The following is a 282,435-nucleotide window of genomic DNA, read 5'->3' as shown; positions in this document are numbered from 1 at the left end:
AGTCTTCTGAAAACAAAGCAGATTAATAAATGTTGGTTATCTGATGGTGTCTGTGAGTGTTTGAACAGTAAGAGATCCTCCTGAGAAAGCAACTCAGACAAAAGGGAAATCCTGTCGCTTCTATTTATTATGCGAGAAAACAAACTTTGCTGATGGGCCGTGGTCACAGATCTTTAACATGCACGGAGCCAGCATTGGCACCGGCTGAACTCTGCAGCAGGGACATGGAGGTGGCTTCCAGTCCCATCCTGTGAGAGGCCTTAGGATTGTGGACTATGCAGGATTTGCTCATCAGAGCAACTATGAGACACATTTCTTTTGAATGGAGCTCGTCATTGTCCTTTATGTCACCCGTCAGTCAAAGTGACATCGTCTTTGGATTGACTAAATCGTGACTGGATTCGTGACTCCGTCCAGAAGAGCAGCGCAGACGGAAAAACCCCACAAAAAACCCACTAATCATCCCACCATGTGGTTTGCGGCTCTGTGTTTCCATAAATGCATCTTGCCTCATTTTGCATACCGTTGTGTTTGTTTTTGTGCATCTTCTGTGTCTACTTTTGTGTTTCTTTATGGCTTTTTATGTGTTTTGTACATCATTGTGGTCTTTTTGTTTGTCTATGACGTCCTTTTTTGTCTTTTTTTTGGTCAATTTTTGTCTCATTTTGGTGTGTGGGTCATTCTGAGACTAAATCTGGTAGTTTTGTATCTTTTGCTCATCTGTTTTGCATTTGCTTTTTGAGCTTATGTTTGTACTCGTCTTTTTTGTAAATGTTTCACTCATTTTAACTTCTTATCACATTATTTTATCCATCTGCACATAACTTTGGTCAGTGTGTGGTTGTTTGATGTCGGACTTTTTTGTGTCTTTTTCACGTCCCTTTCTTTGTCTTTGGGTTTGTTTTACATCAGTTTCAAGTGGTTTTGCATTTTTTTGTCTCTTTGTGGACATTTTGTGATCACTGTGTCTGTGGTTTTTTTCACATCTTTGTTGTTTTGTGTCATTTTTTGTTTCTGAGGCTGTTTTTCCTTTTCTGTTTTTTTGTCTCTGTGTTTTCTAAGAAATAAAAACAGTCTAACCCCTAAATCATTTTCGATTGTTGTCATGTCTTCACATTTCTATTCTTATTGTCAAATTAAAATCTCTTTAATCTGTCCTCTTCCTTCACTCTTTTCCTTTCTACCAGCCATAAAGGTAATGCATGTTTCCTTGGTCAGGACTGATTTTTTCCTTTTATTGAATCCAAACGAAGCAGAAGAGAAGAGAAGGCATCACTTCCTGTCTGACAGAGCAGAAACACCCACCAGACCGTTGGTGTGTTTAGAACATTAAATGTAAAAGCTTTCATCAGGTTGAATCACTGTTCTGTTTAATAATCCATCGTACAGCACGGAGCAGCAAAATGGACTCATATTTATATGAAAAGGTTTCAGGCCGGCCCACGAAGACGTCCAAGGACAGTGAATGCAAAATTTACAAATGCTGAAAAACGACTTTTGTTTTTTCACAGTCTGACACAAAGGAGAGATTTTTGCCTGAGCAATAAAATCAAATGGGCATGCAGAGTTTACCGTGTTTGTTTCATCTCAAAATTGTTACTTGGACGAAACAATCGAACCTTTCCTCCACCAACAAGTTAACATTTGCTTCAGCCTCACAGTAAAATGTGTCAACAGCAACTTTGCTCTCCGGTGTTAAACATATTTTTGTAATAGGGTTCTCATTAAATTATGAAATGCTTCTTTGTTTTCTATTGGCTCGCCCTGGCATCATGTCTAATTTTTCTCAACTATAAAACCGTTGACCTGATTTTTGGATCACATGTTCTTTCTCCCTCCTCAGGCTGAGTTGTAATCACTGTGGCTACATCTACTAACTACACAGGACTTTAGCCAAACTGCGTAACTCAGTTGTTATCGCGGCAAATAATAATAGTTCAATAAATCTTTAATTAAATCAATGTGGTGCAAAGGTGTCTCAATCAAATCAAATAATACATATTTCTGGCTGCAGTTCTTTTTCTGAAGTGTGTATCTGCGAACTTACATGGAACATTTCTGTGTTGTTCCACAGTTCTGTGTTGCATATCGTGGTAACCCTACAAGCATGCTCTCCATATGTGAATTTGTTTAATATGACGGGGACTAGAGCTGATCAAAGCACCAAAGCAGGGTTAAACTCAAATAATAATACAGACCACTCTGTTCACGCAAACCTCCACAGCCTAACAATATTTAGATCTGTCGGTGTGATGCGTTCTACTAATATTACTGCCGTATAGTAAAATATAAAGAAATTCATCTTTAATTAGCGCGTGAATTAATCTCAAAATGCACATGCACAGTGATGGAGAAACTCTGTAACCTTTGTGTGCACGAGCTGCTTGAAAAGAACAGTTTTTATTACGTTTGTTACCAACATCAGGGCAAAGTTTCATTCTCAGATATTACCTTTACACTGACATGTGTGCAGGAGTTATCCAGGACGGAGACAAGTGTGTGTGAACACTGAGGTTTCAGTGCCAGCAAAAGTTCAACTTAATCATAGGCAGAGATGGGCAGTCCTGTGTAGTTACAAGGATCGGCTTGCTGTAATCTGATTACTTTTTTCAACTAACAAGTAATGTAAGGGATCACTATTGCAAAAAAAGTAATTAGATTACTGTTACTTTCCCGTAAGCACGCTGCGTTATGATTTTGTTTGTGAGAGTGTCTCATGACAACGTGCAGAACACCAATGGATAATATGGAGAGAGTACGACCGTGCAACATTTACAGCGTGGAAGTAATCACATTACTTTAAGTTTGATTCCGTAAAAAGTGACAAAAACATTAGCGTCTGCTGTTCACTGCGTGGAAAGAAAACGTCTTTCTACAGTGAAAAATTCGTGCTAAACAGGTGACAATAGATTTAAGAGCGACTGATTTTATTTATTTTACTTGCATCTATTTGAAAGACTGAGTGTAAACACAAAAAATATTTTATTTTATGTGCTGGAATCTGCAGGAAATACGTTGAAATGTTAAACAATTTCTTCCAGTCAGAGAATGTTGCATATAATTTAATTTTTGCTTGATGCATGAAGTTAAAAGATTAAAACTAATAAAACAAGTTTTAAAAAGAGAATTTTTCATTTGATTACATTTTAAATGATGGATTATGCAGAAAAATTAGAATTGGGCTGAAAGATCTATCACTTTATCACCTATTCAGGTTGTGTATCATGTTTTTAAAAAGTAACTAAGTAACTAATTACTTTTGAAAATAAGTAATCAATAAATTACCTTTTTGGGAGAAGTAATCAGTTTTCAGTAACTAATTACTTTTTTCAAGTAACTTGACCAACACTGATCATAGGACAAACTGAAGTGATGCTACAATGTTTGTATGTGTGTATATAGAATAACGGTTTTACATAAGCTTTAGTGTATGATTTGTGTATGCCGCCTTCCTGATTGTTTAGTATTTGTCATACTCTCAGGTCATCAAACAAATTATAATCTAATGTTAGACAATGATAACCTGAATAAATTCCATTTATTTTCACTTATTAAGAAAAAACACAACTGAATCCCGCCTGCACCGTGTGAAAAAGTAACTGCTCCTTATAACAGGTTGCACCACCGTCGGCACTGAGAACTGCAGTCAAGTGTTTCTGATAGCTGGTAATGAGTCTTTGCAGAAGTGTTTGGGGTTTTTTTCCCAGCATGAACGACTGTTTAAGGTCACGCCAAAGCATCTCAACTTGATTTAAGTCCACACTTTGAGTTTCAGATCATTGTCCTCGTGCATAAGCCAAGTGCACTTGATGGGCGGACATCCTCCGGAATTCACGTGTGGCGTGGGTGTGGTCTCTGGCCGGCTGCAGAGGAGGGGTGACGCGGCGAGCTCCCGGGGAGGCGCAGGGGCGGGGGTGTGAATGTGATTGTGACTCTTTATATGTTCACAGTGACAGTCGGAGGGAAGGAGAGTGGACGTGACAGCGGAGCGGGAGTGTCTGTGTCCCACTGTAAAACCACAGTAAAATTCAATTCAATTCAATTCAATTCAATTAAATCAATTTTATTTATAAAGCGCCAAATCACAACAAAAGTCGCCTCAAGGCGCTTCATAGATACAGAGAAAAACCCAACAATCATATGACCCCCTATGAGCAAGCACTTTGGCGACAGTGGGAAGGAAAAACTCCCTTTTAACAGGAAGAAACCTCCAGCAGAACCAGGCTCAGGGAGGGGCGGGGCCATCTGCTGCGACCGGTTGGGGTGAGAGAAGGAAGACAGGAACCAGTAAAACCGAATGTCCAAATGAATAAGTGCTGTCACCACGTCCGTGTCTTGCACGTGTGTAAAGGGTCCAACTTCACATCATGTTTCCATCAGTTACAGCGAGTCGTCCTGCCTGACTGCTGCTGTGATGATCTTTTTAGGAAATGCTGTTCGTTTGGTGTAACAGGACTCAAACCTTGCAGAAAGCTCACTGTTTGTCTCGTCCGTCCACAGACTATATTCCCAGAAGTCTCGGGCAAACCACTGCAGAGTGGTTTCCTCCTTGACCTCTCCCGTGGAGGCCATTTTTCTCAGCCTCTTTCTTGTTGTTGAATCATAACCTCTGACCTTAACTGAACCAAGTGAGGCCTGCAGGTCTTTAAATGTTGTTCTGGGTTCCTTTCTGACCCCTTGCATGAGTCGTCAATGCGCTATTGAAGTAATTTTGGAAGGCCGGTCGCTCCTGGGAAGGTTCAGCAGTGTTCCAAGTTTCCACCATCGTGTGGATAACTGCTCTCGCTGTGGTTCTCTGGAGTCCCAAAGACTTAGAAATGGCTTTGTAGCTCTTTCCAGATTGATAGATGTCACCGACTTTGTTTCTCAGCTGGTTCTTTTGATCGTGGCGTGATGTGTTGCCTTTTGAGATCTTTTAGCGTGCTTCACTTTGTCAAAACAGATTCTATTTAAGCGATTTATTGATTCAGTGGGTCTGGCAGTAATCAGGTCTGCACTGAAAGAAACTATTTTTCACTTTCAGTAAACATGAAGCAATAATTAGAGGTTTATTTATACAAATAATTAATAATTAAGGAAAATGTGCTTCTTATAAACTGAATGTACACCAGTCAAGTACATTTCAATAATAATAGAGAACAACATCAAGAATAAGAAGTTTAAAACCCAAAGAGGGAACCACAGTCCACAGTGAAGGGGATGTGATATATGCTGGCGTGGATATTTTTAAGTCTTGTCTGAATTAACTTTGATTGGGCACTGCAACATAAAACTGTTTAAAATATATTTAATTAAAAAACAAGGGTTTAAAACATTTTCTGAAAGGCTTGCTTCTGTCAAATCCCGGCTGGAGCGCACGTGTGAAAGCAGCTCAAACCAAGCCGAGCGCTGCTGTTTACATTCCACGTTATGATTTTTAGTAATCATTTAAAATCCTTGTTACCATGTTTCTGTCACCTTGCAGTGATTTTAAAAGCCAGTGTGCCGGAGTCTCTGGGCTACTTTGGGGGATAAATGTGGATTAACTCGGAGCATTTGAAGCTAATTTTAAATATTGTCACGATGCTTCATTTTTAGACCGAGCTGACAAGCCTCTGTAGTCGCACCAAGAGAAATACGGCCGAAACTCTGGGAAGTGTCATCATCTCTGTTTCATGTGCAATCAAGTCCCAGCTCGGTGCTAAATCACACGGTTTGGGGCTCGCCAGTTCAAAAGGCCTTTTAATCCACGTGTTTATTATATTTTTTCACTCTCTACATAAACCGGCTACACTTGTCCAAATACACACTCAGCACCGTGGGGAGGGCGGGGCCGTGATGAAGATTGATGGGCTCGGTTCTGGCCACATTAGCTGCTAATCAAGTTAGGTTTCCTGGCACAGGGCTCGATACATCATTACGTCCTCCAGAACAGGACTGATGCTGTTTACAGCACGGACACAAACACACATGTACCCTCATATGGAGAAAATTGTTCAGTGCAACAACAGCTCTGCAATAAATCTTCAGTTTGTGTTGACACACAGAGAAAGACTCTATAGTTTGTGTTTTCTATTTTTTCTGCCCTTGCCTACCGAACCTTTTGGAACCACTGCCTCGCTAAAACGCTTTCTGTTGCCTTTCTCCTCAAACTGTCAGCAGTCTGCATGGAAGTTATACATCTACATGTACTTGAGGAGGTTGGGGCGGCTCTGCATGGTGGAGTAATTAACTTAAATGACTTAGTCTCAGTGGGTCTAATTACCTTGAGCAAAAGCACTTAGTAATAAATGCAATGAAATGAATGAATGTGATGTAAATTTATGACTAAAATATTAAAATCACACTGTTCCAGAAAAGGGAAAAACACAGCGGCACCATTTTTGGTGAAGTTGAAACCAAAACAAATAGAAAATTTAAATTGTATGCTTATCTGCCAGAGTTTGCCCTACAAGCCTCCATGTAGCCTGTGGACTCGGAGAGTCCCTCAGGGTTCCCTCTGGGAGGTCCTTTCAGAGTTTGGGGTATCTGGCCTCTTGTTAGGGCCTGCTCCGTACGACCAGAGTGAGAACTTTGGTCACATTTCCAGCAGCAGAGATGGGCAGTAACATGTTATTTGTAACGCGTTACTGTAATCTGATTACTTTTTCAAGTAACAAGTAAAGTAAGGGATTACTATTGCAAAAACGGTAATTAGATTACTGTTACTTTCCCATAGGAACGCTGCGTTACTGCGTTACTAAAACCGTGATTTTTTGCAGAATGTCTCATGACAGTGACGTAAGCGAGTGCGACGTTCGTGACAACAGCTGTGTGCAGATCAACAATGGATCATATATCGAGTGCAGAGAGAGTATGAGCGTGCAGCGTTTAAAGCGTGGAAGTACTGACCTTACTTTGAGTTTGATTCCATAAAAAGTGACAAAAACATTAGTGTCCGTTGTGCGTGGGAAGAAAACTTCTTTTTACAGCGAAAAAAAAAACCTAAACAAGCACCGAGTGCACTACCACGTATTTCCGTACCACGGAAATTCACAGAGAAACTCGCGGATTCTTCCACTGACCGCTGCGGCACACCTGCACCAGGGTAACCCTCCGCCTACCCCACTCCTGCTTTACAGGTGAAAATAGAGCAACAGGACCGCTAGTCTTTGACTTTATTTATTTTCTGCTGTGTTTTACTTGCATCTATTTGAAAGACTGAGTGTAAACACACAAAATATTTTATTTTATGTGCTGGAATGTGCAGAAAATAGGTTTAAATGTTAAACTAATTTCTTCCAGTCAGAGAATGTTGCATATAATTAAATTTTTGCTTGATGCATAAAGTTAAAAGATTAAAACTAATAAAACAAGTTTTAAAAAGAGACTTTTCCATTTGATTACATTTTGTATGATGATTATGTAGAAAAAGTAGAATTGGGTTGAAAGATCTATCACTTTATCACCTATTCAGGTTGTAAATTGTGTTTTTAAAAAGTAACTAAGTAACTAAGTAATTAATTACTTTTGAAAATAAGTAATCAGTAAAGTAATGGGATTACTCTTTGGGGGAAGTAATCAGTAATTAGTTACTGATTACTTTTTTCAAGTAACTTGACCAACACTGTCCAGCAGTAATGTGACCAAATCAGTTGTTGATGTTGCACTAAGTTTCTCCTGTTCATAAGGGAATGAGGGAGCAGGAGGATAACAGATGGATTGGTGAGGTGCAGCGATCTGTGAGAAAACAAAGTTCTTGATCTATTGATCGGTCCTACCCCGACCTGTGGTCACGAGCTGTGTGCAATCACTGAAAGCTTCCACCAAATGATGTCTGCGCTCTTCTGTAGAAACAGGGTAACCTTGGTCATTAGTTTGGTGGCTCAGAATATAGACACTACTCCGGATCCAAAGGAGTCATGTGAGGTGGTTTGGGCGTGTGACTGCGAGGATACCCTGGGGCAGACCCGGGCACGCTGGAGAGATTTTGTCACTCGGCTGGTCTTGCAGCGCCTCGGTGTTCCAACAGAAGAGGCCTGAGCACCTCGGCCTACACTCCAGCTCCCGGATCTGCAGCCCAGAGTGGATGCATGGATGAATTTTTGGAGTCAGTCAGTAGGTTTTTTTTTTTTTACTTCTAACATCGTTCATCCTTTTCATTAATATTTCAAAATGCTCAGTTTCATAAAGTATTAATAGCACACACATACATTCAACCTGCAAACAAAACATTCAAATGTAAAGATATTATCATTGCGGTCAGCAGCACTCACGACAACAACACAGCCCAGTCTCATAGCAACACAGGAAAAAGCACCTTCATGGTCACATGCTGTCACATTTTTTCATGTCAGCACAAATTAGTAACTAACGTAAGCCATAATAGGAATTACATATGGTGTCTACAGCATGAACATGTTGTCGAGAGCGATTATTGTAGAAGCTGTGAAAGGAAACAGGTCCAGATATAGAACATGTCAGACACGACAACCAAGAGACAACGTTTTAAATGATACAAAATAAGAACATATTTAAAAATAATACAAATATCTGTGATTTGTACAACTCCCCCCCCGAGTTAGTACATATCAGCGAAAAGGTGGACATCGCGTTCAGGGACATTAAAAAATGGCAGAATTTACATCCAGAGTCAATAAACTACACGCTGTGACTCTTTGATGTCCTGCTGTGAGAAGTTTTTCAGGTCAGCAGAGCTTTCGGACCCTGATCGCGTTCATTTTATTTGCCCTTCTTTGCTGTTCAGACTATAGCTGCCTTTCCCCCCTCTGCCTGCTGGATGTTCAACCCAAACAATGAGATTATCTCTGCATATTTATTTAGTATTCGTGTAACACACAGAAACAAATATTTATTTTATGTTTAACATCAGTGTGTTGCTGTCAGATCCCTAAAAGCCGAAATACCGAAGACAAAACATTCCCCGTACTGCACATCATGGCGTCACTCTCGGCTGTATGAACGAGACATAAAAACTTTTCAGCTTCTCTGCAGCTTTGCTTGCACCAACTGTAAATAAATACTCGCAGTCCCATGAGTAGTGTGTGTGTGTGTGTGTGTGTAAAAGAGAGTGTATACGAACACTGGCAGGAAGACTTGTACACAGCAGCAGGATTACCACCCCCAGACTGGGACCACCCTGACTTTAACACTTAATCCAGGAGGAAGTGGAGCTGCATCACAGGGCTCATGGGGCCACCACCCCCTCTGCACACACACACACACATGCAAAGTAGGACTTGTGTTGCAATGGAGTTTGTATCCTTCCATATTCAAACATACACACACTTCATTTGAGCAGTTCAACCAAAACACACCAGTTAAGATTTATACTGCACAGCTGGTCTTGTACAAATCCAGCATGTTTGCAAAACGTGGTATTTCCAGAGTGTCTGTGAATGCATCACGGATGTGTTCGTAAATGCAGTGCTTTCAGTGTCAAAATTCATTAACAGACGTTACAAATAAGAAAAAAAAAGAGTTCTGGAAAGTATCCTGATGTTGGACCACTGAGCGAAACGTAGGAATGATTATTGGTTATTGATTTATTGGATTAGAGGTGATTTATAATAGAAACACGTTTTTGTCTCCATTAAGTCGAGCAAGATAAACAAGAGACGGAGAGAAAAACAAAGGATTACACAGAGCGACTTTAAAACAAAGCTAAATACACTCACTGAGCACTTCATTAGGAACACCGTGAGCCTTTTAAGCAGTAACAGTTTGCAGATGGTCAGAGATGCACATGCAGGAAACCTGACGACATATTTCCATCTTACATCTACAGCCTGTGTGAATTCAATACGCGGATCAACATTCAAGGCTATGCAGGGAGGATGCACTCAATAAACCGGGAATAGTTTTATTTATCACTGCTGCAAATAAACAATGTGCGGCACATAAACAAACAAAAGGCTCTAATCAGTATTCGTGTGACCTTTAAAACAGAACCAGCTCGCCTGGGTGCAGTTTACAGTAGACTCAGTGGGCATGGACCCACTGTGACCGTGAAAAGTTCCACAGAAGTCATGTAGCACCTCCTCTAAGTCTTTTGTGTTTCATCTCGTTGTAGTTGTTCCTTCACAGTTACAGTGCGTCTCTTTGTAAACGATTGCTTGTTTCACTGTCTTTACAGACTTTGTGTTCCTTGTTGCATATCTGTGTAGTTGTTGTTCTATTTCTTTTACCCTGTAAAACCTGAGCCATGAAACAATTGCCAGAAGATGTAATTTCTTTGAAACTGGGATATTTATTTAACCTCAGTTTGCAGTTTATAGAAGTTTTAATTTGTATCATTTCTTGACACATCCAACATTTTTTGTGTAATTTATTGCTCACAGCAGAAGTGCGTGAGTCGGATTTTATGCGTCAGATTTTTCAGGGGAAAGAATCACACCGGCACACCGTGGAGTAATTTAATCCCCTTTCCTGATGTTTTTTTTTCCATTTGTGGTGATCAGTGTTGGTCAAGTTACTTGAAAAAAAGTAATCAGTAACTAATTACTGATTACTTCCCCAAAAAAGTAATCCAGTTACTTTACTGATTACTTATTTTCAAAAGTAATTAATTACTTAGTTACTTAGTTACTTTTTAAAAACACGATTTACAACCTGAATAGGTGATAAAGCGATAGATCTTTCAGCCCAATTCTACTTTTTCTGCATAATCATCATACAAAATGTAATCAAATGGAAAAGTCTCTTTTTAAAACTTGTTTTATTAGTTTTAATCTTTTAACTTTATGCATCAAGTAAAAATTTAATTATCTGCACCATTCTCTGACTGGAAGAAATTAGTTTAACATTTAAACCTATTTTCTGCACATTCCAGCACATAAAATAAAATATTTTTGTGTGTTTACACTCAGTCTTTCAAATAGATGCAAGTAAAACACAGCAGAAAATAAATAAAGTCAAAGACTAGCGGTCCTGTTGCTCTATTTTCACCTGTAAAGCAGGAGTGGGGTAGGCGGAGGGTTACCCTGGTGCAGGTGTGCCGCAGCGGTCAGTGGAAGAATCCGCGAGTTTCTCTGTGAGTTTCCCATTACGTCGTAGCTACTCGGTGCTTGCTTGGAGGTTTAGGGTTTTTTTCGCTGTAAAAAGAAGTTTTCTTCCCACGCACAACGGACACTAATGTTTTTGTCACTTTTTATGGAATCAAACTCAAAGTAAGGTCAGTACTTCCACGCTTTAAACGCTGCACGCTCATACTCTCTCTGCACTCGATATATGATCCATTGTTGATCTGCACACAGCTGTTGTCACGAACGTCGCGCTCGCTTACGTCACTGTCATGAGACATTCTCGCAAAAAATCACGGTTTTAGTAACGCAGTAACGCAGCGTTCCTACGGGAAAGTAACGGTAATCTAATTACCGTTTTTGCAATAGTAATCCCTTACTTTACTCGTTACTTGAAAAAAGTAATCAGACTACAGTACTTTTACTGCCCATCTCTGGTGGTGATTTATTTGTTGTTGAACCGGAGGTGTTTAGTGTCTCTTTGTAGTGATTTCGTCGCTCTTGTAGTTGTTTTATATAACGATGCATTTTCTTTTTCTTTTCCAATTCAGGGTCACAGGCAGTTCTTGGAGAGTCTGTCCCAGCTGCCATGGGCTGACGGGTACACCCTGCGGTAAGGCTAACACAGAGGGACAGACAGACAGCCATTCACACTCGTGGGCAATTTTGAATAGTCAATTAACCTCGCCCCACTAACTGCACGGACTGTGGGAGGAAACTGGAGAGAACCCCCACAGACGCATGGACAACACAGGAAGGCCTCGGCCAGATGGTGGATTCTAACCCCAGACCTTTTCGTTGTGAGACAACGGCACTGACCACTTTTCTACCATGCTGTTTTATTTATCTTTGAGGCAATTTTGCAGTTGACTGACTTGCCAACAAGAAGTGCTTACACAAGCTCTGAATAGCCATATTGAGGCCCCGAGGCCTTTGGCTCGTAGAACCGCAATTCTTCCGTAAGGCTGTCTCTGTTTTCTGTCTCGTCATTTAATTCCAGATTGAGTCAGAGATTCAATCCACTTGTTGCGTGACTCCTCGTTCTTCTCACAACTGAAGAAACGTCTTCACCAGCGCACGTTTGGGCTCGTTTTGCTGCTGCAGACTGAAGCTGGGGCGATGGCTCGCCTGGTATTCTGACCTGAGCTAAATGTAAAGCCTTTCACTCAGTATGTGGCATGGCCGTGTCACATGTGACTAGGCCTGGTATTAATTAGACAGCACAGAGTGCTCACGGTGTGATGCTGCTGACTGGCCTTTCACAGCTCATTACATGGTATCCAATCAGAGCGCAGTCAGCATGACTGTTGTTTATTTATACGAAGAGCTGAAAATGGCCGAGTGCGGGCAGCTCAGAGCGAAGCTCAAACACGGGAACACTCCAGCACATTGTACTGTTGCAGAGGGTTGCGATCAACACCCGGCTCTCATTGACACAGACGTGTAAAAGCTCAAAGAAACAGACACCGGTCTGCGGTACCGTTACTGTCATGTCAACTTTTCCAAAAGAAAACAAAAAAAAAAAAGAAAACAACAACACTTTCTGTAAGATTAGTATACAAAAATATCACTTTATGGATCCAGTATACCAACACTGCACTGACTTTAGCCTCATCACTGACCTCAACTCTATACAGTGGTTACACATACAGGAAGAAGCTAACAGCACAAACTCTGGTTTTTGATTACGCAGTTTGCAATTTCTGCCACTAGGGGTCTCCCTCTCTCTCTTAACAGCAGGTAAAGTTTGAACCTTACATATAAATGGTCTAAAATGAGTTCTCTAAACCTTTAGCGTAATATTCTGTATTCAAAAGAAGTATTTGTGTACAGTGGTTCACTGATTCTGACACATTTAGGACCTAAAAATTAAACTGCCAGTCTTTATGTAATGATTCTTCTTACGTGTCATTACAGCGTTGTCATGGGTTTGAGCTGCATTACATAAAATCTTTACCTCTGCTTCTTTTGTTGTAATTAAACGATTCCTATTTGAAATGAAGGGCGTATCCTCGAGAATCATAACTTCTTTATGGTTATGAAAGAAATTTCACCACTTTCCTTGAGAACCCTAAAAAAAGTGTATTTGACATAAACTAGTCTCTTTAGACCAGAGTTTCCCAGCCTTTTGGAGCCACGGCACATATTTCACATTAGACGGCACACCACCAAACAAAAATGTCACAAAAAGCATATTGATAATTTTTCCCTGCACACCATGGCTCAGTTTGGCCAGTATACCCTTTTTGCTTTCTTCTGACCACTACTCACGCTAGGGCCTTAATCTGGGTCGGAGTTTTCTCCAGGACCCAGGTTAGATTGACTACTTTTTATTTTCATATATTTATCTATTGCTATTATGCACTGCATAATCTCACAGCTGCTGTGACACAGCTTGACTATCGTGTAATTTCTTCTTCGTCTTCTGTTTTAATGGCAGTTGGCAACCCACTTTAATTAGGGCAGTAGTTGTACTGCCCTCTGGTGGAAAAGAGTGTAATTGTTCTGCCCGTTACACCGATCGCTTAGAGTACTAATCAGGTGGAACCAGATAATCTTCCATGGCCAGTGTTGGGAAGGTTACTTTTAAAATGTATTCCATTACAGATTACAGAATACATGCCCCAAAATGTATTCTGTAACGTATCCCGTTACGTTACTCAATGAGAGTAACGTATTCTGAATACTTTGGATTACTTAATATATTATCATGCTGTTTACAACTACATGAATGTACTATTGCTGTGATTTATTACTGTTACTGAAGGTCCGCGGCTCCAAACCGTAGTAAAGGGACCTCTGGCTAATACGGTGGGTTCTGTGTCGGCTCGTAGCTGAAAACTAGCTTTACTTTGTTGTCTGGGTCAACTTTGCTAGCGAGAGACAGAGAGAGGCGTTGAAAGGCTGCTCCAACGGAACTTATTGTTTCAGAGGAAAACACGAACACGGTGTACAGTCGAGTCTTAATAGCTTACTTACAGCTGGGCTCGTCAGGCTCTCTTCTTGGCTGCAGTGGTTATTATTATATTTACATGCTTCCAGCTCCCGTTTTTGCTCGATGACAGCTCGTACTTTTCCTTTTTCTCCCTCCCTCGCTCACAGACACATAATGTGTATGGCAGTCCATTCTCCCTGCAGCACGGACTACACTGCCCATGATGCTACATTCTTTAGAGCTATACCTGTAGCATTCTGCCTGTTAGCTTAGCACAACAACAACAACAGGCGCTCTCTCACCCAGGAAACACGCAGAGAGAGAGCGTCACCCTGTAACCATGGCAACCGTAACACTGCCGCCTGGAACAACAGAACGTAGCTGTCAAACAAAACCCAAACAGTCCTGACCCTCCACAATATGAAACAGGGAAGTACCGCCGTGTAATCCATTTATTTCAACAAAGTAACTGTATTCTAAATACCACCTTTTTAAACGGTAACTGTAACGGAATACAGTTACTCATATTTTGTATTTTAAATACGTAATGGCGGTACATGTATTCCGTTACTCCCCAACACTGTCCATGGCACACTTATGTGCTGCGGCACAGTGGTTGGGAAACACTGCTTTAGAGCACCGTGACCTGGGTGACTGAGATGCATACAAACATCTTGCATTAGTAAAATATTATTTTGGGGCGTGTGCTGTAATGTGCTCCAGTTTTTGTGTAACTGTGTGGAGATAGAAACCAAATTACAAAGATGATTTCCCAACATGTGGCATCACCTCTAAACAGGGGCGCCTCCAGAATATTTTCATAGGGGTGGCCATATGGGGGCCACCAAAAACAGAATTTCCAGTTTTATTATGCTGTTGTCAAATACAGGTTACTGAAAATAGGTACACGTGAAAATCAAATTAGATTTTTGAAATCCATAATCATCTTTTTTAAGCAGGAATAAATGACAATATTTCAGCTCATTGTAGCATGTCTGCCTCTCTCTTTAATTCACAATTATTACAATTATTACCAACGTAGGACAGTCTTGCCAGGAGGGGGCAGCAAAGTTTGGGGGCTGGCTAGTGCAAAATGCAAAAAAGTGCAACCAAATACTATTTTACAGCCTGAAATGGGTATGAACCCTTCTTCTTCTAATTTGAGCTTCTATATTGTTTCGATGTTTTTTGTCAGCTCTATAGCTCTTCTTGATTTCTTCTCATTTCGTGCATCATCTGCTATTCATTCCCATTTCCAAGTCTTGTCAATCACCTTTAAAACGCTCTAAATAGAAACGAAAGGTAAAAGTTTGGCAGCTAAAGGCTGCAGGTGAATCAAAGAGCACCAAAAACTGATCCCCAACCCCACCGACACATGGATGTTTTCCACATTCACGCCACAACAATGTAAGTATACTTTAATGATTTCACACGGTTTACACTACACAAAGTTCATCTTCAACATTTCACAGCAGACACGCTGGATGTAGAGAGGACGAGGGCACCAGCCATGCAGAGCAAGTATAGGTTTATTCAGAGGGAGCTGAGAGTACAGATGACAGCTAAAATGGGTGTTGAACTACAAGCATCCATTACTGCACGGGTGGGGGTGGGGGGTATTTACAGTGAGGATGAAAGCAAAGATGTTTGGGTTAATGATGGTCAGCTGTGCCTCTGACAGATGAAGGTCGTCTGTGAATTTGGAGGTTGTTCAGTGGAAAAGCACTCCTCAGAAACCTTGTAACATATTAACAAATGTAGCTTTGATGAACATTACGTGGAATAACTTTCAACTGAGACACTGAGTCCAGCTAAAATGACCCAGGCTCACTGATTTACTGTGTTGGAATCACACAAACAAACTCAAAGCGGAAGCGTCTGATTGTGTAACAGCTGAATCGGTACAGTAAAAGTTTGAGTTGCGGGAATAAAAGCAGGAATGTTGCTTTGCTTTTTCCTGATGATGGACGCTATTTGGAACATGTAGAAATTTTAAAAAATTACTTGTGTAACTTTTTATGTACATTAAACCAATTAAATTGTTCTGACTCAGTAACTTTTTAAAAATTATTTCCATGACATGTTGTAGTCGTCGTCCCCCCCCTTAATATGGTGCTGCTTAATTAAAAACCTAGTTTAAGGTGTCCTGCAGATGTGATATATATTTTTCCTATATGAAGTCATTCTTTTTTGAACAAAACTCAAAACAGAGCCTATTAATCTTTCAGTCATTTCTACCCCCCCCCCCCACATGCATACTACCCTTTAGGGCTAAGCCCCGGGTGTTTCAAATGTCTGGCTCCGCCTCTGATGGACGCTATTTGGAACATGTCGAAATTTTAAAAAATTACTTGTGTAACTTTTTATGTACATTAAACCAATTAAACTGTTCTGACTCAGTAACTTAGTTTTAAAATTATTTCCATGACACGTTGTAGTCCCCCCCCCCCCCCCCCCCAATATGGTTTTATTTCAAACGAGATATTATTTTTATAATTAAAGAATTCATTTGTATTTTATTTATTTAGCTTAATATATAAAAGCTTAAAACTCACTAGAGACATTTGCTGTCAGTTAAAAAAATTTGGGCTACTGTCTCAAAATTGTGACTTCACACAAGTTACATGTGATAGAATTTCAAATAATGTCAAAAAATCAATTTGGGCATTTTGAAATTCTCAGTATTTCAGAATAATCAAAACTTTTCACACAAACTGAAATTTTAAGAAAACGACTGAAAGTTTTGACAAATTTTCTGGCAATTTTTTTTTCATCTTACATTTTTTCCATTGGCAGAAAGTTTCCATAGTAACCGTTCTAATTTCAATATAATACATTTCCTATCAGTTTACAATTCCACTCTTTAATTTCTAATTATATTTTTATGGTGTTTAAACAAAAATCTAACAATATAGCCAAAAAAAATAATATTATGAAATAAAGTCACCTTCATTTTTTTTTAATTACATAAACATTTATTGGTTCATTTATATCACTTACACAGTTTATTCACTTTATAAGTTTTTTTTTAATCAGTTTACAATTCCACTGAACAGTTTGGGGCTCTGCACCTTCACTTACACCTGAATTTGTCTATAGAGGGATATGTTAGAATAAGTGTAGTGCAAATTGCTCATGCTTGGCTAAGAAGCACAACCAAAGGGTAATATTAAAAATGAGAGCATTTAAAGCTGGAACATGGGGACAAGCACAATGGTTAAGTCAGTGTGCACACAGTCTAAGAACGTGGGGAAAAATGGGTTTGGATGATTTGCAAAGACGTCAGTTATGCACGTTGATCACGATTGCTATGAACGAATGATTCACATTTAACAACAACATCAGTATCTGCACACATGAACACAGCTGGGATGTCCAGGGGGGCACTTCAGGGTCACATTACAGTCAGACTAAGGTCAAGGTTCACAATTACATCTATGATTTATACATTTACAATTAAACAACAACAGCATACAGAGAAATACGCAATATATACATAATAACTTCACTATTGGACAAAAACGGGATTCATCCCGCCTGAATGCGTCAGCCTGACTTTAAAACCTTCATATATTCCTGTTTAAATTCTCCCACTGAGAAGTGCAGACAATGCTGCCCCACAGTGGCAGACTAAAGTAATACAAACGTCATACTGACGCACATGCACCAGAAACAGGCAACATGCTTAAATGATATTAATGTTACATTACAGCCACATGGAAACAGACCACAACACATGCCCATCACTGAAGACACAAACAGCCACAGCAGAGGAGCGGGTACGAATGTTTGGTCAGCTGAGTGAGGGTAGAATAACAGGATAAGGAAAAGGATGCTGACGTGGACAGAAGGCACTTTGGAAAGATAAGGAGTCCCACAGTTACAGTAATAATAACAGTAAAACAAAATAAATAGATAAATAAAATCAGCATCTCTGAATTGCAAATGTTTGAATCTTGAAGTGAAAAACAAAAGGATTAAATAATAATTTCACATAAATTAGAGGCAAAAGATGGTTAGCTGAGCATAAAGCCACAAATCATTGTTATATCGACCTTTTCGCATCGATAAATAACTTGATATGATCTTCAGTGAGCTGAGGAGAGGAGCTGGAAGGCGGTTAGCCACGTTTGGTCAACAGCAGGCTTCTGTTTCTCCTTTCTGTAGCTAAGTTAACCCAATCATAACCCAATCATTGCTGTTGTTGCGACTTCATATTTAATTTACAGCTTTGAGAATGGATTCATTGAGTAAGGTTGTAACTGTAGTTGTTACCACCGTCTGTAACTGCCGCTCGAGCTAGCGCGACATAAAGGAAGCGGATGCCTGTGCAGCTTTTTTAGGAAGTTATATCATTTATGCTTATTTCATTGCAAAAAATTGAAATCATTGTCGTTTTAAAGAAAAATATAGTTGTTGATTGATGATGTCACCTATAATCTAAGCCAGGTTAGCTCTTTTGTGTTACAATAAGAAGAACAAAAGATGTGCTAGCCGATCCAAAAGTTAGCTTTTTAGCCAAATGCTAAGTGAAGCGAGTGAAGCAGTGTTAATTGTTGCGTGTACCATCTTTGTGCGCACTGCCCTAAAGAGATTGCATGGGAAAATATTGCAATAAAGTTTTGTTTAAATGTAAATTTTATCAAACAGTTTTTGTGTATTTACAGAAAAAAATGCACAATAAAGTTTTAAGGAATAAAAACTGACCTAAAGCCACCTGAACAGCAGATTAAAGCACAATGAATTCTTATTGCCATTAATGCTGATAGATAGGTTGCTTGACTTCTTCCTATAATAAATATGGTCACTGAGAAACACAGAATAAACAGCATATAGGATACGTAACATACACGTCACTGGTGTAATACATAAATCCAGTGTATCTGAGGCTGTTCGAGGCTTATACTGGATGGTTTATTCCTTAACGTCACAGACAGATCTACCAGGTCACAGACACATGACTATTATAAATATTAAAGTAACGATGGCCTTATTATTGCTGATCCAGCACACGGTGCAGATGGAAAGGTTTTGCTACAGGTATGGCACAGCTCAGTACAGCAGGTCGTGTTGTTTTTCAGCAGCGCACCACACAAAAGCAGCAGGAAATTAAAAAAAGAGGCAGAGAGTGGGATAGAGCGACGTGGAGCTGGAAGGAAACGGCTGATGTGTTGCTGTGTGCTGTCAGATTGTCACGTGGAGGCTTTGAGATGCAGCCAGTCACTCTCAAACTCACTCTGCTGCCATTCTCTCGATGTGCTCAGTCAGCAGCTTGTACTGTTCTGCAGAGGGACAAAATACATGCGTTGTTCTTCCACACGTAAAGGAGCCACTTTTTAATTATTTACACACAGTTTATGATCACCGACAGACCAGCTGTGCATACAATGAAAATAAAAATATGAGATGGCATTTCTACCAGAAGACAACAGAAAAAAAATCCTTATCTTGAATTTTTAAATGATAATTTCAACTTTTAAATAACTGCCTTTTATTATCCTTATATATGAAAACATTGATCCATGAATACGAGAAAACTGGATCAATCCAAGGCTACTTCATGCTTTACCTTCATTCAGGTTCCCAATAACTGCCTGCTTCTTCAGGAAGTCATTGCAGAGCTTCCTACTCAGACCAAACGCCAGCATGTTGTGAGTGAACGTCCTGAAAATACACACAGCACCAACATGGTCTCAGTACAAGAGGAAAATATCACAAACACACAACAAATTGTGCAGTCGTTGGCACATATAACCGTGTTTTACAGTAACTATACGACTGAAACACCTCAGGAATACAGATATTATAGATTACACATGTAATATTATAGTATACATGATCATGGCGAAACAAAAATCTGCTATTGGGACACACCAATACGCCCAGCTGCAGAGGTTTTGTAGCCACCTATCACCTTTTATTAATCATTTTCATGACTGTGGATTTATGTAGGACTAAAGTAATGGGCCCACCTTTTAATCTGTATTTAATCAGCAATACTGTCTGCATTACCAGACATTGCAACACGTGCGTGGCTCTGTAACACCACTGTTACCACTGATGCAACAAGTCAGTTTGTGAAATTTCTGCCATGCACACGTTTCACGATCAGCTGTAAATGATGTTACTGCAAAGCGGAAGCACTTAGGAACCACAGCCGCTCGGCCACCAGTCGTCACGTCATGTAAAGTTACTGAGGGGGGGATCTGAAGAACATAATCTGCATTAACATCAGCGCTTAAAATGTGTGACAGGGGCTTCATGGCTGAGCAGCGAGCCTCACATGAGTGTCGTAAACGTGGAAAAACACTTCTCAGTCTGACGGATGAGTCAGGGTTTGACCAATGCCAGGAGAACGTTACAAAAAAAGGCAAAAAAAGGCGGTATAGCTACATTTAATGTAATTATTTTTTACATACACTATAAAAGTGTGATTTATACATCAAAGCTTATTGTAGAGGTTCAGAAGTTATGAGCATTAGTCATGTATCTACATGTGAGGTGCTACTGTGTGCCCACACGAGCAACAGAAAGGTGACTGAAACCATCTCATTTGTTTTTTGAGACACTAAAAAGATGTTCAGATTATTTTATTAATTACCACTTATTATCTCATCACCTGTGTTTTGTTTAGGAGCTCATGTTTTGGTTTGTCATTCGGTCTGCACCATCTGATTTTACTGCACTGCAAACTTCTTAAAGTATGTTTGAAAAAATGAATATACAGAGAATAAAATACTATTCCCTTCAAAGTAAATATTGCCCAGAGAGCGAGCTGCCCTGGCGGGCGTTCGCGCTCCTTGTTAGGATTTCTTTCTATTACTACGTGGACATCACGGAGGTGTTTTGGTTACCCCAGCTGGCCAAAGGCGATGTTCTCATCGATTTTGTAGCTGTCCTTCTTCTCCTCATCAGTCATGTGACACCACTTCTCCCTGCAGCAAAAACACAGTCGCAGTCAGACTTCAGTTCCACTCGACCTTCAGCTCGTCCACAGGAACAGGTCAGGGGTGGGTGTCACACAAATATCGCTGACAGGCAGCACTGGCATCCAGCAAGGTTTCTTTACACAGAGCTAGGGCTGCCACAAACGATTATTTTGATAGTCGACTAGTCACCGATTATTTTTGCGATTAGTCGACTAATCAGATCATCATCCATTGGACGTATAGATTATTGCACCAGCAGCATCTGCTCTTATATAACTATCATTAGCCTACAGCTTTAAGTGTTTAAGGTATGTGCTAACTAAAAATAAAGACAAGATGATAGTTTATTAAATTTTAATGAAATTTGCAGATTGTTTCGGTGAAGTTTAATAAACTCCTTGCTATCTAAGATATAACGGGACACCGGAGTAAATTCTCGAGCATCTCACACTTCTGATAATCAGCTGTCTGCTTGACGTTTATTCAGCTGTGTAAAAACTATAACTTTAATCTCAGCCAAACGATTTACTCAGGAACAAATAAAATACTAAAAAAAAAGCCAAACAATAACATTTTTAAGTTATCTAAGTGACTTATATATCAGGTTTAACCTGAGTAGCGAAAGACGGCGGTGGGTTTGAAAACGATTTGCCGGGAGTCCGGTGTTCTCAGGCTCTAGTTAGCCTAGCCCCCGGCTAGCTATCGAGCTAGTGGGTAACAGAAGTCTCCGAAAACGTCGCAGCGCTTTTGAAAATATGTGGTGTCTTGATAAACTGAGCAGATATTTGAGGTTTACACAGCTACATTCTCGCCTGAAAATATGTTAAACGTTTATTTTGTGATCCAGAAAGAATAATAAGAGTAATATTAAAACTAACTAGCTGCCGCCATTGTTGGAAACTGAGCTGGGCTGCTACTTCTTCTTCTTCTTCGGGGTTTAACGGCAGCTGGCATCCTTGTACATGCAGTGCTGCCATCTTCAGTTTCAGTCCGTTATTACACTCTTAAATCCTACTACTTATTCCTGCGTCTTTTGGGATCTTACAAAGCTTCAAACGACGAGTCGACTATTAAATCAGTCGTCGACGATTTTGATAGTCGACGTAATCGTGACTAGTCGACTAATTGTGGCAGCCCTACACAGAACATTGTGATTTTTTTAAACTATATTGTGAAAAGCCAAGAAAAACCAAACAAGCATGACATCCAACCCTGTGACTGTCACTTTCATTTCATTACACATATAAGACACGAAAGAGCACAATAACCAGCCATCAGCGAAAAAACACAACAACAAATGATTCATTCACAAAGAATCATCATTGTCAACGCATGAAAAGCACTGATTTGGACTTTACTGCTGCAAAACAAATATTTATGAATCTGGAAATGTTTCCAGATTATTAATGTCTGAGTTCTTTGATGTGAGTCCATGTTCATTTTCTCGTCTATGTCGATGATGCAGCTTTACACGTGTGCTCCGTTTGTCTCTTATAATTTACATTTTACAGTTTTGACTCATTTGTCCTGAATTTGAATTAAATCTTTTATAACGCTTGAAAAAGAAGAAAACCTGCCGTCATCTGTCTTTGAAGCAACACGCCACAAACTCCCCGAATAATGAAATCTTATCAGAACTATAAGTTGAAAATGATATTCATGACTTCTGTCACACACAGACGGCTATGTGTGAATATTTTTATTTATTAATATTTATTATTATTATATCCATTGCTAATATCATATATTTGTCAAGGCAGAAATGAAAGAAAACATGTCACCAAAGATCAAACATGTTACATTTTTTACATTTTTAATTCTTATTTTTGCACGTCTATATTTAGATGTAATCAGTCTGCAGTGTAAGTACAAAAGCAAGCACACACACTGATTTTTAAAAAAGGCAGGAGAGGGGAACATGCAGATGGAGTCAGAGGGAAAAAAAATGCAAGCAGATTAATGGTTTGAACATGCAGTGAGCTGTGAAGAGGCAGAGAGCATCTCCAGACTGCAGTGGATCTGCTGCCATCTATAAATACCATCCCAGACATTATACAAGCCCTCTTTGCACATTCCGGATATTAACTGTGGGTGTGATGCTCGTCAGAGGTAGGCACAAAAAATCACTTCAACTGCAGCGTGACAGAGCTGCGCCCGACAGCCCCGACGTGCCAACAGACGTCTCACCGTGCTCTGATTATGCAGATGTCCACATAGCACAGCCTCACATTACTCTCTGGTCATCACTAACAGAGGATCTCCTCTCACGGTTCACCGGAGCACATGTGACAAATCAGACCCGGGGCGACTGCCAGACCTCGAGACTCAAGTTCTGACATCTGACATTTTTGGGGTTTTTAGCGCAGATTCCTACAGATTTCCATCTTTATTCACCCATCAGAACATCTGGCGAGCACGGCTGCCATGCAGTGAAATTGGAGGTCGTCTGTTTTGGTGACTATGGAGTCAAAAGTGCACAATGCTGGGTGTCCACACCGCCCGCCGCCCGGTGGTGTGACAACAATACTCCATCAGCCTCTGACGGCTGGAGGTAAAGACTGTTAATGGTTGTAATACTCGTGAAGCAGAAGTCATTTTTGTTGCTGTGGATGTTTGAGCCGTCAGCGTTCATACTCCTCCATCCAAGTCATGCATGGATTTGTGAAGTCACCGCTTCCTATGAGAAATGAAGCTACTCAGTGAGTTCACAGCTCCTTTGCATCATTAACCAGATGAGCTGGTTCTCACAAACTGCCCCTCAGCAGGCTTCCTGACCTTGGCCAATCAGAAGAATGCGGATTTTAAGGTCCCCATTTCAACTTGAGGGGACAGCTTAGCTTCGCTGACAGTGAATCAACCACAAATAACGTAAAGAGAGACAACACCAAAGCATTAATATAGAGACTGCTGTTATTTCTGCTCTAAACTTTAAGCTACAAAGACTGAAGGGGGGGGGGGGGGGGGGGGGGTAACTTTTAATACCAAGCACAGCAAACAACAGGGGAAAGTACTTGACTTTTAGCTAGCAAGGAAGCTATAAAGCAGCCTGACCTCAGTCCAGCAGAGCGCCTTCGGGGCGTGGTGGAACAGGAGATTCACATCACTGCAGCAACTCTGTGATGCTAACGTGTCAACATGCACGAAATCTCTTCCATGAAGAATTACAGCAGCTCTACTAACAAGGTATCCCTAATAAAGTTTGTATATTAGCAGGAAGTGGTATGTACCATGCAAAGTGCAGTATGGCAGCAGCAGAGACCTATAAAGACCTATGTCATTTAGATTGACATTCTCAAAGCTCTCTGTCCCCTTCAGGTTTAGTCATCATGAAGATCTGCCCTTTGCCTTCTCCTCCACCTAAACTTTGATCTTTGCTTGTTTTTTTTTGTTTTTTTGGACAAACAGAGGGACAGACCTCACGTCTTTCTCTTCATCCTGCGTTCCCCTGCCCGGCAGCAAGGCACAAGGAGACAAAGGGTTAAAGTCAGCATGCAGAAAAAGAGAGAACAACAGCAGCTTTTAGAGAAGAAGAAGGAGAGGAGAGCAGACAGGTGGAGAAAAGAGAGGAAGGAAAGGAGGAGAAAGAAGAGAGAAAAGGAGGAAACAGGTGAAGAGGGGGCTAGAGGCAACAGTAGCAAATATTTCATTTAGACAGGAAGTGACAAAGCAATAGGTGCTCCTTTAAACTCTAGAGATTCATATTTCCATCATTTACACAAAGCTAGCGTTAAACAGACTCACCTCGTGGTCGGAGATCTTTTCTTCCTCTCACAATGGACGGCATCGAAAAAGGCGGCGTTCCAAAATCTCAGCGTGTGCCTGACAGACAGAACATGGACACGTTTCAGGCTTCACGCCTCCACCGCTTCACCGAACAGCCAGAAATAACCGTCACCTCTCCAGGCACAAACAGGCTCTGGTATGATTCATACTGCAACGCTAACCATTCCTAACATCTGCAGCTCCCAACGCGCCGGTAATGACTCAGTGAAATTGGGGTGGGGGTGGGGGGGCAACAATGTGTAAAAGCTGCTTTTTGAAATTAAGCAGTAAACCGAACAGAGCTCCTTTTTGTTTCTCATCACTTTCAGCTCAAAATTGTTACTTTTTAATTTATAATAAATTTATGTGATATGGTCACTTTATGTCCCTATTGCCAGTCTTGGCAGCCGGGGGTCAGTCCGCCAGGGCCTCCGCTCCTGGCCGCCACCCGGCACACAATGCACCCGACCCCTATGGTGCCGCCTGCGGGAGGATGGGCCCATGTCTCCTCTTCGGGCTGTGCCCGGCCGGGCCCCACGGACTAAGGCCCGGCCACCAGACGCTCGCCCTCGGGCACCCTCCCCGGGCCTGGCTCCAGGGCGGGGCCCCGGTAACCCTATCCCGGGCAGGGTAAACTGTTCCCTCGATGTTCTTTTCATAAGGGTCTTCTGAATCGCTCTTTGTCTGGTCCCTCACCGAAAGGAGTCAGCTGAGGTGGTTCGGGCATCTGACAAGGATGCCTCCTGGGCGCCTCCTGGGTGAGGTGTTCCGGGCATGTCCCACCGGGAGGAGGCCCCGGGGCAGACCCAGGACACGCTGGAGAGATTATATCTCTCGGCTGGCCTGGGAACGCCTTGGTGTTCCCCCGGATAAGCTGGAGGAGGTGGCTGGGGAGAGGGAGGTCTGGGCCTCTCTGCTTAGGCTGCTGCCCCTGCGACCCGGCCTCGGATAAAGCGGATGAAGATGGATGGATGGTCACTTTATGACATTTTGAACAATGACTGTGAATTAATGTTGTTTTTCATCTCCTAATGTCATATAGTTTATGCCATAATAAACTTACCACATTTTTCATTTATACAGTTTTCACTGGACTCTGTGACAAACTCAGACATTCATTATTTTGGCGCACTTTTCCACAGCGTCCATTCATGCACAGCTCTCTGAAGGTCCCGCTGAGGTCTGGACCATTGCAGCATCGTCATTCTTTCCTTTTTCAGTTGTTTTGTTGGAAACGAAGTTTTGCGCGTGGGATCATTGTCCTGTTTCATGACCCAGTTTGGCTCGAGCTTTAGCTGCAGCACAGACGGCCTCACATCTGACTCCAGAGGACGGTACAGTCAAGAACTTTAAGATTAAACATGCTAACTGAGGCCTGCAGAGTCTGAGATGGAGCTTTAGGCTTTTTGCATTTTCTCTGAGCGACACACGCTCATTCTTTGGGGTGAATTTCCCGACGTTCCCGACCAGCAAACCACCCAAACCTCTGCTTTTATAGAGGTGCTCACGCGTGCTGATGATCAGTTCATCAGGTGCATTTGATTAGCATCACCTGGCTGCTACAGAACTCAGTGTATTCTAGTTTTCCCTTCATTGAGTCCCGTGAAAAGTTTCTTCCTCACATGACGTGATTCTTACCAGATAGGCTGCTGCTTCAGGTGAGTGTACAGGTACACCTTTTCCCCTTTCTTTTCCTCTGGAGCGCCTGACACTGAAGAGGAGGAGGAAATATAACAGGCAGTGATGGACTCAGGTTCGTTTCTAGGACATTCTTTAAAAAAGTAAGAGCACTGGAGCAGCAAAGTGAAATAAAAAATGATTTCTGAGCTACGATACCTGGTGATTTAGGCTTCGTCTCCCCCGGATTTTCCCCATCACTGCAAAACAGATTATAAGAGTGAGGCAGTGACATGTGAAAGTGTTAATGAACAGACTCAGAGAAGGTGCAGATGCTCACTCAGACTTGGGAACCACTGAGCTTCTCAGCTTGCTCTCCAGGCCCCCAAAGAAGCCTTTGACGTCAGTCTTGGACGTGTGTTTAAGGAGGCGCTCGGCGGCGTCCTTCTTCCCTGACAGCCAGGTGTTAGCCTTGTTGAGATAAGAGTCCAGACCAGCTGGAGCACCACCGCGATCCAACAGCTCCGAGGGAGACGGCTGAGACTTTCCTGAGAAGAAAAGCTCAAAATGCTGAGTGCTAACGTTGCCTAACAGCAGCTACCTGCTTTGCACCGTCTGAGGTGGGGGGTTATTTTCACAGGTGTTGACTGAAGTGAGATTTAATGAAGTGAACGCTTCACTTTAGCCCAGCAGCAACTCAGCGAGCTGGAAATGAAAACAGTCATTAGTGTGTAAGATTGTGTTCACAACACAAAAGTGGAAACATGCTGTTACTCTGTGTTAAATCAGGGCTCTCTGCAGTCTGCAGCAGACCTTTGTGTGTCGCTTTGCGCCCGAGTGCAAGTTGTTATAAGCAGAAAAAAATATTTAACTTAGCAGACGTGCCTGCAGACTCGCTGATGCAATGCACTGTGTCACAGCGGTGTACTAATCACTCAGTGCTTCCTGCTTGCATGAGCACAAACACTACCTTTATTTGTGATGCTGCTGCAAGAGAAACCACAGAGCCAAACCCTGCTGGTAACATTCCCTGAATCAGCACTGACGTGTCTCGTTTTTATAAAACAGACACAAACACAGATGTCTGTCTTTTGCACTTTTGCAGCTAAAAGTTGGAAAAGAAAAGCTTTTAATTTGGGCTACGGAGGCTCAGCAGCGTTTCTCTTAAAAAGCAACACTTTACAGTTGCTCTGAGGTGGCGTACAGACTGTTTTCAAGATCTTACCAACGTAATAATAAGTGAAGCACATGGTCATGAGGTTTTTTGCCGGGCTGTAGTCGTCCATCTGGTAACACCTGCAACAGAAAAACAAGAAAACACAGCATTTCTTCAGATGTGATCCTATGAAATGACAACTTTGGTGGAAAATATATGAATTAAATATTATGTAAAGTATGCAGAAGTATATTTTTAGCACCCTTTGTCTGTTTCTGTGGAATTTAAGCAAAAACCACTCAATGCTGAATTTTCTGAAACTTCTTGGAGAGGTAAACAAATGATGCATTTACTGCCTTGGGTGTGTGTTTGAGGTCATGTTCATGCAGAAAATGTTCAGAGATCCTGGAGAATTATTGCTCAACACCACTTTAATGATCCCAAATAGGTCGGACTCGTTGGAAGGAAGGAAAGAAAAGAGGAGCAGCTCTTTTTTTACTTCTTTTTCTTTTGTGGCACAGTTCAATTTTCTAATATTACCATATTTACTTAAAATTCTTTTAATGTCTGAATGTTCTTGACAGATTTATCATCTTTTATGTAATCTGTGACTGATTATTAACAACTGAATAATCTTCAAATTACCTTGAAGATGCACAAAGAAGAATAAAAACCTGGAGCTAACTAGAGCGTCACGTTTGGTTCAGTTGCAGCAGCATTTGCAAGACGCAGCTTTGCTTCCAGCTCTGCTAAAAACTTATAATGTCACATGACCACTTATTCAAAATGATGGCTCAAGTTCACAGTGAAAAAAGTTACAGTTGGACCGTGTTTACTTACTCAAATAGCACAACTGCAAAAGACTGCACGAGTCTGTAGAAGGTGGCCTCGCTCACACATTTGGAGTGGCAGCGCTGTGAACACAGTACAAGTACATGTCACTGCAAGGAAACAACATTTCAGGAGAATATGAGCGAAAAACCTGCGCTTCTTTCTTCACATGCATCAGAGTGATTGTTTTCTCGTCACACGACAAACAAGAAAACAATCGAAAACACATCTTTTTCAGCTAATGCCGTATTCACCAGATTCCCTCCTTCCTTGATTAAACCACAGCATGTTTGCAGGAAATGACTGAGCCTTGATCTATGAGCTCATGAGATGCTTTTAAAGACTTTTCTCTCTGTAACAGCCAGTGGGCTCAATGTTGCAAACAGTAAACGAGTCAGAAAGACGATGGTGGTGTTGGTCGGGGTTTGCTGGTGGAATTTGTGGAAAAAGGAAAACAAATATAAAACAACAGACTTATCTCTGCGGCCACAGCTCAGCCGTTTCCTGTTGATGTGAGAACATCAAGAAGGCCAGAAGGAGCTGAGGAGGCACAGTGTAAAATCTACACATGAGTTTATCATTTGTTTGAACACTCGTTTGTTTTTGACTCGAAACAAACCCGACGGGTCAGCAGCATCTGTAATTTAGGACTCAGAGAGAGAGGATACTAGAATTAAAAAGAAGAAGAAGAAGAAGAAGAAGACAAAGAAGAAGAAGAAGAAGAAGAGACTTCTTCAGTGAACTCTGATGGAAATTTGCTACAACTGGCAAACAAACCCTTCACTGTGTGTCAGCTCTAAAGTGTTTGATGACGACCACGTCGGGCTGGAACCAATTATTTCATTTAATCTGCTGATTATTGTTTGGATTAAGCATTTAGTCCATGAACCGTTTCCAATGCTTTGTTCTCGTTTGTATAATTTTGTTTGTTTAAGAAGCAAACCCAGAGATACGCCGGCCTCTGGAACATTTATCAGGAGGGGATCGGGGGCCTTTCCAGAGACGCCGAGGCCGTTTAGCTGGATATCCAGGAGTCTTCTCAGCTGAGAAGACAGAACAAGTGGCACGTGTCTTAATATTGAGGACGTGAAGAATGAGATGCAGAAAGCTCAAGGGCTTGAAGAACCACCATAACTAAAGCTCAGGAACTTTGCAGAGCTCAAAGTGACAAAAGGGGAGGTGGAGACTCTCGACAGAGACAAAAAAGAAAGTGAAAATGATCAACTGAAGGCTGTGGGAGTCGCAGAGTGTCTTCAAGGAAATAAAAGAAAAACATGCAGAAGGTCTCAGAGTCCAAAGAGTGTTCAGCTGAGCTCAGTTTGGAAACAACAAATTTCATCTTGAGATCCAGGAGCTGCAGCAAACGCTCAAGAAAAAGACTTGAGGAACCGGACTGAAGCCGCAAACCTCAAGACCTTCAATGTGACACACTGTGACTGACGCTCCGGGAGGGCTGAAGCGACAGGACTGAGGAGGCCCAAAGGGTCGGAGAAAAGCTATCAGACAGAAAAAAAGCAGGAAGTAGTAGTTCGAGACATCGTGGAGCTCACACAGATGCTCAGAAACACTTTTGACAGTCCAGGCAGAGACGTACGAAGACGAGGCTGCGCAGAAACTGCACCAAATGGCTAAAAACAAAATCAGCTGCCAAAGTGAAGACGGCTTCAATCGCAGCTACAAACTTCTCATTTGACAAATAAGTCATCAAATCTCATATGTTGGTTATGCCTGTGTCTCTACACCAAATTACTCCATCACAGTGCAGAAATGAAACCTTCAGAGTGTTTCGTTTGAGTTCCTTAAAGCTCATTTTTGCACAACAGAAAGCAGAAAGGTCGCTTTTTGTACAACACAGCAGCAAACGGAAAGAAACAAAAGAATTTAAACTGGCTCGTAACAATGTGCAACAACATGTGACTGTGTGTACTTTCAGTCATTAAAAGGAGAATAATGTAACAAAAAGCATCTAAAAACACAAGTTTGAAGTCAGCGCCACTTTAGAATAATATCACAAACCGAATGCTGTTTTTAAATCCTCTGCAGCAGCACAGTTTCCACCTCTGAGGAAAGTTGTTTTCCAAAAAGTCCGAATGACAGCAGCAGTCAAAGAGCTCCAACTCTTTGGAGCTGACTACACTGCAGCTCCATAGCAGTAATTTTCTCAGTATATTCTGCCATGGTTTACTCTTAATGTCACTTAATACCACCACTAACATGGTGGGTAATTATCTTCATGCCTCTAAAATGCGTAGTTTGTGACGTCTCTAATAGTTTCCAAAATTGCCTTAGATATGAATGAGCAGCGGGCTCGACTGAGAAGAGAGGAAGGCGTACTGACTCACTGACACAGGTCGGCTTTTAAAGAAAGTCTGAAACTACTTTTTAATATCACCTTATCATAAATGCTTCCACATAAACTGGAGTTAGAAATTAAAAAAGTTAGCGTTCATCCTCCAGCTTCACTGTGCTAATGTTATGCTAACATAGCTGTGTTGCTAGCAATCACGTAGCACAACATTTTAAACCAGGTAGTCCAACTTCAGTAACCCTGCAAACGCCACTGCTGTTTAGTTTTCTGTCTTCATTATTTTGGAAGTGGTAGCAGAGCTGTACGTTTTAATTAGTTTCAAAAATCTCCCAGTCAGAACATGCTATGAAATGTTTAGGTGGAAACTAGCGAGCTAACTTCCTGTTAACTTCTAACTCCGTTAAATTTAATAAATTCTGTTTTCATGGATGCATGGATGTAAAACTTAATTGTTACACCCGATAAAGCAGCAACTTTCATAAAGATGAAAGAATTTAGACCGTTTTTAACTGTCAGAGTTCGTTTGACTTTGGGACCTGAAGCTGACAGAGTTTTGGAACCAGATTACTCCGTGAAGCTCCTCACTACGGCAGCTGTAATGCTCTGACAATCCATCAAGCAGTGCAGCTTACCAAAGTTGTACTAAAACATTTTTTACAGATTTCTGCAGCCAAAATCGCTTCGAGTTTGGATTTTTGAGAAAATTAAAGGATTTTAAGTGTGCCTTATAGTGTGGAAAATACGTTATACAGAAGAAAAGAATATATCGTGATATATATCGTTACCGCACATGATTCAAATTATATCGCGATATGAATTTTAGGCCATATCGCCCAGCCCTAGCTTGCGCGTTGTTGGTCAGCACTGTTTTTGCTGCTGTGCTTGGTTCTTGAAATGTTCGCATAAATCACATCAGAAGAGTCGTACATTTCCAAAGGTATGTTGCACAAGTGCACATGTTTACTCAGCAGTTAAGCGCGCTGCACAGCTGTCTGGTTAACAGTCTTGATGGGCGAGTGTATGTTTACGTATAAGATGTTTTGAATTTCGATGCTTCGAGGAGAACAAAGCAGGAAATGACCTGCCATTGTACAATGGGTATAACGAGGGAGTGTTTGATTTTCTCTGGACTTACCTGAGCGCTGACATACTTGGCAAACCACTCCCTGCCTTTTCCATTCTCTCCACTGCACAACTCTCCAAAACGAGCCTTCTCCTCTTGGTCAAAGTCCTCTCTGTGAAAACATGGGGCTGCTGTGAAAACACACTTTAAAGTCTGCTTTGATGAAAATGAAACAGAGAAATCTGAAAAATACAAAGAAGATGGTTCTGAAGTTTGGACCAACTGACAGACAAAGGCTGAAGATGTAAAAAACAAAAAATACTGGCAATCACTGATTTATCATCTGAGCTAACAGCCAGCTCTTACAGGTGATTTCAGAAGATTGCTTATGTTTATTAATGTGAACGATGTCACTGCTGTCCCAGTGAAACAGCATGGCTTTAACAATGTAGTGAAATTACCTAAAAAGTAGGTAAAAGTAGCAGCATTGCAGGGCAGCAAATATCCAACTGCATACTGCACAACATTCAAACTCATCTTGTGTATTTACTGTCTGCCTTCATGATGCACAGCTTGCTTAGTCATGCATTACTGCATTAGCATCTACAGGATGCGGCTCATCATATCTCGAATCCTTTCACTATTATATTAACCCTTTAAGACCTACCATAGAACCAAGGCCGCCAGAGCTTACTTTATATTTTTACATGCTGTGGAGCCATTTTTGGGAGCATTTCAAGTTGATATACATCAATACAACCATTACAGCCCAGATTTTAATAATATGTATGCATTAAGTCCATAGTAATTACATAAATTGCAAAAAAGTGCAATAAACTACAAAAAAATTGAAAATCGTTTTTGTTTTTTTTACATATATTTCTACTTGGAGAAATTTAAGAGGCTTATCCCTCAAAACTTTAAATACAAAAAAGTTGCAAAAATAGTTTCCAACAACAGGAAATTTATTTTGAGTGTCTTCATAGTTTTATTTTTGAGATACACCAATTTTTATATACTGGAGGAAAAACGAAATGTGCAAATATGATGCAAATTTGCAAAGAAAACCGCATGTGCATCAAAATAAACTATTTTAAGCAGTGCAATTTGAGTTCTAAGCATCCCAGCAACTATTCAGAAAAGCATAAAGTCAAACATGACTTATAAAAACACCAGTATAGGCTTTTAAGGCCTACAAGTAAAAAAAACTACATTTCCCGCGAAAATGACATCACTTCCAGTTTCGGGCAGGTAATGGCGGACATGCGATCGTTTGCGCTGATGTCTGTTTCAATGTGGGAAGTGTTACGAACAGCTGATCGGATCGGCAAAGCGTGTTTCTGGAATATTATGTTTTTGTTGCTGCAAGTGCTTTTTATGCAGTTTTTGCAAAGTTATATGTGGAAGGAAACTGTGACCGAGGACAAGCTGATGGCATAAGATGTAAGTACAACTCCTCCGGTTTCATATGCAAAAAAAAAATATTGCGCTAGCTCACGTGGTTCCGGTTCTACAGGGATTTAAAAATAGTTACGCAAAACTGAGCGTGCCCGCTCCGACTGGCTTTAAAGGGTTAAGGGACAATCAGAAATCCACTAAGAGGGTGATGAAGATAATGAGAGATGACTGGACCGTCCCAGACAAAGGTAAAGAGGGCAAACTGCTGAATCAGAGTTCTAATGGCAAGAAGATTTTACTTTAGGATGAGATGTGTTATGGCATTGACCCACAGAGAGGTCACCATGTGACCTCTCTGTGGGTCAATGCTTGAGGGGTCAGAAATAAACACACCTAATAAAGTTCAATGAAATATGAAGCTGTCCTGATATTTAGATGTGTCTTTGACCAACCTCACATTTCACTCCATTAGATTTCTTACGTCAGCAGACCAGTGACCCCCGTGACCCCGCCGCAGTGTCCTGAGAGGCTCAGCGTGTAAACCACAAAGCACGAGCACCAAGGCCACGTGCTAAACACAGAGGCCACTGTTCAATTTCTTCACTTCTTAAAATATGCTCGAGTGATAACAGCAGAACCACCCATGTGTGTGATCGTATAGTGCAAACACTGCTGCTTTAACATAAACGTGCCCATGGCTACATTGAGACACCCTGGTTGGAGTTTGTAACCTCCTCTGTGTTCAAATACCAACGATATCTTTTCCTTATCTGGCTTCCTGGACAGAAAATAGCACTCTGGTAAATATCAACGCCACCTTCACCCAACAGCTCTTTCCCTGCGTTGATAATTTGGTGGCTTCCATCCAGACCCACACGACGCTCGCCAACATCTCTCGCAGGCGCTGTTGGACCGTCAGCTCCTCTATGACTTTGCTTTGGAGTTTCTGTGCTGTAATTAGCTTCCTGCATGTATTTTCACAACATTTCTAGCTTCATAAAGACAGGCTGTTAGAAACATCCACTAAATCTGTTGTTAAAACACAAACACACACAGACGACATCAGATAAAACCCATCACACCTACGGTAGACTCGTCTCCGCGATCGACATGGAGGGCTTACAGACTCTTTGATCGAGACTTCTCTACATTCATTCTTTCATCATCACAAAACAAGTTTCAAAAATCTAAAGGCGAAAGGCTAACACCTTTTCATCATACCAACTTACATTTTAACAATGCAAGTTAATCCAACGCCCTTTTCACGCCCTTTTCCCAGTCCCCACAGATTCCCATTTTAAAGCGCTCACATGAATAATTTTGTTTGCAGTATGTGCGTCTGTGTGTTACATCCAATATACGGATGCAGTTTGTTCACCAAGCTAGGTAGCATTAGCTGTTAGCTTAGCTATCCACACTCATGCCCAAATATGGTCACTTCTAGCTCCAAGAAATGAAACATAGTAGCTAAAACATTGAAGCCTCAGCAGCAGCAGGGCTTACAGACTCTTTGATCGAGACTTCTCCACATTCTTTCTTTCATCATCACAAAACAAGTTTCAAAAATCTAAAGGCGAAAGGCTACCACCTTTTCCTCATACCAACTTACATTTTAACAATGCAAGTTAATCCAACGCCCTTTTCAGTAAACACCGTCCGCAGCAACCTCACATGACTCACGGTGCTTTCAAAGCCCACACTTTTGTGTGGAGATCAAAGCATTTCAGCCCAGATCGTCTCACCCTGCCTTGTTGATGTCATGTGGTTCAGATCTGACAGTTCACTTTCAGCAAAAGACAAAAAACCCCCCAGAAAGCTTCAATAGTCTCAAAGAACGACTGAAACAAACAGCGGATATCAGGATGATCGTTTCTCTCATCTTTGTCCGTTTTTTCCAGGGATCCCTGTTTGTAATTTCCCACATGTATGGCACAACTCTGATCTGTTTCAAGTCAATGACATTTCAGTAAGTCAGACCTCTTCTATTTGCAAAACATGATGCAACAAGTATGCCACTGATTCATCCTAAAAAACCCACAATTTTCAAGTTGCATGTTTTCTTACGAATGCCGACGCCGTACAGACGGTGGATACTTGTGCAATTTCAAAACTTTGCATCATTTTTCTGTCATTCTGCAAAAACTTATGGGATTACTCCATCATTTACCAACACAGAGAAGCAGACAGTTATTCACAGCTATCACTATTATCCATATCACTAATTAACCTTTAGAATGTGTGAGGAAGCCGGAGCACCTGCAGAGATCACACAAGACTCACTCAAACACAAAAGACCCAAAACAGTTCAAAACGTTGCTCCTTACTTTCCATGAAACACCTTCTCCACATACGTCTTCATGAACTGCCTCCTCTCCACCGTCTCGGCGTCGGCCTCCTCCCCGCTGTGAGCCGACGAAGACGACGACCTTCTTAGTTCCCATTCATGAGAGGGCGGGTCCATGTCATTTTCACTGTCTGCCGACTCTGTAGCATCGCTGTCGTTGTTTCCCTCCTCTGACTGGTGGTGGGAGTTGGGCTTGGTTGGAGCCATGGGCTCTGGCAGCTGGTGCACTCCTGTGGAAGAAGCTGGCTCTGGGGAGAAAATGTCTGTGTGTCCTTGGTGTTGACCTCCATCTATGTTGAGAGTCTTGGTCTCTGACGGTAGGTCGAAGTCTATTAGGTTGTCCACTGCCACACCCTCCATGGTGGAAAGCCTCTTCGTTGTGACTGTGCAACAGTGGTGTTAAACAGAGCTATTTACTGCTGTGCAGGAACATGAGAGTGCTGGTCCCAGTTTAGGTTTCCACTGAAGCTGCCGGCCTTGCTAGGTTAGGATTCTGCAGATCATTCCACCCCTGAGGGTGCTGACCCTCACAGAGTGAACTCACAAAGCATCTGTGGACCAATGAAAGAGAGAAATCAGCAATATTAGACCATGTTAAAATAGACCGTGTGAACATAATAATTTTAAAAACACGCTTGACCTGCAATCCAAACAAATATCACGTGGTTTGATCATGTTAAACACCACTAACAAAGGAATATATTTGGCCAAACGCTGCAGTTCCTGTTAAGTCCACTTGAGGCTTTCTTTGAAAGTGAGCCAGTCCCCACAGATTCCCATTTTAAAGCGCTCACATGAATAATTTTGTTTGCAGTATGTGCGTCTGTGTGTTACATCCAATATACGGATGCAGTTTGTTCACCAAGCTAGGTAGCATTAGCTGTTAGCTTAGCTATCCACACTCATGCCCAAATATGGTCACTTCTAGCTCCAAGAAATGACACATAGTAGCTAAAACATTGAAGCCTCAGCAGGCAGACTGCAAAACCAACAGCCACGTCCATCTTTTATATACAGTCTATGCACAAACGTCCTCCTAATACATGGGTTTTATGCTTTATATAAAATCATGCCATGTGTTACAAATACAAAAAAAATAAATCTGAGATCTTTTTGTTGCTGGTGTGCTGAAGTTTTTTTTTTTTTTTTTTTTACAAATGTTCTCAGTAATATAATTTCAGACCAGGTACAAATTCAGAGCATTTACGTGAAATTGATCCGTATACAGACATCGGCATTACTCATTCTGAAGCTTTACTAATAACCTTTCAGTTACTGATTTATGAATTTCCAGCCACTCCTATTGCAGATCACTTCAAGTTCAGTTCATTTAATGTGATTATTGAGTCCACTACAATGTCTCCTAATGGAGATTTTCCTTGTTGATGAATCTAAAAGATTCAGTTCAATATTTATTAAAAAGCAACATCATGATGATTTGAAACATTATATTTAAACCTGGTTTAGCTATAAAGCCTTGAACTAACATTTCCCCCCCCGAGTTTGTCCTTAAAGCAGCATTTCTGCAGGACTTGGTGCAGTTTTGCAAGAGTGGTTGGGTGGAGGTGCTGCCTTAAAGGCCAAAGTCAGAGAGTAAAGTAAACAAACACCTCAAATTACAAGAACGACTGCAACCCTTACTTTGCGACGGTCAGTCTAAGAATCCTTTTCTGCTATGAAAAAGTGAAAACATCCGTAATGAAGAGAAAAGAGGGTATTACAGGCCGTGTAGCTGTAAATGTAAATTTAACAGCCAATAACAAATTGTTATGTAAATAAATCTATACAAGTTTACTTCTTTCTAAATTTGAGATGATAAAACAAAACCGGTGTGATGTCTGACTCAACACCAGGCCTATAAAACGTGTCTACGTGACACGGCACTTCTTATTTAAATGCTTAAGGTGTGAAAGTGAATATAATTTCCTGTTGTTTCTGATCGCAGACATTCTGCAGACAGAGTTAGCTGAGCAGAGCAAAGTATGCTTTGTGGTCTGACATAAAAAAACCCACAAACCTCCTGATAGGACGCACTTGTCCTGACTCTGATGCTTAAAGAAGATCTTTGTATCTCAGAAAGCTGATCCTTACCTGGATGCATCAAAACAGATCTACTGATCACTTCTCAGAGGGAAAAAAGAGCACGAAAGAAAACGAGCAGCATGTTGTAGCTCCACACTGTCATTTCGATCCTGTTCAGTTGTCCTTGCTTTGAAATCTCACACCCGTTCATCTCTAAACCTCAATGTTGTATTTTTAGAATCTATCCTTTCATCATGTTACAGTGCAAATAACAGCAAGTTGAAATGATTGATTAAAAACCACAAAGAAAAAGGCAAACAAATCTTAAACTGTACTGCTATACATCTCCTGACACACACACCTTTCATCTGGTTTGAAATAAATGCCCAGTCATGGGACAAACCGCCTTCCCAGGATTCTTCACCCAGCAACAGCTGGCATCCTTCACACACACGCACACACACACGCACACACACGCACACACACACGCACACACACACACACACACAGAGCCCCTGGGCCAATGCTTGTCATGCAGCTCTGAAGATGAGGTTATATAATGCAGCATTTAGTGAGTAAGACCGAGGGTGAAACGCTCGAGATGCACAAACACACTCATGTGTACCTAAACACCCACATCACCAAAGACAAAGCAAACGTTTGGCCTGCAGACGCTGCTTAACTTACTTCCATTGTTTCCTCTGAGCAGGACGCTGGCTTGACCTGCTGTCCCCGGTGACACGGCTTCCTCGCCTAATAAAACTAAACACTAGGGGTGGGGAAAAAATCGATACTATGTAGTATTGTGATATTTTGTTTGCTAATAATGTATCGATACAGGGACAGCAGAAATCGATATTTTGTAACAAACAATGTGTTTAACTTGTTTTTGCAGCAATAAACATGTTTTATTTTAATTAAGTTTCAAACTTTTTTATTTAATGTAAAATTATATTTTGTTTTAATTTACTTTCAAATTCTTCAGTTGCTGAAGGGGCTGCATAGTTTTCATAAACTGCATAGTTCAGAATAGCTATAATTGTACCAGATGGTTGATTCAGTTAAGTTGGACTAGACTGTAATACAAACCGTTCAGTTTGTCAACAATAAAACTGAAATGAGAGAAAGACTGAGTGTGAGACTTTGATATTAGATAAAATGAATATTGATAAAGTTTACCTTTATGTACAGAATTTGAATATCGCAAAATATTTTTAAAAATTGCAATAATATCGTATCGTGAGTTAAGTATTGCAATAATATCGTATCATGATAAAATCGTATCGTGATAATATCGTATCGTGATAAAATCGTATCGTGAGTTGTATGGTGATTCCCACCTCTACTAAACACCAGGGGGCGCTCTTTGATGTGTCTGCAGTCTGGCTGTCACTCTAACAGCCATGGTTTGGTGTGCAAGTCTGAGTTTAGGTCAGGGTTCAGCATAATTTTTGACAGAGTTAAAATCCCATCGAGTAACTTAACTGGATAAGTGGTAAAGAAAATCATTTACCTTTGCAAACAAATCTCAGTATTATTTTTTCTGGGTGGGAAGAATTTTATCCAAGAATCTGTGACCAACCGTTAAATTTTCACTCGGGATTGTAAACTGAGTTTTGTTCATTTGATTTAATTTTCATCATGCTTGATTAGGTTTAAGAGTGGTTGCTAGGTGATGGAGTCTGTAATAAGACCCGCCCACCTAAGGAGTAAGAGCAGGAAAGAAAGAAATCAAAGATATGTTGATGACAAATGTATTTGTGTTACAGCGAAACAAATCAAATCTAAGTCTCCATTCGAGTCGTACTTTTATTTACTCAAACCCTCTGAAGGTTAAACGTGGAAAATACTGGAAAAAGTGAGCATCTTATGTGAAGTTTAAAGTTGGTTTTGTTCCTTTCTGTGATTAATCTGACACACTGGACTTCTGGTTATAACTCAGTGTAAGACTTGACCTTTCATTGTCATTTTGTTCCCTTTATTCGAGTTACAGCTTACAAACATCTCTTAGACCTAAAGGCCAATTATAGGCTTGACAGTAAGCCATTGTGTTTCATACTATTTAAAGCCTTGTGCCAATAAAGGCTTATCAGTTGTTGGTTTTGTCGTTTAAAAAAAAGGTGTTGCGTTTCCTTTCCCATTGATTTCCTTATGAGCCCTTCTGATTTATTTTGCAAGGCTTGGCATGGGGCCATCCTTGGTTGGCAAAGACTTCCTGTGGACAGGACGCTCTTATGAATCACTACGCATTTCCTGTTAAGGTGAAGTCACAAGATCTTTGACACTCTATCCTTTATTTCTGCAGTGGAAGTGTAGATGGTAGAGGTTTCCACAGACACGTCACTGGATCAAAGGTGATCTCTGCTTGGCTTTTTGAGCCTTCAACAGTCTGCACCGATGTTGGGTCAGGCGATTGTGGAGAATGGTCACTCCTTGGGTTTTCTTTGGTTCTCAAGCAGTGGTAGATGGAGCAGATGAAGAACGGCCTGCTGGTTGAACTGGTGCCAGTGTTCAACTACAGACTTCAGCTATTTCTGCCTCCATGTCTTCTTACAGCTTTGAATAGCGAGAGTGGTGTAATTGTCTCTCGTGTTGGTCTTCCTCCACATAGCACCAAACTCCAACTTGGATCGCTTATTGGACTTTTTCCATTAACCACAGTGAAATCATTTCTTAGCTAAACCTCGAGGGTTTGGCTTCATTTTGGATCTTTAGTAGTGGTTTAGAAAGGCTGCTCATCAGAACTTTAGCTAAGTGGAGTCTTTTGTTCTTCATTTAACAAATTCTCCATCTTTAAACATGTTGCCAGTGAACCAAACTCGATGTATTCATCTTCTGACAGTGAGCTCACTTTTCGCTGCCCTGATTATTTCAGTAATTCAAATATTTCAGGAGGTTATGCACGACCCCTTTACAATCTCTCAACGTGGGGTGGCTGACGTGGGGCGGCTTTGTAATTAGAGCCCACACCATACAGGCATTAACACCCAGAGCAGCAAGTCTCCGGCTTACGTCCCAACAGGTCAGAACATTAGGTGCATTTTTATGCCCATGCAGTTTCTGTCTTTCTTTCTACACTATCTTCGTCACTACAGGCATAAAAAACTTTCCTTTTCTGAAACAGAAACCTTCACTTTATCCGTGACTTGTCTCGGAGAAAGCAACTTAACCCACGATAAATAGTTTTACAGGTCATCCAGGCCTTCATGGCTGTAATTGAATCATCTGATCATGTTTATGTGGTAAACATCTTGCATGGGTTACTGAGCATATGTCCTACAGTTAAACAGTCGTGCCTGTGATGCTCAGAGTGTGAAATGTTGCTTGTCACATCTCTCCCCTGCAGCACTTCTTTTAGATGCCCGAGAAATCAGCAAAGCCCCTCAGTCAGCAGTCGTGATTCCATGTTGAGGATGGATGGCAGCGGTACAATCACCTGCTGGCCAGTGACGCCATTTGGCCTGATTAATGTGCCCCGTCCTGCCACAACAAATGCACACACACACACACACACACACACACAGAGTCAGGGACTCTATAAATCACACTCCTCTCTGACTGCAAAGGATGCAGGATTTTTGCTTCCCTGAACCAGAAAGGGAGCTCCCAGCCCCCCCTCCTTCGCCCTGAAAATACAAACACACAGTGACATGCAATCCCTGAACCCAAGTGCACACAAACACACACACAGCCCCTCCAGGTAGCATGCACAGAGGAGGGTGGTTCAATCGTGATGAAAGATACTATGAAGCTCGAGGGCTCCAGACCTTCTCCCATCTCATTTTCAGTGAGTGCTACACGACTCACACAGGGAAGCCAGAGCTGTTACGCAACCTCCCCCCGAACCACTCCACCCCCAGGAAATATTATTCAACACACTTGTCTGCAAAAAAAAAAATCTGCTGAGCAAAAACGAACAAGGCACCCCCGACACAGTCCATCCATCTCTGTCGCCCCGGCTTTCTGAGCCTACAACACCAAACGCAATCCAATAACTCAGCTTTCTCCACTATGTCAAGCATTACAGAGCATCAGCTCAGCGCACAAGCAAGGTGACTCTAAGGTCTCCGGCTCAGGCCACTCATCCATGTCTGTTCTCAGAGGCATTCCTGAACAATGCTCGGCTTTAATTCAGGTGAGAACCAATACCCGACTTGGGATTTCCCTGACCCACAATCCTTTGCAATTTGAGAGGGTACATATTCAGTGTCCCCATTAATGTGCCTACTGGGATGTCTCAGTTACCAAAACAAAAGCAATGAATGCATTTTCTGGATGTTCCTTTAGAACACACACAAAGTCTGAAAAGATTCGGGAAGGAGGCTACTTCTCCTTCCTCCTAACTCCTTTTCTTCACATGATGACATCCACCCTGTTAAGGTAACGCCCTTCCTTGTATCTCAGGTATTGTGAAATCATTTAATTTTACAACTTTCACAATGTTCCAAAGCAGTGAAAACAGTGTAACTGTATTCCAAGCAGTCTGCAGTGGAAACTGGAATATCCACAACCTGCACAGTGACCAAAGCAATCACAAGAAGGATTGTGGTGCAGCACTGTGCACCTCTTTGTGACTGATTTCAGCATGCAACAGCCAGCATAAACCCGCAACCGGTCAGAGACCAAGACGATAAAAAAGATGGATGTAGCTTTGTGGAGGGAAAACTATAGCCCATCAGACGCCACCAGATGGCGATGGTTGTGATTGGAAAAAGGCCTTAATGGTCGTGTCCAAATTCATGGGCTGCATCCTCCTGAGGACCCGGCCTTCGCGGTCTACGTGGGTCGGGTCTTCAGAAGGTCGGGTAGGCCGGAAGTAAATGGCCGTGAAATTGGACGGTCTAGCCTTCTGATTAGCGTCACCGCTGTCTCGGTGGAGTTTAATAAACTCAGCCGTCTGCTCCTTGCTGTCTAAAATATAACAGGACACTGGCGTAAATTCTCGACCGTCTCACACTTCTGTTTAATCAGTTTTCTGTTTGACGTTTAGTCAGCTGTGTGAAAATCAAGGAGGAACCCACCCGGGGGATTAATAAAGTTTTATCTAATCTAATAACTTTAATCTCAGCCAAACCAATTTACTCACGAACAAACAAAACACTGAAAAAAGCCCAACAATAACATGTTTAGGTTGTCTAAGTGACTTATATATTACGTTTAACCCGAGCAGCGAAAGTCCGCGGTGATCTGAACATGATGAGCCGGGAGTTGTGCCGTTCTTGGCCGCTTCAGTAACCCTCGAGCTCCCGGCTTGCTATCGAGCTGGTGGGTAGCAGACGTCTCCGAAAACGTCGAAGCACTTTTGCAAATATGCAATATCTTGATAAACCGAGCAGATATTTGATGTTTGCACAGCTACTTTCTCGCCTGAAAATATGTTAAAAGTTTATTTTGTGACCCAGAAAGATTAGTAAGAGTAATTTTAAAACTTAGTAGCGGCCGCCATTGTTGGCAGCTGAAATTTGGCTGGGCCGTGCTATGAATTCTGGGATATGGTAGGCCACGAAGGACACACCTGACCCATCCTTCAAATTCGGGGAAAAGGAGGACGCATTTGTCGGCTGCATTCGGAGGAGTCTACGAATTTGGACAGCCTTCGGCGCGTCGCTGTGACGTAATCGGTCTACAAATGCGGCCTCGGGAGGATGCAGCCCATGAATTTGGACACGACCCATGTCTGTTTACAGAGGTCAAGGCCTTTCTTGACCTCTGTAAACATTTTGCTGCCGAGTGGACTGTCACTCATGTTGGGTCATACATCCTGGTATTTGGCTGCAGTATAGATCACAAGCTACTCATTACAGTTAAATAGTTACCATGCTGTATATGGAATGTATCCAAACCTGTCAAACAGGTCAGACAGGATGATGACAGAGCAGTCAGCTATTACAAGTATTTAAAACTATGTTATTAACATCTCCAGAGCTAAGAGAGTACACGGGAAAGCTCACAGTTTTAGAGACCAGAAAGACTAAAGTCTCTTCCCGATGTCCATCTTATGAGGAAGTAATAAAGTTGTTTCTGACAGAGGTGTTTTAGCTGTTGGCTGGGCAATGAACCTTCATAAAATCAGATAAAGCAATGCTATTGTGGATGGTGAACTTCCTAGTGCAGATCCATGCTGTGATAGCATTTTACGCATTGCACCTTAAGCCCCACGCCCCCGGTACGGGGGGCAAAAAGGAGGAGATCACGTTTAATCAGTTATAACGCGGGTTGAGAAATATAAGTCCAGACATGTGTAGTATCCACAGAAACCTCAGAATCTCAGCTAAAATGTCATATAAACCATTTCTACAACCACCAAACACACCGAAAACAAGCCGTGATTAAACGAGCAGTTACGTAAATGCGCAGAAGTCCGCTAAACAAACACAACCGAACCAGAAATTCTTCAGACTTCGTGTAACCGGCTAAAGATGGGCTGGTTAGCTTCTGGAGCTATCACTGACTCCACACACCAAGTTTCACCACGATCAGACCAAAATTCACTGAATGAGTCGCAAAAGAAGACCACAAAAACACACAGCGGCGCAAATGCGCTAAGACAGAAATTGGCTTACCATCCCAATTTCCTCCGTTATTTTCGCCGGTAGCCGGTAGCCACGTGATTAACAGTAGTGGCGTCGTTACTGTGAATCTATTGGCTCAAACGATTAAAAAGAGGTGTCAATCACGCAAATTGACCAAAAGAAACCAAAGTTACAGCCGCTCGGAGTTTAAAGGGCCAGAGGCCAATCAAACGCTCTATGCGCGCTGCAGAAAAGGGCCGTTACCATGTAAATGTGTGGTTAATTTTTCAAAAATATATTTAAAAAAAAATTTTTTTTAGGCCTGTTAATAAAATTTATTAATTTCTGCTCTTTAATACCTAAAAAAAATCAACTGGCATGGTGTCCAATTGTGTGCCAAAATTGGGCATTTTTGTACAACGTCTGGATATTCATGTATTGACAGGGCTGTAATTTTTCACTGTTTCACTTTAGAAACATAAATCTTTGCACAGATAATGTTTATATGTTGGTTACTGAATTTCTGGAACCAAATGTGATCTGAGGCATATTTTTCAAAGGGTTATATGCTAAAAATTAAAAAAAATAATTAGGCGAGGATAAAATCTACTTACTTTTTCTGTGTTCCAGTCTCAGTAACTTTGACACAGTAATATCTGATTCAATATTTACACCTCTGATGAAATTTCCCAAGTGTTAGCTTTATTTTGATACCAAGATTGTAAGGACAGAGTTTGTAATTGCAGAGAAATAATCAATTAAATTTGGGCATTACATTTTCGAGCAGGAAGCTCAGAAACCCCCTTGGGGCTTAAGAGGTTAAGAGGCAGCAGGGAGCGGGTGCTGTGGGGTCAGAAACTCGAGTCTTCAGAGGTGCAAATAAGATTAGACGACCTCAGAAAGAGCTGTTTGTGTAATTACAGGGTGTTAAAACAAGGGGGAAGTGAAGCTGTGTGGGACAGTTTGGAATAACTGACAACACTAATAAATGCATCTTTATAAAATCCTGCTACCCAGCCAATATATCAGTTTAACATTAGTATAAAACTGAGTTTTATGGTGCAATATAAACAGGATTTAACAGCAGAACTGCAGCGGCAGAGAGCGACGGCTGAAGCTCGCAGGCTTCTGTCACGTGTTCAGTGGATGTATGACAAGCAGAAGTGTGTGACGGCAGATTGGTGAAGGTGTAGAATCTCGGCTGAGGGGCCTGCACTCCAGATAGGATCTCCTCACCACACAATAACTCTAACTAATGTTCTCAAACCTCATCCACAACATCCACCATGGATTTTTTTATAGTGGTAAGAAAAATCCAATGCAGAGGTCACAGAGAACAGGACTCTGTACAACACTAATACCAGCACGTCAGATCTCTTCCTTCATTTTCCAAACATGACTCCCTTGTGTAATGTTCCCATTTTCTCATAATGAATCGTAAATTAGAAAGAACATCAGTCGCAATCTCCGAGAAACAGCATAAACCCTTTCCTCGCACTTCACGACAGAAGGCAGAGGCTGGAGGGCAGCGCGGCGATGCAAGCTTCATTTACAAAGGCAGCTAAACACTTCTGCCCCACGGATGAGGAGAACTGAGCAGTGAATGCTGTGAAAACTGACAGGAAGTTCATCTCCGTGCAGACTTCCAGATACCACCAAGCACAGTCCCCATCTTTGTCACACACACACTGTGGTGGTTCCACACGGAAGATGGAAATAGGCACATCTTCACTCGCCAGTTAGAAGTCTCAGTGTGAAGGAGACCGTTTTTGCTGACTGCATGATAAAACTAACATCATGTTGTATTGAACATTAGGGCTGCCACAAACAATTATTTTGATAGTCGACTAGTCACCTATTATTTTTGCGATTAGTCGACTAATCAGATCATCATCCATTGGATGTGTACAGCTTATTGCACCAGCAGCATCTGCTCTTATATAACTATCATTAGCTTACAGCTTTAAGTGTTTAAGGCATGTGCTAACTAAAAATAAAGACAAGATGATAGTTTATTAAATTTTAATGAAATTTGCAGATTGTTTCGGTGAAGTTTAATAAACTCCTTGCTATCTAAAATATAACAGGACACCGGAGTAAATTCTCGAGCATCTCACACTTCTGATAATCAGCTGTCTGCTTGATGTTTATTCAGCTGTGTAAAAACTATAACTTTGATCTCAGCCAAACCGATTTACTCAGGAACAAATAAAATACTGAAAAAAGCCAAACAATAACATTTTTAAGTTATCTAAGTGACTTATATATCATGTTTAACCTGAGTAGCGAAAGACGGCGGTGGGTTTGAAAACGATTTGCAGGTGTCCGGTGTTCTCACGGCTCTAGTTAGCCTAGCCCCCGGCTAGCTATCGAGCTAGTGGGTAACAGACGTCTCCGAAAACGTCGGAGCGCTTTTGAAAATATGTGGTGTCTTGATAAACTGAGCAGATATTTGAGGTTTACACAGCTACATTCTCGCCTGAAAATATGTTAAACGTTTATTTTGTGACCCAGAAAGAATAAAAAGAGTAATATTAACACTAACTAGCTGCCGCCATTGTTGGAAACTGAGCTGGGCTGCGCTATGAATTCTGGGACACAGCTACTTCTTCTTCTTCGGGGTTTAACGGCAGCTGGCATCCTTGTACATGCAGTGCTGCCATCTTCTGTTTCAGTCCGTTATTACACTCTTAAATCCTACTACTTATTCCTGCGTCTTTTGTGATCTTACAAAGCTTCAAACGACGCGTCGACTATTAAATTAGTCATCGACGATTTTGATAGTCGACGTAATCGTGACTAGTCGACTAATCGTGGCAGCTCTATTGAACATGCCCCCCCTCCCCCTCGTGGACTTCAGAAGACACCCCCTAGTGGTTATTAAAAAGAATGGAGGTGTAAACACAGTAATCGCGGTGTGGACCAAAACAACCGCAGAGAGCCTCGGAGAAGGTGATCTCGGTGCGGCTCCAAATGAACTGCAGAGGAGTTTGTTTCCAATCCAACTAGTATGTATGCTGATAATATGTTATTTTTCCTTTTGTGTTTGTTATTTATTACATTTTTCTTCCACAAGACATTCATAATAAATTTTAAAAAATACAGGTAAATATATTTTGCATGTCTGGTCTTCATTTTTTCTATAAAATCGCAAAGGACATCTTTCACAGTTTACTGCACACGCTCGTCTTTTCAGTCCACATTTACTTGACACTATTACATGTCAATAACTTCTGTCTGATCTCTTTGCTTATATAAAAGGAGTTCTTCCTCCCTGCTCTCGCCAAGTGAATGCTCATAAGGGAACTGCCATATTGTTTGGGGCTCTTCATCTAATCTTGAAGGGTCTTTGCAATATATCAAAATATAGATTTTCTTCTTGGCAAAGAAAAGCAAAGTATCTGAACTGAAAAAGCAAAAATCAGTAAAATGATATTAAAAGCTGGTAAACCTGACAGTAAAGTAAAGGTGAGCTAATCTCACATATTCATTATTACAGTTAAAAATGACAAAATCCTATATTTGGATGACACGTCTGACGAATATAAACGTGTCTCTACATCCTTAAAAACGATGCTCCCTGTTTTGGTTTAAATCCACCGCCTTCACTCAAAGCTAACAGCTCTCAGCGAGGTTTGGCGTACGGATACTCTCCAATCACAATCTGTCACGAGTTCATTAACATATGAAAAGTTCTAAAGGCACGAAGGAAGCAGGAGCTCGCACCGCCAGCTCCTCATCATCGGTGACCCGGGCGGACTGACAGCTCCGAGGAAGCGGCGCTGAGCAAACATACACGTTTCCTGGAAGGCTGGGAGCGGACCGTCAAGCCATTTTAAGGCAAACAGGGAAACCCCACGTCAGTCACAGAGAGGTTCGTCTGCAAGTGCAGCCGATCACATCCAAACGAGAGCGGCTGCGGCGTCCAGCAGCCCTATACGCTTTGACCTCAGAGCCATTCAAGCGACCACAAACCCCGCTGCACAATAACGTTTAAGACCCGTAAATTACGCAGTCCGGAACATGTAAAGTGACATCTGATGAGCTGACAACGTAAATAAAAGCTGTACGTACATGAAACATCCGGTGCTGGACGGAGAAGAAGCGACTCACTGCTGCTCGTACGCGTCGCTCGTCTCCTGCGCCTGCGTCTTCTTCTTTTTCTGTAGTGGCGTTTTCGAAAAGACATTTAGTTGCATTACCGCCACCGTCTGGATCAGAGAGTCGCTCAAACCAGCTAAACCACGGATTCCTCCTCAGGTCTGTATTCTCTAACAGTGTCATCGCCAAAAACACAAACAGATTAAAAAAATTAAAGAAAACTGTGCGCATATTTTGGTGTGGGGTATTTTTTATCACCCCGTGATCGTCTGCCAAAAAAAAATGATTGCCTGTATTTAAAGAGTTGTAAACGGCTTGTTGGCGTATTATCTGTCAGACAAATGTCAAACCTGCCTCTCATGATTGATGCAAAGTCATTTTGAACCACAAACAACATACCTGATACAAAGAAGAAGCTGCATTCAGTTTTGTATATTCTTTATTTATTCAGCTAAAAAGTCTTAGCGACATCAAAATGTCTTTCCTGACAGAGATGTGGCCAACAAGGCAGCACAACTTGTAAGAAATATGACATCACTGCTTTGTATAATAAGTGTCCAGCAGAGACTGGATTGATTCTAATGGAGGTAAAATAAAGAAGAATCATATACTTGCAGAACAAGTCCACGCTATCTCCACGGACGCAATGACCGTGCAGAAGAGCAGCGGTGTTTTAGTTGTAGTGCAAAAACCCAGGACATGGGGCTAAAACGTTCTCATCCGCCTCAACCACTCGTAGCGTTGCATGAATAAAAGATTTACCGCTGGTTCAATCAATGGTCAGTACAAACGTGTTAGTTATACGGGATGTTAAAGCCAGCTCAGAACCTCCTCTGGTATCCAAAAACTACCGCTAGAGTTTAAAGGGGCGCAGTTTTCGTTTTGCGGTTAAAAGCCGCAAAAATGCGCACGGAAGTGTAAATGTCTGCAGGTGGGCTGCAAACAACCTGTTCATCTATTGTTTTGTTTATAAAAACACGCAGGCAGAACTGACTGGCAGCACAAACGAGTTTAAATTTGAGCAGCAGCAGTGCGGGAGTGTGGTCGTTTAAGAACACATTGTTCGTGCAGGTTTCCCGCGTGTTTGTTTCACAGAACATGAAGTTAACTTAGATAAATGAAGGAGAAGCCAAGGTTTAAGTGGACTGTGTGAGGTCCTTTCCATAAACCCGAAATCTTTGCGTATCATTTTCGGCGCGTGCCACAGACGAACGCGTCACATCAGATGTTAATGAATTTACTTTGCCATGTGCGTAATTACGCGCATCCTTCTTGTTTTTGGGTTGCAGACTGTGGGAGGCTGCGGCCAGTTATTAATGTCAGTGTTGTATATTTTATGATTCCGACATGGATATAACACACTATCAGAGTTATCAGATGGTGGCGCGTGTTAGGAGCTGAAACTCACTCACTAATGCCTTCATCCAGTTTGAATGCGGATACCCTCAAATGAAAGCTGAGCATCTTCACATTATGTCCATTAAATAACTATATCTGAAATATGTTTCAGTAAACAAGTAAGAAAATAAAACTTGTGTCAGTGTTCAAATCTGCATGGACCCAACTGCAGTTCCAGTTAAACACTCGTTCTGACAACATTTCCCCCTCATTCAAAACAAATCCACGCTCAAGTCTTGTGCTCCTTGGACAAAGACAGCTGTCTGTTTTTAACTTCAGATATCACAGAAGATAAAAAACAAACAGATTTTTTTGTTTGTTTCCATCTTCAGTCAGGAATCGTCTGCCAGTCTCACCCTCCACTCTGAGCTCACTTGTGAACAAGCCTGAGATACTTCAAATCCACCTCCTGGGGTAATAAGTTGTCGCTGTGCCAAAAAGTGATTTCTGATGTTTATATGTGGGTTTTTTTTTTATGTGGAATTGGTAAATAGACTGTAGTCAACAGGATTTACAAAGGGATTATATATAAAAATAAAGAGATGTCTCTCTAATATTTTTAACATTTTACCTAAATTATAACCAATCCAAACTTTTTTGGTCACGTAAACATTTTATAGAACTATTATGTTATTTTTGTTCCATTTCTCCTGCCCTCTTGGCTAAATCTCTCTTAAAAACTTAAAATTTTAATGCCAATAATCTTTTTAAGTGGATAAAAATGGGATATATGAAAGTCACTACCAAAAAACTGGTTGCAGCTTCTACCTTGTGACAGGAATGTTGTTTGTGGCTGAAGATGACTTGATATCATTCATGAGAGACACATTTGACAGATGTTTCACATTTTAAAGGCCAACTAGTCATTTATCTGATCTTAATCTTATTTCATCTTTAAAATTCAAATAAAATCTTTCACTTTTTGGCAAATACCCAAAACCACTTATCAGTTTCTGGCACAACACCGGCCACAACACCGGCTTCCAAACCGGCAGAATATCTTTCAAAAAAGGCGAAAAATAACAAAAGCAAAATAAACAAAACAACCTGAAATGAATCATCTTGTAATGCTGTCGCGTTCAAATAATACAATAATGCCAGAATGTCACTCAGCTGTCTTCACTACCTGTGACCAGTCATTTGGAAATGAACTCTCAGTGTAAGTACCTGGTTTGGCCACTTGGGGACAGCAGAACAAGACAAAAACAACAGATATGAAGCTGCTGCGTGGACACACTTGAAAAGTGGGCACATGCCTCTGAGGCCAGAGGCGTTCTTGGGCTTAGGAGGGTTTAATATATACAGAACTATTATTTTTCATTTACTTGAATTAAATTTAGGAAATGATTATAAAATTATTACAATCTTTGTTATTGCCTGAGTAAATATGCCATGTAGTGGCATAGCCTCTAAATCTAATGTGTATTTGGCAGCCATTAAGTAAAAAGCATTGACACACTGGGAGAAAGCTGCACTTTGAGTTCCTGGTTGTTAATGCTGACCCACATTTACAGCAGGTCTGCAGCTTCCAGACTGATGATAGTGGTGGATCCACAGTGTTAGCACTACTGGATCAGATGGACGCTGTCTGACATTTCTTGTTGAGGAAAAAGGTTTTTGAGTTTGATCATAGTTTTTGTTAAAATACACATTTCATAATGTTAAATGCATTAAAAGGCATTGACCTGTTAACACGTGTTAAATATGTAGCAAGCTTCACTGACATTACCTGGATTACCAGTGTTAGGAGACAGCATCACCACGTCCATCTCCGACACTGAGAAACTCTTAATGAGGAAACTGTTTACCCCCTAATGGATAAACAGCGGATTAAAATATGAAGCTATCATTATAGGGTCTTTACCTTATAATGTAAAGCACCCTGAGACTGTTGTTGTGATTTGGTCCTGTACCTGAAGTGAACTGAATTCAGTGGGTCCTGATCAGAGATGGGCAGTACTTACTTGTAACGCGTTACTATAATCCAATTACTTTTTTCAAGTAACGAGTAAAGTAAGGGATTACTATTGCAAAAACGGTAATTAGATTACCGTTACTTTCCCGTAGGAACGCTGCGTTACTGCGTTACTAAAACCGTGATTTTTTTGCGAGAATGTCTCATGACAGTGACGTAAGCGAGTGCGACGTTCGTGACAACAGCTGTGTGCAGATCAACAATGGATCATATATCGAGTGCAGAGAGAGTATGAGCGTGCAGCGTTTAAAGCGTGGAAGTACTGACCTTACTTTGAGTTTGATTCCATAAAAAGTGACAAAAACATTAGTGTCCGTTGTGCGTGGGAAGAAAACTTCTTTTTACAGCGAAAAAAACCCTAAACTTCCAAACAAGCACCGAGTAGCTACGACGTAATGGGAAACTCACAGAGAAACTCGCGGATTCTTCCACTGACCGCTGCACACCTGCACCAGGGTAACCCTCCGCCTACCCCACTCCTGCTTTACAGGTGAAAATAGAGCAACAGGACCGCTAGTCTTTGACTTTATTTATTTTCTGCTGTGTTTTACTTGCATCTATTTGAAAGACTGAGTGTAAACACACAAAATATTTAATTTTATGTGCTGGAATGTGCAGAAAATAGGTTTAAATGTTAAACTAATTTCTTCCAGTCAGAGAATGTTGCATATAATTAAATTTTTGCTTGATGCATAAAGTTAAAAGATTAAAACTAATAAAACAAGTTTTAAAAAGAGACTTTTCCATTTGATTACATTTTGTATGATGATTATGCAGAAAAAGTAGAATTGGGCTGAAAGATCTATCACTTTATCACCTATTCAGGTTTTAAATCATGTTTTTAAAAAGTAACTAAGTAACTAAGTAATTAATTACTCTTGAAAATAAGTAATCAGTAAAGTAACGGGATTACTTTTTGGGGGAAGTAATCAGTAATTAGTTACTGATTACTTTTTTCAAGTAACTTGACCAACACTGGTCCTGATCAAGCATCAGCTGGAACCACCAACACAGCTGCTCTCTTTGGTTGTCATTTTTGATGTGTGTACGACCTTCGTTATCTGAGATTACAGACGTCTCTTTAAGCAGAAGAGATGTGTTGTTGGTAAAAATAAGAACATTACTGTTATTTCAAAGCTTTAATGAACTTTGAATTATTTCATAATTCCTTTATGTGTCACGCTACTGTGACCCAGTGTTTTGTGTTCATTGGTTAATTTATATTTTTGCATTATTGTTATTTGGTTCTCTTTATTGTTTTCTGCTTGTGTTATATTCTTAGTTCCTAGGTTTCTGTCACTTTGCCTTCCTCCTGTTCCACGTCTAGTCACTCTTGTCTCCATGTCTAGGTGTCAAGTCTGTCTTTGTGAATGTCTCATGTCTCCTGTTTTATTTTGATAGTCCTTGTGCTGTGTTTGTGTATCTAATTTCGCCTCCCCTTGTCTCATTATGTCTGATTAGCCCCCAGCTGTGTTTCCCTCCTGTTTCCCATTCCCTCGTTACTCCCTTGTGTATTTAATCCCCGTGTTCTCCTTTGACTGTTATGTTGTACCTTCCATGTGCTGTGTGCGATGTACCGTAACTCACCGACTCCCAGCTCTGTATTTACCAGTGTTCAAGTTTCCAGTTTAGGTTTTGTTTGTCTCTCGGTTTTGCTACAGCACAATAAAAGCTGCGTCTTTGAGTTCATCCTTCTGTGTCCATGAGTTTGGGTCCTCATCCTGCCCACCACAGCACCAAACCTTGACGTTATTAAGCTCTATCTTGGAGAAACACACATTTGATTAACCTTTCATACGTGTTGGTGGAGGAGATATTGTGTTATCCCAGAGTAGCTGACTTTTACAAGCGAAGGAAGGGCACGAGACTTTTCCCTAGCTGTGTGTTTCCATACGAAGGCCAACCAAAACCAGTTCACTCAGAATCTCACAGGAAAATCAAACTAGAAGTCAGAGAAACACAGTTTATTGAAAACTTTAAAAAACAAAACACACACATATCCAAACTTCTCCTGTTGGGTTTACACAAATCCCTGAGCCAGTCAAAAATGTGGTACTTCCAGTGTGGTGTCCCAGCTTTTGCCAGAGACAGGATTTAAGAAGGACGCATAGAATTGAACCCTGATTAGAAATCTATAGAAAAGGGAAGAACAACAGAGCCCCAAACAAACAGCTAGAAGTGAAAACATATGAACTAATCAGCGTATTGCATAGATGCATGCTGAGTGGCAGCAACCTTTTCTCCCTTCTTATGGGTTATGGCATTAGTGATAATGCCATAACCCATAAGAGGGGTCGCTACACAAATTTTCCAGTGTGCAGATTTACTGTTGTGGAGTTGCGTATTTAAACCCTAAAAAAATCCTTATCAGAGTCTAACAATAAGTGTAAGTGAAAGCAAAAAGCAAATAAAAAAACACAAGAAAGCACCGAACGATGATCTGCTTTTTAACAAACTGACTGATTCTGACAGCAACCCTCCAACTTCCTGCACATGTTTCATACTAATGCAAAACAACACCTAATGAGTAACTGTGAGAATCTGGTGGCATCTTACAAAACTGCATTAATTACACTCCAGGATGACGTTTACCTTCCAGAAAAACCCGACTTCCCTCAGTACTTTGCAGCTCCTGGCCCATTAACTCAAACTAAAGAGACAGATCTTTTAAACTAAACAAACATAAATATGAATATTTTATTTTTTAACAACTTTTAACTTTAGTTTATAGCCTGTCTAACACCACTCTAGCAAGAATCTCTTTGGAGCCTCTATAACAGGGGTGGGCAATCTTAGTCCACGAGGGCCGGTGTCCTGCAGGTTTTAGATCTCACCTTGGGTCAACACACCTGAATCACATGATTAGTTCGTTTCCAGGCCTCTGGAGAACTTCAGGACATGTTGAGGAGCTAATTTAGCCATTTAAATCAGCTGTGTTGGTTCGAGGACACATCTAAAACCTGCAGGGACACCGGCCCTCGTGGACTGAGATTGCCCACCCCTGCTCTATAAGGATTCTGACCACTGGAAACTAAGTTCCAGGGTCCGCTCATCAAGGTGTCGTGGAGTTGAAGGTCGGTGCCCACTCAGGGTACGTATCCAACGAAAACAGAGGAATTCCCCAAGTTGCCATGGCCAGCAGGAGGGCGAGGACTCCGATCGTGTTGACACCAAGCCCCGCCTTCACCTGCAGCAGACATGATCAGACACGAGGCTTGCAGTCAAGGATGAATGTCATACAGATGTTTCTTGTGAATTACGGCCAGCATACATTTAGTGAAAGAGGTATTTCTAGTGTCTGCTTCTCTTTTCTTATCAAAGAACTCACCATATCCATGATAGTGATGTGTCCATAGGCATACACCACAGCGTTGGGCGGGTTGGACACTGGCAGGAGGAAGGAGAAGGATGTGCACAGGGTGGCAGGGATCAGGATGTACAACGGGTTGACGTGTATGGCCTCGGCCTGAAGCGAGAACAATCTTCATAAAGCGCTTTGAGTGCTCAGAGTAGAAAAGCACTATATAAGAACCAGTCCATTTAATAATAATTTCACTAATTTCATAAATTACTAGCTGGAAATAAACCACTTGTTTTGTGGCAGGTCAGACAAAAAAGACTGTATGTTAAAGATGGAAATAGCCAACCTGACATCACCCTTTTATTTGGGAATTCAGTGTTGGCTACAGTGGCTTGCAAAAGTATTCGGCCCCCTTGAACTTTCCCACATTTTGTCACATTACAGCCACAAACATGAATCCATTTTATTGGAATTCCACGTGAAAGACCAACACAAAGTGGTGCACACGTGAGAAGTGGAACGAAAATCAAACATGATTCCAAACATTTTTTACAAATAAATAACTGAAAAGTGGGGTGTGCGTAATTATTCAGCCCCCTTTGGTCTGAGTGCAGTCAGTTGCCCATAGACGTTGCCTGATGAGTGCTAATGACTAAATAGAGAGCACCTGTTTGTAATCTAATGTCAGTACAAATACAGCTGCTCTGTGATGGCCTCAGAGGTTGTCTAAGAGAATATTGGGAGCAACAACACCATGAAGTCCAAAGAACACAGCAGACAGGTCAGGGATAAAGTTATTGAGAAATTTAAAGCAGGCTTAGGCTACAAAAAGATTTCCCAAGCCTTGAACATCCCATGGAGCACTGTTCAAGCAATCATTCAGAAATGGAAGGAGTATGGCACAACTGTACCAAGACAAGGCCGTCCAGCTAAACTCACAGGCCGAACGAGGAGAGCGCTGATCAGAAATGCAGCCAAGAGGCCCATGGTGACTCTGGACGAGCTGCAGAGATCTACAGCTCAGGTGGGGGAATCTGTCCATAGGACAACTATTAGTCGTGCACTGCACAAAGTTGGCCTTTATGGAAGAGTGGCAAGAAGAAAAAAAACCATAAGAAGTCCCGTTTAGGGCTGGGCCATATCATGCCGTTCACAGTAATACCGGTATGATGTCGGGCACCGATAAGAAAATGAAATATCGCAATAGAATATGGGTAAAACGCACATGCTAGTACCTTTGTTTGTGCACATGGCATGAAAAAGCATAACGGCGACAGAGAATGAGAAGGGGACAGTAGATCATTGAATGAAACGGATGAACCAGAACTGGTTTGTAAAAATTCAGTGGTGTGGAACTGGTTTAGCTTTCGTCCGTCAGATACACAACAAAGCACTATTTTTGGTAGCGCATGCTAGCGGGCCGTCGTTATTACCGTGTTGTTTGGACAATACGGCGCACTTAAAATCAATCCTTTGATTTTTCTGAAAGTCGACAGAGCCCCTTATAATCCCGTGTGCCTTATGTATGAACTCTGGTTGTGTTTACTGACCTGGAAACGATTTTATGTGGGACACGGCGCTCGAAAATCTGTCAAATGTTTCAGTACGACTTTGCTAAGCTACGAAGCCGCACCGCTTGATGGATTGTCGGAGCATTACGGCTATCGTAGGCGGAGCCTCGTGGAGTGATACGTACTGTGCTTCAACATAATATTACCGTATTGTGTGTGTATAACCTCTTTTTGGATATTATACATGGTTATGCTGAGGATATGTCGGCCAGTTTCCACTGGAAATGCCTTTTGGTTAAACTGTCAGCAAGGAATTTGCATTTGCACTGTTAGCTTATATAACTTTAATGCAGATAAAAAAACAGCTGCTTGTTCAAGTGAAAATACATTGATGTTTGTTTTTTGTTTGTTTTTTGCACTAATAAAGTTGTGGAGTTGTGAAATTCTTTTTAGTTTGAATTATATTGTCAGTTATATCGTTATCGCAAATTTTCAAATGTATATCATGATAAATATTTTTGGTCATATCGACCTGCTCTAGTCCCGTTTGCAGTTTGCCACAAGCCATGTGGGGGACACAGTAAACATGTGGAAGAAGGTGCTCTGGTCAGATGAGACCAAAATGGAACTTTTTGGCCACAATGCAAAACGCTATGTGTGGAAAACTAACACTGCACATGACTCTGAACACACCATCCACACTGTCAAATATGGTGGTGGCAGCATCATGCTCTGGGGGGGCTTCCCTTCAGCAGGGACAGGAAAGCTGGTCAGAGTTGATGGGACGATGGATGGAGCCAAATACAGGGCAATCTTGGAAGAAAACCTCTTGGAGTCTGCAAAAGACTTGAGACTGGGGCGGAGGTTAACCTTCTAGCAGGACAACGACCCTAAACATAAAGCCAGGGCAACAATGGGATGGTTTAAAACAAAACATATCCAGGTGTTAGAATGGCCCAGTCAAAGTCCACATCTAAATCCATTCGAGAATCTGTGGCAAGATCTGAAAACTGCTGTTCACAAACGCTGTCCATCTAATCTGACTGAGCTGGAGCTGTTTTGCAAAGAATGGGCAAGGATTTCAGTCTCTAGATGTGCAAAGCTGGTAGAGACAGACCCTAAAAGACTGGCAGCTGGAATTGCAGCAAAAGGTGGTTCTACAAAGTATTGACTCAGGGGGCTGAATAATTAAACACACCCCACTTTGCAGTTATTTATTTATAAAAAATGTTTGGAATCATGTATGATTTTTGTTCCACTTCTCATGTGTACACCACTTTGTGTTGGTCTTTCACCTGGAATTCCAATAAAATTGATTTATGTTTGTGGCTGTAATGTGACAAAATGTGGGAACGTTCAAGGGGGCTGAATACTTTTGCAAGCCACTGTATGTTGGCTTTTTGGAACCAGAGGTTGGCATTTACAGACGAGAGAGAGCGGGTAGCGGTTAGCAGAGTATGTCCACAGTCGCACATATCAGGGAATTAACACTTAAGGCCTTTACACACTTAGAAATTTGCAAGAAGCTACGCAAAGATTTGTGTAATGCATTTACACAACGTATGTGAAAAGTTTGTCCTTGAAGAAATTGATTTAGAAAAAAATGAAGTTGGTGTCAAGCGATGATGAGCTGGTTTAGTGGACGCTCATATTCAAGACAAGCAAAGCTTCGGTCAACAGGTCTGTAGGATGGCAACTGCTTATCCCTTACGTGGTTTGTTGGTTAGCTACAGTCAGAGAAATTATGGTTAAAGGGAGGGACCGTGAACTGAGGGACTCCTCAGTGTAAGATAAACAAAGATTATTTTCAACTGTGAATCATGCAAAGCTACTCTAGTAGACTCCGAGAATCAAATTTTCCACAGATCTGTACAATATAAAACACTGAACTAACCAGTGGGGAGAGAATAGGGAGGAAGATGGTGATGGTGGCGGCGTTGCTGGTCACTTCTGTTAGCGTGGTGACAATGAGACAGGCAATTGTGACTGTTGCTAAGACCGGGAGGTCGCCCAGAGGTGTCATCAGCCTGGCCACCCACAAAGAGAGACCTGACTCCTGCACACACAAACAAACACACACGTTAAGCAGATTTTATACCAGCTTTAATGTATCTAACAGTTCTTTTTGTTAAACGAAGGGTCAGGTCAGTTCTTTCAAGTTGTGAAGAGACTAGTTTCTTTGGCTCACCTTTTCTATACATCTTGTTGGTGTAGACACTATAAAAGATGGACACAGATACCTGTGGTGTGATTGAGACACGGAGATCTAAACGGCTGCAGCTCTCGGCTGTCAGACGCACATTCATCACACCACACTTACAACAATTTACACCTCTGCTTCCCCGTGTTTTAACACTGGGGCGCCCCGGTACCATTACATCACCCACTGGTTTCTGAAGGCCCATTTTGAAGATTTGAGATGACGTTTGTGGACACTTGACCAGATACGATGAGGATGTGCTGGTCTGACAGTGAAACCATTTGTTCATTAGTTGATGATTTCAATTTTAGACAAATCATAGCCAATACATTTCAGAAGGTTGATTCTGTTCATCTGGACGTGGTGTTTTCAGTGGGAGAAACATTTCGTCACTCATGGAGAAACGCTGGTTTAAGTGGGGAGTCAAGGAGACCATTTAGGTGAAAGGGAAAAGACCATCTCTGAATTGAGGAGGGGGCCTAAGGGCACATCTTTGTGATTGCCGCCGTTCCCTAACTCTCTGTGAGGTACTCATGGGCAACGATCAGTGATCTTTGATCAATGATTGTTGATCAATGGTCATGACAATTTGCATATTAATGGTCAAGGAACTGACCTCACAGCTTATTGTTCATTCAGTGGTGCTAGTTTCAGTTATCGTACAAATGTACTGGTCATAAGGTTGGAAACCTGCAGTCAGCTGAGACTGAAGAAGTCATTTGGATGAGTAACAAATAAGGATGGGTACCGGTGTTCTGACATAAACGGTAGTAACCAGACCGAAGAGCAGCGCACATTTCGGTGCTTTTTTTTTTTTTCCCTGAGATGTGATACACTTTAGATTCTAGCCAATCATTTTACGTTTCCGAGGATAGTAGGCGGGTCCAGGTACGTACGTTCTTTTAGAGCAGAGCTACAGATTAAAAACGCCCAATGCGAAGCGGTCAAAAGTCTGGCTGTACTTCACAGCAAAAGATGCAAACTCAGCAGCTGCAACAAGTGCTTTAAGCTGATACTGTGATACTGTCAAAGGAGGTAACACCTCGAATCTGATGAAACACCTGGCGACGCATAGCGTTTTTTAAAAGCCGAGAAATGCACCGTATTTGATAGCTTGCTGCGAGACCTCACACCGAGCACATCTACTGCGGGTGTGGTGCCTGTTATCGGACCCGGAGTTTGCAACATCCCCCAAAAACCCGAAGAGGAGAGTCCTGGCCCCTAGCCCTGCCAGTGTAGCAGAAATGATGAGGATGATGATGCAGCAGCAGCCGTTCTTCTCTGCGTGAGTAGCTTAATGTTGTTTGTGTGTAATTTACGTTGAGTAGGCTAACCACGTTATTACATTAATGCATGTAAGGTGAACTAGCAAACACCATCATAGCTACATGCGGCTGTCTTCTTGTTTGATGGCAGATACTCCCTTCACTCTGGACAAAAAGGCTAAAATGACCAAAGAAAAAGTGGAAAACAGTTAAACATGAGAGGTTTTTGGACAAAGTTTGTGTTTTTTCCATTGTTTAAGCTGCTTCCAGCCAAGAGTGATACCATATATGCCCCATAGCTGCAGAAAAGGCTAACATTGTTGTCTTTTTACAAAAAACAGCTAAACATGAGAGGTTTTTGGACAAAGTTTGTGTTCTTGATTCTTTAAGCACCAGTTTGAGCACTGTTTAAGCACCGGCACCGTTTCAAAAGTACCGGTTTGGTACTGGTATCGGATAAAACCTAAACGATACCCATCCCTAGTAACGAAGTAGTGAAAATTCCTGTCGTTCCCAATGATCTACACCGGAGTGCTGATTTTTTCTGGACCTGAGATTTTTCTGTGTTAGCTGTGAAAACTTTACAATGTTTGCATCAAATTTCTTCTTGGTCTGTACCATGAAAATGTTCTGGATGTATTGTGATTTGTATTTCAGCATACCTCTGCACCTTTAGCGAGGGCAAAGCCTCCACCAACCAGCAGGGCAACTTGCCACGGCATGGAGGCCTGAAACTCTTTCCAGGAAATCATCGCCTCTGAATTGAGAGAAAAAAAACATATTTACTGGGACTGATGGCACAGATGCTGAAAAACAGACGTGTTAAAAAAGTTAAATGATTGTTAAAACTTTACTGATTGTTGGTATTCACACATTTCTGTGCAGCCTCAAGTTTTTATATCTCTTTTATAGCTTGATATGCATAGGAACCAATAACCAAAGAAGTGAGATTAATGTAGTGTAGGAAAACCGCATTAAGAAGAATTAAGAAAAAACAACCTGAGTAAATCTACAGTATTTAATCCTGACCCATTATGCTAATTCCTGCTCCTTATTCTTGGAGCAGTTTTGCATGACTCAGTTAATAATTCTTATTTATCTCACAGTGGTTTGTGGTGTAGCCCCTTGGTTTAAAGTTTGCCTGAAACAAGGTTTCAACTGTAACTGATTGGTTGCCTTCATAAACAAAAATGTTGCGAATACTTGTGTTAGCCTTCAACATCCGACTAAACAACAAGCCACATTTCATACATATTTCCCACCATATTTTCTGGAGGGTCCGTGAGCAGGTACAAAGAAGAGGAGGACGCCCAGCACCAGAGCAACAGTGGCATCTGTGATGTAGTTGGATTTACTGAAAAACAGAAAAAGTGATCAGCTGGGTCATGGTTCATTGCTGCTGCGAAAAATCATAAAAATGCATGTTTCCCAAAGAATCTGGTCTGGTCTTTGTCATTGTATCATTCGTATCGTATTGTTTGTGGGAATAATTTTGAATAATTTCCAAGGCAATAAAAGAAGGCTGTGACTCACTGAGGGAAGAGGGAAGCCCAGCCGGGTATAAAACCTGGAGATCTGGTCAACCACAACAAAACCATCACCACAAAAACCACCCCGGTGAAGATCTCCTGAGAACTGGAGAGAGGGAACGAATGAATGTGTGAATGCATAAATTATCACAGGAATGTCTTTCTGTCAATAACTGATCAACAAGTAAAACGACTGACAGCATTGGCATGACAACTGACCATCTAAGGTACTGTAAAACGCTGTGGATAGTTATATAAATGCATGAATAAAAATATAGCTCTTTAAATCAGTTATATATATACACACACACATATACTACAGCCACGATTACCAACACTAACAAGCTGATCTACAATACGGCAGCAGAGAAGGAGGCTAAGATCAAGGTAGCACGGAGGGAGGTTAGCCAACTATCGGAGTTGCAGAAAGGCGCGATGAGGAAGGTGCCTAAGAAGTACAGGAAGCTGTCCATACATGAGGCCTTGGAAATTGCCAAGCAACGAGCCTTGCTGCATGGAGGTAGACAAACAGAAGAAGACGGCCGTAGTGATCGATGTAGCGGTTCCGAATGACAGCAACATCAGAAAGAAGGAACACGAGAAGCTCGAGAAATACCAAGGGCTCAGAGAAGAGCTCAAGAAGATGTGGAGGGTGAAGGTTTACCACTGGGACCACCAGGTGAAGGTGACGGTGGTCCCAGTGGTAATCGGAGCACTAGGTGCAGTGACTCCCAAGCTAGTGAACAACATCAGTGATCTCTGTCCAGAAGAGTGCATTCCTAGGAACAGCTAAGATACTGCGCAGAACCCTAAAGCTCCCAGGCCTCTGGAAGGATTGACCACCCACAGGATTATTATTTTTTTAATATATATATGAATTCCTCAACAATCAATTCCTCAATTTGCATATTAATGGTCATGAAGCTGACCTCACAGTCCACTGTCAGTCCGTGGTGCCAGTACTATTTATAAGGTTGGGGAAACCTGCAGTCAACTGAAACTGAAGAAGTCACTTGGATGACACGGAAAACGCTACGTCCAGATTCTGGGATGTCTTAGCTGGATGATTGAGCCTGCATTAAGACCCAGTGTAAATCCCTAACCAACATCCTGTATCACCAACACTGCATAAATGATCACGTATGAATGAATAAATGATCAAACTGATTACTTTGAAGAATAAACGAGTGTGTAAATGAACGAATGAGAGATCACCTAATGGCTCCCAGCTTCTTGTACTCGTCTTCCAGCACCTTTTTCACCGCCCTCTCTCTGTCAGACTGCTCTCCCCGACACTGCCACAGGAACTTGAAGCTGCATGAGACAGTGTGTGTGTGTGTGTGTGAGAGAGAGAAATTTCATTTTAATCTTGCAAATTTTACTATTTAAGTCAAACTGATGATAAAATTCAGTCTTTGCACTAAAATAATCTGGAGTAAGAGAAACACTTTGTATGCAGGAGTGATTTGTTTTCCTGGATCTTCTTGGATTCTGGAGACAGAGACTGTGTCTACTTAAAGAGAGGCTTAAAAATGTTGTTTTTGTTAAATCTCTAGTTAGATCTAGATCAGGTGACCGTGAACCAAGCTTTAGTTATGCTGCCAACTACTTCCCATACTTCCCATCATGCACTGAGGACTGTAGTTCGTGTTTGTCTATGTTCTCCAGTTTAGTCTAATCAGTCACAGTTGATGGCTGCCCGTCCCTGAGTTCTTCCTGTTGTTAGTGATGCCTGCTCTGTTATGTCCTGAAGTCATACTACCAAATATAAATGGAGATGCGTATAAGGCACTTTTTCTGGAAATACTGCAGATTTTTGGAAGATGCTTTGGCATTCTTCTTTTTGGTGAGAATTGGACTTTTAAAATAAAAATCGTACCTTTAACCTATTGTAAATGGGGTAGCAAAACATAATACAAACTGTCACATAGCATGTATATGTTCTTTAGTTTTAGAAAAAGTTTAAAGCTAGTCAGACATTTCTGTTAAAGATGCCAACAACTGATCCACCATCAGAGCTTTGAACTATAATAAATCTTCACAACAATAAAACACATATATAACACATGTGATGATGCTTCCACTAATTGATTAATGCAAAGAATAACAAATGGAGAGTGCACAGAGAGTAGTCAGAATAGAATAGCACTGATAGCAGGTGATTGGCTCTGCAGATGGTATGCTGACACTCACTCTGAGCCAATGAAGAGCCAGTACAGCCAGAACCATGTCAGCAGCAGCATGATAACACTGATGGGCAGGCACAACAGGAACCAGTTTGCAAAGTTGATGCTGTTGCATTCTGGGTAAACGCTGAATGTAAAGACAGTGGATTCAAAAACATCATTATGTCATTCTAGCTGTGCAGCAGACTGAATTAACCGAACACTGAAGGCAACATTAATCCCACCACTGCCAATACGTCTCATTAACATACACCTGATGCGAGACACTCACTGGTTGAGGTACTCAGAGAATATGAGGTTAGGAGAGGTTCCGGGCAGCGTGGTGATGCCGCCAATGCTGGAGGAGTAGGCGATGCCGATGCACATGGCTTTGCATAGCATCCGGCCCTGCCGACGCCTGCAGGAGGACGTGGGCACGTTTTCTGCAGCCTGTAAGACAAAATGCGGAGAAATCAAGACAGAGAAGAAGAAATAGCAGAAGTAGCAGACCATGCAGAACTGGAAAAATATCAAAGAATAATTTTATTGTGTTTGTTTGGTGCTTTTTTGCACCTCGTCTGCTGCAGGCTGCAACTCTGCTGGCATTTGAACAGAAGTGAAGGTTTCTGTGGGGACATCTGGCTCTGTGCTGTCACTGAGAGAGGAATAAGGGATTCAACTGCTCTTCAAGCACATCAGAAACAAAAACTTAGAACACCCTGAACCCAGAGGGCAGCAGTGAATCCCCATGCCTTACATACCTCAGAGCTTCTTTATTTTTTGTAGTACAGTTGTTGATTTCTGGAAAAATGACAGATTATAGTCAGGGTCACAAGTTCCATCCTACTGTAAGCTCAAAAACACACAGCTATCTCACACTTTTAATTATATTTTGTTCTAAAGCATGCTGTCTGTGCAGGTACCGTCCAGCTCCAGGGTAGGGTTGTCTTCACCAGAGTATCCCTCTTCATTCGCCTTTAGAATCTGTTTGAGAACAGCATCTACGATGGGCATCACCATGGTAACAGCTGATGTGTTTTGGACCCACATTGAGAGGAAGGCACAGCCGGACATGAAGCCAAGCAACAACCTGAAGGAGACAGCAGTGTGTTCAAAAAGCAACAGAGGAGCCTTCACACTTAAATCTTGAAGAAATACAAAATTTGAATCCAACAGCAGAGAACGAAGATGCTCACCAAGCAGGGTTGACCCCCACCAAGGTGACAAGCCTCAGGGCGACTCTGCGGTGGAGGCCCCACTTCTCGATGGACGTGGCGAGGCAGACAACACCCACAAGCAGGAAGTGGAAGTTATTAAAATACTCCTTTGCCACCTAGAGGAGAAAAGGGATTTTAGAACAGAGAGCTGCTATAGAGTAATTGAGGAAGAGGAGTTAAAATTTAAGCCCATTTTCAAATTTGAGTTTGTGGCCAATGAATATGTTGAGTTAACAAGTAACAGATAAACCAATTAAAAATACAGCTTTAAAAAGATAATAATTGGAAGAGCATAAAGAGTCCAAGTGTCCAAGAATAAAAACATTTATTTGCAAATAAGAAGAACAAGGCCTGCTCTGCTGTAGGCCCACAAGACGCAGGAGGTGCCATACTGGTCTCTTGCAATGTGTGTCAGGCATCAGTCAGGGGTGGAGACCCTTGCAGTCTCATCGTTGGCTTTCGAGGTTGGGTATGGGGACATGGAACATGACCTCTCTGGTGATGAAGGAGCCTGACATAGTGCATGAGGTTGAGACACACTGGCTTGTTTTAGAGGCTTCTGGGGTGGATGAGATTCACTCTGTGTTCCTAAAAGCTTCAGATGTTGTAGAGCTCTCTTGGTTGGAACACTGGATGGAGAACTGGGATTGGCAGAAAGTTAGTGGCCATCCAAGTCTTTATGTCTTTAAGACATTCCTGCAGTTTAACTAATTGGTGTGTGTTATCTGGCTTCATGGACAGATAGAGCTGGGTGTCATCTGCATAGCAGTGAAAATGTATGCTATGTCTTCTAATGATGCTGCCTAGGGGAAGCATGTATAATGTAAACAGAATTGGTCCTAGCACTGAACCCTGTGGAACTCCATAATTAACCTCAGTGTGTGAAGAGGACTCTCCATTTACATGCACAAATTGGAGTCCATTAGATAGATATGATACAAACCACTGCAGTGCAATACCTGTAATACCTACAGCATGTTCTAATCGCTCTAATAGGATATTATGGTCAACAGTATCGAATGCTGCACTAAGGTCAAGAAGGACAAGCACAGAGATGAGTCCACTGTCAGAGGCCATAAGAAGATCATTTGTAACCTTCACTAAAGCTGTTTCTGTGCTGTGATGAACTCTGAAACCTGACTGAAACTCTTCAAATAAACCATTCCTCTGCAGATGATCTGTTAGCTGTTTGACAACTACTCTTTCAAGGATTTTTGATATGAAAGGAAGGTTGGAGATTGGCCTATAATTAGCTAAGACTGCTGGGTCTAGAGATGGTGAGGAGTTCAGTCATTTGAGAGGAGCTCAGAGTAAAACTCCTAGTCCTCCATCTCAAAAGGAGCTACTTGAGGTGGCTCGGGCCTCTGATTAGAATGCATCCTGGGCCCCTACTGGGTGAGGTGTTCTGGGTGTGTAGCACCGGAAGGAGGCCCTAGGGCAGGCCCAGGCCACGCTGGAGAGATGATGTTGCTTGCCTGGGAACATCCATCCATCCATCGCATATGGATGGATAGATGGATGGAAGAACAGGGCCATTTTAGGATTTTTAAGATAACACGAGGGACAAGCAAATCGGAAAAGAAGCAGGAATATGCTGAAAACTTCAGGTGAGTGTTGAAGTCAGTGCTTCTTTTTCCACATGTAGGCAGAACCAGAACCAGAGCAACACATCTGCTGCTGTGCATTCATAAAGAATAACAACTCTCAACGCATCAACACTTTGTCCTGTGTAACTGTGATTGCTAACAGAAGGACTCACATTGGAGGACGACATGATGCCAAAGAGGGGGAAGAGAATGGCGGGGAGCATGGCGGTCATGGACAGTGGAATCACCTCCGTCACCCAGTATATCGCCATCAGCATCATCACAAAGCCACATTCTGCCTCCTACAGGGAAAACACATTAAGATGATTACACACAAACACACACACGCACACACACAGGTGTATTTTGTTGATAACTGTAAATATAGGTAAATAATAGGGGTGCAACGATACTCATATCGATATTGAACCGTTCGATACAGTGCTTTCGGTTCGGTACGCATGTGTATCGAACAATACAGCATTTTTAATTTATTTTATCAACTTTCCTTCTGACGATGCTGTCTGTGTGGAGCGCTCAGTGGATCTGCGCTCGACTACTCCGCCTAGGCTGCACTGTCGAGCGCAGATCCACTGAGTGCAGTGCAAGCTAGCAAGACTGAAGCTAAGCTCGTTGCAACATGGCAAATTGAACCTCCCCCACCCTCATTCAGATCTGACCTTTGGAACTATTTTGGTCTTTATGTGAAGTATGACCCTGAAGGTAAGCGCGTCATGGACTAAAGTAAAACAGTATGTCAGATGTGCCAAGCAATGCTCAATTACATTGGTGGGAACTAGTGTGTTAGCGCAGTTAGCTCGTTAACGTGTCGACGCTGTCCAGCCTGCGGTAGCTCGTTAACGGAGATTTTCCGTGTTGTGGCGTTAACGTCATTTCAGATTAACGCTGACAGCACTAGTGGGAACACAACGAATATGACTGCACATTTACTCCGACATCATCCTAGTGCAAAGACAAGTGGAAGCAGACAAAAACAACAAGCACGCATGCTACAAACTTTACCCGAGTCATTTAGACAGCCGTTAGCACATGATTCTCCTTATGGGGACCTGATATGTTTAATATGCTGCTGAGAATATAGCCCAGAAGAAGCGTATAGTATAGCTTTTATTCTGGAAAGAGACATTTCTCTGTAATAAACTCTCTTTTCCAAAGATGAGTGATTTCTCCATCAGATAGATTTTTTTTATTACTTTGTTGTTTCAGCAACATTAAATTTAAAAACTGTACTTTTGAGTTAAAATATATTTATCATTTTAATAAATGACAAATTAAAAAAGCATGAACATTTTTTTGTATCAAACAAATATCGAACCGTGACACCAAAGTATCGGACCAAACCGAACCGAACCGTGAATTTTGTGTATCGTTGCACCCCTAGTAAATAAAGTTAATTTCTAGGTGAATGTTATGCAGAAGTTAGAGACAGTAAACTAGAGTCACTCAGCAACCACTTCAAAACACCTTCAGTAGTTATTTGGGTTGTTGAAGCATTGTCTAAATTGAACTTAATTCTTATTGTTATACTTCTGCATGTATGTATCTTTGCTTTTGCAGATCATTTCAATGCTGCGCCTTTTTTTTTTAAACAAATACTACAAATTTAAAAAACAAAACAAGAAAACTGGATCCGTACTGAAATTATCCAGAAAGAACCAGTTTTGTTTATTCAGTTTTTTTAAATTTAATATTTTTATGGATAAATTTCACACAAATATGAGTATTTTATACTCCTTGCATTTTCAAAAACAGCATCGTTACTTTTTGTAAAACACATTTGAGGGAAGTTTTCATTTTCCATTACTGGATGCCCTCACACATCAAAATGATTTAGCCTAAGCAGTAACTGAGGAAAGGCAATGCTAATGGTGTATCAGTCTTTCCTCAGGCACCGCTTCTTTTTTTTGTGATCAACATTTTTGTCATGGTCCTGGGTCATTTTTGACCCAGCGTTTTGTGTTTTCTGGAGTTTAATGTATATTCAGCCCTACCTGCGTCTCCCTCGGTGCTCTGTTCATGTCCCCGTGTTGTTATGTAAAACAGTCTGTGTGTTTCCTGTTTTACTTTGTAGGGTTGTGTCTCGTTATGTCCATTGGTTCCAGCTGTGTCCCCGCCTGTCTGCCATTACCCGATTACCGTGTGTGTATATATAGTGGGTGTCGGTCTGTGTTCGTTGTCGGCTCGTCTGTGTTTCATGGTGTCTGTTCCTCGTCTGTGTCTCTCTGCCTCCCACCCCATTTGTATGATCCGGTTTGTTATTTAGCTCACCCAGTTTAGGTTTATGTTCTGTCCTGCCCTCAGTTCTGTTATTTGTACACTGTAAATTAAACCCTCACTCTTATCATCATATCGGCTGTCTGCATTTTGGGTCCTCCGTTTCCTCCACACCACACGGCTCACCCCGCCAGCCGTGACAATTTTATTGATTTAAAACGGGGTTGGGGGAGGGGGGGGGGTACAGACATATACAGCACAACTGTAAACTGCAGTAGCAAAGCAAACATTGGTCACAAGGCACAGGGACAGCAAAGAAAAAACACAAAAACACAGTCAAAACCAGTTATTGCCTGTTCCAGGAGATAACTTTGGATGACAAGATTTTCCAAGATTCAACAGTCGTGGGTCGAGCTGTATTTAATTTTGCTGTGGTATGTTCAAAATTAATAACACGGAGAAGACATTGTATCCAGAATGATTCCATACAAATGTCAGGACTGAACCATTGCTTTGTAATAGTCTTCTTTGCAGATGTGAATCCAGCGAACAACATTTTGCATTGTATTTGTTTTAAGGAGATTTCAGAGGTATCATTAAGGAGACAAAGACCAGGATTGGAAACATAAAAAACTCCCAGCACCTCAGATAACACAGAGTTCACAAAGACCCAAAAATTGGATACAACAGGACAGTCCCAAAACATGTGCAAAAACGTGAGGCACCGCTTCTTCTACACGTCCTGGGGGAGGGAAGCTCATCTCCAATTATCCTTTCAGCACACCGCACCACTCTTTGGTGAGCTTTGTGGTTGTAAGCGGTGCTGTTGCCATACCACGTGGTGATGCGTCCAGTGAGGATGCTCTCAAAGGCACAGCGGTAGAAGGCCCCGAGGATGCGGGAGCTCATGCCGAATCTCTTCAGTCTCCTGAAAAAGAAGAAGCGCTGCTGCGCCTTCTTCACTGTTTAGTTTGTGTGTACTGACGAATGCTGAGCTGTAATCTATCCGGGTGCGAGAGGGCAGTATGTAGTGTCAGGGCTGTGGCATCATCAGTGGACCTGCTGCGGCAGTATGTAGCGGTTCCAGTGAGTCGGGCAGTACAGCGCAGATGAAGTCCCCGAGCAGCCTTTCAAAGCGTTTGCTCATGATGGGGGTCAGGGATACCGGTCGCCAGTCGTTTAAGGAAGAGATGGTGGAGGGTTTGGATACAGGGACGATGGTGGCCGTTTTGAAGCAGGCTGGGACTACAGACAGAGAGAGGGAAAGGTTGAAGATGTGTGTAAACACTCCAGCCAGCTGAGCCGCGCATGATTCGAGGACACAGCCGGGAATCCCGTCCAGACCAGTGGCTTTGCGTGCGTTCACTCGTCCTCAGACACAGTGTGCACGCTGACATCATCCATGACGCGCACACTTTCTGGTCTCATGGTGTTCGCTGAGAATTAGAAAATCCTCACACAGAGAGGCTGTATCAAGTCTGTCTCTGTGCTTGTCTTGCGTTTCCTGTTTTACTTTGATAGTCTCGTCTCCTGTGTTTAGTGTTTTGAGTTTTGCTTCCTCCTTGTCTCGTCCTGTCAAATTGGTCCCAGCTGTGTTTCTCTTCTGGTTCCAATTCTCTCATGGGCTGTATCCCAATTCAGGGTCTGCAGCCTTAAAGTACGCAGCCTCAACGATCCTCAAGGGCCGCGTACTTAAAGACCGCTAAGGCCGGAAGTGCGAGGCTTGTGAAATGGGACGGTCTAGCCTCCGTTGCGCTGCCCAGGTTGCCTAGCAACCATGATACTAACAGCTGGAAACGTTTCATACAGCTTTGTTTGACAGAAATGAAGGAGAAAATCTTTTGTTCATTTGTTTGTTTGTTTCTACATGAGCTTTGATCATTCTCTGATTAAGCTCAGCTATTGAACGGCGTATATTTTAAAGTAAAGGCTTTAAAACCAAGTTAGTACAAACGTCACTAATGTCACATGACTTTGCCGACATGTGGCCAACAGGAATGTTTTAATGTTCTTCGTTATTAAACATTTGCACATAAATAAGTGACATGATATTCAGTACTTAAAGTTTACTCTTCGGCGCCCCTCATCCGCTGTTTTTTTCCGGCAAAATTATCCACACCCACCGCCGCGCTATGCATTCTGGGATATGTTGGGCCACGAAGTCTACACCGCCACGTCCTTAAAATTCAGGGAAATGAAGGACGCATTTGAGGGCCGCATTTCGAGCAGCCTTTGGATTGGGACAGCCTTCATCGCGTCGCTGTGACGTAATCGGCCTTAAAATGCGGCCTTTAAGGCTGCAGACCCTGAATTGGGATACAGCCATGGTGTGTTTAAGCCCTGTGTTATCCTCTGTCTGTTGTTGTGTCATTAACCCTCAACGTCTCCATGTGCTGTGTGGCTTTCCTTGTGTTCCCAGGTTTCCTACAGCTCCAAGTTCCTTGTCCCTAGCTTTGTGTTTGTGTTTCTAGTTTCTAGTTTTGTTTTTGTATTCTATGTCAGAGTCCAGCAAATAAAGCTGCTGTTTTGAGTTTAAACTTTTGTTTGAGTCCTGTGTTTGGGTCGTCATCCTGCCTGCCACACAGCGCTACACGACAGAAGCTCTACTTGGAACTTTGTTAAGATCCGCCAATGCAGAATAGGATATTTTGCCATCTTTAAAGGGTTCTTAAACGTTCGATCAGTACTGTAGTCTAAATTCAAATTTAGACTGAAATAAAGTTTAGATTCCCATGTACTAATATAATTAGCTCAAGGTTGCCTTTCACAAGAAAAGCTGGTAGAAACAAACACCTTTCACTTACATATAAACTTTTATTTATGGCCATTATTACAAAAGGATCAAGGGTCAGCTGGCACTATGCACAAAGGTCTGTTAGCAGTATTTATAGTGACGGGAAAAAGTGTAAAAAAGCTCCAAGTGCTCAGAGTTGAAAAAAGTGTATAAGTACAAATTAATGACTGGCTGATAAAGCAAATAAAGAGCGAATGTAAACTTAATAAAGCACAGAGACTGTTCAGATCATCACAAAAACTCTACAATAACTACAACCTACTGAGATCATATCATAAAGTTTATGTGCTATACGATTAAAACTAGCAGTGGCAACATCTTTCACAATATGCAAATAATGATCCATATAAAAACACTGATTAATGCAACTTCAGTTAAATGAAACTGTTATGGAGGGGATACAGTTCCCGTCATATTTGTGCACGCACCTTTGTTCCGATGACCAGAGGAAGAGGGAGCAGCAGCAGCGGCGTGAGGATGATCAGGAGAAGGCTGTGATAGTTCCACAGTGCTTCGCTCAGCTTCGTCAGCATCCTCCTGTCGTACATTGTTTTCTTCTCTCCTGCTGGTTCCTGCTGTGATCCCGCAGTTATTTGGCTGTGATATGTTAGAGAGGGTAATGATTGACCGAGACTGAGAGGCTGGAAACCAGTTTGAGGAAGTCCTCCAACTACTGGAAGCTTCATTTTACTTTTCCATATCAGTTTTCTTGAGCAAGATACAAAAGCTGATTAGTAACTGTTGGTTATCTCTCCACTAAGACAAAGGTCAGATATTAATGTGTCGAGGCTTTTTATTTATTTCAAGCGTGGTGCTTGAAAGGGACAATATTAGTAGTTTCTCTGACATAAAACCAAAATATAAAGCATGCAAAGATACTTATTGAGAATAATTTTACTAAAATGCACATAGCAAATATACATACACAGACCTAATAAGTTGCTTCCAGCGTGCGATATGATATTGTATCTGTACATGGTTTGGCGAGCTCCTTCAGTTCACAGGGAAAACTCTTTCATTTACCCTGATTTTTAAGGATTTATTTATTTGATCCTGGTGTGAAATATTTAGACAAAATATTCATTTGCTAGAATGTCGACTTGCATTATTTCCAGTTTTCATTATATTTTAAGAAAGAATAAAGACTGTTTTATAATTAATGTTGAATATTCAGCAACAATTTAAAAGCAGGCACCAAAAGTATGTATGATATGAGTATATGCCTAAGTCACGAAACTTACTAGCTCATTGTGTAAAGGTGAGTCTTAATCTATACTCCAAAGAACAAGCATCAGCATGACATGGCACCTGCTGACGGTAGTATATTTGTGTCTGGCTATAAGTGTGAGAACTTCTGCTATCTTTGAACTTGTTATCTTGAAAACCTCAGAGATCCATTAAAGTTTAGCTGCGTTTATGTCTGTTGCTTTTGACCCACAACTAATAACTAAACAAAATTCAGGAAAATATTTAAAAAAAAACAACTTTCCAGATGGAATGTGCTGACAGCACACAAACCACTTCACTTTATAAGTTAGACTTTAATGTTGTTATGCCTTTTGGTCAAAAAGTCAGTAGTTAGTGCATAGTCTGATTAAGTTACATAAGCAAAGTGATAAATAAGTTCAAAGTTAAGAAATATTATAAGTAATTCATGCTAAAACAGTTAAAATGTCTGGGTTCGAAGTTTGCTAAGAGTGAGACATCGTTATCACAAGCGATCTTTGTATTGTATGTGCGGAAATGGGAGCGAGGGAGCGCTCTGATCATTCGCCTATCTTTGAAGTGTTTTCTCCGTTAATGCCGTGAAAAGTGTTTCGGCAGTATTAAAAGAGTGAACGAGTTCATGTACACGTTAAAAGTGCCCTACACGCTTGTACCTTGGGAAACGTTCGTCTTTGTGAGTATTAATATGTTCAGAAATAACTTTTATATGTGTTTACCTGGAGTGAACTGTGATGCTAATGTAACGCACGTGTTAAGCTAGGCTAATCTTTAAGTTTGTCATTAAGATGTGTATTAGCTAGCAATTTATTTTCACTTTATGTAAATTTCAGTTACAAATAAGAAATAGCAAGGAGAAGCCTTGAGAGAGGATAAGGCTTTGAAGGATCGTCATTAAAAGCAAGAAAAGCAAGCCTTGTGTGGAAGATCTCATCTATTTTGTTCGCTAGCTGTCTAGCTTCACATGGTCACGTGTCGTGAGGGCAGCATAAATGTTATTAAGAGATTTTTGTGCAAAACTCTTGAGTCACCCTCATTTCTTTCTATTTTGCTTTCAATGAGCCAGAGCTGAGATACAGTTCCCCACCTTTACATTTCGAAGCTTTTCTTTGGACAGTGGCTGCTGTTACACTCAGTCCAGTCCTTGTACCTCATTATTTTCAGAGGAATGTGTCATGGTCCCAGCGCTTTTAGTTTATTATCATTTTCTAGTTTATTATGATGATGATGATTATTATTGTTTGAGTTCTATGTGTTATATTCGGTCTGCCTCTGAGTCTGCGTCTGTGTCTCTGTCTGTCTATGGTGTCTGTTTGTGAATCTGTCTGTTTAGTTCTGTGTCTGGTTTGGTTCCCCGTGTCTGAGTTTCCTGTTTTATTGTGAAGGTCTCTGTCTGATGTGAGTGTGTTCAGTTTACGTTTCCTCTGTCCCGTCAGCTCTGATTCCTCCCAGCTGTGTTCCTCGGTGTCCTGCTCTTCGTCTTCCTCTCTCTGCCTCTCATCCCTTTGTCGTATGCTCCCAGGTCTGTTATTTTAGTTCTCCCAGTTTAGGTGTCTTCAGTTATTTTGTCATGCCCCACTGCTCGTTTGCCGCTACACCACCTTGTAAATAAACTTCACTAGCATTTTCATCCACTGCTTGCATCTTGGGTCCTCCTTCCTCCACACTACACGGCTCGCCTCCTCAGCCGTGACAGAATGTTTGCTTTGCTTATTAAGCCACACTGACCTATGACAGATTAAACACTGACCTATGAATCATTCAACCATTAAAAAAGCCACCTAACTCAAGGAATGAACCTTGAGTTGGGTTGTTTGGCCCAACTCAAGGTCCTGCTGTTCACTGAAGCCTCATCAGAACAGGAGGAATACGGGTAAAAATAAAAATCTGAGGTGTGGTATATTATAAAAGCACCAGTGGTGTTGGAGGTATTGTCCAAATAACTGGAATAATGAAAACATACTGTAAGACGTGCACTGTGGTCGTATGCAGCCAGTTTGCTTTAACTATTCATTAATTTATTTAGAAATTGAATGAAGTCATCTTTGAGTACAAAACACAGGGACCTGTGTGATAAATCTGTCCAGGGAACAGAATTCTCCTAAAGGTTATACTATTTAGATAAAAGAGTCAAATCAGTGGAGCTGTTAAACATATACAGCAGTTCAGCTGTAGCAGGAAGGGTTATCTTTGTTTCCTTAATGAGTTTGCGTATTTATTTTTAACCTCTTTAGAGGACAAGATGTTGTCGAGTCTGTTGGAGCACAGAATGTCCGCGGAGCTCGTGTAACCACAATGACGTCACTGTAGATCAGGGTTTTAATAGTTTTGCAGTTTTCATTAGTTTTTATTTTTATTTAGTTTTAACTTCAGATTTTCAATTTTATATCAGTTTTAATTAGTTTTTACCAATTGTTTGCTAGTTTAGTTTAGTTTTTATTTTTTTGAAAATCCTTAGTTTCAGTTTAGTTTTGATTAGTTTCAGTTATAGTTTTAGTTGTGTTTGCAATAATTAAGTGTAACAAAATCCCAGTTTCATCATATCAGTCATTCTGCTCATCCTTGGGTATGTTGCTATTCCAGCTACCATACTGCACCCTGGACAGGTCGCCTGTCTGTCGCAGGGCTAATACACAGAGACAGACAACTCACATTCCCACCTATGGGTCCTTTAAATAAATAAATAAAGGCAGATGAACAACCATTGATACCAGGCAACTATAAAATGTATATCTTGGCCCCAATGAGACTATTAACTCTCGCAGCACCGGGTGTTCATAATTTTGGTTCAAGTGAATTGATAAACTTGATAAACTTCAATAATTTGAAGGTAATTGACTCACACAGTTGTGTAGATATCCCAGTCCTGTTGTCTCGGGATGCATCACGCTGCCTTGCCTGGGGTTAGCTTCTGTTTTAGGTAAGCTAGCCTTCTTGTGTGAGCTTTTCAAGTGCACTTTAAGGTTTGTGGGATTTTTTTCCCTTTAGAAATGTCCCTCATAATTTGTCTCTTCCCACTACAAGACACTTGCTTTATCCAAAACACAGTCATATTCAAAGTAATCCCAAATTGGACTCTGGCGCTTTCTTCCGACTTTTCCTGACATGATTCTGCGCGTGGACGGAGCAGCAACACAGACGACTCGACTAACGTGCTGCCACCTGCTGGCATAATGAGACACAGCAAGAAAATAATCTGGAAACTAAACTTCATCTTCACCCTTGACTCTTGTATGACACGCACACATCAATGAAAACTAAACACATTTTTGCTATAAATTCAGTTAATTTTAGTTCGTTTTGTGAACACTCATTCCAGTTTTAGTTAGTTTTCCTTTTTTTGTTTTTATTTTTATTTCCGTTAACGAAAATGTTTTTTCACTTCTAGTTTTCGTTATTTCGTTAGTTTTCGTTAACGATAATAACCTTGCTGTAGATGCATAATTCAAATATATGAAGCAAGATATATGGAATCATATAGCAAAGAAAACATTTATAAATAACTGTAAATATGTTTTATACTTTAGATTCCACCCTTTGCTTTGTTGACAGTGCTGCAAACCCTCTCAGTGAGCTTCATGATGTCGTCACCTGAAGTGGTTTCACTTCACAGGTGGGCCAGTCAGGGTTCATCTGTGGAATTTCTTGCCTTCCTAATGTGGTTGGGACCATCAGTTGTGTTGTGCAGAAGTCAGGTTGGTACTAGGGATGCAACGATACCAATTTTTTCAAACCGATACGATACCAATACTTGGATCTGAGTACTTGCCGATACAGAGTACAAAAAACGATACTTCTACCCCACACACACACACACACACACACACACACACACACACACAAATACAATTAATTGGAAGACAGGTTTTTATTATATTCCCTGCCGATAAAAAAATAAAATCTTAATAAAAATGACCAAAAAAAAATTTCAAGTGAAAAATAAGCACTTCTGTTAAATTATTGCAGAGTCGCCACATTGTAATTAAACAAAATATCACTGAACTATTGGCACTGTCTTGAGCTTTCAGAATAATAAATAAACACTTCTGTTTGGAATAAAATAAACTTTTAAATTATTGCAGAGTGTCCATATTGTAAACAAACACACAAAATAATTATTATTAAATAAATAATAAAATATAAAAAATTATAAAATAAATAATAAATAAAATAATAATTGGCCCCCTAGTGGCCAATCTAAAAAACTACAACAGAGATGACAAGCCACCCTCTGATTAATGAAATAAGTTGGTATCGGTTCATGGTATCGGTTAACTTTTACGAGTATGAGTACACACACATTTTACAGTATCGGCCCCGATACCCGATACCAGTATCTGTATCGGTGCATCCCTAGTTGGTACACAGCTGGCAGCTCTATTTGCCAACTGTTAGAATTCATATTATAAAATTGGATTGGATATTATGGCAAGACCCAGTCAGCTAAGAGAAATGACAGGCCATCAAGAACTGAAGGTCAGTCAGTCTGGAAATTTGCTAACATTTTCAGCATGTCCCCAAGTGCAGTGGCATAAACCATCAAGCGTTACGATGAAACTAGCTCCCATGAGGACCGCCCCAGTAAAGGAAGACCAAGAGTCACCTCTGCTGCTGAGAATAAATTCATCCAAGTCTCAGAAATAGCAAGTTAACAACACCTCAGATTAGAGCCCAGATAAACGCCACACAGAGTTCCAGTAGCAGACACATCTCCATCAACAGGACAATGAGCCCAAACACACCTCCACGCTGTGTCAGGGCTATTTGACCAAGAAGGAGAGTGATGGAGTGCTACGCCAGATGGCCTCCACAGTCACCTGACCTAAACTCAATTGAGAGGTTTGGGATGAGATGGACCGTAGAGTGAAAGGGCCAACAAGTGCCCAGCATCTCTTGGAAAACCATTTCCGGCGACCACCTCATGAAGCTCATCGAAAAAATGCCAAGAGTGCACAAAGCAGTAATCAAAGCAAAGGGCGGCTATTTGGAAGAATCTAAAATATTAAACATGTTTTGAGTTATTTCACATATTTTGTTTACTACATAATTCCATATGTGCTCATTCATAGTTTTGATGCCTTCATTGAGAATCTACAATGTAAATAGTCATAAAAATAAAGAAAAACCATTAAATGAGAAGGTGTGTCCCAACTTTTAACTGGTAGTGTGTGAGTTTAAGAGGGCTGTTTGCTCACCTCTAGCAGCTTGGCCACCTCAGGATTGAAAGGTGCTGTTTTGATGTAATGAAGGAAATGGGGAAGTGAAGCCTCTGCTCCTGGCTGACCGTAATCTTGATGGTCTTGATGGTCTCGCTCAAATAAAATCCCGAGCACCACTTTAAATCACTCCACAGTCACCTGAACCTGTTGAACATTAACACTGAAACCACAGACTGTTTATGAAAGATGGACATCATGACATCACCCATTGTTTTTTATGAACCAGTACTGGGGTTCACGTTGGGTCTGTCTACAGAGATGCTACACGAGTTCCCCCTCAAAAAGCCTCAAAATCAGAGCATACTCGAGTTCACCACCCTAAACATGTTGCAGCTGTTTAGCTCACAACATCTGAATATTTGTGGGGAAGAAACTGCTTATTAAAATTACTGTGACCAGATTTCACGACTGAAACGTCCAACAGTGCAGTCTGGAAATTATATAATGGACGTCATAAGTCAAAGATAGGTTATGCAACATTATACTTGAATTAGTTGTAACCTCACTATGGTTTAGTGAGGTTTTCCAAAACCAATACTTTGTTGGGAAGATGCCTCTCCAGGAGCTCTGAGTGTTTATTACATAACGCTGAACACTTGAGAGAGGATTTGATTTTTAGCAAGAATTCTTGGTTTGAGTAAAGATCTCCATTCCTGGCATTCAGAAAAGTTTCTGATGGAGTTGCACGTTTTAAAATAGAAGTTCATAGAGGTCTATGTTCCTGGAAGCGGGTTTACTCAGTTATTTGGTAAACTTTCCCAAGAACAAGTTGCGTATTCCTGAAATTATACACACAGTCTTCCAAGATCTTCTTCAGGTTTGTCTCAGAGTTACTGGATAACTCGCTTGCTTGTGTCTCTGCTGGCAAAGTATTTAAAGAAGTTGTGAAATGTGTATTTGAACCTTGACTGTCCTATTTCCTGGAAAGCTGTGGATATTCATTGGAAAAAATTAGACTGAATATTCCACAGACCTAATTTATTCATTTTTGAAGAGCTGAAGAAATTTTAAATGTGGGCAAAAGTGCAGACGTTTGGAACCAGGCAGAGGCATTTCTCTTTGTCTCCATGTCATTAGTGGGGTTAAACATTAGGAGCTGACACTCCAAACTCTACTTCTAAATATTTAGGATTGTTTAGGATTCATGAGATTGCGTGTATGAGTGAAAACACTTGTTCAAGAAAATCCCCAGAGCCACGTAAAATATGCTAAAACCTAACAAAATGTATTTACTTACATTTTATTCAAATTTAGATTTTAAATTAAATACATGTACGAGCAATGTGGACACACAAATTGAAATGTAGAAATTTCAAACCCTAAAATTATTGTATGATTCTTGAAAACACCGATCAGGGAGTTGTGCTACAGTGTTGCTACAGTGTTGTTACAGTGTTGTTACAGTGTTGCTACAGTGTTGCTACAGTGTTGTTACAGTGTTGCTACAGTGTTGCTACAGTGTTGTTACAATGTTGTTACAGTGTTGCTACAGTGTTGCTACAACATCCCTGGTAGAGGTCGACTCATTTTAGATTTTTAACGGCGATACAAAGATCAGGTGGTTGGTGAAAAACCCAATATTTTAATCCCGATTGTTTTTTTCTTCCAGGAACACAACCTATCAACACTTTTCCCAACATATGTTATACAATATTTATTCCTTTTATTTGATTTAATGTCTTTATTATTATTAATAATTATTCATTTATTTACTTGCAATGCAATAATGCTCTCTGCCTTCTCGCTTGTTTACTTTTTTAATGTTCACCTATCAGCCATCATAACTCCTGATACTGATCATCAAATAGCCAATATCAGCTGATAACACTGATGACTCAGCAGAACATTAATTCCCTGGTAGTGTCCTGTTTTTGGATCTGATATTTAGGCTCATAAGACAATAAAAATGTTTGTAAATCACCTGCAGACTGAATTTGAATCTGTATTTCTGATGCTCATCAGGTAAAGACAGAATCATTAAATGCTTTGTAAACTTTAGACCCTCCAACCAGCCATCCACTGAGGTCCAGGGGATATTCCAGGAAACATGAAAATATTTTCCAAAGAGCTGGTCAGCAAATTCTGCTTTTGCACCTGCTGTTCTCTTATCTGGAGCATAACTTGTTCCAGAAAAGGACACGTCAGCAGCAAATGTTTCCATGACGATGCATTTTGGTAAGAAGTACAAACTCTTCTAACAGAGAAAACCCACTTACATTAACCCTGAACTTGCTAAGCTCCAAATTCTGCTTCACTGTGCAAGTTTTCTTTCTTCTTTTTTCTTAGTTTTGATTATAAAAAGGGATTTTTGTTGTTGAGAAAATCCAAAAAACCTCTTTTGTGCAAGGACTTTTACTTGATAGTCAACTTCTGAACAACTACAGCTCTTCTACTGTGTAATATTATTAAAGTTTGATTTGGTTTTGACTGGAACAGCAACTTGAACTGTTCAATTCAGACTGAAAGATGTAATAAATGAAAGCAGAGTAAAGATCAGCTGAAAGGAAAGTAAATGAGATGGAGAAGATCTGCATGTCATGATATGCTGGGAGAAAGTAGCTAAAAGCAGACGCCACGGGCACACTGATGCAAACAGAAGAGCGAACCTTTCCACAAACACAGAAATCCATGAGAATGAAACGGCACATCTTTAACTTACAGAGAAAACAACATGAAAATAAAAAAGCACAAGACAAAGGAAGTAAAACTAAATCCAACACACAAAAGACAAGAAATACTTGCAAATTAAAATGGGAAGTAACATAACAAAGAGACAGAGGGTGCGTTCCAAATGTTTCTCCTATCCCTAACCTCTTTCCTCGCAATGACCTCAATGAAAATGTCATTGAGGTCATTGCAAATGAAGAAGAAGAGCAGTGCGCTGAGAACTGGAACAGCCTCACACTAGCCTCTCCTTCTACAGCGTGACATCTGTTATTATGTAACGACAATGTGCAGAAGAACTCTTATCGTACTTCACCACAGCGCTTTCTGACCCCGTTGTTTTATAGAGGTTATATAAATGAGAACAGCCTGTGAAAAAATATCGCTTCAGTGCAAAGGTTGGAATTGTAAACGAGAAGAAACATGCAGGTCCAGAAACCCGCAGCTGAATTCCTTCTCCTGACCTTAAAAAGCTGCTGGATTTATTAAAGAGGCTCCGTGTTGTGACTGAAAGCTATTAACAGGAATATTTTGGCAGCTGGCCTTGTAGCATATGTATTTGTAAAAGTTTCACTTTTAGGTGGAGAATATTTAAATGAGTCACAGAAATGAGAATTAAAAAGTCTGTGACACAGAATTTACTGCAAATTGCATGAGGAAAAAAAAGTGGTGTTAAAACTTGGAGAGTTTATTTTTAGGAGGAGATGTTATCAGAGTGCACAATTGGTACTTTGCATGGATGAACTTTGGCTCCTCACTGACACAGTTTTCATGAAACGAAGCAGATATGTACTGAAATGAGCTTCTTTTTCTCAGCAGTGTGCACGCAGCAAGTGACTTCTGCTGGTTCTGTAACAAATAAGGGAGTCATTGTGTTAGATTAATGCTTGAATGTTGCAATGTGCTATTAATGGGCGATCGTAGCTCAAGAGTTGGGCGTTCGTCTTGTAATCGGAAGGTTGCCGGTTTGAGCCCCGGCTCTGACAGTCTCGGTCGTTGTGTCCTTGGGTAAGACACTTCACCCGTTGCCTGCTGGTGGTGGTCAGAGGGCCCAGTGGCGCCAGTGTCCGGCAGCCTCGCCTCTGTCAGTGCGCCCCAGGGTGGCTGTGGCTACAATGTAGCTGCCATCACCAGTGTGTGAATGTGTGGATGACTGAATGTAGTGTAAAGCGCCTTTGGGTCCATAAGGACTAAGTAAAGTGCTATACACATACAGCCCATTTACCATTAAAACTAAAGATGCATGTGCGCATACAGGCATGTAGCATAGTAAAGGGGACGGTTCGCAATTTGATAGTAAACAATGTTTTGTGTTGTTCTGCACGTTGCACAGGTCAGCTCTCTCACACAGATTTCAGGTTTAGGGTGGAACAGTTTATGATGATGCAGCCCTCGAGTGAGACAACACCTCTGGTCCAACCTAACATCAGCGCCTGTGCTGATTGGTCCGACAAACTCAACAAGGTTCAGCAGTTGGCACCTGTCTCAGATACAAACTCAGGTTGGTGAATCACAGGCTGTCAGTGTTTCCTGTTACAGACACTTCTTACACGCTGTCACACATCCATTTTCTCCTGTAGCTAGAATGACAACATTTCTTTAAGTTATTGGGAAGATCAGGGCAAACATGAAATCATGCAGCTGCTCAGCGTGACGTGTGAATACAATGCAATCACAAAAACAGTGTAAAATGACAGCTATAATTAAAATGCTCATAAAACAAAGTACTGCAAAGTAAAACATAAATTAACAATAATCTAAATAAAAAAAATAAAATCTATCTATTTATCTGTATATATATATATATGTCTTCTCACTATGCTTTTCCTGCGTTCCACGTTTCTCCTTTAGTTACTCTTGTCTCTGTGATCCATGTTCCCATGTCTGTTTCTTGCCTGGTCCTAGAGGGGTGTGTCCAAATTCGTAAACTGCATTCTCCTGAGGACCCAGCCTTCGTGGTCTAAGTGGGCTAGGTCCTCCGAAGGTAGGCCGGAAGTGAGAAATTAGACGGTCTAGCGTTCATACCTGCGTCACTGCTGTCTGGGTGGAATTTAATAAACTCAGCTGTCTGCTCCTTGCCATCTAAAATATAACAGGACACTGGCGTAAATTCTCGATCATCTCACACTTCTGTTTAATCAGTTTTCTGTTTGATATTTATTCAGTTCAAATCTCAGCCAAACTGATTTACTCACGAACAAATAAAACACTGAAAAAAGCCAAACAATACAATTTTTAAGTAACTAAGTGATTAATATATCATGTTTAACCTGAGTAGCAAAAGACGGCGGTGGGTTTGAAAACGATGTACGGGGAGTTCGCTGTTCTCGCCGGCTCTAGTGAGCCTTGAACCCCGGCTCGCTATGGAGCTGGTGGGTAACAGACGTCTCTGAAAACGTCAGGGCACTTTTGCAAATATGTGATATCCTGATTAACCGAGCAGATATTTGAAGTTTACACAGCTACATTCTCGCCTAAAAATATCTTAAAAGTTTATTTTGTGACCCAGAAAGATTAGTAAGAGTAATATTAAAACTAAGTAGCTCCCGCCATTGATGGAAACAGAAATTGGCTGGGCCGTGCTATGAATTCTGGGATATGGTAGGCCACGAAGGATACACCTGACCCGTCCTTCGAATCTGGGGAAAAGGAGGACGCATTTGTCTGCCGCATTCGGAGGAGTCTACGAATTTGGACAGCCTTCGGCGCGTCTTTGTGATGTAATCTGTCTACAAATGCGGCCTTGGGAGGATGCAGCCCATGAATTTGGATGTTTCCTGTTTTATTTTGATAGTTCCTTGTCCTGCGTTTAGGGTATTCAGTTTTGCTTATTCCCTGTCTCGTCATGTTTGATCTCTCCCAGCTGTGTTGCCTGTGTTCTTCCACTTGTTTCCTCTTTACCCTTGTTCCTAGCTCCCTGTTTTCTTTTAGGTCCCCGTCCAGGTTTTCTTTTCTGTGTTTGTAAAGCTTAGGTTTTGCTACAGTGCAATAAGCTGCTTCCTTCAGTTTACCTTATTGTTTCGAGTCCTGCGCTTAGGTCCTCATCCTGCCTGCAGCAGCACTCAGCATGATGGTAACAAATAGAAAAACTCAAATTGCTCTGATTGTTTATTCCAGTAACTTTCTGTGACATCAAACTTCAGTTGGCAATTTTTTTATATTAATTTACCTATAAAGTATAGTAAATAACTTAATAAGAAGTGCAAATCCAAAGGTTTTCAGGGCTGGGCGTCTATTGTTGAATGAAATGACTGGACGGCAGCAAAGACGTCATTCTCTTCTCTGCTAAGCTGCAGTTTGGGAGTATTTGGGGGGATTTTTAGGAGGATATCTCATCCTGACTTTTGGAAAACAGTGGAGTGTTATGATAGAGAAAAAGAAGATGTAGTAAGATAAACTGATTATTAGCCTGGGTCTGCACATGAGATTTGTTGACAATATGACTTCTTTAAATGTTTTTTGTTGGCAACCAGGTTTACGGCGACTGCAGCACCGAAACAGGGGCTTCTAAATGTTTACCTGTTGGTGGAGAGGAAGCAGTAACACCACTACAGAAACATGAATACACCCTTTCAACTTTGGGTTAGTTAAAGCACATTAATCTATTTCTTAAGAGTCGAACTCGGGAGCCTTTTTTGAGTCTCTTTCAGGATTCAGAGTCTGACCACTGAAAACTACGCCCGGAGTCCGCTCATCAAGGCGTCGTGGAGTTGAAGGTCGGTGCCCAGTCGGGGTACGTATCCAGCGAGAACAAAGGAATTCCCCAAGTTGCCATGGCCAGCAGGACGGCGAGGACTCCAATCGTGTTGACGCCAAGTCCCGCCTTAACCTGCAGCAGACATGATCAGATTTTTCTTGTGAATTATGGCCAGCACACATTTAGTGAAAGATCTCCAAAAGTTGATTCTGTTCATCTGGACGTAGCGTTTTCTGGGAGAAACGTTTCGTCACTCATCCAAGTGACTTCTTCAGTCTCAGCTGACTGCAGGTTTCCCCAATCTTATAAACAGTACATTTGCATAATGACTGACACAGCGGCCAGGGAGGCAGAAGATCATCACATCAAGAAGGCTCTGAGTAAATGTGGTTATCCCAGCTGGACTTTTGTCAAAGCTGGAAAGGTACCTAAAGAAAGCTCCAGCCAATCCAGCAGAGAAGGACAACCGCTGCCCAAGCGAAAACCTGTAGTGATCCCATACGTGTCAGGAGCAGTTTAGATGCATTTTTTCTAAACACCGTGTCTCTGTGGCTTTTAAACCCCAAAACACGCTGCGCCAAAAATTGGTCCACTCCAAGGATCGGGTCCCCCGACACAAACAGAGTAACATAGTGTACGCTGTTAAGTGCAGGAGGATTGCCAGTATTTATAAATCGGGGAAACCAAACAACCTCTGGCTAAGAGGATGGCACAACACAGAAGAGCTACCTCGTCAGGCCAGGACTCTGCAGTCTATTTACACCTACAGGCCAGTGGACACTCTTTCAATGATGAGGATGTAACATCCTGGACAGGGAGGAACGCTGGTTTGAGGGCGGAGTCAAGGAGGCCATTTACATGAAAAGGGAAAGACCATCTCTGAATTGAGGAGGGGCCTAAGGGTACATCTTTCGCCATCTTACAATGCTGTGATTGCAGCCATTCCCCAACTCTCTGAATGGTACTCATGGCCATTGATCAGTGGTCTTTGATCAGTGGGTTTTGGTCAGTGGTTGTTGATCAATGGTCATGAGAATTTGCATAATTAAGATTAAGGAACTGACCTCACAGCCCATTGTTCCTTCAGTGGGCTGGTTTCAGTCATTATGCAAATGTCCTGTTTATAAGATTGAAACCTGCAGTCAGCTGAGACTGAAGAAGTCACTTGGATGAGTGACAAAACGTTTCTCCCAGAAAACGCTACGTCCAGATGAACAGAATCAACCTTTGGAGATTTATTTTCCTGGATGATTGAGAATGCATCAAGACATTTAGTGAAAGAGTTATTTCTAGTTGCAACCTCTATTTTCTTGTGACAGAACTCACCATATCTAGGGTGGTAAAGTGTCCATAGCCATACACCACAGCACCTGGTGGGTTGGACACTGGCAGGAGGAAGGAGAAGGATGTGCACAGGGTGGCGGGGATCAGGATGTACAAAGGGTTGACGTGTATGGCCTCGGCCTGGAGCCAGAACAATCTCTCATAAATATTTCCCACATTAGTGAGATTAAATAACAATAATAAGTTTTTCTTTTATTAACATTCATTCAAAGGATTAAGGAGGGGCAATATGTATTTACATGTAAATGTTAGTAACGTTTGTTTAAACGCGTTCCTGTGATTATTTTCATGTTGGCCTGAAGTGAAATATCGCCCTCTGCTGGTACTGCAGCTTACTGCACCCTTTGCATGCATGTCCATGTCACGATTTGAAGATGCAAAGCTTGGGATGAATATTGCATGCTTTGCAGTGATACTGGTTGAAAAGATAGACATTGCCAACTTGACATCCCCCCCTCTAACTTGGTCAGGATGCTATGTTCACAAACTGCCTCCGTTTGGACCTACGAGTCATTGTGGCAATTCAGAGAAATGTTACGTGTGTCTGTAGCCAATAGGTTTATATGGCTAAATGGTAATTGTGTGAAAAGTAAAACACAAGAGCCAATAATGCATTAAAAAAAAAAGAAGAAATTAATGAAAAACGATGTGTTTCAGGTGATTTTTACGGAGTAATGAGAAAGTAACGTGTAATGAATTACTTCCTCCTGTTAGTAATTAATTAATGTACTACATTACTTTTACGAAAAGTGTTCTAATATGTGCATTTTTTTTTAGTAATGACCCCAACACTGATCACAACAAAGAGGGGAAATATCTCCAACATGCACCAACATGCACAAATGTAATGTCTTTGATTTACTGCCTGGGTGTGAAACTCTGTGATGGACCACCTGTGAACATCCAGACTACTGTTATTTCAAGAATTGTGCTCCACCAAAAAAACACAAGTATACAAATGACTGGTTTGAATTGACCAGAGGAACATGCTCAAGGCCAGCATACAGAGGCACCATCTTCTTTTGGAGGTCAACGATGAGGGTTGAATCTCTCAGCCAGAGATCAGAGAACTAAATGTCCCTTAGAAAAGCTAAATGAGTAAGTTCTGCACACTTCCTGGAGAAACCCCTCCCTACTTATGGGGGGTCCGAAGGACTTGAGACAGAACTGTAAAAAGAGTTGTTAGCCTTGATGTGGTCGTCTCTTTTGTTGTAAATTCCATATGCTCTGTTTTATGTTGAAACAAAATCTTAAAGCTCATGAACAGTACAAACTGCAGCTAAAGCAAAACACTGAAAGAGCAGAACGACTCAGATGTCACAGCAGTTTCCCTCTAAGGATCAAAAAAGCTGAATTTATCAGACTGAAAACACTGATGAGGTCAGGACTGAGGAGACATGAGAGGAATCTTGAAGACGTGTCTCTGCACAGTCTTAGCACTCGAGCACTTAAATTAATGCTTGAACTGGACGCCGACCTCACGCTATGTTGATGTTATGGAAGTTAAAGAATTTACAGGCATCAAATAGCATTTATGCTCAACGAATGAAAAAGCAGATTCTGAAGAAAACGAATCATCTGGAAGCTGAAACCACACAGTTTTACTTAGTTATTTTTCACTAATTTGGCTCTAGTGCTGGATTTGACGGTGAAACGGGGAACAACACGCAGGAAAGGCCCAGACCAGCACCCGTGGTGCACAGCTGATTTCTAAAGAGCTCATTAATTCAACAATTGACTCAGCTCTGACTTTGGATGCCCATGTAAAATCTCTGGTTCGCTCCTGTTTTTATCACTTGAGAAACATTGCTAAGCTGAGTCCCATTGTATCGCGCTCCGAATTAGAAATGGTCATTCATGCATTTGTTTCATCTCGTCTGGACTATTGTAACTCTTTGTTTACTCGTTTATGTAAAGCCTCTTTGGAGCATCTGCAAGTTGTTCAGATCACTGCTGCAAAGCTTCGCATGTCACACCCCTGCTGATTCAGCTGCACTGGCTCCCCGTTAAATTCAGAATCCAGTTTAAGGTTTTGACCTTGACTTTCAGGGCTCTGCATGGACAAGCACCAACATATATCAGTGAACTTTTACATCCATACATTCCCAGCAGGTCCCTGAGGTCATGTGACCAGGGCTTGCTTGCTGTCCAACACACGAGGCTGAAAACAAAAGGCGACAGAGCTTTTGTAACTGTGGCCCCTAGATTGTGGAACTCTCTCCCTTTGAGCCTGAGATCTGTGGACTCAGTGGTCGCTTTTAAAAAACAGCTAAAAACTCATCTTTTTAAACTTGCTTTTGGTTGATTTTTATTTTTAGGTTTTAGCTTCTGTGAAGCACTTTGTGATTTCTATCTTGAAAGGTGCTATATAAATAAAGTTTTACTTACTTACTTACTTACATGAGCATAAAATTGCTGCTTATCCCTTGCGTGTTGTATTTGTCGGGAGAAGCCAATCAGAAGAAAGTAGGCTTAAAGGGAGTGGATTTAAACGGTTTGTTTCAAGCAGACCATGAACGCAGGGATTCCTCCACAGCCCAGTGTAAGATAAATAATGATTATTTTAAGTACTCTAGTAAAGTCCAAGAATAAAATACTGAGCTGAAAATCGAACAGTAATTCTTAGCATTACAGTATGACACACTGAACTAACCAGAGGAGAGAGAATGGGGAGGAAGATGGTGATGGTGGCGGCGTTGCTGGCCACCTCTGTCAGTGTGGTGGTAAGGAGGCAGGCCACTGTGACTGTGGCTAAGACCGGGAGGTCGCCCAGAGGTGTCATCAGCCTGGCCAGCCATAAAGACAGACCTGACTCCTGCACACACAAACAAACACACATGTTAAGTGTACAGCAGATTTTAGACCAGCTTTAGGTGCTGTTATATCAACCACTGGTTTCTGAAGGCCCATTTTGAAGATTTGACATGACATTTGTGGCCATATGACCAGATGCAATGAGGACAGGCTGGTCTGACTGTGAAGCCATTTGTTCATTAATTAATGATTTAAATTGTAGACAAATTGTCAGTGGACAATGCACAGTTAGCCATGGTATGGCTAAAATTCACAAAAAAGACTTTTTTGTTCAGTTTGAGTCTAAATGAGTGACTGAGCCCATAAACTGCGTACAGAGGGCAATTCAAAGAGAAGGTGTTTCCACCGACCTCTGTAGGTCCTGAAGTCTTTTTACAACAACAATCGGTTGGCCTATATCTTTATCTATCTCTATATCTGTCGCTGTTTATCTCTAGAGACAGAGATCGACAGGGATATAATTGAAGTGCACTCAAAACTATATTATTTGAGTGTACTTGTGGTTTAACTCTAAGCTAAACAATCTTGATCCTTTTTTTATTTATAGTTTTACTATAATCTTTCTGATTGTGAGCACTGCCTGAAAACAATGTTGACACAATCAGGGGAGTAGTCCAGTTAAAGTTGTTGTAATCCCCAGTGATCTACACCAGAGAGCTGTTTTTTATCTGGACTAGGGATGGGTACCAATATCCGGTGCCATTATGGCACCGGTTCTGACATAAACGGTAGTAACCAGACCGAAGAGCAGCGCACATTTCGGTGCTTTTTTTTCCTGAGCTGTGATACACTTTAGATTCTAGCCAATCATTTTACGTTTCCGAGGATAGTAGGCGGGTCCAGGTACGTACGTTCTTTTAGAGCAGAGCTACAGATTAAAAATGCCCAAGGCGAAGCGGTTAAAAGTCTGGCTGTACTTCACAGCAAAAGATGCAAACTCAGCAGCTGCAACAAGTGCTTTAAGCTGATACTGTGATACTGTCAAAGGAGGTAACACCTCAAATCTGATGAAACACCTGGCGACGCATAGCGGGTTTTTTTTAAAAGCCGAGAAATGCGCCGTATTTGATAGCTTGCTGCGAGACCTCACACCGAACACATCTACTGCGGGTGTGGTGCCTGTTATCGACCCGGAGTTAGCAACATCCCCAAAAACCCGAAGAGGAGAGTCCTGGCCCCTAGCCCTGCCAGTGTAGCAGAAATGATGAGGATGATGATGCAGCAGCAGCCGTTCTTCTCTGCGTGAGTAGCTTAATGTTGTTCGTGTGTAATTTACGTTGAGTAGGCTAACCACGTTATTACATTAATGCATGTAAGGTGAACTAGCAAACACCGTCGTAGCTACATGCAGCTGTCTTCTTGTTTGATGGCAGATACTCCCTTCACACAAAAAGCCAAAAAAGCTAAAATGACCAAAGAAAAAGTGGAAAACAGTTAAACATGAGAGGTTTTAGGACAAAGTTTGTGTTTTTTCCATTGTTTAAGCTGCTCCCAGCCAAGAGTGATACCATATATGCCCCATAGCTGCAGAGAAGGCTAACATTGTTATCTTTTTACAAAAAAACAGCTAAACATGAGAGGTTTTAGGACAAAGTTTGTGTTTTTTCCATTGTTTAAGCTGCTCCCAGCCAAGAGTGATACCATATATGCCCCATAGCTGCAGAAAAGGCTAACATTGTTATCTTTTTACAAAAAAACAGCTGAACATGAGAGGTTTTTGGACAAAGTTTGTGTTCTCCATTCTTTAAGCACCAGTTTGAGCACCGTTTAAGCACCGGCACCGTTTCAAAAGTACCGGTTTGGCACCGGTATCGGATAAAACCTAAACGATACCCATCCCTAATCTGGACCTGAGGTTTTTCTGTGTTAACTGTGAAAACTTTACAATGTTTTGCATCAAATTTCTTCTTGTTCGGTACCATGAAACTGTTCTGGATGTATTGTAATTTGTATTTCAGCATACCTCTGCACCTTTAGCGAGGGCAAAGCCTCCACTAACCATCAGGGCAACTTGCCACGGCATGGAGGCCTGAAACTCTTTCCAGGAAATCATTGACTCTGAATTGAGAGAGAAAAGCATTTACTGGGACTGATGGCACAGATGCTGAAAAACAGACAAGATGTTCAGAAATGAGTGTTAATACTTTACTGATTTTAGGTATTCACACATTTCTGTGCAGCTTAAAGTTTATATTTTTATGTAAAAGCTTGATATGCATAGGACGCAATAACCAAAGAAGTGAGAATAATGTATTGTAGGAAAACTGCATTAAGAAGAATTAAGAAAAACAAAATTTGAGTAAATCTACAGTACTTAAACTCAACCAATTATGCTAATTTCCTGCTCTGGGGCTCTTTGAGTACTTGTGTTAGCCTTCAACATCTGACTAAACAACAAGCCACGTTCCATACATTTACCATATTTTCTGGAGGGTCCGTGAGCAGGTACGATGAAGAGGAGGACGCCCAGCACCAGAGCCACAGTGGCATCTGTGATGTAGTTGGATTTACTGAAAAACAGAAAAAGTGATCAGCTGGGTCATGGTTCATTGCTGCTGCAAAAAATCATAAATATATATGTTTCCCAAAGAATCTGGTCTGATATTTGTCATTCTATCAAGAAACTGCCTGGAAAGATCAAAACTGACAATAAGTCTGTTGGTTTCTACTGAAAGTGACTCCCAGATGAACTTCTCTTTATTAGAAAAGTTCGTGAAACAGCTGGTAACTCTGGTTCTTTGCATGCATTACAAAGAGGAAACAATACATATTTTTAACAGTGTACGACTTCTCATGTTGCTCTTGGAAGAGGTGGAATTTTTCAAAATGATACTACATTTAAAAGTCTATTTGCTTCAAGGTTGTCTCCACATGCCTCTCTGGATGTTTCAGCACTAGTGTTTATTTGTTCCCGAGAAATCTGTTCTGGCTGTTGAACAGACAACAGTTTTAGGAGAGAGCCTGCAGCACATTCAGATACACGAATGTGAATCTGAACCACGATTTTTTTTTGATATTCATGGGGTTGTGCACTAATTTTCAAGCATCAGACTGTTGGAGGGGAGCTCGACTCTCCAGAAACACCTGAAGAGAAACTTTCAGGGTGCATATTATTGCCTGCAGGTATTATAGTTTCCATATCTCCATTTCAAGAACAAGTTTGAGTTGACACAGTGGCAGAGATCCAGAACAAATAGTAAGATTGTGACCTCTACAGAAGGATCTATAGCAGGAGCGCTGCAGAAGGACACTGGACAAAATTAAACTTTGTTGTTGTTGTTGCTTTAATGGAAAAAAAAATCGAGGGCTTTAAGATCACACCTTGTACTTGGGAATAAGTTTGAATAATTTCCAAGAAAATAAAAGAAGGTTGTGACTCACTGAGGGAAGAGGGAAGCCCAGCCGGGTATAAAACCTGGAGATCTGGTCAACCACAACAAAACCATCCCCACAAAAACCACCCCGGTGAAGATCTCCTGAGAACTGGAGAGAGAGAACGAATGAATGTGTGAATGCATAAATTATCATAGGAATGTCTTTCTGTCAATAACTGATCAACAAGTAAATGAATGACGGCAATCTAAGGTAATGTAAAACCCTCTGTATAATTAAATAAATTCCTGAATGAAAACATATCTTTTTAAAAGAGTTATATTGTAAGTTATATATGTGCTGACAGAGAGAGAGTTCACCAAACCTCCGGGCTACAGACCTCTTTATCCATCTCATTTGGCCTGAGTTGGTCAGTTTGTGAGATAAATGTCTCCCTCTCATGAATATAAAACCAGGTGGCCCTTGCCTTGTCATGCTCAAAGTGCACCCAAAAAACAAGTAAATAAATAAATACATTTATTCTGAATAAATCCCAAAAACGAAAAGAAAAAGACTGAAAAATGCAGAAGCAATGTCTCTTTGTAGAAATCATGATCTGTCTGCACAACAAAGCAAACAAAGACTGTGAAGGTTTTTCTACAGAAGAACGCTTCAGGCAACCTTCTGGAGACCCTTAGTCATTCTGGATTAGGCAGGTTGTCCCAATAAAATTCCAAATAAGGGGTTAAAAATGGGGTAAACATTTATATTCTGATTATTTTTACCATGTGTATTAATATAGGTGTTTTAGACGATACATATATAGTTCAATTTTTATGTTTGTTTGTTTTTATTCAAAACACCGAATACAAAACATTTGCTTGTTTCTAATATTTGAGGTCAGTGAATGGATGAATAGATAAATGGACATATTAATGCCTGACATTAGTAATGATCACGCATGAATGAATAAATGATCAAACTGATTACTTTGAAGAATAAACAAGTGTGTAAATAAACGAATGAGAGATCACCCAATGGCTCCCAGCTTCTTGTACTCGTCTTCCAGCACCTTTTTCACCGCCCTCTCTCTGTCAGACTGCTCTCCCCGACACTGCCACAGGAACGTGAAGCTGCATGAGAGAGAGAGGAAGTGCCCACACTGAATTTAATGACTGACTGTGTTTGGTTAAAAGCACAGATAGACAATGAAGAAATAATTATATATTTACATAGTTGTGAAAATATATAGTCAGCACAGTGGCACGGTGGTTAGCGCTATTGCCGCACAGCAAGAAGGTCCTGAGTTCAATTACACCATCAGGCCGGGGTCTTTCTGTGTGGAGTTTGCGTTTTCTCCCCGTGTTTGCGTGGGTTCCGTCCAAAGACATGCAGTTTGTGGGGACAGGTTAATTGATTAGTCTAAATTGCCCATAGGTATGAATGTGTCTATGTGTGTTAGCCCTGCGACAGACTGGCGACCTGTCCAGGGTGTACCCCACCTCTCGCCCTATGACAGTTGGGATAGGCTCCAGCGCCCCCCGCGACCCTGAAAAGGATAAGCGGAAGCGGATGGATGGATGAAAATATATAAATTATAACCAAGGTACCAAATACTTAGTGGGTCTGAATTTTACTTTCACTAGCTGGGACAACATCTTCAGTTACGATGAATGATGATGGATGAGAGACTGTGGACTGCTGCTGCGATTTGGGGAAGGCCTCGGAAGGGACTGGCAGCAGCTCCTGGGTGGGGCAGATCCCCAAAGACATCCCCTAGCAGAAGCGAAGATTGGACATTTTGAAGGTCTTGGAGATTGTTGCGAATGTATAACTGGTAGTCTTGTGATGACCATCGGACCGTGAGCTTGATTAAGTGGTCCGGAATTCCTTTGCGGGAGGCATTAGTTGCTGTACCAATGTGGAAGGAATGGCCAAAGAAGAGATTAGGAGAAATCCTGGACACCATAAAACTTGCCAAAAATGTGAAAGAAACTATGATCTGGTTGAGATGTGGCTGGATTTGATGATGAGCTGAAGGTCTGAATGTAAGTTATGCTGGGATTTTCTGAGGTAGAGGTAATGGGTCAGCAATTCAAAGGGGCTTAAAGGTGAGTTTATTTTTAAGTAAAATATCAAAAAGCGGCTGTGCAATTGGTTGGTTTTGCTTTGTCTGAGGAAGAAGACGAAGCAGTTTTTGGAGACTGGGCGGCGGTAAAGATAAAGATCCGGATGGAATTTTGTCGATAAGGAGGTCAATTCTGAACAGCGTAGAAACCCGAAGAAGGCAAGCAGCAACATAGTGTGCATGCCAGTAAGTAGTCACTGTACATCAGCCGGAGCATGGAAATGCAGTGATAAAGAAGAATAAATTGCAATGGTAGCCTGACGTTGGAGACCTTTGATGAGTAGCAAGCTGAGATGGGTTTAGAGGTCAAGCAACGCCCCAAATTAGTATTTTGGCGAAAAAATGGATGCCTCCGAGGTACATCTTTATCATGGGAATTTTAATGCCCAGGAATTGGAATGCAAAAGATACAAAACTGATCTGTCTTCAGGAGGGGAAAGCTGTGCAAGAGACATCTCTGTATAGTGAAACTCGAGCAGAGTAAGCGCTTTTGCCCAAGATGGGGCCGGACCGCACATGACGATGGGCCCGGACCGCACATGACGATGGGGCCGGACCGCACATGACGATGGGGCCGTCGTGGCTGTTGATCAACCTGGATGGAGCAGGCTGGTTGAGTAGTGGAAAAATCAGCTCTGTCAGATCTATATATTTACTAGCAATGATTTGTTGGCAAAGGTAAGCGGATACTGGGAAAGGTTTTGGAGCCGGTGGGTTGGGTGGAGGAATTGCAGAGGTCAGCAAAAACTGAGCAATAATAGCTTGAAAAGAAGGGGACTGGGCTAAAAAACTTGGCCATGTGCTGCTTGGAGCTGCTCTGATGGGAAAAGGAAAAAGATCTGGGTTAGGAGAAGGTATAGTTGGATACCTGGTTGTAGGAATGTTGGCTGAAGTATTGTAAAGAGAAGCTGATGTGATAGGAACTAGCAAGCCGGTGCCAGAAAGGTTTGCTGCAGTGATTAGCAAAGAAGGGATAAGTGGTTGAGAAACTGGCAACCTGGTGCCATGAAGATTTGCTGAGAAGACTTGCTAAGGAGGGATTGAAGACCGCAGAGCTGGCAACCTGGTGCCACGTGGAGTATAAGCAGCAGCTGAGGAGGGAGCTGGGATTTCGCCTCCAGGAACATGCGATGTGGTGGCTAGATGCTGGCTGATGAGACTGTGAGGTGTGGGGAACCTTCACTGTTAGAGGCGTTGGCAGCATTTATGCCTGGAAGAGGATTATCTTTGTTTGCTGTATGGATGTGAGAGTGTTGAAAAGTTAAAAAGAATTGGAATAGCTTTGCCTTGTTGTTGGAAAGGTGAACGATGGGTTGCGGTTCAGTCTGAAATCCTTGACGAGAAGGTGTCTTCGGGAGACGTGGCGTGGGAACGGCGGCGGAGTAATCTGGAGTAAGAGACATACTTTGTATGTAGGAGTTATTTATAGTTTTCTTGGTTTCGGGTGACATACACTCTTTCTAATTTTAAGATCAGATATAAAAACTCCTTTCTTCTTTTCAGTAAAGCTCTAATTAGAGCTGGAGGAGGTGACCCTGAAATGACGTTGCTCTATGCTCAGGCTGCTGGGGAACATCCCACAATGCACTGAGCACTGCAGTTTGTATTTGAGTTTGTCTGTCTATATTCTCCATTTTTGTCTTCTCCTCTCTTGTCGTTACTCCCTAACCAGTCACAATAAAAGCCCCCTCACTGGGCCTGGTTTTATTGGAGGTTCCTCCCCACCATCTCCAAATGTTTACTGAAGAAGGACCACCTGCACATTGGGACCCACTGATGTTTACATTATATTATAATCTCATCTCACTGGCAGCAAACATCAGCTGATGGTTCAACCTTTGACCACATCTAATATAGTGAACTATTAAAGATACTTTAATATCTTGTATGGGGCGATCGTGGCTCAAGAGTTGGGAGTTCGTCTTGTAATCGGAAGGTTGCTGATTTGAGCCCCGGCTTGGACAGTCTCGGTCGTTGTGTCCTTGGGCAAGACACTTCACCCGTTGCCTACTGGTGGTGGTCAGAGGGCCCGGTGGGGCCAGTGTCCGGCAGCCTCGCCTCTGTCAGTGCGCCCCAGGGCGGCTGTGGCTACAATGTAGCTTAGCATCACCAGTGTGTGAATGGGTGGATGACTGGATGTGTAAAGCGCTTTGGGGTCCTTAGGGACTAGTAAGGCGCTATACAAATACAGGCCATTTACCACAGTTGCTACAGAACTGCAGAGTGCTTTAAAATTCACCTCCATCCCTGCTCTTCCTTTTTCTGTTCTTCCTGCTTTCATCTGCTCTGTTATTTCCTGAAGTCCGACTACTGCCTTATTTCTTAGATATCAATGACTGCAAATGCAAATAACACATTTTGGGAAAATATTGCAGACTTTTGGAGGATAGTTTGGAGTGTCCCCTCCTGCAAATCGATACTTTTTCCCCTGGTAGGGTCTCCCATGGTGTCCATGCCGCGGTGGGTATCCTAGGATCCCCTCGGCTTGCTGCCTGCACTTTGGGGTTTCTCCCAGTAGACGAGCGGGTTTCTTCCCTGCGCCTTCGGGTGAGTGAACAGGTTCTGACTGTTGTCTGCTCTTATGTGCCGACTGACGGTTCAGACTACCCAGCCTTCTTGGAGTCCCTCGGTGGGGTGCTTGAGGGTGATCCACCTGGGAACTCTGTTGTCCTACTGGGAGACTTCAACGCTCATGTGGGCAACGTTAATGAGACCTGTTTGAACATAAGTATGTCCATACATGCACGTGACACCAGGACACCCTAGTCTGCAAGTCAGTGATCGATTTTATAATCGTATCACCAGACCTGCGGCCATTTGTTCTGGACACTTGGGTAAAGAGAGGGGCTGAGTTGTCAACTGATCACCACCGGGTGGTGAGTTGGTTCAGGTGGCGGGGGAGAATGCTGGACACACCTGGCGCACCCAAACGTATAGTGAATTTGTGCTAGGAACACCTGGCAGAGGCCATAGGTTTGTGAGATTGTCTACGCATACCTCCGGCAGAGCTTCAAGGGCATTCCGAGGGAGAATAGTGACATTGAGGCCGATTGGACCATGTTCAGCACCTCCATTGCCAAACCAAATGTTGGGCACCAGAGGTGAAGGGATCCACAAAGCTGAAGGAGGAGGCCAATCTGGCTTGTTTAGCTTGTGGGACTTCGGAGGCAGTTGATATGTACGACAGACCAAGCGGAACATGGCTTGGGCAGTGGCTGAAGCAAAAAGTCAGGTGTGGTAGGAGTTTGGAGAGGCCATGGAAAAAGACTAAAAAGAGATTCTAGCACACCGTCAGGTGACTCAGGAGGGGAAAGTGGTGGCCTACCTGCACTGTGTATAGTGCGGATTGTTTTCGACTGAAAACATCTCTGGATCTCGTTTACAAGTGACAAGAGAAGGGAGCGGAAGATCGACAGATGGATTGGTGCTGCGGCTGCAGTGATGTGGACGCTGTACCGGTCCGTTGTGGTGAAGAGAGCTGAGTTTAAAAGCGAAGCTCTCATTTTACCAGTCGATCGACGTCTCTACCCTCACCTATGGTCACGAGCTGTTGATAGTGACCGAAAGGACGAGATTGCTGATACGAGTGATGGATGGGCTTCTTACGAAGGGTGGCTGGCCTCTCCCTTAGAGATGGGCTGAGAAGTCCAGCCATCTTTGAGGGGCTCAGAGTAGAGCTGCTGCTTCTACATATCGAAAGGAGCCAGTCGAGGTGGTTCGGACATGTGATAAGGATGCCACCTGGCGCCTCGTGGGTGAGGTGTTCCGGGCATGTCCCACCATGAGGAGGCCATGCGGCAGATTGCCCCCACGACCCGCCCCGGATTACTGGAAGAAGATGGATGCATGGATGGATGGATGGATGGTTTCGAGTGTTTTTATGGGGGTTCAGTTCAGTTAACAGCTTAGCTGATCTTCCAGCCGCTTCAATGGCTACCTGTAGGTGTGTGGTGGACTGGCCAACAGTAAACCTTTAGAATAAAAAACTTGCACATTTAAGCTGCTTTAAATAGGCCCACAAAACTGTCAAGCAGCATTTATGTTCTTTAGTTCCTTTTTAAATAACTTAAAGTTCGAGAGCAAACCAGTCGTGTTGAATGACACTGTTTTATGTAGGCTCTGTTGATGGCATTATTAACAAAGCACAAAAGCATAAATATGAAAACAAATGGTTCATCATCGTCAAAACTCTAATAATTTTTCACAACAATAAAGATATAAATGTGATGTGATGATACTTTCACTGATAGCAGGTGATTGGCTCTGCAGATGGTATGCTGACACTCACTCTGAGCCAATGAAGATCCAATACAGCCACAACCATGTCAGCAGCAGCATGATAACACTGATGGGCAGGCACAACAGGAGCCAGTTCGCAAAGTTGATGCTGTTGCATTCTGGGTAAACGCTGAATGTAAAGACAGTGTTTGGAGAACATTTAAAAACATTGTTTTTAAAGGAGCCTTTCAATCATTTAGTTCATTCTAGCTGTGCAGCAGACTGAATTAACCAAACATGAACGGCAAGCCTTCATTTGTGCCTGTTCATGTCGATAAAGTAGAATCACTTTAAAGTCTCTTTGTGCTGGTTTTTATCGACTTTATGTTCCTGAAGATTAAAAGAAAGATCGTATGTGTGTTTTCATTAGGTAGGGATTTGTGTTGGTGTGTAGGGCTGTAATTGGAGGTTTCTGATGTTAAACAACATGTTCTCACTCCCAAAGCGTAACATTTTATGCTAGGTGACAAATCATCAACATATTACGTTTTCGGCTACCCACCACGTTCCTAAATGACGACCTCGGAAAAATGAGGAAATATGAGAACCGTATGGACTCAATCTACACATGTTCGCTCTTTTTCTTCAAATCGCTTAGAAACACGCTATTTAACATCATTAAAGTCATGGTTAAGCTCAGGAAAAAGGTTATGGTTAGGGCTAGGGATAAGGTTAGGTTTAGGGCTGGAATACAGGGCTGGAACGGATTTCGGCCATAACCCACCGCGTACCATAAGAACGCCGAAGGTCTCCTTTCGCGTTCCTCAGGGATGCCGCGGGACGTGACAAAACGTCGGCATGTTACGCCTCGGGAGTGAGAACGGGCTGTGTTAAATGGTAATTATGAGACAATATGTTCAGAGTAATTTTACAGAGAAACTTGAAAGTAATGAATAGAGAAAACAAGTTACTTTCTCTGTGAAGTAACTAAGTAACATACTGGATTAATTTTAGCTGTGTTCTGTGTAATAAGAGTAAGACATTACTTTTTTGGAATAATGATCCTGAGTAAAACTTCATTACAACAGAGAGGGGATATACCTCCAGCATAAGCAAACATTTGACCACACAGCTTGCAATTCATTTGCATGAATGTAATGTCTTTGATGTCCTGACTTGCCATGGTGACTCTCAAAGTGCAGCCAATGAGAATTGATAGATTCTTATGAGTTCCTATCCCTACTTACGAGACACTCACCGGTTGAGGTGCTCAGCGAATATGAGGTTAGGAGAGGTTCCGGGCAGCGTGGTGATGCCGCCGATGTTGGAGGAGTAGGCAATGCCGATGCACATGGCTTTGCATAGCATCCGACCCTGTCGACATCCTGTGTCCCTGTGGGAGGCCGTGGGTACGTTCTCTGCAGCCTGTAAGACAAAATGCAGAGAGAAGCAGATTTAGCGGAAGTAGCAGAACATGCAGAACTGGAAAAATATCAAAGAATAATTTTATTGTGTTTGTTTGGTGCTTTTTTGCACCTCGTCTGCTGCAGGCTGCAACTCTGCTGGTATTTGAACAGAAGTGAAGGTTTCTGTGGGGACATCTGGCTCTGTGCTGTCACTGAGAGAGGAATAAGGGATTCAACTGCTCTTCAAGCACATCAGAAACAAAAACTTAGAACACCCTAAATCCAGAGGTATAGAGAGGGCAGCAGTGAATCCCCATGCTTTACATACCTCAGAGCTTCTTTATTTTTTGCAGTACAGTTGTTGATTTCTGGAAAAATGACAGATTATAGTCAGGGTCACAAGTTCCATCCTACTGTAAGCTCAAAAACACACAGCTATCTCACACTTTTAATTATATTTTGTGCTTTTATAAAGTAAAGTATGCTGTCTGTGCAGGTACCGTCCAGCTCCAGGGTAGGGTTGTCTTCACCAGAGTATCCCTCTTCATTCACCTTTAGGATCTGTTTGAGAACAGCATCTACAATAGGCATCACCATGGTAACAGCTGATGTGTTTTGGACCCACATTGAGAGGAAGGCACAGCCGGACATGAAGCCAAGCAACAACCTGAAGGAGACAGCAGTGTGTTCAAAAAGCAACAGAGGAGCCTTCACACTTAAATCTTGAAGAAATGCAAAATTTGAATCCAACAGCAGAAAACGAAGATGCTCACCAAGCAGGGTTGACCCCCACCAAGGTGACGAGCCTCAGGGCGACTCTGCGGTGGAGGCCCCACTTCTCGATGGACGTGGCGAGGCAGACAACACCCACAAGCAGGAAGTGGAAGTTATTAAAATACTCCTTTGCCACCTAGAGGAGAAAAGGGATTTTAGAACAGAGAGCTGCTATAGAGTAATTGAGGAAGAGGAGTAAAAATTTAAGCCCATTTTCAAATTTGAGTTTGTGGCCAAAGAAAATGTTGAGTTAACAAGTAACAGATAAACCAATTAAAAATACAACTTTAAAAAACAGACAGATGCACTGGAAAATATTAAATAATTGGATCAGTACAAACAATTGTTCTGAGCTGTAAATCATACAGAGCAAGAAATTAGGAAAACAGGGCTCTTTATTATTTGTCGAGAAAAAAAAGAAACATTTCATGTTGAAGTCAGTGCTTCTTTTTCCACATAGGCACACAAGCAGCACATCTGCTGCTGTGCATTCATAAAGAATAACAATCCTTAAGACTTCAATTCAATTCAATTTTATTTATATAGCGCCAAATCACAACAAAAGTCGCCTCAAGGCGCTTCATAGATACAGAGAAAAACCCAACAATCATATGACCCCCTATGAGCAGCACTTTGGCGACAGTGGGAAGGAAAAACTCCCTTTTAACAGGAAGAAACCTCCAGCAGAACCAGGCTCAGGGAGGGGCGGCCATCTGCTGCGACCGGTTGGGGTGAGGCGAAGAACATTTTGTCCTCTGTAACTCTGATTGACTCACATTGGAGGACGACATGATGCCACACAGGGGGAAGAGGATGGCGGGGAGCATGGCGGTCATGGACAGTGGAATCACCTCTGTTATCCAGTATATCGCCATCAGCAGCAACACAAAGCCACATTCTGCCTCCTACAGGGAAAACACGATTACACACACACACACACACATCGATGACTGTAATTATAGCTAAAGGTCATTTTTATATAAATGTAATGCAAAAATTAGACGCAGCAGCTTGTACACTAAGCCAGAGTCTCTCTCGTCACTCAGCAGCTACCTTCAAACACCATCAGCTAGTTATTTGGACTGAAGCATTGTCTAATTTAACCTTCATTCCAGCGGTTATCTTTCTATTATCTTTACTTTTTCTTTTTTTGAACCATCCGGTTGTGGATCTGCACGAACATTTCCACCACCAGGCTTCACAGTCAGGGCCCAGCATTTTGGGTGTCACACTATCAAGTTCTGCTTGATAGTGCAATAATGTTTTCCGTTTTTATTATCATTAGCTTGTCTGTTGATCTTGTCAGTCTTGAATTCTTGCAGTTACTTTGCATATCGGACGTTATTAGTTCCCTTCACTTCACATTCTTTTCCTTTTGTGTCCTTTCCTTATGCAGAGTTTATTTTTCTGTTGGAGTTTCCTTGTTTGGTAATTAGTGGTTGTTTGTGTCTAGTATTTATTGTTACTTCCTCACCCATAATTGCATCGATTTCATGCAGCCATGTCCCTTTCCTCACTGATGTGTCGACCTGAATGCTCCTCATTTAAAAAAAAATAGTGTTGTCTCCCCCTTGTGCTTTGTCTCAGCTATTCTCTCATGTACTTGATTTGCTGCTTCATGGACTTTATGCTTTTTGAACTTCCACATCACCCTCAGTCCTTAACTAAAATTCTAGGTTCTCCTGAAACAATCTTGTTCTGATCTGTACTAAATATCAGACTTGTAGTCAAGACCGCCTAAACCAATACCAAGACCAGAGGGCATCGAGACCAATACAAGAAGAAGACCAAGACAAAGTCGAGACAAGACCGAGACAAAAAAGTCTTTAAACTGCAGCCAGATGCTGCTTCGTTTACGGGTGTCAGGCATATTTATGTGTTTTTGCGATGCACTCGCACAGCCCTCCTCACCGCTGGCTACTGTCTCACTCACTTACTGAGAGGACAGACGCACGCTCCACTTGACTGTCACGTCTCTCACCCTCTCTGTTTTTCACATAATGATATTATCCTATATGCTCGCACATGATTGGCCACAATATGGAGGGACTGGAGCATAGCTGAGCCACTGTGTGAGAGCTGAGCAGCGAAAGGAAATTAACTGAGGAGCGGCTCTCGCTCAATGCGAGTCGACTCTTCTGATTCACTACAAAGCACTCTGTAAGCACGGCTCTTAGAGCTGATGCACTATGTCAATCTGAGACAGCGAGACCGAGACAGCGAGACCAAGACCACGTCAAAGTGGTCTCGAGACTAACTAAATCCAACTAAATATATCAAATCTTATTATAGCCTGAAAAACAAAATCCCACTGGCAAGCTGTATTTTTAAACTAATTTTGTTTTTGCACTGCAAAGGCTTTCCTTTGACCTATTTCCAATGATTACTTTCTGTAATCGGATATTGAGCTTTATTTGCAATCCCAGACAAGTCATTTGTTAACTGAAATTGTAAAAAACTAACCATGAGGTATCATTTTATGTGTTTTCATTTTATGAGTATATAAAGTTTTATATGCAGATAGTTTTAGAAAAGGATCAAGGGTCAGCTGGCACTATGCACAAAGGTCTGTTAGCAGTATTTATAGTGACGGGAAAAAGTGTAAAAAAGCTCCAAGTGCTCAGAGTTGAAAAAAGTGTATAAGTACAAATTAATGACTGGCTGATAGGAAAGCAAATAAAGAGCGAACGTAAACTTAATAAAGCACAGAGACTGTTCAGATCATCACAAAAACTCTACAATAACTACAACCTACTGAGATCATATCATAAAGTTTATGTGCTATACGATTAAAACTAGCAGTGGCAACATCTTTCACAATATGCAAATAATCCATATAAAAACACTGATTAATGCAACTTCAATTAAATGAAACTGTTATGGAGGGGATACAGTTCCCGTCATATTTGTGCACGCACCTTTGTTCCGATGACCAGAGGAAGAGGGAGCAGCAGCAGCGGCGTGAGGATGATCAGGAGAAGGCTGTGATAGTTCCACAGTGCTTCGCTCAGCTTCGTCAGCATCCTCCTGTCGTACATTGTTTTCTTCTCTCCTGCTGGTTCCTGCTGTGACCCCGCAGTTATTTCGCTGTGATATGTTAGAGAGGGTAATGATTGACCGAGACTGACAAGCTGGAAACCAGTTTGGGGAAGTCCTCCAACTACTGGAAGCTTCATTTTACTTTTCCTTATCAGTTTTCTTGAGCAAGATACAAAAGCTGATTAGTAACTGTTGGTTATCTCTCCACTAAGACAAAGGTCAAGGTTAGATGTTAATGTGACAAAGCTTTTCATTTATTTCAAGCGTGGTGCTTGAAAGGGACAATGTTAGTAGTTTCGCTGGAACTATAAATGCCTTTTTCACACCTAATGGAAGTATACCGATTCACAAAACATTTATATGTATCTGTGGTGTGTACTCCATTGTGTGTTATTAATGCTAAAATTTCTTAATCTTCCTTTTGACTTTGTCACAGACTCTGACATAAGAACCAAAATATAAAGGATGCAAAGTTTCTTATCAAGAATCATTTTTATTAAAGTATGCATAGCAAGTATACATATACAGACTTAATAAGTTGCTTCTAGTGGGCAATATGATACTGTTTCTGTACTTGTTTCGGATCTGTCACGGTTCTGGGTCAGTTTGACCCAGTATTTTGAGTTGTTATGTTTTGGTGTGTTTTTGCATTTTGGATTCTTTCCTTATTATGATGCTGATGATTATGACTCTATGTTTCAGTTATTCTTGTTTAGGGATTAGTTCGTAGGTTTTGCGTTCTCATGTTTATTGCAGGTTTAGTTCAGTATCTAGTCTGTCTGTGTTGTGTCTGCGTTTTTGTTTAGTGGTGTCTTGTTTCCTGTTTTACTCTGAAGGTTCATGTTCCTGTCTTATGTCAGTGTTTCTAGCTTTGCTGTCTCATTAGGTCTTATTCCTCCCAGCTGTGTTCCCCTTCTGTCTCTAATTCCTTGATGACTTCCTCAGTGTATTTTAGCCCAGTGTGTCTTCGTGTCAGTGTCGCGTCGTCTGTTCACGCACCCTGTTATTTCTAGCTGCACGTCATGATTCTAGTCTGCAAGATTTGGTATTGGACATGTTCATAGTCACTTTCTCCAGTCATGTCTCCCTGCACCTTCATGTGCCAGTACCGAGATCTCGTTCACAGTTTATCATGTCGTGTTCATAGTCTGTCCACAGTACTTCGTCATAGTTCAGTCCTGGTCTTCGTTCATAGCCTTAGTTACTCCCAGTTTAGGTTTTTAGTTTTGTCATTCCCATAGTTTATGGTTTGTTATTTTGCCTTCTGTATCAGCCCTGATTAAAGGCTCGCTTTGAGCTTAGCACAAGTTTTGCCTCCAGCGTCTGTGTCCGTACCTGGGTCCACCAAACACACTCTCCACACGGTCTGCCCTCGCGGGCCGTGACAGGATCCTGATTTTTAAGGGTTTATTGTGTTTGATCTTGTTGTGAAATATTTTAAACACAATATTTATTTGCTAGAATGCCGGCCTGCATCATTTAAAATCATCACTAGATTTTATAAACATGATAAGGACTGTTATGTGATTACATGTTGAGTAGTCGGAAGCAATAAGACACATGAAAACCCCAGAGCTCCATTAAAGTTTAGCTGAGTTTATAGCCTGTTGCCTTTGACCCACAACTAATAACTAAACCAAATTCATGAAAATACTTTCACAAACAAACCTTCCAGATGGAACGTGCACCGAGCTGACAGCATCCAAACCTCTTAAATTTATGAGTTAGACTTTAATCAAGAAAATGTTATTAAGGGATTAACAGATAAGAGTTTTACAGTACTGTGTAATCTCTTTGAGTCACTCCTGATTTCTTTATATTTTGCTTCCAAGGAGCCAGACTTTCTTTTTTTAAAGAGCTCTTTCAGTCCAGTCCTTGTAGCTTTCAGAGAAATGTTTGCTTTTGTTTGTTAAGTCACTCAACACTGACCTATAAATCATTCAACCATAGAAAAGACACCAAACTCAAGGAATGAATCAGTGTTGTGTCTACACATAACAGATAACTTAGCAAAACAACAAATTTAAATTCTATATTTAAGTACTTTCTTACACATACCCTGTCACAAATAAAAACAAACAAACAAAACATTTGTTCCTGTTTTTTCCCTCCGCGAATTGCTACCTTATCGTGGTGGAGGGGTTTGTGTGTACTAGGGATCCCAGGGGCTATGTTGTCTGGGGGCTTCTGCCCGTTGGTAGTGTCTCCCGTGGAAAATTTGTCCTGGGTGAGGGACCAGACAAGAGCAATTCAGAAGGACCCTATGAGTAGAACACCAAGGGAACAGTTCACCCTGCCCAGGATAGGGTTACTGGGGCCCCACCCTGGAGCCAGGCCAACCTGTGCCCGGCAAGGGCCTGTGCTGTTGTCTGCTGCTGTTGTCAGTGGCGGTTTATAGTTCCCAGTCTTCTTGGAGTCCCTGGGTGGGATGCTGGAGGGTGCTCCATCTGGGGACTCTGTTGTCCTACTGGGAGACTTCAACGCTCATGTGGGCAATGATAGTGAGACCTGGAGGGGGTATGATTGGGAGGAACGGCCTCTGGGATCTGAACCCGAGCAGTGTTTCGTTGTTGATCTTCTGTGCAAACCACAGTTTGGCCATAACGAACACCATGTTCGAACATAAGTGTAACCAAGGTAACATCTGACCCCACTTCCGCGAATCCCTTTATCTGGTCGTTAAGTGATGACGTGACGAATCCTACTTCCGGGCCTAAAGTAGTCTGCCTTTAATATGGCTTTTGTGTTGTTAACATGTTTAATGTTTTGAATTTTCTTCTATTTAATCTCAAAAAGCTCCTAAAACAGTCAGTGATCACTGTTGACCTCCCTCTGCTTTTATTACCGCTAATCATTTATTTAAGCTCAGTTTTTAAAACCTTAGGATGTATAAGTGATTAATGTGTGATTTTCACACATTAAGCAGATTAACCCTGAGCACAGGGTGCACATCTGTGACAGATGTAAAAGTGTCTGGAGTAGTCATGGAGAATGCTATGCTGCCTGTAACATTTAGTGTAACTGAACAAACAACTAATCTTGATGCAACAGTTCTCTCAAATCTAAGGCCAATCTCTAAACTCCCCTTCCTTTCCAAAATCCTGGGAAAAATTGTCTTCCTTCAGCTTCAGGCTTTTCTCAAATTAATGCCATCTCAGAAACATTTTATTCTGGTTTCAAAGCACTACAGTGCACTGAAACTGTGCTTTTTAAAGTTTTCAATTATCTTTTATTAATTGTTGACTCTATCCAGTGGATTATGGGATTCTCTTATCAAGACTGGAGAGCTGTGTGGGTGTTAAAGGAACTGCACTTGAATGGTTCAGATCCTCTTTGACTGATAGAAGTTTTTCTGTCAGGTTTGGTGGCTCTTCATCACCATATCCACCCCCCTTACATGTGGGGTCCCTCAAGGATCTAACCTGGGCCCAGTACCCTTTTCCCTTTACATGCTCCCATTAGGCTCTATTTTCAGGAAACATGGAATCTCATTTCACTGTTATGCCAATGATTCTCAAATCTACTTTCCTCTTAAAATGAATTCTACAGACTCTCTAAAAGTGTGGGAGGAGTTCGTGGAAATTCCAGCAAACTGTCGGGCGACTCCGGAGGGGAAAGCAGTGCTCTACCTGCACCGTGTATAGTGCAGGTAGAGCGGGTGGAGTGCTGCTAACTTCGACTGAGAAAATTGTCGGGCAGTGGCAAGAATATTTCGAGGACCTCCTTAATCCCACTGGCACGTCTTCTGTGGAGGAAGCAGAGTCTGGGACCAAGGGGATGACCCACCAATCTTTGGGGGCTCCAAGTGGCGGAAGCCTTTTACGTGGGTGGTATCAGAATCTCATCTCTGCTTTCGTGGATGATGTGTTTCTGTTGGCTTCATCGGGTGATGGCCTCCAGTTTACCTTGGAATGGTTCGCAGCAGAGTGTGAAGTGGTGGGAATGAGAATCAGCACCTCCAAAACTTTGGCCATGGTCCTCAGCCAGAAAACGGTGGAGTGCCTAAGAGTTCTTGCCCCAAGTGGAAGATTTTAAGTATCTCTGCATCTTGTTTACGAGTAACGGAAGAAGGGAGCGGGAGATCGACAGACGGATTGGTGCTGCGGCTGCAGTGGGGTGGACGCTGTACCGGTCTCAGTGAGAGCTGAGTGTAAAAGCGAAGATCTCAATTTACCGGTCGATCTACATTCCGACCCTCAACTATGGTCATGAGTTGTTGGTAGTGACCGTAAGGATGAGATCGCGCATACAAGCAGCGGAAATTGGCTCCCTCTGAAGGGTGGCTGGCCTCTCCCTTAGAGATAGGGTGAGAAGTTCGGCCATCCAGGATGGGCTCAGAGTAGAGTCGGTGCTCCTTCACATCGAAGCCAGTCGAGCTGGTTCGGGCATCTGACAAGGATGCTGGGGCAGACCTAGGACACGCTGCAGAAATTATCTCTCTCGGTTGGCCTGGGAACGCCTTGGTGTTCCCCCGGACAAGCTGGAGGATGGCTGGGGAGAGGGAGGTCTGGGTTTCTTTGCTTGGGCTGCTGCCCCCGTGACCCGGCCCTGGATTACTGGAAGAAGATGGATGGATGGATGTTCTTTGATGGCAGTTTTTCATTTGAGAAACAAATACATTTTGTTGTAAAAGACAGCTTCTTCCAGCTCAGGGCTCTTACAAACACAAAGAACATTTTGTCATTTGCTGACTTTGTGAAAGTGATCCATGCATTTATTTCATCCAGGCTTAACGACTGTAATAGTCTTTATTTTGGTATCAGCCAGCTGCTCTCTCATCTTAAGGTAGTTCAGAATGCTGCAGCTCGACTCTTGACAGGCACTCGTAAACACGACCATATTTCCCCAGTCTTGGCTCATGTACACTGGCTTCCAGTGTACATTGTAGAATTGTCTTAATATTTTATTGCTTGTTTTTAAGTCTACATCGATTAGCTCCGTCATACCTCTCTGATCTTTTAACTAAAAATTCTCCAAATAGAGCTCAGCTTAGAGTTGCTTCTAGTGTTCCCTAGAAGAAGGCTAAATGACAGGGGAGACCGGGCCTTTGTGATTGCTGGACACAAACTTTGGAACAGTCTGCCTCTTCAAATTAGGATCTCTCCAACATTTGACATTTTTAAGACCCGTCTGAAAACTTTTACTCTCTGGCTTGTGACTGAGTTTTTTTCTTTTTGTTCTTTGTTTGTGTTTGTTTCTACGTCTTACTTTTTTACTGTGTACAGCACTTTGGTCAACCTGTGTTGTTTTTAAATGTGCTTATAAATAAATTGATCTATTGATAGAACTGGATTGGTGGTGGGTTGGTAATGGCCTAATGAGGCACATCCATGCCTCATTAGACCGTTAACAGGCATACAACCCTTGCATACAAGCAGCTGGAAGCCATAAATTGTGGCTCAAGAGTTGGCAGTTCGTCTTGTAATCGGAAGGTTGCCGGTTTGAGCCCCGGCTCCGACGGTCTCGGTCGTTGTGTCCTTGGGCAAGACACTTGACCCATTGCCTACTGGTGGTGGTCAGGGGGCCCGGTGGCGCCAGTGTCTGGCAGCCTCGCCTCTGTCAGTGCGCCCCAGGGTGGCTGTGGCTACAATGTAGCTGCCATCACCAGTGTGTGAATGTGTGTGTGAATGGGTGGATGACTGGATATGTAAAGCGCTTTGGGGTCCTTAGGGACTAGTATAGCGCTATATAAATACAGGCCATTTACCATAAAAACTCAATACCATTTTGAGCTGCTGCAATGAAATTTTGGTAAAATGGACGAGTCACATTTTCAATTTTAACTTTCATAATGTAGAAATGGAAAACAGCCTCAATATGTTTTTAGAGATAAAAATAAAGATTATCCTCTGCTTTTAAAATCAAAGCACCCAAAGCCAAATTAACTTAAAAGAGTCAGAACCTGGAGTGAAACGAACACAAGCTTTGTTTTAGATTTTAAATGCTTAAGAAAGTTGCTGTCACGGCCAGTGGGGGCAGACCGTGTGGAGAGTATGTGTGGTGGACCCAGGCGCGAACACAGGCGAGGAGACGGGAGTGAACTTAAACTGAAAGTGAGCCTTTATTTGGGCTGATGCAGAAGGGAGTAGACAAAACATAACAGGGACAGACTGCAACTAACCAAAAATCTAAACTGGAAAAACACTAACCTGACTGAAAGGAACAACTATGACCACCGTGAACAGAATGCTGTGCAGATGCATGGAAACTGTGAACCAAATGGCGTGACGAAAACAGACATGAACATGACCTGCACGCAACCTCATCGTGCGGCTGCATGAAAAACAACATAAACCAAATGGCAAACATGAACTGCACTGAATCCTGAAAAACACTTGACCAGAGGGGAAGTACACAGACGACGCGACGACGAACAAAGGAAGACTGAGGACTTAAATACACACATGAGAACACAGCTGACTCGAATGAAACATGATGACAATACAGAGGAGAGTAACACTAGCTACAATGAACAAAGAACACCAGACTCTTCCAAAATAAAACAGGAAACACAGAGACATAGACATGGAGATAAAACATGACATGAACTTAACCGCATAGACGAGAAACATGACACATAGACGCAGGAACCAGGGAGACTGAGTACAGGCGGAGATGACAGAAACAACTAAGAAATAAGGACTAAACAGCAACCTAGAAATTAACTAGATCGAAAATGAATACAAAAATACCTAAAACTCAAACACTGGGTACCGCCACTTGCAGGCAGCTGCTGTCCTCATCTGAAGTGAGAGTACAGATGCAGGACAGAGCTGAGCCTCAGACAGGCTGTTTACCTCACAGGGAGTTGCTTCAGGTACACAAGAAACATTTTCAACAAGATTTCCCACAGAAATATTATTCATATGCTCGCATACTGATTCTGTGACCTGAAAGGAATTATCCATGACTGGCTTAGAAATGTTAAGAGTACAATCATATAACGGGTGAGAGCCTCCCACAGAGTGCGGTCTGTCATAGCTCAAACGTATATTTTCATCGTCTTTAACAAACATTAAAAAAGTCTTTATTCTCAGACTTGGGTTCATTAACCTCAGGAGCAGAAAAACATAACTGTAAACTGGCAGTCTTATACTCAGTATTTCCATGCTGTGTCAACTTACTTCATTACAGGCCCCGGTTGCAGTGTCTTGGTTCACGTATACAGCAGAACACTCCTGTGGTTCTCCAGCCAGCTTGTGGGCCGGACAGATAGACTCTCAGAGGACGCAGGAATAACAGCAGGCTCAAACCTGTTAGAACAGGACTTCACAGACTCAGAATGATCCTTAATAGTCTCAGAGTCCCCAGAGAGTGTGTTAATGGTTAAAGCAGTACTGGTTTCAAAACTCCCTGGCCTCTGGATACAGTTGGTTTCTTCTGTCACAGGTAGGTAGCACACTGTCTCTTCAGTCTTGGCCTGTGACCAGGTTTCAGATTCACAAGCAGCCCACTCGGCCACATGAGCTCCACACGGTCTGCCCTGGCAGTCCGTGACAGAGATATTATCAATTGGTTATAATAAAAAAAATAAAGATCATAAAAATATATCAGTATAATGCAACACAGCGCTAAAAAACTGGTGACTGAGTCAATATTTGACCTTTAAAAGCACCAAACGTGCACAAAAGAAAAGAGAAAAGCAGTTTTATTTCATTTAAACATAAAAACACAGATTTCAATGAGTCTATGTAAGCATGCTGCATAAATGCATATACACTGTTGTTTTTAATATTAATTATTAATTGGTAATATCCTTTGCAGCTCCATTTCTCTGCCTAGCCTAGTCCTTATCACCTCCCAGCACTCCTGTACTTTCTTCTTCTCCCCGACTATCCTGCGTTTCTTCCTTTGAATACTTCCTGTTCCTCCTCTTTCTCCTTGGCTAATTTTTTTTTGCTCAAGTTGATACACCAAATACCTTCATTGCAATGTCCCCTCACCACTTCAGCTGTACTTTCCCAGTCATCTGGTCATTTTTCCTTTCCACCCAGAGCCTGTGTCCTCCCTGAACCATGAGCAACATTCTTCTCTCGTCAACTTCCAAACCACTTAATTTATGCCTCTGCCTTCACCAGTTTCCTGTTCCTGAGTCATCCTACGAGCTGCCACCAGATACAGAAACATCTTCCCCTGACACCACCTTAGTCTCCTCTCACTGTCTTCTTCTGTAGTCCACCTGTGTGTACTTTATATGTTACACTATGTTTCTCACTGTTGTTGAGATATGTGTTCACCACAGCCGTTTCTATCCTTTTCACAAAATCCACTGTTATCGTTCATTTTTCTCCTTAACACCATATCTATCCAACACCTGATTATCATCTCTGTTCCCTTCACCTGCACCTAAACTGTTGCCTGTTACAATCACCACCAATCACTTCCCTTCCACCTGGTCTCCCCCACACAGGATCTGCCTTTCTTCTCTAAACCACACCAGCCAGCTCTCTTTCTCTCAGTGTTTGTATTCAGTGTTGGTCAAGTTACTTGAAAAAAGTAATCAGTAACTAATTACTGATTACTTCCCCCAAAAAGTAATCCCATTACTTTACTGATTACTTATTTTCAAAAGTAATTAATTACTTAGTTACTTAGTTACTTTTTAAAAACACGATTTACAACCTGAATAGGTGATAAAGTGATAGATCTTTCAGCCCAATTCTACTTTTTCTACATAATCATCATACAAAATGTAATCAAATGGAAAAGTCTCTTTTTAAAACTTGTTTTATTAGTTTTAATCTTTTAACTTTATGCATCAAGCAAAAATTTAATTATCTGCAACATTCTCTGACTGGAAGAAATTTGTTTAATATTTAAACTTATTTTCTGCACATTCCAGCACATAAAATAATTTTTTTTTTTTTGTGTGTTTACACTCAGTCTTTCAAATAGATGCAAGTAAAACACAGCAGAAAATAAATAAAGTCAAAGACTAGCGGTCCTGTTGCTCTATTTTCACCTGTAAAGCAGGAGTGGGGTAGGCGGAGGTTTACCCTGGTGCAGGTGTGCAGCGGTCAGTGGAAGAATCCGCGAGTTTCTCTGTGAGTTTCCCATTACGTCGTAGCTACTCGGTGCTTGTTTGGAAGTTTAGGGTTTTTTTCGCTGTAAAAAGAAGTTTTCTTCCCACGCACAACGGACACTAATGTTTTTGTCACTTTTTATGGAATCAAACTCAAAGTAAGGTCAGTACTTCCACGCTTTAAACGCTGCACGCTCATACTCTCTCTGCACTCGATATATGATCCATTGTTGATCTGCACACAGCTGTTGTCACGAACGTCGCACTCGCTTACGTCACTGTCATGAGACATTCTAGCAAAAAAATCACAGTTTTAGTAACGCAGTAACGCAGCGTTCCTACGGGAAAGTAACGGTAATCTAATTACCGTTTTTGCAATAGTAATCCCTTACTTTACTCGTTACTTGAAAAAAGTAATCGGATTACAGTAACGTGTTACTGCCCATCTCTGTTTGTATTTAAAGTCCAGATCTGCACTCCCACCTTTTCTTCATGCTTGCTGCTTCTGAAGTTGCTTCCCACTTTCCTCTTTGTCTGTCTTGCCGTCTGTCAGAACCCTACTGGTCAGCAGCACTGGAAGCGGCTGTTGTTAATGGGGTTTGACTGATCCTATGTGGACATCTCATTGTTGATTAATCAAACTTAACTGGCCTTCAGCTCCTGCTTCAAGAGATCCATCCAGTTCAGTCAATCGTGGCAGTCACGTCTGCTACTTCAGACATTTGCCCCATCTGTATGCCCACATCTGTAGTATCTGCAGGTCAGCTGGTATCCTCTGGAGGTTTTCTGCCTCTTTCACATTCATTCTACCCAGGCCTATACAAGCTGTCTGTACTTGTCCATATAAAACACATATGAGTGATTTAAAAATTTATATTAAAGGAAAGGTCACTCATTAAAAAGTTTGTTTTTATTGATTATTTGACTGTAGGGTTTATTTGTGGGCAGTCTCCCAGCTTCACTTGATGGTGTGGCAGCCAAAAGAGTTCCCAGGTGTCTTGAGTGCCTTTTTAATGTTTCCTGGTGGTACCAAGTGATTAAAGTGAGGATTGGATAGCCATATTCCTTTACTGTAGATTGTAGTCGGTAGGCCAAGTGGGAAATATTTTATTTAATAATTGTAATTATGGTTATTATGTACACAGCATCGATGTGATATTAATAAAGGTTATTAGGTAAGAAACGTGTGTGTAGTTTAGTATGGAACCCCAGATAATGGTATGGCTCGAGGGCCAATTAGCAGCAGTTTATAAAGGGGCCGTTGCTGGATCCATGTCCCACCCCTGGGCTACATTGTTTTATTTCATGTTATGTTTTTGGAATTTTAATATAGGTGAATAAACACACCTCATCTCTGCCTCAAGCCTCCTATTTGAAGCCAGCCACTACAGGCCATCCTAACAGTGTCCCGTATGAATATGGGGTATAAAGGACAGTGTTGGGAAGGTTACTTTTAAAGTGTATTCCATTACAGATTACAGAATACATGCCCCAAAATGTATTCTGTAACGTATTCTGAATACTTTGGATTACTTAATATATTATCATGCTGTTTACAACTACGTGAATGTACTATTGCTGTGATTTATTACTGTTACTGAAGGTCCGCGGCTCCGAACCGTAGTAAAGGGACCTCTGGCTAATACGGTGGGTTCTGTGTCGGGCTCGTAGCTGAAAACTAGCTTTACTTTGTTGTCTGGGTCAACTTTGCTAGCAGAGACAGAGAGAGGCGTTGAAAGGCTGCTCCAACAGAACTTATTGTTTTTGGAGGAAAACACGAACACGGTGTACAGTCGAGTCTTAATAGCTTACTTACAACTGGGCTCGTCAGGCTCTCTTCTTGGCTGCAGTGGTTATTATTATATTTACATGCTTCCAGCTCCCGTTTCTGCTCGATGACAGCTCGTACTTTTCCTTTTTCTCCCTCCCTCGCTCACAGACACATAACGTGTATGGCAGTCCATTCTCCCTGCAGCACGGACTACACTGCCCATGATGCTACATTCTTTAGAGCTATACCTGTAGCATTCTGCCTGTTAGCTTAGCACAACAACAACAAAAAGGCCTCTCTCACCCAGGAAACACGCAGAGAGAGAGCGTCACCCTGTAACCATGGCAACCGTAACGCTGCCGCCTGGAACAACAGAACGTAGCTGTCAAACAAAACCCAAACAGTCCTGACCCGCCACAATATGAAACAGGGAAGTACCACCGTGTAATCCATTTATTTCAACAAAGTAACTGTATTTATTTTTTTAAACGGTAACTGTAACGGAATACAGTTACTCATATTTTGTATTTTAAATACGTAACGGCGGTACATGTATGGACTAAAAACTTGTTGCAGCCGCTGAAGTTTTATATTCTGGCAGCTCAGACTGAGCGGAGTGACTCTGTGCTTACAACCTGAACTTGACACCCTTGATGTTACTAAGTCACTTTTTTATTTGTGTCTTTGAGGGTGTCCTGCATCATTTGCAGTTACTTTAATTATTTTTATTTATTCTTTTTTGAGTCGATTTTATTTTGACATTTTCTTGGTTAGTTTCAGTTTCTCATTTTGGTTTTATGTCTCATTTAATCATTTTATGTTGCTCTCCAGTCATTTCAAGCCTTGCTGTTGGTATTTTGTGTGTCTTCTGACTGATTTGTCGTAGAAGAAATACGGTGTTACCTGTAACATAAAACTGGGGCTCTGACCTTTGCCCAGTAAGACCTTCAGTAATTCAAGTGTCAGACAGAATTACTCAGCTTTCCAATAAAACTGATATTTTATTTTAGTGTCCTTTTAAAGTCCTCTGAGAACTAAATACATGATAATAAGATATATTCCTTCATTCTAGATATGTAAGAATTAGTTATGCAATGGAATAGTCAAAACTCTTGATGTGAAGATTGTTCCTTTGCCTTTTAATATATGATTGCATTTTAAATTATAAGTGGCACATTTTATTAATTTATTATTTTAGGAAAGTAATCAATCAGCAAATCAAGTACATAACCTAAAAGACCTGATAATTCTCTTTTTGCTTTTAAAATTCATTTTAAAGTTCATCAAGCATTATCTTATATCAACAATGCCTATTTAAAAAAAAATTAATTACAGTTTTGTTACAAATCACTTAGAATTACAAGAGTTGTGAAAGACACTCAGTTAATCTATTCTTAAACAAAGAAAAAAGAGTTTGGGCTGTAAATAACTCTGGATGTTTGTCACTGTCAAACTTTATCAGTCATCAGTTTCCAGGCACCAGTTTGGCTGCTGCTTCCAACTCTCTGAGCTTCAGAGGCAGGGTGACAGTAGCGAAGTGGACCCTATTATTCCTCAGTTTCTGTTTCACGGTCTGAGTCGGGCCCAGCTCCATGTACTCCTGCGTCTGCCTGTTGTACGGAGGCCAGCTGACCAGCCCAGGACCATTGGGAGAGCTGGGGATGTCAGTGCAGAGAAGATCATCAGTATATGTTCACTGCGCTTTCATTCTGCAGAAATATCATACTTTCATTTGTATACGGCAACTGCACTCATGTGTGCCCTTGTGGGTTGCATCCTTTAACCCTTTAAGACCTACCATAGAACCAAGTCCGCCAGAGCTTATATTATATGTTTACATGCTGTGGAGCCATTTTTGGGAGCATTTCAAGTTGCTATACATCAATACAACCATTACAGCCTAAATTTTTAATAATATGTCTGCATTAAGTGCATAGTAATTACATAAATTGCAAAAAAGTGCAATAAACTACAAAAAATTTGAAAATCGTTTTTGTTTTTTTAACATATATTTCTAGTTAGAGAAATTTAAGAGGCTTATCCCTCAAAACTGTAAATACAAAAAAGTTGCACAAAATAGTTTCCCACCACAGGAAATTTATTTTAAGTGTCTTCATAGTTTTATTTTTGAAATACACCAATTTTTATACACAATAAATATTATAATGCAAATTTGCAAAAAAGCAGCATATGCATCAAAATAAACTATTTCCAGCAGTGCAATATGAGTCCTAAGCATCCCAGAAACGACACAGAAAGTCATAAAGTCAAAGATAACTTTTAAAAACACCAGTATAGCATCATAAGGCCCTAATGGTAAAAAACTAAATTTCCACAAAATGACGTCACTTCCAGTTTCGGGCAGGTCATGGCGGACATGCGATAGTTCACGCTGATGGATGTAGGAAGTGTTACAAACAGCTGATCGGATCGGCAAAGCGTGTTTCTGGAATATTATGTTTTTGTTGCTGCAAGTGCTTTTTATGCAGTTTTTGCAAAACTATATGTGGAAGGAAACTGTGACCGAGGACAAGCTGATGGCATAAGATGTAAGTACAACTCCTCCGGTTTCATATGCAAAAAACTTTTTGCGCTAGCTTACGTGGTTGCAGAGCTACCGGCATTTTAAAAAAGTTACGCAAAACGGAGCGTGCCCGCTCTGACCGGCTTTAAAGGGTTAAATATTTCCTACTCCAACCAGCAAATTTACTGCAGTCACCTGTCAGCCACTCACAGCTGATATTAATTAAACTGATTACTTATTGCAATAATTCCTGTCGAGCATTTGGTTCTGGAAGCTGATGTGCTGGAAGGAGAAAAGCTGAGATAAGATATATTTCTTATATCCCAAAAGAAAAACCTCGATGACATCATGGTGGTAACAGAGATCAAACCCGGGGCTCATTAGTGCTGTTATAGACTTGACCTGTGACCTATTTCCCCTGACAAACGTGCAACCATTAGGTGTTGTATTTGGATCAGATGCCAACCTGAACCTGACTCATAAACCCAGACAGGTTGTTAGTAACAGCAAGCAGATCTGTTGAGGCCAGTCAAGAGTTATCTTTTCTGTTTCTACTATACCGTACGTCATCAGCCCTGTATCAGTTGCTACCAGCTGATAGTCAGCATGTCATGAAGGAAGTCAAAGGTACAGGGTCGGTAGTTTTGCGGATTGCAGCCGTTTTTACTCACCCATCTCGGACAAAATTAGCCCAGTATGACATCATCGTCCTGCAAAATCTCTCATCCTCTTTGGTGACGTTGCCTGAAGATGGGACAGTGGAAGGTCAGTCACAAAGCTGCTCTCTGACTTTCAGTCTCCTAAGGTTAAAGCTGATGTATTCTGCCCATTTTCAGCTCAAAGGTTTTATTCTTGGACTCTGATAATCTGGATCTTCTGTCTGAAACAAGCTGGTCTAACTCTTCCCCCTCTGACTGACATAAACAGAGTTGAAACCGCATGTGGGTGGAGCTTCTGTGCTCCCAGCTAGAGCTATGTGCCCGACATGACCATATTAGGGACATCAATTCTCTGTGACATCATATAGATGCAAGAATAGAAAAAACTGTCTGAAAAGGAGCTGTCTTACACCTTTTGGCTCGTAGTGATTACTGTACATGTGCTGACCTCAGTATTTAGAACTTTGGGAATTTTATTTGATTTAAGTCAAGAAGGGAAAGCAGAATAGGTCCCTTTTAAACAACATTTTGTAGCCATTTGTTAGCCACAACTTTCCCCCATCAGTGATACCACAATAAAAATGTATTATAGGGAATATACTTCACACACTTACCTAAGATTTTTATATTTCCATTCCAGAAACATCCACCAAACATCAAGCCGACATCATCTGCGTGATCTGCTTTCACAAAGCTGGGCCTGTTCTGTTTGTATATCTCAGCCCGGTATGCAAACTCATACATGTAAACTGGAACGCCCATGTCTGAACAGCCAAGGAGACAAAAGATGAGAGCAGCATGGTTAGGCTGGGCTTAAACAGAACAAAGTGAACTTTTCCCCTCACTATGTTAGTCACGGTTCACTACTGGCATAAAGCTTGTAGGAGCTTCTTTCCTTGCATCAGTTATAGTTGGATTAAAGGAGCAAAAACTAAGCTGATAAGTAGGTACACTGATAACCGCAGAAATAAAGAGAAGCTAGCTGCATTGTGAATTGATTTTAACAAGAAAAGTGTTTATTTTAACCAAAACCAACCAGCCACTGAAAAACCACGGATGGTCTCTAAGCTCCTGTGCTTGTGTCATCTCCTTTCTATTCCCTGAGTCTGTTTCAGCAGAGACTGTTAGTTCCTGCTGTCGCCAAGTGCTGCTCATTGGAGATCATCTGATTCCTGAGAGTCTCTATTTAATATTGTAGAATCGTCACCTTTTTTATATTCATCCATAGCTGCTGTGATGCAGATGCTGTCGTGGTGAAGAAAGAGCTGAGCGCAAAAGCAAAGCCGTCAATCTACATCCCTACCCTCAGGTTGTGGATCCAAGTGGTGGAAATTAGCTTTCTATAAAGCGTGGCTGGCCTCTCCCTTAGAGATAGGATAAGGCGTTCTGTCGAGAGCGGCTCTGACTAGCCGGAAGGGTCTAGTTGGTTCGGGCATCTGACAAGGATGCCTCCCAGGTGACTCCTGGGTGAGGTGTTCTGGGCATGTTCCACCAGGAAGAACCCCGAGACAGACCAAGGACATGTTGAATAGATAACACCCCTCATCTGGCCTGGAAATGCCTTGGTGTTCCCTTGATAAGCCGGAGGAGGTGGCTGGGGATAGGGATGCGACCTGGCATCGGATGAGTGGAAGAAAATGAAAGTACGGAAGCAAGGCCAGGATAGCAGTTTGGGTTTTTTTGGTTTTGTTCGGATTTCTGCTCAGGATTTGCTGAGTCCCATTTCACATAATGTCTCTGATAGAGAGGCCCGACTGACTGAATGACAGTGTTTCATTTCTGGCACTTATATGTGTGGTTTTGGGAGTCCTTGGAAGTCCACCTGCTCTAATATTTAAATATAAAGGCATGCTGGATCAGTTAGCCCGTTCTCTAACCTGAGTGGTACCCGGCCACTTGGACAACAGGCAGTGTCATCAGCAGGTCTCCTATAATTTCAGTGAATCCGTCTCTGATCTCCTCTGGAGTTTTAGCATCTTGCAGGTATTCATCTACAATGAGGTTGTTAACAAAGGAGGCCTGGAACAGAGAAACAGGTTTTGAAACTATTAGATCAGGCTGAGTTTTATTATAGCGCCTAGTCCTAATTTTAACCTGAGCTCAAAAAAACTTCACCTCAACTTCAATCAAATCATTGAATCAATGATATAAAGAAAAGCTGCCCAGCTGTCGCTGTGCTCACCCCTGGAGGATTAAACATGTTCACCACTGCCAGCACGGCCTCTCTGTTCATGCCATTCTCCCACCCAGGAGGGACGAAGCTCTGCAATCCACAAAAACAAAATTTAGATCAAGACTTTAAACAGGAAACACATTAGGAGAGTGGAATCAGCCACAGAGACTGGTGTAGAGGCATCTGTGCGACCTTAGGTAAGATCCAGCCAAATTCATGGTTTGTGATTCCCATCAGTACCGGAACCTTCAGCACTTCCTGTTTCTGAAGAAGAGCCTCTGCCAAGTCAGTCAGAAATTCGCCGTCCACCACGGCCCCGAGGAAAATTTTCATCTGCACAGAAGTGACTGTTGATGACTTCCAACAGACGTCAAATGGATACAGGAAGCTGGAGTTTGCCAGCTGAGAGTGTTTCAATGCTGCCATCTAGTGGCCTTAATTAAGTATTATTCTTGCACGTTTTCACACAATTGGCTTGAACAACATCAGATTCATTGTCTGTTTTTCTTTTCTCTGCACTCAGTGAATTCAGAGTACGTCTGCTTGCACATGTTAACACAATCATTTACCTGCTTTGTTGCGGCTACTAATTCATCTTGACTCTTCCCCTTCATACAACGGATCAGTTCCTCTGTGCTGCTGTGGTTACATCCAATATGGCTCGCAACAATCTGGGTATGTGGGACATGAATGACAATCACAAACAACACAATCTCTTGCTGCCCCAACTACACTAACTTCACCCAACTTTAGTGACGTTAGTGTAGCTTTAACCCTTTCACGCACAGTGGACAGCTATTCAAAGGCTGTTTTCTTGTATTTGTGTCAGTGTTGATGGTATACTTGCACATAAAACACTACATTGGACACTGATGTGTGACTCCAACATCAAAGTAGAAATATGTGTTGACAATGTATATTTAGAAAGAGTAAATGAAATAAAATTTCTTGGGGTGATCATTGACCACAAGCTCTGTTGGAAGCCACACATTACTTATGTTCGGGGGAAACTGGCACGGGGCATTGCCGTCCTGGGGAAAGCAAAGCATATGCTGGATCAGAAAGCCCTGCACATTTTATACTGTGCTTTACTACTGCCATATATGAGCTACTGTGTAGAGGTCTGGGGAAACACATACAAAAGTAACACACAAACAATAACTGTAATACAGAAAAGGGCCATTAGATTAATAAATAATATGGGGTACAGGGACCATACAAATGCACTCTTTGTCAAAATGCAAGCTATTAAATTCCAAGACTTGGTGAAGCTTAAAACAGCGCAAATAATGTATAAAGTAAGAAATAAATTGCTTCCAAAAGAAATCTGTAAATTGTTCATAGAAAGAGAAGGTGGGTATAACTTAAGAGGGAAATGGAATTTAAAACTACAAAGTGCTAGAACAACTTTAAGAACGATGTCTATCTCAATTGCAGGAGTTAAATTATGGAACAGTCTAACAGAAGAAATAAAAGACAGTAAAAACATAAAACAGTTTAAAGTAAAATATAAAAACCTAATTTTAAATAAGTATAAGAATGAAGAAAACGGGGTTAACCCAGGATGGTAATGTTGCTGGTAATGGTGTTGTGGTTCTTTTTTGGGTTTTTTTTTTTTGTTGTTTTGGTTAGTTAGTTTTCCATAACTTGTGTATCTGCAAATATACACCTTCTGTATTTTTCATATGAAAGAAACTATACTGTGGTGGGGCTTGCTAATTTCTTGTTTTTGATTTATGTATGTTTTGTTTTGTTTTGTTTTACTTTTGTTTCATATGTTGTTTGTTTAATTTAAGACTAAAAAAAAAAAAAAAAAAAAATTAAATGAATGAGAGGTAAAACTTGAGGGGGTAGGGACAAATAAGTAAATACTTCTGCCTACTCCTTTTCAAACAAATAATGGAATAATATTTTGTAATGATTGTGAAGGCACATGTTTGAAATGTTTGAAATAAAAATGAACTGAACTGAACTGAACTCCATACCCTGCCACCCACTGGTCAGCCAGTGTTGTCCACCTAAGTGGACATGTAAAAAACTCTTTAAAAAGTACATGTTTAAAAAAAGAAGTTCAAAAATCTTTTTCTCATGAGTAAAGATGAATAAAAATCCTGATTGTGATTGTCATAATTCATCCATGAAAGGGTTAAACTGAGCAATTTCACTGTTACCATCTCGGGATTTCTTTTTTAATTGAACATGGACAATGCATCTATATGCATGTCTGTTCAGATAGTGGTGAAGACTTGATTAGCACTGAAGTATTAACTGTTCATTCTTGGCCAGATTTAGATGCTACTTCAAAGGAGCTACAAAGCAGATATGTTGATCTGCTGATGGAGCAGTCACTGTGAGCTACTTCAAATTCCTCGCATTCAAATTTCAGCACCTGCGCTTGAGACAAAGGATGATTTGTAGTGTAGGTTCCAAGTGTTGCTACTCCACTTTGAAAGATTGCCCTCTGAAACAGTCCTTTTGCTTGTGGAGAAAGAGTCTGTTCAAAAAGAGACAGTATGCATGTAAAATTCACTTATGAAATACTCAAACACTTGAGTATATTTGAGCTTAAACGAATGTTTAGCAGGTTGACTTGACATGCTGATTTCTTCCTTACCAGTATGGATGCACTGATTCCTCCAGCAGATTCTCCAGCCACTGTGACCGTATGCGGATCGCCACCAAAGGCTTCAATATTTTCCTGCACCCATCTCAGGGCTGCCAGCTGATCCAGGAAACCCCAGTTGCCCTGGGCGTGCTCATCTCCAGTGCTTCGGAAGAAGAAGAGTTGACACAATTTCTTTGGATTGCTTTAACTTCATAATATCCACCACATGACTGATGAACCAGCTGGAGTTATTATTGGCAGTAGATTGTGAGTTAGCTCAACCTTTTGTTAGAAATAATTTAATTAATGTGATCAGGTGGATGTTGAAAGGTTAAGGAAAACAACTCCTTACCTCAGGAAACCCAGAATGCCGAGTCGATACTGAATAATAACCATCACTATGTTTTCATAAACAGCTAGTGGAGCCCCATCATACTGTGAAGCTGCACCCATAGCCAGACCTCCTCCATGGATCCACACCATCACCTGAAACACAGCCAAAGAACCTGCATGTCACACCTGACCGATGCTGATTGGAGGAAAAGAAAAAGGTAACGCTGGTAGTTAAAGTAGTAGAAGCACACGGTCAAATGGAAAGCTGCTTATCCATGTCATCAGTCAAAACAGAGATGCCCAGACTTCCTTCTCGACAGCCAACTCGACTTCTTCAGCGTCCTTTTGCTTTCCCGAGCAAGCCAAGAGAGATAATATCACCAGCATTTCCGGACCCACACCAGGGTATCCTCCAAGTTCACAATCCCCTAAACCTAAATCCTTCTAATCTAGGAGACATAACCAAATCTGATTACTGAACCACCACAAATGGCTCTCATCTCAGCCCTTTCTGCTTCGCTTATTAACAGGATCCACAGGTACTTGGGAACCCTTCAGGTTAGTGATGGGATTTCCAGCTCTTTTTAGAGATCCGGCTCTTTCGGCTCGGCTCACTAAAAAGAGCCGGCTCTTTCGGCTCCGAACCGGCTCTTCAGGTTGTTTTGTTGCTTTAATTATTTAATCATTAACAATAATATAAAATTATGCAGAAAAGGAATTACTAATGTTAAAAAAAGTGGTTTTATTTATATTTGTTTATATATGGCCCCTAGAGACAAAGCACGTACAAACTCTAAAACATATACAAACTCCAAAAAGCACGTACAAACTCCAAAACACATTTCTAGCATGAACTGAACTTCCAAAACAGAGCTACCCAGATCACTTAAATTACACAATTGAAAGCATGTGCGTATTGTTTGTGTATTTATAGACAAGCACTCATATTTATTCAAATAATTTTTTTTAAAAAAAGTTCATTTACCTGTTACTACCACACACCAAATCCGGTTGTTGATACTTCCTGGCTTGTGTAGCCACTAGGAAACAAAAGCTCAACACTGCGCCCTAGCATCCTGGAGCACTTCTGTTGTCTTTTGTACGTGATTCTGAGTTTGTACGTGTTTTGGAGTTTGTACGTGTTTTGGAGTTTGTACGTGTTTTGGAGTTTTTACGTGCTTTGTCTCTAAGGGCCACCATAAATATACTTTATTTATTCACTCCACATAAAATGTAATAAATAAATCATATAATACAAAAAACAACTATTTACATTTTAAATTTTTAACTATTTAAATTTTCAGCTTTTTCCTTTTAAACAAATTTAACGTGAAACAACACAAAACACTGCAAACCACAACACAATTAAATATAAATTAAAATATTAAAACAAGAAGAAGATGCACATTCTCTGTCATATGGGCCTGCATGATTTCTGAATCCTTTATCATCTGCAACTGAAAATAGTGGATGATTACTATACCTTTCTAATGTGACGTTGTTGTCCCTCGCTCTCTTTCTCTCTGGCTCTGTTCCTGTGCTACTGCAAGTGTAACTAACGCCCCTCCCCCCTCTGCCCAAGGCAAGGTACAGGCCGCGCGTGCGGAGTTTAGCGGAAAAAAGGGCGAGAGAGAGGGTGAGAGAAAGAAAAAAAAAAACCCTCACGGCTCCCAATAAGGAGCCGGCTCGCGTTGTTCACTTCAAAGAGCCGGCTCTAAGAGCTATTTCGTTCGCGAACGACCCATCACTACTTCAGGTCTCCTTCACTCTGGGCATCAACTTATTTTTTTTAAGCCAGAGTGGGCACTCCACCCTCTTTCAGATAAAAATCACGATTCAGAGTTTAATCTCCACTTCACACTGGCGATCATCACTCACTGAAGCCAGCAGTGCCGCATCATCAAAGCGGAGATGAGATCCTGAAACCACCGGTCGCGACACCCTCTGTCCCTCGGCTGTAACCAGACATTCTACCCATAAAAGTTTGAAACACACTCAGTGGCAAAGGACACCCCTGCTGGAGTCCAACACCCACTAGGAACAATATGCATGGAAATGCAAACCAAGCTCTCACTTTAATTGTACAGTTGGCCCATAGCAATGGCCCTGATGGGCGAGTCGTACGCCTCGTGTGCGGGCTCTGTCGTCCCTGCAGTGGCCGTGTCAGTGGGGATCAGGGGACCCTCACTAAGATGTGTCCATAAAGATCTGTATGTGACTGCTTAACCTTTACTGTTGCAAGAACATATAAGGCATATTTGGAGATAGCAGGACTCTGAGCGAGATACCTCCTTAGTCTGGATTTAGATGCCTGAAAACAATCACAACATTCTGCTATGCTTCCTCTACTGAGCATGTTTTACTAAAATAATGTGTAGCCATGGAAGAAAGGCTTTGTTAGAAGTGTTAGCCACTCAGGAGCAGAGATGGGCAGTAACGCGTTACTGTAATCCAATTACTTTTTTCAAGTAACGAGTAAAGTAAGGGATTACTATTGCAAAAACGGTAATTAGATTACCATTACTTTCCCGTAGGAACGCTGCGTTACTGCGTTACTAAAACCGTGATTTTTTGCTAGAATGTCTCATGACAGTGACGTAAGCGAGTGCGACGTTCGTGACAACAGCTGTGTGCAGATCAACAATGGATCATATATCGAGTGCAGAGAGAGTATGAGCGTGCAGCGTTTAAAGCGTGGAAGTACTGACCTTACTTTGAGTTTGATTCCATAAAAAGTGACAAAAACATTAGTGTCCGTTGTGCGTGGGAAGAAAACTTCTTTTTACAGTGAAAAAACCCCTAAACTTCCAAACAAGCTCCGAGTAGCTACGACGTAATGGGAAACTCACAGAGAAACTCGCGGATTCTTCCACTGACCGCTGCACACCTGCACCAGGGTAACCCTCCGCCTACCCCACTCCTGCTTTACAGGTGAAAATAGAGCAACAGGACCGCTAGTCTTTGACTTTATTTATTTTCTGCTGTGTTTTACTTGCATCTATTTGAAAGACTGAGTGTAAACACAAAAAATATTTTATTTTATGTGCTGGAATGTGCAGAAAATAGGTTTAAATATTAAACAAATTTCTTCCAGTCAGAGAATGGTGCATATAATTAAATTTTTGCTTGATGCATAAAGTTAAAAGATTAAAACTAATAAAACAAGTTTTAAAAAGAGACTTTTCCATTTGATTACATTTTGTATGATGATTATGCAGAAAAAGTAGAATTGGGCTGAAAGATCTATCACTTTATCACCTATTCAGGTTGTAAATCGTGTTTTTAAAAAGTAACTAAGTAACTAAGTAATTAATTACTTTTGAAAATAAGTAATCAGTAAAGTAACGGGATTTATTTTGGGGGGAAGTAATCAGTAATTAGTTACTGATTACTTTTTTCAAGTAACTTGACCAACACTGCTCAGGAGCAACCTGAAGCCTACATATTAAGAAGGCGTCGCTTGGACGATGCAACAGGAGGTCTGGGGTGAGCTTTGTGTTGCTTTGTTGTCATTTTGCTTCCATTTGCATTCATTTTGAATTATTTGCTGTTATCTTTGGACATGAAACAAGAAACAATCTGAAACTGTCTGTGAGGCTTCAGTTAAGGTGGTAAATATTTGGTGACCTGGAGGGAGAAGGGTTGTAATGGAAAAGAGCCCAGGACACCAAACTCATCTAGTGCAGAAAATGGCATCAGTGCTGTATTATACTATATAAAATATGCACCCTGCCACTTTTACTCACTGGAAGCTTGTTCCCCTTAGTTGCTTCAGCTGGAGTGTAGACATTCAGATACAGACAGTCCTCTGAGATTGCTGGTGGGATGAATTCGAGCGACATGGTTTTTGAAACATTCACAACTAGTTCAGGATCCTGGATACACCTGAAAAGGAGACCGATGAGGGAGAGCGTGTGATTCAGAATGAGAGTGCTGTTAAAATGTTCTGCTCTTTGGTGACTTACATAGATGGCTCTTGTGTGCCGTCTCTCACACCTTCCCAGGGTTCCTCAGGCCGCGGAGCAGAGAAGCGGAGGTCTCCCACGGGCGGCTGTGCGAAGGGTATCCCCAGGTAGCACTTTGCCCTCCTCTCCGTGCCTTTCACACTAACATATTCTCCTCTGATTCGACCATTTTTCGCCGAGACCTCGAGGTCACTTCTCCCTGCTGAAGAAAAAAAGTGTGCTGTTAATGGGCTGTGCATCAAAGCGTACGTTCACACTGCAGGCGAAAGCGCATCAAATCCGATTTTTTTGACCCTATGCGACCCATATCCGATCATGGTGTGACAGTGTGAACGGCACAAATCCGATCTGGGTCACTTTCGTATGTGGTCCTGAATCCGATACATATCTGATGTTTTAGAAAGCTGCTGTTTGATGGTCAAGTCGCATTAAATCCGACTTTTACGTCACCGACACAAGACAGACGCCAATTATCAGCTCCGGAGAAGACATCCCGAACGCTTCCTGGCCATCCGGTGAAACTGTTGGGAAGACAACGTTGGAGAAACGTGAACATTTTATTTGTTCTGTATAATCTGCAGATTCTGACAGAAATCTGCAACTATCCTTTGAAGCAGCGCTCCTCTAAAACAGCAATAAGGATCATTATTAGGTTATTTACATTATTATGTAAATAACAAAATAACTTAAAGCAAAAATTGGGAAACGTGAAGTCCGAAGTCTTTATATTAAGGGCCATCAGTCAAACAATAGTTTGCTCTGGGTCTAAACAGAGCGCGTTGTGTGTGACGTCTTCTTTTGCGCATGCGGCCGCTTTGAGTGTTCACACTAGAGCGCGTTTGCTGTCACATTTTATTTGTAGTGTGAACGAGCAGACAAAAAAAATCGGATTTGATCAAAAAATCGGAATTGAGCATTAAGACCTGCAGTGTGAACGCAGCCTAAGTCTGAAGAAGTCTTTTAACTTAACAGCTTAACAGCTTTTAGTTTCTCTGTTTGTAGAAGTTCAAGGTGTCAGAAGCAGATTTATATCTGCAGGTCACATGACTGAAAAGTATCATTATTCATTCAGTTTAATGCAGTTTTATTTATACATCGCCAAAACACAAGAGCATAATTAATTATTAAGTAAAAGAAAATATGCTCCGTATAAACTGAATGTATGCCAAACAAGTACACTTTATTTTATTAAAATTAACACTTTACATTGCACTTACATGACACACTGACATGGAAAACTGAAATGACTTAAAGTCAACATTTTGGAAAGTGTGTAAAATACAAATAAAAGCAGAATGCAATGATATACGAATCTAAAACTCATATTTAGTTCACAACAGAAAATAGTCAAATATGTCAAATGATTAAAACGAGGGCAGCGACGCTTTTTAAGTTTGACTAAAAAGTGTGATGTAGTCCTGTGTGGAAGGCAGAGGTCAGACCCAAACTCAGGAAACAAAACGAGGGAACTAAAGAAGACGGCGTTATTACCTGTAACACGATACTCTTAAACTCAAAGATACAAGCATACAAAAACTCAAGCCAGGAGAAAACTAAGCCTTAACTAAGAGTAAAAGAGGGAAACACGGAGCATTCGGGGATGACACTACAAGGGACAAAGTGAAACTGAGAACTTAAATACACACACAGAACAACGAGAGGCTGAACCACAAGTGGGAGCACAAAAGGACTGGGCAAGAAGCAGACATGGAGACGAACACAGAGAAATGAACAAAGGAGCATGAAGGGAGAACACAGGAACAGGACTACAACAGTGTCACGGTGCCATGGAGACAGCACAGGTAGGGCAGGGGACACAGAGATGAGACTGGACCAAACAGGCACAACAAGAACCACAGAATTAGAAATGTAAAGAATGAAAACTCAGACGCATTAGGAACTAAAGACAGAGCTGGAATATGAAAATCTCCAACACCAAACACAACAGCACAACTCCAAAAGACCCAGGATCGCGACTAAAAGAAACAACCATAAGAATATTTCACAACTAACCAGGGTAGCTGGTTACAGGTCAGTGACGTGAGTGGGTAAAAAAAGGATCTTAGAGAGGCAGAAGACTGTACGGTACTCAGTGTTGGGGAGTAACGGAATACATGTACCGCCGTTACGTATTTAAAATACAAAATATGAGTAACTGTATTCCGTTACAGTTACCGTTTAAAAAGGTGGTATTTAGAATACAGTTACTTTGTTGAAATAAATGGATTACACGGCGGTACTTCCCTGTTTCATATTGTGGCGGGTCAGGACTGTTTGGGTTTTGTTTGACAGCTGCGTTCTGTTGTTCCAGGTGCAGCGTTACGGTTGCCATGGTTACAGGGTGACGCTCTCTCTCTGCGTGTTTCCTGGGTGAGAGAGGCCTTGTTGTTGTTGTTGTGCTAAGCTAACAGGCAGAATGCTACAGGCATAGCTCTAAAGAATGTAGCATCATGGGCAGTGTAGTCCGTGCTGCAGGGAGAATGGACTGCCATATACGTTATGTGTCTGTGAGCGAGGGAGGGAGAAAAAGGAAAAGTACGAGCTGTCATCGAGCAGAAACAGGAGCTGGAAGCATGTAAATATAATAATAACCACTGCAGCCAAGAAGAGAGCCTGACGAGCCCAGCTGTAAGTAAGCTATTAAGACTCGACTGTACACCGTGTTCGTGTTTTCCTCTGAAAACAATAAGTTCTGTTGGAGCAGCCTTTCAACGCCTCTCTCTGTCTCTGCTAGCAAAGTTGACCCAGACAACAAAGTAAAGCTAGTTTTCAGCTACGAGCCGACACAGAACCCACCGTATTAGCCAGAGGTCCCTTTACTACGGTTCGGAGCCGCGGACCTTCAGTAACAGTAATAAATCACAGCAATAGTACATTCATGTAGTTGTAAACAGCATGATAATATATTAAGTAATCCAAAGTATTCAGAATACGTTACTCTCATTGAGTAACGTAACGGAATACGTTACAGAATACATTTTGGGGCATGTATTCTGTATTCTGTAATGGAATACATTTTAAAAGTAACCTTCCCAACACTGACGGTACTTAACATCATTATGAGATTCAGAGAATGTGGTGAAATCTCTGTGCCCAAGGGTCCAGGCTCAATGTCTTCATTGGATGGACCGTGCCTTGGGCAGCATTGCGTTAAATCAGGGATAATTCTGTGATGGGAATCAGTGCCTGATCTCAGGTCATCTCGGTCAGTGAACGCTATTCTCTGTCCACAGATGCAGATTAAAGCTCCATCGTTGCAGAGAAGACGCATGTGAACATGATCCACAAACACCGCCGTCTTCTCTGGGCCAAAGCTCGTTTAAAATGGACTGAGACAAAGTGATGACTGTTGAATATTTGAAATTCTTTTTGGAAAACATGACTGTCACGTCTTCTGGACTAAAAAGGAGAGGGAATTTCCAGTTTGCTATCAGCGCTTACTTAAAACACCTACATCTCTGATGATAAGTGGGCGCTCAGTGTCCCTGGAATTGACAGCTTGCACTGTAAAGGCACCATCAATGCTGAATGGTTTACAGCGGGTTTAGAGCAACGTGCCGTGCAGAAGGTCTTACAAGCTAGTCCTAAACCACTTTTTCAGCCCCATGGCTTCAGAGTAGTAGCGTCCAAATGCTGAACTGGCCTGCCTGCAGTGCTGACCTAATGAAAACATTATATGACTCAGGACTGTCGAGCAGCTAGAATCTTCTATGAGACGACAAGGGGACAAAATTCCAGCGGCTCTCCTCAGTTCCCGGACATTTACAGACTGTTGAAGAAAGAGGGGATGTTACATGTGTTGCATGAAACTCAAAATGACTTTAAAACTGTGCATTTCCTCAGTTCAAACAGTTTACATGTTTGTGTTCTGCTGTAAATAAAATTTGGGTTTATGACATTTGCAAAATAGCTGCATTCTGTTTTTATTCAAATCAAATCAAAATTTATTTATATGCACATATTAAAACAACAGTGTTGACCATAGTGCTTCACAGTCAGTAAAAGCATGAGACAGTTAAAACAAACAATAAAAGAGGACAAACAATAGGTAACAACACAACAAGCTAGACCAGCCAACTAGACCGAATCAAAAGCCAAAGTAAAAAAATAAGTTTTAAGACATGATTAAAAAGACTGGATCGACTCGGCAGTACGAATATGAACAGGGAGGTTATTTACATTTCACAGCCCAATGTTTTGGAATTAGGGTTTATATTTAAAAAAAATAAAATAAACTAGTGATAAATCATAATCAGTATGCTTCTGTTATTAACCTCTGTCTCTCTTCCACAGCATGTCTTTATCCTGTCTTCCTTCTCTCACCCCAACCAATCACAGCAGATGGCCCCGCCCCTCCCTGAGCCTGGTTCTGCTGGAGGTTTCTTCCTGTTAAAAGGGAGTTTTTCCTTCCCACTGTTGCCAAAGTGCTGCTCATAGGGGGTCATATGATTGTTGGGTTTTTCTCTGTATCTATGAAGCGCCTTGAGGCGACTTTTGTTGTGATTTGGCGCTATATAAATAAAATTGAATTGAATTGTGCAAAGAGGGTTTGACCTCTGGCCCTTCCTCATGCCACCCTGTCCCGGGCCTCCTGACTGTGGAGCAGCAGCTCACAGATGCCAAATGTGTGAAGCTGTTCTTTGACTTTGTGTTTGTGTCCAATCATTGCTTCTGTGTAGCTTTAAAATGTTTAGCCTACCTTGAAGAAACTTATCAGGTGGATTTCCCCTGCCCAGTGGCAGATTGATTCTTTGTAACAAATAGGTCTGTTTAACTAGTTAACAGAATGCTTTCCATTAGTGGGCCTTTACTGTGTATTTTTACTGTCTGATTGCCACTTACTGCCATCTGCTGTCTGAATATTTCCTGTAACACTGAACTGTGTGAAGCATGCATGTAGTGAAGCACGATGGTTTAGGTTTTACTAGTCCAGTGCCTTTTCATGGAAACGGAACCCCACATTATTTCTTTGGGTGGTAGTTAACGTTTGGGATGACTGGTTTGGGAATGCATTAAGAAATGTGCAGAAAAATACCCCCACAAGCATGCCTGTGTGTTTGTGTGTGTGTGGTTTTCTTCCTGCACAGCGATCGAAGCAGACACCATTCACTGTCATGGAAACACTGAACTACTTTCAGCCAGAATAGCTTAGCTCATCCAAAAAAACCTCAGACCTGGCACTGAAATCCTCCCCAACACACCTGCCAACTTTCAAGGGGGTGGGTAAAATGATGAAGGCGTACATGGAGCAAACATCAAAAACAAACTTGTTTCCTTTGGTCAAATATCAGCATGATTATTCTTTATCTGACACAATCCTTCTTTTCTGCTCTGCTAACATACTACAACATCGTGCAGTGAACCCATGAATCAGCCACCTGTCTGCAGACATCACCACGAGCTCAAATGAAGCGTTGTCTCACCTGGTGTTGCCTGTGCTACCACAATCAGCACAGGTAGAACATAAACAACAAACAGCGCTGTTCTCATCCTGGCCAGGCTCAAAGAAAAGACGGACTGAATTACAGTAGTCTCAGAGAAATAGCCTTCGACTCCCCCCTCCCCTATCCTGCCCTCCTCTATCCTGCCCTCCTCTAGCACCTCCCATACACTCACAAACACAAGCATTCAAAACATAAAGCGAGTACACAGACTTTTAACCTCTTTCACACACACTCAATATGCGATAGCCTCAGCGTTACGACCCGGCTCAAAAGCCGCAACATAAAAGAAAAGATGAACACCAGAGTGTTTTTTCTTAAACTCGACTACCAGGTCGGCTAAAATAGCTGGTGCCACCAAGGCAAAGACAAGTGAGCTCCCTGGAAGCTTGCCTCAGGTACGCTTTTATCCACACCTGACTAGGTGTGGCCAATTAGCACCAGCTGAAAACATTGAGGAGATTAGGGGCTGCAGAGGGACGTAACACTCAGCATAAATATTGGAGTCTTCTATTGATTTAAACTCCACGCACGACTCTGACCACAGAGTCAAAAATGAGGAAATGCTGCTCTTTGACCCCCTCAGATCTCACTGGTATACTCCTAACAGTACGGTAAATACAAACTGTTCTCTATTTCTAGGAAAACAGACTGCTGTCAGACTGAGAGGAGGTACATGAGGTGAAATGCGGTCCAACAAACAAACCCAAATAACTGTGAAATGAATTGTGCACATTCTGCCGCGGCCCTTCTGGGAATGATCGCAAAGAAATCCTTGGAGCAAAGCTGCTGTGGGTTCTTGCATCACTTGTGTTCCTCGTGTGCTTGTAAAAGTCACTTAAAGGTGATCCATAATATTTTCACAGCTGAGGGCTTTGTGTCACATTATGTGCTTCACTGAGCAAACAAGTGCTGGAGTCAGTGTGTGTACAGACCTTTCTGTATAAAGACCATGTGGAGTCCCCATCAAACCCAACGTAAACCCAATGAGACTAAGAGAAAATACAGTAAAGTGGCGTCGCTGGTGTCAAATACTGTGTTTGTAAAGAATTGCTTGAGTTCTGATGTTGGTAATTCTCATTTATGTACAGTTTAAAGGTATTTTAAGCATTATTTAGGTAGGATTTCTTGACACCAACTATATTTACCAGTGTGAGGAAGGTTTAGTCTGCTATTATGACTAAAATAGAAGAGTTGAAATCAAAGACAAATGCTCCTATGGTCTTGTTCTGAGAATATATTAAAGTATTTAGCAAACTACATCCAAAAGACATCAAATTCAGCACTCTGCATGCTCATTTACCAAGAACTAGATCTACCATGTTTGGGGAGGTTTGGATAAATGGTTTTGAGGATAGGAAAAGGACGGTCAGACAGGAAGATGTAAGAAGATAAATGATCTAAATATACCAAATTCAGTCTACTGGAGTACAAAGTACAATAATTGCCTCTCAGTTTAAAATATTTGAGTACTTTAAGCATTTATGGTTGGGTTTGAGTCTTTCCCAGATGACATTTGGCAAGAGACAGGAAGTCACTCTGGGCTAGAGGTGGGAATCACCATACATCCCACGATACGATATTATCACAATACTTAACGCACGATACGATATTATTGCAATTTTTAAAAATATTTTGCGATATTCAGATTCTGTACATAAAGGTAAACTTTATCAATATTCATTTTATCTAATATCAAAGTCTCACACTCAGTCTTTCTCTCATTTCAGTTTTATTGTTGACAAACTGAACGGTTTGTATTACAGTCTAGTCCAACTTAACTGAATCAACCATCTGGTACAATTATAGCTATTCTGAACTATGCAGTTTATGAAAACTATGCAGCCCCTTCAGCAACTGAAGAATTTGAAAGTAAATTAAAACAAAATACAATTTTACATTAAATAAAAAAGTTTTAAACTTAATTAAAATAAAACATGTCTTAAATTAAAATAAGTAAACTGTCATGTTTATTGCTGCCAAAAACAAGTTAAACACATTTGGACAGTGAAGGAATGTCAGGATTCTTGCTCAGAAAAAGGATCAACATGCTCTGAAGTCAGAGCACAAAAACCTTTTTGTAACAAAATATCGATTTCTGCTGTCCCTGTATCCATACATTATTAGCAAACAAAATATCACCATACTACATAGTATTGATTTTTTCCCCCACCCCTACTCTGGGCTGACTTGCAATCCAGAACTAACAGACCTAGAGCCAATGTAGAATCACCAGTACCTCTAACATTCATGTCTTTGAACTGCGGGAGAAGTCAGAGCACGTGCAGACACAGAAACTCCACACCGAAAGGTGGCCACCGAGTTCCAACGCAGAACCTTCGCGCTGTGAGGCTCCCCGTGCTTCAACTGAATACTTTGGTAAATCTCCGATCTGTTGAAGTTTATATAGTACATTTAGAATGGGCATGTTGACATCCCAGCGGTGTTGGTGGATATTACTGTGCTCAGTTCATTTGACAACTTTCAAAAGATCCCAAACTCCTCTACATGCCACATGGCATTCGGCTCTTGTTGAGTCCCCATGTTTAACAGGATTTATCAGGATTTAAGATTTTTTTTTCTCTCATGTTAAGAAAGAAAAACAAAGAGACAAATAAATGCCACACTGGCAGGATTGCATGGATGTGGATCTAAAGTCCCATATATGTGTCCTGGGACGCTACCTAGCCAACCGTTGGTCTTATAAAGCCCCGGATTTTGATAAAACATTAGAAATTCTTTGTCCAAGAGATAATATGATAATATGATTACTGCACATTCTTCAGCCAATCAGTTTGTCAACCACTCTACCACATTTCAAACGTGTACACTGTGGTTGCACAGCTTGTAAGACTTTCCATCCCTCATGGGAACACAGGTTGTAGACTTAGTTCTGATTAGGTAATCCTCCCCCATCTGCATCCTCTTGATCACCTATAAGGACAAATTCTTCCCTGGGTACCTGAAACACCTGAAACCATTTTGTAATGTGGCTGATTGTATATGTGACCATAATAGGAAGCAAATTGCTCATAGATTTTATGAGTGTCTTATTCAGTGTGTTCTCGTTTGTATAATATAACTTCACGCACACAGTCTTCAATAGGAGGCGGGACAGGTGGAGGTCCTGGTTTGTGTCTCCAGTTAACTCACTGGTCTGTTTAGTTTTTATGTGTTTTTATGTTTGGTTTCACGTCACTATTTTTGGTTAGGGTAAAACTCCTTCATTTAGAACAATAAAATCCAGCATGGATACCTATCTCGCCGATGACATAGCCCATTTGGTTGCACAGCTCCACCCAAGGACACCTGGTACTTTAACTTTGTTTCACTCCCTGGGAATGAGAATAAGCCAGTTTTATCCTCTGTTCCTGCTTCCAAATGACCAGACCTGCTGCCTAAACGCCTCAGATGTTTACAGTATGGTGCAAAAAAGCAGAACATGCCTTTGAGCAATAAAACAAATGGAGTATGTGAGCATGACAAAAATAAAGATAACAAGAGCCTGGCTGATGTTACAAACAGAATTCAGAAGTTACAAGGTTCGTCTGAGTAAACAGTGAGCAGCGTGTCAGTGCAGTCTTCCACCCCAAAGGTCAAGTTAGGCAACAGTGTGTTTACCTTTTTACAATCAGCAGAAAAACAGTGTTTCAAGAGGCCAAGCAAACATGCCAAGTTCTGATAACTTGTTCTGGGAGCATGAAGGCTTGTAGAAATTCAACCTCAACCTGCTTTCCTGCAACAAGCTGCAAAATAATGACAAGACAAGGAAATATTGCACAGTGGATGGCAGTAAGTGCATAACCCCTGCTGTCTTTAGTTAATGCTTCCAGGTATGTGTGCATCTCCTGCAGCAGCACTCTGGGTCAGTTTAAGTCAGCCTCCTCAGAAGATGCCTGAGCTTACACTCTGAGTGAGACAGTGACTATGACACTGCAGCTGGTTACAGACACTGAGCCACGCATTGACACTACCCTAAACCCTGCTTGTGATCAAATCGAGGCAACAAACTGTATCACACACAGGTTTAGTTTAGTTTAGTTTAATTATTTATATAGCACATTTAATTACAACAAGAGCGTTGACCAAAGTGCTGTACAAGAATACAACATACCTAATAAAACAACTTAGAGTATTAAAAGCAAACACCAAATATGAATTAACAAATAACTCTCATGCTGTATTAAAAGCCAGTAAATAAAAATGCGTTTTAAGATAAGATTTAAAAAGATTGACAGTGGGAGCCTGTCTGATGTGTAGGGGTAAATTATTCCACAGCTTGGGCGCTACGGCTGCAAATGCTCGATCACCTCTATGAACCAGCCTCGACCTTGGTACAGCTAAAAGCAAAAGATCACTTGATCTAAGAGATCTAAGGGGGGTATAAGTCTGCAGGAGTTCAGATAAATACCCGGGAGCCTGTCCATTCAGGGCTTTGTAAGTCAACAATAAAATTTTAAAATTAATTCTGAAGCGGACAGGGAGCTAATGAAGGGAGGCAAGTACCGGGGAAATGTGTTCGCATCTTTTAGTACGTGTCAGAAGACGAGCTGCAGCATTCTTTAGGGTTATGGTAGAGCTGACCCATTCTTCATTCCTATGGAAGCAGTGAGGCTGAACTTTGTTTTTCAAAGGTCTCCTGAGAAAAGCTTTTTGTCACATGGTGGTTACAGCCCTTAATCTGCCTGTGTGCAAATGCATCACTGGCCACAGTGAAGTGCCACCTACTTAGCTGACATAGGCTACTTTACACTAGTGAAAAAACAATTTATCAGACAACTGCAACAAGCTGGCTGCTAGCGGTTATTTTTAGCCACTTGTGAAAGTAACAACAAAACCGTTGAGTGAGTGAGTGCAAAACCTGACTCCTGCAAAACAGTTGGACAGACGTTCTCACTGGAGACAAAAACAGAAATGCATCCGAATGCCTTGTGTGAACTCATATACTGTACTGAGAGACGTCCATTTGTTCTCACACCACAACATCCACATGTTATTGTCAGGTGTGCTAACAGGCTACATTTTGAAGGTCACTGGGGGAAACAGAATAAAAGACTGAATAGAAGCTAAGAGACCAATCTCTAAATAAATTAGACTTTATCTAAGGGGGACCATAACCTAAAAAGTGATAAGAGCCAAAAACTAGCCACCACTTTGCTGTGTTGCTGCTTTAAAACTGATTGCAAAATCAAACTACTGCAGTTTATGAATAGGGAAAAAATGGACGACAGAAAAAATAAAAACCCAAAATGTGTGAATGCTAATATTTAGCATAATGTGGCTGCGTTCGAAAAACTTTTTTTTTCATTTTGTTGTCAGCATTTCTTGACTTACTGTCAACCATCTGACTTAAGTCCAGAGTCACTGGAGAGAAAATGCTAACATGCTAATAATAGCATGCTAATCTTTGCTAATTAGGCTAAGATTTTTTTCCCATCTAGAGTAATTTATATTTTACAATATGGCTCTACGTCTGGAGAACAACTTCCACAGAAAATAAGGTTCCTAACTGACCTGGGTTGAAATAAAGAGTTAACGTCTTGGTCCAAATAAACAGTCTGGAATTTGGATTAATGGCTAAAATTACTCATAATCCACACAAATCTCCAAAGTATCAGTGCTGGACAGCAATTTGACAAACTCATAGTTTAAACTGTGAAACAATTCACTGATATAAAGCTGTTGTTAACCAATTCAACACCATCAAATTAAAGAAACCTGAGAAACTCTGTGAAAAGATGGCCTGAATATATGTAAGCCTCTTTAGCATGTTTCCCACAGTACCAGAAGGACTGTGGCAGCTGTGGACATAAAGTAGCGTATAGTAGTAGTATAAAAAGAAACCTCAAGATTCAAGTGTCTGAATCTTGAGTCTAACCAAAAACCACAACAGTGGCCTGTGCACTAAACCTGGCCCTCCAACAGCAAGATGTTAAATGTAGCCCTTTGCATCTAAATGTTTGAACCGTTTTCTTCCAAATCTTCTACAAAAGCAGCAAAGTACATGCATTGTTACAGAACGTTATTATATCGATTCTTCATTTTCTATAAGTCTACTAATTTGTATTTTGAGGTCATTTTTTGAGAGCTACAAATTGCACATTGCATTGTTGTACAACACACCATGAAGAGCAAACATGTTGTGTATTTATCCAGAAGACTATGACCGTGTGTTCAGTAACATAGTGATCGTGATTAAAATTATTCTGGGCTCTTCTTCTCATAGTTATATTGAAACAGAGTGAGTGTTATTAGTTGTATGGCAAAAACAAAGGCATTGTCTTGATTGAGAAGTAATCAAATAGTCCCCACTTGATGATGTAATAAACGGCTCAATGGCGTTCAACATTTTGTTGTGTTGCTGCTCTAAAAATGATTGTAAAATCAATGAGAACACACAGGAAACCAGCACTGTGGTGATATGATGTCATCCTCTAAAACCAATAACAAAACGTAAACTATGTGCATCTGAGAAAGTGACTTCTGGTTGGTTCCACAAATGAGTTTTGAAATAGTAAAAAGTCAAAGAATAGTGTGTCTGTGGCTTTTGAGAGTCAGAGGTGTGAGGTCATTGCTGATAGTTCTTAGATTAATTAAAGCTTTAATCTGTAGTTTTTCATTTTAGATGTGAAGATAGACGTAGCCAATGTAATGCACCTTACATATTTCTGAATTTACCTCATGCCATGTTTTGATTTTGGCAACATAATTTTCATATCTGGACAAGAAAGTGGAGTGTTGTCTGTGAAGGTTCTCAGTCATCCAGATCATCGTAGTCTAAGGAGCTTCTGGACTTAATTAAGTTTCTTGAAGATGTTTCACCTCTAATCTGTGAAGCTTCTTCAGTTCTCAGTGCAATTGGTGGCGAGTCCCAAGCTTGGTATTCCAGGCACAAGCATAAAGTGTACGGACGCAAATAAGATAAGAGATAAGATAAGATAAGATAAAACTTTATTAATCCCTCGGGTGGGTTCCTCTGGGAAATTTGGTTTCCAAAAAATATGCGCTAAGATAGCTCGAAGAAACAGTCCTATAAATGCTAGAATTTTTATCACCAAACCTGAAACTATTGATGGGTAATATCACCCAGAAAGCCAATTATTTGTCAGATAAATCAATTAAAAATACTCCAAAAATAAACCTACAGCACAAACACGGTGACGAGATCCAGTTCTGTGAGTCCAATTAGTGGATATAAGGCCTAACAGATGGCCAGCAGCCAGTATCCAAAAAATTGAAGGTGAAGGTGAAACTATCTATACAACTAGAGGCTATTTTTTTTATTTTATTTCAGGCTGTAAATGTGTTTTAAAGCATATTCTCTTGGGGTTTTAACTTGGGAGTTTATGAGGATGGAGTCACTTTTGAATTAAGGGGACATTGAGGCATGCAGGGCAGAGGAGACATGGAGACATCGAGCAGAGAAATGAGCCTTGGGCTGATGCAGCTATGCTCAATGTTTTCAGGGAGCGACTTGGACGCAGAACAGAAGAGCCAAGTAAAGGAATCGAGGACTGATAAAGGAAAGGAGAGGGGCGAGCTGCCCTCCTGCGAGGAATCAGTGGTTATTCGAAAAGTGCCCACTAGATGGCGCCAGTGAATTTCGCTGGGAAGAAACTAATCTCGATCCTCTTCCATCTTCTTGTTGAGGGCAGCATGCATTTTTGGAGAAGCACGTGTGTAACCTAGAGGTTGCTGGCTGAAATCCCTGGATAGAATAACACTCTATAACTGAGCCACTGAATGCTGCTATCCAAAGGCAAAGGAGGCTTTCAGTTATGCACTCTTAGGGTTATTATTTTTCAAAAGTGATGAAGCTATACCGACCTAAAACAATCTTTAGACTATTTTAAGTTATTAAAATAAGCTAAATATCTAAAAAGACAGAATATTAAAAGGAAAGAAGAGTGCAAACACTCTGCATTTCTCTTCATTTTCCCGTCTGCTCTTCAAACTGTAGTGTTAATGTTATTAATATTCATTTTCCATGTGTCATGAAAGCCTCATTATGTCACAGCCTAACACTGCTGTTACACTTTGTAGGTATTCTTATAAAGTAAACATTTCAACGTGAGTCATTCATGCAGGAAACCGAAGCAGCCTGTCGTCAGTCCAAAAGGAAATCCTGGCTAATCTCATGTCTGTATCACATTTGAACAAGAAACAAAGTGCGCGACAATGAAAGCAATGCCACACAGAAGACTATACACACGCAGGTGACACAAAAGAAAAGAAATTTGAATAATTTACCCACCGCTTATAAACACATTGGTTAAGAAAACGTGTGGAGTGCTTAAGAGTATCCCAACGGTCGTAAGGTGAGAGGTGGGGTCTGCTGCAGGGCAGTGGCACATTTATCTTTTGAGTAAAGTCAAATTCTATAATTTGACTTCCTTCATTTGTGGTCAATCAATGAGCAGTCTACAAAATCATTTAAATAAAAATCAAAGCTCATAAAATAGAAAAAAATGTATTACTTTAATCTGTTTCTACTTATTTGTGCAATTTCATTTATCATTTATTCCGTTTTATTGGATAAATATGTAGTATTAATTTCTACATTTGCTTAAAGCTTTTGCATTTTTCCATAATTTTTCATATGGAAAACAGCAGATGCTTGTTTGTTTTGCTGCTATTTGTCCCCTATTTACGAAAATTTACTCTCTGCATCACACTATGTTTGAAAGTGCAGTCTAAAATTGATACCAAACTACTAACATTAGACACCAAGATCTGACAGTCACCACTGTTTGGCTCCCATGATAGATTACAGATGTTGATGCAAAAACAACACCTACTAAATGAACAAGTAAACAAAAACAGCATAGCCCTTATTTATAGTAGGATGGATGGAGAGCACGGGATATATTTGTCATGCGTGTACATCAGCATTACACTCCACTGTGCTGCTGAAAGAAGTGAAAAGAACCACAAAACAACAAGAAAAAAGTTAAGAAACTGAACTTTAAAGACTTTTTTAAACGACACAGTGATCACGGTTAGGCTGGTTTTAATTATCCATCTATAATTACAATATAAAGCAATATTATATCATTAATTAATTAGAGTTGAGGATTTATATACACTGCTGATATTTGTATTGTGAAGTCGATCACGCGGTGGAATTATGAGGCATACTTTCTGTTTTATTGCGCTTTACAACGGGGTAGACGGGAGCCAATCGGGGACGAGTGCGGCGCCCTACGTCAGACGCAAGGGGCGTGTCAGAGGCGCGTCCGCTCCGGTGTAGTAGCGGAGTTGACTGTAGCGCTCGAGCTCCATTGAAAGTGGCTCCCTGGCTTAGACGCGGTGCGGGCAGACAAGGGGGCGGACCAGCCGGAGGAAAACTTGACAGAGAACAACAGCAGCCGCACCGCTGACCTCCACAGCTGACACTTTTATCAGCGCGAGCTTCCACGGGACACACATTTACTGCGTGTCGCTGAGTGACGTGCCAGCGGACACAGCGGAGGCGCGCCCGGTAACGGAGTAACGTTTGCAGGAAAGCGAGAGGTGAGGCGGCGGCAGATATTTGTAGTTGAGAAGAAGAGCCTCGGTCACAGGTGGGGACTCAGCTACAGGTAGCCTCGCGGGAGCTGTCGTGGCACGAGATAGCTGTGAAAGCGCACGCGGGTCATGAGGATTTCTCCGGTCGCTGCTCGGAGCGCCGCGTCGCAGCTGTGAACGAAGAAGAAGAAGAAGAGGAGGCAGAAACCAGAGGAAGAGCCTGACCACTTCTCTGCCGCTCAGCCCGAGAGCAGAGGCAGCATGTCCCGGAGGAAGCAGAGCAAACCCCGGCAGATAAAGCGTAAGCATGACACAAGTTTCCCCTCTTCTTCTTCTGAGTGTTCGTGTGTCGATGCGCCGCACGCGCGTCCCTGCCCGGACCCCCCTCATCGGTGCGTAAATTAGAAAGCACAGCTGACTCTGAAGACTTTAAGTTTCAGATGCAGCTCGTTGTCTCGGGATAACCGGAGGATGTCGCCTCCCCTCCAGCCCCTCCTGCCCTCCTCAGCCTTTATTAAAGGGGCTCGTCGGCAGCTGCCTCCGCGCTGTAAGGCTGTGCAGGAATATCAAAAAGTTTTTCTTTATTACCCTGTGCGGAATGTTTTTGTGCATTGGCAGCTGAAAGTGTGGCCGGGGCTTCCTGTTTAATTCTGTTGTGGAAACGTCAGTGTTCTCGGCAAAAAGCCGATGTGAGCTGAGATAAAGCAGCGATCCGATGTGAGCGCAGATAAAGATTAAAATTGGATCTTTTTTATTTGTTTTCTGTCTGAGGCAGCGCCAAGGCCGCCGCTGCATCCCCCCCTCCTGGCTTTTCACTTCTCCTTCCTAGAGATGGGGCGTGAGATAGGCTGCATGGCCGATCTCTCCCGCTGATAGCTGCTTACAATTGGATCTGTTTTTTCATCTATCCTTTTAACTCAATAATGCATCTCGGGGCCGCTTGAAAGGCCCTTTTCTTGGTCTGGCGCTTGGCTGGTCTCCGTGCTTGACGAGCTCTTCCTGTTTATAAAACGTGTGAGGGTTTATCGCTGCTAACTGATGTTCAGAGTTGATATAAGAGCATATTAATGATGTTGTGATTAACCTCTGCTCCTGCTCTGCGGGCCTGTTGCACACCGAGAGGATGGTGGGGACTCTCAGTGTTAATGTGGTTCTGCTGGAGAAGAACAAATGTTTGGGAGCAGCAGCTGGAAACCGTGACATAAGTTTGTTTGGCAGCGTCGTCACTGATTGTGTCACGGTGTCCTATTTAACCTAAAACCTCCCCAAAACCTGTGGATCTTTTTAAATGAATCAAACAGTTGTTCTTGTGCAGAAACCAAACATACCAACCACAGAGAGGCCGGTTATTAGAAAGTTCAAATGCTAACCAGCCATGCATGCAAGGACTTCTTTGCCAAACTACAACATCATTGTAAACTGATAGTAATTAATAGACCTGGAGACGTCTGACGTGTCTCTCCTTAAAATCCATGTGAACGAAGCCAAAGGAAAATATTAACATGGCAACTTCATCACACGTCTTCCTCTTGTGATGTATAATCGACACAGTAATGACACATATTGACATTTTATCCCAGCTTGCAGGTGCATTGGACTCACCAGAGTCAGTGCTGTCATTACAGTTTGTCCATTTGTAAACATCAGTAACGCCACATGTCGGCTGTATTTTTATTGTTATTGCTATTATCATTTATAATATTATTAGTATTAGTTTTATTAGCAGGCAGATTAGCTTTATTCTGTCCAAAGTCCTGGAAGCAAGTCTTGACCCCCCCCCCACACACACTCATTTTGAAGCCGCATCTAACTTCATTCGTTGCGAGGACTTAAAAATAAATCTGATCTTTAATAAATAAATGCGTAAAGTTTGGCTTTTTGTGAAAATAAGGTTTCATTGAGTGTTTGCTCCTGTGGAATTCCTCCTCCGATTTCTACCACTCTGAGTGCCACGTCTCTAATTTATCTTGGGTACATCAAGTTCCAGATTCAGATTTTGTTGCTGTGCTTAGACTCTGTTCAGTCGGATTCATCTAGTCCAAAATGGTGCGGCACACTTGGAGTAAAGTTTCTCTCTTTCACTTTGGATCCAGAAATGCTTTAAGTAGATATTTAAATCAACTGTTTGATGATTAACCTGGACTAATGAAGGCAGATGATGATGATGTCTTCAGTACCTGGAGAATACAGTTGGTGGTAGCTGTTTGTGTTCTAATTCATCCACGGCATCCGTCTTGGTCGTGGATTTCCAGCAGGAATTTCTCTCGATGATGCCTATCCCTACCACCTCTACATCGGTTCCCATAGAGAGGCAGTGAGCTCCCAGCAGGCACCTCCAGTAAGGCCAGCAGCGAGGCCTGGAGATGTATTCCAGACCCCAAGGCTGATAAACTCAGGCTAGACCCGGTGTGTATGAGACAGCGTGTACATGTGCGCGTCTCAGGGGTGTCATGGCCATCTTTATCAGCACTTCTGGTCCACCGTGCTTCCCCGTGCACCAGGCCCCGGCTGTGGTCGAGGCCGGCCAGGCTCTCAGCCCCGTGACTCTCTTGTGATTTGGCAGACATTTTGATAGGAAAGAGTGAGGAGTGATAAGGACTTTGTTCAGCTGGGGTGTGTGTTTGGGGGGGGTTCATGAGGTAGGGGCTGCTACCACTACTGTTACTGTTGAACCACCATGTTGTTTTGAGCATGCTGCTTGCTGATAGTGATATGACAAATTCCAGCCAGGTCACGGTGGTGTTGGGTGGTTTCATTGTTGAAACTGACTTTGTTTCCTAAAATGATTCACGCCTTCGATAAGTCGTTTAGTTACTCATCCAGCTGGAGGTAAACCACTCGGTTTTTAACGTTGCATTTGGAGCTACAAATAAACTCGTGTTGACCTGCTCGCAATACAGCTCTTCCTGTTATTGTAAAAGTTATTTGGTGCCCAGTTAAAGTTTTCAACAGACGGAGACGTGAGAGCTTGACGCTGATTTACAGTTGGTGTGTTTCCATCATCTGAGTGCAGCTAATGGCCGAATTCTCCTGACGTCTCCTGAAGTTTGTTATAGTTTCTCACGTTGTGGATTTAGCCGTTTGCATTTTGGATTGCTGTTTGTGTGATGGAAAGACGAGCGCTCGTGTGTGATGTTAGTGTAACTGCATCAATTTGGCTAACGGCTAAATGTTTAAACGTAGTGTGATGAAGAGCTGAAAGACTTCACAAGCGGTAACTTTTTTATTTATTTTATTGGATGAAGATGTCTGGAAAAAATGCAATTTATATAGATGTTCTTGGCCCCGGCCCTCAGTTTCATAGTATGATGAACTATTGTCATCAGTACATCGATTCTTCAGTTAACCTGCTCAAGTTTGCTCAGTTGAACATTACAGGTGAGCTGGCAGGTGAAACCTGGTCCAGCTGAGTTGGATGTTTGAGTTCTTGCGTAAACCTCCAATAGGTGATGCTTTAAAAGGTTCAGGGCTGCAGAGTGTGTGTGAAAAATGCACTAAATGAATCAGTGGGGATACTTTGAATGAGCCCGGTGGTTTTGTATGTGTGCAGATTATAATCCAACTCATTAGTGGTGCAGTTACTGTAAAGCAAAACTCAGGTGGTCTAGAACAGCGGTCCCCAACCCCCGGGCCTCAGACCCGGGGGTTGGGGTCCTCAACCCCCGGGCTGGGGTCCTCAACCCTGTGAGAGTTGAGGCTCAGGTGTGAAATGTATAGTTTTCAGGGTTTTTATCGGTTTTCAGCGTTATTTTGTTATCGTTTTTATCGTTAACTCTTTTTTCCTGGGTCTTTTCACGTGTGTTATGAATAAATCTTCTTTTTTTCGGTACCAGTACTAATTTTATTTTGTTGTATTTATCCGCGACACCTTAAAGGACGGTCCGTGAAAATATTGTCGGGCATAAACCGGTCTGTGGCGCAAAAACGGTTGAAGACCGCTGGTCTAGAATCATCCATGAAGTGACTGTGAGTATTCCTGCCTTTCGTACCACACTGAAGATGTTTATGTTAAGACTACTTCTACTTTTCCTGTAAATATCGGCATGAATGTGTCGTAATCGATGGAGATGACATCTTTTTGTTGTTGTCCTTTTCTTTGTTTCTTTGTATCAACTTTTGTGTTTGAAACAAAGAAAAGTAGTGTTAAACCTACATGAACCACCACAAACATAATTTATTACAGTTAATAAAACTGGAAACACTGTTATTAGCTGTATTACCTCATGGCTGCATCTTGTGATTCAACTATTTATTTCAGTAATAAATTTTATTTTAGGCCCCCCCTGCCTCCCCGTTCATGTTTGGTTGCCTCTCCACCCAGCCGTACCACTCCATTTAGGAAAACAAGAGTCCTGGAAACGCCCCCATAGCTACAGTAGCTAATACTGTGCAGACTCAGGTGTGGTTTGAAAAGCAACAATTGAACACTGGCAGCACCCTCACCCACACACACACACACACACACTGGAGTGCTCCATTAAGACAGTGTAGCATGGATATCTCTTTTAGGTTTGGATTTTTATTTGCCAAACAGCAGTCCAAGTCCAGAGCTTTCTGGAGGCCCTTAGTAGAGGAGGAGAAGGGGGTGTTTGTGTAGCAGATAGATATTTGTCTGTGTCTCTTTGTGCGTCATCCTCCCCAACGGTTTGTGATCTTTCAGCCTGATATGGCTGCTCTTCTTGATGGGGCGATAGGAAGCAGGCAGGCAGCCCACTGAGGCTGAATCCCTGGGCTTATATTTTGGCGGTTGAGATGGGAGACGCGATAAAACTTGGCGGCGATCGCTGCCGCTGATATCGCAGAAAGCAAAAGAGAGGGGGGGGAGAGGAGGTTGGGCAGATGGAAGGAGAGATGGAGGACGGAGGGCGCATTGTAATTACATGTGGCCGTTGTGTGCCGTTTTTACCAGCGTTGCTGTTGGTGGTTTTTTTGTTTGCGATCGGCTAGGGGTGGATGTCTAGATAATTAAAAGAAGGAGAGAGAAAAGCGAAAAGGGAAGAGCGGTCGGGAAAAAAGTGCAGTGATAAGGGGAGGGGGTTTGGAGAGGGAGTGGAGGTAGATAGTGGGAAGAAAGAGAGTGAAAAAGTGTGCTGCTAGATGAATGTGTTGTGGTGTGTTTTTTAATGGCAGCCTGCCTGCTCTGCCGCTCCCCCACCCTCTACCGAGAAAGATGTTTGGGGCTGATAAGGAGGCCTGCAGATGGTAGATAGATAACAACCTGCAGATCCACTCTGCTGATTGTGTGTGTGTGTGTGTGTGAGAGAGAGAGAACGCCTGGTTCCTATGACATCAGCGCTAGAGCTCAGAGGTCAGCATGAATAATGCGCTGCCTCCCACAGCTGAAAGCAAACCAGGACGCCTGCAGAGGCCAGACAAGGAAATCACCGGGCTGACCTCCTCCTCCTCCTTTTAGTCTTCGTCTTCTTTCTCTCTCGTTCTCTTTCTGCTCAAAGTTGTTTTGAAACTTTGAACGCTAGTTTTAAAAAACTAAAAGTGTGCAACAGGAATGCGTGGGCGCGGCTCGCGCGATTTCCATACAGTCGCACGTCGGGATTAATTCATTGTTTGTGAGTGACGAAACTAAAACACACAAGCTTGTCTAAATTCCACACACAGCCAGGAGAGTCACGCTGCGCCTTGGTGGCTTTGCCTTTTGTTTTTTTTCTCTTTCAGCGTGCTTTTTTTTTTTTAAACTCCTCCTTTGTTCTGCTTTTAGCTTGATGTGAACTTTAGATAAGCCGCGGGGGCTCGATCTCCGGCGCAGATAGAGATCGCCAAGCGTGATTAGAGTTGTTATCAGGCCGGAGCAGGCAGGAGCAGAGGCTCGGCTGCAATAACAACAGGCCCAGGCAGGAGCAGCCGGGGTCCAGACCCTGGCAATCAGTTCCAGCCCTAATGGGATTAATGTTGTTGTATAATTAGATGATAGGTGTGAATGCTTTTCTATTCTCCCTCAATCTCGTCGCACTCTCTCTCCTCCCTAACAAGCGTCCTCATTGATTAATTTAATTCAAATTAATAGCACGTATTACTCTTTCCAGATTGCGCGCGTGATAGCGCAGACATGTTGGGGAAATTTTATTCGATGACTATCTGTTTGTGTTTTAAACATCTTCTCCGTCGTTAAAGGCGTGAAACTTTCGGGTGCGTACAGTAAGCGGCGGCAGATGAAGAAAAAGAGGAAAGGCACGGCGTCAGCAGGATGACTCGCTTGATTCTACTGATATTAAAGCAGCTAGATGGTGACTGATTGGGTATCGACTGGCAAAGATTCTCATGCTGACAATCAGATAGCTCAGCGTGAGAGCCGCATGTGACTGCAGTCAGTCATGCCCACATGTGCACGGATAAAATGCTGTGAACACTTTGAAAACATTGAAATAATCCCGTTTTTAGCTGGTTGTTCTGGAAGGTTAAAAAATGCTTTTATTTGGAGTTAGATCGTGGTTTTGGGACATTTCTCTACTTGATTTGTTCTCTTCTTCTTAGACGTTTGAAATCCAGCGATAGTGATCTGATGAAAGCAGCAGTTTTGAGTGTTTTTGGTGAAGATGCCTGATCGATTAGAGTGCTCTCTGCTCTCCTTATTGCTCTTTTCATGAGTATGTAGGTATGCATTGTGGCTAACTGAGCAATGATGACAGTGTGTGTGTGTGGTCAGATATACCAAAGGAGGAAGTTGGCGAGGTTACAGAGGAAACACCGTTTGTGTTGAATGCATGGATGAGTTATTACCCTTTCCTGCTATTTACCCGCGGGGACAGCCTCGTGGTGAATTATGACCCCGCCAGCCCAGCGCAGTTGTAAACGGTTTCACCCCTGACCTCGGTGCTGACGCCTCGGCGCTCGAGGGAGGAGAGAAAGTATTACGCACAGTAGCGTAATCAGCGCGCCAGCTGTTTGCTCTGGCAGTAATTACAGGTCTGATAGCTCGGTCCGCAGAGCTTTGGGAGGACTTGTGGTCTCTACAACCCGGGGAGCCGAACACCTTCTCCTCAAGCAGCTGTGCCGCTTCATCATGTGACCCCATTGTATCAAAAAGATCACACGGAGGTCAGTTATTGCAGTGCAGAGCAGAAGTTTGTGTGTGAGGTACCTGAGGGCCACGTGGCTCCAATCTGTGGTCAGAATGATTCTTGACACTCAAAGTACAGTGTATTTGTGCAGACTTATCTGTGTGTGTGTGTGTGTGTGTGTGTAAAGGAGAGTCATAACCAGTGTTATGACAAGCCCCCCCCAGCAGCAGTGATAAGACGGACCATTTGCGCCTACTGTGCTGAGCACTCTGTTCCGGGGTGTTAAGGCAACCTGGGCAAACAACACCGCCTGACCTGCTTTTACAGCCACACACACACACACACACACACACACACACACACACAGACACACACACACACACACACACACTGTTCTTCTCCTGACCAACAATAAATGAAAGTGTACGTTGAAGCTGCCAAGCTTGAATTCCCAGATCGCCGATATGAAACCAAACGGTGAACAGTGCCAGGTTCAAAGGTCACAGAAGCCCGACCAGATAAAACACTGTGTCCCCAGACAGAACATGAAGCGCTTAGCGTACACACACAGACTCATTCACAACGACCTTTGACCCTGTGTGCACCTGCTTCCAGTGCAGTCTGATATTGAGTGAAAAACGACTACACAGACTACACACACACTAGTAAAATAATAATAGAAATTAAAAATCTTTCTCTTTGTTTTTGTGCTTTTTTGGGGGTAAATATGCAAAAAGAGTTTCTGTTACCACAGAAAAACACACCAACGTTTGTATTTGTGTGTTATTAATATAACATTTATTTAACTCCATTATCCATGTATAATGTGACGCTCCCTGATGCAGGCAGTTTTAAAACAAAGCTCCATATTCATGTCACGGCATTATGCACAAAGTAATCTGTAGTGTATTGCAGGGGTCGGCTACCGAAGGCACGCAAAGGGTTAACTGATGGCACGGCCATAGCTGGACTGGCCATCGGGCATACCGGGCATTTGCTCGATGGGTCGATGATTTTTTTTGTAACGGGATAAACAATGAGAGGTGGTGGATTGGCCAGATGCTGGCCGGTGTTTAAAAATAACTCAGTTGTTTGGTGGTGGCTATGGTGGAGCTTCCACAGAGGCAACAGGTGGATGAGGGAAAGGGGAGGCAGGAGGAGCAGAGACCCGAGGCGGCCGCCGGTCCGAGTATCAGGTGAACTGAACTTCAGGTAAGAAGTTATGACCTGCAGTCTATCTGGGTCAGATATAAACCAAGTTTAGGTGGAGTTTATTTTTGTTGTGCTGACTTTTTACCGTCAGTTACAATAACTCGCACTGCGTACTAGCTAGCATGACGGAGTTTCTATACAGCTGGGTGGGTGCTATGATGTTACTGATAGTGAACTTTGTTTTATTCATAAGATTATTTACTAGAGTTGCCAACCGTCCCGTAAAAAGATGGAATCGTCCCGTATTCAGAGACAATATTACGCGTTTCGTGTTGAGCTGAGAAGGGACGCAGTTTTTCTAGGATGGAAAAAGACACAAAGCTGGAGTTATTCTGTGTCTTTGCTGCACAGCTGCCTCTTCTTCTCTCATTCTCTCCCCTCCCTCTCCTGTTTCTACTTCAATCATGAAACTGATCAATGATCAGCTGATCGGCTTTTCTCTCTCATTTATTTATCGCCCACTTTGCGCCAGATGTCGCGCTAAACAACAGCAGCACGTTTAAGCTTGATCAGCTGTTGTTAGAATTTTTTTAATATTAATTTCTAGTATCAGCTGATGTTTGCTGGAGCCACAGCTGCAAAAAAGCTGCTGGTCATGATGTCGGTTTGGATATGTGGTGAGAGGGAAACATGAAGATGAAACCAGGAGATGTCCTTACTGAATCATCAGAGCTGAACAGGTGATGGAGAAACAGGTTTACCTTTTAGGTGACATGAATGAGTTGAAGTTATGAACTGTTTCTGAGAGACAAATAACACCAGGATCCTTTTTTATGTAGCTGACAGCTGGTAACTGTGCAGGGGCGGGTCTAGCAAAGTTTTGCCAGGGGGCCAGGTAGGGCATTAACAGGGAGAGGGGGGCACAAAGAAATACTTTTCTTTCTTATTCTTATTTCAAATGTCTGGCTGTTATTAAATAATTATCTGAAGCTTACAACCAAAGTTTTTATCTGACCTAAAATGTATAGAAATCATACATATACCAACAAGACTGTACATCACTGTCACAACAGCGTCTGTCTTCATTCAAAGACTTTATGGCTTTTCCTGTAATACCTGGGCTGTTTTTTTGTCCCAGTCCAGCCCTGGGCACGACACGCAGTGAATTAATCTGAGAAGGTGCATCAAAAAATAAATGGCCGCACCAGCGGTGCACATCGCAAATCAGTTCGCATACACACATTAGTTGTGCCGCTTCTTAATGACGGTATCTTAGCTAACAACCCCAACTACCAGATTCAACTTGTAATTGGCTAAAAATAACTTACTGGCCTACTGGTGAGAGGGACATTGTTAGCTTTCCACATTCCGACACCTCAAAAGCTTCAGGAGCTTTCCGCTCAGCACAGCATCAGCACCACGGAGATACACGGATACATCCGTAGACTCGAGACACAATGCGTTTTTGGGACTTTCAGGTGTTTGGACCAATGTTTTATTTTCTGATCAAACCAGAAATCTTTAATGAGCAGCTGGATTTGTCTCGTATTAACTGGCTGAGTTAATGCCAGTTAATGCGACATCGAAGCAGCTGGAATCCACAGCTGTGCGTGTTCATGGAGCTGCATGTTCACCTGCTGGACACCTGACAGGTTTAACTGTCTTCAGAACATTGCAGAGGCCTTATTGACAGTATTTGGCTCTAATATCTGTGTGAGCAGTTTTTCTCTCACATGAGTCCTCAGGTAGCCTCTGAATGCTGGACACTCGGAGACCAGAGATCACATTAACATGTGTGTCTCTGTATTAACAAACATGCCATATTGGCTTAGTTTATTTTTCTTATCATTGTTGTGAGGAGACCATAAATAGCATTTGTATTTTCTGTTGTTCAGTTCATTTGCTGTTATGGATAAAAGGTGTTTTTTTTGTTTCAAAATAGCTGATAACTATTCGCTGATAGCTGCCAACATCTGCGAACAAATATAGTTCTGTAAAGTGTAGCGTTATTAAATTTATTGCTAATGCAATCATATGGCACACTGACTTCTGAGGAAATTATAAATGGCACTCGCCATCAGAAAGGTTGCCGACCGCTGATGTATTGGGTAAAATATTAAAGATGCAAGAAACTGAACATATTGAGCATCTTCTGTGATTTTTTTAGTAGTAAAACAATGATCAAATTTGTAATTATAAATGATGATGGGGCAAACTACCGTTGAAGAAAAAGCAGTGTCCTCACATACAGAGCCAGAATAAACTATTGCTCATATTTTGTTTTCAAGCTAATCAGACAGGAAATTTTTTTTATCATTGTGGTGGTAAGTGATACAATCAGTGCCTACTTCTCTGGTATTTTCTCTCTTCTCTGTCACTTCAGTCTGCAATGAATACACTGAGTCCATAAACTGTTTTATGAGCAGCTTACATTTAATTACTTGAGAAATGTTATAATCAAATTCAAGATAAACTTTATTGGCATAACACACAGGAATGAGCCTGACTCCCGTTCTTAGCTCTCCAAAAGTCTGCAGTCATTCCATAGGAGCTAATAGGTATGTGCGGGATGGCGATCTATATGCAAGTCTGATTAGCATTCATCCAGTGTTGCAGGTTGCACAGTTGTTCACACGGCACATACTTGGAAATGTGCAGACTTGCATCCTTACAGAGAATGCACGTAAACGTGCTCCTTCTATTCATACTTTGTGGGTAAGCAGTAGAGGGCTAGGCCTCCTATCTTGCACATGAGACATTGTAAGCTGTGTGTGCATTAGGGCTGCCACAAACGATTATTTTGATAGTCGACTAGTCACCGATTATTTTTGCGATTAGTCGACTAATCAGATCATCATCCATTGGACATAAAACTACAGCTTATTGCACCAGCAGCATCTGCTCTTATATAACTATCATTAGCTTACAGCTTTAAGTGTTTAAGGTATGTGCTAACTAAAAATAAAGACAAGATGATAGTTTATTAAATTTTAATGAAATTTGCAGATTGTTTCGGTGAAGTTTAATAAACTCCTTGCTATCTAAAATATAACAGGACACCGGAGTAAATTCTGAGCATCTCACACTTCTGATAATCAGCTGTCTGCTTGACGTTTATTCAGCTGTGTAAAAACTATAACTTTAATCTCAGCCAAACCGATTTACTCAGGAACAAATAAAATACTGAAACAAAGCCAAACAATAACATTTTAAGTTATCTAAGTGACTTATATATCATGTTTAACCTGAGTAGTGAAAGACGGCGGTGGGTTTGTGGTGCTCTCACGGGCTCTAGTTAGCCTAGCCCCCGGCTAGCTATCGAGCTAGTGGGTAACAGACATCTCCGAAAACGTCGGAGCGCTTTTGAAAATATGTGGTGTCTTGATAAACTGAGCAGATATTTGAGGTTTACACAGCTACATTCTCGCCTGAAAATATGTTAAACGTTTATTTTGTGACCCAGAAAGAATAATAAGAGTAATATTAAAACTAAGTAGCTGCCGCCATTGTTGGAAACTGAGCTGGGCCGCGCTATGAATTCTGGGACACAGCTTCTTCTTCTTCGGGGTTTAACGGCAGCTGGCATCCTTGTACATGCAGTGCTGCCATCTTCTGTTTCAGTCCGTTATTACACTCTTAAATCCTACTACTTATTCCTGCGGCTTTTGTGATCTTACAAAGCTTCAAACGACGCGTGGACTATTTAATCAGTCGTCGACGATTTTGATAGTCGACATAATCGTGACTAGTCGACTAATTGTGGCAGCCCTAGTGTGCACGGCACATGGGCTGGTTGTCTGCTTGCTGCAGTTTCTGATTTGAGTCAGTCTGAGGCAGTGTGTTCCTCTGCAGGACGAGAGAGTCTCTGGAAAGGCAGCTGAATGATGAGGACCTGGTCCTGCTGCCAGTATGCAAACCTGGAGTGCAGCTAGCTAGTCATAAAGAGTTTTTATCCATGGATTAAAGCAAAAACGAAAATTACAGTTTTTTAATCAATTTAAATGTATCCATCTGCATTTTAGAGCATTAATAGAATTCCTTTATTTAATGCTACAGATGAGAGTCACATTACCATGACAAAAAAATAATTTCCTGTTGACCTTTTTTTATTATCAACTAATCTGCAGCATTCTTCTGGGTAGCTAGATTAATCATTTGTCTAATGAAACACATAAAATTGAGGAAATTTGGCCATGCAAACACATCAAATCCTTAAACTTTAGCACTTTGAACCAGTGACTCTTTCTTCTTTTTGAAATGAAATTAGAGAAACTCTAAAGTTTTGTGATTGAGAGACTTCAGCAAAATGTTTGCGGTAGTGGACTGTGGGGGTTGTCAAACTATCGATGCTCTAATAATGATAGTAATAATAATGATAATATAATCTGCTAATCTGGAGCGGGGAATCAGATGGGCTTCAGGCCTGATACTGAGGAGGAGTGTGAGCGGTGGATGGGAGAGCAGCTGCAGGCAGATCAGACCACGATGATCGACTTTTCTACTTTTAAAATCATTTATAAAAATTAGTTTCTTATTTTGTTGCAGCTGTGAGGTCAGTTTAATAATGCAGGCAGTGACCGGCTCAGCCTGCTTCTTAGTGAGTGCAGTTTTTTATATCTTCTTCGGTACATATTTATTCTTTTATGTACTTGCGCACTGGATTGCATTATGTGATTTAATATAAAAAAGTGCTCGGGTGATTAAGGGACTGATGCTGGTTATTACATTAAAGAATAAAGGGGAAGGTAGAGTTTGGGAAATGAGGAAGAAACACAAGCCACCTAATGTCCAGTAATGAGGAGGGGAAGAGGAAGAAGATGGACACAATGAGGGAATGAGGAAGAAACGGGAAGGACGGGAGGCGAGGAGGTGATAAGGGCGCCTCGGCGTCCGAGACAATGCGAATAGAAAGAGGAGATGCTGGAGGATCCTCCTGGGAGCCTCTTTAACAGAGGAGGTCTAGACCGGCGGCTCCTCTCGCTGTCTGCCTACAGACACACAAACTATCTGCTTACATAAAAACAGCACCGTCACCTCGGATCATATGCATTTACCTTCGTACGGCTGATTTCGTGCTTTCGAAACGTGCTCTGTGCCACTTTTACTCCTCTGCTGTGGAAATGAGTCTTTTGGAAATGTGGACCATCGCAAACTATTCCAGATGTTGTTGCAGTTCCCTCTGGCTGCCAACAGAGGATGATAAAAGTCACAAAGAATATAATGTTTTTCCATTTAAAATCCTTTTTCCCTCAAAAAATATGTTGTGGTTGATCTGCAGAAGTCTATTTGATCTGAAGGAGAAAAGAACTGAGAGCTTGAACCTGCAGCAAAATTTATGACATCTCTGCTATTTCAGGGCCAATCATGATCCAGCTGCTGACTATATAAACCAGTAACGTGGAGCCCAAATTGCACAAAATTGTTTTCCAGATATGGGTGAACTAAAAATATGCGCACTGTTATAAATTTTTCTAGAATCTATACATGTTTTACGCAGGGACAGCATGTTTAGATGTACTTTCATTTACTCACACACACACACACGTCTCACTGTGTACATTATGAGTCATGTGAGCCAGTAGTGTTGCAGTGATCCGGGCCTCTGAATTGCTTTGTGCTTGTGTAAACCATGGTGCTCTGGCTCCCTGGCTGATAAGTGAGCTGCCAATCAACTGCCTGCATGTGTGTGTTTGTGTGCATGAGCGCACGCGTGCCTGGCCTTTACAGTTTGGTCATAGACTGTACAGCATGTATATTGGAGCTGTTGGGTTGGGAAGATTGAGATTACTGTCTTAATTAATTCCTGAAATGTGCCGGTGCAGACTGTAACATTCAGACAGCTCGTGAGATCCACTGGAAAGGGTGAGAGCCTATCCCGTGATTACTAAGAGCTTAGGAGAATGAATGATTCATGCATTTCCTTTTTTATTTTATAATACTACTCGTTATCAAGTCAAACCACTGCTTCTTACTGAAGAGGACATTGACCTACTAGTGCGACTAACGACCGTTTTGGACACGATTATAACTTAGTAACTTAAACTAAAGAAGTATTTGTTTCTGTTTAAAAAATAGCCTGGAATCACTTGTAGTCACCACCTATTTATGTTTTTTTTAGTTAGTTTGAAACTGAGAGTAGTTTCATATTGATGTGTAGATATAATAGAGTCAGAACTATTCATAGATACTTAAACACTTGAGTAAAGGAGCAATCTTACTCTGACATTTTGCACAGAAAGGTCAGTGTACCAGTCATGTGGAATACTCTGGATGTTATAATAGTTGTGTAAAGTCTGCGGCCTGACTGATGTTCGATTTTTAAAGGGACAAAAGCAGGTTTTAAAGGATGTATCCTTTGTACTTTATACTTTAAAGTTACTGTTGTGTTAATTATTTCCAAAAGGTTTAGTTTTTATGCACCAATATGGATGTCATCAGCTGCTGCAAGAAGTGCTCTGCTTTGTCTTTTTATGACACAGCCGACACACACACAGCTATTTAACTCTCACTTTTTCCTGCGACCTGAGCTATTCCACAAAAAGTGTTCTGGCGTAGATGGTGCTGTAGTGCCACGTTAACCGCGTTATCTACCAAACTGTTGGCTCTGTATTAAAACTGGGGGCCTGGAAAGATGTCAGCGATGGATTTAAAATGGGACAGCACAAGGTGCTCAAATGTCCTCGTAACTGCAGAGCTCAGAGTGTTGGGTCTAGATTCATTAAGGCTTTTGGATGGAGAAGCCAAGTCTGGCCCAGATGTTTTACAGGAGTTCTGTCTCTTCAAGGGTCTGTTTACATCTCGCTCAAGTATAGAGAGGTGTTGCCAGCTCTGAAGTGGCGAGCAGTCGGGGGAAGGTGCAGACTGAGGGGCTGAAGGTGTTGACAATCTAGGCTGAGAAGTGAGGAAGTAACATGTAGTTGCCATTATTTGCCGAAGTGACAGTCGAAGCTGAACAGGGGTCATCTCTAGACAAAGGCAGAGTCCTAGCTGAGAACTGGTGTTTTAGGCTACGTCCACACTGATGCGTTTTCGTTTTGAAAACACATCGTTTTCTCTCCGTTTTGGCCTCCCGTCCGCACTGAGATGACGTTTTCCTCAAGGAAAAATGCAGCGTTTTGAAAACGCATCGGTTTCTCTCCGTTTTGGCCTCCCGTCCGCACTGAGATGACGTTTTCTCCAAGGAAAACGCAGCGTTTTGAAAACGCAGCGTTTTCTCTCCGTTTTGGCCTCCCGTCCGCACTGAGATGACGTTTTCTCCAAGGAAAACGCAGCGTTTTCTCTCCGTTTTGGCCTCCCGTCCGCACTGAGATGACGTTTTCTCCAAGGAAAACGCAGCGTTTTGAAAATGCAGCGTTTTCTCTCCGTTTTGGCCTCCCGTCCGCACTGAGATGACGTTTTCCTCAAGGAAAACGCAGCGTTTTGAAAATGCTCTCGAAAACGCACACATTTCAAAACGGAGCTGTTCCGTCGCAGTGTGGACACTCGAAAACGCAGACTTTCAAAAACGATGACGCATGTTGGTCATATGATGCAGTCATGTGACCACTTAAACCAAGATGGTGGACGGCATCGGACAGCAGTTGTTTTGTTTGCTCACAATTTTGTCTCCCGGTCGATGTTCTTGCTTGCTTTGGAAACCTTGTACTTGTTGGTGACTTCGCCGCCACGTTTCAAAGAGCCGGAATATAAATAAACAGCAGAGGAAAACGACGCAGGTCGAGTCGTCTTGCGTTTCACGCATGCGCAGAACTGCAACGCCAGCGTTTTCGTCCGTCTTTTCATTTATTTTTTATATTGCAAACATTTGCACTGTTATCAGTGTTTGCACAATATTTTATATTATTTTTGACAATCTTTAAAGTCATTATTCAATACATTGTTATTGTTAAATAAATATCGTCAAATAATCGAGATCTCAATTTCAGTGAAAATAATCGTGATTATCATTTTTGCCATAATCGAGCAGCCCTACTTCCGTTTCCTGTCCAGCTGACAGGGATGGTACCCAGTGTGGTCTTCTGCTGCTGCAGCCCATCTGCTTTAAGGTTCAACATGCTGTGCATTCAAAGACGCTCTTCTGCGCACCATCGTTGTAACAAATGTTGTTTTTTTTTAGTTACTGTTGCCATCTCAAGGCAACAATGTATTTTCACCCAGAGAACTGCTGCTTGTTTCTGAAATAGTCAGACAAGCCGGTCTTGCACCAACAACCACGCTGTGTTCAAAATTGCTTAAATCACCTTTGTTCCTCATTCTGAAGCTCACTGAATGTAACTTTGACTTTGGAGGACAAAACCAATTTCAGGGTCAGCTTGAGCACCTCTAAGATGAGCTCTAATAAAAATATTGTGTTGGCTGCAGTGAAGGAAATCTAGTTTTTGAAACTTTGTACAGAAAATTGTACAGTATGGCTCAAAATGCGACCCTTAGCTTGATACAGAATCTCATCCAACGTCATAAGAAAAACAACCCTGCTGGAAACATTAATCTGAAGGCTCGGATGTTAAAAGTTCGAGTCGATATTGGCCGCAACAGTGATGAGCAAATGGCATCAGCACGCAGCAGCTTTTCCATTCTGTCTTTATACGTTATGGTGAAGACTGTTGGGAAAAAGACATTTGTGCAAAATCCTGACACATTGTTTCATCTTCCCATGATAAAGACGCAGATAAAGATTGAGTGAGCTATAAAAACTAACTTCATGTAATCTTCCAGATTAATGAATCCCCACTGTAACATCATTTATTGTGGGCGTGTTGATCTAATATAACTTAACAGCTCACAGAGGCAGGAAGTCAGACCGTAAACAGTCCTCCTGAGTGTAGACGCAACAACGGAGCGCAACACAATGTCACTGGCATATCTGCGTAAATAACAAAGCCCAATGCTTTTTTTCTTCTTAAGTTTATTATGGCTTTTCGGGACCTTCCCATCACTCTGACGCTCTCCCTCTTCGGTCCAGCTCGTCCATCAGTTCTCTCATTTTTCTCCTTTTTAAATTCCTCTCTACCAACCGCTATTTCTCTCAACTTCACTCCCTGTATCTCCAGCCTTCCACCTTCACTTCTCTATCGCCCCTTCTTTCATTCTCTCTCTCGCTGTGTCTCCAGCCAGACCCTAGCCTTGGCGAACCAGGTCTTGGCGGTATGATAATGTGGAAAGTTGAACTGGCCCCATTACAGCGAGGCTGATGGTAGGCCCGATAAGCCTGTTGATAATGGGTGCAGATAGCGCTGACACAGCGGTCCAATAGCCTAGCCCTGCCCCCCTCCTTCCCCGCCTTCCTCACCCCCTAAACCCTCCACCCCCACCCCCCCATTATCATTCCTGCCCACCGATGGGCTCCCAGAACGCTATCTCCTCTCCATTTCCACTCCTGCGACAGATAAGAATGGAAATACTGACTTCATAGCTGACTGATTAAAGTGTCTGCCTTTCTTGATAATACACAGATAAATTATGTTTTTTTTCTTCTTCTTCTCCTCCTCTCCCTCTCTCTCTATCTAGAAAAGGGTGGGGCACAGCAGAAAGAAGAAAAACCCGCTTCTTCTTTCATTTCTCTTTTTCTTTTGTGAAGATTTCTTTTTTTTAGTGAGTGAGGGAGACGTAGTGCAGAGAGGAGTGGTCACATGACTGAAGCGACTGTATAAAATTTGCAGATCGTGTGGACGGTAAAGGCTTGGGCACAGAGATCAGTGCAGAGTGGCCATCTGTACCAGGCCGACTATAAAGAAAACTTGTATTACTGGCTTTTCGAGTCATTATAAAGCCAACAAGAGTGGCTGGAGGAGGCGGGTGGTGGCGGTGGGGGACATAGAGATGGAGAGATTAGGGGCAGACAGGCCTATTTGCAGCCCAGTGAACTCCCACTGCAGCTACAGCCGTTTCCAGGTTGAGTTTTTATCGCTGATCGCTCCAGTTTGATACCAGGAAAGATCCCTGATGGATATGCTCCCTGCATCCAAATCCTCTAACCCATTTGCTTTTTATCCCACCCCCCCCGAACACGCACACACAACCTCTATCTCCCTCCCCTCTCTTATCTTCAGCTCTCCAGCTCTCTGTCTGTCCAACTGAACTTCTGTCCCTCCTCCTCCTCACCTCTTCCTCCCTTCTTTCCATGAGGAGAAATCCCCCATCTGCACCATCCTCATTCCTCCTCACCTCTGATGGTCCTACGGCATACTCGCCTCCTGGAGGAGGAGCTTTGAAATCTCACGCTGTATGAATCGACTGGCCGCCATGTGAAGTTGCAATGAATCCAAACATATCTGGGCCAGAGTTGAAGAGTCCCAGAAGTATCTGTATGCAGCCATGAGAGCTTTAATGCAAAGTCATCAGGATGCACTAAACAACTGTTTCAAAATAAATGCATTTAACCCTTTAAAGCCGGTCAGAGCGGGCACGCTCTGTTTTGCGTAACTATTTTTAAATCCCGGTAGCTCTGCAACCACGTGAGCTAGCGCAATAATTTTTTTTGCATATGAAACCGGAGGAGTTGTACTTACATCTTATGCCATCAGCTTGTCCTCGGTCACAGTTTCCTTCCACATATAACTTTGCAAAAACTGCATAAAAAGCACTTGCAGCAACAAAAACATAATATTCCAGAAACACGCTTTGCCGATCCGATCAGCTGTTTGTAACACTTCCTACATTGGATTAGACGTCAGCGCGAACTATCGCATGTCCGCCATGACCTGCCCGAAACCGGAAGTGACGTCATTTTTGCGGAAATGTAGTTTTTTACCATCCGGGCCTCAATGAGCCTATACTGGTGTTTTTAAAAGTTATCTTTGACTTTATGACTTTCTGTGTGGTTTCTGGGATGCTTAGGACTCATATTGCACTGCTGGAAATAGTTTATTTTGATGCATATGCTGCTTTTTTGCAAATTTGCATTATAATATTTATTTTCGTTTTTCCTGCAGTATATAAAAATTGGTGTATTTCAAAAATAAAACTATGAAGACACTCAAAATAAAGTTCCTGTGGTGGGAAACTATTTTGTGCAACTTTTTTGTATTTACAGTTTTGAGGGATAAACCTCTTAAATTTCTCTAACTAGAAATATATGTTAAAAAAACAAAAACGATTTTCAATTTTTTTGTAGTTTATTGCACTTTTTTGCAATTTATGTAATTACTATGCACTTAATGCAGACATATTATTTAAATCTAGGCTGTAATGGTTGTATTGATGTATATCAACTTGAAATGCTCCCAAAAATGGCTCCACAGCATGTAAAAATATAATATAAGCTCTGGCGGACTTGGTTCTATGGTAGGTCTTAAAGGGTTAAAAGAATAATATGTTGTGAACCCGAGTTAGGACATCAGCAGCTACAGTCTTTTGTTACGCCTGGGGCAAGCATGCATAGTTGGTGTCTGAGTGGATTATTAATTGAACTGCTTCTTAGATATGTGCTTTACACTACATCTAAGTGCTTTCTATCTTACATTCACAGTTAGATGAACACAGCAACTCTGAGTTTAGGATCTCTTCCCCGAGCAGCCAGGAATCAAACCACCAACTTTCTGATTAGCAGATGACATACTCCGCCTCCACCACATGACCAGTCCAGTTTTTCCATCTAACCTCCACTAATCCACCAAACTAGACCTGTTTAGCATGTTTGTGCTGTCAGTAGCTTTGGAGCCTTTATAATGAAATGATCCGAAAGAAAATATGACCTGCTGTGGGGTACAGTGGGCTTCAGTTTGTTCATTAAATTGTGTTTCTTCTTCTTCTTCTTCTTCTTCTTCTTCTTCTTCTTCTTCTTCTTCTTCTTATTATTATTATTATTATTATTATTATTATTATTATTATTATTGGTCTGTTACTTATCACTAATTAACAGATATCTGTTAACTACAGGTGCACCTGTAGTTATGGATACAGTTTTCTAACCAAATATTAGCTGATACTGTAACATTCATCCAAATATGTTCACTTTTAGCACCTACCCATATGGAAAAAAAATAGTAAAAACATATATGATTTACTCATGAAAGTGGCCACTTTCTCATTACTTTCATATATTTTTTTAGTAAGTATACAAACCATACGTTTCATTATATAATTTTTTAAGGGATCTTATATCTGTTTTCACTCTTGTATGCTTTTCATACAAGTTTCATACAAGACAGATAAAAACTTTATAAGATTTATATATCTTTTCCATATGGGTAACAACAACATGGCCAATATCATATCAATGGTAACTCTGTCTATCTTTACATCGACAGCGCTGAAAAATATGACAGTATGTTGATGTAATGAAAGCAAAAATGCCACCACACTACGTCATCAGTGTGTAACTACACCCCATATTTGTAATGATCCATATAAAATGGAATAATCTGCCCACAGACCAAATTGATTGATTGATTTGATCTTTTTATAAGCTACCCAAAAGTTACAGCAGGTCTACTCGTGTTAATGAGGGTAATTTAAGAGCCCTGATGAAACACCGACTTAAAGTTTAATCCGTTAAAACCGCGGCAGGTACAGCGTTCACTTCCGTTTAAAGCAACCTCGCATCGCTTCATCATTAGACAGCAGCATTTTTTTTTGTTCGCTGCGAGTGCACGAGAGGTCTGGTCAGCTTGTCGCACAGTCATCCAGCTCAGTCATCTCTCCAGCGAGCCAGTCAGATGTTGTGTTCTCCAGCAGGAAGCAGCGGGATGGAACAACATGCTGCTCGCCCGGGCCACACTCGCTGACCTTGATAGATTAGACCCAGAGAGGCTTTTCTGTCTGACACACAGCAGTGATAAGTCTGTGTGCGAAATAGTTTTTCCTCTTCTCAGAAATATGGCTGCAGTGTAGGCTAGGACAAGATTATGTGCATGTGATTGTGTGTGTGCGTGCTCACGCGTGTGTGTGTCAGTCTGCCTCTACCAACCAATCTTCCTGTCTGTGTCTGCTAATAAGCAACTCCCCTCCCACCTCACGAGATCACTTATCTAAATATATTTTCTTTCCCAGCCCACAGTCTGCTTTGCTTATATGTGACCACTTCTATCTGTTCCAACGGTGCCGTGTACACATTAACCATGAGGAGGATGCAGAAAATCGCCATAAAGGTTAATTTGATACCAAAACCTGACTTCACTTTTTAAAGCCAGGGCTTCTTCTTTCTCTTTTTTCTTCGGCAAGTGCACAAAGAACAGGCCTGAGAAAGAAAGAATGAAAGAAAATAGAGGGAAAAAATGAAACTGATAAAAAGCCCAGATAAGAGAATGACTGTGTTGTGTAGGAGTTGATATCAATGTTATCTATCTGTCTTTTTTCACTCTGTGAGCCCTTCTGTTGTTTTTTTTAGCCCTTATCTTGCTCCACCAAAATGCCAGGAACAAAAAGAGGAGAAAGAAAGAAATTACCGTGCGGATTATTCATGGGGGTTGGCTGATAAAATGTTGATGCCGAAATTAAGACCAAATACACGGAGGCTTTTTTTTGCGTGTGTTTATCTTAATGTTATTTGTGTGTTGTTGTTATTTTAAAAATATGCGTATAAAGGTTTTTGCATTGTGCGCAAGCTGTGCGTTGATAATTTCTCGCTGTTGCTATTAGCAGATTAGACCTCATTTAACTCCTTAATGCCCTCCCTGACACCAATTCATTACACACACACACGTTCTGGTGGGCCCAGATAAGCTCAGTTCGCAATCTGTCGCTAATAAGGAGGCAGAAACCGGCGGCGGACAGGTTTGAGTTTCCACAATGGCAACGGCGGCGGGAATCGGCCGCTTTGCGGCACCTAGCTGTCCGCTGGCGTCCCGACAGAAGACGTGAAAGACGTGCAAGGCCAGCAGCTTGACCCCACTTTACATCTCAATCCCTAATTGCTCCTGTGCTTCACACAATAGCTCTGAATTCCCATCTCACACACTGAGCGTGTGTGTGTGCTCATCCATCACTTGTCTTCTCATGGACTAATTTAGCTTATTAATGCTTGCCGCTAACTTCACATAGAAATCGTCCTGGGCCATAAAATGACTCTGATGCAACGGATCTATGGAAGAGCTCGCTTCTTTGCTCATTAAGGGCCTATCAGATCATCTGACAGTGAAAAATGCTACATGTGACATGCAAACAGCCAATCATTTAACTGGCTGATTGGTTTTTTTGCGCCATCAAAATGTGACAACAAAAGAAACACCATGTGCTCCGTCTTGAAGCACAAAGGATGAGTTGCCACTGTGATGCTCAGCAGACTGTTTCAAAAGTATTTTTGATTTGCCGAGCGGTTTGGCTCTTTGGCCATACCCAACCGAGGGAATTTCATGCTGTGCTGCAATACTGGAAATCTGGAACAGTTTGTGTGGGTCCTTGTGTTTGCTGTAGTGATGTTCCCTCTAAGTGAGCGTCTGCTAGGGGTGGGGGAAAAAATGGATACTTTGTAGCATCGTGATATTTTGTTTGCTAATAATGTATCGATACAGGGACAGCAGAAATTGATATTTTGTTACAAATTTTTGCTCTGACTTCAGAGCATGTTGATCCTTTTTCTGAGCAAGAATCCTGACATTCCTTCACTGTCCAAATGTGTTTAACTTTTTTATGGCAGCAATAAACATGACAATTTACTTATTTTAATTTAAGTCATGTTTTATTTTAATTAAGTTTAAAACTTTTTTATTTAATGTAAAATTATATTTTGTTTTAATTTACTTTCAAATTCTTCAGTTGCTGAAGGGGCTGCATAGTTTTCATAAACTGCATAGTTCAGAATAGCTATAATTGTACCAGATGGTTGATTCAGTTAAGTTGGACTAGACTGTGATACAAACCGTTCAGTTTGTCAACAATCAAACTGAAATGAGAGAAAGACTGAGTGTGAGACTTTGATATTAGAGAAAATGAATATTGATAAAGTTTACCTTTATGTACAGAATCTGAATATCGCAAAATATTTTAAAAAATTGCAATAATATCGAGGCAGCACGGTGGTTAGCACTGTTGCCGCACAGCAAGAAGGTCCTGAGTTCAATTCCACCATCAGGCCGGGGTCTTTCTGTGTGGAGTTTGCATGTTCTCCCCGTGTTTGCGTGGGTTCCCTCCGGGTACTCCAGCTTCCTCCCACCGTCCAAAGACATGCAGCTTGTGGGGATAGGTTAATTGGAAAATCCAAATTACCACTAGGTGTGAATGTGAGTGCGAATGGTTGTCTGTCCCTGTGTGTTGGCCCTGCGACAGACTGGCGACCTGTCCAGGGTGTACCCCGCCTCTCGCCCTATGACAACTGGGATAGGCTCCAGCGACCCTGAAAAGGAGAAGCGGATGGATGGATGGATGGCAATAATATCGTATCGTGCGTTAAGTATTGTGATAATATCGTATCGTGGGATGTATGGTGATTCCCACCTCTAGTGTCTGCCCATAGGAGGGCGTGGCATTATGGACTGAAATATCATGAGTCAGTATTTCTAAACCTGAATGCCCAAAAACAGTATTTCTGAGGACTTTTTACAGTAGCAACAGGCTGAAGTTACAGAGGTAGCCTATAACGTCAGTCCTGGTCCGTAATTGTGCACGTAAAGCTGGTTGTTCACTAATAGGAAGCCTGGCAGCTTGATCCCCAGCTCCTCCAGCCTGAGTGTTGAAGGGAGCAAGCTGCTGAAGCCCCAGAATTACCCCCAGTGTATTACCGATGTGATAGAAAAGGCACTGTGTGAATGTGTGTGTGTAAAGCGCTCTGAATGGTCGATAAGACTAGAAACGCTTCAAATAAATGCAGTCTATTTACTCTTGGCAAGGCGGTGAATATTCCTCAAATGATGGACTAAACAGTTATGTATCGCCGCGCTGGGAGCCCGCCCGCTGAGGCTTTAACTCCTAAAAGTGAATGCTCATCTGCATGAGTGGTACTTGATATTGTGCAGTAATTTAATACAATAATGGATCACCCTTCTTTATCATGATGGAGTACACCTGTAGAAATAGGCCGGAAAAATCCATAACTGGAATGAGAAAATACTGTGGGAAGAATAATGAAATAAAAGAGTGATAAACCGTTAATTCAATGTCTTTGAGAAGATATTTTATGAGGTTATATTTCTTATTTTCTGAGGTTAGATTTTATTAGGTTATTCCAGCTGAGATTAAGATCTTTTTAAGAACTGTGGCTTTTATTAGGTGGTAAACTGTGAGTCTGGGCTAAGAGAGAAGAGAGTGCTGGAGAGGCAGGGAAAGGGAGAAAGTGGTCCTTGTGTTTCACACTTGACCCTGTTTTTAACCGGAGGTCACCTGGCGAGCTACCCTCTGCCCCCCCCACCACCACTCCTCCCTGCAAGCTCAGGTTACCCCTGTAAGTGTGCGTCTAACCACTCTCTCATGCATGCATACGCTTTAGAAAGGGCTTAAAAATCTACATTTCATTCATTCGCATCAATATTTAAAGCGGCCACTCTTAGTCTGTATTATCAGCAACATTAGCGAGTTTCCAGATTTGCAAACTCGTATTTTCAGGATAAGGACATATGGGACATCGGCTGTAATTTCCTCCACCCCGTCGCGGTTTCGTTGCCCTTACCTCTTTGTGCCTCTTTGCCCCCTACCCTCCACCTCCACCCCTCCTATCACCGGCGAGTCTTCTTGTCTGTGTATTAGTATTAGCTGCAGCAGCAGTGTCCCCTGAAGTAAAACAATCTGCTGTAATCTATCAGTGCGTTATCGGCCCTATCTGAGAGCTGAGAAAGCCGGGGCCGGGGCTGTGGCGCCGCTCTCCGGAGCTGATAAAGTTTCAGAGTTCAGCGATGATGAATGTTAAGAAACTACACCCTCGTTACCAACGATGTGGACTTGGCAAAGCTCAGCGATAGGGAGGGGCAGCAGGAGGTTGAAAGTGGAGAAAAAGGGAAAAAGAGGAGGGTGGCGGCAGCGTTAGGGAGGGCAGTTGGAGAGGGAAAACAGGTCTGCTTGGCATCAGCCGTGGGACGGGGAGGGGGGTCGGGCCCCGGTGGGCTGCTGCTGCTGCTTCTCCACAAACCAGGTCCTTTACCTGTGCAGTATAGTATATCCTGTCTGTCTCACTGACATTAAAATCCTCTTTTTAAAGGTGACACCTGACCAAGAGGGCAGCAGAAATTATCCAACAAATATAACACAAGTTTTTTAGAAGACACTAATTCATAAATGCTAACAACTGTTTTGCAAAGCTGGCTAATGTAACATAGATGTCTCCTTTTGCATTTTTGGCTCCACAGAAGTGTCTAAAACACGGCTTAGGATTACGATTCTGAGCTGGACCTCGGGGTTCACAATGTTGGTTTTATAATGCACACCATTTTGGCTTTTCCCCTTAGTGTGAAAGTTCGATGGGTCGCTTAACCCTTTAAAACCGGTCGGAGCAGCACGCTCTGTTTTGCGTAACTATTTTTAAATCCCGGTAGCTCTGCAACCACGTGAGCTAGCGCAATAATTTTTTTTGCATATGAAACCGGAGGAGTTGTACTTACATCTTATGCCATCAGCTTGTCCTCGGTCACAGTTTCCTTCCACATATAGTTTTGCAAAAACTGCATAAAAAGCACTTGCAGCAACAAAAACATAATATTCCAGAAACACGCTTTGCCGATCCGATCAGCTGTTTGTAACACTTCCTACGCTGGATTAGACGTCAGAGCGAACTTTCGCATGTCCGCCATGACCTGCCCGAAACCGGAAGTGACGTCATTTTCGCGGAAATGTAGTTTTTCTACTATCAGGGCCTCATGAGCCTATACTGGTGTTTTTAAAAGTTATGTTTGACTTTATGACTTTCTGTGTGGTTTCTGGGATGCTTAGGACTCATATTGCACTGCTGGAAATAGTTTATTTTGATGCATATGCTGCTTTTTTGCAAATTTGCATTATAATATTTATTTTCGTTTTTCCTGCAGTATATAAAAATTGGTGTATTTCAAAAATAAAACTATGAAGACACTCAAAATAAATTTCCTGTGGTGGGAAACTATTTTGTGCAACTTTTTTGTATTTACAGTTTTGAGGGATAAGCCTCTTAAATTTCTCTAACTAGAAATATATGTTAAAAAAACAAAAACGATTTTCTATTTTTTTGTAGTTTATTGCACTTTTTTGCAATTTATTTAATTGCTATGCACTTAATGCATACATATTATTAAAATTTGGGCTATAATGGTTGTATTGATGTATAGCAACTTGAAATGCTCCCAAAAATGGCTCCACAGCATGTAAACATATAATATAAGCTCTGGCGGACTTGGTTCTATGGTAGGTCTTAAAGGGTTAAAAGAGGCTGAGGGAGGGAAGGACCGTTGCACCAGCAGCTGCATTCATTAATGCGATTCTTGTGATGTGATCATTCATGACATTTTTAAAAGTGACTGGTTGCGCTGCTCCTGTTTGCATCATAAGAAAGGGACGATTTCATTTCTTATTTTTAATGTGATTGCGTTACCATTTTACTCACCTGCCGGTCACGTCAGTGTCAAAGTTCATCCGTCCCCTTGAACAAACTGCTTCTATCTCGCCATCAAACTGCCAGGCCTCAAAGTCCCCCTGATGGAGGTGATAAGAGAGGCGGAATAAATAACTGATAAAGCTTTAGGTAGTTAGTTGACTAATGATTAGTGGCCCAGTTCAAACTCGCCATATCTGTCGTGCTCATTCTATTTTGAAGTGCGTGGGGGATGTTTATCGGGAGGTGGCGCGCATCTGAGGAAAGAGCTGTTGGCTTACGAAACACGAGCTGGACAGCTGCCAGTCTGAATGCATTTATGACTTTTGGGAAAGCCTGCCACGTGGAAAAATTGGAAAATGTCGAGCTGCTAATATCGAGCACTTGATATAGTCTCAGGGAAAATTTGTCCTTGATTCAGGTTTTCCCATCTTTAGATGATTTCTGACTGCACAAGAAGAAGAGTGGTCATACAGGACGCAGCTTTCTGCCCGTGCAAGTCTTTTTTTTTTTTTTTACAGGTACAGGCGCATAATGTATTATAATGGGAGAGCTTTTACTTTATCTGCTGTGCTACTCTGTGCTTTTTATAGTAAAGCAAACTGGCTGTAAAATGTGTCTCCGAGTGATTTGTCGTTTGGGTATATATTGTGGCCTTTTGGTTGCTGCACAAGTTACAACAGTGCATACAGTACATACCAATAGTGCAGGGTAATAGTGATAGAGCTGCAAGTAGTCTTACGCAGCACTAGACTTACTGGTTACATGGTTAACAAGCTGTGCAGAGCTCCTTTAACCCTTTAAAACCGGTCGGAGCGGGCACGCTCCGTTTTGTGTAACTATTTTTAAATCCTGGTAGCTCTGCAACCACGTAAGCTAGCGCAATCATTTTTTTTGCATATGAAACCGGAGGAGTTGTACTTACATCTTATGCCATCAGCTTGTCCTCGGTCACAGTTTCCTTCCACATATAACTTTGCAAAAACTGCATAAAAAGCACTTGCAGCAACAAAAACATAATATTCCAGAAACACGCTTTGCCGATCCGATCAGCTGTTCGTAACACTTCCTATGTTGGAATAGACGTCAGCGCGAACTATCGCATGTCCGCCATTACCTGCCCGAAACCGGAAGTGACGTCATTTTCGTGGAAATGTAGTTTTTTACCATCCGGGCCTCGTGAGCCTATACTGGTGTTTTTAAAAGTTATCTTTGACTTTATGACTTTCTGTGTCGTTTCTGGGATGCTTAGGACTCATGTTGCACTGCTGGAAATAGTTTATTTTGATGCATATGCTGCTTTTTTGCAAATTTGCATTATAATATTTATTTTCGTTTTTCCTGCAGTATATAAAAATTGGTGTATTTCAAAAATAAAACTATGAAGACACTCAAAATAAATTTCCTGTGGTGGGAAACTATTTTGTGCAACTTTTTTGTATTTACAGTTTTGAGGGATAAGCCTCTTAAATTTCTCTAACTAGAAATATATGTTAAAAAAACAAAAACGATTTTCAATTTTTTTGTAGTTTATTGCACTTTTTTGCAGTTTATGTAATTACTATGCACTTAATGCATACATATTATTAAAATTTGGGCTATAATGGTTGTATTGATGTATAGCAACTTGAAATGCTCCCAAAAATGGCTCCACAGCATGTAAACATATAATATAAGCTCTGGCTGACTTGGTTCTATGGTAGGTCTTAAAGGGTTAACTAACAATGATCCCACATTTTTCCACTTACATACCGACTGTCCGCTTCACTCGGCAGACACGATAAATTTCATCAAAACCAGAAAATGTTACTTTTAAGAATCGCCAACATTTTTTGGCTTTTGTGCATTTTTCGTAACAATCGCTGATCGTGCAATAAGACGCACTGCAACACCTGAAGTTGTGAAATTTCCAGGATAAATCGGAGCTCGCTCAGTCTCCCCTTTTATGTATTTACATCCTCTCTTTGACACATGTGCACACAGAGACACACAGGAAGGAAAGCCGTTCTCAGTTCTTAAGCGCACAAAAGGAGACTAAAAATGTGCAACAGAGAGAATGGGGGGGAACAATTGTGATTGTGACAAAGTTCATGAGCGTATAATAGCAGTTAATGCGTGGCGGGGCGCGGGCAGCTTTGTTCGCCAAAGTGCCGAGCTCTTAATAGAATCTGATAGACGCCTGTCTCCTCAGGCCTGTTAGGGGGGCGATGGGGTGGCTTCCACTCACCGAGCCTCTAGTCTCTCCCCCCTCCCCACTCTCGCTCACTCCTCTCCTTGTCTTACTGTCATTCTGTGAAGGAATAATTTGTCAATAATTGGCCGTGTCATTCTCGTCAAGACGGTTTGATAAAGCGCCGGCTCTTCGGGGGCCGGGCCGGAGAATATCTCCGAAAATGTGGGGAAGCGGGGGAAAAAGGCAGCATGTGGCAGCAGATCTGAGCGAGCGATAGGGCCATTAAGCGCTTTAGAAGTATTTTAGCTGAATTCACACAAAGCAAAAATAGATAAATAAATAATGAAAGAGGAAAAAGTGGAGCGTCAACTGTCAGGGAAGTGATACAGACTTTAAGAAATCATTTGGGAGGGTGAAAGATAAAAGATTATCCCTCTTTTCTGCCAACTTATTGCCTCCTCAGCCATCGCTGAGGCTAATTCGCTTACTCAAGCAATCACGCGGACATGCCCTGTGTGTGTCTGTGTGAGTGAAAGTACCACAGCCTTCAAAGTGCTGCTGGGAAGTGCTTATAGCAGCAGCAGTAGTGTATATAAACTTATGTGTGTGTGTGTGTGTGTGGTGTATGTTGCTTGTGTAAATCTGATCCTGCCTCCGTCCACATCACTCAGCACTGTATGGCATTCATTATCTGCTCCACTGTAAGGGGCAGGAATTTTCCAGAGATATCGCAGAATGCTTATTATCTCTAAAATATCTCTGGATGGCTGACACTCATCTGATTGGCTAAATCCGCTGGGGCAAGCACATTCCTCTGACCCCCCCCAAACAACCCCATCGACTGTAATGTCAGGAGACCGGTCCTTATTGTGGAGCTTAGCCCTGTGTGAGAAACAATATCAGAATAGTGGCCTTATTAATCCGGTCATCTCTAAGACATAATGTGGAAATGATATTTGATAGGGTGCAGTAAGCAAACAAAAAAATCTATATGGTCAGTTTGCTCAAATAAAAACAAACCTGTAACATCCAGAAGGTCGTTGGTGACCAGTCTGGGGTTAGGGTGACGCTTCTGGTCATTTTTTGTTTTCTGTCTGTTTGAAAAAAACAAAACTGTAATTTCAGAATCTGACAGAGTTCGAAATGTCTTCAAGTTGGTGAGAAATCTCCTTTATCCTGAAACGACACTGTACATTATCTGGACAGAGATGTTGGCAGAGTCCTTGTTGGCCCTGTGGGAGAAATACGCTGGTTTATTTGCATGTCCTTAATATCTATCACCTTCTGCTGATGTCTCCAGTTTTTTTGTTGTGGACCTGCAGTGCGTCGGGACAAAAGGGAGATTTCCCTTTTGAGTATAAGGAAGGAGAATCCCCGACCCTCCCCCTTTGCCCGTATCACTTCATGCATCTGACCGATAACAGCCGGCCAGGTTCTGCTTAGCTTTTCGGGCTTTGTGGCCTTAACAACCCCACGCTGACCTTTCAGTCAACTCGCGCCGCTTTGCATACCTACTCACCGTTTCGGTGGCATGCAAATGCAGGGAGATATAGAGCTGGAGTTCCTGGGAGTGAGCGCAGCGCTGAGCCGTTGGGTGGCCCACCGTTTTAAAGTAATCATTAACTGGGCCAGGAAGTTTGGCGTGTAGATTTGGGCGTATTAATCGTCATGTATGTGTAAGGTGCATCAGATTGCTCCTTCAGTTTCCTCCTGCCAGGAATACATTCATGAGTAAATTCAGAATTTACTTTCAGCTGTTGGATTTGGAGGATTTTTACGCCACATGCGTTTTGTAATGTAACATGCTTGTTCTCTGAACCTGTGCAGAGCCAGAATTGAAGGAAATTGAATCCTTCCTTGTTTTTATCAATAATTACAAGCTTTTTGCTTCTTCACTGTTGGCAGTTTGTGTACACTTCTTATTATATTATTTATTATTCTGCGTCTGGTTGCTGTTGCTGCAGTTCAGACCAACCAAACGACTGAACAAGAGGGGAACCACAGAGGCAGTTTCTGTATGAGTGATCGTGCTAAACGTGTTTGTTTTTGCAGGGCATTTTTCTTTTTGGCCCATTTCTGTTTTATACATTTAAACTTTTACAATTGCCCTGTGGCATCAGCTTTAATTAAAAGCATGTCTAACAGCAGGTAGCTGTGTCAGACCATATATTTTTTGGTTTATTTAAAATAAACTATATTTCCTTTTTTTCAGATTCTCCCTGAAATGTTTTTGCAAAGCTATGCTAGTTAGCTTTTAGCACCAATTTTTATCTGGTGTTAATTTTTTCCCTCTATGACAAAAACAGCTAATAAAATTTTGGAAATGCATTTATAAAAAGGAATAAAATACCTGAGTATAACTATGTTTACATATTTTAGTCTTTGCACGACAGCATTAGTCACCTAAAAATAATTACAACACTTTCAAAGCCTTTTTCAAAGCTGTTGGCGGAGAGGCTGACGGGTTTTGAGAGGCTTTAAAGAAGATAAAGGTAACAGATACTGGTCTGTTCCTCCTTCTCAAATGATTAAATAATATAGATTGCATGCACAGTGTGGCCAAACACTGTGTGAGATGGCTAAATGTAATGTGGTGGAGGTTCAGCGTTTCTAGAAAGGAAGTGTTTCGTCATATTCACACCTGAATGTATCTCACACCATCTCCACAATGAGTGAGTGATTTTTCCACTGAAGGGGACGTTTGTCACAAATGCGAGCTGCACTTCAAGCTTCTCCGATCAAGAGGTTACCTCTCTCTAAAACCACAGCGGGGCGTTTTAAAGTGGGGACGAGGTAATCCTGGAGTCCCGCGTTCATTATTCATCGACAGATAGCGCTTCCACCAGCGCGGCGGCCCCTCAGAATAAGGGCCACGGTGGGTAAAAGCCGAGTGGGTGTGGGTAACGCTAATATTCCCTATCCTCAGAGAGCGTCTCAGAGAGAGAGAGAGACATCTATCGTCCTCATCCCGCTGCTTTTATTTCACTTTCAGCTCGTCTTAAATTTCCATTATTCACCACAAAAAGCCAAACCGAGGCTTTTCACAGTGACTGTTTGACACTGATGGGCCCCTCCTCCTCCTCACACACACACACACACACACACACACACACACACACACACACACACACACACACACACGCACACACACACGCACACACACACACACACACACACACACACACACACACACACACACACACACACACACACCTCAGAGGACCATGTGGAGGACTATTATTAATCACGCCCTTATCAGCTCCTCACATCTCCAGCACTATTTGCTGTTTAATCACTAAAATAATATGGAGGGGAGGGCAGCGGTGCTGGGGTGGGGGTTTCAGGTTGCTATGGTGACTGAATGGAAAAGGTCAGGCGTGGTTTATCTTATCAGTGATAGGGAATGGTTACTAATTACAGATAGGTACGACCAGCGCTCGGTCCACCGGGCCCTGCCTTAAAACACTATCAGCAATCCACACCGGCCTGATATTAAAATTATCTCTGAAGTCATCCGCGTACACACACACACACACGCTCACACACACACATGCACACACACAGACCTCTACTAGGCTTGGCATCAGGAGACTAAATCCCTATAAGACACCAGACCAGACGAGGCAAGGCCAGGCCAAGGAAGACAAGACATGCTATCATGGATGTCACCACCTAATAACCTAATAATATGCTTTAATGGAGGAGAGAGCGTCCTCCCTCTGCTGCTACCACTGGCTCGCAGCCTTTAAGCGAGACTCTGAGCCCTGCAGCTAGCTCCGGTGTCTTTCACCACTTTGTTTTGCACGACAGCAGAGAGAAAACTTCTCCCAGCTTTCTTCCTTAATCAACTTAACGTTACACTCCCACTGAGTCATATTAAAGGTTAAAAACCAGTAAGAAAAACACGTGTCATGGCTGGGTTATAGCTTTCTCCCCTTTTTGTGGCTTTAAAGAGTGTCAATAACAGGACTGGTGAGTAGGGGAGAGATTATATTGATAAATGTGAGGATTTATACCTTTTCTGTGTGGAAAATTGTATGGTCTATGTATGGAAATAATGAATTGCAGGCTGATTAATCACGAAACCCTAGCTCTCTACACATCTCTACACACAAAGGCACTGCAAAGGGGAACGTCTTGTGATCACAAACAGGCCTGAGATGGTTATGTGAGGTAGGGCTGCTCGATTATGGCAAAAATGATAATCACGATTATTTTCACTGAAATTGAGATCTCGATTATTTGACGATATTTATTTAACAATAACAATGTGTTGAATAATGACTTTAAAGATTGTCAAAAAATAATATAAAATAATGCTGATAACAGTGCAAATGTTTGCAACATAAAAAATAAATGACAAATGTAAACATCTATGTTTAGTGAACTTTGCAGTGTTGCTCTGTGGTGCAGCTACGACACTGTAGCAAAGTTTACACACTAAGGCTGTATCCCAATTCAGGGTCTGCAGCCTCAGCGATCCTCAAGGGCCGCGTACTCAAAGACCGCTAAGGCCGGAAGTGCGAGGCTTGTGAAATGGGACGGTCTAGCCTCTGTTGCGCTGCCCAGGTTGCCTAGCAACCATGATACTAACAGCTGGAAACGTTTCATACAGCTTTGTTTGACAGAAATGAAGGAGAAAATCTTTTGTTCATTTGTTTGTTTGTTTCTACATGAGCTTTGATCATTCTCTGATTAAGCTCAGCTATTGAACGGCGTATATTTTAAAGTAAAGGCTTTAAAACCAAGTTAGTACAAACGTCACTAATGTCACATAACCGACATGTGGCCAACAGTAATGTTTTAATGTTCTTCGTTATTAAACATTTGCACATAAATAAGTGACATAATATTCAGTTCTTACTTAAAGTTTACTCTTCGGGCGCCCCTCATCCGCTGTTTTTTTTCAGCAAAATTATCCACACCCACCGCCACGCTATGCATTCTGGGATATGTTGGGCCACGAAGTCTACACCCACGTCCTTAAAATTCAGGGAAATTAAGGACGCACTTGAGGGCCGCATTTCGAGCAGCCTTCGATTTGGGACAGCCTTCGTCGCGTCGCGGTGACGTAATCGGCCTTAAAATGCGGCCTTTAAGGCTGCAGACCCTGAATTGGGATACAACCTATGTCTACCTGATCCACGTCTGACTCTGCGAACCCATAATGTTTCCACACCACTGAAGTTTTTTTACCTCTCTTTTCAACCAACAGCAGTCACTCTCCTCTCCAAATAACTTCTGCTTAACTTTCCGAGCTTCCCTCGGGTCCTCTTAATCAGCGGTCCCCAACCCCCGGGCCTCGGACCGGTACCGGTCCGTGAGTCGTTTGGTACCGGCCCGTGAAATGTATAGTTTTCAGGGTTTTTATCGGTTTTCAGCGTTATTTTGTTATCGTTTTTATCGTTTACTCAGTTTTCCTGGGTCTTTTCTTTTTTTCGGTACCGGTACTAGTTTTATTTTGTTGTATTTATCCGCGACACCTTAAAGGCCGGTCCGTGAAAATATCGTCGGGCATAAACCGGTCCGTGGCGCAAAAAAGGTTGGAGACCGCTGCTCTTAATTGTTGTGACACGTGTTCGAAATGCAGAGAGGTGCGCTCGATTTGCCACACGGAGCAGCGCGAGAGTAAAGCACGAGGGAGGGGCTAATAATCGGCTCAGTCATTTTTAATGATCGTTGAAAGCCCAGATCGTAATCGTGATTAAAATTCGATTAATTGAGCAGCACTAATGTGAGGGCTATCCTACAGAAGCACAAACACACTGAAGTAAAGTGTTCAGCGCAGTTTGAAGTTTGCTTTCGGTTCACATTGTTAGCTTCTAATATAAAATAAAAGAGTTAGCCTATGGAAACCTGTTTGTATGTAAAGTGTGATGTTTAAGCGTCTGTAAAAAGTCCTACTAAGCATCTGTTCTAAGAGTGAGCGACATATTTTTTTATCAAGGAAACCATGGAAACAATCTTCTAATTTCTGGAAATGTTACATGGAAGCACGCTGCTGCCTTTTATCATATCACCTCTGCAACCTGCTGCCATTGGGAATGATTAAGAGCTCGATGCCGAACACATCAGCCACATTTCTTTTTGTGTGTTTGTATTGCTGCAGTTACAGATCCAAGCAGTGCAGACTTCACACTGAGCAATAAACAAACAGAAATGGTCCTTTTAGTTCAGCGCTGAAGAATTCTTACTGCACGACTGGCCCTCCATACACCGTGATAAAACACTGAGCTGTACCTCTGGCTGATTCAAATTAATGATGCATTGGAAACGTGACGTGATTCTGTGGAGTGCATCTGAGAACTGGCGTCAGTCGTGTCAAACTCGGGGGCAAATTGGGAAACTGTCCTGCGGTCCGAGCCCTCAAAATTTCAAGTTCTCTTTGTAAGTCGTGCATAAATCATCCTCCTGGGTACCTGTGGCCAAGGTGGAGCGAGACTTGTACTAATAGGAAGATCAGTAGTTTGATTACTTGCTTGCCAAGATATCCAACCCTACATAAACACAGCATGAATGGGTGATTGTGGCAGAGCAGGAAAGAGATACATAAATACCAGTTTATTTACCTTCTGGCCTATTATTAGTTTTAAAAGTGAGTGTCTGTGAGTGCACAGGCGTTTGGCATGACTAACCAGCAGATCTGATGATATGTAATCAGCGTTACTGTAATCCGATTACTTTTTTGCAAGTAACGAGTAAAGTAAGGGATTACTATTGCAAAAACGGTAATTCGATTACCGTTACTTTCCCGTAGGAACGCTGCGTTACTGCGTTACTAAAACCGTGATTTTTTTTGCGAGAATGTCTCATGACAGTGACGTAAGCGAGTGCGACGTTCGTGACAACAGCTGTGTGCAGATCAACAATGGATCATATATGGAGTGCAGAGAGAGTATGAGCGTGCAGCGTTTAAAGCGTGGAAGTACTGACCTTACTTTGAGTTTGATTCCATAAAAAGTGACGAAAACATTAGCGTCCGTTGTTCGTGGGAAGAAAACTTCTTTTTACAGCGAAAAACCCCCTAAACTTCCAAACAAGCACCGAGTAGCTACGACGTAATGGGAAACTCACAGAGAAACTCGCGGATTCTTCCACTGACCGCTGCACACCTGCACCAGGGTAAACCTCCGCCTACCCCACTCCTGCTTTACAGGTGAAAATAGAGCAACAGGACCGCTAGTCTTTGACTTTATTTATTTTCTGCTGTGTTTTACTTGCATCTATTTGAAAGACTGAGTGTAAACACAAAAATATTTTATGTGCTGGAATGTGCAGAAAATAGGTTTAAATATTAAACAAATTTCTTCCAGTCAGAGAATGTTGCAGATAATTTAATTTTTGCTTGATACATAAAGTTAAAAGATTAAAACTAATAAAACAAGTTTTAAAAAGAGACTTTTCCATTTGATTACATTTTGTATGATGGATTATGCAGAAAAAGTAGAATTGGGCTGAAAGATCTATCGCTTTATCACCTATTCAGGTTGTAAATCGTGTTTTTAAAAAGTAACTAAGTAAATAAGTAATTAATTACTTTTGAAAATAAGTAATCAGTAAAGTAACAGGATTACTTTTTTTGGGAAAGTAATCAGTAATTAGTAACTGATTACTTTTTTCAAGTAACTTGACCAACAATATGTAATTACTTATTTCAGCAAGATAATGCCAAACCACATTCTTCCTGTATTACAGCCTCACATCTCGATTATAAAGAAGTTTAGGTGTCATTTAAGAACGTGTGAGGCATTTTGAAACCAAAAATATGAATATTAAGCACCTTTATTTCCAGAGTACAGCGAGTTGGTCTTGTCTGCAAAATGTGAAATTGTATTTATAGCACTTTTAATGTGTGTAGCAGTTCAGAAAGAATATATTTTTGCGTTTTCTTTGACTCTATGGCCGTGTTTCTGTGACAGAGATGTTCAGTTTTAAAAATTAGAGTTAAGGTAATCATTCAAACAGCAGAGGAGAGAAAAAAATAGCTCTGGAAGATTTTTTCTCATCGAATGACGCCGCCGCAGTGCGCTGGAAATATAGTGAATATCTAATTTGCCTCATATGTTGTGGGTTAACCGGTGAATTCATGAGAACAGTCATCAGCTGCAGCAGATGATGCAGCTCAGCACACTCTGTAGATGTTGTAGATGAACAATTAAACACCTGCCAAACAAGCGCGGCTCAGTTCGTCAGAGGAAAGTTTGCCTAATTTCATCTTGCACGGCGATGCATCCCTCAGATGTGGAAGAAACAGTCGTTTGTGTGTATTTGCATGTGGCTATACAAGTGAAGAAGCGAGTGTTGCTGTGTGTTTGTGTGTGTGTGATCTTGTCTCAGCACCCTTCCATTTATCATCTCTGACATTTGGCTGTACTCCCCGTCTATCTGACCATCATCTGAGGAAAGCACATTTTTCCCATCAGAAATCCCGTTGTGACTTTTTGCGTTGGAGGGGTGTGTGTGTGTGTGTGAGATGGGTGGGGAGGGGGTTGCTGATACTTCCTTTGGTGAGGCAGAGAGATACATAGATGTGAGCGAGCGCATCTTTTCTTGGCTCTGCTCCTCCGCCTGTGTGTGGGCGCATGCGTTCGATCCATAGAGTAATTATGGATATGTCTTTTGCAAGAACACACACACACTTAACATGGATGTTATCTGGGTAGTGAGGGCTCCACTGATGCCCTGCCTCTTGAAAATACCCCCTTTCTTTGCTGCTGCCAGCCATGCAGCGGGTTATATTTAACCAGTTATCTCCTTTACATCCCCTCTTCATGCTCCACAGGGCTATCGCAACAACACTGCTGCCACCATCTCACTTTATTTTTATTTTTATTTTAAGCCTTGTGACAGGAGGCGGAGATAACAGATGCAAAGCCAAGTTGTGAGTGGCGTACCCCCCCTTTCTCCTTCTCTATTTCTGCTCTCTTCAACAAAAAGACTGCCCCCTCATCTTTCCATCTCTCCTTCCTCTTGTTTTTCTTTTACTTTGCTTGTCTGAGTCTTTATCTTTATCATTTCTCTGGCCTTTTATCTCGCCTCCCACCCCTCCTCTCGCTCTCTCTCGTGGTATTTCTCTTGACTTCTCAGAGAGGGTTTCCTGCTAGAAGCTTCCTCTTGTTGGCAGCGGAGAGGCAGATTTACAGTAGGCAGCCGGAGATCACGCAGATGTACGACACCGTGGGATTCTCTCATGTGGAACGGTGGCATATTGAATTCTTTTAATGCCTTGTTTGGTGACTATTTACTGTGCACATCCTCGTCACACTTGACCCTCGGTTACAACAGGCGCGTGCAGAAAAAAAGCAACGTTTGGACAGAAGCTTTCTGTATGTTTGACGTTTAGAAACCTAAAAATCAAGCTGAGCTTCGCCTCTGTGACAGACTAATCCAAGTAGGCTGCTCGCGGTTTCATGACGTGCTTTTAATTCAGCAAAAACAAACAGGTTGCTGGAGAAAAGCAGCATCTATCTCACACGAGAAATCGTCAGCGTTGAGAAAAAGTGCAGGTTAGGAAACATTTTTAAACCGGTGACAGCACAGAAGCTCCTGAAATCCAATCTGGGAGCAATCAGCTGTGTTGGGAGGAGAAAAGAGTATAGTTGTTAGGCGGATCAGACCATTAAGATGATTTACATCCTTTAATTAACTTGGGGTAAAAAAAAATCAACAGCCTGATGGTAATTATAGAAGAAATGTGTGAGAAAAAGAGTATTTAGAAGTGTTTCCTTTGCTTATAGGATAATAAGAGAGTCATGTCTCAGGGCAAACTGCAGATAAGAAGGCAAGAGAAATGATCAGATCACTGAGGTAACTCTTCTGTTATTTGGCAAAAAGAAGCATCTGATAAGCGTTACTTTTAAGAAGTAAACTTTCGATTTTACTGATCACAGCTACAGATTAAATCTCTGAACACCCACCACGTCACCAGTAATCGTCTATGATTGAGCTTTTGTTCTAGGAACATTTTCAGAGACTATGAGCCGTCTCAAACTTCAGGGGTTAACAGAACCGTGTTTGTAGATGGGTTACCGATGACTTGGGTTCATCAGACTGCCAACACTTGGGATAAAAACCAGACTTTCACCCTCTATTTGCTACAATCTGATGTCACACAGAGTTTATACTCGGGAGCAGGCAGATTAAAAAATGGCTAATGTCCACGCATTACACATGCAACCCTACCATGGTAAGTGCTATAAAAGTTCAGTTTATGTGTAAAATGTCTTCTTGGGCTTCATTTTACCGGTAAGAATAGTCTATCTAATAGAGATCAGGGGTCTCGAACTCCAGGCCTCGAGGGCCGGTGTCCTGCAGGTTTTAGATGTGTCCTTGATCCTTCCCCGTGTCCAAATTCATGGGCTGCGTCCTCCTGAGGCCGCATTTGTAGACCGATTACGTCACAGCGACGCGCCGAAGGCTGTCCAAATTCGTAGACTCCTCCGAATGCAGCTGACAAATGCGTCCTCCTTTTCCCCGAATTTGAAGGATGGGTCGGGTGTGTCCTTCGTGGCCTACCATATCCCAGAATTCATAGCGCGGCCCAGCCAAACTTCTGTTTAATCAGTTTTCTGTTTGACGTTTATTCAGCTGTGTGAAAATCCCGGACAATTAATAAAGTTTTATTTTATCTAATCTAATCTAATAATTTTAATCTCGGCCAAACCGATTTACTCACGAACAAACAAAACACTGAAAAAAGCCCAACAATAACATTTTTAGGTTGTCTAAGTGACTCATATATTACGTTTAACCCGAGCAGCGTAACTCCGCGGTGATCTGAAAATGATGTGCCGGGAGTTGTGCCGTTCTCGGCGGCTTCAGTGACCCTCGAGCTCCCGGCGAGCTATCGAGCTGGTGGGTAGCAGACGTCTCCGAAAACGTCGAAGCACTTTTGCAAATATGCGATATCTTGATAAACGAGCAGATATTTGATGTTTACACAGCTACTTTCTCGCCTGAAAATATGTTAAAAGTTTATTTTGTGACCCAGAAAGATTAATAAGAGTAATTTTAAAACTTAGTAGCGGCCACCATTATTAGAAACTGGAGTTTGGCTGGGCCGCGCTATGAATTCTGGGATATGGTAGGCCACGAAGGACACACCCAACCCATCCTTCAAATTCGGGGAAAAGGAGGACGCATTTGTCGGCTGCATTCGGAGGAGTCTACGAATTTGGACAGGCTTCGTCGCGTCGCTGTGACGTAATCGGTCTACAAATGCGTCCTCAGGAGGATGCAGCCCATGAATTTGGACACGGGGAAGGATCAAGGACACATCTAAAACCTGCAGGACACCGGCCCTCAAGGCCTGGAGTTCCCCACCCCTGATTTCAAATGTAACAATAAAAATGAAAAAAATCGCCCACCACAGAGTTGTTATGAAGGGGTACAGGCTGTTTTTAACTAGCTGTGGAGCTTGTGGAGCTAACCTACAGTTTTCGTCTCTATTTTAATTAAATACTTTTGACTCACTTTACTTCTTCTGCCCTCTATCTTCAGAAAACACCAAAATAATGCAGAGTTATGGGTCACACATAAATCGGACAACTTTTAAGGTCCCGAAACATTTGAAACGAGTTTGACTCGTTCAGGAAAAGCATTGAAAGCCCATGTAGATTAGAAGAAGACGCTTCAACTGTGTGCTGGAAGCTGCTGTAATAGTCGAAGGTCATGCCTGCAGATGTCTTGAGAGTAGTTTCACCTAAACGCATCATTTATAAATGACATCATTTCCACACAGACACAAAGCCTCCCCTGAGCAGTTTTCATTGCACTCTGTCATGTTTTTGTCTCTGTTGTGTCGCTGTTTTCCCTCCCTCCCAGAGTGTGTTTAGTCTCATATTAACAGAAACATCTGTGTGTGTCTGTGTGTGTGTGTGTGTCTCTTGTGTTCAGTCCTTCTGTGCAACTGTTCCTCCAGCGAAGCGTGCAGTGATATTCGGGGTTAGAGTCAAAGCTCGACGAAGACTCCGATGATGAAAAGGCGAATAGAAGTGTTAAGAAAATCGAGGCGTCTTTAAGCGTTTTAATAATAAACCGCTGCCTCTTACGATGTTAACAACATGGCGTGCAGAGCTGGTTCATGTCAGAAGACGACGCGGTGTTTGGGGTCACTCAGACTGGAAGGGCGAGCGAGGGAGGACCACATCGGTCTCTTTCCTCCTGCATACCGTTATAATCTCGAATCTGCCTCCCGTCTCCAGTTGAGATCGAGATGTCATGCGGACACACAAGCAGTCACACAAACACACACATTGGCAGAGAAACTGACCACTAATCAGTCTAAAAGTTAAATAAAAACAAATGCACGATCACTGCTTTTCTCACATGTGCACACTTTGCTGTTGAGGCTGTGCATGAACCTGCTTCTGCAGCTCCTGCCGTTAGCCAGCTCTAACCGAACTTTGCACGAATAGGCAGACACCAGGAACCGAGTGGGAAATTTCTTTAAAAAAATTGGCAAAAGTGAAGCTTTTCAGGTTTCTGGATGTAATTTAAAGACATCCTCATGGAAATGTAGAATTCATTTTCAGATATTATTTCCTGCAAAGCCCAAGATGACCCGTTCTTGTACGTCGGAGCGGCGATAAAAGCACGTGATCTTTAACAGCTTACGAGGATGTAGCATCTAATCTTTGGATCTTTGGCCCTTATTGCATGAGCTCTGTGGTTTCTGTTACATGTGTACTGAACACTCCTCCTCATAGGTCGACCTTTTCGCCTTGTTTTACATACTTACACATAGATACACAACTTTCAGAAACTAAAAGTGTCTAACATGTTGCAAAGCATTTCCATTTGGATGTTCACAAAGGGTCAAAGACAATGTTTAAAAAAGAGCTGGACATTAACCCCAGCCCTAGATAAGTCGCTGACAGTGTCACTGTCACTGACCAGAGAGATTAAACTGTATCCCTTATTTAATCAGAAAAGAAAGGCAGCTTTTCAGCTCTGCTCACTTTCGGAGTGTTTTTGGATGCGAGACAGATGCGTGTCGCGCCTGTGCCGTGCTGTTTGAGTCTTGCTCGTCTGTGGATTACAGGAGTACATGAATGAGTCCCATCAGTAATTCTCCACGTATGCGTCTCACTACCACCATGAGTACATGGGTGACCTTTCACTGAAAAAACTGTGTGCGTGTAGATGTGTGGGTGAAAATTCTCACGAGTTTACTCAAGGCCAAGTGTCTTCATATCAGCGGAGAGGAGCAGAGATATGGAAAGAAACACTGTCTCTGATATGATTTGAGGATAGAGCGATGATGGGTAGACTTCACAAACTGCATGACCTTGTGTAGGCATGTGTGCGTTTGTGTGTACGCGTCTAGAGGAACCAGTTAGCACTTCCTGACCTTCGGTTGTCCACTCCGAGAAACCTTCTGGCCGCTCTGTAACTCCTCTGTTTTTTTAAGTGCACGAGCGCCTTTGAATGTATCAGCCTTGTGTTCCCGCTCCACTCGCTGGCCTTGCCTGGCTGTTGGGTTTGGGGAGGTAAAGGAGGAGGGAGGGGGTGCTGGTTGTAGATAGGAGGGGATTCAATAAGTAGTTGAATCAACCCCTCCTCCCCCTGTGGATCGTAGGACGGTGGGAAAGTTCAAATCTGCTGCTATTTTCTATCTTTTATCAGCCAGGCTTATCGGCTGGCTTTCTCGTCTGCATGCCTGGCTTCAATAGTCCAGGGTCTCAGCTCCGGCTTCATGGTAACTGCTTTCTAACTCCTTTTCTTCAGACTCCTCCCTTTTGAAATGCCACCTGTTTTTACTCCCTTTTCCCGTCTACATTTTATCATCAGAGCATGAAAAGACAAAGAATACATATATACATGTAACTTATGTATACCAATGCAGATTTTTGAGAGTAAAACTTCACCCACACCTGCTGATATTCTTACTATCAGTTGTAAATGAAAAGGGAAAATGATGAGGGCACCGTTTGTTAACTCTCCACTCGTGTGTTGAGTGTGTGTCTGTTCAGCCATTTTGGCTGAAGGAAACAAATCCCTGATGCTGCATGTGCTGCAGACAGAGGGAGTCAGAAACAGCGGTTTGGAGCCGCCCTGCTGGACAAAATATGTAATGACACCATTTTTCTGCTTTAGGCCCCGTTTAAGTAAAACAAACATCTCTTTTTTTCACTCACATCTCTGTGCATGGATGGGATTTGTTACATAGTAACTCTTCAGCCCCATTCCCTGATAGCAGACTAGGAAAAAATATATTTCTATAAATAAAATCTTTGGAAAGTAATGAAAGTGGCATTTTGTTTTGATTATTTGCTGCCTAAAAAGATCAGCTAATCCATAAAAGCTAGTCGCTGTCTGGTCTTAAGACACTTGTGGTTTTTGGTAGTCTTTGTGGTTTGGGGGTCACCGCTCACAGTGAATCTGACTCAACATGAAGCAGAGCTGCAATTATTCTGCAAACAGAAGCCTGTTTAAGCCTTTACATGATTTCAGTGATGCGTTGAGTCGGCAGGTTTGTCATCTGAAAGCATTTTTCTAATTTTTTATTTTTACTTTTTATGGTTGTGGACCAAAGAAAAGTTTCATTAGCTCATTAGGCTGATAGCTGTTGTTTCCTCGGCTAACATGTGGAGCATGGTTTAACCAGTTGGTACACACGCTCACTTTTCATTAGCTTTTAAAAGGAACACACCGCTTGCTTTGGCTGCATTTAAGCTGCAGACTGAGGTTCCTGTGCGATGCATGTGGGAGTGAGGCGTCCTTGAGGAAAATGAAACAGTCTGTCAGGGCGAGTGCGTCTGAAGTGCTGCCAGAGAAGAAACGGTTGTGAAACAGAATACCAAAGGGAGGACTTGATCCAACACATCATGCGGTGTCTCAACAGCACGTGTGGTGTACGAAGCGCCTCAGCGTACGGCTGCAAAAAAACAAGCTTATAAAACTTTTAGCTCACTGAGACAGATCTGGCGTTTTGGGGAACATACCTCCCCCACGTTAAAGTGTGCAAAATGCAGCCAAAATGGCAGCAAGCTGAGCAAAAACAACGACGAGGCAGGCGCTGTTCAGAGAAGGCGAGAGGTGACTTTGTATTAGTCACACCAGCCTGATAGGATCTTTCTGTCAAAGGTGATGAAATCTGCTGAAATGCAACATCTCCAAAATGTTATCGCACAATCTCAGTCATGTAGTTCAGTTTGAACTCGCTGCTGTCGAAACGCCGCGCGCTGCTTCGTTCCTCGACGGTGCAGCGACCCGCTGGGATTAACTGACGCCGTTTTGTTTTTCTTAAACTGACCCAGGATCAAACATTTATCCTCTCCTGTAGGGGCGCAGTCGCACTCACAATTCACACACAGCAAAGAAAGCAAAGTGTGAATTAAGTGGCCATAATTGTTACTGTGACATGCTGCAGACGGTCAAAAAGAAGATATAATTAAAGAGCAGAAATGTGCCCTGATGCAAGCATGTTAGTGTTGCGTGACAGTAGTTAAAGCAGGAGTGCAACATAGAGAAAAGCTTGTTGGGGGGTAATTTTTGGGAAAAGTCGCTGATTTTATTTAATTTCTCCTGTTTAAACATGAAGTTTTTGACCTGTTGACCACTGAAATGGACATTTTGGCGCCTCGATTAAGTGTTACAAAGTTCTCACACTTTTATGTAGTGAAAGTGCACAAACTGCCAACAACGAGGACTTAGCTGGAGCCTCTCGAGCGTCTGCACTTCAGTCGGGGACACACGAGAGGTGTTCACGGGATGCTTCCTCACTAACTGGGCTAAAATAATTATTTGCACCTCCTCCTCCTCAGACAGAAATCCCACCGTTTTTGATTTCAGGCATGACTCCATCATCAGGAGAGAATATCTAGTGGCAGCCGCCACAACCAGCTGCTTGTTCGACACACGTGGAAGTTTCTGTTGTGGTCTAACTACACTTTTAACGTCTGCGTTCTGCCCTCAACCCTCTGAGAACCAATCGGCAAGCATTAACAGAACCCTAATGGGCCACATCAGCTTGTTTGTTGTCTCCAAGCAGGTGTAAATAATAATTTAGCTGTAAATCTTTTAGCTTCTGTTCAGAGAGGACTGACTCAGTTCGGCTGCGCCCCCTGCTGAACTGAAGCCAGTTTCTGAACAATGGGATTAATAGGAAAAGGGAGCTCTGGCTCTGTTCCGCTCTCTGCTCCTGAAAGTTCCCGATGAGTGTGAAAAATGAATCTTTCCAGAATTGCGTTGTCTCCGGTTTGAGCTGGTGGACACAGACAGTGTACAGGGACGCTGACGAGAGCAGCGTCTGACCCGTTCGGTTAACAGATGCTTAGTGAGGCTGCTTGCCTCAGAGCCCTGTGATAAAGGCGTGTGTCTGCTCCACTGTATGTGTGAGCGTGTACAGTAGCAGTAACACGGCGGGGCTGCTATCAGGTCTGAAGCAACACGGTGTTCCAACACGTAACGCAGCGGCAGGGAGATTTATTTCAGCGAGCTCGGCCCGCTGAAAAGTCCTCCTGAGAGGCTCCGGACTATCAGATAGGCCTGCTGTGAAGGGGCTACTGATCTCCTCCTCCAGGGCTAGTTTTTCTCTCTGGGGGGCATGAAGAATACCCCGCCGCCGGGCCATCCATCAAGGCCGCGAGTCGCCGTGGCTGTCTGTGCCACTGTGGGGGCGGTGTTGTGTGCTATCTCTCCACCTGCCCTCGTCGTGGCCAAAGCAAGTATCTCCTCCTCCTCAGAGGAAAACTAATTGTTGGTGTCGAGCCTCTCAGTCCGTTTCCATTACACTGCATCAGTCTGTCCACTGCTTCCTGTCTTCTCTGTCTCTGCACCGTGGTTCAGACGCTGTCCCACCCCGCCATCTCCCCAGGACCTTTATCGGGGAGACGGCTTTGCTCATTAAGGAGTTAATTTTCTCCCTCCTATCTCTGATTAGTATAGTCAACCTAAAGCACTGTGAATTCTTTAAATTTTCTTCCTTGTTATCAAAAAAGGGAGAGGGAGAGAAAAAAGATGGGAATGGGGGATATTTAATCGTTTAAGTAGTCTTCCTCGGGAACTAGATTTCTCTCTCTGTCCCCCTCCTCTTCCCACCAATGTAAAGAAATCTTTGCTGAAAGCCGGCCCGGCTCAGTAATTCAGTTTTTAAAGCATGAGGATGGAGGAGGAGGAGGAGGAGGAGGTGGTGGAGGGGGGTGGTGGTGGCGGCGGTGGCGGGAGAGTGAGGGAAGAGAGAAGGAGAGAGGGAAAAAAAAAACGACTTGATGAAATTCCGCTATCAGCTCCGAACCAATATGCAAAATATCTCGCTGGAAATCAAATAGCTATTATGTTTTCATTTCCACGTCGGCGTATTTGCTTAATGAAGAGGAGACAGATCAGACCGGCAGAGAGAGTCTGCAGGAGCCGATAACCGCCAACGGCTCCCAGCTATCCGCACAGAGTGACGCTCCCAGTCACTCCGCTTTTTCACCGGGAAGGAAGAAAAAAAAAAGGGAAAGGGGGTGGAGGAGAGGGAGAGACAGAGGGAAGGTGATGGAGTGCAAGGAATGGAGAGAGCGCGAGTGATATCGAAAGGGGACGGAGAAGAAGAAAGAGAGGTGGCGGCGGCGGCGGGGGTGGCGGGGATGAGAGATAATGACAGAAAGAGAAGAGGAAGTGAGAATATAAAGGAGAGACTGCAGGTTGAGATGAGTGATGAGAGACGAGATGGAGAGAATTTGAGTTTCACAGAGAGGCTGAGGAAACAGGCTCTCTGTAGCATGTTTCTTCACGAGTGTTTAGGCCTTTGATGTTCGCTATCGTGCCGGGTTCACCTCGCCGCCACTGCAGCGTCATCATCAGTCTTCCAGTACGCCGTGTGCCTGACTGATGGCTGCGATGGACGTTTCCTACCTTTCTTTTCTTTATAATTTCATCTATGGTTCTACAATAAACTTGAGCCTTACATGAGTTGATACTTTGCTGATATTTGCAGAAAATGTAACGAATGAACTTCCACAAACTGTAACAGTGTTACTGATAACTGTTTCTCTTCCATCCTGTTCATGTTTTAAGCTAAATGCAATGAAAGAAGATTTGGAAATTAAGAAATCTCAGCAAAGGAGTGAAAGTCAGTGCGTGCAGAAGTCTCAGACGGTCGATACACGACTCAGATTCATAAACCATAACTGGTTAATGTGAGCGTGCTCGACCTGACGAGTCAAATGGTTACGATAAAGACATAAAGGAGCACGATGATGTGAGGAGGTTTCTATCAGTCACATTTTGAAACTCACTCTGTTCTGACTCATCATGCAGGTCTCACTGAAAACACAAATACCAACTTGTGTCAGAGCATTTAGGACACGGGGGCTCTGCAGACCTCACCCTGCCAGCCCATGCACCCCCCCTCCTCCCACATGCCTTTAAGTGTGGAGATGATCAATAAGTCCCCAGAGTTTCCGTTTCTATTGCTTTGCTTGAGTTTGTCGTAAGCGTGCACATCAACAGTGCTGCTCAGCTCTGATGCTAAAAGCTGAGCTGATTTTTATTGACGCTGAACTGAAACGGCGGCCTGCGCGGACACTTCCTCCCGCGGCGCGAGCACCGATGGCGGGGACGGTGGCCTTGGAGGAGCGATAAGAGCCCACGCAGCGTCGAGGAGAGTGTTTAAAGTGCAAAGTTGATTAAAAGTATTTCCTCTGTGGTGGGTAATTCTCTGCTCTGATCAATAAGTGGCTCCTCTCCAGTGCGCGACTCTGTGTCAGGTACCTCAGGTTCTCCCTCTCTCTCTGAAGAGGCAGCTCACACATCCTCCTCTCCTTCCCATTCTCTCCTCCTTTTCTTTCTCTAAATATCCTCTTTTAATGTTTCTCTTCACAAGTCTGTGATTTTGTGATACAAGCGCGCCTCTCTCCCTCTCCTTCTCTTGCTTTCAGCTCTAATGTATTTTTTGTGCGGCGGGTTATTAGCGTGAGAGCGGCGAGGCTTTCGTCTGTTTAATCAGCTTGTTGAGCATGCAGGTTTGATGTGTGTTGTCTCTGTGTTTAATCAGCGAGCTGCTCGCTGCAGGTTTGATGTGGACGGAGAGTTAATAAAGCAGTATCTTCGGCGCCTTCATCAGCTGCAGCACTTTGTTCTGCCTCTCCTCGCGCCTCCGAGACAGACAGCCGCGGTCTCCGTGAGGGAGCTTAAGTAGTCCCGTAGCGCCGCGTCAGTGCCGGTCCCATCTCGACGGGCGATTGGATCGCTCCTCTGTCAAATTGGGGTTGTTGCTGTAATTCGGGACCTTTGCAGTGCCGTCCCAATGTGAAGTTTGGTTCATCTTTTGAAATATGTCCAAACAAAAAAATTCTCACAGTAGAAAAGCAGAAGTTTGTGGTCGAACCTGAACGATTTCTCTTTATAGAGTGCTGTTAATCATTTATTGCATAAATACCTGCGAGTGCTGAGTGAAATGTGACCATAGCATCTAGCAAAACTATTTATCAGCTTGTCAGTTATCATGTGATCAGATAGTCCCTAATCTAATCTCTGACTTTTTTTTTTTTACTTTTTGTTAAGACTCAGACACCAAGGCACCGAGAGGTTAGTCAGAGTCTGCTCATAGTTTCATTTTTGTGAATATACATATTCCTAGAAATAATTAGCTAATTTCTATGGTTCTGTTCAAACAGTACGCTGTAAATAAGTCCCAGTTTTTTGTCTCTTACCTGCACAAATCATAGTTTGACTGCTGATAGATTTGTCGATGCAAAGTTTGATGACATCCTTTGGAATTCAAATACTGATAATGTATTAATAGTAAAGTTTTATTATTATTTCCAGTATTTCTGTGATAACATTGTTACCATGTGTTTGACCATGACAATCATTAACAATCTGATATCATGCCAGCTGCAGTCACTCAGTTTTAGTCTCTGTTCAGAAAAATGCTGAAAAATGGGACTCCTTGTGTTGATGCTATACCATACCACCTTTATTTATAAAGCATTTTAACATAAAACCAGAGTTTACAAAGTGCTGTACATGCTAATAGCATAAGTAAAGAAAATTAAAATGAGATAAGATAAGATAAAATAAATAACTAAAAAACTAAAATAAATTGAAACATGTTAAAACAAATTGAGTCAACCCCTCTAATCAATGCCAAAGGCTTCAGCGAATAAATATGTTTTAAGACTTTTAAATTCAGAAAGAGAAGAAGCCTGCCTAACATGCAAGGGTAGATCATTCCACAACTTTGGAGCAACTACAGCAAAAGCACGATCACCTTTAAATTTAAACTTAGTTTTCGGTACCTTAAGGAGCTGCTGATTGGCGGACCTAAGGGAACGGGCAGGTGTATATGGTTGTAGTAGCTCCGAGAGGTAGGGGGGGGGCAGGCCATTAAGAGGTTTAAAAGCAAATAAGAGAATTTTAAAAACAATCCTAAAATGTACAGGTAGCCAGTGGAGTGAAATTAAAATTGGGGTAATGTGCTCAGACTCATTCATTCATTTCAAAAAGTGCAGTGAAAACGCACCAGACAAATTGGTGGAACTGAACGGGCCAATCACAATACTTTTATGCTGCAACCATCCCACACTGTAAAAAAAATCTGTAAAAATACAGTATAATTTACTGTTTAAACGTGAAGGAATACATAGAAATGTACGTTTAAGGATATAAAGAACTATATTTAATGAGTTACAGTGAAAAGAAGTGCTTGGAAATAGTAATGTAAACAGAAATTAAAATTTTTCTATTAACGGAAAATATCAGGTAATGATACAGAAAATAGACTGTGAATAAACTGAATTTTCCGTTTCATAGCTGAAGGAAATATCCGTAAATAGTACAGAGAGTATGCTGTAAATCTACAGAATTTTCCGTTTTATCATTTACAGTAAAGTCTGTCAGACTAACGTAAAAAAAACAGAAAATTACCAGGACATTTTCCGTTTTTCTACGGAATATTTTTTTACAGTGCACATTTCTAGTGACGTGCATGTCAGTTTACGCCATAGATCACGGTGTAGGGTTTACAAAGGTTTTAATAATAATAATAATGTGTATGTGTTAGTCCCCATAGGGAAATTGCTCCTCTGCATTTAACCCATTCACCCAGTGAAGCAGTGGGCAGCCACCAATGCAGCGCCCGGGGAGCAGTGTGTAGGGACGGTACCTTGCTCAGGGGTACCTCAGGGTAACCGCTCAGTGGAGTCGAACCCCCGACCTTCCGATCATGGGGCAACCACTCTACCTGCTGAGCTGCCCTTTGCAGGTGTAATGTAGCGAGGCATAGAGGGAGGTTAGCTTGAGCTGGCTGGCTCTTCAGTGGTTTCTATGAACGCCTCTGACCTCGGTTGCACTCGTGGTTTCATTCATTTCTGCCTGCTCCGTACACAACTGCTGGAAGTTTTAGAAACAAGGGTATTCATCAGTCAAGTGTTGAACCAAAACTCATAACACTGATCATTTAATCCAGAGCTGTTGGGGTTTGTCAGGTGTACGAGGAACAACTTCCAGTCAGACACACACTGAGGAATTCATCAAAAAACTTCTGTTCCACAAAACGGTCTTTCAACATTTCGGGGAAAGTTTCGAGTTTTACTGGCCTCAAGTTTAAAAATGTGAACAAATGCAAGCTTCAGGCTTTTTTTTCCTCTTTTTTTTTGGTCCTTCTTTAGCTCACAGCCCAGAAAAACGATGTGGCGCTGCTGGATAAGTCTCAGCTTAATTGATGTCTCTCCTACAGAGATACACATTTGGGTTATGTCTTTTTATTATTTCTTCATCTCGCCAACGAGTTCAGTCCAATTTTCTTGGATATCACGCCGTAACAATTAAAGGCTTTAACTTTAAAACTGGCAAATGAAGTAGAACGTGGCGCACTTATCACAAGACGCCCCGCTATCCTTTCTGCCAACTATCCGAGACAGGAAGAGAAGGGGAAAGGGAGAATATTTCTCCTTGGATAAAAGCGGGGAGAAAGTGGAGCTGAAACTTTTTCCGCACCATTTGATGTCTGAAAGCAGTGATGCAGCGATTGATTCATTAAACCGGAGCCGTAATGAGGAAAGAAATCATAATTCAAACTTACATTTTAAACAGGAAATATAATTGGAATTTTATACAGAGGAGTCCCTTTGTACAATTATGATTAAAGGAAAATTAATTGTATGAAAATGTCCTTATAGATACTGAAAATTAGATCTAGCAAAGCTCCAGCGACACGGACCTAATTCTAAAAATATTGTGTACAGGATCGATCATTTTTTTCCCCCCTTGTCTTTCTCCTCTTTTTTTTTTATAAAACATTTTTTATGAAGGTCCAAATCTAGCTGTGTTAATTTTATCTGAAATTAGAGTGAACCATGCAGGCGTGGAAGTTGAAATTAGCCTAAAGATGTTTCATTTACAAAGACAGAAACACTTTGTCAGCCGGCGATTGTTTCCCAGCATTATCTCTGCCTGCTTTTAATTGCTTTGGTGAGTGAAATTAACAGAATTAGAAAAATTGCCTCTCCCTTTTTCTACAAGCTTCTTTATTCACGGGTATTGTTGTGTGCTTTGTATAGATTATAGACTCCTTTTGTTACAGTATTGTAAATATATACGCCCCCAGTCACGGCTTTAGCTCCGAAACAATCCCTCTTGCTCGTTCGACACAACCTAATGAAAATTAATTTACAACCTGTCTGGATTGAGGGAGAAATGAAAGCGGGGGGAAAAAAAATCCTGGATTTTTTCTCTTGGTATTAATGTCAGGCTGATTTAGTTATTCCAAACCAATGTGCCCACCCTCCTTGACTTTCCAGGACATCGTCGTGTTTTCTCCCCTGGCGTTCGGCGGCATCTTAACCATTTCTGCCTCACTCTGCCGCTCGTAATCCTCTTAAAAGAAACGCTCGCCCCCGGTTAATAATTCAGTCGTGGCTACCTCTCGGGGACTTAGAACGAAGCGTGTCATCGGATGCAGACGAGCATTTCTGACGCTCACGGTTGAATGTGAGCATATTTCAGGGTTTGGAGCTCTTAACGTGCCGTTCAATCGTTCATCTTATAGTCAGAATATTATTAATGAAGCAATTTTAAAAAAAAGTCACATTAAATCCATATTAACTCACTTCATTTTTTGGATGTAATCTTCAAACGGGCTAAAATAGATCAAAAGTACTGTATAATTACTGTGGTCAGCAGGGATTATGAAACTGTAATTGATACAGATCAGCCCTGCACTAATCACTCTTTTAGCTGCAATTTTAGGTATACTGTAATTTGGCTTTAAGGTCCCCCTTGGCTTCTTGGCTATTAATCTTCTGGATTAGACCGTTCAGCGTGTCCAATTCTTGAAACCGTTTTTCAATGAGTCCAGTAAGTGGGGCTGGGGGGGCATATCTCTGTGTTTAGGGTATTTTCTTCCTTCCTGTCTACATACATCCGAACAACCATACGGAGCCTGTTAAACATCATTTTAATTTCCACTTCTCCTGCAACTCTCGAGGCCCTCGGGAAGACGATAAAGCCTCGGGGGGTGTTATTGTGTGACTGCAGACACATCTCCTGAGTGGTGTATTTTACAGACACACTTCAGGGCTTCTGTCACGCTTTGGCCAGCGAGGTAGGGGGTCACAGATCCAGTCTGAAGGAGTTCCACTGAAAAATCGACCCATTTTGTTCTGCCGAGTAAGAAAAGCGTTCCTGGAAATAATTTTTGTCTATTCCGCTCATGTCCAGTACCATATTTAGCACTGAGTAACTCGTCTGTCTGATACTGATTGCTTTAGCTCCTCCCCCTTTAATGTGGCACTGTTTAAGTCTTTTAATTGGCTGCAGAGCTCAGCGCCAGTTAATTAGTTTCTATTACTTTTATTCCTCTTATTTGAGGCCAACCAGCATATTTAAGCAGATGTTGTAGATTATACTCGATGGACACATTCAGTTGTTGATTAGCCCTCTCCTCTTCCCCACAGGTTCTCTTGGGGATCTCGATGGCGGCGAGGAAAACACACCGGACAACCTGAGCCTATCGGGAGAGGAGGGCGGAGCCTCCGACCCAGACGATTCTGCAGAAGGCGACAGCTCCAGTCCGCCTCCGTACACACCATTGTACAACGAAGGTGAGAAGAAGAGCGAAACATTGAGCTCTAACGAGGATAGTAGTACAGACGTTGGTTTAGTGTGGTAACCATGCGCTTTTCAGTTGGTTTTTTTCTTTTTTGCAAGGTCTAATTTCCAGTTTTCCTTCATTTAAAATGTGAAAAAGAAAAACGAGCAGCAGCAATTAGTCTGAAACGTTTGATTTTTAAGTGATCTCTCTTTAAAACCAGCAGATGTTCATGCCCGGTGAAACAAAGAGCTCGGGACAAGTGACAAACTAGCATCGCTGCAAATGCAGCTAAGCCATTAGGACAGTTAATGTGTTACAAAAGTCTGTTTCACGACAGGTAACCTACAAATGAATTATATTTGGAGAGCCATGCAGAGCTGCAGGCTGTGGTTCACGTGGACTTGTTGTACGTGCATGAAGATGGCGTTCTCAGCACTGACTCACACGCATCTGTTGTTGCTGCAGGTTGTTCAAATGATGGAGTAATTCTATCTTTTTTCAGTATAACATTAAAAAAAGCTGCTGAATCCTAATTTTCATTTGATACATTGTATTAAAGAGATATTAACTTAAGATCTACTTTCTATATTTTGATTCTAACCACATGTCTGTACCATAAATATGTGTGTAGCTTTAAAAACGGACTGAAGATTCAGAGTTCCCTTAGTTAGCCTTTCAAAGACCTTCATGCATTAACACAGGGGAGTCCCTGATCCTGCTCATTCTACTTTACGGCGCAGAGACGTGGACGATGCTCAAACACGACCTGAGCAAGCTCGAAGTTTTCCAAAAGCGTTGCCTTAGATGCATTCTCGGCGTTTCCCTTCGCGACCGTCATTCGAATGACACCATCCTCACCAGCTGCGGCAGCCAACCGACGATCGGCGACCTAATTCCGTTGATTTGGCCACATTTGTCGAATGGACCCGAGCCGCTACCCCCATGGCCTACTCTGGTTGACCCGCCCCACCGATTGGAGGGTGCATCGAAATGCACCAAAGAAGACATGGATGAAACAAATCCAGGATGATTTGAAGGCCCTTCGACTTGACCTCGAGCAGGCAAGAACCATCGCCTTCGATCGAAACGCGTGGAAGATAATCGTTGGTCAAGCAAGAGAACCTGCGGCACCTACAGCAGCGTACTGGTTGGCGGCAGACCACCGCCACTGGTCGCCCACTAAGGACAAGAACAAGAACACAGGGGAGTCAGCATCGGCCTGGCAAAGAGTCCAATAGGTAGTACTGCCCTGGACCTGACTGCAAAATGTAGAAGTGTATTATTCAAGAGATTTGTCTGTCGTACACACACAGGGTTTTTCCACAGATGCTACAAAGATAATCTGCTGTAGAACTTTCACTTTCTGCCAGCAGATCAGCTCTGCACACAAACACGTCATCGGCCTTAGCAAAGGTTGCAAAAAAATCTGTTCTCACTCATTTTTTAAAATATTTCTATCACATTTTGCACAATATCAGCGGCACACTTACAACATCCGTCAACAGCGAGCTCCTCTTGAAGTAAAATAATCCAGATATGCAGTTTACTGGCAGTTATTAGTGGTTATTAGCAGATTAATCTCTTCATCAAGCCGTTCTTTAATCGACTGACGTGTACCTGTTATCTGTCTGCAGACGTCACCCAGAGACAATGCAAAAACTCTGCGGCACCATTTGGAGGTTGCAGCTTTCCACACACGTGTCACTCTTTTATCTCTAATATGGATAACAGATAAAAAAGAAGAAGAAGAAGAATTCTGTTGGCTTCAGTGAGTCCGCCCCTGTCGTGCACCTCTTATCCCGAGCCTACCCCCCCGCCCCCGCCGTGTGATAGCAGAGTTTTTCAGTCATATTCTTTTGACTTATTCGAGATTTCACCAGCTGTGTTTTTTTAATCTCAAAAATTCCTGCTCTTGTGAAATTTTGGGGGCTGCGAGTGATAAGCGTCTGCTGGTTGGCTCGGTTTGATAAACCCATGGAAATTCTGTCAGGTGCTAATCGAGACGAGATTAGAGATTAGCTCCAAGACTGTGTGCGCGCGTGTGTGTGTGTGTGTGTTTGAGTTGAGGGGTGGGTTATGTGTGTAATAGATTGTATAATACGAAGATGAGGGAAGTCAGGCATACGGCACATGTGAGGAAGTTTCTGTCCATGGCAACCTTGCTTTGTGTACTTGTTTCTCTGTGTTTTTTACGTGTTTTTTAACCCCTGCGTGCACACACACACACACACACCTTCCCTCTCCATCACACTGTTGATTTACTCCCCTCTCTCTTCTCTGGGGTTCCTCAGTTGCCCAGCGCTGCCATTATCAGTTCTCTGTAAATCAGCCATGTTTGACGAACCTGCTCTTTCAACCTGGGATCAATACCAGGTCGTTATCTGGCCAGCGCTGGCTAATAAAGGCAGGGCCTCTTATCCACCATCTGGAAGAGAGCGAGAGAGAGAGAAAGACACACACACAGACACACACACACTGGCGATAACCGCCCTGATAACTTTAGCAAGAAAAACACATTCTAGCAGTAACAGGACCGAGCACTCTGTCTTTTCAACCTGACAGCCAGAGCCAGTAATATTAATGCTGATACAAAGGAGCGCTGCACACAGACACACACTTGAGCATCTGTTTGGTACATTTCTCTCAGTTGTGGTGATTTTTTTCTCCCTTTCCCTCCTCTCTCTTCTCAGAATTGCTCTACAGTTGCAGCGACCCACAGAAACGAGCAAAGTTCCTTTTTTCATAACAAGGCAATCATTTTTATACATCACAGGAAGCCCGATAACATCCACTTCTGGGCTGATAAGGAAGTAATGTTACCTCCTTTTGACCTCTAATTGTCATGCCCTCATTTGAGCCAATCAGAAGGATTTTTGTAAACTGTTTTTTTTTCCTTCTCTTCTTTTCATCAGAATCTGATTAGCGCCGATAGATAAAAGTGTGTGTGATGCATAAACCGACGTAACGGAGGCGGCGTTCTCCTCTGGTTTCATTTCGAGGAACGGCTCGGGGCGTTTACAAAAACTAACTTTCAAAGGATTGAAAATATTTTAACCATAAAGATAAAGTTGATCGATGCGTGTCAAACAGACAGAAAGGAAACAAGCATGTGATTGTCACTTTTTGTGTTTTCATGCACTTCCTCCTTTCCTTTCTTGTTTTATTTTGAAGGGAAGTTCTGCACTTCCTGCTGTTGTCTTTTTTCTCCTTCTTTCTCACCTGTTTGTATTTATTGTTTTTTTTTCATCACGCTTGTATTTCTGCTTCCGTTTGAAGCAGCTTTGGGAGTTTTTCTGGATTACTGAGTTTTTAGCAGCGTTTCTGTTTTGACACACAATGAGGATGTGCTGCTTCCCAGCTTTACCTCCCTGTGGATGGATGGACGTGGATAGGGCTGGGCGATATGACCTAAAATTCATATCTCGATATTTTTTAGCTGGGTGGCGATATAAGATATATATCTCGATATTGTTTTAAAGCCGTAAGTTAAGAACAAAAAGAGAGTTCTTTTTGTGTCCCAGATGTCACACAGGCATTTTTATTTACATACAGCATAGATTTACATGAAGAAATTACTCAAAAAGAAATTATCAGCATTTATTAAATAATTATGCTCCATAAATAAAAGAAAACAATGTTGTTTTTGTGCATAACAAAAAGCTCATAATTGTGCAGTCAAAATGTAAACTAACAGACGCTGAGCATAATAACAAAGACAGATTTCACAGCTGCTCTGTTCCCAACTTCTACTGCCTGACTAACAGCCTTGAGTTTGAAATCCTCTTTATGGCCCTTATACACACACAATACGGTAATATTACGTTGAAGCACAGTACGTATCACTCCGCGAGGCTCCAGACTACGGTAGCCGTAATGCTCCGACAATCCATCTAGCGCTGCAGCTCCGTAGCTTAGCAAAGTCGTACTAAAACATTTTTTGACAGATTGCTGAGCGCCGTGTACCACATAAAATCGGTTCGCGGTCAGTAAGCACAACCAGAATTCATACATAAGGAGCGCTGTCAACTTTTGAGAAAATGAAGGGATTTTAGGCCGTGCAGCCCCTGTGGGCTGCATGTCGTTAGCATGGTTAGCTCGTTAGCGCGGTTAGCTCGCTAACACGTTGACGCCGTCCAGCCCCACAACTCACTAACGGAGATTTGCCGTGTCCATCTTGTCGCTGCCTGCAGGTGAAGCGATGGGGGAGGAGGGGGAGTTGTGTTCAGTGAAGGAGAGGCGAGGCCGAGTAACGTTGCGCAGAGACAAAAGTGGACGAAAGAGAGGCAAACTTGTGGCTCCACAAGTATAATTATAACGTAACATGGACTATATCGATATAAAGGATATTGTCACATCTTATATCTCGTATGAAAATATATCGATATTTTTTAAAAACTCGATATATCGCCCAGCCCTAGACGTGGATGACTACAGTGTTTAGTTGAAAAGACATGAGAGGACCGCTGATAGCACTTAGCTTTTAACATACTGCTTCATGCACTGTGCTTCCACTCCAGGACTTTTATCTATTTATTTTTAATGTCTCATAAACATTTGAATTGATTTAAAATGTTCTGAAAGACAAATTTAGTCTAGATTACTTCTGATTGGATCACGTCCAAACTCCTCCCACCTTTCTACACAACGTGTCTCTCCAGAATATTTTCATCTTTCATCATATTTTCATTCACATTAGTTTTTATTTAGTTATTGTCTTGTTGTTGTTGAGGGGGAAAACAAGTCGCTGACAAAAATGATGACAAAGAGTTTTGATCAAAGATATCGACACTGTTTTGAAGGATTGAGAAAATTAAATCTAAGCTCGAGGAACAACAACACACTTTCAAGAGTAGCCCACGTTACCATCTGCGGTGCATGTCTTTGACACTGCCCCCTGGTGTGGACCGTTTTTTATTCTTTTAGCTGCAACCTCAATGCTGTCTGTAGGAGATTAGCTTCAGTGTAATTCAAGCATGTGTAAATAAGTTGCTCTTTATGTGGGAACTTCCTATTTTTGTCTCTGTACGTGCATTATTGATCGTCTTCGGAGGAGTGCTGGCGTGCAGCAGCTCTTTGGACGGACGGCTGCAGCTGCTGCTTTCTCAGGACGCTTTCATTCCTTCCACCAACACGGAGACTGTCTGAGTGCATAAGTTGGACCTTAAACACGAGGGGAGGATGTGTCAATAAACAGGCGACACCATTATAATTATGGCTGAGACAGAGAAGACTGTAGAAGTTAGGAGGCGAGGGATTGTTGGGTGACTTTGCCCTGCAGGTGTGACAGAGGAAGTTCAGCTTATCAGATTGATGGAGACTGTCTCGCTGTTGGGGGGGAGAGAGGTGGGAGGGGAGGTAGGAGGGAGGGGAGAGAGGGGGGGGGTTGGCAGAAAAGTGTCTGTCGACTCCTCCTGATACCTGCCTCCCTGTCTGAGATGATATGGGAGATAATATTGATAATATTAAACGCAATAACTGTGTCTCCAGCTCCCCTCCCTCGCTTCAGCCCCTGCAGGATAAAATCAATGTGCCATTCAATGTGATTTATAGCTGAAAATAATGGCACTGTTTAGGCGGGGGTGTGAGTGGGGGAGGGGGACGCGGCGTGTGTGTGCGTGTGTGTGTGTACAGTATGTCTTGGCTGAGTGTTTGCGTGTGGATATGGTTGAAAGGTGGACGTGACGTGAAACTGGATGTGCATCCTGTGCGTGTGTGTGTGTGTGGATTTATTTGACGGTGCACATCCACCCAGCCTCTCAACTGTGTTACATTAATAACGGCGGCGTGTGAGGGCATCACGTGGTCACGAGGCGTTTATGGCTGGTATCGATCGGGCGCTATCGCTGTTTATCGGAGCGGGAATGCAAGGGTAAACACGGCCTTTGTGCAGACAGCTGAGGCGTTATCGGGGTGGAGGGTGAAGACGGGGCGGGATTTGGGGAAGGGGAAAGAGATAGGAAAGGAGAGGAGAGAATGAGGAAGGAGGAAAAGGAGCCGTGAGGACGACGATTCAAAACGCGCAGTCGCGGGGAAGCTTCGTTAAAGCTTTGTGCTGTTCCAGTTAATTCACACTGGGAGAAGTTGAAGTAAAGCAAAAGCAGAACTTGGGAGGATTTTGTGTTTGTTCACCAAAGCTAATCAGAAAATGTCTCCCCCGTCCCTGCTTATGGTTTGTAAATTCATGCACACGCAGAATAAAATACATTTTTAAAATTGTAAAGGTAGCGTTCAAAATACTCTACGTTTATTTCAGCATTAAAAATAGAAGACTAGTAAAGTAAGAGCCACTTGGCGAGGGGTGTTCCAGTACCCACTTGTTTAGTCATACAGAAACCAGACCAGTAAGAAAAAACCCAGAGTGGGGGGTTTGCCACAAGCAGGATTACTCAGTGGGCTCGGTCACTTTGGAACTATTATCAAACCAATTTCCCTGAACATGCGTTAATAAATGGAAATAATCTATGACTAATCGATGCATAATCTCTTCGTGAGAATATTTTAGTTTTACAAATTCAGAATCATTCGTTTCTTTCGTGTTCTAGAAAGATCGGCCAGCTTCAATCACTTTGCACATCATCACGAATGAACGGGGCTCTCTCGAACAGGTGCTTTGTAATGAATTTAAACTGAGCTGAATATTGAGATGTTTGCGATCTGGTTCCATGCAGTCAGCTTTTGAGTCACTCTAACCCTTGGCCTGATGATGGTGTAAGAGCAGAGAGCAAGAAGAGAAAGATCTTCAGGTCAGATAGTCTGAAGAGCTGTGATGTAACTATTAATCTAATCTAACTAATCACGAGTCCCGTTAAGAAGAAGGGACCGAGCGGCCCGATGAACTGCCCGATACTGGCTGCACAGGCAAAGTTCAGGGTTCACATATCTCTGGATAAACACACACACACATGCAGATACTCGTATTGAAGCATGCACACACACACCACCTGCAGAAGCGCACATCTTTGATCAGTGAGCAGGAGGCTGTGTAATCAGCTTGATCAATGGCAGGGATATCAGCAGTGATTACAGGAACACAGCCAGCCTCAGTCTCTGCTGAGGGTGACAGGCCTGCGGGAGGAGATGGAAAGATAGAGGAGGAAAAGAGGAGCACATAAGACGGAGACCCACCTACATTCAGCGAAAGAGAAGCGGAGGGAAGGGTGGATGAGGAGGAAATGGAAAAGCTGCCGGGAGAAGATTTGGGAGAGCGAGAAAAGTAGCAGCGATGAAGGTGAAGATGTTGAGTCTTTGATTCTCCTGAGTTGTAATGAAAATCAAAGGGTCCATCTCTGCATGGCGAGGGGTTGTGTTACACGGCGAGGGAGGCCTTTGATCAGCAGACGGGAACAACGGCTTCCAGACATACGTACACACACACACGGGTTTCAATCAGGGTGTTTGTTTTAATCGCTAGTCTTTCTGTTGTGCGTCTAGAGCCCAGGACGCAGGACTCGGGAGGAGGCCCGGATGATAAAGACGTGGAAGGGGAGGAGCCTGCGTCGACGCACAGCGGAGCAGAGGAGGAAGAGGAAAGGGAGGAAGAGCAGGAGGTTTTACATTGGAGGGGTCCAGGTCAGTACACTTGCAAGATTTCCATCACTGAGTTGCAACAGAGCTGTGAACTCTTGGTCTGACTGTTGTTTTTCTTCAGTTAGATAAACATCGGAGGTTTCAACCAATCAGATCACTCAAAAAAATCTTATTTGCTTTAGAAATGACAGTAACTTTCACAGTTATTCTTCGCTTTCAAATTCAGTCGTGCTAATGTGCAATAAATTAAACGAGCCTTTTTCACAGAAAGCGTTTTGATATGTGACAGGATTCGGTGGCGCACAGCAATGGCTGCTGTTTCCTACGATGACAGTAACATGATGAATCATTAATTCAATTTGGAGGAAAACCCACCTGACACCAGAGACCGGCCAGTGCTAACAAAGCTTTATGGGGAGAAAAATAAACCAGTATAATCGACATATTCCTCAGAGCTCAGCTGGTAATCAGCTGGCCTGTTATCGCAGTAATGTTAGCTGATTCCCCCAACTGTCCTTTACATATTAAACACAATAAAGAAGGTTAGCATATGTGTGAGTCCATTTTACTCACACTAGTACTGTCATTCTGTCTGTCACGAGTGTGTGTGTGTGTGTTAATATACAGCAAAACTTTCCCAATGAGTAGTAAGTTCTCTGAAACCACAGTTGGACCGATACCAACATCGCACGGGGCGATCGTGGCTCAAGAGTTGGGAGTTCACCTTGTAATAGGAAGGTTGCCGGTTCGAGCCCCGGCTTGGACAGTCTCGGTTGTTGTGTCCTTGGGCAAGACACTTCACCCGTTGCCTACTGGTGGTGGTCAGAGGGCCCGGTGGCGCCTCTGTCAGTGCGCCCCAGGGTGGCTGTGGCTACAATGTAGCTACCATCACCAGTGTGTGAATGTGTGGATGACTGGATGTGTAAAGCGCTTTGGGGTCCTCAGGGACTAGAAAAAGCGCTATATAAATACATTTACTATTTACCATCTGTAATCCTGCTGAGTTACAGCTGACTAACACGGACCTTAAAGACATTTCAGAAACAGGAACAATTCTTTGTTTCAAAATAACACATAGAAAGATCAGAACAGGCCAACAGCGACCGGAGGTGTCAGTCTCACACCTACAGATACTGTAAATGTGTGTCTGTAGTAGGGATGGGTATCATTTAGGTTTTATCCGATACCGGTGCCAAACCGGTACTTTTGAAACGGTGCCGGTGCTTAAAGAATGGAGAACACAAACTTGTCCTAAAACCTCTCATGTTCAGCTGTTTTTTTGTAAAAAGATAACAATGTTAGCCTTTTCTGCAGCTATGGGGCATATATGGTATCACTCTTGGCTGGAAGCAGCTTAATCAATGGAAAAAACACAAACTTTGTCCAAAAACCTCTCATGTTTAGCTGTTTTCCACTTTTTCTTTGGTCATTTTAGCCTTTTTGGCCTGGGTGAAGAGAGTATCTGCCATCAAACAAGAAGACAGCCGCATGTAACTATGATGATGTTTGCTAGTTCACCTTACATGCATTAATGTAATAACGTGGTTAGCCTACTCAACGTAAATTACACACGAACAACATTAAGCTACTCACGCAGAGAAGAACGGCTGCTGCTGCATCATCATCCTCATCATTTCTGCTACACTGGCAGGGCTAGGGGCCAGGACTCTCCTCTTCGGGTTCTTGGGGGATGTTGCTAACTCCGGGTCGATAACAGGCACCACACCCGCAGTAGATGTGCACGGTGTGAGGTCTCGCAGCAAGCTATCAAATACGGCGCATTTCTCGGCTTTAAAAAGAACGCTATGCGTCGCCAGGTGTTTCATCAGATTTGAGGTGTTACCTCCTTTGACAGTATCACAGTATCAGCTTAAAGCACTTGTTGCAGGCTGCCGAGTTTGCATCTTTTGCTGTGAAGTACAGCCAGACTTTGACCGCTTCGCCTTGGGCATTTTTAATCTGTAGCTCTGCTCTAAAAGAACATACGTACCTGGACCCACCTACTATCCTCGGAAACGTAAAATGATTGGCTAGAATCTAAAGCGTATCATTCCATACCAGTTGGTGGCGGTAATGCACCTTTCAGTTGTTTGCCAACCGCCAATACAAATGTAAGGAAGAAGAAAGTATCACAGCTCAGGAAAAAAAGCACCGAAATAAAGCACCAAAATGTGCGCTGCTTTTTGGTCTGGTTACTACCGTTTATGTCAGAACCGGTGCCACCGGTAGCCATCCCTAGTCTGTAGTTGTTTTTAGTTGGTTCAAAATTAGTCTGGGGTGTTTTTTATTCCATCGATTGACAGCAACATTACGTCTGCGACGCTAAAGTGAGGAAATCCGAAGTTGTTGTGGACTTTTTTAAAAAGCTGCGACACCACAAGCGTCCCCGTTTGTCAGTGCTGGTAAGGTTAGACAGATGAAGTGATCGTCGCTGCAGAAACAGTTTCATAGAGATCAAAATGAATGTAATTCGATGGCTTTCTAATAGGGCAGGGCACATAGAGGTGTGGTCGTTTCTGCCTGTTGGTAGGTGGACAACATGATGATGTCATAATATCTGATTCAGGGCCTAAGCTGTACCTGTGAGCCCAGTTTGGCTGCTGCTGATGGTGCAGGAGGAGTTTGTGGGCAGATATTATAATAAGATATTACAGCGTGGTGCAAAAACACTCTGGTTTGGTCTTTATGGACATTTCAGCTGTGCAGTTGGTGAATTCTTTTCTTTTCTAAAGCTTAAAGTTGGCTTTAAAAGCACGGCTGCTTTGATTAGCCAGTCCCAGTGACCTCCAACGTCATACTGAGAAACTCCAACCAACTAACCATCATTTGAGCTCTTCACGTGTTCACGAGTGGATCGGCCAAACTCTGCGTTCAGACGTTCTTTAGTCACTTGTCGCAAGGCTCTTTCAGGGTCCATTGTGTTGTTCTGCAGGGGAGATGTGGATGTGACAGGCCGGGGGAAAATTTATTCAAGTCGTAACAAAAACACACACACACGGCTAAGAGAAGATAACAAGTAAATCGCCATAATTTTATTATTTATTTCCCCTCTTATCGAGGTTTGTTTGGTTATTTATTTCTCTCTGTCCGTTGTCTTCAATGAGTTAAACAATGCAAGGAGATTACCACACTATCTCGCATTATTTCCTTTTCAAGCTGCACACGTTTTATGTACGTTTGTGCATGTAGTGCCGAGTGTGTGTTTACGGGTGTGTTTGTGCGTGCGTTTTAATTCCTCTGCTGGGGGAAGAGAGGATGTGTTCATTATCGTCCTGTCCCAGCCTCGTCCCTTTAACAGTAATTGGAGCGATATTAATTGCAGCGTGGTGGCTGGTTGATGGTAGCGCCATGATGCTGCACTGATACGGCCCTTCTTTCTTTCTTTCTTCTTTTTTTTTCTCTCTTCCTCTCCTCCTCACAAACTAACTGCCGGGTGAGTAAGACGGGGGAGGGAGGGGGTGAGGAGGAGGGGTTGGGTGAGAGAGTAAGGGAGAGAGATAGCCCCTCTATCAGCTCCGGAGCAGGCGCTGTCTTTATCAGGAGCACGATTGGCAAAAAGGAAACTTTGACCGGTCTGAATTTTTCTCTTATCGTCAAGCCCCCCTCCCCTCCCCCTTCCTCCTCCTCCTCCTCCTCTCCACCTCCCCTTCCTCCCTCCCTCCATCCATCCACCTTCCCTTCCTAGGGTCTCTCCATCACCACTAGTCCCTCCCTCCTCTCCATTCTCCACCTCCTGGGGAGCGTGCATCTCTCACTCTGTTCCCTCCATCTTTTCATTGTTTCTTCTTCTTCTTTGTCTTGCATGTCACGGCCGGACCGGAGTCGCCGTCAAGCGCTGCTCCCGTTCGTATGAAACATTCGCCATGTTCTGTCCGGGTTCAGGCATTCCACTTGTTCCTCCCAGTTTTACCTTTTAGACATTCCTGAAACCAGAAGCTTTTAATCGGACACTTTAGCTGCTTTAGGCCGTTGGTCCAGTTGTGTCGCTGAGCATAAGATTATTTCTACATAAAATGGGTATTTATGAAGTTTTAAATTGGCTCATGTCATAATGCAAATAAAAAATGAGTCACTTTTGCATATATGAGGTATTTGGCAAAGACGTTTGGTTTGCAGCGCTGTGATGATTCTTCAGCAGAGCTGTGAAGTCTTTAAACCTTCTCTCTGTGGATAAAAACACCTGTTAGCATTGAGTAACATGCTATCTTACACTTTACACTTTGGGAACTTACAAACTTGTAACCATTTTCTTACTTTTCTAAAAGTTCATCTAGAAACAATCAACAGCATCAATCAGTCGTTGGCGTTCTGAAGGCAGAGCTAAGAAATGTGTGATTGTTACTCGGAAATTTAGGCAGTTGTTTTTATCACGCCTAATCTCCAAATCATTTGTGAAACTGGATTATCGACTGTTTTGTAAAACATATTGTGCCAAACACTCCTTTTACACTAGAGGTGTGGGAATCACCATACATCCCACGATACGATATCATCACAATACTTAACGCACGATACGATATTATTGCAATTTTTAAAAATATTTTGTGATATTCAGATTCTGTACATAAAGGTAAACTTTATCAATGTTCATTTTATCTAATATCAAAGTCTCACACTCAGTCTTTCTCTCATTTCAGTTTTATTGTTGACAAACTGAACGGTTTGTATTACAGTCTAGTCCAACTTAACTGAATCAACCATCTGGTACAATTATAGCTATTCTGAACTATGCAGTTTATGAAAACTATGCAGCCCCTTCAGCAACTGAAGAATTTGAAAGTAAATTAAAACAAAATATAATTTTACATTAAATAAAAAAGTTTTAAACTTAATTAAAATAAAACATGTCTTAAATTAAAATAAGTAAACTGTCATGTTTATTGCTGCCAAAAACAAGTTAAACACATTTGGACAGTGAAGGAATGTCAGGATTCTTGCTCAGAAAAAGGATCAACATGCTCTGAAGTCAGAGCAAAAATTTGTAACAAAATATCGATTTCTGCTGTCCCTGTATCGATACATTATTAGCAAACAAAATATCATGATGCTACACAGTATCCATTTTTTCCTCCACCCCTATTTTACACATCAAATCAGATTACAGGACCTGGAAAAAGGGCTGTACCCTTTAAAACAGACACACACACACTTTGACATAATGCTTTTCCCTTACCCTAACCATCAGAGATGAATGCCTAAACCTAACCATAACCTAATTGTAACCCTGACACTAAACCACATTTTGTGGAGACTGGGATTTTGCCCCCATAAGGGCTGTCGGTCCCCACAAGCATAGTAAACTTCCAATTTTTGGTCTCCACAAAGATATGTGAACATTTGTCCTTCCTGTCAGCTGACCTCTGACCCCTTCCAGTTTTTTTTATGTCCTTTTTTGTCCCACAACATTGTGATCCTGCTCTTATCTCAGCTCAGAGTGGGCCCCGTCCTTATAGCTCCACCTACAGCGCCCTGCACATACGCCGCAGAAATCCATAACAGTAAGTTATATATCAGTGCCAGTCTGTTATGCAGTCTTGTGTTTAATTTCATTGAATATTAATCTGCTAATTATATTTGGAAGCTAAAAAAAGATGAATTCTTCTTGTCTGAAATACAGTAATTCCTAGATATGAAAATTTTAATTTCCCTTTTCGCACACATTCTGTGAACTAAACCTTGGGATAATAATCTCTTAATTTATTCAAACATTTTATTCAAATCAGTCTTTGTTGCGGTCATTACTATTGTTCCCACAGACCGATATTAACATACAAAACAGAGAAAACAACAACAGAAGATTTCCATTCATCCTCCGTGCCTGCTTAGAGATAATACAGTTCATTACTGGACACAACATTTTTCACTCCACATATTTGACACAGTCTTCTCGGTGTGTAATGACTTGTTTATATGTCAATCTGAATAAATTCCTTAGTCATAGATGATAGTCGAGCCGCTTCTTTTTGTGTTTCGCTCTTTTCATTTTTAGCTGTTTTTGCCAACAGCGGCTATCAAACCGTTGGCTTTGTGGCTTCTATTGATATGGGAAAAAAAATTAAAGAGATGATAACTGGGAATGGATTAGAGGCTTCAGCAATTTGCCATTTCTTTTCGTCTTAAAACAATCAAGATGATGTCTCTGTGCGTGCGTGTGTGTGTGTGTGTCCTCAACCATTTTGATGAGGGTGGTGGTGGCATGGTGTCTAGGAGAAGTCTAGGTGGGAGCTGCTTCCTATCAGGGATGGTATGATATGCTAAAGCCGCCTTTTTAATCTACAGTGTGTCCATACTGCATGATATGCAAAATAAATTATGAAGAGAAGAAAAAAACTATCATTTGAGTGACCTTGCAGGCTGGAGGGTTTGATATTTTCTCCCTCACTGCTTAAAATTCTTGATATGCAAATGGATGTCACAGTAATCCCTTGTCATTTGCTGGCTGGCTGGTGTTCCCCACACATTCCCACTCGCCATGCTGTATATAAACCCATTGTCACTGGGCAAGGGGAGCATATTGCAAAAGTTTGATGTGTTATATATGATGGATGATGGACGAAATAACTGAAATGAACTTTAAACGTCTTTCCTGTCATAGAAACATCATGCCAGGACCCTCTGTGTACCCGCTGGTGCCCAATAAACCGAGTGACTGTGAGCTGAGAGTCTAAAGTTAATTAACAAATCAATTATTGAGAGAAAACTCATTTCAGCTATTGTGAAAGTCAACTCATTGTTTAGTTGAGTTTATTAAAAAAAACACCTAACTGGCTAAATGGCAGAGTAATAAATTAGAAAATACATTTTTGTACCTTGAAGCGTTTTCTCCCTACGGTCAGGTTGCCATCGGTCTACAGCTGCAGCAAACAATCAGCTCATTGCTTTGATTGTTTTCTGAATTAAATGTTTCATCTGTAAAAGGCCAGAAAATGTGAGTCATAGTTTAACAAGGCTCCCAAATACTTGGAAATGTAAGAAAATTACAACTCGGCGTGTGATGAAGTTAATACCTAACCCTGCCCCCAACCACAAAGGTTCACTGTCACTTAAGACAAGGGCTGCCACGATTACTCGACTAGTCACGATTACGTCGACTATCAAAATCGTCGACGACTGATTTAATAGTCGACGCGTCGTTTGAAGCTTTGTAAGATCACAAAAGACGCAGGAATAAGTAGTAGGATTTAAGAGTGTAATAACGGACTGAAACAGAAGATGGCAGCACTGCATGTACAAGGATGCCAGCTGCAGTTAAACCTCAAAGAAGAAGAAGAAGCAGCGCAGCCCAGCTCAGTTTCCAACAATGGCGGCAGCTAGTTAGTTTTAATATTACTCTTATTATTCTTTCTGGGTCACAAAATAAACGTTTAACATATTTTCAGGCGAGAATGTAGCTGTGTAAACCTCAAATATCTGCTCAGTTTATCAAGACACCACATATTTTCAAAAGCACTCCAACGTTTTCGGAGACGTCTGTTACCCACTAGCTCGATAGCTAGCTGGCGGCTAGGCTAACTAGAGCCGTGAGAACACCGGACTCCCGGCAAATCGTTTTCAAACCCACCGCCGTCTTTCGCTACTCAGGTTCAACATATATAAGTCACTTAGATAACTTAAAAATGTTATTGTTTGGCTTTTTTTTAGTATTTTATTTGTTCCTGAGTAAATCTGTTTGGCTGAGATTAAAGTTATAGTTTTTACACAGCTGAATAAAAGTCAAGCAGACAGCTGATTATCAGAAGTGTGAGATGCTGGAGAATATACTCCGGTGTCCTGTTATATTTTAGATAGCAAGGAGTTTATTAAACTTCACCGAAACAATCTGCAAATTTCATTAAAATGTAATAAACTATCATCTTGTCTTTATTTTTAGTTAGCACATACCTTAAACACTTAAAGCTGTAAGCTAATGATAGTTATATAAGAGCAGATGCTGCTGGTGCAATAAGCTGTACGTTTTAGTCCAATGGATGATGATCTGATTAGTCGACTAATCGCAAAAATAATCGGTGACTAGTCGACTATCAAAATAATCATTTGTGGCAGCCCTACTTAAGACGGCTTTATGTTTTTGGGCTTTACACTGTCCCACCCCGTTCATGTGAGCACAGTAGCTCGGGAATGTCTCTGATTATTTTTTCTCCTAAATGTGTTCACTTAGGCTCAAGGATGAAGTGATTAGATCTGGTGCTTAAAGGTCACTTTGACTGTAACTCCTTAAAAAAGACGTACCTTGAATCGTGTGCATTTACACCTAAAAGGTCTAAAAAGTTAACAGGATCCAGTAATGACATTTTATATCCAATGATATAACAAAGCAGAGCAAGACAGGATGCAAAATATAACTTTTACGTACAGTAAAGTACTGGTAGCTACATTTGCCAGCGTGCACTGTTATAGTGTACCTGCAAAAAGCTGCAACAGCAGCTTCTGCAGTAAGAAATGTTGAATTACTCGTCGTAAAGAGAAGATAAACCCTGCCAGGTGTTTGGTTAGCATTATTCTGCTACTCCTACTTTAATCTCCTGTTGATTACTGTAGATTTATACCATAAAACCACCTTTCCTTATGCGGGTTTCACCATGAAGGTAGTTCACTTTTCTTCATCTTCACCTCCAGCCAAAATTAAAATGTTTCCTCATCCAATCAACGCTCCAAGACTGGATGGTTGTGACGAGTCGGTGACTCTTAGTGAAGTAGCAGCCCCACTCTCACTGATGAATGTGCCATAGATTAAAAATGGACTGTGTTTTAATATCAGGGGAAAAAACCGGCCCTTGTACAGAGACCTCTGGGACGGATAATTGACCTCCACAGTGAGGTCTTGTAAATAAAAGCAGTTATTTACTTAAGTTTCATCAAATTCTAAGCTTTTCAGTTCAGTTTGAAAAGCGTGTAGCAAATTGCATTTTCTGCGTTGCTTCCGAGCCTCTTAAAGTTTGCAGCACAGATTATAAAGAAGGTCCCCTCACCCTCTGACATCTCGTCTACTCCAGAGGCCCAGAGAAGCCAGCTGAGCGAGGCGAGTGCTTTCCTGCTTGCCCAGCACTCCTCGGTCCTTATCCTTCTCTGCAGAGTTATGTAAATTACCTCCAATAAAGCATTATAATGGCAGGCGTAATAATGGTTATTATTATTTACCAGGCACCGTGTGTGGCTGCATGCGTGTGTCTGTGCGTGTAGTGTGGATGGGTGTTGGGTTATCAAGCAGTAGTTAATTATAATGGAGCATGAAGTCGCACTATATGCATATTATCACTGCTGAGAGTCTAATTTATTTGGGCTGAGAAACGGGAGATGTTGGTGGTGTCACATTTGCATACTGAGCATGGCAGCACCCCCACCCCCACAGGCCCACCCCTCCCTGAAAATCACCGCAGCACAAGGTGCTCCCTCATCACTTTGTCCACATGTGATAAGACCTTTGTTTCTCAGTTTGATCCATCTAGTCATGGATGGCTGAATGCAGCAACTGCAGGATAAGATGTTTGTGTAAAAGCTTCCACTTTTCTGCTCTGCTACAGGTTCGCCCGTCTCTTCGCGGAGCTATTTATACAAATCCTGGACCTCAGAGGCTGATATCTATAGACTGTCATCAGGAATGCGGTGCAGCAGCCTGCAGTGTTCAGTCCACGTTATTATTTCAGAATCAAAATCACCAGAAATACATAAATCAATGATTTAATAATTCATTCTTCATGCACAAAATCTTGTTGAAACTGAATTTAGACATGAATTAAATGAATGAATTTGCTTATGCATGTATTTATCTTCATACTTGCACTTCAGATATTGTGTACTAATATTTATTCATCTAGTTTGTCTGCATTGTTCTCCTTCTGCCATATGCAGAGAAATATGTATACAGCAATAAATACAATGTAAGGCAAGTGCAAAGAAATAATATATAACTGAATATATAATTAAATAAATACATCTGGTAACCAGTACATTAATAATTTAAATGGAAACCTATCCTGAGCTTCTGTCACAATTAAATGATATTTCACACACGTCACATTTAAAACCCGTTTATCAAATCAAATCACTTTTATTGTCACATCACATGTGCAGGTACACTGGTACAGTACATGCGAGTGAAATTCTTGTGTGCGAGCTTCACTAGCAACAGAGTTGTGCAAAAATACAATAACATAAAACAAGCAACATATAAGAATGGCTAAATCTGAGACTAATAAATGTATGTACAATATATAATAGTGTATAGTGTATACTAAATATGTTTTTCTACGTGTGTGTGTATACATATTTTACAAATTAAATAGAGTAAGCAATAAAATATATAATATACAGAGGTTTATAGTTGGATATTGTGCAAAACAGTGGCATTAATGTACAGTGTGGAGTGCATAATGTTGAAGTTTCAGTAGTGGAGGTGAGGTGTCTATGAAGTGTTCAGCAGTCTGATGGCCTGGTGGAAAATGGTGATCAGAGTAGAAACACCACAAAAACAAAACGCACAGCTGATTGCCCACAGCTTACATTCCTGTTTTTACAGTAGCTGCACCGTAAAATAACACCGGCACATGTAGCTGCCAGCACTTTACTGTAATTTAACAGGGAAACTTGCTCCAGTGTGCAGCTTAAGTCATTAACAGAATTTCAGAATTGCCTCAACCAAGCAGCGAAGTTGCAGTTCATATCTCGTCTCGTCTTGTCTTCCAGCTGTATTTTTTTAATCCCTTTTCGGTGCATTTAAAGGAACGTGAAATGATTCGAGTTCAAATTATTTTGAATTTATTTTCAGGAGTTTCCTTATCAAATATCTGTGCAGGTAAAACTTTGATTCTAAGACACTCCTCACATTTTGGTACAGTGTGTTTTGCTGCACACGCTCTATGTTCGGGCTTAAATGTGTGAATGTGTGCATTTCCCTGTGTGCTATCTGTTATCTGGTCAACCAGGAGCATAGACGGTTAACTCCCAGTGTCAAAGACGAGATATCATCTCCATCGTCGAGGTTAAAAGGGGTTGAAGGGTTAGAATAGGCTCAAGAAAGAAGGAAATAGGGCGGCGTGGAGAAAGGAAAGAATTAATATGGGGACAGGTGAGAAGAAAGAGAGGGAGGGAGGTTTAAGACGGAGCGGGTTAGAATATAGAAGTACATTATTCAGTTTAGAGTGCAGAGATAACTAATGAAGGGTGAAAGAGGGGTTAAGGATCAATGAGAGCGAGAGATGGGGGGGGTGAGAGATTTTAAGAGGTAAAATTCAGATAGTGAAATTAGAATTGAGGAACAGGAAAGCGAGTGAGGTTAAGAGATAGAGGGATGACAGAGAGATAATATGACAGTCAGCCAATCCTGTTGGCTCTGGGTTAAAATACAGTTTGTAGCCATGCTAGAGGCTTGGCTTTAGGGATGACGGTGTCTGCCTGTGGTGGAGTAAGTCTGCCATTTTGAAATATCTCAACAGCTGTTTGATGGGTCGCTAATTTATTCATGCCCTCCGACTCTAGCTTCCCTCGAGCTCCAAGAAGAGTCAGACTTGTCGGCGTTGTGGCTACATATCCTGCGCATATTTAACATGGCCAGCTCTTCGATTTATGGCTGTGAAAAACACAAACACAAACCATCTGCTGATCGAACCCTCTGTTTGCAAGAGGCAGCCAATCAGAAGAAAGCTGGCTAAAAGGAAGCATGGCCTTAAAGGGGGTGGAGCTAAAACAGCTTGCATGAACTCAGGAGCTTCACCGAGATCCATTATAAGATAAGTAAGGATTACATTAAACACGAATCATCCAAAGCTGCTTTGAATTAAAATACGAAGCTGAAAATGAGCACAAGTCTCCTTTAACCAGCGTCTGATGCAGGGGTGGGCAACTCCAGCCCCCGAGGGCCGGTGTCCTGCAGGTTTTAGATCTCACCTTGGGTCAACACACCTGAATCACATGATTAGTTCGTTACCAGGCCTCTGGAGAACTGCAGGAGCTAATTTAGCCATTTAAATCAGCTGTGTTGGTTCGAGGACACATCTAAAACCTGCAGGACACCAGCCCTCGAGGCCTGGAGTTGCCCACCCCTGGTCTGATGGATTGCGGCCAAGTCTGATGCCCCTGATGCTTCATCAGCTTCAGTCACCAAACTTTTAGGATTTCTAAACTTTAAGGAAGTAGCCTAGTTCTCCCATTGGCTGCTTGTGGTTTGCATAATGGTCGTGAAAGACTCCAGCGACTCTCTTTCTGTGAGTAACCTCATAGCTTGTTTTGGACAGTCTGAGTTAGAAGCTAAACGTTACAGTTGGGACGCCACGACCGGTGCCTCGTTTTCAGCCGTTGAATTGCAGAGTATTGTTCACCGATCAGTTGTGGGCGCAGGTAAAACAGGGCTGACCTGTGCCCATTTATCCTTCACTTGATACGTACTGTACTCTCACTCCGTCTGCTCCCTAACCTTCCTCCATATCTGCAGCCAGCAGACTCCCACGTCTCTCAGGAGGAGGGTGTCCCTGCAAGCTCGCTGTCAATTTCACCTGTCAGTCACAATGCTTTAGAGTGATGATTTGGTTGTCATGTGTCCACCGGGCATGTCTTGTCAGCGAGTTTGTTTCCCCTCAGAGTTCAGAAAGGAGCCTGGTGGAAGCTTGTTTTGTGCAAACCCAACAAAACAAACATAAAACAAGCAAATATTTTTTTACATCTACCAGGTTAGTGGTAGGTTTATGGTTCGGGTGGATTTTTGCTACATGCTAAACGAGTGCGGCTTCTGAAACTAGTAGATGTTATCTTTCAAGTCAAGCCAAAGACTAACTACACGTTTTTGGATTTTGGGACACGGACACAGGGAGAGCATACCTGGGATATTAAACGGTTAAATAAAGGCCAATCAGATTTGGACGTCGGATACTTGAAACGTTACACTTGCTGCTCCTGCGTGGCTTCATTGCAGACTTACTATATGTCAGACAAACGAGAGTTCAGTGTAGCTGAAAATCACTTCATCCTGTTACTTGTTTGTTTAGTCCAGCTGTTTGGGAGTTTTAGGAGAACCGAGAACTGATTTGAGTTTAAAATGTCTTAAATTTTACTCATTATCTTAAATAAACACTCAAATTTAAACTCTCTACTACGGCGTTGAGTTGGGTCTGGTTAATGTACAATTTTAGCCCTCAGTTCTCTGTAATGCCAGCGATTATATGTTTTAATGATTAAAGAAATAGGCAATGATTTCCCCGTTCTGACGCTGAAATGCTGCACTGTTAGAGAAGGTGTCTCATGAACCCGTCCAGTTTGGTGACTTTTAGGCTACTGTAACACAAAGTAGTTCCCACTCTTACGGGAAAACTCGTTTGCAGTGAGAAGTTGTATTTCGTAAACTTCGAAGTCGACGCTCGTGAACCAGCAGCAGGCTCTGCCCTCGTTTCAATCACCCACTCCTGATCTACACCACATATTCTAACTGACACACACACTCTGTCACACTCTCCTCTCCCATCTCCTTTCTCCAGCCTGCCCGCGATGTGTCTCTCCCCTCCTCCATTCCTGATGATTGATAGGCACGAGGCCCTAATCTAGAGGAACATTTCTCTGCGCTGTCCGGCTTGCTATCAGCCCAGCAGTTCTCCGTGCACCCAATGTGTGAGCCCACTGCAGGCCTGCCTGGTGCTGGTGGCTGGGACAGGATGTTGGCACGCTTGATTACCTGCCTATCAGATGCTTGGCCTCTTCTGCAACCACCGCACTACAATCTGCATACCTTCCTCTCGCACAAAAATACACTCGGGCACATGATTGCGTTTAATGCACCAGGCCGCTCAATTGCCTCCATCCATGCCCGTTTAGAACGGGGACAGCTACACCACTTCAACCTCCGGTGGATACAGTTGGAACTCGGAGTAAAGTTCAAGACTTCCAAACGGTGTCACTGTAGTAAAGTGGACATAAAGGCTGATAACGCCGTAGCTACACGTTCACCTGCCGTCGCTTTATGCTTTATGAATATTCTGCCAGCTTTTTGAGCTATCTGTGGAGCGTCTGTGTACGCTGCTCAGTGCCCGTAATAAACAGATAAACAGATATAAGAGAACATATGTTATCACAAGAGATATTAAAACTGTAATAAATGGGATGTATAAATGCAATAGTGATGGCTGACTAATAAATATTATAAAGATGGATTTTAACCCTTTAAAGCCGGTCGGAGCGGGCACGCTCCGTTTTGTGTATCTATTTTTAAATCCCAGTAGCTCTGCAACCACGTAAGCTAGCGCAATAACTTTTTTTGCATATGAAACCGGAGGAGTTGTACTTACATCTTATGTCATCAGCTTGTCCTCGGTCAGTTTCCTTCCACATATAACTTTGCAAAAACTGCATAAAAAGCACTTGCAGCAACAAAAACATAATATTCCAGAAACACGCTTTGCCGATCCGATCAGCTGTTTGTTACACTTCCTACGTCCATCAGCGCGAACTTTTGCATGTCCGCCATGTCCTGCCCGAAACCGGAAGTGATGTCATTTTGCGGAAATGTAGTTTTTTACCATCAGGGCCTCATGAGCCTATACTGGTGTTTTTAAAAGTTATGTTTGACTTTATGACTTTCTGTGTGGTTTCTGGGATGCTTAGGACTCATATTGCACTGCTGGAAATAGTTTATTTTGATGCATATGCTGCTTTTTTGCAAATTTGCAGTATAATATTCATTTTTTGTTTGTCCTTCAGTATATAAAAATTGGTGTATTTCAAAAATAAAACTATGAAGACACTCAAAATAAATTTCCTGTGGTGGGAAACTATTGTGTGCAACTTTTTTGTATTTACAGTTTTGAGGGATAAGCCTCTTAAATTTCTCTAACTAGAAATATATGTTAAAAAAACAAAAATGATTTTTAATTTTTTTGTAGTTTATTGCACTTTTTTGCAATTTATGTAATTACTATGCACTTAATGCAGACATATTATTAAAATTTGGGCTGTAATGGTTGTATTGATGTATACTGATGTATAACTTGAAACGCTCCCAAAAATGGCTCCACAGCATGTAAACATATAATATAAGCTCTGGCGGACTTGGTTCTATGGTAGGTCTTAAAGGGTTAAATGATATTTTCATGCAATGCAAACTACAGAAATCTATCCAAATTCATAGAATAACTTTAATAATTTCATTCATTTCATACTACACACCAGCCTTCATGTCATGTATTTCACATTTAAGCATCGCTGCAGATCTTCTTTCAGGCATAGGATGAACCGAGGGGTCGGGTCGAGATCCCGAATGAGAATTAAAGCCCAAAAATGGGCTGACGCTCGAACATTATTCACTAATACTTCATAGGAACCAGATCGATCCATCATACTAGTAAAAACAAAAACAAATGTCAAGGCTCGTGAGGGTTTTTCCCCTCCACTGAGGCTGTAGCATGATGTAAAAAAGAAGCATGGAGAGGAAAATCCCCGACACACTCGTCCTCTGCCTTCTGCTCATTTTCCCCATCCTTGCAATATCTCTCTCTTATCATGCCCTGTCTCTCTCTCTCTCTCTGTCTCCTCTGCAGTATCTCTTGCTCACCAGTTTCCTTCCTTTATTAGACAACGATCACTTGTTTTCCCAAGCAAGCGGTTTAGGTCGACCACTGCAACAACAGCAGCTAACCATACGAAAGAATTTACGTATATAACTTTGTATATTTTCAACATTTAATAGCACGGGGAATTTGCCCCGCCACATCTACCCTACAGCTTTGATTCTTAATGGGCCATTCAGTGCTGCATACTGGCTATAATTACTTTTTAAAATGAAAGTAAAACAAATATTGTACAGCTGAAACATTACAGCAGCAGTAAAGGAAAAAAATAGCTTTCTGTCTTCACTTTTAAAGTGACGGTTTTCTTGAAGCAGCAGGAATATAAAGTCACGATTATGTAGGTCAGGCCAAAAATAAACGAATCATAAAGTCTTCTCACTCTCTGTGTCCAGGCTTCCTTTTCAGCCATTAAACACATATATTGCAGGATGCTGTGGCAAACAGTATTTGTGTACTCGGTGAATCAGTGTTTTACATCCCTTCTCATGTTCCCTCTGTTTGTTCACTTCACTCAGCTGCCGTCCTGCTCCCTTTAATTGGCGAACCTCTAAATGACCCCGAGTGCGTCGAGCTGGTCTATCACTCTTTAACTTTTACTCGTCTCCTCTGCGCGCCCGCGCTGCCGATACCGGCCTGATTGAAATGTCCTTTTTTTCGCAGGAGCCAGAAGGAGTTGTTAAAGCAGACATGAATTAATGATTGAATTAATTATTGGAGTCACATACCGTACAATTAATTTTGTGGCTTTGCCTCAGTCTTTTCTCCTCTCCCCGTCTGTGCATAGAGAATGTCAAGAAACATTTTCTAATTAATTTATGTGTGATTATCAGGGGTAGTTTCTGGAAGGTCTCCACTTTCAATTTGTGACAGGCTGCAACAGAGAGAGGGAGATGGCTGGGAGAGAATGAGGTGGGAGTGAATAAGGCTATACTTGTGAAGTATGTGCCCTCACACACACACACACACACACACACTTAGAATTGAGGGTTTTTTCCTCCACGTTACGGTTCTGTTTTAAAACGACTTCCAAGATGTCAGTCTTTCTCATCGAGTCGTGACTCTCCAGTCGGTGTTTCGCTGTGGAGCAAATTGAACCATCTAACTAGTAATTTGAGAAATCTCTCTTTGTCTTTCCACCTGATTTTAGCTGATGCCATTCATACAATCCAACGTATCAGTTTGAGGTTAGTTAGTTCATATATACTGGTTAAAAAATGTCCCCTGCGTTTCTTCCACAGTGGCGTTAAACTGCATTTCTGACAGAGGAGAGACGTGCACGTACCTATGTGGCTGCTTTCAGTGGCACAAGCCATTCTTAATTTAAATATTAAATGACTCTGTAATAAATCTGCACATATTTTATTTGATAAGTACTTGGTGAAAAGTAGCTGATCAAATAATCACCTGCTTTTGAACTCTAACGTGACGGTCTTGGAAATCCAATGACAGTCATCCCTGTTCTGCTCTGCAGCCTCTATGAGCCACCAGCTGTCGTCCAAAGCGGCTTTAAATTTGTTTCTTTTGACTTTAGTTTCCTGAGCAAAGAGCTTCAGTCACTCACTCGTAGAGGTGGGAATCACCATACATCCCATGATACGATATTATCACAATACTTAACGCACGATACGATATTATTGCAATTTTTAAAAATATTTTGCAATATTCAGATTCTGTACATAAAGGTAAACTTTATCAATGTTCATTTTATCTAATATCAAAGTCTCACACTCAGTCTTTCTCTCATTTCAGTTTGATTGTTGACAAACTGAACGGTTTGTATTACAGTCTAGTCCAACTTAACTGAACGCAACCATCTGGTACAATTATAGCTATTCTGAACTATGCAGTTTATGAAAACTATGCAGCCCCTTCAGCAACTGAAGAATTTGAAAGTAAATTAAAACAAAATATAATTTTACATTAAATAAAAAAGTTTGAAACTTAATTAAAATAAAACATGTCTTAAATTAAAATAAGTAAACTGTCATGTTTATTGCTGCCAAAAACAAGTTAAACACATTTGGACAGTGAAGGAATGTCAGGATTCTTGCTCAGAAAAAGGATCAACATGCTCTGAAGTCAGAGCACAAAAACCTTTTTGTAACAAAATATCGATTTCTGCTGTCCCTGTATCCATACATTATAACAAAATATCACGATACTACACAGTATCCATTTTTTCCCCACCCCTATGAGCCACCAGCTGTCGTCCACTTTAATTTTGTTTCTTTTGACTTTAGTTTCCTGAGCAAAGAGCTTCAGTCACTCACTCGTGTTGTGTCTAGATGTGAAATCTTTTATTATATTTCATACCTTTTTTTCTTTGAGAAAATTGCAACCCAGTCTGCCCATTCTGCAAATAACCCCAAAAACATATGTTACACTGACTCTCTACAAGCAGTGCAAACATTTTATTTAAAGAAAGAGACTGAAGATGATGACTCTATGGATGGAGTAGCAGACTAGCAGCAGCATCGAGCGCTCTATCTGCGTGTCCACACATCGAGGGCTTAAAACATGTCATTGAAGGCTAAACAGTGCCTGACCTTTTAAAATACACACCACACATCCAAATGCAAACCTGGCGTGCAGACGATACGGACAAACGCACAGGCTTTTTTAGATTTCATTTCTCTAAATCAAAACAATAAATCATGAGCTGCATTGATGCTTCATTTGTTTTAATCACACATAACAGGCGGCGTCTCGCGGCGCTCTGCAGCCTTTGAAAAATGGTGGATTTAGCTTCAATAACAGGAACGGGCCAGCCAGGCTGCAGCGAACGCCTCCATATGCTTCGACTCTCCATTTAAAATGAGCGGCGCTCGTTAGAAAGAGCCCTGCATGATCGACACGGAGAGTCGTGGGTAAAAAGAGAGGGCCAGTGTTTTCCCAGCAGTTCACCGCGCCACTGGGGACCCCTGTGGTTAACCACACGAACAGCCATGCATGAGTTCATAAACATAAAATGGGTGTACCGTATCATCAAGATATCATGTGTGTCAAAGCAACTTTCGACCTCAGGGTGACATTTGAATAAAGTTTGTTATCATTTCAGAATCTTAAAGGGAACCTGTTCTGTTCTAGTTCTGTGTTCTTTTGCTCGTAATAAATTAATTTCAGCTTTACTGTCATTCCACCATCGACACGATATAAATAAACGAGTTCATCATATATAAAACGAAACCTCACGAGGCAAAAGCTCAGGCTCCAAACACTTTGTTTCAGACAGTTTTTTTCTACTCTTGCACCTGTATGATGTCAGAGAGTAGATAATGCTGATACTGGGATGTCAGCCACACAACTCAAAAGTCCCTCCCGCCTTCTGTTTGTAGATTAAGCATCAAAATACTCAAGGTGTGGGAAAGTAGAGCTTTACCCACCATATTCACACAGCAGATCGTAAGTGTGACAAGCGTCACCTTAAGGTAAAGCTGCTGATTTTAGAGTTACACACTTATCTCACTGCTTATTGCTTATTTTTAGCTACTTGCATAAGCAGAAGAAGATCATCCTGCAGCTGGTATTTCAGAATCGTTGTATAGTGATATTGTTGCAACATATTGTGATGGTTTCCGGTGATTCCCACGCTGTCGGTGGGCGATCTTGTGACCGGTTGGATGATGCTGCTGCTCTTCTCACAGACTGGCGTACAGAGATGGTTTATCAGCAATAAATAAAACTTCCCAACGGTCAGGAGACTGAATTCCAACATCAAGTTGTTGCATGTGAATGTCTGTATTCTTTGCATTCATTTGTCTTCACTAAGGTGGACGGTGTGGAGGACTCATCTCATCAACAGTAGTCCTGTCACCCCCTTCGTCCTCTGAACAGAAAACTGCTTTTAGTCCCCCCCCCCTCTTCCGCACACACACACAGTTTATCTTTCTTCGCATATTTGTGAATTTGCATGTTTGCTTCTTGCTCTTTTCTGGTGGTGTATGTATTTTGTAGATAAAAGTTCAGCAGTGCAGTTAAGAGAAATTAGTTGGGTAAACAGTGGTAAATGTCAATGATAAAGTTCTGTTGAAGCTCATCTGATTAGCGGGACTACGCAGGTGTCTTATCTTGCCTGTGCAACAGAGGGTAAAATGGAAATGATTGCGTGGTCCTGAGCAGTAGATGCCTATCCCAGAAATGTCTATCTGCTGCTGAGCTGAGCCTGCTGGACTCCAGGGACCCAGGGGTGCAGCGTGGAAGATCATGGAGAGAAAGAGAAAAGGACGCGCAATCGGGTCGTGCTTCTTGTAAGATTGAGGTCTTTTATCAGCCAGCTTTATAAATGACAGGAGTGGCCATTAATGAGAAAAGCTGGAGAGAATTCATTGAACTGAAATTGAATTTTTGAGAAAAACGTTCACCACATAAAGGTGACTCAATCGATACGTATTTTTCCTTCATGTAAACGTCTAATGTGGTGCCGTATGTAGGATGTATACTGACGTCATTCGTTCAGAACGGCCTACTCTTTGTAGAAGATGTAATCATGGAAGATCCCTCACTCACCTGTATCTAACTGGCTTATATCTGAAAAACACCACTATATGATACAATACAATATGTTAGAGGTAATTTTTTACCACTGTTTCATAATCAATACAGACTATTTGGTGAGGGGGGGTTACCACGTTTCCCTTGCATACATACATAACCTTTTACAAAGAAAAAGCTTCAGTCAAACAAATATTGTCGTTTCTGTCAGCTAATAATTTATATTCGGTGGTTCATTTGTGTTCTCTAGCTTCTCCACCCATTTGATAAATTCAATTCAATTCAATTCAATTCAATTTTATTTATATAGCACCAAATCACAACAAAAGTCGCCTCAAGGCGCTTCATAGATACAGAGAAAAACCCAACAATCATATGACCCCCTATGAGCAGCACTTTGGCGACAGTGGGAAGGAAAAACTCCCTTTTAACAGGAAGAACCCTCCAGCAGAACCAGGCTCAGGGAGGGGCGGAGCCATCTGCTGTGATTGGTTGGGGTGAGAGAAGGAAGACAGGATAAAGACATGCTGTGGAAGAGAGACAGAGGTTAATAACAGATATGATTCAATGCAGAGAGGTCTGTTAATACATAAAGGCAAGACTGATATGACTTTGATATACAGATATGACATTGTTTAGGACTGACACAGCATGAAAGGAGGAGCCGGGTTGCAAAGTGGCTTGCAGCGACGTAGGATGGAGGCAGGCTCAAGTAGCTTAAATAAAGCTTCCTTTGCCAACTGGGTATGTAGAGTAGAACCAGCTGAACCTGCTTGAACTAACATGGTGCTTTTTAAACATTTATGTTTAGTGCTGTATAATAGTTGATTGTCAGCTGTCTCTGTGTTCAGTATGTATTTCTTTCTGCAGTCTGCACTCAGTTCCTCAGGTCGGCGCTCCAGCACATGGCTCTCTGGGGACTTGAAATGCATTCTGTATTGTTTTCAACCTGCAGACTTGGCAGACAAAGTAATGATTTAACACTTTGTGTAAACAAAGAGCACAGGCCCCATTCGTTTTCCTAATACTAACCAAACTGAAGTATTTGCCGTGTGTTTCCCATAAGGGCCGAAGCGAGAACAGTGTAAGGAAGGGGAGGTGTTGGGATTTGTCATTCAGCAGAGGTTAAACCCCACCTATTAGCGCGGGGTCGGAGCAGCACGCAGATAAAGATTTCCTGTTGTATGGTGTCAAAAAATCAATGGCTCTGGTGCGATGTGCTCATTTGATATCAACAATAGTCTTTTTAAAAATCAATTAGGCCGGATAGAGAAGAACATCAGTGTTGGGTTACACCTTTCTCTTTTCACCACTTATTCTTCACTGATATCCAGTAAGGGCAGGCTGTTTGTCGAGGATACTCGGTCCCTCGGATGAGCAGGTACAGTGCTCTCATGTGGCTTTGCTTTTTCTTTTTTTGATCATTTCCCATTATGTAAAATGATAATATATAAAAGTCACAGAATAAACTAGAAAGATATTCTGTTTAACAACTTGTTTGTGTGAAAGAAAGGCTTCCCTTGAACCAGAGTCGTTTTTAGCTGTTGGGAATCTAAATTTAAGGGGACAGTAGAAAATCTAGTCATTCACAGTCATGCAGTAATTATAATGATCAGGCATAATATTATAACCACTGGCAGGTGAAGAGAATTACACTGATTATCTCTTCATCAGGGCAATTGTAAGTGGGTGGGATATATTATGCAGTGAAAGTGAAAAAACTTCCTCAGAGTTAATGTTAGAAGCAGGAAAAATGGGCGTAAGTGCTTGAGCAAATTTGTGATGTTTGGGTCAGAATATCACCAAAGCTGCAGCTTTGTGGGGTGTTCCCGATCTTCAGCGGTCAGTATGAGTGTGGGAACGGTGTGAACCAGCTAAAGGGTCACGTGTCAGGTGTCATTGATGCATGTGGGAAGAGAATCACACAGATGAGCTTGATGCTAAGTTGATGCTGGTTTTGATAGAAAGGTTTCAGAGCATCGCAGTTTGCTGCAGATAGAGCTGCATATCTGCATACCAGTCAGGGTGCCCATCCCCTGTACCAACAGTGGGCACGGGAGCATCACAGGTGGCCTGGTCTGATGAATCCCATTTCCTTTGACTGGGGAACACCTGGCATCAGGCTCAACTATGGGAAAAAGGCAAGCGGGTCCTGTGGTGCTTTAGCCAACCTTCTGACATGTATCACCTAACTAAGCATTGTTGCAGGTGTACACGCACGAAATGGAACAAAGACAGTTCAGGATTGGTTGGTATTAGACAGGTGGTCATAATGTTAAGGCTGATCCATGTGTATCAAAATGAAGCAGATCATTTTAAATTAGACCTTATATAATTTCTAGCACTGTCATTTTTTTCCTTGGTAGCTTAGCATGATTAACAGTTCAAAATGATTCCTCTTTGTATTATCCTAGGGCCAATTCAGCCCCTCACTCTGTCTGCTGTCCCAAAAAACCTGTTTTAGCTCTTAGCCATTTAAGAACACTTTCTTCTGATTGGCTCCCCCTCATCATCGGAGAATTTAAACAGCCATAGCTATTACCATATAAGGACACCCCCCTGTCGGTGACATTGTAAAGATTCAATGGTATAAAAACTCATTGTGAAACCAGCATTTCTTCAGTTTGGGCCTCCAAGACAACTAAAAGCCACCCCTCAAGTTATTGTTTCCAAAACAGGAAAGAAATGAACGGACTGGAAACAAACTTCTGAAGTATCTTATTAAACTCTGATGCCTTGGAGCCAGCAAAATCTGCTTCCCCATCTCTGGGTGAGAGTACTGTTTTGGATCCTTCCCAAAGTTGTGGACAGTTTCCACTAAGTAAGCATTTAATAATAATATGACATATCATTTAAGATAACAGCCCACCTGCAGGTTTAATTAATTTTCCTTCCAAGCTGAATATACCTGAAGATGTATCAACAATTAATCTAACCAGCTGAGCATAGAAGAACACGTTTGTTCCTCATACTTTTTTCCCAGCAAATGAATCTTAGAAAAAAAAGTAATAAAATGAACGAGCAACATTAAAGACTTGATGGATTCACAGTCACTTCAGATTTGTTTGGGTTTTTTTCCTTCAAATGTTTAGTGTTTGTGAGGTATGTGGCACCGTTTTAAGCTTTATCTCTTTAAAACATGAAAGAGGAACTCAATATAAAGCCATGAGTCAGTGTTACGTTCACTGACCTTTGCGGACTAAAGCATGTCCAACCAATAACTTCATCAAGGCAGCCATAAACCTTCCACCACTCCCAAATTAATCACCGCTAAATCTTTAACGATATGTGATATACATGGCCCGGGACTGAAATCTTTGAATGCTTCTGTCTTATTAACACATACATGCCTTCTGTGAGAGTGATGAGGATGCGGGGAATCCTCTCATTTATTGACCAACAGGCTTTTTCACCTTTCAATCAGAACATCAATGAAGTCAACAATAGATGGTGCCGTGTTTTATGGTTTTAATCATCTTTATATTGTACATACATCAATATCAAACTCATTAGCAAATCTGTAAACTGTAATAACGCAGATTTGTGTAATTTCCATCGACAACACGCTGATTAAACTGTCGGGACGACAAGAAAAGCAGCACTGATCCATAAATCCTGTAACGACATAATCAAAACTGTCCTGCTCTCTTCTAACGGCTGCCTGCCACCTTCAGCTCGGCTCGCTGTCTCACAATTATTCTGCGCGTCCTCTCCCTCCCCTCACTCATCGGTTAATTGCGTTAGTCGTTTCATTAATGACGGACTGATTGTTTTATTGTGTTGGCTCGTCAAAGAGGTCTGGACGCCCCAGTGGTTGCTGAAGCGTCCGTATTGATAAGCCTTTGTGTGGGTAGCTGGTGACAGGGGCTGTATTGGTGTGCGCATGCTGGATGTGTGTACCTGTGTGTATGTGTGGAAGAAAAAGCGAGCGTATGTGTGTGTCAGAGCTAAATGAGTGGGGCAGCATGGATACTGAGAAGCTGGTTGATATTGATAACGAGCCCATCCAGGGCTGTGTTTTTTTTGGAATAGGTCATCCAACAAAATAAGTGTGTGTGTGCATGCGCGGATGTGTGGACTACAATGTGGGGTAGTATCATGCGGAGCAGAAAGTGTAATAGCAGCCAGTGCCGCCATATTGATAAGGAGCGGTGGGTTATTATGCAGGTCTGTGGTGGGCAGGAAGTGTAATTAACAGGGATTAGGATTGTAGGAGGCCTCATGTTACCCCAGTGAAGACAGCTAACCTGTTGGGATTAGTGAGAAGCACTCATTAGTGGAGCGAACCGATAGGACTTTCTCTCAAATGAAAAGGCAGTGTTTTTTTAAACAGAATCATCACTGATGCTAACTATAGTTAACAAGTTACATTCACTTGGTTTCCATTAATGTAAACTTGTATATTGGTAAAAACACAGAATCGAGGCTTTTACCTGTGAAAGATACCCAGTGGGAAATCTTTTACATCAATTTTAAAGAGCTGTAATTACCACTGCCTGGTAAGATTTAATGTGCTACTACAGCTAGCATGTGCCAGTAATGGACCAACAAGCCCTTTGCACCTTTTGCTGCAATTAAACAGCAAAATGCTGTGAGGTTAGATGAAAATGTAACAAACAGGAGAACTATGCAAAGGCAAAGATTTACGCCAGCCACAATCAATACACCCTCACTCTTATTTAAAAAGGTCAAACACAGATTTCTTTCCACTATTTCATATAGAACTGAGGTTTATTTTTGGCAGTAGCATGGGCTCATGCATGTCCATGCACATAAAAGCATGTCCATGCATGTCCATGCACATAAAAGCATGTCCATCCATGTCCATCCATGTCCATGCATGTCCATGCACATATAAGGGTACACACCCACATTTTCCAAGAATTGAATAAATAACACTTTTTACTGACTGACCAGCGAGCTATCCTTCCTGTGAACAAACTCCCAGTCCGCTATATTAACCTCCATTTGGCGATAAGCTCTGCAGGTTTGGTGAGCTTGGCATGTTGAGTTCTGCCTCCCTTTTTCCTACTTGGCCATACTGCACTTTTTGTGAGAGGAGTAAGTTCTGTTTTTTTCCTTTTTATCTTATGTAAGCCTCACCTTTGTCCACCATTCCTGATCATGCCATGATGTCATTGATCTTAATGTTTGATAGCAAACAGAACAACAGTTGGCTAGCTTGCTGTTGGCTCAGTAGACCCCAGCTCTCACTCCTTTAGATCTTTAAAACAATGCTCCTTTTCTTTTGCTGTTTCCACAGCTTCTCCATTTTCTCCACCATCCACTCTTTCAGTTACCCGGGGGTACCTACTGACAGCTGCTGCAGAAAACTAAAGTCTCACCCTCTTCCTCTTTTGGTTGTGTAACTGAGCTTTCATTTTCTTTGAAGAGCATGCACCCGGTGGCAGGCAGAATCACATAATTTAACAATGAACATGCCAGCGGGGTCCCCTAATTGTGTAATCAACGTGACTTCACAGTAAGCCAAAGCGTAAGAAAAAGTGTCATATTTATTGGGACTTTTTGCCCTTTTTTGTCTGCTACTTGTGAGGCTTTGATTTATCTCTGCACATCAATCATGCAGATCCTATAAACCATTTAGACAGTTAGTTTAACCTCGACCCCGTCACAACATCCAAAGCTAACATGAAAGGAAATGTTGGAACATGTTGAGGCTGAGTACCTGACAACGTGATGCTTGTGTTGGCCTTGTTTAGAAGTTAATATCTGCATTGGCTTACTAAGGTCAAATGCTCATGACGTTTCACAATTAGGGTCAGCAGAGCTGGTCAGCCTGATAAGCGTTCCATGTGGTTGGGATTGGCCAATGGCTCAAAGAGTGGCTGGACATTGATGGAGTGGTGAGATAAGGAAGAGGTCAAAGTGGCCAAACTGAGGCCCCACTGCGTGATAGGAGATTACTGGACTTCAGACTCTGCTGCCAGGACAGACTGAGGACTCATTTTTGGTTCAGCATCAGATTTCAAAACGGGAAATCTCATGTCCAAAGAGACTCTGACACCTGTCTTGTGTCTCAAGTCCAGACCAGCTATACTTTGTAGCTTCAGACTCTTCAAGATATATGTGTGTGACCCCAGTAAAGACTCAAGACACCCAGCGTGCTTGTGACAGTGTTTTTATTTAAATGTGCTTTTCTCAGTCACTAAGTCCATCGTCCTGACAGCTTTCCAGCTGTCTCCACCTGTCCTCCCTTCCTCCAGCATCACTGAAATAGAAGAGTGTAATTACTGAATTGCTTCCAGCTGCAATGACAGCCTCCCCCTCAAGCCCGCTGCACCACCCCTCCTCTGCAGTGGACCTGCAGACCACACCTCTGCCACATACCTCCACCGCCCACCTGAGGCTGGAGAGCCATGCGGCCAAGCCCAAGAGGTAATAGCGAAGAGAGTCAACCGCCGAATTGATGGCCAGACACTCCTTCTCCAGGGCGGTCAGCCCCCTTAACTTCTCCAGGGCGGTCAGCCCCCTTAACTGCTGGGACAAAACCGCCCCAAGCCCTTTGTTCGAGGCATCCGTCTGCAGGATAAAACGGAGGGAAAAGTTAGGTGTGTGGCGCAGCAGCTCCCCACAGAGATCCTACTTCACATCACCTGGCACTGTTCTGTCCACTGGACCCAATCTGGGGTACCCTTTCAGCTGAGATCACTCAAGGCGCTGGTCAGCTCTGCAAAACCAGGCACGAACCAGCGGTAGTAATCAGCCACACCCACCACTTCCCCTTTTGTATTGGGGTGTGGGAAAGAAATGATGGCTGTTGTTTTCCCAACCTGTGGGTGCACCTGCCTACCTCCCAAGTGGTACCCCAAATATTGTACCTTCCTCTGTCCAACTGCACACTTCTTTGGGTTGGTCGTGAGCCCAGCCTACCTCAGGGACTCCAGGACCACGGCCACCTGCTGCATATGCTCCGCCCAAGTGTTAGTGTCGATGATAATATCATCCAAGTGGGCAGCAGCATTTGCAGGTTGTGGATGCAACAACTGAGGTGCTGGAAAGTGGCCTGGGGCACCTCCCACACTGCAAACAACAGAGGGTCTAACCAGCAATCCCAGTTGAGTTCATCCACATGAATGAACTTCTGAATCATGGACTTTAAAGTCTGATTCATCCGCTCCACCAGCCCGTCAGTCTGAGGATGGTAGACGCTGGTCCAAACAGAGTTAATGCCCAGTAATTTGTACAGCTCTTTTTAGTGTGTGAGACATAAACTATGTGGCCTGGTCAGTCAGTATTTCTTTTTGACCAGAAATACTGCCTACGCCACACTCTTTGCAGAAATGATATGCAGCGGCATTGCTTCGGGATATTGTGTTGCATTATCCACCAGAACTAATACAATCCAAGTGTACTCAATCCAAGTGGCCCAATGAGGTCCATGCCAATGCGCTCAAACGGGACCTTCATTAATGTAATGGGCGCAAAAGCTTTTTTGGAATCAGCGACTGGTTAACCAGCTGACACTCCATAAAATCGGGAGGTTTTCGTGTCCCACAAGCCCTACCATGGGGTTGTAATGAGCCGCCTGGAAAATAATTTCCTGGCGGCTTTCAGGCATCAACAACTGGGTGTGTTCCTCTTCCTAGGGTGTCATCCCGCTCTAGTGGGGTCTCCTGTGGAGTGAACCACTGGAGCCAGAAGGGGCTTACAAGAAGTCCCTGCCGTCTCCTTGTCCCCAGAGACAGCATCAAACAACCCTTGGCACTACACGCCACTAAAGGTCGTGAGCACATCCCTACGCACTGCTCTAAAGGTTATTAAACTTCAGCCAATCTGTCCCCAGAATTACGGGGCAGATTGTTAGGCATCGGCTAACTGCAGCCTTTACTTGTTTAACCATTTTGTCCTTAAATTTGATCTGCAGCCGCACTATGGGATATTTGTGAAAGTCCCCTCCTGACTTTCACCCACTCTGCCTCCAACAATGCCCTGAACCAGGGTTTGGTGCATGTAGCCCAAATTTTAAGCACTATTTAACTCGCAGTGAATCGTGGCTCAAGAGTTGGGAGTTCGCCTTGTAATCGGAAGGTTGCCGGTTCGAGCCCCGGCTTGGACAGTCTCGGTCGTTGTGTCCTTCAAGACACTTCACCCGTTGCCTACTGGTGGTGGTCAGAGGGCCCGGTGGCGCCAGTGTCCGGCAGCCTCGCCTCTGTCAGTGCGCCCCAGGGTGGCTGTGGCTACAATGTAGCTGCCATCACCAGTGTGTGAATGGGTGGATGACTGGATGTGTAAAGCGCTTTGGGGTCCTTAGGGACTAGAAAGGCGCTATACAAATACAGGCCGTTTACCATTTACCAATCAGTTAGAACTAGAGTTAAGCTGCAGTTTAGTCACATGTTGAATATGCGTTTTTTTTTTCCAGAATGTTGTCTGGATGCCAAAATATGAACAAATTCTATATAAAGGGGTAGGTGTGAATCTAACCCTGAATCTGAACCTAAGCAGGTCACTGGTAACCTGGTGGATGTTAAGAGATTAAAAAAAGAACCCGAGTCACACAATAAAAAATTCAGCCCAACCTGACCCGAGCACAGCAGGTCGGGCCAGCTCCTGTTGCGTCTGGCATCAGGCATCAGTATCACACTCTTCTGTTCACAGGGGCAGAAGAACGAGAAAGCACGGCTGGTTGCGGCGTGTTTTCTGAGTGCGCAACCTGAGGTTGATAAAACTGATACCATCAGTTACCATTGAATGTTCTCAGTATAGCACCTGTGTGTTATTCGTCATACTGGGCTGAGTCTAATTGCAACTCTGAGCTCTGAGTTAAGAGAAAAACACCACTTCCTGTGCGCCGTTGCCACAAAACTCTCTTTGACAGCAAAAACAATATCTCCAACCGCTCCTCGGCTTGTAAGCACTCATTTCATTGAATTAACGTCTACTTTTTTTTTCTTTCTCCAAACCGCACTTCTTCCTGCTTTTTTTCCTCCCCCTCCATAACCCCAAACCCACCACCATCACCTCCTTCACCCACTCACCCACCCCCAACCGGCTGTGGGAAAGCCATTTTATCAGCGTCTGTCCGTTGTTCTCTGGTGGGGATAGATACAGAGAAGATAGATGAGTGTTTTGACATGGAGAGTGTTAGACAAACACTCTTATCAGGCCCGCCACTTTAGACCGACCGACCCCCCCCCCCCCCCAAACAGCTCTTGGTTGAGCTGAGGGGGAGCTGGAGAGGAGGGCAGGCAGATTTTGTATGTATTTTGATCAGTAGGTGGACGGTTATAACAAGAGAACTCCTCAACAAGCAGACCCCAGGGCTGCTTGTGTAACTGCAGCAGCTGCTGTTAATCCCATCCAGTCAGAGTTCCCGTTACAGCACTCACTTGCAGTCTTCTTCATTTATCCTCAGATGTGCAGAGACTCCTCTAAACGAGAGACTCTCACAGTCCGAGCTGTCTCTAAGTTTTTAAATAGATGGTTCAGTCCTCCATGCCTGCCGGCTATCTGCCTCTATCTGGGCTGCAGCGGGCTCAGACCACAGCTGTCACTGCCATCCTTCTGCACTTATCTTTTCACTTTGAGGAAGTACACAAGAAGTTTCCCCTGTTTGAACCGGCCAGGACAGAAAGCGCCGTGCTTGTATCAAACTCCCCCTGCTGTTGAGCTGCTGACAGTATTTTCTGTTTGGGCTGAGCTCCTCTGAGGGTTCAGGTCAAGTTCAAGCCACATGCTGATTGAGTTTTTTGTCTTTTGAGCCACCCATACGGCCTGCACTGTGGCACTGACCCTCAAAGCTTTTCTGATGAATGGTGAGTTCAAGGTTTTTACATCGTGCTCCCGATGAAGAGACCTCTTCACGATCTCTTCGGCACATGAATATTTAAACCGCTCTGGGCTTATTTAATGTTATTTTCTCCTCTGTTTCCCACCTGCTTCCCAGATGACCTGGAGCTAAGTGATGAAGGTGGCGACAGCAGTGTGGTGACAGTAAGAGACCTCTCTCCAGACACAGTATGGGGCCCCTACCCAGGAATCGTCCAATCACAGAGCAGCACAGATGAGCAGGAGACCGAGGTAAGAGCTCGTCCAGCGTGGTTACCACTGCTTAAAGTTCTCTGGCACTGTGCTGAATTTCCAGCATGGAGCTGTTTAAGATTTAAATATATTTTACTGCGTTTGCACTGCTTAGCAAAGTGTTGGCTTAACTGCCGTCTCTGCAACATGAAAGCACGAGTAAACTGTAGCATGGACGGCTCAGAGACCAACAGAGGATTGATCATTTAAAAGTTTAAACGCTAGACGTGATATTCTTTATGACTTTGTTATGTTTGGATTTGGATGCAATAAATCTACCAGACTATCTTTTCCTGCTAAAATAATGAATATTGTATTTTTGTGGCTCTAAAGCAACTTTCAAGTTGATGTGAGAACTCACATTAAGCAGGTTGAATTTCTCAGATGGTTGCTACCACAGCCTACCACCTAGTTTATTACATGGAGCTTTGTTTTTATCATCGTTGGACACTGAAGTAGGAGATCATCAGGCAGGTTAAGCAGGAGCAGATCCAGTATTGGAGTATTTTATCCAGTAGTGTGAAGACCTGATACGCTGTCAGCTACTAGGTTAATGTAAAGGATTTTTGCCCAGTGAGATAAATGAAAAACGTCCTCGTCCAGTCCTGAGCTTCTCAGGGTTCCTGAAGGCTCTTTATTGTGGCTACAGTAACACATAACTACGATTAATGTGGGCTGTCCTCATATAGTTAACCTCAGTGAAAGCAGTCTTAATTCAATTAAATTCAATTCAATTTTATTTATATAGCGCCAAATCACAACAAAAGTAGCCTCAAGGCGCTTCATAGATACAGAGAAAAACCCAACAATCATATGACCCCTATGAGCAAGCACTTTGGCGACAGTGGGAAGGAAAAACTCCCTTTTAACAGGAAGAAAACCTCCGGCAGAACCAGGCTCAAGGAGGGGCGGGGCCTTCTGCTGTGATTGGTTGGGGTGAGAGAAGGAGTCTTAGTCAACTAGTTTGTGTTTGTGTTGCTGGTCCCGGGACATCTGTGGTGGCAGCAAGCAGCGTAGCCTTATTCTCTTTCAGTGCTACTTTTGCTGATGTCATGCAGCAGAGTTGATGTTTTACAGGCTCGTTAGGTTTTCTGCAGTGTAGCAATGTTAATAATGGAGCCAAGCCTGCAAGCTACATCAGTCAGGCTTCCCTTTCCTCATGTCGTGTTCACACCTTCCCACTTTGGCGGCTTATTTAAACTGCAACCAGCTTGGGCATCAAACTGTATTCAGCTGCTGTAATAAATCTTTCTTTTTAAAAGTTGAGTTGTCCAAATAAATAAACATTATTTCTCAGCCAAAGCTCAAATCTAATTTTCTTTTGGTTGCAATATGTTGTTATAGAACTCTGAAACCATCAAAGCCTAAGTGATTATTGGATTTAAAGTTTAAAGTTAGAGTTTCAGCACCTATACCACCTCTGCACTGTAACACAGAGCTGAGGGCAAACCAGGGTGAAGTGAAACACTAAAGAGAAACCTGACTGGTCAGGTCAGAGGTCAGATGGTTGCAGACAATGAGTACAAATCTTATCATGTGTGAGACAGTGGTTGGAAATGAAAACAGCCATGTGTGCAATGTATTTGTGTGTGTGTGAGTTCCTTGGGAACAGTGTGTGGGACCGGATGGAGCCCTATCAGAGGATGGGTTTGTGCATCATGCGCAAGTCCATCTTAATCATATGATACTGATGCTGGGAGAGGCTTCCTGGCATGGAACGCACTCTCATACGAACACTAAGCCTCACACACACACGGGGTTGTTCACACACAGCCATTCCCTGCCCAAAATTCTTGTACTGATTGATTGATTTTTGTGGCTCGATCTTCAGTTTTTGTCTCAGCTTTTAAAGGCGTCACATTAGCCCATTTTGGGCGCATCTGCATCCAAACCAGTTTCTCATCAGTCCACAAAAAGACTCCCGTTCAAATTTAGATGGAGTTTATACCACACATCCTGGCCTTTCTCCATCAGAGTCCTATCCTCTTCCATCCTCTCCCCTCTTCTCCTCCTCTCCTCCCTGCCCTCCCCAGACGTCCGCCTGTCTTTTATCTCCACATGGCGCCATCCTCCTGGACAACAAACCCCAGTGATTGATTCCCGCTTGATAGGCTCTCATTTCTAAGATTTCGTTTATTATCAGTGTGGTTCTGAGCGTACAGATAGATGTTTGTGTGTGTGCGCGCGCTCTAACACTCTCACATACACACACATACACGCTCACCCATCACCTTTTGTTCCTCCCCTCCCCTTCCGCTGCCCATACTGTCCTATTCCTCCTCTAAACTGTATAGTCTTTTTCTGTTCTTCTGAGGTCTTGGCATTCATATGGAAAGCATCTCGTCCCGACTCTTAAAAACTCATTTTCTCCCTCATCTTCCTCATTTTCTGTCCCCCCTCCTCCCCTCTCCCCCCTTCCTATCTGTGGACTAAAGGAGTGAGGAGACGGACCTTCGGTATCTGCTGGAGATAGTGGCCGTAATCTCACATTCCTCCTGTGTTTCTCCCCCTGTCACTCCATTCCCCCCTCCACCCCCGCCCTCTATCCAACCCTCAATCCTTCCCCGCCTCCCTCCCTCCTGGGTCAGCAGGGGTCAGGGCTATCCTCCTTAGTCTGTTGGAGAGGAGAAATCTGCTCATCTTCTTCTGCTCTGCCAAAGTGTGAGCCTAAAACACTTTCAATGCTAAGGATAAACTCATTTCACATACTTTTATTTGAATTTATGAATTAAAAAATGCACAGTTTTCATGGCTTTTATCTAGGGATGCACCGATACCGATACTGGTATCGGGTATCGGGGCCAATACTGTAAAATGTGTTAACCGATACCATGAACCGATACTAACTTATTTCATTAATCAGAGGGTGGCTTGTCATTTCTGTTGTAGATTTTTAGATTGGCCACTAGGGGGCCAATTATTATTTTATTTATTATTTATTTTATAATTTTTTATATTTTATTATTTATTTAATAATAATTATTTTGTTTGTTTGTTTACAATATGGACACTCTGCAATAATTTAAAAGTTTATTTTATTCACAAACCTAATTTGTATTTATTTTATTCCAAACAGAAGTGTTTATTTATTATTCTGAAAGCTCGAGACAGTGCCAATAGTTCAGTGATATTTTGTAAAATTACAATGTGGAGACTCTGCAATAATTTAACAGAAGTGCTTATTTTTCACTTGAAATTTTTTTGTGGTCATTTTTATTAAGATTTTATTTTTTATCGGCAGAGAATAAAATAAAACCTGTCTTCCAATTCATTGTATTTGTGTGTGTGTGTGGTAGAAGTATCGTTTTTTGTACTCTGTATCGGCAAGTACTCAGATCCTAGTATCGGTATCGTATCGGTTTGAAAAAATTGGTATCGTTGCATCCCTACTTTTATCATTTAAATGTATCTTTTCACCCCGATCTGCTGGCCAACATCAGGGTTTTAGATGTGAGTTTGGGTCTGAAAGTGCATACTAACTAATAAGGAATCCGGGTTAGCCTACAGCTAAGTTGTTAGGATGTCTCTGTCAAATCTATGTAAAACAGTTGGAATCTCTAGCAGGATATATATCAGTGTTTTGAGATATTTTGAGTATTTTGAGAGCCTAATGTCAGTTTTGAAAGACAAATATTGTTCTTTAAATAGTGCGTTCCCTCATAAAGGTTATGTGGTTGCACTGTATACCACTCACATCACTTCAGTGTTTGATGTTAAAGCTTCCTTCCAAGATAAACTAGTTCCCCGTGTCATGTGCACTAATCCACCTCCAAATCATCTCAAACGTCAGCTTTTGAAGTATTTCCTCGTTAGCTTCAACTAATCGTCACGTTATCATCGCTGTTGCTATAGATGAATTATTTTTGTTATAAAGCAAACAAGGACGCTTCATCAATAACGGAGATCACATTGGATGTGTCACAGGTTTATTGGATATTGTTTGAACTTCTAACTAGCCTCCCCCCCCCCCCCCCACCCCCCACCAAAAAAAGTGATTAACATAAAATTGGAAAACTGTTTAATATTGTGTTGTCTTATTCTTACAGTAGGCCTTTGACTTTCGGTGTCATTTATTCCCAGATAATAGAAAGGGACCAAAGTTTTCCACAATTCCTCCATTCTCTAATGCGTCCTGGTGGCTTCTTACATTTCTGATCTTTTAGAACCAAACGCTCCCTCTCGCAGCCTGAGATCTTCTAATCAAAGGCTGTTGGTAGTCCCACGAACTCGTTTTAAGACCAGAGGAGATAGATCTTTTAGAGCGGTGGCCCCCAGGCTGTGGAATTACGTTGCCTTGATTGTATTTATTCTTTTAAAAAGTAGCTTAAGATTTATCTATTTATTTAGATTGGCTTTTAATTAGATTTGTGCTGTGTTTTATTATTAATGTATTTTATGTATTTCTGTTTTATATTACTGTGAAGCACTTTGTGGTTTTTATCCTGTGAAAAGTGCTGTATAAATAAATTGATTTGATTTTGATTTGATTCTGTATAAGAATAAAATAATACTTTTATGAGAAAATACCAAACAAAAGTAAAACTTTCACTTTTCATTCTTCCGGATTAAATAAACGGGTCAAAATGACGTTTGTGAGTTCCCCTCTTCAAGGCAATTTACAAATGTCGTGCTGTTTCCTAAACGCAGGGGCAGTCAGTTTGTTTCAGTATCAAATACAGAAATAAGTAACTAAAAAATAGGACATGCTTTTCTTTTCTGCGCAGTTCATGGAAGTTGTGTGTCGCAAACATTAGTAAGTCAGTTTGTAAGATTAAATATACTTTTCCTCATATTTTGTGTGTGAGAAAGAAACTCATATTGCAACTGCGTCTGCTCACCACGCTCTCTTTGTAAATACTGACATTTTCAAACCCAGTTTGCTCTGGTGCAACACCTTATTGAATCAGACCTGAGGAAGGTACTCTTTCTTCTTCTTTTGGCTGGTCTGCCTTTTGTTTGGCTCAGATATCGAGGCGTTTCCTGACACAACCCTCCCCACTGCACTGTACTGGCATTTGCACATGCTTTCACTTCATTTCTTGGTAAGATTGGCACGGCCCATTCTCAGCCCCACCCCTTGCAGCATTGGCCTTCTTCACTCTTTCTCAATTAACCTCCCTCAAATAACAAACCCAGTTTGCTCTGGTGCAACACCTTATTGAATCAGCCCTGAGGAAGGTACTCTTTCTTCTTCTTTTGGCTGGTCTGCCTTTCGTTTGGCTCAGATATCGAGGCGTTTCCTGACACAACCCTCCCCACTGCACTGTACTGGCATGTGGACATGCTTTCACTTCATTTCTTGTAGGGATGCACCGATACCGATACTGTTATCGGGTATCGGCCTCGATACCACATTTTCTAAAGTACTCGTACTCGTTAAAAGTCCCCCGATACCGAGGACCGATACCACGGGCTGAGACCTGTCTGTGTTTGACCGGCATGTAAGGGGTTAATCACCTGAACTCCCTGACTATCTCACCGCTCACCAACGGGCTCTTATGGAGGCGACTGTTGCCATCCTCGCCCCCTTTGAGGAACTAACTAAAAAAGTGAGCAGCTACGACGCACTAGCCTCTGATGTCATCCCAGCTGTGACTGTGCTAGTGAGACGTCTAAACAGAGAAACAGACGAACAAATTTAAAATTAAATTTTGTTTTTTATAATTATTCTGTAATATGTTGCATACAACATGCTTTTCATTTTAAATAAATGTTCTTAATTCCAAACTAGTCCCTTGTTGTTGTTGTTTTTGTTAAATTATAGGACTAAAGCTGTTACCTGCAAATTTAAATCATGTTTTTATTAAGTACTCGGTATCGGTGAGTACTGAAATGCAAGTACTCGTACTCGTTTCCAAAAAAGTGGTATTGGTGCATCCCTAATTTCTTGGTAAGATTGGCACGACCCATTCTCAGCCCCACCCCTTGCAGTATTGGCCTTCTTCACTCTTTCTCAACTAACTTGGGCCCATAAGCCAAGATTTCAATACCAGGTCTACCCAGTGACTCAACAACACTGTTTGGATGTGCAGAAACACGTACAGAAACATCAGAGATATTAGCTGTGTGTTGTTTTATGCATGGGTGTGAGTTCTGAGAAATCAGGGTGGGGCAGAGAGAGCGAGGGAGAGAGGCAGATGAGATCCAGTTCTCGTTCTCCCTCCAACAGATCTCCTTCATTAGATTAGCAGCGTGTTAACTGGCCTGTGTCATATGGAAATTCTGCCATTTGCATCTCTTGAGAAAGAGGCGTAAAACCATTTATCTATTTAAATATATTCTGGCTGATATGGCTGTTGGACTTTAGAACAGGGTATAATAATGTTTACTGATCAACTGATCAGCTGGCTGCTGATTCCTCACAGTTTTTGGTTGAGTGAACAACCAGGTCCTCCTCGGCGAGCCTCCCATGGCAACCCAGGAGCGAGCACGCCACTGCTGCTTTTTTCTGATTGGATCGCACATAACAGATCTGATATTATATCTCCGCTTCTTCTGATTGGATCCTGCTTTAATTAACTGATAGTGCGGTTGTGTGCGATTGGATAGAAGTTGTAGGACTTGTGAAATTTTAGCTCAAATGAAGGATGAAGCGATGATGCTAAAGAGCGAGCAGAGTTTGCTGCATCTGTTGCATCTTCCAAAAGGACAGATGTCCTAGAAGAAGTCGGCACCACAGGAAAAACTCCGCTTACATCGTTCCTATTGTTCCCCCCCCCCCCCCCCCCCCCTTCAACAGCATCCAACAGCTCACCCCACCCCAATCTTGTCTTTCGTGGAAAGGCAGCCCCAAGGCACGATCCTAGAAGGAGTAGAGTAGGGGAGTTCAAAGCGTTATCACGCGCCGAACGTCTTTTCATCATGTTTTAGAAACAAGCGTTCGCACTAATCCCCCAATAATCTCTCCAGGAGAACTGGGGCGATAAGGCGCGCCACCCACGGCTTTTCAAACACTTTTTGGGTAGTCTCTTCTCACTCTCTATCTCTCTTCCCCTCTACCTCATCTACTCTCCTCTCCACTTCCTCTTTCCCTCACTCCCCGAGAAGGACGAGTGAAGGTGATCACCGTCTCCTCCTTACTCTCTCTCGAGCAGTTTTCTCCTCGTTTTTCCTTTTTCTTTTTTTTGTGTATGTGTGTTGACTCTGAATCGGTTTGTTTACATCCTGATTCTGATCTTTTGCAGTTTATCTGGACTCATCAACAGTGTTTCTCAGCCTCTGTGTTTCTTTCTCTCCTCCGCCCATCAAATTAGAATGTTAATTAAAATGGTGCTCCTTCAGAAGATGACAAATCGATGATTACGGTGAGTGTTGAGACACCTTCTGTGATGCCCCCCAGAAGAACGTGAGACATAAGTGGCGTTCCTAAAACAGAGGCAGAGTGCAACAACAATAATATTTAGCATTAAAGACACAGGAAAAAATATGTTTTTTAAACGTTTCCCTTTACCTGCATTTTAAAGTATTCATATATCGAATCCCTGTACTATCTTGCAGTAAAGTGTTTAAATATTTGCGATAACTCATCCCGCACCCTGAGGCATACACAAAAATGAAGTCAAATGTGATATGAAGCCATGCTTATCTTTGTTGGCTCGTGGCTTGTAGTAGCTAGCTGAGCAATATCATGGATGGGAAGTGTGTGTTTGAATATCATTTGGCAAAACCCTTGTTTACATCGCTAAAAGTGCACGGTTACCATTTCATTTATTTCTCCTTCATCCTCCAACTCCAGTTCAAGGACACCGTTGAAGGAGGTGTGGGCGGATTCCACAATGGCAGAGCCCAAAGATCGCCAGTAGTGGTCATGGCCGAATCGCATCACCTTGGTGTTGTTTTGTTGGATTTTAAAGTATTGCACTGCACTCTCTTTGCAGTTTAATGAACCAACAACAGCAGCAGCTGGTCACACAAGCTTAAATGGCTGGATGTGTTTTCCCCGACCATTTGCTGCACGTTGTTGGCAGAATACGGTGCTAAATCCAAAACCTCTTTACGATTGCTTTGGTCGCTAACAGATAAGTCGCAGAAGTGTTGGCAACCAAAGCAATTACAAGAAGGTTTTTTTGGAGCACTATCTTTGCAAGCACTTAATTCAATTCAGTTCAATTCAATTTTATTTATATAGCGCCAAATCACAACAAAAGTCGCCTCAAGGCGCTTCATAGATACAGAGAAAAACCCAACAATCATATGACCCCCTATGAGCAGCACTTTGGCGACAGTGGGAAGGAAAAACTCCCTTTTAACAGGAAGAAACCTCCGGCAGAACCAGGCTCAGGGAGGGGCGGGGCCATCTGCTGGTGAGAGAAGGAAGACAGGATAAAGACATGCTGTGGAAGAGAGACAGAGGTTAATAACAGATATGATTCAATGCAGAGAGGTCTGTTAATACATAGTGAGTGAGAAAGGTGACTGGAAAGGAAAAACTCAATGCATCATGGGAATCCCCCGGCAGCCTACGTCTATTGCAGCATAACTAAGGGAGGATTCAGGGTCACCTGGTCCAGCCCTAACTATATGCTTTAGCAAAAAGGAAAGTTTGAAGCCTAATCTTAAAAGATAGTGTCTGTCTCCTGAATCCAAACTGGAAGCTTGTTCCACAGAAGAGGGGCCTGAAAACTGAAGGCTCTCACCCAGTAACAGCCAACAACCTACAGTAACAACTCACTAAGCAGTCACTAGTGACCATAGGTTGCCATGGGACCTCTGACTGGTATCTTGGCCAGTGTAATCAAAAGCTATTGCAATCATACAAAGAAAAGCTGCTGGCATGGTGACCCTTTGCTGGCTTTGTCCACGTTATGTTAGCTTTCCCACAAACAACCATTTCAAATATCGAATATCACTGGCGGACCTTATCGACCAAAAAAACTTTTAGCTAGCTGTAGCTGCTACTTTCAGGCTGTCATACCTTCTATCACAAGTTAAACTAGCTCGTGCTTAGCTTTGTATTCAGCTAATTTCATTTTGGTAAGGACTGCAAGTAGTAACTGCACGTCAAACGGAAAACACAACAAACTTAACAACACACGTATCGGTGCCTTCTCAAAGGTAGTGCTAATCCCCGCTTGAGATCAGTGTGGTTGCCTAGATATTCCCTATTCCCTAATTGATTCTGTCACGTCTGACTGAGTCCCTCTAGAAATAATCCTTCCACTCGAAAATGCATCGCAGCACAAACGGCTAAGCATGCTCTAAGTCGAGCATAGCATCAGTTCAGCCAGGCGACAAAGTTAAGCTCAGCTGTAATTCCTGCAGATCAGTTGATATTCTTCTACACATCCAATTGCCAATTCTCATATATCATATACTATCATATTTTTATTTAAGTTGCTGCAAGCCACTCTGCAACCCACCTCCCACTTCCTCCTTTTAATGCTGCATCTTAATTATTGTCATCTGTTGTGATTAATGTGTGAAAGGACGAGAAGGTTTCACAACTCTAGATATAAATTCTTCTGACTACAGTGGTCCTGACTGAGCTGACATTATACTGTAGCTTTAAATATGTCAACAACTAGAGCTTTTAAGGGGGGGGGTAAAACCCTTGAGTGATAGACGTTATGGCTGAAAATGTTGACCATCATGGCATTAAGGGGAACCAGCATCCATCTGACTGAATCAGCGTGCTCAGTATTGGCTACATTTACCCTCACCTGTCATATGATTTCCCCACATCGTGACAGTAGCTGTCTGATTGTCAGTCTGGCTCTGACAGAAGAGTCTATCACCCCAGGAGAGAGGAAAAAACTCCCTCAAAAAAGATCAAATGGACCGATACTGATAGAGTTGGCCCAGAGAGAAGGAACAAAGGATGGCCGAACAGAAAGGAGGGAAACAAAACATTAGGAACAAAGAGAAATATGAGAGAAGTGGAAGAGAGGTGAGAAAACCGTGGAAGACGAGGGTTAAACAAGAAGGAGGGAGGATGTGTTCATCACTCAGTGGCAGTGACTGGCTGGTATCTGCATCTCGCTGTCATCTGCACCGGCTTTTGCAGGGTGGAGGAGGATGGAAAAAGGAGGAGGAGGTGGTGTAGGAGAGGAGAGAAGAGGAGAGGGAAAACCTCTATCCTGTCTATCTCTGAGCCTCATCTCCTGCAGTTCAGGAGCCCGCTTTCCAAGAGTGCCTCATTTTCAAATCTCTTATCTCAGCCCCCGTTTTAAGTATCGCAGTTTTATATTTTTACATGTCATTTGCATGCAGCTCATCAAACCAGACTCCCTCTATTTTTTCCTCATTCCTTTTCTTCTCTGAGGTGTGCGGCGATACATGCGGCTGTGCAGGAGCACCCCTGCTAAAGGGAATGAGCTTTCACTAGCTGCCACCTAGCCTTGGCTGTATACTGTACTGACAGCATTTATCCTGTGTGTGCAGAATACACAGCATTAAAAAAGTATCTTGTGTCTCTGTTGAATGTTAGGGAAATGCTTTGCTCGAGTGCAGTGGAGGTAAAGTGTGTGCATGTGTGTTTGTATGCGAGAGGCGGATGAGAGTAGGTTTCTGATTTTATCTGCCTTCCTTTTCTTCTTTGTATTTTTGGAGGATTCACACAGTGACCTCTTTGTTTGGGACAGTGAGTACACCCCTCCAACTCTCTGGATTGCAAAAGAAACTATTTCCTGTGGCCGAGAGATAGAACGAGAGACGGACTGAGAAAAGAGGGAGAGATAGGACGGGCAGGCAGATGGACGGACGGACGGAAGTGTAGGAATGAGAGGGAGAGGAAAAAGAATCGGAGATTAAGAAAGAAAGAGGTGCATAAAAGGAAGGAGGCGGTGCAGGAGAGACAGTGAAAGTGGAGAAGGGAGGAAGAGAGTGAATTGGGATGATTGAATGAATGATTCTGTGAGGGGAGTGAATGAACGGCCATGGTTGAAAAGGTCAGGGAAGGAGCAGAGCAGCTTATTAAATTCCCACAAACTGTTTGAAGCATTTAATGTAGGAGAGGATTTTGCAGCTTTTTTCGAGTATGTTGTGATCTGCTCAAAGGCCTCTAATATGCCAGTTACGCTTCAACAGTCCAAAACCCAAAGAAAGTCATACTTTACAGTGATATCTAGTGAAAGGGAGTTATTGTGCACATGTGAGAAGCCTAGTGCCGACGATTACACAGGATCATTTCTGCTCATTCCCAGGCCCGTGTCCTTTATTCTTGAGCTCTATTATAGGACTTTTGCATGATTCACACATCAGTGGAGCTTTTTGTAACCGCTCAGTTCATTCTGTTTGTTAAACAAGCTGTTTTAGCTCCTTCCCCTTTTTCTCCTTTAGCCAAGTTCTTCTGATTGGCTTTAAGGGGCAAATAAATACAACAGGAAGCACTGGTTTCCATAAAATAACTGCTATTACTAATTTCTATATAACGTAGCTGTTTGACATACCTTCTATGTCAAAAACTAAACTTGCACAAGGGAAAAACATAACAAAATTATTGGAACCATGTGGAATAAACTTGCAGTCCTGTTTCCTTTGGTTTGTTGCTTTGAAGGTGGTGAGTTTGGTGGTAAAACAGCAATAATATGGACTCTCCTGTCAGTTTGCAGTTGAATGAAGTCAAGCTGGTGACTACATGCACCAAAAATCCAGTAATTAACGTATAAATTGGTGAAAATACAAATCTAATGCTATCAGGTAGCAGATCTGTTGCCATCTACATTCAACAGAAATTCCCATTAGCTACTTACTTGAGCACAGCCAGAACCCCATAGAAGTGAAACAGTGTTTATATGAATCTTCCAGTCGGTTAGTTTGAGTCGTCCTGTGATTGCTTGGGGACAGGTTGCCCACCACTGGGTGATCTGTGCATTATAATGGTAGTATAACCCTGTTATATAGCACTTACCTGCACAATCTCATACACACACACACACACACAAACCTTCATATACATCAAGTTACTTTTTGCACAATGCTCAGTCTTTTGCACAACCCACTGCCCTTGTTGCACTTTTCTATTGCACTGTTGTGTCTGTATCGCTCTGCTGTCTTTGTGTTGTTTCGTTTTTTTTGCATTTTATGCAGTTTTTGCACACTTGCACTTCCTGTAGTCCTGTGTTGATTGTGTGTTATATGTCATTTGTAGCACCAGGGTCTTGGAGGAATGTTCTCATATTTCACTGTGTACTGTACCACTGCACATGGTTGTACAGGGCGACCAGTTGGTTGTCGCGACGACTTGCAATCGAGTCGCTGTAAGTGGAAAAAGTCACTGCAGTCACCGGGCAGTTACAAGTCTTTTGTTCTCGTCTCTTTTTTACCTTAGTGTGACTCAAGCATCACTTCCATCTCTAAACTCAGGTTTTCTTTTCCTGAGTTGAAACTATTAGAAACTTTGTTCTGTTTGCATTAAGTACAGCAAGAAAATTGGTGCATGTTTCCTGGAATCATGAATTTTCTCTCTTCCTCATTTACAGACTGTCATAAATACTACAAAAGGTCCATTTTTATTATGTTTTGTTTTCCACACTCAATAAAACAAAGACATTTTCCCGTCTTTTTTAAAGTTTTTATCTAAAGAAGCCGTTTTAGTGTGGAATAATCTGGGTAATCTGGGTTCTGTTAGAAGCGTGCACTATCATGCATTATTGACTTGTTTTACATTTAATAACCATCCCGCCATCACGCTCCGTCTGTTTTACAGCAATGTAAACTATATTAGACGACGTGAAACAGTATCCAGCATTGAGACATAGATGTGCTTGATGTACCAGAGGTTATTTGCATATACAAACATACTTATTCCCCAGTGGTAGCAGTAAAACTGTGGCAGTTGACAGCTGCGCAGAGAAATCTTAATCTGCTCATCTACAGGGTGCTGGTGGAGGTGCTGAGATGAGTCGTTTTCTTCTGCTTTAATTGACATCCACATAGACCGCGAGGCGATGCGACACGGGGTCAGGTGTTGGGGATAGTTCTGGGAAAGTTGCTGTTGATGATCGTCATCATCATCATCATCGTCGGTGGTGTTTGGGTCTGCAGAGAGAGGGAGAGAGGTTGAGCAAGGAGCCATTCTGATACTGAATGAGGGAGTGGAGGAAGAAAATGAAGAAATGAAATCAGCCCAGCATCATTTGCATTCAAGTTTTATCAGCATAGGAGGAGGGCGTTTTTGGACCTGATAAGAAGAGGGCGTCGCAGGCTGCGCTGGAGGTGGCGGGGAGGGGGGTGAGAGAGAGAGAGAGGTGTGTGAATGGATGTTATATGTGCAATGACTTTGGCAGAAAAAAAAAGCGGTTGGAGAGCTCAGTCGGTGTGTGCTTGCTCTGACACACATGAATGTTACAGAAGCTGTAGTGGAGACACAGTATTGGGGGTGGGAATGGTGTGCGCGGGGGGGGTGGGGGGTTAATATCAGACCAAATAATTAGATTCGCTATCGTCGCGGCGGCAGCAGTGCGGGAATCAGGCAGATTAAAGCCGGGCTCGGGGCTGGTTAATATTCATGAAGGGACCAGGGTCCGGGCGAGGGGCTTAGACTGCAGCTCAAAGACTCTCCTCCGGCTGATGGGGCTTAAGGCAGCGCTCTCAACCAAGATGGAGCTCTGCCGCGGAGGCCTGACATCCCACTGATAGATGGAGGGCTGCGCGGATAGTTTAGGTGACGGGAAAGGAAGAAGAAAGGAGCAAGGAGTTTTTGCACTCGATACACCGACATCCGTGTGGATCTCCTGATCTTCATTCGATCGAGCTGCTTTCATGAAACAATGGATGGTCTCTGAGTTCTCTTCTTTTTTTGTTTTCCTTTACAGACACTGTTCATACCAGCACATTTACACGCATCACTATCTGAAAACCCTCAGCTTCTAGTCTGGGCTCTTTCTGTAAATAGGAAGCACTCGTAGTAAATTTCCATGTTCTATGCTACATACTGTGTCTCAGCTGCAAGGTGGTGTCAATGCCAATGTTTCAGCATTCAAACGTACCCGTCTGAAGGCCCTCGCTTTGCCAACCAAGTAAAAGCAGTTGGTGAAAGCAAACGTTAAAAGCAGGAAACAAACAGATAAAAGGAGGCGAAGCTTAAATCCTCCACCAACCATTTCACCTCCTCGTGTAGAAGCAAAAGTTACCTTCTTGGTAACGATGAGACCCAAAATAACAGAAGTCAGTGCTCGGATGAGAGCACATTGAGGATTTGTTGGCGTTTAAAAGGTTTTGCCATCACGGGAGTTGATGCGGCCATGAAACAATGGCTGTTTCTAAGGCTACGTTCACACTGCAGGTCTTAATGCTCAATTCCGATTTTTTGATCAAATCCGATTTTTTTGTCTGCTCGTTCACACTACAAATAAAATGCGACAGCAAACGCGCTCTAGTGTGAACGCTCAAAGCGAAAAGAAGACGTCACACACAACGCGCTCTGTTTAGACCCAGACCAACAGTATTGTTTGACTGATGGCCTTAATATAAAGACTTCGGACTTTACGTTTCCCAATTTTTGCTTTAAGTTATTTTGTTATTTACATAATAATGTAAATAACCTAATAATGATCCTTATTGCTGTTTTAGAGGAGCGGTGCTTCAAAGGATAGTTGCAGATTTCTGTCAGAATCTGCAGATTATACAGCACAAATAAAATGTTCACGTTTCTCCAACGTTGTCTTCCCAGCAGTTTCACGGGATGGCCAGGAAGTGTTCGCGATGTCTTCTCCGGCGCTGATAATTGGCGTCTGTCTTGTGTCAGTGACGTAAAAGACGGATTTAATGCGACCTGACCATCAAACAGCAGCTTTCTAAAACATCAGATATGTATCGGATTCAGCACTACATACGAAAGTGACCCATTCGGATTTGAAAATATCAGATTTGTGCCGTTCACACTGTCACACCATGATCGGATATGGGTCGCGTAGGGTCAAAAAAATTGGATTTGATGCGCTTTCGCCTGCAGTGTGAACGTAGCCTAAGATTCTTATATTTGTGCTGTTTTCATTATCCACCTTTAGATAATAGTGTTTGGCTGCTCTGAAAACTTGAGAAGGTTGACTCTTTGTTGGTCGAGACGTTCCAGAGGCGAACGTTGGCCGTTTGAGTCATTGTGATCGGCTTCAGCCCAAGAGAAGTGAAAAGGGCTTTGATAACATCCGGTGGCCTCTCCCTTCTTCTTAACTCACTCGCACATCTCTGGCATCTGCATTCTCTACTGGCCTGGTTAATTACACACACACACACACACACACACAAAGTGTGATCTGGCCCTCTGCCTCGCTGACTCTCATTATCTCATGTGAAACTGTGTGTGTGTGTGTGTGACTGTAAAGTGTGTAAAGTAGCGTGTTCTCCTTGTTGCAGTTTGACACAGCAGATTATCTGTTAGCGTTGCTGGTATTAGGTGACGTTGTGATTTACTTCCATGAGCCGAATCCTCTACTTTAGCTTTGTCCGAGCAAAACTAGCAGCATCTGCAGGACAACGATTGATCTCTATCTCCTTTAAATTCAGCTGTGGGCATACCAAGGACAAGCAGGCCGAATTTACTGATAGATTTCTAAGTAATCTTGGAGTTTTAACACAGCCCGTGCAGGCGTTTGCATGCTACTGTAGCTCCCGCGGTGTTTCCTGAATTCCAATGAGACCACAGATGTGGGATGTGCTCCTAAATACAAATATTTTTCTTCACTCCTTCAGGTTTCCTGTGTTCACATCTGGAGGCTGGCCAGTTGACCTCTTTTTACACTATGACATAACTTAGCAAAACCAAAAACACAGCACAGCTAATCATAACTGAACCTGCTTCACATCTGCTAGCGTTGCTACTGTAAACCTGGAACTGCCCCCACATGCCCTCCTGGGATGGTATTAATGACCCACATCAAACAATCGGGTCTTGGTTAGTCTTCGGCTCTTCGGCTCTACAGTGTCCTCCATGCAGCTGGCTTACATGCTTACAGGATTATTAGTATGGTAGAGAACAGTTTTGAGAATTTTGTGAGTCATCATGAGGGTGGAAAAGCTGCCACGTCTCACTGGGATGATTTATCTGGTCAGACATCAGATATGAAAATAAATGGAAATTGCATGTGACATTTCACAACATCTGTGACGTTAACGTTCAATCAATAACTCCAAAACAAATATTCTATTATCATGTTTCTTTTGTGCTAGCTTGTTGACGTCGTTGTGGTCGGAGAGGAAACTCCATCGGGGAGACGCTGAAGTGTTATTAGTTCTGAAAGAAGAAGAGGAGGGAGTGCATCACGCTCTTTAATTATTTCATATTTATTTTAGATCTTTAAAGGATGAGCATTGTGCGTGTGTGTATTTATATGTATAAAATATGTGTGTGTGTGTTATTTCCACTTGCGCGCTAGTGAGCTCTCCCCATTGCCCTATCATGGTGAATTCCAAAGCCGTGGCCGTGATGAATTAGTCTGAAGCAAATTAGCAGTACTTACAGCTCAGACGGCTCCAGCATTGGGTTACAAATTAAAACAAAAGCAGCCGTATCTCCACATCAGCGCTAGTCCCCCATGAAATACAATACGCTCTGCCTCAATCTTTAACGTGCAACAGACTGAGAGGCTTCCTTCCTTCTGTCCTTTCCCTCTCTCTTCTCAGTGTCTTTCCAACATCCATCTTCTTCAGATATTCCAATGAGCTGTCTGATCATAACACACTGCCCGATGTCTTCAGCTAACAGTGGCAGACTTCACGTTAGGTATTATTGACCAAACTAGTGTTGTAGCTGCTTTATGTAAAGAGATAAGGGGAAAAAAATACTGTGCGAAATGAAATTTCAAATGCGTTTATTTGAAAACTGAGAAAAATTGCTGTGAAAAGTTGTGAAAAGAGCAACAAAAGAACGGAAAAATGTTGCAGTATCTCATAACTAATAAGGTTAACCCTTTAAAGCTGGTCAGAGCAGCACGCTCCGTTTTGTGTAACTACTTTTAAATCCCGGTAGCTCTGCAACCATGTAAGCTAGCGCAATAATTTTTTTTGCATATGAAACCGGAGGAGTTGTACTTACATCTTATGCCATCAGCTTGTCCTCGGTCACAGTTTCCTTCCACATATAGCTTTGCAAAAACTGCATAAAAAGCACTTGCAGCAACAAAAACATAATATTCCAGAAACACACTTTGCCGATCCGATCAGCTGTTCATAACACTTCCTACGTCCATCAGCATGAACTATCGCATGTCCGCCATGACCTGCCCGAAACCGGAAGTGACGTCATTTTGTGGAAATGTAGTTTTTTTTACCATCAAGGCCTCATGAGCCTATACTGGTGTTTTTAAAAGTTATGTTTGACTTTATGACTTTCTGTGTCGTTTCTGGGATGCTTAGGACTCATATTGCACTGCTGGAAATAGTTTATTTTGATGCATATGCTGCTTTTTTGCAAATTTGCATTATAATATTTATTTTCGTTTTTCCTGCAGTGTATAAAAATTTGTGTATTTCAAAAATAAAACTATGAAGACACTCAAAATAAATTTGCTGTGGTAGGAAACTATTTTGTGCAACTTTTTTGTATTTACAGTTTTGAGGGATAAGCCTCTTAAATTTCTCTAACTAGAAATATATGTTAAAAAAACAAAAACGATTTTCAATTTTTTTGTAGTTTATTGCACTTTTTTGCAATTTATGTAATTACTATGCACTTAATGCAGACATATTATTAAAATCTGGGCTATAATGGTTGTATTGATGTATAGCAACTTGAAATGCTCCCAAAAATGGCTCCACAACATGTAAAAATATAATATAAGCTCTGGCGGACTTGGTTCTATGGTAGGTCTTAAAGGGTTAATGAGTAACACGATTAGGTATAAAACCAACGTCCCTCAGGGTCAGTTTCACCAATACAGACCTCGACTGTGGCGGAGGCAAACCAAATGATTACAAGTTTGTCTAAATTTAGTCATTGACTATGTTAAGTGGGACAAAGGATTCTGGGTAAATGGAGGTTTTTTAAAGAACAAAAATGACCAACCGGTTTACATAATACCTGCTCAGCAGTGTTTACCCCAGCAGACACAAAAAATAGAGATAAGCAAAGAGTGTTGGAAGCATCTGTGGCGTAAAGTGTCAATACATACAGCAGAGCTGTATACGAGCTTCTGCTAATTCTTAGGTTGAGATAGATTCACTCACACGGACAAACAAAACCAGCTGCCTGTGTGCACGAGCCAAGCTTAGTTAACAGCAGTCTAACCGTGTGTAATTTTAACCCAAGTCTTTTATTTTTGCAGTGCAGTCAAACTGATATTAGAGCGTAGTTAAGCCTGGTCTAAAATGTCCTCTGAACAATGAACAGGCAGCAGCTGTTGGAGGAGCTCACACTAAGCTGCACCGAGGCTGATGATAAGAGGAGAGCAACTCTGAAATATTTTTGGGAAGGCCTTCACATGAATGTGTAACATCTGAAAGTAATTCCTAAAACAAGCCTGTAATTCGAAAGAAGCAGCGCTCGCTTTTTCCTTTTGTAGTTAAAAGTTTAAATTCTGAATTTTCTGCTTTTAGAGTTTAGTTAAAACAGTCGAAACTTCACGTAAGTGGTTCCTGATTTTTACCTCATATTTGTCCTCTGCGGTTCAGTTGTGGTGAGACATATGTAACATCTTTAAAACACACAAAGTTAAGTTGAAAAAGCCACTCACACAGCATCAGTGTTTGTACAGTACAATACAACTTTATTTATATAGCACATTTAAAAAGAATTGCTTCACAATAAAACAGCAGCTTTAAACATGAATAATATAAGACCATTAACAATGTGCTAACAGGTCAGTGTCACTAATTACACAAGAATAAAGGTGAATATCAAATCAAACACAGCTTTTAAAGTGATGGTTTGATCTGCACACGCAGGCTTTCTCAACAATCTCCGTTTGTTTTCTGCTATGTGCATATTCTCCACGAGAAATGTTTCCTCTGAATGTGTCGTTATCTTCTTCACTAATCAGTAATAAAGCCGTTTGCTATTCCTACTCATATGTTTCTGCCGTTAATTTTATTATTATTAATGACATTTTAGTTCACTGGATTAAAAACAAGATTTCAGTATAAAAATAAAACGAGATGAATATAAAACAAACATAAAATATAAAACTACAGTACAGGTTATTCATTTTTAACACAGTAATACAAACTGATAAATACTACACCTGTGTACAGTTACAGAAATAAACCTCAACAAGCAAAAATAACAAAAACATACATAAAATAATAAGTACATTTGTGAACTGGTTGAGTAATAATCATACTTGCACACATTTTAAATGCTGTATAATTAGGAAATCGCTACTTTTTTATTTGCATTACTTGATCAATGTTTAATTAGTTCTTTAATATCTGCAAGATAACTTTGTATTAGCTCCTAAAACCTGCATCACACCTGATGGTGAACATCACAGCGCTGCTTTTGTAAGGAGGATTTTATTTGTATTCAAAGTGTTTGGAATTTTTTACAGAAAACTAAAAAATAAATCAATAAAATAAGTTTTACAGCAGTTATGAAACCTGAATATTAACAGTAAAAAAGTATTAATAATCCTGTGATGTCACAGACCTGCTGCAGACGGGGAGAAACAACTTTAATCCTCTCACTGGTCCAAACTGGCGATTTGACGTGTTTGTTTATCAGCAGTTTATGACTAATTTTGATGAATTGAGACTAATGCAGTATATCACACTAAACATTTTCCTCTAATAGAACAATTATAGATGATCGTGCGTGCTGTCTGTGGTCAGTGTAGTTCTCTCTAAAGATCATTTTAAGGACTTTTTTATATGACGGGTTTGGTACAGATGGTGAAGGTCAGATACACGAGCAGCGAGAATCAGCCTCACTCATCTTTTCTTTGGCCGAGTGCATGCAGCGTGTCACTGGCTTTCCATGAATTTCCTTTTTTTCCTCCCAGAATGAATAATTCTGAATAATTCTGTATAAATAATATAATAATTATATAAATTAATTATAATATATATATATATTATAATTAATTTATATAATTATATATATATATATATATAATTATATATATATATATATATATAATTATATATATATATATATATATAATTATATATATATTATATTAATATATAATTTTATATTATATATATATAATATAAAATGAATAATAATTCTTCAGTTTCACATTTAACGCCACTCTTAATTTGATAAAAAGGGGAACCCTTTCAGAAGGTGCCCGGTGGTCGGGTCATATCTGGATTTTTTTTTGCAAACAGAAAATATTTTTAAAAAGGAAACTTACTGAAACATTGAAACAAATCTACAGCGTGTTTGGAGGAAAGCCGTCCTCAAAATCAGACTTAAAAACACCAAAAGTCATGGAAGACGCCAGCGTTGAACGTGACAGGGAAAATCAAGCAGGAAGCTTCTCCGTGCTTCTCTCATCGACTGTAACTGCTCAGCGAGGTCCGTCACGTCCTGTGCTGAGGGAATGCTTCCTCTTGGTGGAGAGTGAACGGTACTGCATCGCTGTGCAGCTCTCACACAGTGAGGACAGTCGGTCATCAGAGATTTCTTCTCTTCCCTGTGGAGTCGCTGCAGCTGTCACAACCCAGTCAAATCCACTCTTATTATCATTTATCTCTGTTGGTTGTAGAGAGATTATATTTTGAATATTCGTGGTGATGTCTGGAGTATGATACTTAAACAGAAACTCTGATGGAGGAAAGGTGGTGTTGGTGGTGTTTGAGGAATAATGTACAGGAGAAAGGCCTCGCTGAGAGTTATCAGTGATGGGATACACACATGTGGTGGGAGTGCTCCCACAGCCACATATAAACAAAGACAGGATTGTACTCTGTGTGTGTGTGTGTGTGTGTGTCATACCTCCACACATACAGACAGTGGATGTTGACTCTACACTCTTTGTCCAGTGTATCCACCGTGGATCTTATTATGGCTGCCCTTTGAATAGCCGCCTGTCGACTTCATCAGATCTTTTTTTCCTCTTCCTTTTCTTCTCTCCTTTCTCCTGAGCTCCCTCTTCCTCTTTTATTCCTCTTTTTTCTTCATTTTCGGGGTTGCTTTGTTCCGCTTGTGCTCCCTCATTTCCTTCTGGGGCTGTAATCATCCTCCGCTCACTCACGGCCTTTTCATAAACCGGTGTTTACCGCTGGCCGCACACTGGATACTCACGTGTGGCTGTGTCGTCCCAGCTGGCTGCAATTAATGCTTTGATTTTGGTGATTATCTGCTGGTAGTTAAAAGAAGAGCGGTAATACTTGAAGAAGACAATAGCAGATGTTTTACTTGATTTGGCGCTGATGTTTAGACGACAGGTTGAATTTGGGCTTGGGCGTGCTTTAAAGGGGTTTTCCCCAGTAACATGTTTATTCATGTTTATCATGAAACAAATTAGATATCTAATCTGGGAGGGGGGGGGGGGGGGGGGGGGGGGGTCACAATGAGTAAACCACGCATCATCACGTGACGACACCAGAGTTTGGATGATCATTTTCAAGCTTTGTGGAAGCCCAGAATTTAAATGTGGCATCATGGAGCAAAAGCTAGTTGTGGCTGTGGCTCAGGTGGGAGAGCAAGCTGCTGATTGGAAGGTTGGTGGTTTGATCCCTGACTTCTCCAGTCTGCATGTCAAATATCGTTGGGCAAGATACTAACCCCAAGTTTCCCAAACTAATCTACATTCACACTCCGATGAACACATCGGAGTGTGAATGTAGATTAGTTTGCACTTGTGTTTAGAAGTGCATGTGTTGTATACAGCGCTTTGAGCACTGTGGGAGAGTAGAAAGGCGCTATATGAGAATTCTGTCTTGAAAGGTGCTATATAAATAAAAAATTATTTATTTATTTTCTCATTTAATGTCAGATTTTAATTATATGCTTCATGATCTGATTGATAGTCTGATTTTGCCGTGTTTTTTTACACTAAGAATAAATCCAGAGGAAGAGAGAGGTTCTTTGTGATTTCAGCTGATGATAAATATAATAGTAGGATTTTTCCTGCTACTATTATATCGTCATAAGTTTGGATATTTTATCCCCCACAATCAAAAGACATGAATAAAAGATCTCATTATGGAGGAAAAAATCTGTCGAAGTGCTTAGAACGTAAATTAACTTTTATTTTGAAAATATAAATTCTTCCCAGACATTGATCTGTTAATCAGTCAGGAGTAGATATACATATATACAATGATACCGTAATAGGTGGAATAAATGACAAAAAAAAAAAGAATTATGAGAATTTAGCCTCCGCTTCAGAACATTTTCCACAACTCACCCAGAAACTGAGCAGGTCTCTAAAACCGAAATGATCCGATGACCGTCTGAGAGAAAATTAACAATTTTATCTTAAAAACAAAAGTGACTCATAAACACAGCATCTTGGGACTTTTGATGAACCCATTTGGTTTCTTTGTTTAACTTCCTAAAATATTCTTGATGCTCCACGTTTGATTTAGCAAAGATTATACACCGGGTCCTCTTCCTGACACACACCCCCCCATTTATCCGCGTTCTGGACCGGCGGTAGGGGTGCACCGACTTGTGTGTTGTCAGTTGCAGCCTTGTGAATCTGCTGTGATGCAAAACGAGTAACAAGAACCCTTTGTGTGTGTTTGTTGTGTGTTGGTTGACAGGCAAGAATAAAAACCTTGGCTGTGATCAGTCTGATCAATGAAAACTGTTCTTTGTGTGTGCAGAACATTCGGATGACCGTCGTGTGTGAAGATCCAGATTGTTGGATTAGTCGCCTCCCTCTGACCTCCGACGCCTCTGCAGCAAACTGCTCTATCTACAGCCAAGGTGACTTTTTTTCTAATGCACGACAATACGATATTTATTTTCTAGCTGCCTTCAAAATCAGAATCTGTGTATCAAACAGCAGAAAGCTGAGATCAAACACAACCTGTGCGTTTTATGCTGCCAGATTTCCAGTTGTTACTCCCTCCTGTTTGTTTTCAGGCGAGGACTTGTTCTGTAAGGTGATGAAAGAGCTTACGGCCGGTGAAAGGCTCGTGGCGTTCGTGCCTCCTGTTCCGCTGGGCTCCTCCTCTCCGGTGGCCCAAGGCTCTCCTCCACTGAGCCTTGTCGCCCACAAACAACCTGTGGTGAAGGAGGAGCCGTCGTACCCGGCGGCGCTGCACTCAGAGATCCAGCTCCTCCCGCAGCAAGCTGGCATGGCAGCAATCTTGGCTACTGCTGTTGTCAATAGTGAGTGTTGTATTCAAATCGCATTCACGAAAAGAGCATTTTAAGTTCAACTGGCTGTTTGCAGAACATTACATATTTTCAATTAATTTCAAATGAGGCAAAAATGTATCAGATATATGTTCGAACTCGAGACCTTAAGGCTCAGGCTGTATCACAATTCAGGGTCTGCAGCCTTAAAGTACGCAGCCTCAACGATCCTCAAGGGCCGCGTACTCAAAGACCGTTAAGGCCGTAAGTGCGAGGCTTGTGAAATGGGACGGTGTAGCCTCCGTTGCACTGCCCAGGTTGCCTAGCAACCATGATACTAACAGCTGGAAACGTTTCATACAGCTTTGTTTGACAGAAATGAAGGAGAAAATCTTATGTTCATGTGTTTGTTTGTTTCTACATGAGCTTTGATCATTCTCTGATTAAGCTCAGCTATTGAACGGCGTATATTTTAAAGTAAAGGCTTTAAAACCAAGTTAGTACAAACGTCACTAATGTCACATAACTTTGCCGACATGTGGCCAACAGGAATGTTTTAATGATCTTCGTTAGTAAACATTTGCACATAAATAAGTGACATAATATTCAGTACTTACTTAAAGTTTACTCTTCGTGCGCTCCTCATCTGCCGTTTTTTTTTTTCGGCAAAATTATCCACACCCACCGCCGCGCTATGCATTCTGGGATATGTTGGCCACGAAGTCTACACCGCCACGTCCTTAAAATTCAGGGAAATGAAGGACGCATTTGAGGGCCGCATTTCGAGCAGCCTTCGAATTGGGACAGCCTTCGTCGCGTCGCGGTGACATAATCGGCCTTAAAATGCAGCCTTTAAGGCTGCAGACCCTGAATTGGGATACAGCCTCAGTGTCCTGCAGGTTTAAGATCTCACCCTGGGTCAACACACCTGAATCAAATGATTCGTTTATTACCAGGCCTCTGGAGAACGTCAAACTGGTACCTGCGGCTGTTGTGACTTACTGAAATGTACTTTGTTATATGAATGTAATGTTCTCTTCAGTCACAAGATGGCACTGTAGCGCTTTTAAAACCAGCTGATAGTTTGTGCCTTCCACTTTAAAGTTTGACGTCTGATTAATGGTCAGATAATTCACAATCATCACACACCGGTAGATCTGGTGCCTCTGTGGCAGGAGACTTCTGAAAAAAGGCTTCTGTGGTGTGCACACACATACTCACCTGCCACTGTATTAGGTACACCTGGGTAGTACCTAATGGACCTCCTTTTTCCTTCAGACATGTGTGCAACAAGGTGCTGGATTCCCTTTAAACTACAGATGTTTTTGTGGGAAAATCCCACTAAATCAGAGGTTCTGATACTTGAGCTTCGGTAGGTTGATGTAACCATGGCTACATGCCTAAATCCATGAAGTTTCTGCCATGTGATTGGCCGACTAGATATTGGTTTATTGACGAGCAGTTGAACTGGTTTAAGTAATGAAGTGAGTACATTTGGAAATAGTCTGTAGTAATTGAAAATGTATACATATCTCAAAACTGTAAACCACAAGTCTGTGAGATTAACTTTGTATAACTTTAGCAGGCAAACTTAACCTCATCCTTACTTTTGCTAATTAAGCTAGCGCTTTTCAGGTTCTTGAACCAATATTTGTGTCTGTGTTTGACTGACTAGCTCGTGTGAACTTGTTTTTGCTGAACAGAGGATATTTTCCCATGTAAGGACTGTGGGATCTGGTACCGTAGTGAGAGGAACCTGCAGGCCCATCTTATGTACTATTGTGCCAGCCGACAGAAGCAGCCAGCTGCAGCTTCCTCCCCTCCACAAGACAAACCCAAGGAGTCCTACCCCAATGAACGCATCTGCCCCTTCCCGCAGTGCAACAAGAGCTGCCCCAGTGCCAGCTCACTCGAGATCCACATGCGCACACACAGTGGTGAGAGCAGTATTTATATCTATGCATAAAAGGGTCAGAGCATCTGGGCCTGACTGTTATCCTTCTCCATCCTTCCACAGGCGAGCGTCCATTTGTCTGTCTCATCTGTCTGTCAGCATTCACCACTAAAGCGAACTGTGAGCGGCACCTTAAGGTCCATACGGACACCCTGAACGGGGTGTGTCACGGCTGCGGCTTCGTCTCCACCACGAGGGACATCCTCTACAGCCATCTGGTCACCAGCCACATGGTTTGCCAGCCTGGATCTCGCAGTGAGGTGTACTCTCCGGGGCCAGGTCTCCCTAAGCTACCCCTGTCCATCGGTAAGTCATTCCCTCATATTCTGTTATTTTTTATACTTGGATTACGTAGCAGTAACTTTAAAAGGTTCACTGCTGGAAAGCCGTGCTTGGCCCTTTTTTGTCCTTTAACCCTCCTGAGATTGTTGGAAATTTTGGACATGTTTAATCTTAATCATGTTTAAGTTATTCAAATGTAAGCGACTGTTTTAATTTACTAACCTTGACTCTCCTGTTAAGGTCTGAGTCCAGGAGACTCTGGTGTCGTGCTGAAGTGTCAAGTTTGTGGCCACAACGCTGACTCGCCTGCTCAGCTCCAGCAACATGTACGAACTCACCTGGAAGTCAGGGTCCCGGCTGAAAGAAGCCCTACTCCTCGTCAGAGTACCCCATCGTCGGTCGACCACCCCCAACCGTCTCCCCCGGAGAAGGAACCCCTGGCTTCATCCAGCCCAGGCACGAACGGAGGCTCAGCCACTCCTCGAGACTGCAGTCCTGCTGATGACCAGATCCTGGAGTTAAAGATCAAAGAGGAGCCTCATTCAGATTCAGACACAGAAGAGCAGAAAATGGAGATTAAGGAGGATGGAGAGGAGGAGGAGGAGGAGGAGATGGGTGAAGAGGAGGTAGATCAAGAGGCAGGAAGGAACATAAAAGAGGTGCAAACGACCTCCTCCAGCCAAACATCGAACTCGCCGAAGAGTCCAGCTACAACAACGGTGAAGGCAGAACCCACTAGTCCCACCCCTGGTTCTAGCCCCGCCCATATGGGAGGTGCAGGCTCAGTTGTTCCAGGAGGAGCGCTGTTCCTGCCTCAGTACATGTTTAACCCCGAGGCAGCCATCCTGCCTCAGGCCTCGGAGATCCTGGCTAAAATGTCAGAGATGGTCCACAGTCGCCTAAAGCAGGGCCAGACGGTCGCCCAGAACAACGCCGCAGCCTTCTTTCCTTCTGGACCGACTGCACCCACGGCGACAGCCACTCCACCTCACAAAGGAGCTACCTGCTTCGAGTGCGATATCACCTTCAATAACATCAACAATTTCTATGCACACAAGAGGCTTTATTGCTCAAGCAGGCATCAAGGCGAAGGCGCATCCTCAGCCTCGGGCGCCGCATTGACTAGAGACGCAGCCTCGGCCGCCGCGCCTTCTGCTGGGACACGCGGCTCATCTGCATCTCCTCAGGGCGGAGCGTCAAGCAGGGCCGCCTCTGCCTCGCCGTCTGACTCCGAGACTCCTGCAGGAAGTGGAGCAGCAGAATCCAGGAGGGTGCTGGAGGTGAAGACCGAACCTCCAGCGGGGACAGAGGGAATCCCGTCCTCTTCTGAAGGGGAAGGTGCAGGTACGAGTGTGGGAGGCGGAGGAGGAGGACGAGCAAGTGAAGGCAGCCAGAGTCCTGCTAGCGGTTCCACAGAGGACCTTGACGACGATCCCAACAGAACCTTCTGCGAAGCCTGCAACATCCGTTTCAGCCGTCACGACAACTACACTGTCCACAAACGTTTCTACTGTGCGTCGCGCCACGACCCGTCCAACCAGAGAGCCGTACACATGGCCAAGACCACCAACACAGCCGCCTTCATTCCGCAGCCCATCCGAACACGCAAAAGAAAGAAGATGTATGAGATTCACATGGCGAGAACCGAGGCGTTAGCTAACGCTGCCGCTGCTGCAGCGGCAGCTGCAGCCACTGCCGCCGCCTCTGCTCCATCCCCCTCGGTTCTGGGCTTGGTAGTAAAGCAGGAAGTCTCTCCCAGTGGTGCAGGTGGCTCAAGCCCCGAAGGAGATGGCCCAATCGACCTGAGCAAGAGGCCCCGTCTCAGAGATGCTCCACGGCACGGCAGCAGCGGCGGCGGCAGCAGCATTCTCCCAGCCCTGCCTCTCACCGACTACCACAAGTGCACAGCCTGCAGCATCAGTTTCAACAGTATTGAGAACTACCTGGCTCATAAAACATACTACTGCCCCGCCACCACCCTCCAACCCCACACTTTGGAGCAGCTTCACAGGCTCAAGAGATCAGCCTCCACCTCTCCAAAAAGCAGGCCTCAGCAGGAGCGTTCGGATCTCCTGCACCCTGTGGAGAATAAAGCTCACCCAGCTGAGTGGGTGGCCCAGGCTCAGGGCACGTCATCCAGTCCTCACACCTCTGCCTTACCCGCCTCGGATGCTGCATCTCCTTTGCATACGAATACCACACTTGCAGCCTCTCCAGGAGCTGGAGCCAAAAGCGTGGTCACGGCTTCTGCTCAGATGGTCTGCCCATACTGTCCCAACAGGCCCATCGCTGGTGACTTGATGGAGCATTTCAAGACTACCCACGGGCTGGTCGTAACCATTCAGCCACCCCAGGAGACTCTGCCCCATCTGGGCAGAACAGCGAGCCGCAGCCCGAGCCTGAGTCCCAGGGACGGAGCCGCCGCAGCGACTTCAGCCACTCCAACCAACCAGGCCAGACTTGTCTCTCGAGTTCACAGAGACAGCATCAACGGGCAGGGTCGGAGTGGTACAGCTTCCCCCGTTTCGCCCCTAGTGAACGGCAGCCCCTCCGCCGGGGGCGGATCACCGTTAGCCAGTTCTCCTCTGCCTGTGTCTCCCCCAAGGGCTCCGTCTCTGACTTTGTCACCTGTGCCTGAGGTCCTGAGGGAGAAGCTGGGATCGTCACACGTTCCGGACAAGGCCGCCCAGACCGCGGCCTCCCACGCGATCCCCGTACCCAGCGTCAGTCCTAAAACCACCCCGGTCATCTCCCCCGTGCAGAACGGTAACTCGCGCTTCTGTCGGCTGTGCAACATCAAGTTCAGCAGCCTCTCCACGTTCATAGCTCACAAGAAATACTACTGCTCTTCCCACAGTGCCGAACACGTTAAGTGAGCTAAGACACTTTTGATTTTTCCCTTCCCTTTCATCTTTCTGAGCGGAAGTTTTCCTTCACTAAGTTTTAAATGGCTCAGAGGGTCCTCCTCCCCCGCCAGTGTCCCACATAGGTGCCAAAACGGGTGGCATCACCACGAATGACAGTGAACGACTGTTACTCACCTGGCAAGGCCTGATGCCTGGCTCCTCCGGAGCAGAATTCCCAGGTGGTGTTACTCACATACAGAAACTGAAACTCCTCCTATGGGTCAAAGTGTGTAGTACACTAAGAGCTGAGACACATGCTACCTGCACACTGGTGTGCCCTCGTCCCGAAGATCACTCTTTGTACACCAGTCGCCGATTCAACACTTACCACACCCTCGCCTCACAGTAGTGTTATTATGGGACGCTAAATAGATGTATGTCAACAAAACCTTTTTTCCGTCTCTGAACTGAGCTTTTCATGGCAGTAATTCCATTCTGACTGATGATGATGATGATGATAGTGCATCTCCAGTGTTTCCCCGCCCCCTGAGCTCTTTTACGTTCCCAGACCTAAACGGAGGAATCACTTCTCTCGTGTGGAAAAAAAAAAGACTTGATCATTGTTGATGTTTTTATTATCTGTGCATAGTGTATGATGTCTGAAAAGAAAAGAATTCTATGCTTTTGGGTTCAACACTGGCTCTTTTCTGCTTACTAGAGAAGCTGAGGCATTTTAGCTGACACGCAGATACGTGCTATCATGATGTTACTAATTACTGAAGGATAATATTTCAAAATGGGACTTTTTTTTTCCTTTCATACACACAAATTTTTATTTTCTCTGTAAAAAAAAAAAATGCAAGGAAGAAGAAAAAAGATGTGAAATATTTATCTTTTAGTCGTCACTGATTTCATGTCAACAGAAAACTACCTACTTAGTGTCCGAGAGTATTTGTATTTTTTATTTGTATATTTTTCATACTGGTGGAAAGTTTGGATCGGGGTGTGTTGAAGTGAATTTTCTAAGTGTAGATATGTAATATCTTTTCACAGTAATCGCTGGGATCACACTGAACTTTATCATGTTAGTATTTCTCGTTCTGTTAATGTGGGCTGTAATCGACGCCGTCTGAAAACCAGCACAGCTTTTCCTTTTTTTGTCTTTCTATTTTTAACCCCACGATTCGTGCAGAACAGCCGTTCGTTTCCACGCCGTCACGTCCGAACATTGAAGGGAGCTCGTTGGACACTGCTGCGTTCACACTTTGGTGAGAGTGACGAAGCTTTCCACATTTTTAGGTTACGCGAAAATCCACATTTTCAGTAAGATGTTTGTCTTCAGACACACACACACAGCTTTACATTATTTGTTGCAAACTTCACTCTCATACTAAGGCATATTTATTATTATGATTGTACTTCTCTCCGGCAATGAAGGCAAAACAGTGAACAGTCACATGTTGGTGTAAGACAAAAGAAAAGTAAGCACATATAACCATATGTTGTGGCTGTGGTGTGTGTGTGTGTGTCTCATTTGTGCACAGACACACCAGATGTTCCCGTGCTGCTGTTGCAGTTGCAATACAGTGTTACCTAGAACTGTGAATTACTTTTTATTTTTCCGACTGTGATGCAAACTAACCTGTAGCTGCCGAGGGGTAAAAATCTGCATCTACATCACAGCGTTTATCTCCCCCCCAACCCCCGCCCCCCCAGCTTCTCTCAGGTTTTTAGCTCTTTTCATTGTGAGTAGGGATGGAACGATACCAATTTTTTCAAACCGATACGATACCGATACTTGGATCTGAGTACTTGCCGATACAGAGTACAAAAACCGATACTTCTACCACACACACACACACACACACACAGGCATTGGCTGGTCATCCAGAGCGATAAAATGAGTCAGAGCCTCTGTTATTTTAACTGTCTGTGGATTTTCTCTTGACATTTTTCATCGCTTTTCCAAAACCTGAGTTAAAGTTGGCTGTTCTGGTCCACACTGCTGACATTTTGTTTAGCCTAGCTACAGCAGCCTCCAGTTTCTCTTTTTTATCTGGAGCCGCCAGTCTCACTCGCCTTCCCTGTGCCTGTTTAGCGCGGGATGTCCCCCTAGTGGCCAATCTAAAAAACTACAACAGAAATGACAAGCCACCCTCTGATTAATGAAATAAGTTGGTATCGGTTCATGGTATCGGTTAACTTTTACGAGTATGAGTACACACACATTTTACAGTATCGGCCCCGATACCCGATACCAGTATCGGTGTACCCGATATACCAGTATCGGTATCGGGGTATCGGGGCCCCGATACCCGATACCAGTATCGGTATACCCGATATACCAGTATCGGTATCGGTATCGGTGCATCCCTAATTGTGAGCCATTAAAACCGACTCAGACTTTCAAGCGACACTAAAAGTACAGTTTTAAATAGCAGACTGTTAACAAGCCCCAGGAACCCCACCGCCATGTCTTCAAGAAACAAATCTAAATGTAAAGTAATAGAACTAAAATCATTCCTGCTTTTCACAGACTCCTTAAATATTCAGCCAAATTTCACTTTACTTTTTTGACAGTGTGAGTTGTCCATCTTTATATACAGTCTGTGTTGTGATCCTGACGCGACTGGTTTGAGGTCTCGTCTACGCATTAAGTATTTTTTTAAGATGCAGCTTTCGGCCCCTCGCAGACGGTTCCAGATGACTGAAAATGGGCCTCATTCAGAAATTCAGGAGCCATTTAATGTCACGATCCCCCGTGTTTACATGGTTTTCTTCACGACTTTAAGCTTGTGGTTATTTCGCCAACTTGTTGGTTTGGCATGCTCTTAACAGCACTTGGATTTTGTTTTTGCATTTAACGCAGACACAAATCCACGTGTGTGGAACTAAAGCTGTAGTAGAATTTGGACCTGGTCCGACTGATTGGTGTCCCGGGAGCTGCAAAGATGTTAATGGAACAGGTGTAATATCACCAAGAAAGCTTTTTGTGCGTCCATCCATACTGAAGGGGTTTTTCTGCAGGGAAGCAGTGGATCACCTGGTTTTAAGAGTCTTCAGCTGTTTACAAATTCAGGGGGAAACGTGCACCTACAACCTGGGGGTGTAAAGGGGCTAAAGGAGCATCATATTTGGGGTCAGAGGTCACTGGAAAATTCTCATAAGTAACCTTTAAAGATGTAAGAAACAAGGCAAAGCAGTTATTTACATCCTGCAGTCACAGCAAGATTAGAAAACTAAAAGCAGAACCCTTTTTTATGCTGTGTTCTTCTTCAGAATCTCCTCAGAAACTTTGTTTTTGCCTCTAAATATCCACATTTTTGTAGTTGGTCTCTGTTTTTTTAAAGATGTTGTTTCAGAGACACTGGACCAAAACAGTAACATAACACAGTGTAGAACAAAATGATTGACCAGTTTTAAAGGATACATATAGCGACTCGGTGGTTTCCATACCTTGCTTTTAAAACCTACGATTATATCATATAGATTCATTTTTCATAATTCCAGTTCTTTTTAAATTTAGGAGACATTACCTGTTCCTGTTTAGCTTGGAGCACCAGTGCACCAGACTCATCACACTGCTGTTTACAGCTGTGGTCTTAAAAGTAGAGAGAAGAACACGCCATGAGCCACTTTTTCACTGCAGGAACTTTGCAGGAACCTTTGGAGGAGCTCAGGGTGTTTTCACTGTTGGGACTAGGGTCTAAATGAAGTTCTAGGGGTTTTTGTTTGTTTTTTTAAACTCTGAAAGTCCCTGTTCAGGAGGTAGCCCCACCCCCAAAAATTCCTGAGCTTTTTTGGGGGTTGGGTACTTGCTTTCTGAGCTTTTCTGATTGGTCGACTATTCCTAACATTTTAAGCTAGTCTATGTCAGCATCTGCAAAAGCTTTTAAAATCATTTTGCTTTCATTTTGGTCGAGCATTTCTCGACTCATGCCTTCAGTGACTGTTTGCAAAGTTGTAAATCACGAGCGACAGCAGCATCGTTGAATCTCTTCAACGCTGACTGCTGTTATGCAGTCCCCTGTCCCTCACATTACATGCCATTGTCGTCTGCGTTGTTGTATAATCTGTAGCTTGGGGAATGACGTGTAAAAGCTTCCTTGCGTCCATGCAGAGGCCTGACTTTCTTAATCGTCGCAGGTCCTCACACCACAGTGGAAATGCAGAAACCCAATGATCTAATGGACCTTTTAGTTCCTTGAAAGACGTTCCTGGCACTAAAGGTTTTTGGTAGCTGCAGTCATGTCACCTAGTTACAAATGGAGGAACTGAGTGCTGAGAAACCACCCTTAGATCTTGCCGCCTTTTCGTTGCACTGTTGTATAAAAACATGCTGAATGTTTTAGTTTTAGCTGCTTTTTTTTTTTTTTTTTTTTGGTAACGTATTTATGTTTTACGGCACTTTTTCCCGTCCAGAATGCATCCTAGCTCTACCTTGAAGGACGTTTCTGAAAGATTTTAAACCTTGAATAAAACCTTTCTTTGTTTAATTGTAAACCTTTTTTTTAAATGATTTCTTTGATGTCTGTAACGGAGAAAATCACAATGAATGTCAACACTTTTATGTCCATATTTTTCATTTCAGTTCCACTACACTCATCCAAACTATGCATGGGAAATAAAAAAAAGTTCTGAGAGACACTGATGAGAAGTGTGGCTGTATTTCTCTCTTTGGTGTGATTGCATTTCTTCGGCTTTTAGGGGCAGCTTTAGTACTCGCTTGTGTCTTGTCACTCTTAAATCACAAAGGTTCTACTTTGCAGGTTCTGTTTAACAGTTTGTTAATTTCACATAAAATATAGTATTTGTATATAAAGCAGAGTAAGTCTGCCCTCTAGTGGAGGGTATCACAAAAAGCAGCCTGAAGCCATAGTAGGGCGTGATAGACTCTGTCAATGATTTTGTTTATGTGAGTGATGGGTCTGTGTTTGACCTGACCACCTTAATAAAGCTGTTTTCCAATACTGGTCAATTGAAGTGCTTATTAATAGAACTTAAATTACAGGCATTGACTCTGGTGGGACTCGAACCCACAACCTTTGAATTCCTTCCTCCGTTCTTTGCTAGAAGTCCAACGCGCTATCCATTGCGCCACAGAGCCCTTTGAAGCTCAGTTTGTCATTTAATTGTTTATCTATTGAGTGATTAGATTAGATTAGATTAGATAAAAACTTTATTAATCCCTCGGGATTAATAAAGTTTTTATCTAACTTTACTTTGAGGTATGAATGGCCGAGCAGGTACAGGTTGAAAATTCATATTTGAAAACATAAGGCCCGTCCTTATCTTTCTAATCTCTTTTTTAAAAAATCCTGCACCACCATAATGTTAATGTTTGGGGTTTTTTATGTTATGTTTGTTGTAACTGTGTGTGAGCAGGTGAGAAGCAGCACCCTCTAGTGGAGATGATCCCAAACAGCAGCCTGCAGCCACAGAAGGGCATGATAGAGTCTGACAGTGAAGCAACTTGTTTTTAAACCTTAAATATACATCTCAAGTTCTCCAGAGTCAGAGTGATGTTTACAGATGGCTGTCCTCCATGATGCTCTGCTCCAGTGTGAATGACTGCAGCTCATGTTTTTCCTTTTCATGCATAAATGGAGTACAAAAATGACATGAAACTGGAACGTGTGTTTTTGATTCAAAATGCTTGCTTGGAAAACTTTGAGAAAAACTTTTTGTACAGTTTTACTCTGTGTTAGAGATCAGTCAATATGATGAATTCATTAGATAACTGAGATTAAGATAGTCAACACCCCTGCTGATGCATTAGATTCTCCACATATAAACTGGACATAGAAACAAATCATAAGGGGTCCCTGGATGATCTAAAAGTAGATGCAGTCATGTGATTTTCTGAAAATGTGTAAAGGTTTTAAAACACAACTCCTGATGATGTGTAAAATACATATTTAATGTTAGTGGTTAAATAAGCTGATTTATTGAAATTAAAAAGGAAGCTCAGTGACTGTACCACATATCTTCAGCAGTGCCAAGTGAAACAGCTACATGAGTCACATGTCAGGTGATGATTGGCTGTTCACAAGGCTACAGGCAGATCTAAAGAGGGTGAGTTAGACAATATTGGTAAGGCACTTTCACATCACTGAACCAATGAAGTGCTAATTAATAGAAATTGACTCTAGTGGGACTTGAACCCACAACCTTTGAATTACTTCCTCTTTGCTCTTCTAAAAGTCCAGTGCGCTCTCCATTGCACCACAGAGCCCTGAGTGGAAGCAAAAGTTCAAGATTTCACAGCCAGTGCAGGTGGACTTAGGTTAGCAAAAATGGACGTGTGCAGGTCTGTGGCCTCGAGGGCAGATCTACCCTAAAATTATTAAATTAAAATAAGGTGGCATTAACACTTTGAGCTCAGCAACAATTAAAATTAAATATAAGTTTTTACAGTAAAATAATATATAACTACTAGGAGTTTATGTTTTTTCGTGTGATTTCGGATCAACACAGTATGTCAGTGAAAAAATAACTGTAAATTCAGACATGTGAGGTTGAGCTGAAAAGAATGATACCAAACAAGGCAAGGTAAAAAAAAAAAAAAATACGATGAAATAAAATAAAATAAAACCATCTGAAGATGAAATACAAATGTAAGATTAAATTTCAAATGGCCAATTATATTTTAGACCTCACAGGGTTAACCCAACAAATCATCAAACATTATGTTTACATTTTTGTTCCTGACAGCCACCACACGTTGTGCAGCTTTCTGGATTTTATACTTCCTGGCAAGGGCGTAGATTTGGTTTTGGCGTTGGTGGGGACGGATGATTAACCACCAAACCATGTTTCTTTTTTTTTCCTTTTTGTCTTTGCTTCTTGATAAAAAAGAAAAAAGAGAATTATACTTGCCTACATATGCTATTCTACATTCTTTTAAAGCATTTAAAATTACAATTCATAGTTTTATATGTGAATTATATAATGTTAAATTACTGTTAAACAAATGACTGACTAAGTATTTTAGACTTTAGTTTACTTCAGCCATATTCCATATAAATCAGGTATCATACAAAAATAAAAAATAGCTTCAAATACAGAATAAAATAAAAGAATATGACTTTAAGGACTTAACAACATTACTTCAGTTATAGTACACCAACATCTCTGATACATTAGCACTAAGGGAACACTGAATGACCTGCTGGCTTTTGTCCATAAAACTACTCGTCTAAGATTACCACAAAGTAAAAGATCTCTCAGCAAAATTATGCAATATTTTAGGCACTATTGCTCTGATCAACTCAGTGAGCTGAGATTTTTTTATTCTAAACATGAACTACTGTTACAGCAACAGACATGGACTACATGTCCCACACAACAACTCAACGTCCACTATGTGAAGCAGCCAAACACATGCCTGCTCCTCTTGTTAACTGAGATAAACTGCTGGCATATTTGTTTAACATCTATACCGTCCAGTGTCTCCTGGTGGACACACAGCAGCATTGTTTAAACTCATTTGAGTCATTGTTGACCTTACCCATCTTTTTAGTCTTGAGTCTTAGTCTAGAGCTCTGAAGCTTCTTTCAGAGCTTTCTGAGCTACAACATGGCAGAGCTGCTTCTGTCACCTGATGAATAACAGTGAGACATTCCCACAGTCACACATGTGCTTCAAATACAGTCATGAACCACCAAGTCATCATCCAATTCCACCTGTGATCTTGTGTCACCATTACTCTCTGAGCTTTGTGTTGGTTCTTCTGTCACCTGACAAACAGGACATACATGACAATAAGAATAAAATGTGGAGCTGCTTCAGTGTTTCTGTCACTTTGTGCAGATCTTGACTCATCAGTAATGTTTGTAGGCTGAGTGCATTTTAAAAACAATTTGTGCAAACTGCACTACAAGGTGGAATATTTGCAAAATCATGACTACCTCATGATATATTGTCTCAAAAATGAACCCTATGAATACGTCAGTGTCATTAGGATGAAATTATTGTGTCACCAACATTTTAATGTTAGACATATAATTCTAACAGCCTCTGTAAACTAATATCCTGGCTGCTCGAGGCTGCCGTTTTCTCTGACAGTTTCAATCAAAATTAGAAATGCTGCTCTGAGACTGAGAGAACTAATAGTGCTGCCTGCTGTGCAGTTAGTTTCCAAAATACTTTTTCCATGCCAGCCTAAGAAAATTTCTCTAGATCCGCCCCTGCACAGAGCTGGATTAATCGGCTGAAAGAGGAGAAGAGTTTCAACGTCATGTTCCTGAAATGAAACTGAGGGTTTATCAGACCAACAGGTGGCTGCAGACAAGTGTCTCTGTCAGTCAGAGAGCCTCTACACAACAGCGGTGAGTGCAGCAGATTCAATTTAAGGGTTGAAAATTCAGCAATGATGCAAAATTTAAGCTTATTATTCTGTGCTGTGTCTTGTCAAATTACACTCTCAGTTGCTGTCAAAAGCAAAGGTGGGAAAATGATAAAAAATTAGAATTTTGTACAATTTTCAGGTATCTGTACTTGACTTGAGTGTTTTTTGATGCGTGCAAACACCGGAACAACTGCAGGTGTCCGTAAGTTACGGTATTTCAGCATCGAGCTAGCCCTACTGAAGAAGAGTGCGCATGAGGGAATTACTTTCTTTTTAAGTGGTTGTATTTGTAATTTACAAATACAACGTTTCTATTGTAAGAAGTGTCGCCTGGCAGTTTGCTGCCTTCTGTCGTGTGATTGGCAGAGGAGTTTTAAAAAGGTAGTGGGTGTGTGAGGTGAGGTCAGCTCTCCTCTGTGGGAATGATTTTCAATGAGACACTTTTGTTGTTTGATTCAGATTTAGTATTGTAGCTGCTCGTGTTTAATTTGTATTGTATCCCATCAGTTATAATTGTTCTTGCACAGCTCTCTTTATCCAACGTCTTTTATCACAACAGTGGTCACAAACTGTGTGGTTTTTCTGAACAGCAACACCTGGCGCTAATTGTATCTACCTTAAATACATTCCCAGAAACACACCAAACTGTAAAACACAAAAGGTGACCCCTATTTGTACACATAAGGTAACAACACAAAAAAATGGCCCCGACAGGTCCAGCTGCTGTATTTCACAGGGAGAGAAAAGAAAGAGAGCTAACTTCTCTCAGAGATGGAGAAAGAAGAAGAGAGGTAGATTTAAAGGGAAGGACTGCTCAGTGAGGTTTGATTAACTGGAAATTTAAAGCTTACATGTAAGTCCTCATGTTTTCAAATCAGATATTGTGTCAAGTCATGATAAATAGGTTCGTTTGCGGCCATCTGCTGCACATGCTCCACCACGGTGTCACTATAGATCAGGGGTCCTCAATCCCAGTCCACGAGGGCCGGTGTCCCTGCAGGTTTTAGATGTGTCCTTGATCCATCACAGCTGATTTAAATGGATAAATTACCTCCTCAACATGTCTTGAAGTTCTCCAGAGGCCTGGTATTGAACTAATCATGTGATTCAGGTGTGTTGACCCAGGGTGAGATCTAAAACCTGCAGGGACACCGGCCCTCGTGGACTGGGATTGGGGACCCCTGCTATAGATGATCCCATCATCCAAATAGGCAGCAGCATATGCAGCATGCAGCCACAGCACCCAGTCCATGAGGTGCTGGAATGTGGCCGAGGCTCTGAACAAGCCGAATGGAATTGTATTGAACTGGTACAAACCCTACAGAGTGGAGAAGGCCGTTTTTCCTTGGACTCTGCAGACAAGGGAACCTGCCAGTAGCCCTTGGTTAAATGTCCAACTGGTCCAGGAGTTCATTGACCCGTGGCATGGGATATGCATCACAGCGTGACACTTCATTTACTTTGCAATAGTCTACACAGAACCGTGTAGAGGAGCCATAAACATGCCAGGCTGCATCTCAAAATGATTATTATTCAGCCGCTCCACCAGCCCGTCAGTCTAGTGAGGGGGGTAGACATTGGGCCAAGTCAATTTATTGCTCAATAACTTGCACAGATCCTTCAGTGTGCAAGACTTTAACGACTTGCCCTGGTCAGTCAATATTTCTTTCGGAATACCGACTCGGGAGATGACCTGAAACAGTGCCTGCACCACACTCTTTGCTGAAATTGTGCGCAGTGGCACTGCTCCAGGGTATCGCATTGCACAATCCATCAGAACTAATACAAAGCGATAGGCGCCGGCATTCTGATAAAATGGCCCGATGAGGTCCATGCCGACGCGCTAAAATGGGATCTCCATTAATGGGAGTGGGTGCAAAGGTGCTTTTGGTATGGCCGGCTGGTTAACGAGTTAGCATTCCGGACAGGATGCGCACCAGCAGCGCACATCTGCCTGGATTCCAAGCCAATAAAATCGGGTCATTATTCACTCCAGAGTCTTGTCATATCCCGTATGCTCTGCCATGGTGTATAGTGAGCTGCCTGGAAAATAATTTCTTGGCGGCTTTGTAAATGGCCTGCATTTGTATAGCGCTTTACTCAGTCCCTAAGGACCCTAAGGACGGCTTTGTGACACCAACAACTGGGTGTGTTCCACAACTCACTCGATATAACCTTTCTTTCCACAATACGAAGCGCAGGTAGGTCCACACGGCTTCAGGGCACACCGCAAGACCATCAGTGTCTACCACTTGGTCCAAGGCTGAGCGTAGGGTGTCATCACGAGACTGCTCCAGTGGGAAATCTCCCATGGTGGGAATTTCCGGAGATGATGGGACCTCACTCGAAAGGCCCACCCAGTAGGTCCAGCATGGCCCAGCAGACAGTTCCCCCGCGATGTCGGCGGCAGACTTGGTCCCACCGTCTGGGGCTCTCCCACCAGTATTGGTAGTAGTGGTGGCGCCCACTCCGCCAGAGGCCACTGTCATACCTCTGCAGTGGCCTGCAAGGTCTCCAGGAAGACCTGGGGATTGTCCCTTTCCCCCATCCTGTGCATCGGCACTGTTAGTTGAAAGGGGGTGCAGCGACACCGCAGCCCACACCAGCTGTGAGGTGTGGTTCCTCCCCTAGGAACCACACCTCACAGCGTGAGACTCCCCAAAAGTTGATTCTGTTCATCTGGACGTTTTCAGTGGGAGAAACGTTTTGTCATTCATCCAAGTGACTGAAACCAGCCCACTGAAGGAACAATGGGCTGGGAGGTCAGTTCCTTCATCATTATTATGATGATCGTTAAAATGCAAATTCTCATGACTATTGGTCAACAACCACTGGTCAATGACCATGAGTCCCATTCACAGAGAGTTGGGGAACGGCTGCAATCACAGCATTGTAAGATCATGACAGATGTACCCTTAGGCCCCTCCTCGATTTAGAGATGGTCGTTCCCTTTTCATATAAATGGCCTCCTGGACTCTGACAACAGTACTTAAACTTTTACTAGATTACTTTTTTTTAACAGTAGTATTTGTACTTCTACTTCTACTTCCAAAATTAGAGGTGAATAGGAGGAAGAAAACATAACAAAGAAATCAAGTAAATTATAGCTTCCACACATTGTCTCACTGTTTATTGAATTATTGAACAACAATGCAGTTACAGTTTTTCCTTTCTCTCCATTTATCCTCCCAGTGTGGACATGTCTGCTGCCAGCTGTCTGCTGTCTGAAGACCAGTTTCTGTGCTGCATTTGTCTGGAAGTGTTCACAGATCCAGTCAGTACACCATGTGGACACAACTTCTGCAAGAACTGCATCACTCAGCACTGGAACAGCAGTCCTCTGTGTGAGTGCCCCGTCTGTAAAAGGAAGTACTACACAAGACCCGAGCTCCATGTCAATACTTTCATCTCTGAGATGGCTGCTCAGTTCCAGCTGTCAGCTCAGCAGGAAGCCAGCAGCAGCAGCACGAGGAGATCAGAGCAACAGTCTGCTAAACCTGGAGAAGTTCTCTGTGATGTTTGTACTGGGACCAAACTGAAGGCTCTGAAGTCCTGTCTGGTGTGTCTGACCTCCTACTGTGAGACTCACCTGCAGCCTCATCAGACTGTTTCAGGCCTGAAGAGACATCAGCTGATCGACCCTGTTAAGAGCCTGGAACGAAGGATATGTTCAAAACATGATAAACCGCTGGAGATGTTCTCCAAGACCGATCAGATGTGTGTCTGTGTTGTGTGCTCTGTTTCAGACCACAAGCGCCATGATGTTGTTCCTCTGAAAGAGGAATACAAAGTGAAGAAGGCAGGGCTGGTGAAAAAACAGGCTGAACTTCAAGGAATGATCCTGAAGAGACTGGAGAAGATTCAAGAGGTTAAACGCTCTGTGCAGCTCAGTAAGGAAGAGGCAGACAGAGAGCTGGAGGGGGGTGTTCAGTTCTTCGTTGATTTGATGGAGTCTATAGAGAGAGGTCTGGATGAGCTGACAGAGGCGGTTAAAGAGAAGCAGAGGACAGCAGAGAAACAGGCTGCAGACGTCATCAAGGAGCTCGAGCAGGAAATCTTTGAGCTGACGAAGAGAAGCTCTGAGATGGAGCAACTCTCCAGCTCAGAAGACCACCTCCAGTTCATCCACAACTTCTCTTCTGTGAAAGCTGTTCCACCCACTAAAGACTGGACCAACACCAGTATCCATCCACCTTCATATGAAGGGATGGTGGTGAGAGCTGTGAGTCAGGTGGAGAAGAAGCTGAATGACCAGATGAAGAGTCTGTTTGAGGACGAGCTGAAGAGAGTCCAGTGGTACAGATGTTATGCCGTGCTTGACCCTGATACGGTTCACCCCAGACCCCCCCAGTATAAGGGGAATGATTGTAGATGTGTGTTATCAAATCTGGGTTACTCTTCTGGAAGATTTTATTTTGAGGTCACGGTTGACAAGTGGTCTACGTGGACTTTAGGAGTGACCAGAAAGGATAATGTGAAAGGACAAGTCCAGCTGAGTTCTAGCAACGGTTTCTGGACTTTATGTTTGTGCTCTGATGGGTATGTAGTTTCCACGGAGCCGGCAGTTCACCTGTCCCTGAGGTCGAAGCCTGTGAAGGTGGGCGTGTACGTCCACTACGACGAGGGTCTGGTCTGCTTTTATGACGTCAGCACTGCAGCTCTTATCTACTCCTTCTCTGACTGCTCCTTCACGGAGAAGCTCTACCTGTTCTTCAGTCCCTGTTCCAATGATGGTAATAACATCCACACTGGTGGGTTCGGCTGCGTAATACAATAACCAGAATGATAATGATGTGCACACCTTTTTTATATTTATCAACTTTTTCAAGATTTTGTGTCATAATCTTTTTTTATGATGTACAAGCACTTCCTTTAAGCTCCTAAGACCCAAACTCTTTCATGGCATGCATTTTGAATTTCTCTTTGCTATTTGGGGCGATTGGGACCTGATGAATGTAAAATAAAGAATTACTTGATTTTTTCTTTTGGCCTGATTTTTGTTTTTGAGGAAAATGAGATCCATATATGAGGACATTTAAATTTTGATGGAACAGTTGCAGTATCACGGCCTCGTAGTGGACATCTGGCCCTTGTAGACCAAATTTTAAGTATTTTGAATGGTAAATGGTCTGTATTTGTATAATTCAATTCAATTCAATTCAATTCAGTTTTATTTATATAGCGCCAAATCACAACAAAAGTCGTCTCAAGGTGCTTTACTTGGTCCCTAAGGACCCCAAAGCGCTTTACACATTCAGTCATCCACCCATTCACACACTGGTGATGGCAGCTACATTGTAGCCACAGCTGCCCTGGGGCGCACTGACAGAGGCGAGGCTGCCGGACACTGGCGCCACCGGACCCTAGACAACCCAAAATGTGATGTCCACATATGTAGACACCAGGTCCTAGGAAGTTAAAACTGTTTAAACATCACAGAAAAGGGAAAAGTGGAAAAAATATGGATTATTTTTGTGTGTGTAAATAATCGACTATATGTGGTATGTCCTGGGTCATGAAGCCAGACTTTTGAATTTCTGTAGAATCTGAATCTTTGATTATTTTTCTATGTTCTGTTTGGTTCTTAGTTTATTATTTACTTAATTGTCCCGTCCTGTTCATGTATATGTTGAGGTTTCTGATCTGGGAGAAGCAAATAAAAAGAATTGCTTTGTTTCAGCAACTCTTGATGAAGTTTCTTGTACCAAATAACTGCAAATAAAATGTCCTTTTGCAAGGGAAGAAGTTGTAAGGAAGTCTGTTTGCAGCACTTCTGTTCCAGCCGTCAAGAAATGGACCTGGAAGCACAAAAATGGTTAAGCTACAAACCAGAACACAAATAACATTTACCAGCATCCACAGCATCCTCTGAACTGGCACGTTACAAACACTAAACGAAAAGCAAACTGTCAGAAACTTTGTCCCAAAGATTTTAGTGCTTTAAAATGGTTTTTATGACAAGTTTGTGTTTTTCTGAGAATGTGTACAATTAAACTTTTATAAAAGTCATGATAGTTTTATTGGACTGTTAGTTTTGATTATGTACAGTGCTTAGGAACTTTATCACACCAAGTGTTTTTAAATCTGTTTAAAAGAAGAAAACTGTTTGGTAGGCAAATAAATAGAATTCACATTTTTATACTAAAATTTGAGCCATCACTCACCGTACAGCCTCATCATTTTTGTGTAAGTAGATGGGTTCTTTGGCCAACTGAATGACCATGAACCTAAAAGTATTTCATGTATTTAATTGTAAACATTGTTTTGTCTTTGTTGCTGTTGTGTCATTTTTCCTTTCACATGTTTTCCTATAAAAGCAACGCGGTGGTGATGTCAGGAGGATTGGTATTCCACAGGAACACCACACACTTGACCATCAGTTGATCAAAAGGAAGAAGACGTTCAATGAACGCAAAGGTGTGCCAAAGACTCACAGGATTTATCTGTACAGTGAACTTGAGATGACCACCAACACTGGCATACACATTCAGTGTGTATCAGTGTTGAAATGTGAAGATGTGGTTCAAGGGTCAATATTTACCAATAAACTTAATCAGTTTTAATCAAAGAATGATGTTGTCATAAAACCTTGAGGCAGAGATATTTGTAAGGAGAAAGGATTTCTTCATGTTTTGAGGAAGTGCTGAAGACTGAAGTGACACAACTTCAACTTCATGAATGACACTGATTGATTTTATTTTGATACGATGTTGCATTTATTAATGATGCTGCTGCTCCTGTCTCTTCCATCAGGTGAAGAATGCTGCTCATGCTCGTCCGGCAGGTCCTGTTGCTCCTGCAGGGACAGGAAAAACGCGTGGGAGCAGCGCCCTCTCGCTAATGCGCGAAAGGGCGCTGCTCCCACACCATCACATAAAATCCAGGCCCATCCTCGCACGGGAACAAGATTACCCACTCCGAGCCCCTCCTGCACACGTGCAAGAGCGCGCCACGCCACCACGCAATCCAGTCCACCTCTCAAACACGCACCAGATTACACCACTCCGAGCTCCTCCTGCACGCGCGCGAGAGGTGGCCACACCCAGCCACCGCTCAATCCGGGCCACCTCACGCGCGCGCACTAAGGAAAGGTCCATAACCTGGTCTGGAGGAGGGATTTAGGAGGTTCAACGCTGGAACGTTGAACAATCCAAGCTCCTCCTGCACGCATGAGAGGGCGCCACACCCAGCCACCACTCAATCCGGGCCACCTCTCGCATGCGCACCGGATTATGCCACTCGGAGCTCCTCCTGCACGCGTGAGAGAGGGGGCCACACCCAGCCACCACTCAATCCGGGCCACCTCTCACACGCGCACTGAGGAAAGGTCCATAACCTGGTCCGGGAGGAGGGATTCAGGAGGTTCAACGTTCTACAGTTGAACCTCACACTCTAAAGTACTCCTGCACGCGCGCAAGAGGGCGCCACACCCAGCCCACCACTCAATCCGGGCAACCTCTTGCACGCGCACAAGATTACGCCACTCGGAGCTCGTCCTGCAAATGGGCGAGAGGGGGCCACACCCAGCCCACTCCTCAATCCGGGCCACCTCTCACAAACCCACTGAGGAACGATCCATAACCTGGTCCGGGAGGGGGGGGGAGGAGGTTCAATGTTCCAGCGTTGAACCTCACACTCCGAGCTCCTCCTGCACGCGCGCAAGAGAGTGCCACACTGGCCCATCTCTTGCACGCGCAACAAGATTACGCCACTCCAAGCCCCTCCTACACGCGCGCGAGAGGGGGCCACACCCAGCCCACCACTCAATCCGGGCCACCTCTCGCACGCGCATCAGATTACTACTCCGAGCTGCTCCTGCACGCACACAGGATCACACCACACCCACGCCACAAAAACACTCCGGTCCCCTCCACACTGAGTTTAGAAAAGTTTAACATTAACGTGGACACTGCATGTCCCCTTAACATTTCCACTTTAGCAAATGTCACCTGCTGAGCGGTCCTTACTGCACTCTTCAAAAGGTTTCCATCTATTAATAATATGACAACATTCATTTGAACAAAACACATTCTAATAAAAATGGTTTATGGCACAAATCACACCTTTTTTTTTTTAGGAAAGAGAAGCATTAAACTGTCAGTGTGAGCATTAAACTGACACTAATTCAAGTGTGATTTTAATTATGAAATAAAATTAAAACACACACACATAGTTTCTGTAGCCAAAAAAACAAAATATCAGATCCTAAGATACAAACATTTTCATTCCTCTTAGATTTTAGCAGTTACTCAGAGTCTAGCGGTAGGCAGGAAAATGAACACAAACATGGTTTGTGTAAGAACAGGCTGTAAGATAGTACTTGCTTTGTCATATCACACTAAAGGGATTACAGAATGTGAGCACCCACGTACAAACGCCTCTGTCTACTAAGCCAAACTTATTTACTTCAGTAAAATTATTAATAATCCAGTAAGATAATACACGCAGTGTATATAGTATATATACTACTTCAGCAAGTTTTGTTACTTTTGTAACCGTTGTGTAAAAACCTGTACAAGTCCCTACTGTGTCCGAGCAGTCCGAGCTGCTCCTGCACGCACACAGGATCACACCACACCCACGCCACAAAAACACTCCGGTCCCCTCCACACTGAGTTTAGAAAAGTTGAACATTAACGTGCACACTGCATGTCTCCTTAACATTTCCACTTTAGCAATCGTCACTTGCCGAGCGGTCCTTACCTGAGAAAATGATCCTTTTTCCTTTTCTCTCCTCTGTTTTTCTCCACTGTAATCCACAGCAAAGTGTATGTAAATCCTGCAAGCGCTTTTCAAAATGTTTCATTCTATTAATGTTGCCATGACAACATTCATTTGAACAAAAAGCATTCTGAAGGCGTCTGACACATTCGCTAAGCTCCGCCCCCGGTTGATGTTGAGAAGTAATAATCAACCTGGTTTCTAGATTTCAAAATGTCATGTTTTTGTCATCTAAAGCTATAGCTTACTATTGTCACAAGGGGGCGCTCTGATGCAGTTTTGCATTACGATGTCCTTATGTCTCGTGCGCGGAAGCATTTTTTTTCACTTTTTAAAACTTTATTTAGAACAAAGACAATGACAATCTGAAACAAACAGTGAATAATTGAATCTTTCACAACAGTATATCACACCTCCTTCTTTTTTCTTAATCAGAGGATTATTGCAGCATTGTAGCTGGTATGTCACAAACTAACAATAATTGTAACTAAGTATATAAAAAAGTAAAAAATAAGTAAATAAATTAGAAAAAGATTAAAGAACAAAAATAAAGGAGATAAGGGGGAGCATGAAAATCATTAAAAGTGAGGTCTTATAAATAAGACATATAGCTTAAATAAAGGGCTAAGTGAGAAACGTTCTTCTAAAAATTTATGCAATTTAATTGCCTGGAGCTTATTTATTAGCTTCAGAGATTTACGCAACAGGGAACGTTCATTTTTAAGAGCAAGCCATGAAGGGGGAGATTTGGCATATCAGCATTTATGAATGTAATATTTTGTTGTAATAATGAGATTGTTTACTAAGAAGTCACTATTTTTGTCCTTGAGGATTACTGCTATTTGAATATTCTGAAAAGACCAAAAACCAACATTTGTAGACCAGGACGATATTAAGTCATGGAGAGATTTCCACACATTTTGGATAGTCACACACCCATGTGCTCTGTTGTTTCCAAAGTTGTTTTACAAATATAACAATTGTCTGACACAAATTAAAATTTTCTTTCATGAATTCATTAGAGGGGCCGAAATTTTTTGTAGTTTTAAAATTAACTTTTTTAAAATTTGGCAGGTTGGTGTCAGAAGAAAATTGTATGATCAGCTTCATGAAATTTGTTCTTTTATTGATCACTAAGCAAATGTCTATGTGACTTTTGACATGAACTCTTGTGTGATAAACAACTAACAGCTTCCTCTTTCTGTAAGAACATGCAGACTTAGAAAAGGGGAACCTCAGCTCTGAGTTCTTAGAATAACTATTATCTTTGTACACACACACACACACACACACACACACACAGACACAAGCTTGAATAAATAAAGAACGCAGACAGTGATACAGCGTGAGTCTAGAGTACGAGCGCTCTATGACCGTCCTCGCGAGTAAAGACAACTGCAGTGTTTGTGTTTTCTAACTCAGGTGTCTCAGCTGAAGAATTGTGGTGTGATTCTTAGAAATCCCCTGTCATTTAAATTGGTTCTTCGAGCTTAGCGATGGAAACAACAGACACGTTTCTGTGACTCCAAATCCAAGGTCTGACTGCTGTATCCTGACGCAGTGGGAAGCCAGCACCGAAGTCCATCGACAGCCCTCTCCAGGTAGAGATGAAAGACCTGGGACGTTAATTTGGGTCCAGGCCAGTGAACTATTCTGGTCCACGACGCTGGGATCCAGCCAGACGACCTGAATAACCAGCAAAACACAACTGAGGGTGAGAAAACACTGTTTAGGTCTAACCCGCCGCAAGGGTCTAAGTAGGTCTAACCCGCCGCAAGGGTTTAAAGAAATAAACACGTGAAATAGGTTGAGTTCGCCGAAAGGAACTGTGTTTAGATTGGTTTTAGAAGTAGCCGTCAAATACTTCGTGACAAATTAGCACGCAAATGTCTATGTGTGTGTGTGTGTATGTGTTTGGAAGTAAGTTGATTTTACAGCACAAATAAACTGCTGAACTACTTCCATCTTTGTGTATCCTGCAAAAGCCCACGTACTAGTGACAAAGGGGAAAGGTTGAGTTCCACCTCATAAAACTGACACCGCTCCGTGAATAGAGTAGAAGGGCGTGTCAGCCACCACCCCCGAGTCAAGTCTACCAGAGAAGGCTCTGCAGTTCTGTGATAATGGGGAATCAGCCCACCAAACTCACTGCTGATGAGCAGTGGCTAGAAAAGAAATGTCCGGGCGCCGGACAAATCAGTGCTTGTAGATGGAGAAATCCTAAGAAAACAAAATGTCCCACTCGGGAAGGGAAATGCAGCCCCTCAGCGCTAACACATCTGAAGGAAGCTCTTTTGAAAGAAATAGGAGAAACAAAAAACTTAAAAAAGTAGTACTCAAGAATCACAATACTTCCTGGCCTGAAAAAAAAAAAACGAGAAAAAAAGATAAACAGTCAGAAAAACAGAACTTAACTGCCAGTTTAGTAAAACCAGAAGACAAGACACTGTGCAGTCCTCGCAATCCTTTTATTAATCAGATTCAGATTCAGATTTTATTTGTCACATACAGGTTTCCCCGCAGTGAAATGAGACACCCCCCCCCCGACCTTACACACATAACACAGACATTACATGGGGGTTACAAGTCGGAGATCGGCAGTTGTGGAAAAAAACACTGAAATGTACACACACAATGGGAAGGTACAAGAGGAAAAAAAGAGACCCCTACTCATGCTGTGCTTCCATGGTAGGACAGCACGAGAACAGGAAACAAAAAAACTCCTCTGCACAAAAAAAAGCACATGAATGTTCACAGCACAACATTATGAAGACATAACAAGCCACAGGGTGGGAGTAGGGGGATGGAGTAATCCCAGGCAACACAGCAGACATCCTGCCACTGCGCCGACTCGCCAGCGCGGGCCCAGACCCGCCTCGTGTTCCCAGGAGGTAACAAGCATCGAAGGCGTTGGAAAGGGAAGGGGAGATGAGTGAGTGCTTATCAGTGTAAGTGTGTGTGTATGCGTGTCCATAGTTCAGCTGAGACAGTGTCCTTCGCCCTATCAGGCTAAGTAAACAGTCCTCCAGCCAATCCAGGTGGCCTTGCATGGGATGGGGAGAATAGTCAAATCACAGTCGTTATCAGGGAGTGTTTGTCCGGCTTCAGCCTTGGGCCTGTGCAGCTGGCGCCGTGGTGGTGTCTGCATTTGATCCCGAATTTGTTGATTTATTGAGAATTTTCAAAGCTGATCTTTAACACTCTGATACTGGTCTCTCTATCTCCCGTTGGAGAGCCGCGAGCCTCCCCATGATGGTATCAAACTTCTGATCCGTGGTGTTATCATTCTTTTGATTCTGAGACCTCACAACTGCTGTGATCCGTTCTGTGATGTGATCCAGCTTTCGCTCAAGGTTCTCATTTTGAGCAGGGCCCTCTCTGATGTATCCCACCATACGCTCAATGGTGTTGTTTTGAGCCTTCACATCAGCCATAAGCGTCTCCAAGGTGTTAACCATGCTGCGTTCGTTGTGAGAGGTCGCGACTCGTCCCGTCGCTTCAATTCCAGCGGGCAGCTTTGGGGGGGTTTGAACAGCCGGTTCCGCTCTCTTATTTCTCCGATAAGTCAGGGCCATGCCAGCTCCGATCAGCAAGAACCCCGTTATCATGGTTCCGAATAGGTAAATATCTTCAGCGTCCTCGATCGACAGTCCCGCCAGGCACACGAGCCTCCATTTCTGCCACCCGTCCATCGTGTATCCGGCAGGGAAAGTCCCTCCGGGGCACTCGGGCTCTCCCGAGCCCAGACTTCTCGTTGAGAAGAGGGTGTCAATAGCATTCAGAGACCAGTTGATCAAATCCATAATTCTCTTTTAGGTTTTAGAGAACGACAGTGAGAGACTGTTCCAGGGAAAAAGTAATGCACATGACAGACAAGGACAGAGAGGCTAAGCAGGGAAGATAAGGGTAAGGAGGAGAGGAGAAAAGTGCGACCGCCTCCGCTGAGAGCCAAACGAGAAAAATCCACCACCCGTTCCTGCAGCCGCAGCACCACCCATTATACACTCACCCATATCAGGAAGAACATAATCCCTCATCAAGTGAAAAATTAGAGATCAAAGTAGTTTAAAGTAGTTTAAAAAGGGTTGGAAACAGACCCGACTGAATACATATAAATACAAGAGGAATAAAATAAATAAACAAAAGGCTAAATTACATTAGAGCTTATCTTTAATGTATTCAAACTAATAATAGGAAGGATAACAACCTGTAAACTGGTATTAACAATGAAACATAGTTGGGATGAAGACTATGCCCAGAATAGAATAAATGAAAGAAGATAATTCACACAAACACATATTAAATAAAATAGAGAGATGCACAAGGTATATTAAGTTTGTGTCATTGTTCAGCCAAGGAAAGTGTGTGAAAAGGAAAATGTCTCCAGCTTGGGAAAGGGTGAACCATGATCACCCACAGCCCTTGATGGATACATAATAAAATTATACATTATAATAAACTATTGCATATTAGTAGTATAGTTGTATATTGTAATATACTAATAAAATATTGTAATATACTATTGCTGTTATATAAAAAAAGATAATAACATTAATAATGACAATATTAATATGAAGAGGCACCTTAGTCAGTTATGATGTGAGGTGGATATTGCAATCTCAGTTGAAAAATGTCTATGTAATCATTTCATCCTAACATGGCGTCCCTACTGTCAATGATGTGATCAGTAAAGTCTCTGAAGCACTAGGATTCAGCATAAGAAACCATTGTGCTTATCACCCACAAAGTGCAGGGTTAGTGGAGAGAACTAACGGCACCATAAAACAGAGACTCAGAAAATGCATGGAAGAAACAGGAAGACCATGGCCTGAATGCACAGGCCTAGTAAAAATGTGGATGAGATTAACACAAGGCTCTCAAAAACTTACACCATTCGAGGTCGTTCATGGGAGACCTTTTCCACTACCAGTGACAAGTGAACCCGTAGGGGGTCTGAACTGAGTCCCCCTTTTTACCAAGAGCCTTTCGGACCTCCTAGGCTCTTCCGCCACCGCACACTGGAGCGTGGAGTCAAGGAGGCCATTTACGTGAAAAGGGAAAGACCATCTCTGAATTGAGGAGGGGGCCTAAGAGTACATCTGTCACCATCTTACAATGCTGTGATTGCAGCCATTCTCCAACTCTCTGTGAATGGTACTCATGGCAATTGATCAGTGGTCTTTGGTCAGTGGTTGTTGATCAATGGTCATGAGAATTTGCATAATTAAGATTAAGGAACTGACCTCACAGCCCATTGTTCCTTCAGTGGGCTGGTTTCAGTCATTATGCAAATGTCCTGTTTATAAGATTTGGGGAAACCTGCAGTCAGCTGAGACTGAAGAAGTCACTTGGATGAGTGACGAAATGTTTCTCCCACAAAACGCTACGTCCAGATAAAAAGAATCAACTTTTTGGAGACAAGTGAAATTATCTGCTAGTGGAGTAAGTGTTTTTTTCTTACTAAGATTTCTTGAAATAAGAACAATATCTAGATTTAAATAAAGCTAAAAATAAGCCTTACACTTATTCCAGGCAACAAGTAGAACATTGAAACCTAAAATAAGCTTTAACCACTTGTTCTAAGCAAAATGTTGAAGAAATTAAATCTGAAAATAGGCATAAAACACTTATTCTAAGGAACAAATCAGGGCAAATGATCTAAAAATTAGTACATTAAATCATTTTAAAGATACACTGCAAAAATTACCCATCTTATAATAAGTTAAAAAATAATAGATTGTAGTCTAAATCTTCTTAAATTTAG

General features: G+C 42.3%; 6 protein-coding genes and 2 non-coding genes across 12 annotated transcripts; 2 read left to right on the top strand and 6 right to left on the bottom strand.

Moving 5' to 3' along the window:
• Positions 1–16,887: 16,887 nt before the first annotated feature.
• kiaa0513 (KIAA0513 ortholog) lies at positions 16,888–48,029 on the bottom strand. 3 transcript variants are annotated; one of them, XM_087844184.1, is made up of 13 exons: positions 47,952–48,029; positions 35,324–35,894; positions 31,674–31,773; positions 28,240–28,313; positions 27,469–27,539; positions 26,584–26,791; positions 26,463–26,503; positions 26,265–26,337; positions 24,606–24,683; positions 24,280–24,309; positions 20,790–20,870; positions 19,505–19,599; positions 16,888–19,217 (listed from the first exon to the last, which is right to left on the bottom strand). In XM_087844184.1, exons 2-13 carry the CDS (start codon positions 35,701–35,703, stop codon positions 19,168–19,170), a joined length of 1,281 nt encoding a protein of 426 aa, XP_087700310.1. In that variant the 5' UTR covers positions 35,704–35,894; positions 47,952–48,029; the 3' UTR covers positions 16,888–19,167. The 3 variants fall into 3 exon arrangements, with proteins under 3 accessions (XP_087700310.1, XP_087700311.1, XP_087700312.1); XM_087844185.1 differs by lacking the exon at positions 47,952–48,029 and adding an exon at positions 37,435–37,730; XM_087844186.1 differs by lacking the exon at positions 24,280–24,309.
• A 6,374-nt stretch (positions 48,030–54,403) lies between these two features.
• LOC102776529 (solute carrier family 13 member 1-like) lies at positions 54,404–71,840 on the bottom strand. 2 transcript variants are annotated; one of them, XM_087844567.1, is made up of 15 exons: positions 71,583–71,840; positions 66,299–66,427; positions 64,519–64,655; positions 64,246–64,412; positions 64,084–64,123; positions 63,896–63,977; positions 63,615–63,772; positions 63,351–63,470; positions 62,373–62,471; positions 61,162–61,263; positions 60,891–60,982; positions 60,291–60,385; positions 58,058–58,219; positions 54,680–54,817; positions 54,404–54,538 (listed from the first exon to the last, which is right to left on the bottom strand). In XM_087844567.1, exons 1-15 carry the CDS (start codon positions 71,838–71,840, stop codon positions 54,404–54,406), a joined length of 1,914 nt encoding a protein of 637 aa, XP_087700693.1. The 2 variants fall into 2 exon arrangements, with proteins under 2 accessions (XP_087700693.1, XP_087700694.1); XM_087844568.1 differs by having other exon boundaries at positions 63,615–63,779; positions 63,879–63,977; positions 71,583–71,702.
• An 11,839-nt stretch (positions 71,841–83,679) lies between these two features.
• Positions 83,680–103,007, bottom strand: LOC102776234 (solute carrier family 13 member 1-like). Of its 2 annotated transcripts, none has more exons than XM_087844565.1 (15): positions 102,873–103,007; positions 100,731–100,859; positions 99,954–100,090; positions 99,681–99,847; positions 99,509–99,548; positions 99,311–99,392; positions 99,033–99,199; positions 97,845–97,964; positions 92,463–92,561; positions 91,498–91,599; positions 90,535–90,626; positions 90,080–90,174; positions 87,956–88,117; positions 85,285–85,422; positions 83,680–84,090 (listed from the first exon to the last, which is right to left on the bottom strand). In XM_087844565.1, the coding sequence occupies exons 1-15, from the start codon at positions 102,990–102,992 to the stop codon at positions 83,956–83,958; spliced, it is 1,785 nt and encodes a 594-aa protein (XP_087700691.1). In that variant the 5' UTR covers positions 102,993–103,007; the 3' UTR covers positions 83,680–83,955. The 2 variants fall into 2 exon arrangements, with proteins under 2 accessions (XP_087700691.1, XP_087700692.1); XM_087844566.1 differs by having other exon boundaries at positions 99,033–99,206; positions 99,294–99,392; positions 102,873–102,992.
• Positions 103,008–114,904: 11,897 nt separating this feature from the next.
• On the bottom strand, positions 114,905–131,614 carry LOC102795904 (fatty acyl-CoA hydrolase precursor, medium chain-like). The gene is made up of 13 exons (XM_087844182.1): positions 131,469–131,614; positions 126,046–126,247; positions 125,827–125,965; positions 122,100–122,233; positions 121,757–121,910; positions 121,532–121,636; positions 119,712–119,813; positions 119,335–119,475; positions 119,152–119,232; positions 118,847–118,988; positions 117,584–117,733; positions 116,982–117,054; positions 114,905–115,441 (listed from the first exon to the last, which is right to left on the bottom strand). Exons 1-13 carry the CDS (start codon positions 131,533–131,535, stop codon positions 115,252–115,254), a joined length of 1,680 nt encoding a protein of 559 aa, XP_087700308.1. The 5' UTR covers positions 131,536–131,614; the 3' UTR covers positions 114,905–115,251.
• A 9,149-nt stretch (positions 131,615–140,763) lies between these two features.
• On the top strand, positions 140,764–264,608 carry zfpm1 (zinc finger protein, FOG family member 1). Its single transcript, XM_087844181.1, has 9 exons — positions 140,764–141,294; positions 193,650–193,796; positions 201,218–201,355; positions 231,257–231,390; positions 254,041–254,143; positions 254,303–254,551; positions 256,222–256,455; positions 256,536–256,778; positions 256,995–264,608. Exons 1-9 carry the CDS (start codon positions 141,255–141,257, stop codon positions 259,628–259,630), a joined length of 3,924 nt encoding a protein of 1,307 aa, XP_087700307.1. The 5' UTR covers positions 140,764–141,254; the 3' UTR covers positions 259,631–264,608.
• Positions 264,609–264,615: 7 nt separating this feature from the next.
• Positions 264,616–264,707, bottom strand: trnar-ucu (transfer RNA arginine (anticodon UCU)). Its single transcript is given in 2 exon segments — positions 264,616–264,651; positions 264,671–264,707. It is a non-coding gene; the product is annotated as a tRNA-Arg (tRNA).
• Positions 264,708–265,743: 1,036 nt separating this feature from the next.
• Positions 265,744–265,835, bottom strand: trnak-uuu (transfer RNA lysine (anticodon UUU)). The gene is given in 2 exon segments: positions 265,744–265,779; positions 265,799–265,835. It is a non-coding gene; the product is annotated as a tRNA-Lys (tRNA).
• Positions 265,836–267,850: 2,015 nt separating this feature from the next.
• On the top strand, positions 267,851–273,713 carry LOC102795601 (E3 ubiquitin-protein ligase TRIM39-like). Its single transcript, XM_006803929.3, has 2 exons — positions 267,851–267,930; positions 271,143–273,713. Exons 1-2 carry the CDS (start codon positions 267,851–267,853, stop codon positions 272,725–272,727), a joined length of 1,665 nt encoding a protein of 554 aa, XP_006803992.2. The 3' UTR covers positions 272,728–273,713.
• Positions 273,714–282,435: the final 8,722 nt, after the last annotated feature.

This window comes from Neolamprologus brichardi, chromosome 7 (assembly GCF_056152115.1).
Source record: "Neolamprologus brichardi isolate AB-2024 chromosome 7, ASM5615211v1, whole genome shotgun sequence".
Lineage (NCBI taxonomy): Eukaryota > Metazoa > Chordata > Actinopteri > Cichliformes > Cichlidae > Neolamprologus > Neolamprologus brichardi.
The sequence above is the reverse complement of the archived record's forward strand: the minus strand, read 5'-3'. Positions and strand labels throughout refer to the sequence as shown.

Excerpts from the sequence above, each read along its gene's own strand:
- kiaa0513 (XM_087844184.1), bottom strand. The coding sequence starts at position 35,703 with ATGGAGGGTGTGGCAGTGGACAACCTAATAGACTTCGACCTACCGTCA. Across the intron at positions 26,504-26,583 it reads TCAGTGGTTCCCAAGTCTGA|TGATGGGGAAAATCCGGGGG; the intron begins GTGAGCATCTGC and ends TCTGTTTTGCAG. Across the intron at positions 24,684-26,264 it reads CTGAAGCAGCAGCCTATCTG|GCACACGCTGAGATTTTGGA; the intron begins GTAAGAATCACG and ends TCTGTCTGTCAG.
- LOC102776529 (XM_087844567.1), bottom strand. The coding sequence starts at position 71,840 with ATGAAGCTTCCAGTAGTTGGAGGACTTCCTCAAACTGGTTTCCAGCCT. Across the intron at positions 64,124-64,245 it reads CCCTACCCTGGAGCTGGACG|AAATCAACAACTGTACTACA; the intron begins GTACCTGCACAG and ends TCATTTTTCCAG. Across the intron at positions 60,983-61,161 it reads TGGGCTTCCCTCTTCCCTCA|TAAATCCAACTACATCACAG; the intron begins GTGAGTCACAGC and ends TCTGTTTTTCAG.
- LOC102776234 (XM_087844566.1), bottom strand. The coding sequence starts at position 102,992 with ATGTACGACAGGAGGATGCTGACGAAGCTGAGCGAAGCACTGTGGAAC. Across the intron at positions 100,860-102,872 it reads CTCTGGTCATCGGAACAAAG|GAGGCAGAATGTGGCTTTGT; the intron begins GTGCGTGCACAA and ends TTTTCCCTGTAG. Across the intron at positions 90,627-91,497 it reads TGGGCTTCCCTCTTCCCTCA|TAAATCCAACTACATCACAG; the intron begins GTGAGTCACAAC and ends TCTGTTTTTCAG.
- LOC102795904 (XM_087844182.1), bottom strand. The coding sequence starts at position 131,535 with ATGAGAACAGCGCTGTTTGTTGTTTATGTTCTACCTGTGCTGATTGTG. Across the intron at positions 121,637-121,756 it reads GAATCAGTGCATCCATACTG|ACTCTTTCTCCACAAGCAAA; the intron begins GTAAGGAAGAAA and ends CTTTTTGAACAG. Across the intron at positions 117,055-117,583 it reads TGGAAATATAAAAATCTTAG|GCAACGTCACCAAAGAGGAT; the intron begins GTAAGTGTGTGA and ends TCCCATCTTCAG.
- zfpm1 (XM_087844181.1), top strand. The coding sequence starts at position 141,255 with ATGTCCCGGAGGAAGCAGAGCAAACCCCGGCAGATAAAGC. Across the intron at positions 201,356-231,256 it reads TTTACATTGGAGGGGTCCAG|ATGACCTGGAGCTAAGTGAT; the intron begins GTCAGTACACTT and ends CCTGCTTCCCAG. Across the intron at positions 254,144-254,302 it reads CTGCTCTATCTACAGCCAAG|GCGAGGACTTGTTCTGTAAG; the intron begins GTGACTTTTTTT and ends GTTTGTTTTCAG.
- LOC102795601 (XM_006803929.3), top strand. The coding sequence starts at position 267,851 with ATGAAACTGAGGGTTTATCAGACCAACAGGTGGCTGCAGACAAGTGTC. Across the intron at positions 267,931-271,142 it reads AGAGCCTCTACACAACAGCG|TGTGGACATGTCTGCTGCCA; the intron begins GTGAGTGCAGCA and ends TTATCCTCCCAG.